The 277,454-nt window shown below is 52.1% G+C and overlaps 13 protein-coding genes and 3 non-coding genes across 21 annotated transcripts; 9 read left to right on the forward strand and 7 right to left on the reverse strand.

Annotated features, from left to right (window-relative positions):
• The first annotated feature begins 27,689 nt into the window (after positions 1-27,689).
• LOC126028531 (interferon lambda-1-like) lies at positions 27,690-33,384 on the forward strand. Its single transcript, XM_049787492.1, has 5 exons — positions 27,690-27,905; positions 28,302-28,379; positions 32,892-33,035; positions 33,136-33,219; positions 33,286-33,384. The coding sequence occupies exons 1-5, from the start codon at positions 27,690-27,692 to the stop codon at positions 33,382-33,384; spliced, it is 621 nt and encodes a 206-aa protein (XP_049643449.1).
• Positions 33,385-37,431: 4,047 nt separating this feature from the next.
• Positions 37,432-54,845, reverse strand: LRFN1 (leucine rich repeat and fibronectin type III domain containing 1). 2 transcript variants are annotated; one of them, XM_049787153.1, is made up of 5 exons: positions 54,795-54,845; positions 52,339-52,371; positions 49,051-49,105; positions 45,951-47,396; positions 37,432-39,408 (listed from the first exon to the last, which is right to left on the reverse strand). In XM_049787153.1, the coding sequence occupies exons 4-5, from the start codon at positions 47,354-47,356 to the stop codon at positions 38,505-38,507; spliced, it is 2,310 nt and encodes a 769-aa protein (XP_049643110.1). In that variant the 5' UTR covers positions 47,357-47,396; positions 49,051-49,105; positions 52,339-52,371; positions 54,795-54,845; the 3' UTR covers positions 37,432-38,504. The 2 variants fall into 2 exon arrangements, with proteins under 2 accessions (XP_049643110.1, XP_049643111.1); XM_049787154.1 differs by lacking the exon at positions 54,795-54,845 and adding an exon at positions 52,511-52,934.
• Positions 54,846-77,189: 22,344 nt separating this feature from the next.
• SAMD4B (sterile alpha motif domain containing 4B) lies at positions 77,190-122,296 on the forward strand. Its single transcript, XM_049787157.1, has 13 exons — positions 77,190-77,295; positions 93,608-94,016; positions 107,456-107,926; positions 114,412-114,651; positions 115,027-115,136; positions 115,253-115,339; positions 115,946-116,279; positions 116,736-116,821; positions 117,121-117,239; positions 117,789-117,984; positions 118,309-118,432; positions 120,071-120,154; positions 120,356-122,296. The coding sequence occupies exons 2-13, from the start codon at positions 93,821-93,823 to the stop codon at positions 120,382-120,384; spliced, it is 2,076 nt and encodes a 691-aa protein (XP_049643114.1). The 5' UTR covers positions 77,190-77,295; positions 93,608-93,820; the 3' UTR covers positions 120,385-122,296.
• Positions 122,297-122,419: 123 nt separating this feature from the next.
• Positions 122,420-127,510, reverse strand: PAF1 (PAF1 homolog, Paf1/RNA polymerase II complex component). Its single transcript, XM_049787169.1, has 14 exons — positions 127,437-127,510; positions 126,988-127,017; positions 126,802-126,894; positions 126,364-126,485; positions 126,208-126,274; positions 126,019-126,120; positions 125,831-125,936; positions 125,676-125,744; positions 125,486-125,589; positions 125,290-125,406; positions 125,058-125,186; positions 123,216-123,321; positions 123,028-123,124; positions 122,420-122,944 (listed from the first exon to the last, which is right to left on the reverse strand). Exons 1-14 carry the CDS (start codon positions 127,484-127,486, stop codon positions 122,541-122,543), a joined length of 1,596 nt encoding a protein of 531 aa, XP_049643126.1. The 5' UTR covers positions 127,487-127,510; the 3' UTR covers positions 122,420-122,540.
• A 402-nt stretch (positions 127,511-127,912) lies between these two features.
• MED29 (mediator complex subunit 29) lies at positions 127,913-133,603 on the forward strand. Its single transcript, XM_049787213.1, has 4 exons — positions 127,913-128,167; positions 129,478-129,536; positions 129,993-130,077; positions 133,323-133,603. The coding sequence occupies exons 1-4, from the start codon at positions 127,952-127,954 to the stop codon at positions 133,563-133,565; spliced, it is 603 nt and encodes a 200-aa protein (XP_049643170.1). The 5' UTR covers positions 127,913-127,951; the 3' UTR covers positions 133,566-133,603.
• A 9,726-nt stretch (positions 133,604-143,329) lies between these two features.
• On the forward strand, positions 143,330-145,404 carry ZFP36 (ZFP36 ring finger protein). Its single transcript, XM_049787200.1, has 2 exons — positions 143,330-143,400; positions 144,251-145,404. Exons 1-2 carry the CDS (start codon positions 143,377-143,379, stop codon positions 145,217-145,219), a joined length of 993 nt encoding a protein of 330 aa, XP_049643157.1. The 5' UTR covers positions 143,330-143,376; the 3' UTR covers positions 145,220-145,404.
• A 3,396-nt stretch (positions 145,405-148,800) lies between these two features.
• Positions 148,801-148,893, reverse strand: TRNAI-UAU (transfer RNA isoleucine (anticodon UAU)). The gene is given in 2 exon segments: positions 148,801-148,836; positions 148,856-148,893. It is a non-coding gene; the product is annotated as a tRNA-Ile (tRNA).
• Positions 148,894-149,946: 1,053 nt separating this feature from the next.
• On the forward strand, positions 149,947-161,143 carry PLEKHG2 (pleckstrin homology and RhoGEF domain containing G2). The gene is made up of 18 exons (XM_049787493.1): positions 149,947-150,029; positions 150,659-150,788; positions 151,294-151,562; positions 151,646-151,746; positions 152,269-152,335; positions 152,443-152,489; positions 152,602-152,752; positions 153,113-153,250; positions 153,429-153,629; positions 154,720-154,812; positions 154,901-154,987; positions 155,618-155,651; positions 155,736-155,837; positions 155,934-155,981; positions 157,077-157,093; positions 157,725-157,901; positions 158,594-159,482; positions 159,576-161,143. The coding sequence occupies exons 2-18, from the start codon at positions 150,680-150,682 to the stop codon at positions 161,141-161,143; spliced, it is 4,098 nt and encodes a 1,365-aa protein (XP_049643450.1). The 5' UTR covers positions 149,947-150,029; positions 150,659-150,679.
• Positions 161,144-165,698: 4,555 nt separating this feature from the next.
• Positions 165,699-168,296, reverse strand: RPS16 (ribosomal protein S16). Of its 3 annotated transcripts, none has more exons than XM_049787219.1 (5): positions 168,148-168,296; positions 167,908-168,009; positions 166,148-166,244; positions 165,992-166,039; positions 165,699-165,894 (listed from the first exon to the last, which is right to left on the reverse strand). In XM_049787219.1, the coding sequence occupies exons 1-5, from the start codon at positions 168,193-168,195 to the stop codon at positions 165,749-165,751; spliced, it is 441 nt and encodes a 146-aa protein (XP_049643176.1). In that variant the 5' UTR covers positions 168,196-168,296; the 3' UTR covers positions 165,699-165,748. The 3 variants fall into 3 exon arrangements, with proteins under 3 accessions (XP_049643176.1, XP_049643177.1, XP_049643178.1); XM_049787221.1 differs by having other exon boundaries at positions 165,826-165,894; positions 165,992-166,086; positions 166,121-166,244; XM_049787220.1 differs by lacking the exon at positions 165,992-166,039 and having other exon boundaries at positions 168,148-168,295.
• Positions 168,297-177,266: 8,970 nt separating this feature from the next.
• Positions 177,267-204,441, forward strand: SUPT5H (SPT5 homolog, DSIF elongation factor subunit). Of its 2 annotated transcripts, none has more exons than XM_049787139.1 (29): positions 177,267-177,331; positions 177,578-177,652; positions 187,063-187,228; positions 190,957-191,022; positions 191,868-191,937; positions 192,047-192,115; positions 192,198-192,263; positions 192,382-192,412; positions 192,550-192,618; positions 194,026-194,277; positions 195,508-195,597; positions 195,694-195,764; positions 197,057-197,162; positions 197,268-197,361; positions 197,446-197,582; positions 197,934-198,089; positions 198,180-198,326; positions 198,996-199,142; positions 199,229-199,354; positions 200,586-200,670; positions 200,804-200,914; positions 200,995-201,097; positions 201,190-201,317; positions 201,413-201,518; positions 201,769-201,927; positions 202,015-202,183; positions 202,270-202,473; positions 203,934-204,029; positions 204,112-204,441. In XM_049787139.1, the coding sequence occupies exons 2-29, from the start codon at positions 177,578-177,580 to the stop codon at positions 204,253-204,255; spliced, it is 3,243 nt and encodes a 1,080-aa protein (XP_049643096.1). In that variant the 5' UTR covers positions 177,267-177,331; the 3' UTR covers positions 204,256-204,441. The 2 variants fall into 2 exon arrangements, with proteins under 2 accessions (XP_049643096.1, XP_049643097.1); XM_049787140.1 differs by lacking the exon at positions 177,267-177,331 and adding an exon at positions 177,368-177,453.
• Positions 204,442-206,616: 2,175 nt separating this feature from the next.
• Positions 206,617-213,473, forward strand: TIMM50 (translocase of inner mitochondrial membrane 50). 2 transcript variants are annotated; one of them, XM_049787195.1, is made up of 11 exons: positions 206,617-206,755; positions 207,902-208,052; positions 208,492-208,523; positions 208,717-208,738; positions 209,871-209,929; positions 210,015-210,134; positions 210,428-210,532; positions 210,628-210,726; positions 211,221-211,377; positions 211,977-212,083; positions 213,267-213,473. In XM_049787195.1, exons 1-11 carry the CDS (start codon positions 206,648-206,650, stop codon positions 213,363-213,365), a joined length of 1,059 nt encoding a protein of 352 aa, XP_049643152.1. In that variant the 5' UTR covers positions 206,617-206,647; the 3' UTR covers positions 213,366-213,473. The 2 variants fall into 2 exon arrangements, with proteins under 2 accessions (XP_049643152.1, XP_049643151.1); XM_049787194.1 differs by lacking the exon at positions 208,717-208,738 and having other exon boundaries at positions 206,639-206,755; positions 208,492-208,545.
• A 4,463-nt stretch (positions 213,474-217,936) lies between these two features.
• DLL3 (delta like canonical Notch ligand 3) lies at positions 217,937-234,861 on the forward strand. Its single transcript, XM_049787494.1, has 9 exons — positions 217,937-218,008; positions 218,108-218,392; positions 219,580-219,637; positions 222,690-222,932; positions 224,045-224,256; positions 224,987-225,209; positions 226,367-226,958; positions 227,143-227,227; positions 234,829-234,861. The coding sequence occupies exons 1-9, from the start codon at positions 217,940-217,942 to the stop codon at positions 234,859-234,861; spliced, it is 1,800 nt and encodes a 599-aa protein (XP_049643451.1). The 5' UTR covers positions 217,937-217,939.
• Positions 228,647-228,753, forward strand: LOC126029139 (U6 spliceosomal RNA). The gene has a single exon (XR_007502791.1). It is a non-coding gene; the product is annotated as a U6 spliceosomal RNA (small nuclear RNA).
• A 6,706-nt stretch (positions 234,862-241,567) lies between the features above and the next one.
• LOC126029191 (U6 spliceosomal RNA) lies at positions 241,568-241,674 on the reverse strand. The gene has a single exon (XR_007502841.1). It is a non-coding gene; the product is annotated as a U6 spliceosomal RNA (small nuclear RNA).
• Positions 241,675-249,620: 7,946 nt separating this feature from the next.
• On the reverse strand, positions 249,621-250,303 carry LOC126028168 (EP300-interacting inhibitor of differentiation 2-like). Its single transcript, XM_049787216.1, has one exon. The coding sequence runs from the start codon at positions 250,291-250,293 to the stop codon at positions 249,724-249,726; it is 570 nt and encodes a 189-aa protein (XP_049643173.1). The 5' UTR covers positions 250,294-250,303; the 3' UTR covers positions 249,621-249,723.
• Positions 250,304-257,721: 7,418 nt separating this feature from the next.
• LOC126028535 (EP300-interacting inhibitor of differentiation 1-like) lies at positions 257,722-258,189 on the reverse strand. The gene has a single exon (XM_049787495.1). It carries the CDS (start codon positions 258,187-258,189, stop codon positions 257,722-257,724), a length of 468 nt encoding a protein of 155 aa, XP_049643452.1.
• Positions 258,190-277,454: the final 19,265 nt, after the last annotated feature.

Here is a 277,454-nt window from a genome sequence, read left to right on the forward strand (position 1 = left end):
GGTGTTTGCCTTGCATGCAGCCAACCCGGGATGGACCTGGGTTTGATCCCTGGCATCACATATGGTCCCCAAGACTGCCAGGAGTGATTTCTGAGTGCAGTCAGGAGTAACCCCTGAGCACCACTGGGTGTGAAAAGAAAGAGGAAGGAAGGAAGGAAGGAAGGAAGGAAGGAAGGAAGGAAGGAAGGAAGGAAGGAAGGAAGGAAGGAAGGAAGGAAGGAAGGAAGGAAGGAAGGAAGGAAGGGAGGGAGGGAGGGAGGGAGGGAGGGAGGGAGGGAGGGAGGGAGGGAGGGAGGAAGGAAGGAAGGAAGGAAGGAAGGAAGGAAGGAAGGAAGGAAGGAAGGAAGGAAGGAAGGAAGGAAGGAAGGAAGGAGGGAGGGAGGGAGGGAGGGAGGGAGGGAGGGAGGGAGGAAGGAAGGAAGGAAGGAAGGAAGGAAGGAAGGAAGGAAGGAAGGAAGGAAGGAAGGAAGGAAGGAGGGAGGGAGGGAGGGAGGGAGGGAGGGAGGAAGGAAGGAGGGAGGGAGGGAGGAAGGAAGGAAGGAAGGAAGGAAGGAAGGAAGGAAGGAAGGAAGGAAGGAAGGAAGGAAAGAAGGAAGGAAGGAAGGGAGGGAGGGAGGGAGGGAGGGAGGGAGGGAGGGAGGGAGGAAGGAAGGAGGAAGGGAGGGAGGGAGGGAGGAAGGAAGGAGGGAGGGAGGGAGGAAGGAAGGAAGGAAGGAAGGAAGGAAGGAAGGAAGGAAGGAAGGAAGGAAGGAAGGAAGGAAGGAAGGAAGGAAGGAAGGGAGGGAGGGAGGGAGGGAGGGAGGAGGGAGGGAGGGAGGGAGGAAGGAGGGAGGGAGGAAGGAGGGAGAAAGGAAGGAAGGAAGGAAGGAAGGAAGGAGGGAGGGAGGAAGGAAGGAAGGAAAGAAGGAAGGAAGGAAGGAAGGAAGGAAGGAAGGAAGGAAAGAAGGAAGGAAGGAAGGAAGGAAGGAAGGAGGGAGGGAGGGAGGGAGGAAGGAGGGAGGGAGGAAGGAAGGAAGGAAGGAAGGAAGGAAGGAAGGAAGGAAGGAAGGAAGGAAGGAAGGAAGGAAGGAAGGAGGGAGGGAGGAAGGAAGGAAGGAAGGAAGGAAGGAAGGAAGGAAGGGAGGGAGGAAGGAAGGAAGGAAGGAAGGAGGGAGGGAGGGAGGAGGGAAGGAGGGAGGGAGGAAGGAAGGAAGGAAGGAAGGAAGGAAGGAAGGAAGGAAGGAAGGAAGGAAGGAAGGAAGGGAGGGAGGGAGGGAGGGAGGGAGGGAGGAGGGAGGGAGGGAGGGAGGAAGGAAGGAAGGAAGGAAGGAAGGAAGGAAGGAAGGAAGGAAGGAAGGAAGGAAGGAAGGAAGGAAGGAAGGAAGGAAGGAAGGAAGGGAGGAAGGAGGGAGGGAGGGAGGAAGGAAGGAAGGAGGAAGGAAGGAAGGAAGGGAGGGAGGGAGGGAGGGAGGAGGGAGGGAGGGAGGAAGGAAGGAAGGAAGGAAGGAAGGAAGGAAGGAAGGAAGGAAGGAAGGAAGGAAGGAAGGAAGGGAGGAAGGAGGGAGGGAGGGAGGAAGGAAGGAAGGAGGAAGGAAGGAAGGAAGGAAGGGAGGGAGGGAGGGAGGGAGGGAGGGAGGAGGGAGGGAGGGAGGGAGGAGGGAGGGAGGGAGGGAGGAGGAAGGAAGGGAGGGAGGAAGGAAGGAAGGAAGGGAGGGAGGGAGGAGGGAGGGAGGGAGGAAGGAGGAAGGAAGGAAGGAAGGAAGGAAGGAAGGAAGGAAGGAAGGAAGGAAGGCAGGAAGGAAGGAAGGAAGGAAGGAAGGAAGGAAGGAAGGAAGGAAGGAAGGAAGGAAGGAAGGAAGGAAGGGAGGAAGGAGGAAGGAAGGAAGGAAGGAGGAAGGAAGGAAGGAAGGAAGGAAGGAAGGAAGGAAGGAAGGAAGGAAGGAAGGAAGGAAGGAAGGAAGGAAGGAAGGAAGGAAGGAAGGAAGGAAGGAAGGAAGGAAGGAAGGAATTGACTGATCAGCTTCACTGTAACCCATCACCAAAGCAGGAGATAGTACAGAGATCAAGCACTTGCCTTGCACCCAGCTGACCCCTGTTCCTTCCCTGGCACCAAATATGGTCCCCCAGCACCACCAGGGGTGAGCCTGGTTACTGTTGGGTGTGACCCCAACCCTTCCACCATCCTAATACTAAAATAAAAGAAGATAAAAAGGAGACAAACCAACATCATGTTTTTGGTTTTGGTTTTTTTCTGATATGAGGTGCTGAGAATTTCATATCAACTGTGACTAACTCATTCTTGACCAAATTGTGTGACCTGAATATAAATCAAATACATCCAAGCTGAAATATTCTACAGAATATCTATCTTGAATTCTTCATGAAATGTCAAAATCAGGGAAGAAACAAAGCCAAAAAGATGGGAGAGCAGGTTTGAGATCAAAAGACTGAAAGAAAGAGAGATGGGACAATGACATCTGAGCACAGCTCAGCCCTGGATTGGGCAGATTCTCGGTTTGTATTGAGGCAATGAGCAAAGTGATGGTGGGCATAGCTCCAAAGTTTGAAACGGTGCATGGAAAAATAATGTGTTCATGCTGTAACTTTCATTTTGTGGTTTTAAAACCTTATAGATTTAGCAGGAGGCTCTCTAGGTTACTAGGTAATTCAAAACAGCTATTCAAGGGCCAGAACAATAGCACAGTGGGTAGGGTGTTTGTCTTGCACGAGGCCGACCCAGGTTCTATCCCCAGCATCCTATATGGTCCCTATATGGTGAGAAAGGGTATTTGTGCAGAGCTTAAAAGTGAAAGGGTGTTCGCCTAGCAAGCTGTAACACAGGACTGATCCAGGTTCAATCCCTGGCATCCCATGTAATCCCCTGAGCCTGCCAGGAGTGATTATGATCAGGTGTAATTAAAAAATAATAATAATAAAAGGCTTGGTTGCTCTGAGCCTGAGTGATGGGACTTTGGCAGGGTATTTGCCTTGCATGGGACCTGCCCAAATTCGATCTTTGGCATTCTATATGCTACCCTGAGCTCTCTAGGAGTAAACCCTGAGCACATCTTGGTATGGCTCCCAAGCAAACATAGAATGAATAAGCAAACAAACAAACAAACAAATAAATGAATTGTTTCTGTTCCTCAGAAATTGTCCAGGTTTCTCTAGGGGGCCAGCCTGAAAGTTGCCAGAAGTGATTTCTGAGTTCAAAGCCAGGAGTAACCTCTGAGTGCCACTGGGTGTGGCCCAAAAACAAACAAACAAACAAACAAAAATCCCTCTTCAAGTGTGGAGTATTGTACCGCCTTTAAGCAGAAGAGAAAGACAAAGGCAGATGGAATATACACACTGGTGAATCTAGGTGAAAATCATATGGATTCACTATTCAACTATGATAACGTTTTTGTAAGAGTGAAAATTTTCAAAATAAAAACTTGGGGTAAAAAGCCAATAAGGGTGGGTCGGGCCAGAGATCGTACAGCAGGGTGGGCACTTGCCTTGCACATGGTTGACCCAGGGTTGCTCTCCAGCATCCCATAGAGTACTCTGAGCACTGACAGGAGTGATTCAAAAACACAGAGCCAGGGGTAACCCCTGAGCATCACCAGGTGTGGCCCCAAATCAAAGCACAACAAAAAAAGATCAACAAGGGTCTTTTGTTATTGATGGGTTTTTGTTTTATTTTATTTGCGTGGGGGTGGACACCACAGTGCTCCTTTACTCCTAGCTCTGCACTCATCGATCACTCCTGGCGGGATTGGAAGACTATATGGGCTGCTGGGAATTGAACCTGGGTCAGCCATGTGCAAGTCATATACATCTCCCAGGAAAACTGTAGTGGGTAAGACACTACTAGTCTTGCATGTAGCTAACCCAGGTTCGATCCCTGTGCCATATATAGTTCCCTGATCACTTCAAGAAGTGATTCCTGGGGCCGGAGAGATAGCAGGAGGTAGGGCATTTATTTGCCTTGCATGCAGAAGGTCGGTGGTTCGAATCCCGGCATCCCATATGGTCCCCTGAGCCTGCCGGGAGCGATTTCTGAGCGTAGAGCCAGGAGTAACCCCTGAGCGCTGCCGGGTGTGACCCAAACCCTTCCCCCCCAAAAAAAGATTCCTGAGCAGAGCCAGGAGTAAGCCCCAAGTCCTGCTGCAATGTGACCCCCAAAAAATCAACCACAAAAGTATTGTACTCATGACTCCTTAGGGTTGGAGAGATAGTACAGAGGGTAAGATGCTTGCTTTGCACTCAGCTGACTCGGGTTCAATCCCCAGCACCACATATACTCCCCTGAGCACCACCAAGAGTGATCTCTAAGTACAGAGTCAAGGTAAGTCAGTCCTGAGTGAGCACTGCCCCAACTGATATTGGCCCCCAAACAAACAAAAATCTGGGATGGTTAAAGGACCAGCCTATTCTGCCCTACAGGTTTCCAGATGCCCGACTGCCAGATCAAGAGAACTAGCCAAAGGTGGAGAGAGCTGGGCCCTGCAAGGGCAGACCAAAAGATCAGACAAGGGCCCGGAGAGATAGCACAGCAGCGTTTGCCTTGCAAGCAGCCGATCCAGGACCAAAGGTGGTTGGTTCGAATCCCGGTGTCCCATATGGTCCCCCGTGCCTGCCAGGAGCTATTTCTGAACAGACAGCCAGGAGTAACCCCTGAACAACGCCGGGTGTGGCACAAAAACCAAAAAAAAAAAAAAAAAAAAAGATCAGACAAAGCAGAGAAAGGAAAACTGGCAAGCAAGCCCCAGGGAACCAGGAAGCAAAGCCCCTATTCCTCTAGCGTCTCTCCAGCGCCCTCTCCTGGCCAGGTGGAACAACTTCCAGGCTGGCCCCCTAAAGAAACCCAGACTATTTCTGAAAAACAGAAACAATCCGTTTGTTTGTTTGTTTGTTTGTTATTTCGTTCTTTGTTTTTTTGGGAGCCACACCCATATGTACTCCTGGAGGGCTCAGGGAAGCATATGGGATGCCAAGGATTGAACTTGGACAGGTCTCATGCAAGGCAAATACTCTTCCCACAGTCCTATTGCTCAGATCTAAAAGCAACCAAGCCTTTTTTTTTTTTCTTTTTCTTTTTCTTCTTTTTCTTTTTTTTTTTTTTTGGGGGGGGGGGTCACACCCGGCAATGCTCTGGGTTACTCCTGGCTCTGCACTCAGAAAACACTCCTGGAAGGTTTGGGAGACCATATAAGATGCTGGGATTCGAACCACCGTCAGTCCTGGATTGGCTGCGTGCAAGGCAAATGCCCTAATGCTGTGCTATCTCTCTGACCCATATTATTTTTTTAATAAATTCTAGTCATTTTAATTACTCCTGGTCATAATCATTTCTTGTTATAATCACTCCTGGCAGGCTCAAGGGATCATATGGGATGCCAGGGATCAAACCTGGATTGATCCTGCATCAATAGCTTGCTAAGCAAATACCCTACCACTCAACTAACCCTTTTAATACCTACACAAATACCCTTTCTTGCTTTAATGAATCACCATATATGAGCCAAAGAACTCACTCATGGGGCCGGGCGGTGGCGCTGGAGGTAAGGTGCCTGCCTTACCTGCGCTAGCCTAGGAGACGGACCGCGGTTCGATCCCCCGGCGTCCCATATGGTCCCCCAAGCCAGGAGCGACTTCTGAGCGCATAGCCAGGAGTAACCCCTGAGCGTTACCGGGTGTGGCTCAAAAACCAAAAAAAAAAAAAAAAAAAAAAAAAAAAAAAGAACTCACTCATGGTTCCATACTGCTTTCCTCCTAGAAAGTTTTTTCTGTTGATATGAGACTTAGATTTGGAACTCAGATACAGTCACACACACTGATGGCCTGAAGGGACTTTCACAGTTCCCAAAAGAAAGGGGGAAAAAAGAGACATATGTTCATAGAACATACATTGTGGTCATGTTCAGGCTATAATAAATAACCGATGAGGAAAAAAAAAAAAAACAGGGGCCGGAGAGATAGAACAGCAGCGTTTGCCTTGCAAGCAGCTGACCCAGGACCTAAAGTGGTTGGTTCGAATCCCGGCATCCCATATGATCCCCCGTGCCTGCCAGGAGCTATTTCTGAGCAGATAGCCAGAAGTAACCCCTGAGCACTGCTGGGTGTGGCTCAAAAACCAAAAAAAAAAAAAGGAGAGAGAGAAAGAGAGAGAGAGAGAACAACTCTAAAATTCCCCCTCCAATGAATCATAAGTAGACATTGGAAACAATGGAATATTGCACGCAGAAGAAGAAAGGAAGAGAAGCTGTAAGGTTGGTCCTTTGAGCACTGAGACTGGAATAGCTTTGGAGGACCTCTGGGCATACCCCAACCCACACACATACAAATCTCATCTACTTGTCACCATTATTTATTATGGGGTGATGGCACCACCCCTGAGACAGCCTTCAGAGACCCATTATCTTTGTCCTCACACCCCCAAATCCTACTTCTGTCCCCTAAGATTCTAAGAAGGTCTCCACCAGGCCCCAATTTTTCAAGAAACAACCCCTTACTTACTCTCACCTTCTTTGGGAGGTAGAGGTGAGTGGGTCATATGTAATGATTGTCCACAGAAGTGGTCTCTTGGCACAAGAATCCTTTTTTTTTTTTTTTTTTTTTGATTTTTGGGTCACACCATGCTGGCTCAGGGATTACTCCTGATTCTGTGTACAGATATCACTCCTGGCAGGCTTAGGGAAGCATATGGGATGCCAGGAATAAAACCTGGGTCCATCCAGGTTTGACCGCATGCAAGGCAAACATCCTACCACTGTGCTATTGCTCCGGTTCCTAGCACAAGAATTCTAAACTCTCACTCTCCTCTTTGCTGTTTCTCTTCAAAATTCTGTTTTCTATAGATCTTCGCCTGCTTCTCACAGGCCCGGTCCCAACCCTGTGGGCAAATTTCCAATTTAGGGGGCCACTTTGCTTCACTCCCAAGAATAAGGCTTATCCCAGATGAAAGCCAAGTGGTTTTTGCCCTTTGCCTTCCAAACGTCCCAGTAAAGAGCAAGAGAGATAATGCCCAGGCCAGACACTTGCCTTCCTAGTGGCTGTGTCATCTGTGACCCTAGTTCAAATCCATGGCACCACTTCTGGTCCTTTGAGTGCTGCCAGAAATCCCTCATGAGCACTGAGCCAGAAATAGATGCCTGAATTCTGCTGGGGGAAACCCAAAATCAAATAAACAAATAAACAAAGCTCTTCAGTGCCAAACAGCTGCAGAATCCAAAAAATTAACCACATCTGGGCTACACTCCCGGAATCCAGATTGGTTTTAGCATTCCCGCTCCGTACATGCTTCTCAGATGTTTAAGTACAGCAGAATCAGCTTGTGAAAACACAGATTTGCAGGCCTGCTGAGAGCTCAATGAGCTGCATGCAAGCAAAACCTGCAAGATTCAAACTCTGCACTTCACAGGCCCCAGCCCCAGCAGAATTGTCCCCTAAGGAGAACTGGGCGGAGCCCCTAAGCACTAACAGGTGTGCCCCCCCACAGCCCAAGTTAATAAATCAACAGTTGGGCCCAGAGAGATAGCACAGCGGTGTTTGCCTTGCAAGCAGCCGATTCAGGACCTAAGGTGGTTGGTTCGAATCCCGGTGTCCCATATGGTCCCCCGTGCCTGCCAGGAGCTATTTCTGAGCAGACAGCCAGGAGTAACCCCTGGGCAACGCCGGTTGTGGCCCAAAAACAAAAGCAAAAAATAAATAAATAAATAAATCAACAGTTAAAGAAACAAAACCCAAACTGCTTAGGATCCACCCTGGAAGTTTGCATTGTGTCACTCAGAGAGTTTGCTGTTCTTTTTCTGTTTTGTTTTGTCTTGACCCACACCTAGGGGTACTCAGGGGTTACTCCTGGCTCTGCATTCATGAATTATTCCTGGTGATCCTCAAGAAAACATATGGGATGCCAGGGATTGAACCTACATGCAAGACAAATGCCCTATCTGCTGTCTACCATTCAACCCTCTCCCCTAAGAATGCTATTGATTTTTTGTTTTATTTTGTTTTTGTTTTGTTTTGTTTTGGGTCACACTGGATGATGCTCAGGAGTTACTCCTGGCTCTGCGCTCAGAAATCGTTCCTGGCTTGGGAGACCATATGGGACACCGGGGGATCAAACTGCAGTTCGTCCTAGGTCAGCCACATGAATGCCCTACCACTGCACCACTACTTCAGCCCCTAAGACTACTATTCTTGCAAGCTTCTAGGCAAAGGTGACAATGCTGGCCCAAGGCCCAGACTTTGGTGTCTCACAATGGTATACTGGGAGGTGAAACATAAAACAATTAAAACATCCTTCATGGGCTGGAGAAATAGCATGGAGGTAGGGCATTTACCTTGCATGCAGAAGGATGGTGGTTCAAATCCCGGCATCCCATATGGTCTCCTGAGTCTGCCAGGACCAAATTCTGAGCTTAGGGCCAGGACAAACCCCTGAGCGCTGCCGAGTGTGACCCAAAAACAAACAAAAAAATCCTCCAAAGTGTGATTCACAGCGCCACAGGCCAGCCTAGTCAGGCAGCATGGAGAAGGTCTTTAGGGTAAGTTGGAAGAGGGAACCAGAAAGATGGCACAGCTGTAGAGTGTTTGCCTTGAATGCAGGACCCAGTTCGATTCCTGGCATCCCATGTGTCCTCCAGCCAGCCAGGGGTGATTTCTGATTGCAGAGCCAAGAATAACCTCTGAGTGCCATCGGGTGTGACCAAAAAACCGATCAATCATCAATCAATAAAGTTCAAAAAAATCTTATCTCAGGGCCGAAGAGATAGCACAGCGATAGGGCATTTGCCTTGCAAGCGACTGACCCAGGACCGACAGTAGTTCGAATCCCAGCATCTCATATGGTCCCCCAAGCCTGCCAGGAGCGATTTCTGAGCACAAAGACAGGAGTAACCCCTGAGCACCACCAGGTGTGAAACCTCAAAAAAAAAAATTTATCTAGCAAAACTGCACAAGGATAATTGTTTAGGGCCAGAGTAATAGCACAATGGAAGGGCATTTGCTTTGCACCAGCTGATCCAGGTCAAACATGGATTCAATCCCCCGGCATCCCATATGGTCCCCTGAGCCAGGAGCGATTTCTGAGCACAGAGCCAGGAGTAAACCCTGAACACCACTGGGTATGATCCAAAAAGCAAAAAAAAAAAAAAAAATCAATAGCAGGTACTTATGATATGTTAAGCATTACATAAATGATAGCCACAGGGTTAAACATTGTGAGTCAACACTGGTACAAAAATGCCACCAAAAATTCTGAACATTTCTGAACATTTCAGCATTTCCTATAAACTCTCTATTTGGGGGAGGGAGGACACACTGGCGAAGCTCAGAAGTTACTCCTGGCTCTTTATTCAGAAATTGCCCCTGGCAGACTCGAGAGACCATATGGGATACTGGGAATTGGAAATCAAACCTGGGTTTATCCCAGGTCAGCCACATGCAAGGCAAATGCCCTACCACTGTGCTATCATTCCGGCCCCTAACCTCTTTATTTCATAGTCATTAGTTTCACTACCCTAAACAGAAATCATAAAAATCACTCTTTCCTGTTAATCATATCTTCACTAGCATCCCATTAAGATTTACTAATCAACAAAATCAACTATTGAAACTTAACTACAAAAGGACCTAGAAGATCAAATATTCTTTTTTTTTTTTTTTTTTTTTTTTTTGGTTTCTGGGCCACACCCGGCGGTGCTCAGGGGTTACTCCTGGCTGTCTGCTCAGAAATAGCTCCTGGCAGGCTCAGGGGACCATATGGGACACCGGGATTCGAACCAACCACCTTTGGTCCTGGATCGGCTGCTTGCAAGGCAAACACCACTGTGCTATCTCTCCGGGCCCAGATCAAAATATTCTTGTGATATGAACTCCACTGATTAGTGGCTGGTTATTATGTGAATATACTTTTTTTGGGGGGGATCACACCTGGCAATGCTCAGGGGTTCCTCCTGGCTCTATGCTCAGAAATCGCCCTTGGCAGGCACGGGGGACCATATCGGATGCAGGGATTCAAACCACCGTCCTTCTGCTTGAAAGGCAAACGCCTTACCTCCATGCTATCTCACCGGTCCCGTATCTCACCGGTCCCGTGAATATACTTTCAACATGGGACAGACAGGGTGTGATTCAGTGTTCTTTTAACTATAGGAGGCAAGGAGTAAATTTTCCATAAAAAACATCTTGAGGGGCCGGAGAAATAACACAGCCACAGCGGTAGGTCACTTGCCTTGCACATGGCCAATCCAGGACAGACCTGGGTTTGATTCCCAGATCCCATGTGGTCCCTCAAGCCTGCCAGGAGCAATTTCTGAGTGCAGAGCCAGGAGTAACCCTAGAGCATGGCCAGGTGTGGCAAAAGAATAAAAAAAAAAAAAACTTGAAAAACCAAATGTCCTTGTACCCTACATGTTAAAAAGTGACCGGCTAAATAATATTATTGTAAATTCTTCCAATCTTGGGAAAGGCAGCTTAGGGTATGTGAGGTGTGTTTTAGCAATAGTTGTCTAACTGGAAGGGCATAGGCACACAGTTTTTCATCTATTCTGCTTGGCATTGTTAAACCTCATTATACATTAATTTTATTTTTAGTAAGCTCAGTGTTGCTATCCTGCCAAGCGCTAACCTAGGGCACAACTGGCCTTTTCTCAGCAGCGTCTGCCGGGACCACACCCCCTTTTTCAGGAGGGGAGGCTAGGCTTGCAGCAGTCCTGCTGGTAATCAGCCATTATGTCGGGGGCTACATCACCACAGATCTTAGCATCACCCTGGAAAAAACTCTAAAAACATGAAATCTGGGGGGGCCGGGCGGTGGCGCTGGAGGTAAGGTGCCTGCCTTACCTGCGCTAGCCTAGGAGACGGACCGCGGTTCGATCCCCCGGCGTCCCATATGGTCCCCCAAGCCAGGAGCGACTTCTGAGCGCATAGCCAGGAGTAACCCCTGAGCGTTACCGGGTGTGGCCCAAAAACAAAAACAAAAAACAAAAAACAAAAAAAAAACATGAAATCTAGGTTCCCACCTAGACTTGGTGATTTAGAAGTTTGCACGTGAATAATACCCCATCTGAAATGAGGAGTCTCACCTCCGACAGCTGGATCAAATGGGGTCACATAAGGACAACAGTGTCTGGTACATGTTACACACACCCTAAAAGTGTTTGCTACTTTGATTATTATTTTCTTTATTTTTATTTATTTATTTATTTATTTATTTATTTATTTATTTATTTATTTATTTATTTATTTTTGGGCCACACCCGGCGATGCTCAGGAGTTACTCCTGGCTGTCTGCTCAGAAATAGCTCCTGGCAGGCTCAGGGGACCATATGGGACACCGGGATTCGAACCAACCACCTTTGGTCCTGGATCGGCTGCTTGCAAGGCAAACACCACTGTGCTATCTCTCCAGGCCCCGATTATTATTTTCTTTTTTTTTTTTTTTTTTGTTTTTTTTTTTTTTTTGTTTTTGGGCCACACCCAGTAACGCTCAGGGGTTATTCCTGGCTATGCGCTCAGAAGTCGCTCCTGGCTTGGGGGACCATATGGGACACCGGGGGATCGAACCGCAGTCCGTCCAAGGCTAGCGCAGGCAAGGCAGGCACCTTACCTCTTGCGCCACCTCCCGGCCCGATTATTATTTTCTTACCAGGTATTTATTCCTTTTTTTGGAGGGTCATTCCTAGCTGTTTTCTTTTTTTTTTTTTTTTTTTTGGATCACACCTGGCTCTACGCTCAGAAATTGCTCCTGGCAGGCTTGGGGGACCCATATGGGATGCTGAGATTCGAACCACTGTCCTTCTGCACGCAAGGCAAACTCACTACCTTCATGCTATCTCTCCGGCCCTCTCCCAGCTGTTTTCAGGGCTTATTCTTGATTCTGTGCTCAATATTACTCCTGGCGGGGCTTGGAGGATTATATGGGATGCTGGGAATTGAACCCCAGGTCAGGAACATGCTAGGCAAGTTTCCTAAACCTTGTATCATCTCTCTGCCCTCCCCAGATGTTTTTAGTGTGTAGTCAAGGCAAAGAAACACTGAATTAGGCTGAAGCGTATCCTGGGGGACCCAGGCATGGACATGTGGATAAAAGTAAGGGCACTAGCTGAAATGAGAAGGCAGACATCAAAATAGAGGCCAGAGCCAGAATAAAAGCTGAATTGAAGAGTCAGAAACTGAGATCTACAAATTAGAAAGTCAAACCCAGGGGCTGGAGCTATGGCGCAGTGGTATGGCGTTTGTCTTGCACGCAGCTGACCCAGAACGGACCTCAGTTCACTCTCCTGCGGCCCATATGTTCCCCCAAGCCAGGAGATTTTTTTTTGTGTGTGTGTGTGGTTTTTGGGTCACACCCAGCAGTGTTCAGGGGTTATTCCTGGCTCCAGGCTCAGAAATTGCTCCTGGCAGGCACGGGGAACCATATGGGGCGCCAGGATTCGAACCGATGACCTCCTGCATGAAAGGCAAACGCCTTACCTCTATGCTATCTCTCCGGCCCAAGCCAGGAGATTTTTATGAGCACAGAGCCAGGAGTAACCCTTGAGCGTCACTGGGTGTGCCCTGCAAAAAAAAAAAAAAAAACAAAACAGAAGAAGAAAGTCAAACCTAGAGTCACATAATGGGTCCACTAAGAAGTGCCAACCTTTCTACAGCCTGAGTTAGAGGCTTGGGTAAGAACTTCCTCCTTTACCTGACTGATATCACTTCATCTATCCAATTGTCCACCATCCACCCATCTATTTATTCATCCATCTCATCCACTCACTCAACCATCCATCTGTTCATCCACCCACCCATCTGCTCATCCATTTATTCACCTCATCCATCCATCCATACATACAATTTTCATACACGCATTCATCTATCTGCCCACCACTCATCCATCCATCTACTCATCATCCACCCATCTATTCATACATTCATCCATCCATCGACCCATTTATCTATCCATCCATTTATCACCCATCCACCCACCCATTCATCCATCCGTCCATACATTCATCCATCTATCTGTACAATCATACATATATTCACCCACCCTTTCATCCATCCATCTATCCCCCAATTCATCCATCCATCTATCGACCTGCCCATCCACCTACTCATTCATCCATCCATCTATCCATTCCCCCAACCACTCATCCACCCATTCAACCATCCACCTGTCCTCTGACTAGAGTCAGACAGCAGATAGTCAGACCGCAGTATGTGGCCCACCAGGATTCTATCAGTAACATTCTATGTATTCCCCCTAGCACCACTAGGAAAGCCTTGAACGGAGCTTGCCCACTCATGTCCTTTTCCCCTTCACTGTTAACCTTCCACCTCCATCTCCTCCCATGCTCCCTCTTCCAGATCTATTTAGCCTGCTTCCGGTTCAGAACCCCACTGTGACTTTCTGGATTTAGGAGTGGTTTAAGAAGGGATGTGGGGACAAGGGGATGTCTCATACTTGCAGGGGAGTTTCAGGCAAGATGAGGGCCAGCATGGAGAAGCCTCGGGGCCAGTGAGATTGGGCTCTTGAAGATGATACTCAGCTATTAACCCAAAACAAAGGCGCTCCCCAATTTTTCTTTCCTTTTCACCTAGCCCTTTAATATGTCAAAGCCCACCTGGATCACTCTGGATCTACCTGACCCCAACCTAGTGGATTTTGTTCTGGGAAGGTAAAGAAAGAGCAGTTTGGCTTGGAGCTCAGAGAGAGAAGCAAACTGACTCCATGATTCTTTCCTGACGGGCTTTGTTTATTCATTCTTCACTACTATCCTGCTTCTTTAGTCCCATCCACCTGGGGGTAGAAATATGGGGTGTGGAGTGACCTCACAACTCTAAGGATTTATTTTATAGGCTCTGGGCATAGGGTTTGAGCTGCTGCAGGTTGTACCCCCTGCTGTACCAAAAAGGCCCTTCCACACCTCAACTTCTGCCCCTGTGTTTGCCACTAGCTTCCCTCATCCCCATCCTGATGATGGGCTCTTGGAACAATTCAGGGATGCCTTACAGCAAGAGTAACTTTGGAAATTGCTGCATCCCCTTTTTTTTTTTTTTTTTTTTTTTTTGGTTTGGTTTTTGGGCCATACCCGGCGCTGCTCGGGGGTTACTCCTGGCTGTCTGCTCAGAAATAGCTCCTGGCAGGCACGGGGGACCATATGGGACAGCGGGATTCAAACCAACCACCTTTGGTACTGGATCGGCTGCTTGCAAGGCAAACGCCGCTATGCTATCTCTCCGGGCCCTGCATCCCCTTTTTTCCTGAGTGCCTCATGGACAGGCAACCAAGGTTTTTCAGGGCCCTAATGCCTTCACATGAGTACAGGTTACTCTTCAAACGTCCTCCCTTGCAAGTGCTCCTGCAAAAATACAAACAGCTTTGAAAAACCCTCCCTCTGGCAGCTAGGGCCTTTTCAAACTTGGTGCCCTCCTAGATCTCGGGGTCAGTTTACACAGGGGATGATGTAGCAAGAAAGGGAGTGCTGAGACCCCACTTGATGTCCTCCTCTGAGTCTGCAACTCTCACAGCTCACTGCTCCACCTCCCTGACCTCCCCCTGACTAGTTATCATGTTTTCCAGGAGCTTTGCAGAAAGAGGAGGGGAAAAAAGCTAATTGCAGGGAAATGCATTCAGGATGATTGACGCCACTTTTATAAAAATCAACAAGAATCTGTGCAACGTGGCTGTATTTGGTTTCTGTGCAGAGAGGAAGCTGAGCCTTAAGAAAAGGTATCGACAGGTGAGGGCTGGCGAAGAAGGGAGGGTGGAGATGGGAAAGATTGAGCGAGATGGGAAAAGGCTGAAATACTGTTGGGATCTTTTTTCTTTTAGTACATTTTCAACAACTTAATAGAAAGGCAGACACATCCGCTGTTTTAGGGGCCTCTAGGTCTACATTCTGCATGCCTAGGAGATACCATGTGAAGCTGAGGATGGGTCTGGGCCAGCAAGGGCACAATTATGTCAAACTGCTGGGGCCCTAAAATGCACAGCATAGGGGCCCAGAGATATAGCACAACAATAGGGCATTTATCTTGCACGCAGCCAATTCAGGACAGACGGTGGTTCAAATCCCGGCATCCCATATGGTCCCTCGTGCCTGCCAGGAGCTATTTCTGTGCAGATATCCAGGAGTAACCCCTGAGCACCGCTGGGTGTGGCCCCAAAAAACAAAAAAAATAGAGGGTTTTTGGTGGGTCTTTTTTTTTGGGGGGGGGTTAAAATAAAGTTAATTATGGGCCAGAGAAATAGCACAGCAGGTAGGGCATTTGCCTTGCACAAGCCTGGCTCAGGTTCGATCCCTGACATCCTATGTTGTCCTAAGCCTGTCAGGAGTAACCCCGGAGTGTCAGTGTGCCATCAGGTATGACCCAAAGACCCAAACAACAAACAAAAAGTTAATTTAAGGGGGGATAAAGAGTTGTGGGCCACACCTGCTGTACTCAGAGCTCTTTCCTGGCACTGTCTTCAGGGATTACTCCTGGTGATGCTTAGGGGACCCTATGCAGTGCCGGGGATCAGGATGGAACCTGGGTCAGCCACTTGCAAAGCAAGTGTCCTACCCACTGAACTATCTCTCCAGCATCTCAACTTCATTTCTTCTTCAAATTTAGTCTTACAGAAAATTACCAAAACTCTTCCAAGAAGCTTCCTGTGTCCCACATTGCAGAATCCCCTCAGTTTTCCACAGGCGAGTTATTGTGGTTAACTATAAGGTTGCCAGGCTCCTGCAGGTTACTGCAATAAGCTGCAAATCCTCCTGCTGTGTGCTGCAGAGGCCCCAGGCTGCCAGGGCCTAGTGCATGGCTCAAAGGACCTCAGGGGTCCAGCTGCAGTGTGGGGTCAAGAGCCCAACCAGGGACACCAACTTGTAGTGACCAGCCCAGAATTGAGAAAGAGAGAGAGAGAGAGAGAGAGAGAGAGGACTATCTTTTTTTTGGGGGGGGGGTCACATCCAAAAGCAATCAGGGGTTACTCCTGGCTCTGCACTGAGAAGTCACTTCTGGCAGGCTCAGGGGACCATATGGGATGCTGGGGATCGAACCCAGGTCAGCTGCATGAAAGGCAAAGCCCTACCACTATGCTATTGCTCTGGCCCCTCCAAGTACCATTAAGTACATCAACAGACCACATGATGCAACTGAAGCTCAACACTGAGAAACTGACATTGTCACAATCTTCAAAACTAGATGACAGAACTTCCTGGGACTTCGCCAGCTTCCTCCGCTCTCCTTCCCTTGTGCATGTCTTTGTGTATAATGCAGTGACTTTGGATCACACATATAAATGCCACAAATCAAACTAGAGGATTGTTTCCTTACCACAAAGAAACGCCCAAGTGCCAGCCCTGTATCACCACACCCTCCCTCTTCTTCCGTTACCCTTGACAACTACAGATCTGTTCTCCAACTCTATAATTTTGTCATTTTAAGAAAGTTATATAAAGGGAATTGGGAGCATGTAGCCTTTGAAACCAGCTCTCCCCCAGCCCTGTCAGCAAAATGTCTTTCAAATCTATTCAAGGTGTGTGTTTCCCTTGTTCCTTCTGTTTTATTGCTGAGTAATATTCCCCTGTATGGATATGCCAACAAGAACTATCCATTTTTTCAGTTGCTGAAAGAGCAACGGATTGCCTCTACCATCGATAATACTCTATACTCTACAAAGTATTAACATGGAAGATCAGAGAATACGGGAAGTAAGTCACTTGCCTTATATGTGGCTGTATTTACAGGAATCCTGGTTTGAATCCACAATACCATATTTACTCGCCTGAGCATTGCCATGGCTAGGGTTAGGGTTACTCTGAGCATAAAGCCAAGAGTGATTTCTGAGCACAGATTCAGGAGTAACCTCTGAGCACCACCAGGTGTGGCTAAAGAAAAAAGGAAACAAAAGAAGACAGAACATTGAAAAGCACAGGGTCAGAGTGCTCACTCTTTTTGGTTTGTTTGTTTTGGTTTGGTTTTTTTTTTGGGGGGGGTCACCCTCAACGAGGCTCAGGGGTTAATCCTGGCTCTGCACTCAGAAATCATTTCTGGCTGGCTTGGGGGACCATATGGGATGCTGGGATTTGAACCACCGTTCTTCTGCATGGAAGACAAAGGCCCTACCTCCATGCTATCTCTCTGGCCCTATAATGCTTTTTGTTTGTTTTTGGATCACATCCGGTGGTGTTCAGGGGTTACTCCTAGCTCTGCACTTACAAATCACTCCGGGGCTGGTGAGGTGGTGCTAGAGGTAAGGTGTCTGCCTTGCAAGCGCTAGCCAAGGAAGGACCGTGGTTCGATCCCTGGTGTCCCATATGGTCCCCCCAAGCCAGGGGCAATTTCTGAGCGCTTAGCCAGGAGTAATCCCTGAGCATCAAATGGGTGTGGCCGAAAAACAAAACAAAAAAAAAAAAAAACAATCACTCCTGGCAGGCTCAGGGGACCATGTGGGATGCTGGATGCAAACCACCATCCATCCTGGATTGGCTGTGTGCAAGGCAAATGCCCAACTGTTGTGCTATCTCTCCGGCCCCTTGAATACTCTTGAACTGTGAACCCTGACCTCCAAGTACAATTCTGAGAGTTTAGAACCAGTAGTACAGGATGGGCAATCATTAACAGACATTTGCTTATTTATGCTAATCTAACCTGGCTAGACTTTTACATTGCAAAGGGGACGGGCAGCTAAGGCAAATGTCTCTGGAAAGTCTTCTGGGCGAGGGGGCAGAGACAATATCGAACACAGGACCTCCATCAAGAAGGATTCCCTAGTGGTGCTGCACTCTGGCAATTGGTAATTAAGGGTCCATAAATTACCTTTTCCACCCCTCTCTTCCACCCCTCTTTCTAGCTAAGCCTATTTATTTCCTAGATGACTGCAAATCCAGCATCTCTGTATTTAGAGATACAATCCTGTTGGGGCTCAGGGGATCATATGTGGTGATGGCTAAGTGTAAGACAAGTGACTAAATTGCTGTACTATCTCTTTATTATTAATATTCTTTGGGGGTGGGTGGGTCACGCCCGGCATCGCTCAGGGGTTATTCCTGGCTTTATGCTCAGAAATTGCCCCTGGCAGGCTCAGGGACCATATGGGATGCCGGGATTCGAACCACGGATCTTCTGCATGCAAGGTAAACACCCTACCTCCATGCTATCTCTCCGGCCCCAGTCTTAATATTCTTATTCTTTTTTGTTTGGTTGGTTGGTTGTTTTTTGGGCCAACTCATTTGATGCTCAGGGGTTACTCCTGGCTAAGCGCTCAGAAATTGCCCCTGGCTTGGGGGGACCATATGGGACCCCGGGAGATCGAACCACGGTCCTTCCTTGGCTAGCACTTGCAAGGCAGACACCTTACCTCGAGCGCCACCTCTCCGGCCCCAATATTCTTGTTCTTGGGCTCGAGAGGTGGTACAAGCAGTAGGCTGTCTTGCATGTGCTAACGTAGGGTGGACCGCAGTTTGATCCCCTGGCATCCCATATGGTCCCCCAAGCCAGAAACGACTTCCGAGTGCATATCTGGGAGTAACCCCTGAGTGTCACCAGGTATGGCCAAAAACCAATATATATATATATATATATTCTTATTTTATTTTAGCTATACCTGGTAGTGATCAGGGGTTACTCCTGGCTCTGCAGGGCTATGGGGACCATATGAAATGATATAGATATAGAATCTAACCTACTCACTGTTCTATTGCCCCAGCCCCCTTATTATTACTATTCTTTTTTTATTACTATTCTTATTTTTCATTTGAATAGATATATAGCAGGTTTTCATCTGATTTCTAATTTTCATTTCCCTAATGCCTAACAATACTTTTTCTCATGTTTATTTGCTCTTTGGTTAAATATTGTCTTCTGTCTAGTTTCTGATTGGAATGTCTGGTTTTTATTTTTAATAGATTTTGAGAAGTTATAGATGTTATAGATGCTAGTCCTTGTGGGGTATGTGTTTTATACACATTTTCTTAGTTTACTTTTTTTTTTTTTTTTTTTTTTTGGTTTTTGGGCCACACCCGGTGACGCTCAGGGGTTACTCCTGGCTATGCACTCAGAAGTCACTCCTGGCTTGGGGGACCATATGGGACGCCGGGGGATCGAACCGCGGTCCGTCTCCTAGGCTAGCGCAGGTAAGGCAGGCACCTTACCTCGAGCGCCACCGCCCGGCCCCTCTTAGTTTACTTTTAATTAAAAATAATGTTAGTGGGACTGGAGCAATAGCACAGCAGTAGGGCATTTATCTTGCATGTGGCCTACCCAGGAGGGACCTGGGTTTGATTCCCAGCATCCCATATCTTCCCCAGAGCCTGCCAGGGGTAATTTCTGAGCTCAGAGCCAGGAGTAACCCCTGAGTGTGCCGAATGTTGCCTCCCCCCCCCAAAAAAAAAAAGCAAGAATAATGTTAGATTTTGTCAAATGCCTTTTCAGTAAGAATAGATAAAATTGGGGCCGACGAGGTGGCGCTAGAGGTAAGGTGTCTGCCTTGCAAGTGCTAGCCAAGGATCAGGACTGCAGTTCGATCCCCCGGGGTCCCATATGGTTCCCCCAAGCCAGGGACGATTTCTGAGCACTTAGCCATGAGTAACCCCTGAGCATCGAATGGGTGTGGCCCGAAAAAAAAAAAAAAAAGAATAGATAAAATTATTTTACTTCCTTTCAGCATCTTCAGGCACAGGTATTAATGTCTAGTCCATGGATAGACTTTCAAATACTGAGCAAACATTGCATTCATGAAATAATCTCCATGGGCTTATGGTATCTGATTTTGAAAAATATAACACATCTTTATGTGGAGCAGAGAGATAGTATAATGGGGAGGGTACTCGCCTTGCATGTGGCCAACCTAGGTTCAACTCCTCATGCCCAATATAGTCCCTGAGCCCGCCAAGAGTGATCCCTGAATGCAGAGCCAAGCGTAAGATCTGTGTGCCACTGTGTCCCCCCAAAAAATCTTTACTTTCGGGCCAGAGTGATAGCACAGTGGTAAGGTGTTTGCCTTGTATGCAGCCAACCCGAGAACGGGTTGGGTTCAATTCCCAGCATCCCATATGGTCCCCCGAGCCTGCCAGGAGCAATTTCTGAATGCAGAGCCAGGAGTAAACCCTGAGTGCCAAAAAATATATATATTTACATTCAATTCCTTTCTTCCAGTACAGTTTTCTTTTCTCACCTTAAAATGGCAATATAGAGGTATCATAAAGCTTGCCATTTTAACCATTTACTCTATGGCATTAAGTATATATATTGTTCAATCGTTATTACTCATTTCAAAATGTTTCAGCACCTACATGCCAAAACTTTGGACATCATGGACCATAGTGGTATGGTGGAGTCTGGGGTATGTATCTTGCATGTGGTTGAGCTTTGTTTGTTCCCTGGTACCATGTGGTCCCAGAGCACTGTCAGGAATGAGCGTGGTTGGGAAGTAGTCCTCTAGCACTGCTGATATGACCTAATCCACCTCAAACAAATTCTACGGAATTTTTCTTTTTTTTTCAGGCGGGTTGGGTCACATTTGGCAGCGCTCAGGGGTTCCTCCTAGCTCTACACTCAGAAATCGCTCCTGGCAGACTCAAGGGACCATATGGGATGCCGGGATTTGAATCACCATTCTTCTGCATGCAAGGCAAATGCCCTACCTCCATGCTATCTCTCCGGCCTCTACTAAATTTTTTTTATATGGTTCAATCTCTGGCATCACAATATGGTCCCTTAATCCTCCCCACAGGTAACTTCTGAACATAGCTAGAAGTAGGTCTTTTCTTCTATTTATTTAGCTTTATTTTGCTCTTATTTTTCTAGGCTCTTGATTTGATGACTTCTATTACTGAATTAAGATCACTTTTCTTGGGGCCAGAGAGATAGCAGTACGTATAGAATGCTTGGTTTGCATTTCCATCCCTGGCATCCCATATGGCCCCCCAAGGTGCCAGACTGATAGCACAGTGGGTAGGGTGTTTGCCTTGCACAAGGCAGACCTAGGTACAATCCCTGGCATCTCATGTGATCCCCCAAGCCTGCCCCCTGAGCACTGCTGGGTGTGGCCCCCCAAAATATGATTTCTCTAATTCCCATCAGGAGTGATTCCTGAATGCAGAGCCTGAACATTTGTCCAAAAGCAAACAAGCAAACAAAAAAAGACTGGTCTTCTTTTTCTTTTATTTTTTTCTATGAAAAAATAAAAAATTTTATTTAACAAAATGTACTCAGAGAAATCAGTAAGAGAAGTGAGTGAGAGAAAACACAGTCTTCTTCAATATGCAAAATCTTTATTCTTTTTTAACATAGCATTTATTGCTATAAATTTTCTCTGAGCATTACTTTAGCTTGTCACACAAATTCTTACATGTCTTATTTTCATTTTCACTCACTTCAACATCTTTTTTTATTTTATTTAAAGAAAATGCATCACATAGCTGACACAATTGACCATAATACATTTGTTTCCAGACAAGTGAGAGCAAAGTTATTTTAAAAAGAATAGAAATAAAAAAGAATAAAGGGGACCGGAGTGGTGGCTCAAGCAAATAGGGTGTTCGCCTTGCAACCTAGGACGAACTGTGATTTGTTCCCCTGGTATCCCATATGGTTCCCCTAGCCTGCCAGGAATGATTTCTGAGCGCAGAGCCAGGAGTAACCCCTGAGCACTGCCAGGTGTGACCCAAAATCAAAAAAAAGAAGGAAGGAAGGAAGGAAGGAAGGAAGGAAGGAAGGAAGGAAGGAAGGAAGGAAGGAAGGAAGGAAGGAAGGAAGGAAGGAAGGAAGGAAGGAAGGAAGGAAGGAAGGAAGGAAGGAAGGAAGGAAGGAAGGGAGAAGGAAGGGAAAGAGAGAAAGAAAGAAAGAAGAAAGAAAGAAAGAAAGAAAGAAAGAAAGAAAGAAAGAAAGAAAGAAAGAAAGAAAGAAAGAAAGAAAGGAAGGAAGGAAGGAAGGAAGGAAGGAAGGAAGGAAGGAAGGAAGGAAGGAAGGAAGGAAGGAAGGAAGGAAGGAAGGAAGGAAGGAAGGAAGGAAGGAAGGAAGGAAGGAAGGAAGGAAGGAAGGAAGGAAGGAAGGAAGAAAGAAAGAAAGAAAGAAAGAAAGAAAGAAAGAAAGAAAGAAAGAAAGAAAGAAAGAAAGAAAGAAAGAAAGAAAGAAAGAAAGAAAGAAAGAAAGAAAGAAAGAAAGAAAGAAAGAAAGAAAGAAAGAAAGAAAGAAAGAAAGAAAGAAAGAAAGAAAGAGAAGTACAACAGCAAGATCATTAGTGAAAATTATTGTATTTCCAATGAAGTATTAATACAATGACAAGAGGTTTAGTAAGCTCTGGTTGTTAGCTATCCATTCTGTTTAATTGGGGTGTTCCCCTGATGTTACTGATACTGTGGCTTTTTGTGGAGTATGTTCTCAGTTGCCAGACCTCCTCGAAGAAGAAGGATGCAGGAGAGGGCTCCCGCACTCACTCCCAAAATACCCTAGTGATATCAGTCCAAATACCAACATCCTTGAAGTTTGGTCTGATTAGGGTCCCCGAAGAGAATCATAGAGGGGTGTTGAAGCAGGGCCATCGGCAAAATGGTGACTCTGGGTGATAGGTACAGTAGGCATAGCCTTGGCAGGACGAGGGCTTGGCTCACCCTCTCCTTCCAAGATTCCCAACTGTTTGCTTCATGACCAGTGTACCCAGGATTTTTCATGGCTTGGTTTATTTTCAAGAAAACAGTTGGCCCAGTGCAAACATCAACTTGAACATCTTTTTGTCTTGAGATTTTTTTTCTTTAACACATAAATCTATGATCAAAGACTTCATTGTTTAATTTCCAAATGTTTAGAGTTTTCCTTGATTTTCTGTTACTGAGTTCAAATTGAGTCCCTACAGGTCCTATTTCTCAATTGATTCCAGAGAATGAATATAATCCAAGTCTTTATGTTTGGTTGTGGGCTGTTGTTTGTTTGTTTGTTTGATGTTTGAGGACTACACCCAGCAATGCTCAGAGCTTACTCTTAAATTTGTGCTCTCTGACCCAGATCATGTACATTTTTGTTTGTTTGTTTTTGTGGGATCACACTCAGGTGTTTAGGGTAATTACTGCCTCTTGCACTTCGGAATCTCTCCTCGAGGTAGTTAGGGGACCATAAGGGATGCCATTGATCAAATTCATCATCTCTACATTACTCTGATTCCATAAAGTTACATGTAACTTCATAGTTGATGTTTTAGAATTTAAGGCTGCCGATCTGATTTTCTGTGAATTCTCAAACTTTTGGGGTGTGTGCGCGTTTCAACTTGTTTTATTTGTAGTGATTTTTTAAAATAAATACTTATTTTAAATTTAAGTTTTTTTTAATTATTTTGATATGGCCCAAAGATAGGACACCAGGGAGGGTGTTTGCCTTGCCTGAGGCCAACCTGGGTTGATCCCCAGCATTCTTATCTGGTCTCTCCCCTGATCCTGCCAGGAGTAAACTTTGAGCATAGAGCCAGAAGTAACCGCTTTTGTTTGGTTTTGTTTTTTGAGCCACACCTGGCAGTACTCAGGGGTTACTCCTGGCTCTGCACTCAGAAATCACTCCTGGCAGGCTTGGGGGACTATATGGGATGGAGGAAATCGAACCTAGGTCCGTCCTGGGTGGGCTGCATGTAAGGCAAATGCCCTACTGCTGTGCAATCTCTCCAGCCCCTGAGGGCTACCAGGTATGCACCCCCCCCCAAAATAAAGGAAAAACAAACAAACAAAAACTTCCACTAGGGCCCGGAGAGATAGCACAGCGGCGTTTGCCTTGCAAGCAGCTGATCCAGGACCAAAGGTGGTTGGTTCGAATCCCGGTGTCCCATAAGGTCCCCTGTGCCTGCCAGGAGCTATTTCTGAGCAGACAGCCAGGAGTAACCCCTGAGCATCGCCGGGTGTGGCCCAAAAAACAAAAAACAAAAAACAAAAAAAAAAAAAAAAAAAAACTTCCACTAGGGGGCCAGAGTGATAGTACAGTGGTAGAGCATTTGCCTTGCATGTAGCCAACACAGGACATAGCCAGATTTGATTCCCAGCATCCCATATGATCCCCTGAGCCTGCCAGGAGTGATTTCTGAGCACTGAGCTAGGAGTGACCCCTGAGCATCACCAGGTGTAGCCCCCAAAAATAAAATAAAATAAAATAACACAAAAATACTTCCACTAATCTAGGATTGGGCTGTGACTGAAATGGTAACACGTTGGCAAGGAGGTCATGGATTCGTTCCATCAGTGTCCCGATCAGCAGCTTCCTTCTCCTAGCAGTGCTAGGTTAGCCACCGGTATCCTAAGCACGACTATGTTTAGTCCCAACAATCTGGAGTGTTTTGAGCAGTGCTCAGGGGTTGCTTCTGGCTCTTGTACTCAGGAATCACTCCTGACAGTACATGGTGGCGAGGAACATATGGGATGCCTAGGATTGAGCCTATATCATTCTGCATGCAAGGGGAGAGCACCCTTCCTGCTGTACTATCTCTCTGTCCCACAATTTGTTTATTTTGGGGTTACACCTGGTGGTGGCTAATTGTTCCAGGCTCTATTACTCCAGGGGTGCTCAGTCACATGTGAAATCAGACACACGTGAAACATGTGGTGGCTAGTATGAAATCCAAACCCTTAGTGCAAAAACAGCTCAATTCATTGAGCTGTATCTATATCTCCTGCCCTCATCCTTTCTTTTCTCCTTTAGATGTCATTAGGAATGGGGGAAAGCCTATGGGAGCCAGCCCTGCTATGCTCAGGGCTTACTCCTGTTTCTGTATTCAGGGATCCCTTCTGGAGGGATTCAGAGGATCATATGGGGTACCAGCGTTAAACCCAGGTCAGCCACATATGCAAGCTCAAGTTAAGTGCCTTATTTCCTGGGCAATCTTTCCAGTCCACTTTCTTTTTTTTTTTTCTTACCCACTCCAGAGGGCCCTCTGGCCACAAAGTATTTACATTCCATCCACATGAAAAATTCACTCCTGTCTTTCTACAGACTCAAATGTCTCATCCATTTTGCATCAGACTTTTAGTCAAGGTCCAGTGCCCGATCATCTAAACCAGACCCAAGAGTTGGATCCTTGTACTAAGGCGTTACAGGCACTAGCCAGCATTTCCAGAGGGAGAAAAACAAATGAAACCCTTTGTTGTTGTTGTTGTTGTTGTTGTTGCTTGTTTTTTGTTGTTTCGGGGCCACATCCAGCGATGCTCAGAGGTTCCTCTTTTCTCTGTACTCAGTGATTACTCCTAGTGGTACACTGGGGACCATATGGGATGCTGGAGATCAAACCAGGGTCAGCTGCGTGCAAGGCAAGCTCCCTCCCCACTGTGCTATCTCTCCAGCCCCGAAAGTGCAACTCTTTGTAGATCAATTGATGCATCTTTTTTTTTTTTTTTTTTTTTTTTTGTGGTTTTTGGGTCACACCCGGCAGTGCTCAGGGGTTATTCCTGGCTCCAGGCTCAGAAATTGCTCCTGGCAGGCACGGGAGGACCATATATGGGACGCCGGGATTCGAACCGATGACCTCCTGCATGAGAGGCAAACGCCTTACCTCCATGCTATCTCTCCGGCCCCAATTGATGCATCTTTAGAACAGCACGGTCCATTAGGAGAGCCCCCCAAACGCACATGGGTAATTAAGCCTAAATTAAAGGAAAATGAAAGGCACTGAAAATCCAGTGCCTTTATTGCACCAGCCCAAAAAATATATATGTTTATTTTGGCTTTTGAGCCACATTATAAGTATTTAGGGCTGACTTCCAGTTCTACTTAAATATCCCTCCTGGGGCCAAATGGGGTGCCAGCAATTGAACCCGAATATAAATAAAGAAAAAGGAGATCCAGGGGGGCTTTAGCATTTGTTAGCTGGAGGTCATATGGCCTCCTTCTGGATTCCCTCCCCCAGAATATTCCAAGGGGCTATAAATGGGGGACCATGGCATGAGGTGAGGAGACAAACCATTAGTATGGGGGGGGCACAGAAAGAAAGCAACGTGTCAGAAAGGGGGCCATGGTAGGGAAAAGGTTGAGAAGCACCAGTCCAGATAACTACAACCAGAGTCACCCTCAGAGTGATGAGGGCCAGAGACCACCCCCCTCCAACTCCATCCCTTGAAGAACAGGGAAGTCGGGCAGGTGTCACCATTAGCAGTGTGATACAGGGGTGCTTGGCAGGCCTCATGCCAAGGAAGATCTGAAACACAGAAGCAAGTTTCCAAAAATAATAATAAATAAAATATAATAAAATAAAATAAAATAAAAATAATAGGAGAGGAAAGCGCAGTTCCATTATGTAAATTGGAAATCACTTATGCACACAAAATCCCAAACTCCAAAGATGCAGCTTTGTGGCTAGACATCAGGCGCATTAAGGTCTGTGTTTGTGAGGTGGAGAGGTAGAGTGATGGGGGGGCTGTAAAAGCTTCAAGGGGTTTAGTGAGCCAATTGTGAGTGTATGAATGTTATAAGCTGAAGACTATGATTAATAACTCTCCGTGCCTAAGGGCCAGGAAAAAAAATAAATGAAAGGAATGAGAACTACAAAGTAGCTGCACATCCGGGCATTTTCCTTCCTGCTGCTCCATTATTATTGCTGCAGGCTGTGATGAGAGCTGACCCTCTCTGGGTGTCTGGACTGTGCCCCCCACCATTCTGCCTTCAGCCCCCGACAACCCCTGGGCTCCAATAGGCAAGTTCTGATGGCTTGTGAGGGAGACAGAGAAAAATGGGTATCTGTGGTTAACAGAGAGCACTCCACCCCGTTAGATTTAAGATGAAGAAAGAATGTGGGGTCAGTGCCCGGAACTATTCAAACTCTCCAACTCTGTCAGGTCTTGGACCTTCACAAGCCAATGTGTCTCAGTATTTTTGGGGTTTTTTTTTTTGGGGGGGGGTTTTCGGGCCACACCTGTTTGATGTTCAGGGGTTACTCCTGGCTAAGCACTCAGAAATTACCCCTGACTTGGGGGGACCATATGGGACGCCGGGGGATCGAACCGAGGTCCTTCCTTGGCTAGCGCTTGCAAGGCAGACACCTTACCTCTAGCGCCACCTTGCCGGCCCCATGCCTCAGTTTTTCTACAGCAAAGTGGGTTGATCATTAAAAACAAGTCCTCTCGGGGCCAGAGAGATAGCATGGAGGTAAGATGATTGCCTTGCATGCAGAAGGTTGGTGGTTCAAATCCTGGCATCCTATATGGTCCCCTGAACCTACCAGGAGCGATTTCTGAAGCATAGAGCCTGGAGTAACCCCTGAGCATTGCTGGGTGTGACCCAAAAACAAACAAACAAACAAAAATACACACACACACAAATCCTATAGGCTCTAGGGAATGTTTGGGGCCTACAGTGAGTTCATGCATAAAATTAAGCCCATTGAGAGGTTAGATTGTGTGGATTGGAGCAATTTATGTAGTACAGTGGGGAGAGTGATTGCCTTGCACACGACTGACCCAGGTTCGATCCCCATCACCCTCTATGGTCCCCAAAACACTGCAAGAGTGATGCCTGAGTGCAGAGCCAGAGTAACCCCTAAGCACTTCTGGGTGTAGCCCCAAAACAAACAAACATAAAATGGAAAGAAAGGGGCGAGGAAAGGACTGCATGGGATTCTTCCCTGAGATTTTCTTCCCATTACCCTTTTCTTTCAGGTGCTGTTCCTTATTGCTCATCCAACTGCACCCACACTGTGAGCTCACCTAGCTCAGCAGTGGCCCATCCCCGCTGTCTGTCGGGAAGAATGTGGTTTCCATCTGTCCCCTCCCATTCACACCATGAGCCAGGACTGCTCTGGCAGCCCGCTAACAAAGCCAGTCATGAAGGATGTCCCATGCTTCTTTCTGCTGGTGGTGGTGGAACTGGGTTTGGCCAAAGCAAGCCCTGTCCCCACTTCCAATCCACTCCCAGGTCAACAGGGTTGTGACATGGGCAGATTCAAGACTCTGCCCCCCAGCGAGCTGGCAGCCTTTAAGAAGGCCAAGGATGCACTGGTGAGTCCTAACTGAGGGCTAACTGCCTCCTCCTTTGTGTTTAAACACTAGAATGTTGCTTTGCATCTTGCACCCCAGTTGTAGGATAAACTCTCGTCCTTCTGTAGGATAAACTTTCACCCTTGCTGTGGAATCGACTCTCACCCTGCCATAGGATAGACTCTGACCCTGCCGTGGGGTTGACTCACACTCTGCTGTGGGATAGGCTTCTCACCCTACCAAGGGATAGACTCTCACCCAAGCTGTGGGCCAGCATGTAACTTTCAGCCAGGAGCCAGGGTGGCCTCTCTCCTTTCTGTTCTGCTTAAACTCAAGTCCTTCCACTACGTCTTCACTGTTACTAATATGTGTAGGCCTGCACCCCTTGGGTTGACGGTTAATGTGGTTGCTCTGTAGGAGGAGATGGTCCTGCAGAAGGGCTGGAACTGCACCACACGACTGTTCCCCAGGAACTGGAACCTAAGGAAGCTGCAGGTGAGCTGAGCCCCATCATTTGCCCTCTCCCTTCCTTCAATCCCACCTGTCCTTCCCCCTCTCCAGTGTCTCTGCAACTCTCTTAGTCCTGTCTATTAAAAAAAGTCTTTAACTTTAAACATCATGATCTACAGAGTTGCTCATACTATAGTAATTTTTGGCATCCAATGTTTCAATACCACTTCACCATCAAGGTAACATTCACTCCACCATTGTCTCCAGTTTCCCGCCCTCCTGAAACCTGCCCTTGGAAGGTACAAAATGTTTGCCTAGGGGCCGGCGAGGTGGCGCTAGAGGTAAGGTGTCTGCCTTGCAAGTGCTAGCCAAGGAAGGACCACAGTTCGATCCCCCAGGCGTCCCATATGGTCCCCCCAAGCCAGGGGCAATTTCTGAGTGCTTAGCCAGGAGTAACCCTTGAGTATCAAATGGGTGTGGCCCGAAAAACCAAAAAACCAAAAACCAAAAAACAAACAAAAAAAGTTTGCCTAATATTGCTTGTTATGAGTAAATGGTAATGGATTTATCAAAGAAAACTTCACTAAAAGAAAGTGTGGGGCCGGGCGGTGGCGCTAAAGGTAAGGTGCCTGCCTTGCCTGCGCTAGCCTTGGACGGACCGCGGTTCGATCCCCCGGTGTCCCATATGGTCCCCCAAGCCAGGAGCAACTTCTGAGCGCATAGCCAGGAGTAACCCCTGAGCGTCACCGGGTGTGGCCCAAAAACCAAAAAAAAAAAAAAAAGTGTGTGGGGGCCAGAAATGTGAGGAGGGTGTTTGCCTTGCACATGGCCAATCTGGGTTCACTGAAGCATTCAGGAGTAATTTCTGTGCACAGAGCCAGGAGTAACCCTTGAGCACCACAGGTGTGGCCCCCAAAAAAATTACCTTTTAAAAAAAAGCATTGTGGGGCCAGAGATATAGCACAGCGGTAGGGTGTTTGCCTTGCAAGCAGCCAAATCAGGATGGACGGTGATTCGAATCCCGGCATCCCATATGGTCTCCCGTGCCTGCCAGGAGCGATTTCTGAGTGCAGAGCCAGGAGTAACCCCTGAGCATCACTGGGTGTGGCCCAAAAACAATCAAAAAGCATTATAAATATAAACACAATCTAATTAGGAGCAAGCTTCTGATGTAAACCCTAATTATTGAGGGATATTCTACAAAACCAATATTCTGTACTCCTGGGAAGAGGCTTTCAAAGTCATAAAAAAAAAAAAGAGTAGGAATGAATTTCTAATTAAAAGAAGTAAAGGAGGGAGCTGGAGTGATAGCACGGCGGTAAGGTATTTGTCTTGCACGTTCTCAACACTGGACTGACAGTGGTTCATATCCCGGCATCCCATATAGTCCCTCGAGCCTACCAGGAATGATTTCTGAGAGCAGAGTCAGGAGTAAATCCTGAGCGCCATTGGGTGTGGCCACCCAAAAAAAATAATTTAAATAAAAGTGGTGAAAGTTGTCATATTTGCAATTGGTCAATATGCCATTGTCTGATGTTTTACTCAGCTGCCTGTTCGTAGTTGATCATGCTGTGGTTGGTTTTGTTTGTTGAGCTTAGGTGGCTTCTATGATCATTTCTCATCTAATTTGGTGCATTCCTACTGGGATGTCACTATTAAAACTATGAAGGTGATGGGGCCGGAGCGGTGGCACAAGTGTTAGGGCATTTGCCTTGCAAGTGCTAGCATCCCGTATGGTCCCCCAAGCCAGTAGCAATTTCTGAGTGCATAGCCAGGAGTAACCCCAGAGCATCACTGGGTGTAACCCAAAAAAAAACAAACAAAAAAATCTATGAAGGTGTTGCACTGCTGCATATATGTCCCCACAACCCGGGACTTCAAGGATCTGTGCAACTGGGAGGATGAACTCAAATGGTGGCAGCAATGGACCATGGGTGTGGCTGCCAGGACTTCTGGAAGTACAGAAGGTTGGGCAGGGCAGGGTAGGGATGGGAGAGGCAGCCTATCCTGACTCCAAAAAGTCCCCATTTGTCATCAACAAACCCAGCATACCAGGAAGGAGTTTTTGGTTTCTAGAAGTCTCTGCAGGACTAGTGGGAAAGCAGGGAGGCTTCAGCATGGCGGCAGTCATTGGGTGTATCTGTTGAAACTTCAGCAAGTGGGGGACTTGCCACAACCCTCTTCTGAGGGAATCCCAGGGCTATCAGTTGCAAGACCCAGATGTCCACAAGTTTCCACAGCGTGGTTTGCCTCTCTTTCCAGAGATGAGTCTATTATGGCATTGGCCAATGCCTGTCTTTTATTTTTTAAATTCTTTTTTCCTTTGTTTTGTTTGGGGAGGCACACATAGAGATGCTCAGAGCTGACTCCTGGTTCTGTGCTCTAGCATCACTTCTGGCAGGGCTCCAGGGATCCTATGAGGTCCCTTTCCCCACAATTCTCTTTCTCCAGCTTTCTCCTCTCTTCTCAGCTGCTCCTCTGTGTTTGTTTTTATTTTCGGGCCACACCTGGTGGTGCTTAGGGGTTACTCCTGGATCTATGCTCAGGAATTACTAGTGGTGTTCAGGGAGCATATGTAATTCTGAGGATTAAACCCAGATTGGCTACGTGCACAGCAAAGGCCCTCGCCACTGTGCCCTGCCTCTGGCCCTACTAGTTGCTCCTCTTCATTTCCTCTGACCTCTGAGGGCTCTGCCTCAAACCCATGTTCAGTCTCTCTGTCCAAGTCATTGTCCCTCTCCACACTGTCGTCACCCAGGACCACAACTACCAATACCGGAGCATCCCAGAAGAGAGAGAGTGTGGGGCCAGAGCACAGCGGTAGGGCCTTTGCCTTGCACGCGGCTGACCCAGGATGGACCTGGGTTCGATACCCAGAGTCCGAGTCCGATATAATCTCCCGAGCCAGGAGCTTTCAGTGAGTGCATAGCCAGGAGTAACCCCTGAGTGTCACTGGGTGTGGCCCAGAAACCATAATAATGGGGACTGGAGAGATAGCACAGCGGTGGAACATTTGCCTTGCATGCAACCAACCCAGAATGGACCTGGTTTGATTCCTAGCATCCCATATGGTTCCCCAAGCCTGCCAGAAGCGATTTCTGAGCACAGAGCCAGAAGTGACCCCTGAGCAGCACCAGGTGTGGCCCAAAAATCAATCAATCAATAAATAAACCTTTAAAAAAATAAAAGAAGAGAGAGTAGAGAAAGGAAAATTAAGTATCTTTTATTCTAGTCTGAAGTCTGCCACTGCCTGGGGGTTTGAGAGAGAGAGAGAGAGAGAGAGAGAGAGAGAGAGAGAGAGAGAGAGAGAGAGAGAGAGAGAGAGATGTACCGTATTTTTTTCATACCATAAGATGCACTTTTCGCCCCCAAAAGATGAGGGGAAATGTCTGTGTGTCTTATGAAGCGAACGCCTATTTGATCGCTGCTTTTTTTTATATTAACGAAAAAGTATTTTAAAAAATGTTTCTTTATTCCTTGATGTTAAAAAAAAAAAAAAGTTAGGTAAATGTGTTTAACCAGCTGTGGACCAGCATATTATAAATATACTTCGACTCACAGGCTGGTTGCTCCCAACCACTGTCTCCTGACGTCTCTTGTTCCCCTGTCTAAAAACTATGTGCATATTATGGTCAAGTGCATCTTATAGAGCGAAAAATACAGTGATTCACTGGCCAGAGAGGGCTGGGAGAGGCCTGTAGGGCTTTGAGAGATAGGGATAGAGACAGAGTGAGCAGCATTTCCTGATGCTTTATCTCTGTCCCCCCTCCCCTGTGGACTGGCAGGCTCTGCTCCAGACTCTACCCTGGGCCCCCTAATAACTGCCAGTCTCCTTTTTACACTTTGGGGGCAGTTATCAGTTGCAGGGGTGTGTGTCCCAAAGTCTTATTGGGGGGTGGTAATTATCACCCCTTAAAAGTACATTGACTCATTACTTTAAACACATCAATTTAATGCCAAAGTGGTAGAGCATTTGCTTTGCACACAGCAGACCTGGGACAGACCTAGGTTCAATCCCCGACATCCCATATGGTTCCCGAGCCTGCCAGGATTAATTTTTTGGGAGGGCCACACCCAGTGATGCTCAGGGGTTACTCCGGGCTTGGAGGACCATATGGAATGCCAGGGATCAAACCCAGTTCTGTCCTAGATAGCCAGTGCAAGGCAAACACCCTCTCGCTGTGCTATTGCTCCAACCCCTAGAAGTGATTTCTGAGCGCAGAGCCAGGAGTTACCCCTGAGCACACTGGTGTGGCCCCAAAACAAGCAAACAAAAAAATCATCAATACTCATAACTCTCTCCCCATCCTGTTCTCCCCAGGCTGCCTTTTCTGGTCCCCCTCAACATGGTGGCACCTCCCTCACCTCCTATTTCTCTATTTCTCTCCATCTCTCACTTCTGCACCTTCCCATTGGCCCAGCTTGGACTTGTCTCTCAGCCACTATATCTCCATGGCCCCAAGTCACCTTTCACATACATCTTTCTCTCTGTCTTCACTGGATGAAGCCTGGGTTCCTCCTCCTCCCTCACCCCTCATCTCTCCCATGTCCCCTCAGCTGTGGGAGCGACATGTGGCCCTGGAGGCTGAGCTGGCCCTAACTCTGCAGGTCCTGGGGGCCTTGGCTGAGTCGTCCCTGGGGCCTGTCCTGGCCCCAGCCCTGCACACACTGAGCCTCATCCACGCCCATCTCCAGATCTGTGTGAGTGGGGGGACATCCAGACCCTATTTGTGGGACAGGGGATAAGGGGTGTCCCTCCTCTGCCCCAGGCCCTGCTTCTTACACCCACCTCTGCCCACAGCTCCACACTCAACCAAAAGTTGAACCCCATCCTCAGGACCATCTTCACCGCTGGTTGGAGAGACTCCAGGAGTCAGGAAAGAAGGTGAGTAAGCCAGGGGAGGTTGGTGCCCCAGGACAACTCCCTCACTCTCGCCTCCTCTCTCTTCAGGAGTCCCCAAGCTGCCTCGAGGCCTCTGTCACCTTCCATCTCTTCCACCTGCTCATCAAGGGTCTGAAGTGCGTGACCCCGAGAGACCTGTGTGTCTGAGCATCTGGAGTCACCTCAGCACAACACCCGGACACACACACCCCCAGATCTTATTTATACCCTCACCTCATCTTAAGTTATTGGCCCTCAATCCAACTCAGAAGTTGTATTTATTTTTCTACTCTGACCTACTAGGCACAAATAAAGTCTAGAATTGGAATCTGCTGGGAGAGGTGATGTTTCAAGAGGTTAATAGAGATAGAACTGAGGGGAAAGGTGGGGACCAGAGTGATAGCACAGCAGACAGGGCGTTTGACTTGAATGTGGCCGACCGGGTTCGATCCACGGCATCCTATGTAGTCTCACGAGCCAGCCAGGAGTAATTTCTGAGAGCAGAGCCAGGAATGACCAGGGTTCAATCTCCAGTAAATCCAAAAGTAAGCCCTGAGCACCAGCATTTGTGGATCCAACTCTCTCTCTCTCTCTCTCTCTCTCTCTCTCTCTCTCTCTCTCTCTTTCTCTCTCTCTCACACACACAAACACACACACACACACACACACACACACACACACCAGACCCCAGACTGAAATGCAAAGGAAGTTTTCTTTTTTGTTTTTGATTTGGGGCCACACCTGGCAGCACTCAGGGGTTACTCCTGGCAGACTCAAGGGACAATATTCAGGATGCTGGGGATAGAACGTAGGTTAGCCGCGTATAAGGCAAAGGCCTTCCACCTTGTGCCTTCGCTTTGGCCCCTGCAAGGCAAGTTTTCTACAACTCAGCCAGTACCTACCTGCCTTTTGGACACCTGCATATGTCTCTCTAGCGCCTCCTGTCGGTCAGAGCTCCATATTTCTCTTTTCCATAGACACTCGGGGCTCAGTCCCAATGGAGAACCAATCTGAGAAGCCCTTCATGCATGTTTTAGGGATGTCTACTCCTAGGTAATATTCAGAGCTTACTCTTAGCTCTGTGCTCAGGAGTCATGCCTCGTGGTGTTCCTGGCACCATAGATCTTGCTGAGGATCAAGCTGAGGTTGGCTGTGTGCAAAAGAAGTACCTTACTTGCTGTACTATCTTTCTAGCCCCAAAGAAATCCCTCATCTGGGGCCGGAGTGGTAGCACAACAGAGAGGCCATTTGCCTTGCACGCAGTAGACCTGGGCTGGATCCCCAGCAATCCATATGGTCCCCTGAGCCTATCAGGAGCGATTTTTGAGCACAGATACAAGAGTAATCCCTGAACACTGCCAGGTGTGGCCCAAAAACAAAAACAAAAACATGGGGGCTGGCATAATAATATAATAAGTAGGGTATTTGCTTTGCATTTGACTGACCCTGGTTCGGTCTCCAGGACTCCATATGGTCCCATAACCACCGCCAGGAATGATCCTAAGCATTGAGCCAGGAGTAACCCAAGTATTACTGGGTGTGACCCCAAAACAAACATAATGACAACAGCTGCCATGCCTCACGCCTCATATGCCATGCATGATTTTGTTTGTTTCTATTAGATTTTTGGGCCACATCTGGAGATATTCAGGGGTTACTCCTGGCTCTGCTCTCAGGAATCACTCTTGGCAGTGCTCAGGGGAACCATATGGGATGCCGGGGATTGAACCCAGGCTTTTATTTTGGCCTGTGTCATGAGTTTCTGTCTCTTTTCTCCTCTCCAGAATGGAAGCTTCAGGACAGTTAGATTTTTCACTTATTTATTCTTTTATTTATTTTATTTGTTTTATTTTTTTTTCCCTTGGGTTTGGGGCCACACCCTGCTTTACGCATGGTTTACTTCTGTCTCTGTGCTCAGAGATCACTCCCAGGTCTTACCCGGGTAGTGTTCAGGGGACTCTAAGCAGTGCTGGAGATGGAAGCCAGGTCAGGCGTGTGCAAACCAAGCTCTTTACTGCCCGCGTGAAGCATCTCTCCAGAGTTTGTTTTGTTTTGTTTGACTATATCAGTCCCTGCTGGAGCCCTGTCCAGACTCAAATCCACCGTATCTGCTGCAGGAAGCTCTGGGATTTTGTTGTGATTTTATTTTTGTTACTGTTTTTGGCGGGGTGGATGCCTCAAAGGGCTTAGTGGAGGGAGGTTCCCACCCTGAGGTCTACATGGTCCCCCAGCACTGCCAAAGGCAACCCCAGTAGAATGGAGCTGGAGTTACCCTTGAACACTGCAGAGTATAACCAATTACCCTATCCACCCCACCCCGCTCAGAGCTTAGTACTGACTGGATCAGCTCTCAGGAATTACGCCTGGTGGTGCTCAAGGGGTGCCAGGGAGCGAACCCAGGTGGGCTTTGTGCAAGGCAAACATCACTCGGGCCCCCATGAAAACTTCCTTGGGGATAGGGGATAAAAAAAACAAGAGATTTTCCACACACAAAAAAAATATCTTAGGGCTGGAGAGATAGCGTGGAGGTAGGGCATTTGCCTTGCATGTAGAAGGACGACAGTTCGAATCCCGGCATCCCATATGGTCCTTGGAGCCTGCCAGGAGTAATTTCTGAGTGTAGAGCCAGGAGTAAGCCCCTGAGTGCTGCCAAATGTAAACCCCCCCCCAAAAAAAGAGAGAGATTCTGATCAAGGGGTGAGAGACATAAAACACATTGGCTCTGCTCTGTGCTATGTGACCCCAAGCCAGCTCCTGAACCTCTCTGATCTTGGATTTGCTCATCACCCCTACATATCTGTGGAAGGACATCTATGCAGCTCATTCTGTGTGGGACAGGTTGTTTGCTTCCTCTTCCTGCCAGATAAGTGAGCGCAGGGCTGAGGGGGTCCCCAGAAGTGGATGTTGATCACCGCGGTACCCAAGGATGTCCAGGGCTCAGAGAAAGCAGCCTCCTGGCCTGGGAGCCTGGAGCCCGTCCTTACTGCCTCCCACCGCAGACCCTGCCCTCCCTCCTGCTCCGGTTCTATTTTGGTCTTTCCCTCCTCCTCCCCAGGCCTCAGGGGGCCCGGGGCTGGCATGAAGCCTTCTGCCTTCTTCCCCAGATCCGGAAGATTTCACTGCAGCGCCCACACCTCCAGGTCTGGGGCAATCCCTCCTAACACCTTCCCTTCCCCACCCCCCTGCCAAGGCCCTCTGCTTCCTGAAGATGCTGTCCTTTTCCCCACACCCTGAGTGTCCCCAACAGACCTCCATCTCCCAGGACCCAGGACCCTTCAGATTACTAAGTGGCTGGACTAGGACCCCTTCAAATTTCTCACTAGGCTGGCTTGAGGCAAACATGTCAGCGACTGCCACTGGGTCATTCTCCCGCTTCCAGACAATTGGCCATGGTGTCCCAGTGAGGCAGAAATGCTGAGTCCAGCTGCCTGCCAGCTCCAACCCATTCCACTCTGGAAAATGGGAGCAAAGAAATCTCCATTCCCCCAAGTGGTCTGACCCGGTTGAGGTTGCATCTCCCCATTCTTCCCCTGTGGAGGGGAAATGCACTCACTAGCCAGCAGTCGGCGCTATGCTGAGCCCCAACTCTTTTTGAACCACTTTTGTGTGTGTGTGTGTGGGTTTTTTTGTTTGTTTGTTTGTTTTTTGTTTGTTTTTTGAGTCTGTTTAGGGCCACACTTGGCGATGCTCAGGGGTTTACTCCTAACTCTGGCATCAGAAATCACTCCTGGTGGGTGCCCAGGGGACCATATGGGATGCAGAAAATCAAACCTGGATCAACCCATGTGCAAGCAAGCAAATGTCCTACCCACTGTACTATCTCTCTGGCCCCTCCTGAATTTCCCTTTTTGCCCCCTTCTGTAAAGGTAGTCTGGGGGCAAAGTTAAATTTCCTGGGCATCAAAGTCATCTGTCAAACGAGTTTACACTAGTTCTGATGTCCCAGGGTGGCGGTGTGTACTCAGTGAATCGAAGTGCTTGGTGCATAGTAAGCACTCACTGCTAGTAACTAGTTTCCAGATTATTTTTTTTTTATTTTTCCCCACCTCTGAGAGTTGCTCAGAGGACAGGAACCTGTCTGCAGCCTCCCAGGCCCGGCTTAGCATCCTTCTTTCTCCCCCCACCTCCCTCCAGAGTCCTGGAGCTCATCACCCAGTCTGTCCCCACCCCAGGCCCCAAGATACTACAAACACACACAGAGGTCAGCAGAGCGGCCTCGGACACAGAAAAAAGTTTAATTCTGCTGCGGCGGAAGGTCCCTGCTCCGGCGAGGGAGGGGATTTGGTTTTTGAATTTTTGTTGTTGTTGTTCATAGGGAGGGGGATTAATTTGGAAGGGAGAAGAGATAGAAGACAGTCTGGTCCTTCTGGTGGGACCTGCCCGGGGAGATGCGTGGCTGGGGAGAGGTAATCTTGAAAGATGGGACAGAATTGGGGGGCTAAGGTGAGGGGGGTGCATGGAGAGAGAACGAACAAGACTACAGAGAAAAAAAGACACCAGGAGGGAGAGACAGAGAGACAAAAAAAAAAAAAAAAAAGACAGAGACCAATGGAGGACTGAATAAGACAGACAGACAGACAGACACACACACACAGACAGACAACACAGACAGACAGGGAGGAGCAGAGAATCAGGGTACCCCCAAGCCAGACCCGATGGGACCAGAGAGGTTGAGTGGGGGTGGGGGTTTATTTTTGGGGAGAAAGTGGGGGCTTTGGAGGCCGCCGCGGGACAGAATCAGGATCTAGTCCAGCCAGATACAAGGAATGAATGGATGGGCCCCTCGGCCCCTTGGCCCGGGGGGATCCGGGCGGGAAGAAGAGGAGGTGGAAGAGGGGGCTCGTGTCTCAGTGCTGCAGTGTTGGGGGGCCCTGCCCCTCCCCGCGCTTCGCTGTGTAAGGCACCGGCTCCACGGAGGTCCGCGAGCGCGCGGGGGGAGGGACAGGAGTGGGAGGAGGCGTGGGCGGGGTTAACTCTGACCCCGCCCCGATGCGGGTGTAACCACCGCTCATTCGGGGCGTGGCCACCGTTTGGTCCCGCCCCGTTGAGGGCGTGGCCTCCTCTGGTCGGGGAGGGGCCGTCTTTACCCCATCCGTTATGGGCGTGGCCTCCTCGGGCCTGGGAGGAGCCAATGTTGGTTCCGCCCCGTTGTGGGCGTGGCCTCTGACCTGTCAAATACGGAGCTGTCAGAGGCGGCGGCGGAGAACGAAGGGGAAGGGGCGCGCGCGCGCACGGCTCCGCTCCGAGTCCCCCGGGCTCGGCGGCGTCCCCCCAAACGCTGTCCCCGCTTCACACGGTACTTTCCAGCATCCACTCGGTGCTGGTGAAGGCCAGGCGCGCCCGGGCCGAGCGCAGCCCCAGGTCTCCGTCGTCGTCGTGGTGGTCGTCGCCGGCCGCGCCCGCTCCGGCCCCGTCCAAGTGCGGCGTGGAGCGGTGGCGCTTTGTCCGGCGGGCGCGGCGCGGGTAGCTGTGGCTCTGGAACAGCGCCCCGTAGTCCCCGTCGAAGGAGTAGCGCTGCTGCGGCCGAGGCCGGCCGCCACCCCCGGGCACCAGGGCGAGAGTCGGGGGCGCCGAGGCGGGCGGGCCCAGAGCCCCGGAGCGGCTCCTGCGAGGCCCCGCCGGCGCGCCCCGAGACTCCTCGGCTGAGGCTTCTTCCGACGGCAGCAGGCACAGCGAGGTGGCCGAGCCGCCCAGGGAGCGTCCCAGGGGCGCCGCCGCCGCAGCCGCGTCGGGCTCGGGCTCGGGCCCGGCGGCCGCCGCCTTGGCCTCCAGGGCCGCCGGTGTCATCACCTCCCGCAGCGCCTCGTAGCGATCGGGCGCCGGCTGGGCCCCCCCGTTGGTCTGCGAGCACACGTGGCTCACCCTCGGGGGCGATCTGGAGGCGCCCTTGCCCCGCCGGCCGTCGCCGTCGCCGTAGACCTTATAGCGGATCATGAGCAGGACGATGAAGACCAGCACGGAGGCCACGATGACGCCGCCGATGGCGATGATCATGGTACCGCCCAGAAAGTGGGCCCGCAGCGGGCGGCAGGGCGCGGGGTCCCCGGCCGTGGTGAACTGCACGCAGCCCACCACGCGGGTGGCCGGCAGCGTGGTGGCGCCGTCGTCGTACACGGCCAGCACGCACAGGTCGTAGGCGCGGCCCGCCGCCAGGTCGTTCACCAGGAAGGTCTGGCTGGTCGAGGGGATCATCCTGCGGAACAGGAACGGGATGGGGGGGGTTATATTAGCTCCTAAGTGCCCCCTACTAGCTCGACCACTTGCCACCCATCCTCTCCTGACCCCTGACCTCCTGCACATCCCCCCCCCCAACCCACCATCTATCTCATCTGCTAACCTCATCCCACCAGCCCCTCCTATAAAGAGGCGCGTTATTCCAGTTTTTCCTATCTCTGAATTCGGGAATTATTCCTGGCAGTGCCCAAGAGACCATGTGGGATGCCCAGGATTTGAACCCTAGTCCAAGGAATGCAAGATAAGGGCCTAACTTGCTGTAGAAATGACTCCAGGATGGGCCCGGAGAGATAGCACAGCGGTGCTTGCCTTGCAAGCAGCCGATCCAGAATCTAAGGTGGTTGGTTCGAATCCCGGTGTCCCATATGGTCCCCCGTGCCTGCCAGGAGCTGTTTCTGAGCAGACAGCCAGGAGTAACCCCTGAGCACCGCCAGGTGTAACCCAAAAACCAAAAAAAAAAAAAAAAAGGAAAAAAAAGAAAAGAAAAAGAAATGACTCCAGGCCCCAGCATTACCAGTTTTTGTTTGTTTGGGGCCACACCCGGTGATGCTCAGGAGTTACTCCTGGCTATGACTTGGGGAACCATATGGGACACAGAGGATCGAACCTAGGTTCCTCCTGGATTGGCCTCATGTAAGGCAAATGCCCTTCGGCTGTGCTATCTATCGCTCTGGCCCCAATTGCCATAATTTTTGATGTCCTCAAGGAACTGATCTCTAGCTGGGCCCACTCTTGAAGAGTGTGGGGGGGCGGGGGGATAGTCATTCAATTACTAAGTATTTCCATCTTCCAAGGCTGCAGCTCCAACCTCACTGGCTGGCTGGGTGCTTGTGAACTCACATACTCCGGTGCCACTTTTTGGTCAATAAGCAGCTTATTTAGTTTTTTCTTGCTTTCTGGTTTTTGTTTTTGTTTTGGTTTGATTTGGTTTTTGGGTCACACCCGGCTGCATTTAGGGGTTACTCCTGGCTCTACGCTCAAAAATCACCCCTGGCAGGCACGGGGGACGCCGGGATTCGAACCACCGTCCTTCTGCATGAAAGGCAAACGCCTTGCCTCCATGCTATCTCTCCAGTCCCGCTTTCTGTTTCTGAGTCCTATCTGGGGGTGCTGGGGCTACTCCTAATGCTCAGGGGTCCATGCTGTGTCAGGATCCAGCCCAGATCTCCCACAGGCACTAGAGTCCTTTGCCCTCGGAGTTATTTCCTTAACCCTACTTCTTTCTTTTGCGGGGGGGGGGGGGGGGGGAGGCAGGGTGGTTTGGACCACACCCAGAGGCGCTCAGGGGTTACTCCTGGCTGTCTGCTCAGAAACAGTTCCTGGCAGGCAAGGGGGACCATGTGGGATGCCAGAGATCGAACACGGGTCCGTCCCCGCTCGGCCAGCCATGTACGAGGCAAACACCTTACCGCTGTGCTATCTCTCAAGCCCCTCTCTTTTTGGGGGGTTTTTGAGTCACACCCAGCAGAGTTCAGGGGTTACATTCCTGGCAGGCTCAGGGGACTGACTATATGGGATGCTGGGATTCAAACCACTGTCCGTCCTGGATCGGCTGCTTACAAGGCAAACACCCTACCACTGTGCTATTTCTCTGGGCCCACCCCCCCACTTACTCTTCTGTTATTTGTGTTTTGGGGTAGGCCTAACCCAGGAGTAGTCAGGAACTGCTTCTGGTTCCTCAGAGTCATCACTCCCACAGTGCTCAGGGGACCATGTATCAAACCCAGGCCTCCTACATGCAAAATATACACACAGCCCACTGAACTAGATCTGATCCGCCCCCCTCCAATTCCTCTTCTATAAATTTTCTTGTCCTTCCCAGAAAACATACCCCAGACTACAGCTCTCTCCTTCCTGGGACAGTTTCTAAGCCCCTCAACTATCTATCTCCCACCCCAGAAAGGGACTATGGCTAGTTACCCTTCCCTTTTGTTTTGTTTTTGTTCAACATCCGCAGTTACTTGGGGCTCTGTATTCAGGGATCACTCCTGGTGGGTGTAGGGGAACTTTTAGGGTGCTGGGGATCAAAGCTGGGTTGGATACATACAAGGTTGGCCAAATACACCGTACCCACTGTACCATTTAGGGTTTTTGTTGTTGTTGTTGTTTTATTTTGCAGCCATACCCAGCAGTGCGTAGGGTTTATTCCTGGCTTTGCCTTCAGGGACCATGAGTGGTTCGAGGTGTGGGGAGCCCGTGTGGTACCATTACCAGGTGGCTTCTAAGCCACACCACTGGTAACGGACCCTTTCCTGCCTTGACCACTCCTGCATCCAACCTCAGTGTCATTCGATTCATGTGCCAGCACCAGAAGTCATAATCCTGAATGAGCCCTGTAAGTTTCAGCCACAACTGGGCCAGAGATAGCATAGTGGTAGGGCATTTGCCTTGCACGCAGCTGATCCAGGACAGACCGTGGTTTGAATCCCGGCATGCCATATGGTCCCCATGCCTGCCAGGAGCTATTTCTGAGCACAGAGCCAGGAATAACCCCTGAGCTTGGTATGACCCCCCCAAAAGAAAAAATTTCAATCACAACTATATCAAATATCTCTAAGCAAGCTGACCCCTCATAGGGGGACATAAGGCAGGGACCAGACTGCATTGGCCCCAGTTCCTCTTATCAACTTACTAGCTCTATAGCCTTAAGTTTCTTTTTAATTTTGCTTTTGGCCACTCCCAGTGATGCTCAAGAATCACTCCTGGCAGCTCAGGACCATATGAGATGCCAAGGATTGAACTTGGGTCATCTGCAAGCAAGACAGGCGCCTTACCCACTGTGCTATCGATCAAGCCCCTAAGCAAGTTTCTTTTATTTTTTTTTAAGCAAGCTTCTTAAACTCTCTGAGTCTATTAGGGATAGGGAAGCCAGAATTCCTCTCTCAGGGTCAGAAAGACAGTACAGTGGGGAAGGTACCCACCCAGGTTCAATCTCTAGCACCCCATATAGTCCTCTGTACACCACCAAGAGTGTTTTTTGTAGGGAAGAGAAGGCCATACCTGGAGATATTTAACTGCTTCTCCTGGCTTTGCACACAGAAATTTCTCCTGGCAATGCTTGGGAGATCATTTGGGGTGCCAGGAATCAAGCCCAAGTGGGCTGCATGCAAGGCAAGCATCCTACCCACTAAGCTATCTCTCTGACCCTGATAATTCTTTAAGCACAGAGCCAGGAATAAGCCCTGAGCAATACCAGGTATGGCCCCAAACGTCCTCTCTCTCCCCTGCCCACCCTCCTACCCGCCAAAAATAAAAAAGAGTTCCTCAATCAGAGATGGGTTTATGAAGCATGAGTGAGTCAACACCCCCAAAGCCTGGCATTTAAACACTTCATGCCTGTTAGCCTGTGGCCCACGCAGTGCAGGCCTGCCTGTGGTCTGGGCTGCACTGGCTCCCTCCTCCCCAGCACTCAGAGCATTCCCTTGAGGCCTGTCTCTCTTCTGGGTGATCCAACCCTTCCTGCTCTTGGCCTTGGCCAACCCAGCCTGCTCAGGACAGCCATGTCCACTGGATTTGCTTGCCTGACTCTCAAAAGCTCTTTTGGTGACAAGCACAGAGTGGGTCATTGTGCCAGGAGCTTCCTCAACTGCCCCCATCATGCGGTTGGAGCCCCATCCCCACAGGGAGGCCACGCCCTCTCCCCCATTCTTCCTGCAGAATGGCCCCCCTTTCAATTTCTATCACCCACCTCTGTTCCCCCATCATCAGAAGGGTCCCTCACCGCTGGGAATCACCCTCCAACTCCAAATGCTATCAAGTAGGTCTCACCGCCCCAATGAGGGACCACTCACTTTTTTCCATTGACCCCCCTCAAACCAAGTCTGCCAATTCTCACACCAGGTCCAACTCCCCCTTGGGCCTAAAGCTCCTGCCTAAACATCCTTCCTCTTCCTGTCATCTTCCCTCTCTGAGAGCCTTGAAGATCTCTTGCTTCCACCCCATCAAATAACCAGTTGCTAAGGGGCTCCCCGCTTTTCAAGGACAGAGGCTGGCTCCTTAAGAATGCTGGAACCCAAGTGCCTCTAATTGGCTGGCCGGCCCAAGCCAGGGGCTGAGCAGGCTTCTGATTGGCTGGCACCTCCGCCCATGGCAGCCGGGAAGAGATTAACCCCTGCAGCACCGCGGGCCAGGTGCCTGCAATGGGAGACAGAGGTCTGGAATGGTGGTCCTAAGGGGGAAAGGGAGAAAGGAAGGGCTCTTGCCTGGCTGGGGAGAGAGCTGCCACCCAATAGGGTGGCACCACAGGCAGGATGCCACGTGGAGACCAGGGGTGAGGAAGAAGGAACCAGGGCAGCGGTATTGACAGCAGAGCCAAGAGTTATTTCCAGACCTGTCTTAGCCATCTCCTCCCGCCCTGCACGGCCCACAGGACCTGTGTGTGTAGTCGATGAGAAAAGGGCAGGATTAGGAGGGAGATGCTGGCAAGCTCTCTCTCTCTCTCTTGCTCTCTAGATCTCTCTCTCTGACCTTGGGCATAGGACTCCCACCCCACTGGGCCTCAGTTTCTCCATCTAGCAGGGGCAGGGGAGAAATGAGTGAGGTGGCTTCCTGGGATGAGCTTAGAAAGGTTGTGTGGGGCCAGTGTCTGCTAAGTCTGGGAGCGGTGGAAACCCAGGGCCTTCAGGGACTCTGGAACACAGGCAGCGCCCACTCAGTATTTGGTGGCCAGCATCAAAGAGAAGAAAAGGGAGGCCTAAGCAATAGCACAGTGGGGAGGGTGTTTGCTTTGCATGAGGCCAACCCGGGTTCAATTCCCGGCATCCCATATGGTCTCCAGAGCTCTCAAAGAGTAACCCTTGAACACCACTGGTGCAGCCAAAAAGAAAAAGGAGCATGAGAAAGACAAGGAGGATGCAGAGAGCTAGTACAGTGGTTTGGGTGCTTGTCTCACATGTAGCTACATGACTTGAGTTCAATCCTGGCATCTCCTATGGTCTTCCCAAGCACCACCTGAAGTGATCCCTGAATGCAGAGCCAGGAGCAAGCAATACTGGATGTGCCCCCCCAAAAAAGGGGGAGAAGCCTACCTTCAGCCTACAAGTATGCCTACTCTATGCCAACCCTGTGGACAGGAGAACAGTAGAATTGGCAAGAGACTCTGAGCACCGCTAAAATTTAATGGCTCTACCCTTTTGACACCACCAAATGAAATGGGGGGCAAGGATAAGCATCCAGCAGGTGCTGTATAATATTCACAAAGCAGGGGCAGGCGGGCAGAGCCAGGAAGGCGCCACATACACATCAACAACTGCCATTTCCCACATGCCCACTGTGTGCCAGGCCATTGGCCATGCACCCTTCTCCAAAGACGACAGAGACTAAACAACAGTGCCAGGCCAAGACAAGAATTCATCTTGCACAAAACCCCCTTCTTTTGGCAGGACCAGCAGCTTTCAGTGGCAATCTCTATTCACCTAATATTCCAGGGTCCCCTGTGCCAGCTCAGGTTGGGCACAAAATAGAGGCCTTAATGAGGCAGGAAAGGAGGGTCTGGACACTCAGAGATGAGAGCACCAGAGTCATGGAAAAGCAGGGAGACAGGACAGCTTACATCTATCTACCCCTTCCGTGGCTGTCTACACCGGGGCCCTGGAGGCTAACCTGGGGAAGGGTGGAAGTCACTGATATTTATAGCATTTTCTCATACTTTTAGGGCTGTGTTTCTATAATATACCCCGCTGGGCTGATAGTGACTGGCAGATCAGTTATAAATAAAACAGCAACTATAAATATAGGCTTGCGTGCTCACAGGCACTCCTGGGCTTGTGTACATGAGTGGTAGGCTCTAAAAAAACGTTACACTCGGGGCCAGAGTGATAGCACAGTGGTAAGGCTTTTGCCATGCAATGCAAGCAGCCAATCCAGGGCAGACCCCAGTTCGAATCCAGACATCCCATATGGTCCCCCAAGCCTGCCAAGAGTGACTTCTGAGTGCAGAGCCAGGAGTAACCCGAGTGCCACCTATGTGACCCAAAATAAAAAACAAAAACGTTACACTCAGACCTAGTGTCCCATATGGTCCCCTGAGCCAGGAGCAATTTCTCAGTGCAGAGCCAGGAGTAACCCGATTGTTACTGGGTGTGGCCCAAAGGGGCCAGAGCAATAGCATAACGATAGGGCATTTGCCTTGCAAGCAGCTGCCCAGGATGGACTTTGGTTGGATCCCTGGTGTCCCATATGGTCCCCCGAGCCAGGAGCGATTTCTAAGTTCATAGGCAGGAGTAACCCCTGAGGGTCACCGGTGTCGCCCCAAAACCAAAAAAAAAAAAAAAACAACAGTTACACTGACAAGGTGTACCTGAACCCCCAGTTTCTTCCAACCCTGCTCGATGCATTCCCTGGAGAAACTCCACCTTGCTCTGATCTAGCTGGCTCATAGCAGCCACACTGGAATAAAAGGTGGAAACAAGGCGAATGAGGGGTCACCTAACCCCCCTAGCTGAGCAGACGGGAGGGAAGTCCCGAAGGGCTGGGAAGGGGTGCAGGGCCTGCGACACCCACCTGTAGACCAACGAGTCATCGGCGGAGCTGTTGTACTGGACCTGATACATGCGGATACCGGGCACCGGCCTCTGCACCGGCCAGCGGATAAGCACCGAGTTCGAGGTCAGCTCTGCCGCTACGAGGCGACGTTCAGTGGCCGACTCGTTGGCCCCGGGCCGGCCGGGTGTGGCGATGTCCGAGGAACCCGGCTCGGTGAGGGGCGGAGGGGCAGCGGGTGGCGGTGCCATTAGGGGCAGCGGGACCACGCACACCTCCACGGGTGCCGTGGCCTCACCGGCCGCGTTGGACGCAATGCAAGTGAACGTGCCACTGTCCCGCAAAGTGGTGATAGTGACATCCAGCGTTCCATCACCCCGGACCCGGGTCCGGCTGGAATTGCCCAGCAAGCGTCCATCGGGGGCCACCCAGTGCACCACGGGCTCAGGGTCCCCCACGGCACGGCATCGCAGGCTCACGGCCTGGCCTTCCACCACCAGGGCTCGGCCACCGGCTTGCCGGGTGATGAGGGGAGGCTCGCACAGGAACTCCTCCTCGGGAATGGACCAGAAGTAACGGTCGGTGAGATGCTCCGGGGTGGCACACGTCTCCAGGTCATCCTCACGGGTCAGCCGCCTCAGCCAGAGCAGCTCACAGTTGCAGTGCAGTGGGTTGCCCCCGAAGCTGACCGTGAGCGGGGTGGGGGGCTTGGGCCCAGCGCCTTGAGAGCGCAGGAAGAGCCCATCGGGGGGCAGCTTGTGCAAACGGTTGGAGGTCATGTCGAGGCGCACCAGCTTGTGCAGCTGCACGAAGGTGCCCTCGGCGATGTGGTCGATCAGGTTGTGGTCCAGCGTGAGGGTGTTGAGGTTGACCATCTGGCCCACCGCCTCCCACGGCAGGGCCTCCAGGTTGTTGTAGGACAGGTCCAGGTCCTCCACGGTGGCCAGGAAGGCGTCAAAAGCAGCCGGCTCCACGCGGCGGATCTGGTTGTTGCCCAGGATGAGGTGGCGCAGGTTGCCCAGGCCACGGAGCTGGTCACCCCGCACCTCGGCCAGCCGGTTGCTGTCCAGGTGCAAGGCGCGCAGGGCCCGCAGGTCAGAGAAGGCGCCCGCCGCCACCTGGCCGATGGTGTTGCGGGACAGGGTGAGGTGCACGAGGCTGGTCATGTTGGCAAAGTCCCTCCGGCGCACGGCAGCGATGAAGTTGTCGGTGAGCCGCAGTTCCACCACGCGCCGGTCGATGGCAGGTGGCACGAAGAGCAGGCCCGTCTTGGCGCACAGCATGGTCAGCGTGGGTGCCACGTTCTGGCAGATGCAGCGGCCCGGGCACGGCTGGCCCCGAGAGGCCCCGGCCCAGAGAAGCAGCAGGAAGGGCAGCGCGGCGGGCGGCGGCGGGAGGAGCGCCCAGGCCGAGGAGCCGGGAGCCATGGCGCAGCGCAGGGGTGGGAGCAGCAGAGGCAGGTGAGATCTGCGTAGGGGAGCAGAGAGACATGATTGGGGGTGGAACCCTCAGTTCTATCCCCAGCACCGCCAACAAACAAAACCAAAAAATAAAAATGTAGGGGTCACAGAGGTGGCGCAAGCGGTAGGGCATTTGCCTTGCACGCGGCTGACCTAGGACTGACCACAATTCAATCCGCTCCCCACCAAGTCCCATATGGTCCCCCAAGCCAGGAGCGATTTTTTTTCTTTTCTTTTCTTTTCTTTTTTTTTTTTTTGGGGGGGTCACACCCCAGCTGCGTTCAGGGGTCACTCCTGGCTCTATGCTCAGAAATCGCTCCTGGCAGGCTTGGGGGATCATATGGGATGCCCGGATTGAACCACCAATCTTCTGCATGCAAGGCAAACACCCAACCTCCATGCTATCTCTCCGGCCCCACCAGGAGCAATTTCTAAGCACAGAGCCAGGAGAAAATCCTGAGCGTCATTGGGTGTGGCCCCCAAAAAAAAACAATAATAATAATAATAATAATATAAAATGTAGTTCAACAGGTAAGGTGTTTGCCAGGATGCACTCAGGTAATCTGGGTTTGATCCCCAGCACCACAGACAGAACCACCAGATGTGGTCCCTGAACACAGAGGCAGGAGTAAACCCTGGCCACTATCAGGTATGGGGGGAATAAAAAGAACTTTGGTATTATTAAAATAAAAATTTAAAAAAGAGGGCCCGGAGAGATAGCACAGCGGCGTTTGCCTTACAAGCAGCCAATCTAGGACCAAAGGTGGTTGATTCGAATCCCGGTGTCCCATATGGTCCCCCGTGCCTGCCAGGAGCTATTTCTGAGCAGACAGCCAGGAGTAACCCCTGAGCAATGCCGGGTGTGGCCCCCAAAAAAAAAAATTAAAAAAAGAACTTTGGGAACCAGAGAATAGTGAATAAGAAGGAAGGAAGGAAGGAAGGAAGGAAGGAAGGAAGGAAGGAAGGAAGGAAGGAAGGAAGGAAGGAAGGAAGGAAGGAAGGAAGGAAGGAAGGAAGGGAGGAAGGGAGGGAGGGAGGGAGGGAGGGAGGGAGGGAGGGAGGGAGGGAGGGAGGAGACAGGATAGGCCCACAGCAGCCCTGGGGTACCCCATTTGAACATCCAGATTCCCCCATTCCTGACAACCGGCCAACAGTCCATTGACCAGATTGTTCACCACAGGCCAGAGATAGTACAACATGTAAGGCACTTCCTCTACATGCATCTGACCCAGGTCGATCACATATGCATCACATATGGTCCCCAAGCCCTGCCAGGAGTGATCCTTGAGTGCAGAGTCAAGAGGAAGCCTTGAGACAGCCAGGTGTGACCCAAAAACAAAACAAGCAAAAAAAGCAAAAAGCAAAAAACAAAAAACAAACAAACAATAAAAAGATCATTCATCAGCTGAAGTGCCTTGGTGAACAGAGAAAGTTTTTCATGCTGCTTAGTAAAGGGCCACTGTCCCCAACCAATGTCTTACCTCAAGGACAATCCCCCTCAAACACCTCCCCATTCCCCATGCTGGGGCACACCTGGCCTGGACCTAACAGTCCCCATCCATCATTTGCAACCTCACCAACCTCACTGCTACCTCAGTGTAAGGCCTGAATTTCAAAGTCCTGCTCTCTGGGTTGGAGAGAGCTCAAGCTCTGATACTTACTAGTTGTGTGGCCTCGGGCAAGTGTCTGAACCTCTCTGAATCTCGGTCTCTTCATCTGTAAAAAGGGGAGACATAAACAGGCCTTCCTGACCTCTCTGAGGAATTCATTGGTGGCTATAGTGAGTTCAGTGCAAATATGTGTCACAATGACCATCATCATCCTCCACTTTTTCTTTGGTGTCCCAGATGTGCCAGGCATAGGGACAAACACTATACTCTAAAGCAGAGGCTTGGAAATGGAGCAGATTTGGGTTCAAGGCCTGGCCTCCCCACATGACAGCTCTGTACATGTACAGTCCCCAGACTGGCCCCATTACTTCAGGATCCCTCAGGTGGGTGAGGACACATGCTTCTGGCTGTCACATAACTGCAGTGGACTTGTTCCTGAGGACCCCTGAACATACTGAGCACAAATGCTCAGCACCAAACCTTGTCCCCATTCCCCCAACTTGGGAAGTGACCAAGGGTGTCCAGAGTGGGGAGAAGCAGAGGAGAACATGCCCAGCTCAGCCCCGGGGATCCACCCAGCCTGGTTCATCCAGGACCCAACCAGGCTCCCAGGCAAGGACAGACTTGGGGTCATATCAATAGCACACACAAGGTCCTGAGATGTACACAAATATTCACACACACACATTCTCTCACACAGACACACTGATGCATTCACACAGAGATAGTAACACAGAGACACATCCAAACACACTGATGTTTACACATTCACAAAGACACACAGATAAAAATAAATAAATAGGGGCTGGAGAGATAGCATGGAGGTAAAGCATTTGCCTTGCATGCAGAAGGTCGGTGGTTCGAATCCCGGCATCCCAGATGGTCCCCTGAGCCTGCCAGGAGCGATTTCTGAGCATAGAACCAGGAGTAACTCCTGAGCACTGCCGGGTGTGACCCAAAAACCAAAAAATAAATAAATAAATAAATAAATAAATAAATAAATAAATAAATAAATAAATAAATAAAAACAAAGACACAAAGATACACACCAAACATTCACACAGAAACACACACACACATTCACACAGGTATACACACAGAGAGATGCATTCACACACAGACACACACATACATTTATACAAACACATTCACACAGACACAGACACACCATATATTCATACACACACACACACACACACACACACACACACACACACACACACATTCATACACCCAATGCCTCTGCTCCAGGCAGAACCTTCCGGCAGGATTCCCCCTGCGGCGGCAGCGGCCCACGGAGTGTCAGTTCCCATCACAACACAGGGTGGGTGGGGGGAGAGGAAAGGATGGGAAGGGGGCGTCCCCGAGACTGTGTGCACCCCCACCAAACCCCCCAAAACACACTCAAACCTGCTTCCCCACTTCCCAGAACCTGCCCTAGGGCTGTGTCCTGATGGGGGCCTGACCTTGTAGCCCCTGGAGGGGGACCCAGAGTCAGAGAGAGGGGTAAAGGGGCTGAGGAGATTGTGGGGAGGAAAAGGGGAGACACAGTGAAGAACACAGAGGAAAAGAGGACAAGAAAGGGGAGCTGGAGCCCTAGTAGAGCAGGGAAAGCACTTGCCTTGCACATGCCTGCCCAGGTTTGATCCCTAGCATCCCCTCTAGTCCCCAGAGCACCTCCAGGAGTGATCTCTGAGCTCAGAGCCAGGAGTTACCCCAGAGCGCTGCTGGGTGTGGGCCAAAAACAAAAAAAAAAAAAAAAAGAAAAAGGAACCAGACAGAAAGTAGCTGGAAGGAAAGTCAAAGAAAAGAGAGTGCAGTGACCCAGGACAGACCTGGGTTCAATTCCCAGCATCCCATATGGTCCCCCATGCCTGCTAGGAGCAATTTCCGAGTGCAGAGCCAGGAGTAACCCCTGAGTGTCACCAGTTGTGGCCCAAAAATAAAAAACAAAACAAAAAAAGAGAGGAGAGAGAGAGAGAGAGAGAGAGAGAGAGAGAGAGAGAGAGAGAGAGAGAGAGAGAGAGCCATGCTTTCACCTTTCATGGAGAGGGAGTGGCTGGACGGAGGAGAAGAGGGGGTGTGAGGTGGTCCACCTTTTCTGAAGCATGCCTCCCAACACACTAGCCCTCCTCCTCTTAATCTGGGCACTGTACCTAGTCTAGTGCGAAAAGCTCCCAAGTTAGGAGGCCCCATTATGGGCTCTTTGGGACTCAGAACCCTACATAGGAAAAGGGAAGCCAGACCTCTGCCTCCCTCTGCTAAGAGAGGCCTCAGATAGAGGGCAGGGGCCTGAGCTATATAGCACAATAGGGAAGGTGTTTGCCTTGCACACATCTGACCCAGGTTATGTCCCCGGCATCTCCATAGTCTGCCAGGAGTGATTTCTGAGTACAGAGCCAGGAGTAACCCCTGAGCACCATTGTTTGTGGCCCCAAAACAAACAAACAAGCAAAAAAGAACCACAGGACTGGGGTCGGCGAGGTGGCGCTAGAGGTAAGGTATCTGCCTTGTAAGCACTAGCCAAGGAAAGATGGAGACCTCGGTTTGATCCCCTGCGTCCCATATGGTTCCTCCCAAGCCAGAGGCAATTTCTGAGTGCTTAGCCAGGAGTAACACCTGAGCATCAAATGGGTGTGGCCCGGAAAAAAAAAAAAAAAGAGCCATAGGACTGAGGGACAGTATGGAGTGGCTGGCCAACAGGAGTCGAGTCTCACTGCTGAGGCCTCACCCCAACTCCCTCAGTGACATCTCTCTCAGTATCACTGTGCTCATCTGCGAAATGGGGACAGGTAGCACCCACCTCTGAGGGTAGTTGTGAAGATGAAAGGAATAAAGGCACCTTCACACCGTTAGAATATTCTAGAGTGAACACTATGGACATCCCAGCTGCTACTATTAGGAATCTCTCCCAGGCAGACTGGGCCTTCAGGAATCTTCCCACCTCCACCTGGACACACAGAAGTGGGGGAGCGATGGGGTGATAACACAGCAGGGTAGGCAGTTTGCTTTGCCCTACCCGGGTGCAATCTGCGCCACCCCATATGATTCCCTGAGGACTGCCAGGAGTGATCCAGGAGTCAGCCCTGAGCACTGCTGGGTGTGGCCCCAGAAAACAAACAGATAAAAAATCATGGAAGCCGTGTTCAGGCCTCTCTGCAAGTGGGGGCCCTTATGCTCCTGATGCTCTCTTGCCCCTTAATTGAGGCCCCAAGGCCTGACCACCTTACAGATTGACCCTGGTTTGCTACCAGCCTGTGTCCCAGTCCTGGCCTGCAGTGACAGCCCCCCCACCCCGTAGGCCCTAACACCCCCCTCCCAGCCTGGGGGAGAACTCACCTCTCTTCAGGAAGTCAGGGCCTGGGCCAGCACCTGCCAGGAAACAAAACAACCTGGTCAGTCAGCATAGCCCATCGGCTACTTTACTTCCTGAGACTCCTATGTGACCCGTGACCCCACTCCCCCACTACTGGGGCTCTGCGTGGTTTCTGGGAGACCCAGGACTGTTCACCTGCCAGAGTCCAGGACTAGAGCCCGGGGATCCTCCAGGACCTTAGGCTTAGGCCCCTCCTCCAAGACTCCAAGCAATAGTACAGCGGGGAGGGCACTTGCCATGTACCCTTGCACACAATCAGCCGAGTGCAATCCCTGGCATCCCATATGGTCCCCCTGAGCCCCACTAGGAATGAGAAAAAGAGCAGTCAAGACTAAGCCCTGCTGGGTGTGGTCCCCCCAAAGCAAAACAACAACAAAATGAGTCCACAACATGGTCCCTGGATTTCTCAACACCCCAATGTGGGGGGAAGGCCTGTGCCCCTGCAGATCTAGAATTCTAGTCTCCCTATATTCTCCTTTCAGGGGATGTAGCACCCCAGTTTCAAAGACCTGAATAGTATCAGGGGCTGAGAAAGGGAGTGAAATTCCCGGTTCCACCATCACACAACGGCTACCCACACCTCGGACCCACAACCCAGCCTCCACCCCAATGTCCCTGCACCCCACAACCATAACCCATGTGTCCCTGGTATTCTGTGGGCTCCCCTGGCCCAGGATATGGAATCTCTTGTGACTGTGTCCTGAGACTGAACCCCAGCATAACAAGGGCCTGCCCACTGACCCCCAACCTCACAGGACCCCGATGTGGGCTGAGCCTGGTGCCAGGAAGTCAGGCCCAGCCACTGCACGCTCAGGACAAGTTCCTGAGCACAGAAACACAGACCCACACCCTGACGCTACACACAGCCACATTTACACACACAAGAGACACACAACCAGGATGACACCCAGAGACCCCAGAGCCGCCTGCACACCCCAAGGCACTCACACCCACAGGCCCTCACACAATCCCCCAACACACTAGCAGAACTTCACAGACCCTTGAGGCCGGGCTCAGAGCTGGCCCACATATCCACGGGCGGGGACACACACAGCAAGCAACCAAGCCAAGCCACAAACACACACAGACATTCCCCAACCTCTGATCTACCTTTACAGCCCCCCAGCTCACACGACAGGCCCGGGAGGGATTTACACACCTACAAATGCACACACTGCAGCGCGGGCAGACCCACACTCTCAGTCGGGGACACGCACCCACCCTCGCCCCACCTACTTCCCAGACCAAAGAAATCCTAACAGCCCTGCCTGCCGGCACCCGGCTTGCCACCCTCCACCCCCAATAGCCACCAACCAAGGCAACAAACCAGGACCAGAGGTCAGAGTTCAGCAGATCCAATCCTAAAATCTGGTGGGGGCTGAGCCCTTGAACCCCTTCCCCCAGGAGATCACCCCCACCAGCTGCCCATAGGTCCCCCAGGCTCAGGCCATCTGGATGCCAAACCGCTCCGGCCCTGTCTGCTGCTGCGGGGAGCTCTACCGGCTTGGGGTGGGGATTTGGGGGGCAGCCTGGGTGGGAGAGGGCCATGGCCAGCGTGCCTCCCTTCGGGCCCATCTGTCCATCCATGCATCCATCCATCCATGCATGCATGCATCCATCCATCCATCCATCCCTCGGCCTCTCATCATCCTTCCATCTGTCCAGCCACCACCGGCAGCCCATCCCCCCCCACGCAGCCACCGGCTAGGGGAAGAAGACATGGCCGTCTCCCCCACCACCAAGGACCGCTGAGTACCCCCCCAGTGGCCAGGGACCCGGAGGACGGCCAGGTGCCCCCCCCAAAAAAAAGCCCACCCAATGGGGGGAGGCCTGGAGACCCATGCGAGCTTGCTGAACCCCAGCCTGTCTGCAGCACCTTCCTCCCCAGGCAGGCAGGCAGGCAGGCAGGCAGGCATGCAGGCCGGCCGGGAACCTGTCATGAACACACACACACACACACACACACACACACACACACACACATGCACGCACGCCAATGGACAGCAGGGCACACCCGGCTCCGAGGACCCTGGGGGGGGGAAAGAAGCATCCAGACACCCCCCCAAAAAAACCCTCCCAGGCACACGATCGCGATGGGGGGGACCCCCACACCTGGGCGCACATCCCACGCGCGCACACACCTGCACACAGCCCTTCTGCCGGGGCGCACGGCAGCCCAGATCGGGGTGCACACTCGGCCCGAAGGAAGGGAGGGAGGGAGGTCCCCCGGGGGGGACCCGGCGTGCGTGGCCAGGAGGCCCCCCCAAGGCACGACACACACACAGACACACACACACAGGGCCGCACGGTGCGGGCCCACGCCGGGCCCCGCTGCAGCACCACGGACACACACACACACACACATACACACACACACACCCGACATCCCAAAGCCCGGGCCGCTGCGGGCCGTGCTCACCCAGCCCTGGGGGGCCCCCGGCCCGGCCCCGCCACCGCCGCCGCCGCCGCCGCCAAGCTCCGCGCCATGGTGGGGGGAGGCCGGGGAGGGGGCGCGGTGCTGCGGGGCCGCCTCCCGCGCCCGCCCGCCCGCCCGAGCCAACGCCGAGCTCCGCCCTCCGCGCCGCCCGCCGCCCCGCCGCAACGGGGGAGGGGGCCCCGACCCTGCCAGGCCGGCCAGGGGCGCCCCGCACACGCCCCAGACCCCCGGCCCGCAGAGCCCCCCCCCCTGGCCACTGCAGACCGCCGCCCCGCCCCCGACCCCTCCCCAGCCCCACCTCCTCTCCCGAACCCCCCAATTCCATGCCCCACCTGGTCTGGTCTGGTCTCCCCACTGGACACACACCCCACCCCACCCCACTCCAGCCTCCTGGCATCTCATCCCCGGTTCCCCTGAGACCCCCCACCCCCAGATCATGACCTGAGCTCCTCTAGGGGATCCAGACCACGTTTGAGAGCCACTTAGGACCGATCACACAGACCCCCCCCCCCAAATCCAGGAGATCCTAGATTGATTGATTGATTGACCGTATCCCAGCTTCTGAGGGACCCAGAAAGCAAGCCCCTGCCCCAAGTTCAGGCCGACCTAGACCACGCCCTGACTGTATACCTTAGTGTGCCCTGACTGTATACCCCAATCCTTAGGGGACCCCCAGATCATGCCTGACTCACTTGGGGGACCCAGATCATGTTCCATAGTTACTCAGGATCAGAGGCATGACCCCCCTTCTCTTGGGGACCCCCAGGTAGGTCCTCTTAACCTCAAGGATCTCAGACCATTTCCAGACCCCCTCAAGAGAGATTCTAGATTAGATGGTGTCTCCTGTCTAGGATCTATATAATATAAATATCCCCCGTGGGAAATGAGAGACTAGATTTTCCCCCTCTATTCTCCAGATCACTCTCTCTCCAAGGCACCCCTTGTTTTGCCCTGTGACTCCCCACCTCCTGCTATATCCCTCCATCCCAGACTCTTCTCTCTCTCTCTCTCTCTCTCTCTCTCTCTCTCTCTCTCTCTCTCTCTCTCTCTCTCTCTCTCTCTCTCTCTCTCATTATTCTCTCATTGCAAGAATTCCTCTCCTTTCTGCTTTAGGCCTTTGCCCCACCTGAGCCAATAGCTGACCTCTGGCTGCTCCCCCAAATCCTACTGAGTGAGTGTCTCAGACCAGGCCACTCCAAATTGACAAGGCCTCCTCTCAAAATGGGGCTGAGGAGGTGGTGTCAGAGCAATAGTATAGCAGGTAAGGTAGAGCTTTTGCCTTGCACTCTGCTGACCCAGGTTTGATCTCCAACATCCCATGGCTCAGAGGCTCCCTAAGCACCATCAGGAATGATCCCTAAGCACAGAGCCAGGAATAAGTCCTGAGGTCATACCTAGCTGGGCTGAACAAAACCCCACCCTTATAAAAGAGCCTAGTGGGGCCCGGAGTGGTAGCACAGCAGTAGGGCGTTGCCTTGTACTTGGTTGACCTAGGACAGGCACAGGTTTGATCCCTGGCATTCTGTATGGTTCCCTAAGCAATTTCTGAGTGCAGAGAGCCAGGAGTAACTCCTGAGCGCTGTTGGGTGTATCCCCCCACCCAAAAAAAAAAAATGCCTTGTATGGAGTCAGAGTGATAGCACAACATATAGGGTGTTTTGCCTTGCACACAATCAACCTGGGTTCAATCTATTTCATATGATCCCTTGAACCTGCCAGGTATAAGTTCTGAGCAGAGTCAGAAGTAACACCTGAGTGCTACTGTGTGTGTGGCCCAAACAAACAAATAAAAATTGTGCCTTGTCCCAGGTACTTACCCCAAACCATCCCATTTTGGATCCTCTGGCCACAGGGTCCCCCCTTTCACTTCCTGCCCTGTCCCCCAGATCAAGAGCACCTCTGCAGAGCCTCCTTCCAGTGAAGCCTGAACCCTACTTCCACCCTCTGATGCCTCAGAGGTAGTTCACAGCATTCCCTCCACCCCCACTCCCCCACCCAGGTGCCTAGAACTTCCTCCTAGGGGAGGAGTCTGAGCAGCAAAGATGAGGTTGGTGGGGACAAACTATTCTGGGGGAGCATCTCTGGGGCTCATGCCTACTGGGCCTGAACTCTGCCCTGGGCTATCTCCTGCCTGTCCTCGATGCCAGAAAAGCATCTGCGGGTTGGCTGCCAGGCTCTGGGTGGCAGGCAGTGCCGGTCCTAATCCTATCCTGGAGGTAGAGATGAGGAGTTGGCCTGAGGCCACCCCAAGATGATGGGAAAGGTGAAGGCAAGCCTGGGAAGGTCAGGACTGGGAAAGAGGGAAGACACAGAATGGAAGGCAAGAAGTGATCATTGATAGTGCTTATGAACCTGGGGTTAAAATCAGGCTTAGCCACCTTCAAGGCAAGAGCCCTACCCATTGTACATCCTCTGGGTCCCACCATTCAAGTCTTAATTCTGGTGTAATCTTTTCCCCAGGCCACCCTATCACCCCCTCCATTGTTACCCCACCAATTGTCTTGCTCTCTAGATCACTTAGAAATACTGAGACGGGGCAAAAGAAATAGTACAGTGGGTAGAGCATTAGCAGGTAGTCGACCCAGGTTTTATCTCCGGCATCCCATATGGTCCCCCAAAGCACACCAGGAGTGATTCCTGAGTGCAGAGGCAGAAGTAACTTCTGAGCACTGCAGGGTGTGGCTCAAAAACCAAAAATAAAAAAGGGGTGAGCAGGAGTGAGCAGGAGTGATAGCACAGCGGTAGAGCATTTGCCTTGCACACGGGTGACCCAGGACAGACCTGGGTTCGATCCCCAGTGTCCCATATGGTCCCCCAAGCTAGGACTGATTTCAGACCCCAAAGCCAAGAGTAACCCTTAAGCATCACTGGGTGTGGCCCAAAAATCAAACCAAAAAAAAAAAAAGAAGAAGAAATATGGGGGATGGATGGATGGGTGGATGGATGGATGGATGGATGGATGGATGGATGGATGGATGGATGGATGGATGGATGGATGGATGAATGTGTTTATGGCCAAGTATGCACTGTACAATGTTAACAGTCGAATCTAGGGGCCGGAAAGATAGCATGGAGGTAGGGTGTTTGCCTTGCAAGCAGAAGGATGGTGGTTCGAATCTCGCATCCCATATGGTTCCTGGAGCCTACAGGAGCGATTTCTGAGCGTAGAGTAAGGAGTAACCCCTGAGCACTGCTGGGTATGACCCCAAAACAAACAAATAAATAAATAAATAGGCAACAACAAATCCACTATTTCTGTGGCCTCATTTTCTTGCAATCGGTACTTCCCAACTGAAAAATGACCATTTCTCTTGCTCCTTGGTCTACTGAAGGCCATTTACTTATTTATCCACTTGCTGCTTATTGTTGAGTCATAACCAAGGGGAGTGGCTGGCACCTACTGCCTATGCTCAGAACAGCAGCTGATACTCCGTAGACCACCAAGAAGTTGTGGTCCCTCCTGTCCTTGGGAGTAAGGGCTGGGGGTGCTGGGAGAAGGCCTGGGAGCTGAGGCCCTGTAGATTCTCAGCGGAGGTCATTTCATAGGAATGAACATCATTACCCAGAAAGTCTAGAGTTGCAGCATGAAGTCTGGGAAGGGGTGTTGCCAGAAATAAGAGAGTAGCAGGTGGGAACCTGAGTGACAACACAGCGGAGAGAGTGCTTACCATGCACACGGGACACCCAGGTTCAATTCCCAGCATCCTATATGGTCCCCTGAGCCTGCCAGGAGTGATCCCTGAGCATCACTGGGTGTGCCCAAAATTAAATGAAAAAAAAAAAAGTTGAAAGTAGACTTTGCCATTATTTCCTGGGGCCCTGATGCAAAGCTAAAAATCACAGATTTGGGCTGGAGATATAGCACAGTGGTAGGGCATTTGCCTTGCACACAGCCAACCCAGGACAGACAGTGTTCGAATCCCGACATCCCATACAGTGCCCCGGGTCAGCCAGGAGCAATTTCTGAGGGCAGAACCAGGAGTAACCCCTGAGCACTGCCGGATGTGACCCAAACCCCCCCAAAAATAAATAAAAAGTACAGATCTTACATTTGCACTAGCTTCTATCTTCACTACCCACTCTGTATTTAAGGCCACCCCAAACTGAGGGAGAGAGAAGAGGGGAGAATGAAAGGAGAAAGAGAGCAGAGAGGAGAAAAGACAGGTAAGGTTATTTTTCTTGCAAGCGGCTGACCTGAATTTCATCCCCAGTATCCCACATAGTCCCCTGAGCACCACCAGGAGTAATTCCTGAGTGCAGAGCCAGGAGTCAGGCCTGACCACAGAATATGAGCCCCAAACAAAACAAAGACAATATCTGAAATACCTCCCTCAAACTTAGGCCCCACCCTCATTCCCAAAAACCCCTCTTCTACTTTGGACACCAGAAGAGGGTTGTGTTTTGTTTTGATATTTTTGCTTTGAGGGTCATACCTGGTGATGGTCGGATGTTACTCTGAGTTGTTTATTTTTCTACTCTGATTTCATAGTCACATGTAAGCTATCTAGGCTTGGAATTTGCTGGAGAGGTGAAGCTTCAAGAGGATGAAGGACAGCACAGCAGGGAGGTGTTGGCCTGGCGAGCAGCTGATCTGACTTTGATCCACATATTGTCCCCCTGTGGAGCAGGAGTGACCCTGAGCACTGCTGAGTGTTCCCTCTTCCCCAAAAAATATAAGTAGGGAGCCCTGATGGGTTGTGACCGGGAAGTTATAGGTTGCAGGGCAGGGGGGAAGCCATCTGCAGTTGGAATTGCCTCCCAAATTTACTGTCCCAAATTTATAGCCACACCCCCTTGTGCACAAATGTCATTGGCTAGCATAATAAGCTCTGCAGCAATCTTATTGGACATTGGGCTGCTCCTCAAAGTCTTCTCTGATCTGCTCCTGTTTTTCAAAGTCTGCTAGAGGTCAGGCTCTTCTTCCCTTGTAAGATACTGTCACCTGCTGGATCCCAGGTGTTGGTTTACACAGCACCTTCAAGTGTGATCCCTACACAGTCAGCACAAAGTTGTGAGCATCTCCCTGTGTGTTCCCAGCACACACCCCTCACCCAATTAAACTCCCTTCTCTTGTCTGGATCAGCCTTGTACCTGGCTCTAGTTTTTTGTTTGGGGATCACACCCTGTGGTGTTCAGGAGTTACTCCTATCTCTGACTTCAAGAATTTATTACTTGGGGCCAGAGAGATAGCATGGAGGTAGGGCGTTTGCTTTGCATGCAGGAGGACGGTGGTTCAAATCCCGGCATCCCGTATGGTCCCCCAAGCCTGCCAGGAGCGATTTCTTTTTTTTTTTTTTTTTTTTTTTTGGTTTTTGGGCCACACCCTGTGACGCTCAGGGGTTACTCCTGGCTATGCGCTCAGAAGTCGCTCCTGGCTTGGGGGACCATATGGGACGCCGGGGGATCGAACCGCGGTCTGTCTCCTAGGCTAGCGCAGGTAAGGCAGGCACCTTACCTCCAGCGCCACCGCCCGGCCCTACCAGGAGCGATTTCTAAGCATAGAGCCAGGAGTAACGCCTGAGCGATGCCGGGTGTGACACAACCCCCCCCCCAAAAGAATTTACTCTTCGTCATGCTCAAAGGACCATATAGGATGCAGGGGGATTGGACCCGGGTCAGCCTTGTACAAGGCAAGCACCTTACCTACTCTATTATCATTCCCACCCCTGTAGTTCTTTGTCTGCAGTCATGAGCCTGGAAGCAAATGGAAGTGAGTGAAACAGGTAGGGAGTCTGTCCTGTACCTGGCCTACCTGGGTTTGGACCTTGCATCCCCCCACATCCCATATGTTCCCCTGAGCCTTCCAAGAGTAATTCCTGGGTGCAAAGCCAGAAGTCATCCCTGAGCACCTACGTCTGGTGTGTCCCCCAAATAAATAAAAAAAAATTTTAATTACGGAAAGGAGGATGGGATGGAGGGAAGAAGATGGGGAAAGAGGAGAAAGAGAACACAGTTCCTGAAATCCCTCCATTAGAGGCCAGAGAGCCTGGGGTCATCACGAGCCATGTGGCTTTGAGCAATTATTTTTGGCTTCTGTGCCTGTGTCTTCATCCAAACGGGGGTGATAAGGGTATCCTTTTCATGGGGTATTGTTACGATTCATTGAACTAATACTGGTGAAGTGCTCATAGAAGTACCTGGCATATAGGACATCTTCAATCAGAAGTTCTGCTATTATTACTCATTTGATCTTGCAAATGTATGAGCCTGGACCAGTCCTTTCGCCTCTCTGACCTCTGCCAGCCAGGAACTGCTTGACTTCCTCATGGAATGATGTGCCCTAGTGCCAGCCTTCCTCTTCCATCTTCAGCCATGGGGGCGGAGGCTGTGATCAGGAAGAAGAGAGAGGCACTGTGATGGGGAGAAGAAAGGAGGTTGGGGGGCGGGCAGGAATTGGAAAGATCAGGATGGGGTTGGAGAGAAGGGGTTCAACCCCATGCATTCCCCCTCTCAAAAAAAAAAGGTAAAATAAGTGGGTGGAAGAAAGATTACTCCATGGCCTCCTGGCTAGTTCCTGAACCACTCAGGTAGTCATGATTGAGGCCGAGTCCTGATAAAGACAAACTGGGCAGAGTGGGGTGATGAGGTATTGTGTTTTGGCTGGGGTTGGAGGGGAAAGGGTGGGAGCTGGGCTAGAACCCTCCTCTCCCTCCAAAAAAAAAAAAAAAAGGCAGAGCTGGAGGAGGGGAGCCCTGGCCCAAGGTCACTGTGTCATTGTTACCATGGCAACAGCCACCTCGCTGCAGGGAACCTGAAAAGTGGGGAGGGGAGGGGAGGGAGATCCCGGATCCCCGAGTGTCTGGGGACAGACAGAGAAAACCATCAGAGACCTGGAGGAGGAGGAAGAGAGAGAAAGGCCAGTTTCCTGCCCATGAGGACTTACTTGGTCAACCAAGACTTCACTGCATCTGCTCCTTACTGGGAGGTGGGGTGCCAGGGGTGACCCTCAGATCTGAGCTCAGAGCCCTGAGAGCCAAACACCCAGAGAAGACGTGGGGCACCCCCTGATTCCACAGACCTTCCACCCCAATGACTCACAGGACCTTCAAACGGGAGGAGGTGTCCCTCAGTAACTTTACTGTCATCGAATTCTTCCCACTCTGGGACTCACTGGGCAATGTCCCCTATGGGAAGCTGGTCCCCAGGAAGGGTGAGGTGGGGTGGGGTGTCCATGGAAGGGAAAAATGGGACTCTGCTCCCAGACTGCCAGGAACCTGGGTGTCCTGGGTTCCCCCTGGGAATGGCTTCTCCAAGAAATTAACACACACACACCCCAATTCTGCTGGAGGTAGGTCCTCTCCCCTGTTCCTAGGAAAACCCGGGGTCCCTCCCTCGCTTTGGGACCCTGAGCATCTGTCTCTTCCTAGGGGACAAACTGGGGTCCGCCTGCCCTCTGCTGGCCACACGCGGGTACTGCAGAGTCAGCAAGTGCTCCTGCACAGACAAGACCACGGACAAGACCAAACCAGGGCTGAATTCTTGCTTTTTAATTTATTTAGGGTCACCCCAAAGTATAGCTCTTAGGGTTCTGAGGCCCCGGTTCCGTTCAGGACTCAGACGTCAGGAATTCAACGGAAGAAAGATAACTTCTCTCGGAGCCAGGCTTCAGTGAGGTCTTCGGTGGTTCGGATTTCAAACACCTGAGCAAGAGTGGCAGCATCAGGACTGCAGCCCCCCAGGGTGCTTGCCTCATTTGGCCCACTCCCGTTCGATTCCTGGCACCCCATATGATTCCCTAAGACCACCGAGAGCTATTCCTGAGCACAGAACCAAGAGTAAGCAAGCCCTGAGTTATCCGGATGTGGCCCAGAGACCAAAAAACAGAAAAAAAAATAATAGAGGGCCAGCTGGACTGCTAGCACCGCAGGTAGGGCATTTGCCTTACAAGTGGCAGGCCCAGGTTTGATCCTGGTATCCCATATGATTCCCAAGCCTGCCAGGAGTGATTTCTGAGCACAGAACCAGGAAGTAACTCCTGAACACAGCTAGGTGTGACCCCAAAATCAAAAATAAATAAATATGGGGCCGGGAAGGTGGCGCTAGAGGTAAGGTGTCTGCCTTGCAAGCGCTAGCGTAGGATGGACCACGGTTCGATCCCCCGGCGTCCCATATGGTCCCCCCAAGCCAGGGGCGATTTCTGAGTGCATAGCCAGGAGTAACCCCTGAGCATCAAACGGGTGTGGCCCAAAAACCAAAAAATAAATAAATAAATAAATAAATAAATAAATAAATAAATAAATAAGGGGCCGGAGAGATAGCATGGAGGTAAAGCATTTGCCCGGCATGCAGAAGGACGGTGGTTCGAATCCCAGCATCCCATATGGTCCCCCGAGCCTGCCAGGAGAGATTTTTGAGCATAGAGTCAGGAGTAACCCCTGAGTGCTGCCGGCTGTGACCCAATAAATAAATAAAAACATAAATAAATAAATAAAGGAGCCAGACCCCCATAAGTCTCCAGAACCCCCCCACTGCCCACCTTTGTGAGTTCTGCCGTCTGCACCAGCCGGTTCTTACTTCCTGCATACATCATCTGCTGTTCAGGTTTGCAGCCTGCAAGGTAGTGAGGAGAGGGGAGTTTAAGGGGAACCCTGGAGTGTCCATGAAGGTCCCTGGAATTTTCTAAGTCCTGGGTGCTGCTTTCAGGAGAACCCAGAGCTTCCTTCAAATTTCCTAAAATTCCTTGCGGGATTCTAGTTGTTCTGAGTGGAAGGAAAAGCATGGGGTAGAGACCTCAGGATTAGGTGAGATCATATTCAGGCCCACAACCCCCCACATTTCACATGCAAACCCTCCCACTTTGCATGCACAGACCGACTGACCCCCACCTTCACTCTCTGTACCTCTCAAGAGGAAGGGGGAACAGGAACTCACCCACAGGGCTGGAGAAGATGAAACACAAGGGGTAGGACACTCGGCCGTCCTCATGCTCGTACTTATAGCTGTAAACCACGAACCTGCACCAGAAAAGGGGATCCAGTAGGGACTTCTGCCTGGGTCCCAACTTCAGTCCACAACCCTGAACCCTTGCTGAGCCTGACCTGAGTCTAAGTGACCTGTGATTAAAAGCAATAGGTGCTGGAGGGGCCGGAGCAATAGCACAGTGGAAGGGCATTTGCCTTGCATGCTACCAACCCAGGAGAGACCCGGATTTGATTTCCGGCATCCTATATAGTCCCCTAAGCCTGCCAGAAGTAACCCCTGAGTGCCGCCAGATGTGGCCAAAAAGAAAAATTATTTAATTAAAAGCAATAGGGGCTGGAGAAATAGGTAAGGAGGGCACTTGAGTGGCACGCAGCCAGCTTCATTTCAATCCCCAGCATCCCAGGTGGCCCTCAGCACCTCAACGAGTAAACCCTGAGCACAAGTTTTTTGGGTGCGTTTTGCCTCAAAATTCTTCTTTTGGGGCCGGAGAGGTAGGATAGCAGGCAGAGTGCCACAACCCATATGGCCCCTGGAGAATCCCCCAGGAGTGATCCCTGAGCACAGAGCCCTGAGTAAACCCTGGGCACTACTGGATGTGGCCCTCAAACAAACACGATAAACAATGATGTGGGCAGGAAAGATGAGTACAGTGCATAAGGCACTTGCCTTACACACAATGGATTCGAGTTCAATCATCGGCACCATATACAGCCCCCCAAGCCCCTCCAGGAGTGATCCCTGAACACAGAGCCAGGATTAAGCCCTGCACACCCTTAAGAAAAAAAAAAAAGAGTAAACCCTGAACATCATTGGGTATGGCCCAAATCAAAAACAAAACACCAACAATATCATAATAATAGAGGCCAGTACTATCGCACAGTGATAGGGTGTTTGCCTTGCATACAGCTGACCCAGGACAGACCTGTGTTAGATACTGGGCATCCCATATGGTCCCCTAAGCCAGGAGTGATTTCTTTTTTGTTTGTTTGTTTGTTTGTTTTTGGGTCACACCCAGCAGCGCTCAGGGTTTCCTGGCTCTACACTCAGATATCGCTCCTGGCAGGCTCGGGGGACCATATGGAACCCGGATTCGAACCACCAACCTCCTGCATGCAAGGCAAATGCCTTACCTCCATGCTATCTCTCCGGCCCTAGCCAGAAGTAATTTCTGAGCACTTAGCCAGAAATATCCCCTGAGCATCACCAGTATGGCCCAATAATAAAAAAAAAAAATTATAATGATAGTTTGGAGACATGGGGCCGGGGTTAGAGCATCCACATCCCAATTCCAAGGTCAGGAGTTCTAATCCTGCAAATAAATGCCTTCCTGGCAGCTCTGCAGTTTGTGATCCCTGGCCCTTCAGGCCATTACCTCCCTGCACTGCAGGAATGTGTGAGTCCCCCCAAATAGTAGGACTATCCTGGCTAGCATTACAGCAGGAAAGATACAGCTCTTGTTCACCCTGGACCCTTCGAGCACCACCCACAATCCTAACTTTTTTTTTTCTTTTTGGGCCACACCTAGTGACGCTCAGGAACCCTTACTCCTGGCTATGCACTCAGGAATCACTCCTGGCGGCCGGAAAGATGGCATGGAGGTGGGGCATTTGCCTTGTATGCAGAAGGACAGTGGTTTGAATCCCAGCATCCCATATGGTCCCCCGAGCCTGCCATTTTGCCGCTGGCTTGGGAGACCATATGGGACGCTGGGGAATTGAACCACAGTCTGTTCTAGGTTAGCAAGAGCAAGGCAAATGCACACCACTCCGGCCGGACACAATCCTAACTTCTGTCTGACTGATGCACCTCTGCAGAGAATGCAGTCCCCTTGGACCAGAGCAATTACAAAGTAGGTCGACCTGGGTTCAATCCCCAGCCTTCCATAGGATCTTTTGAACTCACCAAGAATAATTCCTGAGTGCAGAGCCAGGAACAACCCCTGAGCACCGCTGGGTGTGGCCCAATCAAAATAAAAACAAAAACAAAAGAGTGCAGGCCCCCAACTACCCCCAGCCCCAAGGCCAGATTTGGTGTAACTCCGAGTCATTGCAACAACAAATGGTAGGGGGCAGGAGAGAGTTAGAAGTTGGTCAGTGGGCGAAGGAGCGCCTCAGAGGGTGGAGCTTCAGGCCCCTTTAATGTAGGAGCCCTGGGTTCCATTACTAGAAGGGAGCAGGAGCTTCTCTAAACTTAAACAGTGCATGGAACCAGAGAGATAATACAGAGGATAAAGTGCTTACTTGCCTTGCATGTATCCCCAATGCACACTGCATGGTCCCCCAAGCCCCGCTAGGAGCCATCCCAGAGTGCAGAGCCAGGAGTAAGTCCTGAGCACCACTATGCACTCCTTCCCCTGCACATACACCCCTAAACCAACTCATAATAATAATACAAATAACAGGGGCCAGAGCTATAGCACAGTAGGTAGGGTGTCTGCCTTGCACACAGCTGATACTGGTTCGAACCTTGGTCTGCCATATGATCCCCCGAGCCTGCCAGGAATGATTTCTGAGTACAGGGTGAGGAGTAACCCCTGAGTACCATTGGGTATGGCCCAAACACATATACTTTGTGATTGAGTCCAAAAACAAACAAAACCAAAACTTCCCTAGAAACCCCAGAAGCTCGTGGTAGCCTTACAGCTCCTCCCTGGTCACTAGAGGACAAACGGGTCCTTAGCTCCCCAGCACTAAAAAAGGAGGAAGCTACACCCTCCCCCCATTTGGGGACTTCCCAAGCAGTATCAGGGGCCCTAAAGTCACTCCTAGGAACATCCAGGCCCAACCATGCAGGCTGATAATGCAGTATTAGGCCTAGCCATGCGCTATGTTCTGGCACACCAGAACTGGGGAGCACCAGCACCACATCCTGGATTGTTGGGGTGGGGGTCCACCAGATGCCAGAGAGCAAATGCAAGGCCTTGTGCATGCCAGGCATTCGCCCCAGCTCTTCAAGCTATCTCCTGGCCCCTCATTTTTCCTTTTGGGCAATTGGGTCACACCCAGTAGTGTTCAGGGGTAACTCCTGACAGCATTAGGGGAATAACACCCTGCTCCATGCAAAGCACATTCAGGGCTATTTGAATGATTTCCTGGACCAGGGGTGGTGAACAGGATTTTTACCCTCACTCAAAATGGCAAAATGCAATATGTGTTTAATTTACAGGGGTCTCAAACTCGGGGCCAGCGAGTTGTTGCGGTCTTCCTGCAACATTTTGTGGCCCACGGCCAGCCTTCAAATATCGCAGTATTCACGATTTTCTCTTACCAAATAAAAATCGCGTATTTGAAGGCCGGCCACGGGCCACAAAATGTTGTACGGAGCCGGCAAGGTGGCACTAGAGGTAAGGTGTCTGCCTTGCAAGCACTAGCCAAGGAAGGACCATGGTTCGATCCCCCGGTGTCCCATATGGTCCCCCCAAGCCAGGGGCAATTTCTGAGCGCTTAGCCAGGAGTAACCTCTGAGCATCAAATGGGTGTGGCCCCCCCCCCAAAAAAAAATGTTGTACGGAGGCCGCAACAACTCTCGGGCCTCGAGTTTGAGACCCCTGGTTTAATAGATTATTGTTAAAATGATATGCTTTTGTGTGTTTGTCTGTTTTGGCAGATCACTAGGTGGTGTGGCTCTCTGACTCTCACACTTTAAAATTTGGGCTCTTCGTGTCGAACTTGTTTGCCACCCCTATCCTCGACCCTCTGATTCTTCCTGAAACAGAGCAAGGACAACACTGAGCCTGAAACTGGACCAAGTGTGGGTGTCCGAAAGCCAAGTCTAGAATCTTATGTTTTTACCCAGGTAAAATTCCAGAGGGGCTGGAGAGATTGCACAGTGGCCTTATATATGGCAACCCAGGACAAACTCGAGTTCAATTCCCAGCATCCCATAGCACCCCCCAAGCCTGCCAGGAGCTATTTCTGAGTGCAGAGCCAGGAGTAACCTCGAAGCGCCATCTAATGTGGCCCCAAAACCAAAAAATAATAATAATTAATAATAACAGGGGCCGGAGAGATAGCACAGTGGTAGGGCATTTGCCTTGCATGAGGCCGAACCAGTATAGACCTGGGTTCAATTTCCCAGCATCTCACATGGTACCCCGAGCCTGCCAGGAGCAATTTATTTCTTTTTTCTGTTTGGTTGTTTTTGGGGCCACACCCATTTGATGCTCAGGGGTTACTCCTGGCTAAGAGCTCAGAAATTACCCCTGGCTTGGGGGGACCATATGGGACACCGGGGAATCGAACCTCGGTCCTTCCTTGGCTAGCACTTGCAAGGCAGACACCTTACCTCTAGCGCCACCTCACCAGCCCCAAGGAGCGATTTCTGAGCAGAGCCAGGAGTAACCCCTGAGCACTGTCAGTGTGGCCCAAAAAACAAAAAAAAAAGTTTTTTTTGTTTGTTTGTTTTTGGGTCACACTCTGCAGTGCTCAGGGGTTACTCATGGCTCTACACTCAGAAATCGCTCCTGGCAGGCTCGGAGGACCATATGGGATGCCAGGAATCGAACCACCATCCTTCTGCATGCAAGGCAAAAGCCCTACCTCCATGCTATCTCTCCGGCCCCAGAAGTTTTTATTTTTTGGTTTTTGGGTCACATCCGGCAGCGCTCAGGGGTTACTCCTGGCCTTATGGCACAAGTATGCTCAGAAATCACTCCTGGCAGGCTCGGGGGACCAAATGGGATGCCGAGATTCGAACCACTGTCCTTCTGCATGCAAGGCAAATGCCTTTACCTTCATGCTATCTTTCCGGCCCCAGAAGAGTTTTTTAATAATAATAATAATTTATATAGTATATTGTTAGCAGCCAAACAAATGTCTTTGAGTACCAGCTCTCTAGGCAGAGCAAAGAGAGCTCTCCATCCCTACCCGCCAGCATCCTTCTCCCACCCTCACCCCACAATACCTGGGCTGTCTTTCTGGCAACTCTGTTTTCAGTTCCTCTGGAGAAATGTTCTGGAGGGGAAGAGAGAGGGGGGAATCTTTCTATATGACAAAGCACTGATTGCAAACCTCCCCACATCAAGTCCTCACTCCCCCATAACCCTCAGGAGGTCCTAACATTCTCCCCCACTTTTTAGGTGGGGAAATTGAGGTCCAGGAGTAGCAGTACAACATGAGTGTGGAAGCTCATATCCAGATCTGGATATAAACTATAATCACTTCACTGCATTTCCTTGCCAGGGACTGGAGGTATCCCAAGGCCTCCCTTACCTCCACGACTCCCTCTCCATCCCCCCCACTTATTTTTTGTATTTGGGACACACACCCACAGTGGAACTCACTCCTGGCTCTGTGCTAAACCCACCCTTTCTTCCCCATCACCCTAAAGAGAAGGTCTGAGGATCATTCCCCACCAAGAAAGCCAGTGAGACAACAAGAGAGGAGCGAGTGATCTTTTAGTGACTTTTTTTGGAAAAAATTTCTCCTGCTTTTTTTTTTTTTTTCTGCTTTTTGTTAAACAGACATTCTTTCTTTTTTTGTTAAACACACATTTTTTGTTTGTTTGTTTGTTTTTGGATCACACCTGGCAGCGCTCAGGGGTTACTCCTGGCTCTATGCTCAGAAATCAATCCTTGCAGGCTCAGGGGACCATATGGGATGCGGGGATTCGAACCACCGTCCTTCTGCGTCTAAGGCAAATGCCTAACTGCTGTGCTATCTCTCCAGCCCCAGAACAGACATTCTCTCACTGAATTATCAATAATGCATCATTATTATCATCTTCACCATCCCCATTTGGCGAGGGAGATACAGGGCCTGGTGCCAGCACAGGTCCCCACTGCCCAATCTAATCTTCTGGCCACTCGCATCAGCTTTGTTTTTAGTTTTGTTTTTGAGCCATAACCAGCTGCACTCAGAAATTATTCCTGGCTCTGCGCTCAGAAATCACTCCTGGCAGGCTCGGGGAACCATATGGGATGCTAGAGATGGAACCTAGGTTGGCCTCATGCAAGGCAAACACCCTACACTCTGTGCTATCACTCTGACCCCTATTTTGGTTTCATTTTCTTTTTGAGGGATTTTGGTTTTGGTTTTGGGTTATGCCTGACTCTGCACTCCAGAATAACTTCATGGTGGTGTGTAGGGGGCCGTAAGGAATGCTGGACTGTCCATGTGCAAGGCAAGTGCCCTATCCACCATACTGGTCCTGCCAGCACCATCCTTTTATTGAGCATGTACTAGGCCTGCAGAGGACAGATCTGAGTCTAAGCCCATTCCAAGGACCGAGCAACATCCCACCGCCACAGAAGAGGAAGCAGAGACCCTGACAGGCAAGTCTCAGGACCACCTGAGCTGGAACTTGTCCCCCCCAAACCCCACCCAGGCCTTTCTGGCTCAGCTTCTTCACAACTTAGGTGTCCCCCTCCCTCTCTGTTCCCCTCCTCCTGCTCCAGCCCCTCACCTGGAATTCCTCCTCCAGCACCACCATCTGCCGGTCTCTGTCCACCTTCACTGCAGAGGGAGCAGGGGATGTACACAGGGGTCAGAAGAGCAGTTCCCCCAAAGTTGTGCAGTGGGGTAGGACCCCCCCCCCCCCCCGGAAAAGACACTCACTTATTATGGCTGCATTGTCCGTCTCTTTTCGGAAGCGAAATTTCCGCAGCTTTTCCTTCAGCTCTGGGTCCACCTCGCACACCACCAGGGAGTCAGACTGGCCAAGGAGCAGAGAAAGTGAGCCCTGCCCCTTCCCCTGCCTCAGTTTCCCCCAACAGCTGAGGAGGAGGAGGAATAGGGGGATGGGGTAGGGGGGGAGACCTAGACAAGATCTCTGGAAAGCTCTCCTTTTTGAAGGCCACCCAGCTTGGGGCACAGAGCAGGGGCTGGACATTTAGGGGGAACTCGAGGGCCCTCTCCTGGTCCCTGCTGCAATGAGGCCCTGTTCCCCCACACTCACCACCACCACGCCCTCCCCAGTCAGGGACCCTCACCCCCAGCTCCCGGCCCCCTGACCATGGCTCTCCTTTGTACAAGCAGCTTCTCAGTCCAGTTCCGCTGTCTGAGGGTTGGTTGGGGGCCCAGTAGGGGGGGGGTGGGGAGAGGGGAAAGGTTCCATCTACACCACATCCTGTTTGTGCCCATTCGGGGACAACTGTCACCCCAGGCTCCTCCCCCTCCTTCCTTCCCCCTCCTGGGCCAGCGCCTCCCAATCCTGCAGCCACTCGAAGACCCTGACTCCAGGGCTTGCCTGGCTGAGTGGCCTGCGCTGTCACTTCACCTTCCTGATTTAGGGGTGCTGGTTGGGGCAGAAGGGAACAAGATGGCTTCAGAAGTCTCCCCTATAGCCGTGGCAGTGTAGTAAAGAGTCAAGAATTTTTTCACCTCTTCTAGGCAGTCTTCCAGGATTCCCACCCTCTTTGCACTTAGGCCATTCGAATTCTAGAGCTGAAGAAGGGGTGCTTGTGAATCAAACTGTAACCCCCCCCCCGTTATGTTATGCTGATGGATAAAGGAACTCCCCGCCCCCCACACCCCTCAGTGTCTGAATGATGGTCACTCTGATTCTGCAAGCTAGACTCCCCACAGAACTCAACACGGTGGGGTCAGTCCTGTCAGGACATTCCCCCACCCACTCCCTACCCCTTTGGGTTTTCTTTCTTCCATTAAGAACATTTTGGGGGGGCCGGGCGGTGGCGCTGGAGGTAAGGTGCCTGCCTTGCCTGCGCTAGCCTAGGACGGACCACAGTTCGATCCCCCGGCGTCCCATATGGTCCCCCAAGAAGCCAGGAGCAACTTCTGAGCGCATAGCCAGAAGTAACCCCTGAGCGTCACAGGGTGTGGCCCAAAAACCAAAAAAAAAAAAAAAAAAAAAGAACATTTTGGGGAGCCAGAGCAGTAGCGCAGCAGTAGAGCATTTGCCTTGCATGCGGCTGACCCAGGATAGATCCTGGTTCGATCCCAGCGTCCCATATGGTCCCCCATATGGGATTTCTGAGTGCAGAACCAGGAGTAGGAGTAACCCCTGAGCGTCACCGGGTGTGGCCCAAAACACACACACACACACACACACACACACACACACACACAAAGGAACATTTTGGTTTGTTGGCTGGAGCCACAGTACAGCAGAGAGTGCGTTGGCTTTGCTCACAGCTGACCCGGGTTCAATCCCCAGCATCCCATATGGTCCCCTGAGCATAGCCAGGAGTGATTCCTGAGTATAGAGCCAGGAATCGGCCCTGAGCATTGCTGGGTGTGGCCCCAAACCCCAAAAAAGAAAGAACATTTTGATCTTTCCCATTCTGAAATTAAATTCCTAGATAATGAAACCTCCTTAAACACATAAATTTCCCCACCCCACCCAAAAATCAATATTTCAGCCTAACAGTCATACAAAGAAGAAATAAACACAAGGGGAGAAGTGTAGTGGAAAATGAGGCATTTCCATGTGGACATCCAAGCAAAAAAAAAATTTTTTTTTTTTGTTTTTGGGCCACACCCGGCGGTGTTCAGGGGTTACTCCTGGCTGTCTGCTCAGAAATAGCTCCTGGCAGGCACGAGGGACCATATGGGACACTGGGATTCAAACCAACCACCTTTGGTCCTGGATCGGCTGCTTGCAAGGCAAACGCTATTGTGCTATTTCTCCGGGCCCACATTCAAGCAAATTTGCACATACCTGGTACATTAGCTGGCTTTCTGTGCAATGTGTATCTGTGGTGTGTGTGTGTGTGTGTGTTTGTGTGTGTGTGTGTGATGTGGTGTGTGTGGTCTGTGGTGTGTGTGGTGTGGTGTGGGGTAAGTGGGAGGGAGTGTGGACACAATAAGGGAACTAACCTCTCCCAGCCTCACTGATTCCACCTCTTCTGACCTCACTCAGGGCATCCTTACAGTGGTCACACACTTCAGGGGGTCACCTTGTCCACACAGGCTGGTCCCCTTCTGCATGTCCTCCACCGCCCCATCATTCCAACTCTGAGCCATCAACCTGCAGGGCCTCCCAGTTCTCTCCCACACTCATCTTCACTTCCTTCCCATTGCAACAAAACTTCCTGAAAGCCTCCAGCACAGTGGCTTTTGCTTTTATAGTTTTTTTTGGGGGGGTGGGCACATCCGGTGGCGCTCAGGGATTACTCCAGGCTCTGAGCTCTGAAATCATTCCTGGCAGGCTCAGGGGACCATATGGGATGCCGGGATCAAAACCAGGTCAGCTGTGTGCAAGGCAAATGCTCTACCCACTATACTATCACTTTTGCTTTCCTCTGTGTTCTAAAACCTCCACCCACTGGCTCACTCTATTTGGGTCACTCTCTCTCACTCTGGACTGTCACCCCCAGGTTCCACTGCCTTTGCCCACTCTCTACTCCCACTCTGGCTGCTCCTTCTCAACTCCCTTGCTCAATCTGCTTTGGAGTGCTATTCCGGGCTCTGGGCTCCAAGGATCATTGCTGGTAGTGTTTGAGAGGACCCTATGTGAGGTGCGGGATTGAACTGGGTTCAGCTGCCCCCCCCCCCCATCCGTAAATCAAGTGACTTCCTCACTTACATTCTGGCTCTGAGTCTGCCTTTTACCATCGAGGCAGGGGCGGGGACAAGGCCTTTTATCATCGAGGCAGGGGTGGGGACAAGGCCTTAGGGTTTCAGTTCTCAGTGGCTTCTCCTTTTCACCTTCCTCCCTCCCTCTCTTCTTGATTTTGCCTCCAAGAGGAATTCCCTGTGCTTGGCTTTGAGCTCTAAGACCCTTCCTCTCTTTTCACTCTGAAATCCCCATTTATATGCCTTCCCTGCCATCCTGGACTTTTTTTTCTTTTTTTTTGGGGCCACACCCGGTGACGCTCAGGGGTTACTCCTGGCTATACGCTCAGAAGTCGCTCCTGGCTTGGGGAACCATATGGGACACCGGGGGATTGAACCGTGGTCCGTTCTAGGCTAGCGCAGGCAAGGCAGGCACCTTACCTCTAGCGCCACCGCCATATTGGACTTTTTCTCTTTTCCCAGATATCAGAATTAAACAGCTCTGGGGCCTGAAGTGAAAATATAGCAGAGGGGCCAGAGAGATGCCACGAAGGTAAAGCGTTTGCCTTAGACGCAGAAGGACGGTGGTTCGAATCCCAGCATCCCATACGGTCCCCCGAGTCTGCCAGAAGCAATTTCTGAGCGTAGAGCTAGGAGGAACCCCTGAGCTCTGCCGGGTGTGACCCAAAAACCAAAAAAAAAAAAGAAAAGAAAACATAGCAGAGAGGGCACTTGCCTTGCATGCGACCCACTCAGATTCAATTCCCAGCATCCTCTATCAACCCTCAGCAGTGCCAGAAGTAATTTCTGAGTGCAGATCTGAGGTAAGCCCTGAACATAGCTGGGTAGGGCACAAAACAACCCCCTCCCATTAGACAACTCTGAACTTTGATTTCTATTTTTTTTTTTTTTTGGTTTTGGGTCCACACCCGGTGATGCTCAGGGGTTACTCCTGGCTAGGCACTTAGAAATTACTCCTGGCTCCGGGGACCATATGGGATGCCGGGGATCGAACCCAGGCCTGTCGTGGATCAGCTGCACGCAGGCAAATACCCTATTGCTGTGCTATCGCTCTGGGCCCCTGAACTTTGATTTTTGGGCCATATCCAGCGTGCACAGAGTTTATTCTTGGTTCTGTCTGTGCTCAGGGATCACTCCTAGAAGAGTTTGGGGGACCATATGAGATACAGGGGGATCTCCAACCTGGGTTGGAAGTGTGTAAGGCAAGCGCCTTACTCACTTGTACTGGCCCACGCACTCTTGTGGTTTTTGTATTTTTTCTTTTCTGTTTTTGGGCCACACCTGGTGATGGTCAGGGATTACTCCTGGCTCTGTGCTCAGAAATCCCTCCTGGCTTGGGGGACCATATGGGATGTCGGGGAATTGAATCTCGGTCCATCCACGCCCTACAGCTGTGCCATTGCTCCGGCCCCTAGCCCACGAACTCTTCACAGTGGAACCAAGACTTTCCCACTTAGTCTTGCTCCCCAGGGCCTACCTTGCTCATGTTCCTATCTAGCAGCTTCAGAATCTCCTGCAGCCTTCTCACTCTCCTCCGTTCTCACCCCACTCCCAACTCATATAATTCTCCCCAATGTCTAAGAGGGATCCCCAGAAAACCAAGTTTGAAGGATACCTCCAGGGACTGGAATGAGGAGGGTGCTTCTCTTTGGGCCGCATCTGGCCACGCTCAGGGCTTATTCCTGGCTCTATGCTCAGGGATCACTCCTGGTGGGCTTTGAGGGGAGGACCATATGTGGTGACGGGGATCAAAGCTAGGTCAATCAGGGACCAGGCAAACGCCCTCCCTACTGTACTATCTCTCTGGCCCTGTTTGTTTCTTTATTTTCTGTAGCTAACTAGAATGTGAACTTGACGTCAACATCCTTTATATTTTTGTTTATTTTTGGACCACACCCAATGGCACTCAGGATTGGCTCTGGCTCAGAAATTGCTCCTGGCAGGCTTGGGGACCATATGGGAAGTTGTCAGGGATTGAACCCAGATCAGCCTCAGGCAAGGCAAACACCCACCCCACTGTGCTATGGCTCACCCTTGCCAACATCCTTTCTGCTGTTTTGCTTGGGGGCAGGGGGCACACCCAGTGGTGCTCAGAGACTACTCCCAAATTACTCCAGGAATCAGGGATTGAACTCAGGGCTTCTGCAAGCAAAGCAAGCACGCTGACTTCCTTCTAGATGCCTCCCTTCTGTTGTGGGCCCTCCATTTCTGCTGTATATCTCTTGTCTAATGCCAGATACACAGTAGGTGCTCAAGAAAGGTGACAGAACTCAATAAAATCAACATTCCTGGACATGGCATATGAAAGTTGCCCCCTAAATATTTAGGGTAGGAGCAGGGCTTCATGCATAGTTCTGGGGCAGAGCTGGTTTCCCTCACAATGGGTGTGATGCCATCTGCCTCCTCTCTCTGCCATCTCTCCTCTGCCCCTTCTTAGTCTTGGACTAGGGACCTGTTCCTCAACACAGACCTTCTGTGTCCTCTTTACTCAGCCTTCTATTAGCTTTCGTTCTCTCCTAGGGGCGAACACTCATTCTCACAACTTCAATAACTAGCTGTGATGGTGCCTCAAATCCTGGTTTCCTGTCCCATATGACTTGAACCCCAGCCCCAGGGCTTGCCCGACTTCCTGGATTCTGCAGCTTGCAGCCTGGTGGCTTATACTCAGGGACACCCTACTAACCCTTCTCCCCATGACACACTGGAGGGCCCCGTCTTTAATTTTTGTTTATTTTTGTTTTGGAGTCACACCTGGCTGTGCTCACCGTTTATTCCTGGCTCTGCACTTCGGGATCTCTCCAGGCAGACTGGGGGGAATCAGATGGGATGCTGGGGATGGAACCTGGGTTGGCTGTGTGCAAAGCAGATGTCTTACCTGTTGTACAATCTTTCCAGGACTAGAAGATCTTTCCACCTTTGCCCCTTCCCAAAATTCCATCCCAGTACAAATGCCACTCGCTCCCCACCTTCCCTGAGGCTCCCCTAGTTCTAATTTGCCCCCAAAATATTCATGTAGAAGCCAGAGACCACAATTTCCCGGAAGCCAGCCCTTCCTGGGTTCCCTGAAACTCTCAGATCTGGTCTAACCCAAGTGCTTACAAGAAATCCCTCTTCACCTCCCACCATTCCCTCCCTGCCTTGCACTATTATTTCCTCCACCTTTGCTGGATATTTTGGACATGGATCTGTCTGTACCGCCTGAGCAGCCTCTGGATGAGCTCTCCCTACTCTAACCCAGTGATTTCTAGAGCCAATGCTTGTGGGGACAATTCCCCTTTATTGAAAAGCCTCCTTGGGCCTAGTAGCCCTTGCTACTCTGGTCCTCTGGTCCTCCTACTCCTGCTAGCCAGAGGCAGGCAGGAGGCAGAGAGCAGTGAGGTGAGAAAGGGGAAACTCCAGAGGACCCTGAGAGAGTGTATATGTTTGTATGTGTAAATTGGGGGTGTCACTGCAGCGCCAGAGACTAAAGGTGGGACCATCCCTAAGGGCGGGGCAGGGCCACGCCAGAATTAGAAATTGTGATTTAGCTCCTCTCCGCGCCGGCGAGACTGCCCCCTGCGGGACGGGAGGTCCAATCGCAGGGCCGCGCCTGGCCCGTCGCCCTTGGCAACAGCCGCGCGCGCCCCGCCCACCTGGCCGGGGAGGGGAGGGGTGGTGCCTCCGGGAGGCTCCGGCCGCGCCGATTGTCCGTCAGCGCCGTGGCAGACCAATCACAATGCTCTAGGGGCGGGACAATAATGACATCGTCCAATCCGCGGCGCCGCCGTCTCCGCCGGGCCCTCCGCTTGGCTCCACACACCCACCCCTCCCGCCCACCCTCCGCTCTGCCCTTCGCCGCCCGTTGGCGGAAGCGCCGCTCGTCACCGCGGCCTCGGCGAATCAGAGCGCGCGGCCGCCTCGGGTGGGCGGGGCCAAGGGCGTGACGCACGACGCGGTGACGCAGCGCGACGGCGGCGGCGGCGGCGGCGGTCGGAGCGGGAGGAGGGAGGGGAGCAGCTCGCGGGCCTGCGAGGGGGCGACGGCGGCGGCGACGGTGGCGGCTTGAGGACGAGGCCCGAGCGGCGGCGGCCGAGGCGGCGGCGGAGGCGGTGAGTGGCGCGCCGGGCTCGGGGCCGGGCGGCCGTGAGGCGGCGGCGGCGGCGGGTCGGGGCGCGCGCGCGCGCGGGGCTCACCCCAGGGCGCCCCAGGCCGCGCGGGCGGCCCCGCCCCCTCCGGGACCCCGAGGCCTGGGGAGGCCCCGCCGAGCCCCCCCAAGGCTCACGCTGTCCCCCGAAATCCTCGCACCGGCCGGCATCGCCCAGGGGGGCCCCTTTCTCCTGCGCCACCCGCCGATCACCCCAACACCTCTTGGGGGGGCCATTTCTATCGGCTACACCCCAGCCCCGGTCTTAGGGCCCCCCTGCAGTTCGAGATCACCCCTTGCAGAGCCTCTAGAGACCGCCCAATGCCTGTGATCGTAAGCCCAGAGCACCCCCAATAAACCCCCATTCTCCCGGACCCTCCAGAGACCGCCCAGTGCTTGTGATCGCAAGCCCCGAGTACCCCAGTAAACCCCCCATTCTCCCAGCCCCTCCAGAAACGGCCCAATGCTTGTGATCGCAAGCCCAGTACACCCCCAATGAACCCCCATTTTTTCCCCAGCCCCTCTGGAGACCGCCCAATGCTTGTGATCGCAAGCCCAGAGCACCCCCCCAAAGAACCCCCATTTTCCCGGCCCCTTCGGTGATCGCCCAATGCTTGTGATCGCAAGCCCAGAGCACCCCCCAAAGAATCCCTCCATCCTGCCCCTCCCGCCCCGGGGCTTTCCCCCTCACCCCCAGGCCACTCGGCTGTGTCGCCCTGTGTGTCACCTCTCCCCAACCCAGGCCTTCCCCCCCCCCCGAATCCCCTCCAGACCCGCTTCGAGGTTGTCGCAGTCAGTCCCCCACCCCCTGTTCTCTTCCTTTCGCAGAACCCCAGAATCTCCCCTCTCCCCATTAGACCAGGCATCGCCCTGTCTAGGCCCCCCCCCACTCCACCCCACCCAGTCTCAGAACCCTTCCCATCCAGACCCTGGAGAATGGAGGTCAGGGGCCCCTAAACACCAGTCTTTACACATTCCCCACACCCAGAATTCTTCCTCAAGACCCCCAAATGGTCCACGTCACTCCTCCACTGATTTCTCTGATGTCATCCTTTAGGTCTTTTCCACTGAGCCCTCAAATCTCTTCCCCAAGCCCCCTCTGAATTATCATCACCCTAAAATGCACTAGAGATCACACTTACTTAAACCCCAAGTCTTCCCTGGACACCACCCACCTCTTGTTCCAAATGACTCAGTCCAGAAATTTTCTAGAAACGTCTGGACCCTCCCATAGTTGAAAAGCATTTTCTCAAGACCCTTTCTTTTTTAAAATAATAATAATAAAAAAAAGTATTTTTGCTAATCAACTCATGATAGGATCCAGATATTTCTTTAGGATGCCAAGAAATTCCCTCCCAGGGGCTCTTTGTGAGTTTCTAGAAGACCCCCCCCCCAATCTACGGTAACCCTCCAGGAAGGACCCCCCCTCTTTCTAATACTACTTGGAGGTGACATTGCTAAATCTCACCACCTCTGGGACCCTCAACCTCCTGCCCAAGGGAGGGTGATTTCCATTCCCTGATCATACCCCTAGCAGCTCAGCAGGGGGGTTGTCTAGAAGCTCAGCAGGGGGCCCCACAACAGGCTTTCCTGTGATGGTCTGGAAAGATCCCTTCCAGAGACCCATCAACTCCCAACCTCTTGAACCCCTTTTCTGCCTTGCTGGATGGTTTTTCATCTCAAGTGCCCCCTCACAGGTTTCTTCATATCTTTCTCTTACCCCTCAAGTCCCCCCTTCCTCTCAGGACTCAGCTGAGCAGCCTTCGCCTAGGCACGCCCATCTTCTCTCTGGTGCCCCCCCTTTCTCAGCACTTTCTCCTCAGCCCTCTGAGATGGGCCTAAAAAAAACCTCGGGTTACCCTTCTCTCAGTCACACCTCCCTCTGTACCCTTTGGGGAATTTCCTCTCAAACCACGCTTCACCCACAGCCCAGTTGAGACATTCCTCCCATTCTACCTGACCAGTGCCCCCCAAGAATTCTGCCCAGGACCCTATCAGTACCCCAAGTTTACATATCTCATCGCCACTGAAGTCAAGGTAGAGTGCCTTCTCGGGTCTAAACTGCCTTCTCCCAGAGGCCCCCAGCATTCTCAACAGTCCCTCCCCTTGAGAGCCTTTCAATGAAAATGTCTGGGAGTGGTGGTTCCTAGGCAGTGCTCAGGGGTCCCGGGGGCCACTCCGTCAGTATTTGACCAGCTAGACTGCACAGTTCAGTGGGAGGCCTGGTGATGCTGGAGAGAGTCAGGGAGAAAACTCAGGCCCCAAGTCCTTTCTTTGAGGGCTGGTGTCCCAAGTTGAGCTCCTAAAGCCTGGGAACCCCTCTGGCATTGGCTCACCAGGACAGTGGCTCCGTTCAAAGCCTAAGGAAGTGGTTATGCTGGGGTCCTGTGGTGCTAGGGATCAGACTGGGGTCATTGCATCTGAAGTTTTATAGTTTCTCCCACCTCGAGTTCTTTTTTTTTTTTTTTTTTTTGGTTTTTGGGCCACACCCGGCAGTGCTCAGGGGTTACTTCAGGCTGTCTGCTCAGAAATAGCTCCTGGCAGGCACGGGGGACCATATGGGACACCGGGATTCGAACCAACCACCTTTGGTCCTGGATCGGCTGCTTGCAAGGCAAACACCTCTGTGCTATCTCTCCGGACCCACCTCGAGTTCTTTATTTTGTTTTGGGGCTACCCTGCATAATAGGGCTTTGGGTATCACCCCCAGTAGTGTTGGGGGGACTGTACAGTACACCAGGAATGAAAACCTGCATTCCAGCACCATGAGCTCTCTCAAGGCCCCAATTGGGGTTTTTTTTGTTAGTTTATTTTGTTTTGGGGCCACACCCAGTGGTGCTCAGGGCTGATTCCTGGCTTTGAGCTCAGGAATCATTCCTGGTGGGATGCAGGTGGGGAGGGGTTGATTGAGCCCAGGTCAGCAAGGTTCATGAACCCGCATGCAAGGCAAATGTACTCTGGCTATAGGCCCTAAGTTCTAGCCTCAGCACTGCCTTGTATCCCCCAGGTGGGAGGTGGGGGTCCCTTCAGGCACCACCAAGTTTGCCCAGGGAGATCCCAGCACTGCTTGGGCCTGAGCAATGCCTCATCACCAGCCGAGTATGGAACTAGTCAGCCTGGTTGGCAGAGTGACTCTTAGGTCTCCTGAGTATTATTAGGGTGCCTGCGTCTCCCCAAAAGATACTTGAGAGACACTTTCATCCTTTGAAGTGCCAGCCCCTTCTTCTTCAGATAACAAAAGCCCCGAACACCCTCCCTAGAGACTTCTTTTAGGCTACCCTCCCCCCTTTTTTGGTTTTGGGATCACACCTGGCAGCGCTCAGGGGTTCCTCCTGGCTCTACGCTCAGAAATCGCTCCTGGCAGGCTCAGGGACCATCTGGGATGCCGGGATTCGAACCACTGTCCTTCTGCACGCAAGGCAATTGCCCTACCTCCATGCCATCTCTCCAGCCCCAAGGGGCTGCCCCTCTTTTCCTTTCAGAAGCCTTCTTCAGTTTCTCCTCTGGGCCTCCTTGCTTCCCCCATAGTGTAGCAGCGAGCGTGGTTCCCGGACCAGCCTGAGCATCACCGGGAACTGGGAGTGACCAGCACTTTATTCGGTGGGTCTGGGCACTCGGCCAGCAGTCTGATCCAAGGGTCTCTACTTCGGAACCATCTCACCCCCTTGGGGAGAAGTCTCTTTTCTCTCACAGAAAGCTCCCCGAAAGTTGCCTCAGGGTGTGCCTGTGGCTTCTTTTCATGAGCTTCTCCCTTGTGAGAAAGATTCTCAATCCTCTGTTTATCATTGTTATTTTTCTGGTTTGGGTGCTCAGGGCTTACTCCAGGCTTGCTCAGCGGTGACTCCTGCCAGAGCCTGGGGGAACCCTCTGTGATGCTGGGGATCTGATCAGAGTAGGTGGTGTGTTAGGCTAGTGCCTTGACCGCTAGATATTCTGTTTCTGGATCCTCCCCAGCCTGTCTTTTCCACCGGGGTAGTACCGCACCCTCTGGCAATGACCTCACTTTCTACCTTGGATATCGTCCACTTGTGGATCTTTCTCCGAGCTGCTTCCCACCGGCCTCCCCTCTGCCCAGTTCCCCAATGTTAGTGCTCTGCTTAAGATGCTTGCCCCTCCCACCCCCCAGAACACACAGCATCTTGTCGTCCACATCTCTCCACGTGGGTATGGTCCCCGTAAAGTGCTCCTGTCTTCATCATACTCTAGGTCAGGGGTCTCAAACTCGCAGCCCTTAGGCCGTTTGCGGCCCTCCGTACAACATTTTATGGCCCTGCCCTAGAGGAATCTTTTTTGTTTTGTTTTGTTTTAGATGTTTGGGTCACAAGCCCCAATGTTCAAGGCTTACTTTGCATTCAAGGATCACCCCAACTTTGCCTCCTGCGGCCCGCAGGTAAATTGAGTTTGTGACCCCTGCTCTAGGTCATTCAGTCCAGAGCCCTCCACTGTTTTTTTTCTTTCTTTTTATTGGGGGATGGAGGTAGAAATACACCTGGCTTTGCTCAGGGCTTACTCCTTGCTATCTGCTCAGGGAGTTCTGGCAGGGCTTGGGGTACCATATGGAGAGTTGGGAGCTGAACTCGGGTTTACCACAGCGGCCACACGCAAGGCAAGCACCTTACTCTCTACTGACTCTCCCCTCTCCCAGTGTTTTTAGAGCTCCCCTTTCTCCTCCCTGGGGTAGTGTTAGGGATGTGTCTGGTTCACCACTTAGTCTCCCTACCTCCCACCCCACCTGACCTCCCTTTCTCTCCTGAGCTCCCTGGGCCTTTCAGGAGAGGCTGCTTGCCCTGCCTGCCCTGCTCCTGTTTGCAGGGCCTTTCTTTGTGCTGTCCTGCTTCAGACCTCCAGCAGGGCCTGTTCTTGGCGACCTGCCTCCTCCCATCCTGATCAGCTTCTCTGTTCCCCCTACCCTACCCTCTCTTCCAGCTTTGTATAAATTTGGGGCCTCTCCAAGGCTCACCCCTTTGTTCAGGGTATTCTCTTTCTCTTCGGTTGAGAAGGAGGAACAGATCCCAGGCTGGGGCCTGCCCTCAGGGCGCTCCTAGCCCAGTAGAGGGGGTGGGCCTGTATGTAGGGCAGCATGAGCATACAGATCACATGCTGTGGGACTCAGCACTGGGAGAGGGAGCCTCTTATTTGGAGAGATTTCCAACGGAGGTGATAATTGGATGAGGCTATGTCCCCATCCCCAAGAGTTGGGGCAGTGGGACAGAGCTCCTAATCAAAGGAAGCAGCAGACAGGAGTAGGTCAGAAATAGGACCCCCCCCCCCACCTTTCATCCCCCCATCACTCCATTTCATGGTGGTAAGGACAGATCAGAGAACACAATTCATTGGCTGCTCTTTGGTGACCCACAGGGTGACACTATTTATAGCCACCACCTCTCATGGCTATTATCCACTAATCTCTGTTGAAGTGTTTCACAGGGGTTGTCTTGTCACAGTCACAGGAATCCCAGTAGGTTGGTAAACTACCATTATCTCCACTTTACAGATGATGAAACTGAGGACTGGTGACATAAACAGAAGGGCCCTGGGCTCTGTGTCTCTCAGGTGATGGATGATGCGGCCATGAGTCACAGTTCGGTGTTGTTTCCTGATGGGGTTGGGTGCCATGTGGCATGGGGAATTCAGTGACCATGAGGACTCTGGGGCTTCAGAGGCTCTGCAGTCCACCTTGCCATTTACCAGTTTTGTGACCTGTGACAAGTTAGTTTTCTTGCATGTGTGAGGCCCTGGGGTTGAACCTTAGCACCATAGAACCATACCCATCAGTGCTCAGGGCTTACTCCTGGCTCTGTGCTCAGAACTGACTCCTGACAGTGCTCAGGAGACAATATGTGGTGCTAGGGATCAAACTGGGATAAGCTGCATACAAAGCAAGTGCCTTAAACCCCTGTACTATCTGTCTGCCCCATAATCTGTTTTTCTTTTTAAAAGAAAGCTCAAGCCAGAGCTATAGGATAGCAGGTAGGGAATTCACCTTGTACACGACCGAATCAGGTTCAATCCCTGCACTTCATGGTGCCATGAGCACTGCTGGGTGTGGCCCCCAAACCAAATAAACACACACGTACACATACACACACAAAAGAAAATCCCCTGGTTTTTGTGAGGAAAATGGGCAAGGAAGGGAGGAAGGCAAGTTAGGAGGGATTAGGGATTACGTTTCTCCAGATGAGATAGGATGTGACCAAATATGGTGGTGCTAGCAAAAAACAGACACATTGAGGTTTAGTAATGGGATTCAAAGAGATGGAGAGCCGGAGTGATAGCACAGCCGGGAGGGCGTTTGCCTCACTCGTAGTTGACCCATGTTCAGTACCCAGCATCCCATATGATCCTTCTAGAATTGATTCCTGAGCACAGAGCCAGGAGTAACCTCTGAGCATTGCCAGGTGTGGCCTCCAAAAACAACAAAAATAAGAGGAGTTGGGCGGGCCCGGAGAGATAGCACAGCTGGCGTTTGCCTTGCAAGCAGCCGATCCAGGACCAAAGGTGGTTGGTTCGAATCCTGGTGTCCCACATGGTCCCCCGTGCCTGCCAGGAGCTATTTCTGAGCAGACAGCCAGGAGAAACCTCTGAGCACCGCCGGGTGTGGCCCAAAAAACCAAAAAAAAAGAGGAGTTGGGCTTACACTAAAGGCTAACAAGTTACTCTGAAAAGCCTCTGTGCCTCACAACTCTGAGTAGGTTTTGTTATTAAGCTCATTTAAAATATGAGAATAAAGGGGCCGGCGAGGTGGCACTAGAGGTAAGGTGTTTGCCTTGCAAGCGCTAGCCAAGGAATGACCGAGGTTCGATCCCTGGTGTCCCATATGGTTCCCCCAAGCCAGGGGCAATTTCTGAGCGCTTAGCCAGGAGTAAGCCCTGAGCATCAAATGGGTGTGGCCCAAAATAACCAAAAAAAAAAAAAAAGAGAGAGAGAGAGAGAAAAACCATGCAGGGCCAAAGTGATAGTCCAGTGGGCAAGGCACTTGTCTTGCATAAGGCTGTCTTGAGTTCAATTCCTGGCACCTTCAATAGTGCCAGGAATGATGCCTCAGCTGGGTGTGGGCCCCAAAACAACACTCCCTGCCTCCCTTTCAAAATAGACCTAATGAATATATTTTAGTGGGAGAGTAAGAGTCAAAGATGACTTTGGGTTTTCTTTTGTTTGTTTTGGGCCACACCTGGCGATGCTCTGGGGTCACTGCTGCTCTGCAATCAGAAATTACTCCTGACTGTACTTGAGGAACCACATGAGATGCCAGGGATTGAATCCAGGTCTGCCTGTGTAAGGCAAATACCCTACCCACCATACTATCACTCTGACCCCTTAAAGATGATTTTGAAGATTACATTTTCAGGTGCTGAAGCAGTAGCACAGTGGGGTAGGACATTTGCATATGGTTGACCCAGATGTGATCCCTTGGCATCCCATATGGTCCCCTAAGGCCACTGGGTGTAACTCAAAAACACTCCCCAAAACATTGAATTTTCAGGTCAGAGATACTCCAGAGACTATATAGATTTTGTATGTGGGAGGCTGAGCTTTAGCTCCGAGCACTGCATGGTCCCTTGAGCACCTCTGGAGCAAACCCAAGCACAGGACCTAGAGTAGATTCTGAGTACTAACAAGTGTGCCTTCCCGCAAAAAAAAGATCCAAAATATAACTTGTTTTGATTGTTTTGGGTGTTTCCAGAGATTTCATAGTTGAATTGACAGAAACTAATTCTATTCCCATGTGTGAGGCTAAGGATATAGAGGATAGTTGGGTATCTGGAGCAGTAACGGGGAGGGTTAGCATCTGGCTGAAGAAAGAATTCTAGACAGATGGACATATTGGAGGGTAAGGGAAGGAATCTGGGTTTTCCGGGCTCCCCGGGCTGTGCTTAGCACCAGGAGGTCTTTCTCAGCACCTTTCACCTTGTCCTCCTCTGCCCCCACCATTCATATACAGGTCTCTTCTTTTGCTGAGGCCACTGTATCCCTTGCCTATGTATGTCTGGGGGTAGTTTCTGAAAATAAAGGTTTCTACCTTGGAGAAATGGGACTTCTTCGGCTTCTGATGTTCTTCTGGTCAGGATAACGAATTAAATTTAGATTGCTATCCTATTAATTTGTTCTTGAAGTGTGAGTTCCTCAAAGTCGGAATACAGGGGACTGTAAATCAAAAGAGCCAGCAGGACCCCTTAAGTGTCTTGAGACCTTGGCAGGGTAGAGAGTGATGTAGCCTTAGGCACAATGGACTTACTTAGTCACGGGCAGTTACTCAGAGCTGTAACCTGATGGTTGGCCTTATAAATCTCAGCTGTGTGCAGTGCTAGACAGGTGACTTACCCACTGTACTTCAGTTTCCTTAACTATAAAATGAGAATAATATCTACATAGATAAATGTGAACTAGATTGTGGTGGCGGGGGTGGGTGGGTGGGTGCCGTATGAATTTTTTTGGGTTTTAGGATCAAGGTCTAATGAGCTTATTAGACATGGTTCACAACAACACAACCAGTTTTCAGCACTATGCCAGGCTCTACTGTGTACACCGTTTCTTTGTTTTGTTTGGGGGCCACACCTGGTGATGCTCTGGATGCTAGGAATCAAACTCAGACCAGCCGTGTGCCAGCAAGCACCTTATCCACTGTCATCCCTTCAGCCCACTCAAGGCAAGCGCCCTACTTGTACTATCTCTCAGGCCCTTCCATATTGTTTCATTCTTACAAACAAGTGTCACTGGGAAAGAAACTGGCCAGAAGTCACAACAGCAAGTATCAGCTCCAGTTCCTGGCAGGTCAGACATATTCCAAATGAGCTGGTGAGAACAGAGGATCGATCTTCTGGCTGGGCCCTTTCTGCTGGTTGCGGCCAAGGAAGGAGCACCTGCCCCCCCCCCCACCTCCCATACAGTTTTTTTGGCCTCATAGCCCACCTTGCTCTTAGAAAGGTTTCTTGGTCCCCCTTAAACATGACAGCAATAGCTTTGAAATATTCCTGTCCGCCCCCCACCCCCACCCTCCAGTAGAGCCAGGGCCTTCCACAGACAACAACTCTGAACTCCCTATCTTCTATACTGTCTCTCCCAGGGAGGAATTTAATAATGACTGTTCCCCCAAAGCCCTTCATGGTTCCTGGGGAATAGCTGAACTCTTCTTTATGCCAGATTTCTCCGCAATGATGTTCTCAGTGGATTGGAGTGACTTTGCAAGAAACTGGCCTGAGGCTGACAGGGTTTTTCCTCTGTGAGTTCATCTGGCCCAAGGACCATGGGCTTTGTTCTGTATAGTGGGTTAGTATCACTACTTGAATGTCATTTCATTTCCAAGACTTAAAATGGGGATAGAGAGATGGTATATCAGGTAGGGTGTTTGTCTTGCATGCAGCTGACCCCAGTTCCTTCCCTGGCACCTCAGCTGGTCCCCTGAGCCTTTAGGAGTGATCCCTGAGTGCAGAGCCAGAAGGAAGCCCTCAACATTACTGGGTGTGACCCACCCACAGCCCCCCAAAAGGAACAATCCCCATACAGTACCAGAGAGTGCATGGCCAGTCCCATGTGGCAGCTACTGATGAGACTAAATAACAATGGCTGCCTTTCTTGCTCTCCCCCGTCTCTCTTCTCCCTTAACCCCTCTGCCCCTTGCGCCTCTCTCTCTTTTCCTCTCTCCCTTTCTTCCCCTGCCTGTCCCCCTACTCAGTCCCAAGGATCGACGAGTCTCATCTTTTAGTCAGTGGTTATTTGGGGATGACATGGGGTGGGAGCGGCATCCAGTCTATTGCTAAGGAGACGTAAAAGCCTTTATGAGCAGGTGTCCACTCCACTTTGGTCAGTGCGTGGATTTGGTCACTCTTAGCCGTAAATGCTGTTGGCATCTCAAACATGGCCCCCCCCCCACCTTCCCTCGGAAATAGTAAGTGTCCTCTTGTGAGTGCCACCCGGTGGAGGAATCCCTCCCACTCCCGGGGTGTTCATCCGGCCTCCACTTGACCACTTCCAGCAGCCAAGGGAGCTTATTACCTCCTCCCCTGGCAGCCAGTTCCATTCTTGGACAGATAGATTATTTTAAAACCCTTCCTTATGGTGAGGCAGCTGCTGTCTCCTCGGGACTGAAAGCCGCAGAAAGCCGGGACTGGGAAGGGGAAGTGATTTGTTGGGCACGTGAGCTACCTCTCAGCCATCCTCATCCAGGGCAAACAGAGATCAGCCAACATGGAGAGAAAACACACACACACACACACACACACACTTTTTATTTTGTTTTGTTTTGTTTTGTTTTTTTGGCCACACCCAGTGATGCTCAAGGGTTACTCCTGGCTCTGTGCTCAGAAAATCGCTCCTGGCTTGGGGGACCATAGGGGATGCTGGAGATTAAACCAGGTCCATCCTGGGTCAGCCTTGTGCAAGGCAAATTCCCTATTGCTGTGCTATCGCTCTGGGCCTACACTTTTTTTTTTTTAATCACAAAAGTCGGGAGACAACTCGGGTGAGGGTTCTGTGTTACCGAAGCTCACTCTTCAGCACCTCCTGGCCTCAAAGTATCACCTATATAACCCTAGTGACCCCACAGTACCGATGGTCATGAGAAGCACCACATGCTGGGCTCTGTCACTGGACCATGAATCTGGTTGGCCACGTATCACCAGAGGGACCCTGGGTGCCTTCCCTTTTCCCCTCAGAAAGGATGGACACACTTGCTCTTCAAGCCCGTGTTCTCCCTTGAGCACATTATCTTACTATACTCAAGGGTTACTCCTGACTGGAATTACAGAGGACCATGTGGAATGTTAGGGATTGAACCCAGGTTGGCCACATGTAGGGTAAGCTCCCTACCTGTTGTACTATGGGTCTGGCGCTCTTTTCTCATCTTCCTAAAAGTACGTTTATATTTTGTTTGTTTGGTTTTGGGCCCATACCCAGCAGTGCTTGGGTTACTCCTGGCTCTGTGCTCAGAAATCACTCCTGGAAGACTCGGGGGACCATATGGGACACTGGGGGATCGAGCTTGGGTAGGCCGCCTGCAAGGTGCTATCGCTCCAGTCCTAAAAGTTGAAATAAAAAGTTTATTTTGCTTCAAGGGCCGGGGTGATATAGTATAGTGGGTAGGGTGCTTGGCTTGCATGTGACCAAGTTAGGCTTGGTCCCTGGCACCCTATATGATCCCACTAACTCCACTTGGGAGGGATTCCTGAATGCAGAGCCAGGAGTAAGTCCTGAATACAGCATGGTTTTTTTTTTTGTTTTTTTGTTTTTTTTTTTGGTTTTTGGGCCACACCCAGTGACGCTCAGGGGTTACTCCTGGCTATGCGCTCAGAAGTCGCTCCTGGCTTTGGGGGACCATATGGGACACCGGGGGATCGAACCGCGGTCCGTCCTAGGCCAGCGCTGGCAAGGCAGACACCTTGCCTTTAGCGCCACCGCCCGGCCCCCTGAATACAGCATGGTATGACCCCACTTTCCTCTAAGATATTTTGCTTCATTAGGGATAAAAATTGACAAAAGTAGCATTTTTTTTTTCAAGAGTAATATATTGGGACTAGCCAGGGGTCTGAGATTCAGTTCCCAGTATCACATGGTCCCTGAGTGGCATGGCCTGAAGAGTCACCAAAGCAGCATCAGGCCAAGTGTCTCTAGAAGTGACTCCCGAGCTCCTCAGCACTGGGTAGGAAACCCAGAAGGAAAAAAGAAAGTAATATTCACTTGGAACTAATTAAAGAGCACAGAGTTGTATAAAAGAGTCATCGTTCCTTCTCCTCTGGTCACCCTTGCGTATAGTACACCCCCAGTTTATTTGTCACTCGCTGTCAGTGTCTTCCCAGCGCTTCCCTTCGGCTGTGTTTATCTGTGAGCTCTCACCCCATTACCACGGTTGGTCTATCCATTCCAGATCCTTAGCCCACGTGTTAGAAAAGGGAAGTTGATAGAAAGACCCAAGTTTCTCAGTGCCTGGGACAGTCCTGGAAGGAAATTGTTTTTACTTGCTCTGTCTCCCATTCCCCACGGGTCTCCCCACTCGGTGCTGTCTTTTCTTTTTTTTTTTTTCTTTTTTTTTTTTTTGTGGTTTTTGGGTCACACCCGGCAGTGCTCAGGGGTTTTTCCTGGCTCCGCGCTCAGAAATTGCTCCTGGCATGCACGGGGGACCATATGGGACGCCGGGATTTGAACCGATGACCTTCTGCATGAAAGGTAAATGCCTTACCTCCATGCTATCTCTCCGGCCCAGTGCTGTCTTTTCTTACGCTCTTCGGGAGGCAGAAACAATCTAATAGTCATCTATGGGCTTGCCCCTTTCCATATTTCCAGTTACTTCTGCCTCACTTGAGTCTTCATGTGCCTGAGGGCAAGTTCCTTTCCAATGTTTCTCTTAGGATGTTTCCAGATCTCTTTCCCAGACTACACACCTACTCTTCAGTCTCCTCCTCTCCCCCTGGATTGTAGAATTCTCAAGTGTGACTTAAACTCCTTTAGCTACTCAATTCTCAAAACAAATAGGAGTTGTCCACTGTTTCTTGCTAATCGTTGGTCTGGATGCTGTTCGATGCTAGCTTTTCTGTTGGCGAGGGAGGGGAAAAAAACTATTTGAGGGTGCCAGAAGTATAAGAAAAAATATACATATACATACACTAAATATGATTAATGTAATAGAAACTCATTACATTGACTAATCAGAGAAGTCTCAATTCCTCATGGAGTTGAAACTTGAGTGACAAATAAGAGCCAGCCAGAAAGCTCTATATTGGGGGGGGGAGGGCAAACCCAGCTAGTGCTCAGGATTGACTTGTGGTGCTGTGCTCAGGGATTACCCCAGGCCAATTTAGGAAACCATATCGGGTACCAGGGATCAAACCTGATTTGGTTGTGTGCAATACATTTGCCCTATCCATTGTACTCATCAATGGAAAGATGTACCATCATGGAAAGATCTTGGGGAAGGTCTGGATAGCAATAAAGAACCTAGTCAGGAATCTTCTGGGGGGGGCCAGAGCGATAGTACAGTGATAGGGCGTTTGCCTTGCACCCAGCTGGCCCAGGATGGACCTGGGTTCGATTCCCGGCATCCCATATAGTTCCCTGAGCCAGGAGTGATTTCTGAGTGCATATCCAGGAGTAACCCCTGAGCATCACCAGGTGTGACCCTAAACCAAAAATAAATAAATAAATAAATAAATAAATAAATAAATAAATAAATAAATAAATAAAAGAAAGAAAGAAAGAAAATCTTGTAGGGATCTGGAGACCCAGGTAAGAATTAGGGAAGGATTGGAAGCCAGGAAGCATTGTTTATTCAAAAATATTTCTGGGGGCCAGAGAAAGCTCGACAGGTTGGAACACCTGCTTTTAATTCAGAGGACCGGGTTTGAACTGTAGATAAATCTCTGAGCACCACCTGGGTCATCCCCAGGCACCTAGCTGGAAGTATTCCCTGAGTACTGCAAGCCCTGACCCAAAAACAAAGCAAATCTTCTGGGAGGGCTTAACTTGGAGCAAGGTTTTATTTCACCCCTCTTCTCCTGGCTACTTCATATCTATATTCTTTTTTTTTTTTTGGTTTTTGGTTTTTGGGCCACACCCGGTGGTGCTCAGGGGTTACTCCTGGCTGTCTGCTCAGAAATAGCTCCTGGCAGGCACGGGGGACCATATGGGACACCGGGATTCGAACCAACCACCTTTGGTCCTGGATCGGCTGCTTGCAAGGCAAACACCACTGTGCTATCTCTCCGGGCCCTCATATCTATATTCTTAAGTTCATATTTTGGGTGGACTATTTGCTCTGTTCCATGTTCCACATCTTCTGGTAGGTACATTCCGGCCATTGTCAAGGTATCCATTTCCCTCCATAGCAGATGAATGGACTTCTAGGGAACAGGCTGTAGTGCCCTAACTCAGACCCAAGCCCAACTGGTTCAGCTGTCTTTGTACACAGTCCTTGGTCTTGAAAGCTAGAGGGGGATAGAAACAAAATCTCTGGTCACAAGTGAGATAGATGGTAAATGTGAAGGGAGACCGGGGGCTCAAGACACTAAGGAGGAGGCCAAAGTGATAGCACCGCGGTAAGGCGTTTGCCTTGCACGTGGCCAATATAGGACGAACCCCGGTTTGAATCTTGGCATTCTATGTGGTTCCCCCCGGCCTGCAAGGAGAGTGGCTTCTGAGCGAAGAGCCAGGAGTACTCCCTGAGAACCATTAGATGTGCCCCCCCCCCCAAAAAAAAATACACTAAGGAGGATTGGCCAGAAAGAAACATGCCAAAGAGTGGGCTTGTCATCGGACCAGAGAGATAACACAGTGAGTAGCTCTCTTGCCTTAATAAGTGGTTGACCTGTTTTTGATCCCCCACATCCTATGTGGTACCTTGAACACTGCCAGAAGGGATCCTTAGACTTGAAAGTAGGAATATGTCCGTGTGATTCCCCAAACCAAAACAAACAAGCAAACAAACAATAATAAAAGAATGGGACTGTTGTCTGCCAATCATGACTGCTGCTTAATTCCTACCTGAGAGGAGGTAGTGCTAGTTCTTGCTTGGGAACTTGTGGCTTTTGAGGCCTCCTTTTCTCAGGGCAGGCTGCCAGGAAATCCTCCTAACTCAGAGTTGAGTCAGGGAGAGAAGCCTGGCGGGACTGACAGTGTAGAGATGGGCAGGATCTTAGGGATCAAAGCTGTGCCCTTCTCTGTGTGAGAATTGGGCTGGATGAGACAAGCAGGCTTCCTGGCTTGTTGCAAGTCTTTGAGATTCTCTGTCCATACCTGTCTCCTTAAACACCCAGAAAGTTAGTGAGCAGGTCATTGTCCATGTACTTGCTGTCTTCTGGGTCATTGCAATTCCATCCACCCACATACACACACTTCTTAGTCTGTTCTTTCTGGAGGGGCAGTCACCCAAGTGGTGCTCAGGGCCCACTCCTGGTGAATCTTGGCCCACTGAGTTGGGAATTCAATGCTGCTGCCAAAGCATGCTGTGTTGTTTAGGTCTCGGTGCTGGGAACCACTGGAGAGAGCCCAGTGATGCTTGTGGTGCTAGGATTGAACCTGGATTATGCACTGGATCATGGTACACTGCCAGGCATGTACCCTAACCACTGTACTATCTTCCTACCCCCCACCATTTTGTTTTGGTCCAGAGATACTCAGGGATTGCTCCTGGCTCTGCGCTCAGGCATTACTTCTAGTGGGCTCCAGACCATATGGGATGCCAGGGATCAAACCCAGGTTGGCCTAATGCAAGGCAAACACCCTCCCTGCTGTGCTATTGTTCAGGCCCCTTGCCCCCACCTCTTTCTTTGGTTTATTTGGTTTTTGGTTTGGGGATCATATGGGATACCGGGGATCAAACCCACCAGTCATGTGCAAAACAAACAGCTTACCTACTGTACTATCGCTCCAGCCCCTCACCACCCATCTTTTTTGGGGGTTGGCCACACCCAGCTGTGCTCAGGGGCTACTCCTGGCTCTGCTCAGAAATCGCTCCTGGCATGCTTGGGGGACCATATGGGATTTTGGGGGTTGAACCTGGGTCGTCTGTGTGCAAGACAAACACACTACGCTTTATGCTATCGCTCTGGCCCCACATCCCCACTTTAAAAAAACAGTTTTGGCCATAACCTGGCAATGCTGAGGGTTGTTCCCAGCAGTGCTCTGGGGACCAAGCAGTCTCAGGTTCAACCAGGGCCTCACACATATGTGCAAGGCAAGTGCACCACCAAATCCCCCAGCCACCACATCCGCGTCTTTGGAATGATCCAGTTTCTTTGGTTCGGAGGCCTACCTACCTACACCCTGTTGTGCTGGATGCTGCTACTCCTGTTTCTGTGCTCAGCAGGCTGTAGCACTAGAGAGTCAACCTGAGACATCTGTGTGCCTTTTTTTCTTCTTCAGGAAATAGAGCACATGAGGGTTCTTTTGAGCAGGTGAGCCGTCAGGCACGCCAGGCAGTCAGGCACGAGGGCTGCTGATAGACAGCAAGGTCAGAGTGTGTGCCTGGGATCAAGCCTCTGCTTAGTCATGTCACCCGGGGGTAACTCAGATTGTTTCCGGGAGTGGACAGCCTCTTCTTCCTCCCTTTTCTGGAAAAGCCACACCCTTAGACCCCCTGGTGGCTGGGCCAGGTCTCAGTCCGCCTCTCCTGCATTTGGAAGTTGGAGGAGAGTGGAGTTGACCTCTGCCATTGACTTCCTCTTTCCTCCTGGAGCTCGGCAGAGAAGTTCAAGGCACCAGGATGGCATGAGGCCACCTGGCCCACTAGCCCTGCACTCACCAGGCCTTATCCAGCACCCTGACTCTCACGCCCTTGCTTTCTTTTCCAGGAGCCTGGAGAGGTGTGGCTGGACCAAGACCTCTCCCGATGTGAGCAGGTTTCCTCCTTCTTCTACCACCCGTCGTCCCCACCACCACGCCAGGGAGCGTCCTCAAGCCCTGGCCCTCCAAGGAGAGGTAACAGGAGCCTGCAGCCGAGACCATGTGACGGCGCTGGCCCTCGCCGCCGCCGTCCCCCCCACCCTGGCCCCAGGCCTGGCACCATGATGTTCCGAGACCAAGTGGGCATCCTCGCTGGCTGGTTCAAGGGCTGGAATGAATGTGAGCAGACTGTGGCCCTGCTGTCCCTTCTGAAGCGGGTCACCCGTACCCAGGCCCGCTTCCTGCAGCTCTGCCTGGAGCACTCGCTGGCGGACTGCAGTGACATCCACCTACTGGAGTCGGAGGCCAACAGTGCTGGTGAGTCTTCTTGCCCGGGAGATGGGTGCTCACCGGAGGGAGCTCTGCAGGAGAGCAGGTAGCAGATGGCTGGGCTGCCAGCCCAGTGGCAGTGCCAGAAATGTGGGTTGGAGGCTTGAGCGTGGCAGGGTGGGAGCATCTCCGACCTCTCAAGCTGTCCTTCTGGGGTTCTGTTGCCAGACACACAGTGGGACATCTAGCAGGGAAGGGAAGGGGGAGTGCCTGGTGGCTGCAAGGCATCCCTTAGGAGTGGGATGGAAGGTAAGCATCTGTTTATTCATTTCTTTTTTATTTTTTTTTTTGGTTTTTGGGCCACACCCGGCGGTGCTCAGGGGCTACTCCTGGCTGTCTGCTCAGAAATAGCTCCTTGCAGGCACGGGGGACCATATGGGACACCGGGATTCGAACCAACCATCTTTGGTCCTGAATCGGCTACTTGCAAGGCAAACACCACTGTGCTATCTCTCCGGGCCCTGTTTATTCATTTCTAAACTCCAGGGACATCCGGAATTGGAGGGAATTTTAGATTTTTATGAATTATCTTACACTGTCTTTTTGTTTGGCGGCAGGGTTGGGGCCGTATCCATCATGCTCTCAGCTTGGTTCTTGGGGGCAGGATGGTCACTCCTTATGGTCCTTAGGGTACCCAGCTCTGCTGGGGATTAAACCTGGCCCTATTTTTTTACTCCCAAAAGTAAACAACTTTGAGCATTCTAAGTTTGTGTATGTTGTAGCTCACGAGGCCCTGAGCATTCCGCACAGCACTCCACATTTCATACCCTCTACCTGGACTCAGACTGTGCAGGACTCAGGGCAGAAACTCAGTCCAGTGGGCCTTGCGAAAGCCTGTCAGGCCTTGGAGCTGGTGGAGAGTTGGGGCTAGAGGAGGAGAGTGGAACATACCGAAATGAACCTTAATAGTTCACAACGGGCCCTTGAACAAATTAAGTGCTAGCTTTACTTGTGAGGCGTGTGGAAACCACATGCTTCAGTCTCAAGTGAGATTGTGTAGGTCCAAATCCTACTTGCTTTAGGACCAAGTTATAACCACTTCATACTATGGTTTCTGCTTCTTTGAAATCCAAGTATCTGTATACTTATAAGGGTAGTGCTAAGTTCTCAGGATAGTGCGTGGCATATAGTTAACCAGTCAGGGATTCTTTGAGTTCTAGGGCCCGAGGATTCAGTGTTGCTTGGACCCTGCTCCCTGCTCTGCCTGGGTCACCTAGTCCACCTTGGTGGTGTTTGGGGACCTTTAGGACTGAACTGTTCCAAGACATCATGTACTTGAGATTAAACTCAGGTCTCCCTTGTATAAAGCATACACTCCTGGGCGGAGGTCTGGGTACTAACCTTGCACAAAGCCAACCTGGGTTTGATCCAAGACACATCCCATATGGTTATAATGCCCTGAGCCCCACAAGGTGTGATCCCCTCAGTAGGCCGGGTGGGGCCCCAGAAACACACACACAGAAAGGAAAAAAAAAACACTTTAGCCCTTTGAGTCCTCCTCTTCTTGGCTCCCCTCAATATGTTTTATCATCAATTCATTTAGTCCTCACAACCATCCCAAGAGATAGAACTATTTATCTTCATTTGATAGGTGAGGGATCAGGTTGTAGTGTACAGATCTGTCTGGCCTCTTTCCTCTCCTATGACCCACCATTTTATGATCCTGAGTGAGTCTGGACTTCTCCAAGCACCACTGTAGAGAAAGGTGGTGCTTCAGGCCAGAAGTCCCACTAACTCTAGTTCATTCTAGCCCAGTCTGGAAGACAGTGAATAGTTCCAACTCAGCTCGGCCCAGGAAGGGCAGGCTCCAGGGTCTATTCTGACTGCAGGGATGGGATTTTCGAGCTTGTGACAAGTCTCTGTCCCCAAAGTGAGGGCTCATGTAGCTGGAAGGGGAGGGTATTTGTCTTTCACACAGCTGACCCCAGTTCTATCCCTGGCATTCTAAGTGGTCCACCAAAACATTACCAGGAGTAATTTCTGAGCAAAGAGCCAGGAGTAACCCTCGAGCACTGCGAATGTGTCCCCAAACCAAAAACAAACAGATGTGGGAACTTGTTTGAGGACAGGATAGCATCATTCCCTCCACCTCATCCTAGCATGTGGTTGGGTAAGTGCCTGATGCTGTTTGGGGTATAATCAATGGTGCCTGGTGCTTTCTGGTTATTATGGAGTGTTTCCATTTTTTGCATTTGCTTTCAAAACTTATAAAAATCAAACCATATGAAAGATGGAAAGTGGGATCTCTCAGACAATATTTTCAGTTTGTATATGTTTCTTGGCTTAATCTGTGCATCCATATATTCTCTGCCATTCTTAGCATGGTGGGTTTTTTTTTGTTTTGTTTTGTTTTTTGTTTTGTTTTGTTTTGTTGTTGTTGTTTGGCTTTTTAGGCCACACTTGGTAGTGCTCAGGGGTTACTCCTGGCTCTGCACTCAGAAATTGCTCCTGGCAGGCTTGGGGGACCCCATGGGATGCCGGGGATCGAACCTGGGTTGGTTGCATGCAAGGCAAATACCCTTTCCCTGTGCTATCACTCCAGCCCAACAACATGGTGGTTTTTAGAACAGAGAGCAGAATGCCATGCCCATTAACCAATTTGCTTTTTTCACTGAACAACCTAGCTTGAAAACCGTTCCAGTTTATTGTCGTTAATCCCCATAATAGGAAGAATGGGAGTACTCCAAAGCCCTTCTATGTACTATGCAATGCTTTCCCTTCTGGGGGTGGGGGTGGGGAGATTGAGGCCAGAGATGAAACCCAGGGCCTCATACTTGTAAGATATGTGCTTTACTGCTGGGCTCCAATCCCTTTGAACTCGTTCAGCAAAGCAGACCCTGCTGCTCCCGCATGGCCCACATGAGGCGGCCGTGTACTTGTCCTGGGTCTTCTGACTCGTTGTAGAGTTGGAATTTGGCTCTAGGCTTCTGATTTCTGTCCAGCAGGCTCTTGTCGTATGGTGGGTCTGGTCTCAGTCTTCAGAGCAGCACTGTAATGAGTACCTTTGAGCATGTCTAGAATAGTTTCCTAGGATCTTCAGAGCTGCTAGTTTGAAGTTATGTGCCTTGAAATAATTCGTTGTTGGAGCTATGGCCATAGCTCAGTGCTAGTGCCCTTGTCTCGCTTATGTGAGTTCATCTGCACTGCATGGTCCCTGGAGCACCATCAGGAGCACTCCTCAGCAGTTTACCAGGAGCAGCCTTTGAGTACTACTGGGTGTGGCCCCCCCAAACCAGTAAGTGACTAAACAGGCACATCAAAACATTAATTAAATGTTTTGTGTTACATGACACTTTAAAGACATGGTATACTTTGCTTTTATTTTTTTAATCCAGGGAAATGGGTTGGGCCATACCCAGCTGTGTTCAAGAGTGACCCCTAGCCATGTTCAGGGGTCATCTGTGGAGATTGCCTTGGGGCTGGCCAAAGGGTTTGAATGCTGGGATAGATACTTTAGACATCATATGCTTGATACAAAAATCTCAGGCTGGGGCCAGAGTAGCCGCTGACCAGAGTTCAATCCCTGGCATCTCATATGGTCCCCTGTGCACTGCTAGAGTAATTCTTGAGTACAGAGACAGGAGTAACCCCTCCAAAACAACAAAAAACCCTACAGAAATCCTGAGGCCTGTCCCAGGTGGTTTTCACTGACATGTTGGCAGCTAGCCAGTCTGGGGAATTGCTGTGAAATGAATTGATTGGTGAGTGACTGTCTGAATCAAGGTCTTGGTTCCCAGTTCATGTGGCTAGTGAGAAGATAGCTGGCTGGTGGCAAGGAGGGAGAACTTTCACCAAAGGCAGAGGAGGTGTGCGTGAGTACTCGTGTGTGTGTGTGTGTGTGTGTGTGTGTGTGTGTGTGTGTGTGTGTGTGTGTGTGTGTGTGTGTGTGTGTGTGTGTGTTGTAGTGTGAAGCTTGCTGGACCTGGAGCAGGCCTGGCTGGGGAGCCTGAGTTTGTATCTCACAACCCTGGAAGCTCCTTGCTGGCGTACAGCAGCCTCTCCTTCTTTGTGAAAGACTGTGCTTCCGGGGCCTGGGGCCACTGTGTCCTCCCAGTTTCTCCTGACCCTCATTCCCTGGGATCCTAACATAGCAGCCTTTCCTGGTCTTCTGGAGATAGAGATGCTGCCTAAAACCAAACCAGATTCCACCCAGACCCACTGAACCAGAATGCTCAGAGGACTGGCCTGTAGACAAGCTGCTGGTTTCTCGTGCTGAGCAGGCAGTTTGAGAGGTGACGTTTTGTCCAGTGAGTCATTTGTCAGGGTCTGTGTAAGTAGGAAGTTGGACACTAGGGAGCTCTAGGGCCAGCCCTCTTGTGCCTGAAGATCAGGTTTTGTTTGGGACCACTCCCCGGAATCACCCGGGGTTATTCCTGGCTCTGCACTGAGGGATCACCCCTGACTGTGCTTGGGAGACCATCTGGGATGCCAGGGATCAAACTTGGGTCTGCTGTTTGCAGGACAAATACCCTCCTGGCTGTACTATGGTTCTGAGCCTGAGAATTTGGGATCTGGACAGTGGGGGATTAGATCTTAGCACTCTCCAAGTGCTCTTGGGCTCTGGAGGAATGTGCAGGCACATGGCCACAGCCAAGGTGCTTCTACAGCAGTGACTTTTTATTTTTTATGGAACAGACCCTTGGAGAATTTGCTCCAGTCCCCAGATTTGAACCACTTGTTACAGCATCTGAATAGTGAGGCACTTCCTATCTCCCTTGCAACCCACAACAGACCTGTTCTAGCTTCTGGTTCTCTTAGCAGGGGTCTCAAACTCAATTTACCTGGGGGCTGCAGGAGGCAAAGTCAAGGTGATCCTTGAGTGCAAAGTCAGTAGTAAGCCTTGAACATTGGGGGGTGTGACCCAAACAACTAAAACAAAACAAAACAAAAAAAGATTCCTCTAGGGCAGGGCCACAAAATGTTGAACAAAGGCCGCAAACAGTTTGAGACCCCTGTGACCTAGAGGGACTATGGTTTCAGGTTTGGTTGCCTACAGTTCTGCGCAGAAAGGTTGGTGGAGGGGGGGGAGAGGGCGAAGGTTGGGAGGGGCACTTGACCTGGATGAGTGAGTCTCATCCCAAACTGTCAGAGAAGCCACAGATTTTTTAAAATTTATTTTTATTGGGGGTTTGAGGCCACACCCAGCAGTGCTCAGGAATTGCTCCTTGAGCATCCCGGGGGTCCTGTAGGATGCCCAGGATCAAATCCAGATCAGCCACGTACTAGCTAGGCAGATGCTTTTCTTGCTCTACCATCGCTCTGGCTCCATAGTCAGGGATTTTCAAAAACAAATCAGCTTCATGGTTCTGTCCCCAGAGATGGTCATTTTTTTAAGTTGCTCTGTGTGTATCCAGAGGAGAGTTGGATGCTGACACTGGCCCAGGAGGGAATGAGGGTCCTGTCTTGTGACCTGCTGGGGAGTGGAGAGGTGCCGTAGAAGGGGTTTCTGGGCTGGGCTACCCTTCCCTCTCATGGATGGGACCAGGGAGAGGGTTAGGGGAGCCCTCCATCCCCCAGCAGACAGTATTGATTTTATGGAAGCAGAATCAGAGACAACCCAGGAACAGAAGACCTTTTCCCCCCACATACACAAATATATCCACCACAGACACACAGCCTGGTTTCTGGAATAGAAGAGGGGAGCCCAGAGAGATAGCACAGAGGTAGGGTATTTGCCTTGCATGCAGCCCATCCAGGAAGGACTGTGGTTTGAATCCCGGCATCCCATATCGTCCCCTGTGCCTGCCAGGAGCAATTTCTGAGCACAGAGCCATGAATAACCCCTGAGTGCTGCCAGGTGTGACCCAAAAACCAAAAAAAAAAAAAAGGGGGGAAGAGGACCCCCAGGTTTTCCCTGGTTGCCACCCTGTTCCTTCATCTCATGCAGCCTTCCTCCCTTTTGGGGGAAATGGCAGTAGCTCCCAGCCTCGATTGCCTGCTTGGACCAGAAGTGGGCCAGGGAAACCCAAGGCCCTCTCCCTGCTTCTTTGCTTCCTGGGCCCTGTTGCCTGCATTTCTCCTCCTGTCCTCTTAGTCCCTTAGAGGGTCCCGCAGGTTTCAGCCCCTCCTTCCCTGGCTCCCTAACCCTGGGTGGGGAAACTGAGGTCAGGAGGGGTCCGGGGCTGAATGAGTCACCAGAGCTCAGCACAGAGGCCTCCACCCTCCCTTTGCAAGCTCTGCTGACACAGTTCATCCAACAAAAATGCGAGCGCACCCCCCACCCCCATTTCTGTGTGAGCCAGGGTGAGGCAGAGGAAGGGTATGTTCGGAGCCAAACCCCAGATCCTCCGCTGGGTGCCTGAGGCTGCCACGATCATTGCGACAGCCCAGCACATAAAACTGGGTTTGCTCTGCCAGGCCCTGAGATATATTTGGCTCCTGTGGCTTGCCAGGCCCCAGGGTCATGACCTACTTAGCTCTGGTCACCTGGCATGGAAGGCCCTCCCTTGCCCAGTTTCCCTCGCCCTCTCAGCCTGTGGGTCAGGCTGTGTGGGTGAGCGGGCATCGCAGCCTGTTCCCACCCCCCTTTCCTTTCCAAGCTGCCCACCTCCAGAATTTCATCATTGCCTGGTGTACTTTTGGTTCAGAGGAACCAGGGAAGTGTCTGTTTTTGGTAAATAACTGCGAAATTCCCACCCCTGTCGGGAATCTTAAGAGGAAGGCCCATGTGTGTCCTGCTGCCTGAGTTGCCTTCCCTGGACCTGAAACTGGTTTGGCAGGCCTAGGTCTTCAACTAAGGAGCCACAGCTGCAGTTAAAATGCACAACAGGGTCACACAGCAGGGGCCAGCGCTTGCCTTGCCTGTGGTTGACCCAGGTTTGATCCCTGGCATCACATTCCATAAGGCCACTGAAGCACAACCAGCAGTAATTCCTCAGAACAGAGCCAGGAGTAACTAACCCCTGAGCATCGCCACGTGTGACTCCTCCCCCCAAAAATGTAAGGGGAAAGTTGCAAAGATAACACCGTGGCTAGGGCGCCCACCTTGCATGCTGCATAATCCCAGTTCAATCCCCTGGCATCCCAATATAGTCTCCAGAGCCAGCTAGGAGTGATTCCTGAGTGCAGAGGCAGGAATAAGTTTTGAGGAGCACCAGATTTACCCCCCCAAAAAAAACACCAAAAGTGGGGCCCTTTCCATATGCTAGGGCCTGTACACAGATGACACCACCATAGGGCAGGGCTTTTACTTACCCATGCTGTCCAGAGGAGATCTGAGGTTAGGGGTTAAGGGTCAGGGGTTAAGGGACTGAGCCAGGGAGGAGGCCTGTTCTGTCTCCCAGGAGGGGCCCTGGGTTCTTTCCCTGGCACCAAAACAAGAAAGAAGTGACCACCCCCACTCCACCCTCGTGTGCTGCTGCTCTGGTCGTGGAGGCGGAGCTGGGTTGGAACCAGGCAGGTTGGCCTGTGGACTGAGCTGTGAACTTGGAGTTCCGCCCGGACTTACGACAAGGCGCCCTAAGTCAGGGGATCCCAGCGAGGGTGCATCGCCTTCCAGGCCAGCATCTGGGTTCAATTGTGCAGGTATTCAGTGGGCCCCCGCTGTGCCGCAGCTCACTGCCAGACTCTTCGGATCTGGGCAGGAAACTCGAGTTCCATCCCCACCCGTCATCTGCAGCCCCAGCTGGGCTCACCCCAAGGGGCCGGAGGCTTCGAGAATTCCTTGGAGCAGTTCCAGGCTTGCTGATGCTTCCCAGTCATGGCGGGGCCCATCCTCCCCGACCCAGTGTCTCAGACCCGGGAACATACGCTTCCCCAGGGGCAGCTGCCCGGTTGGCCAAACCCAGTCTCCCCTTTCTCCGCTGTAAAACAAGGTCCTTCATTGAGCTCAGCCCTTGGGGCCGTGGTCGCATCCCCTGGCAGTACCAGAGGAGAAGCTGTGTCCCTTGGCCATGGGGTCCTGGCAGTGCTCTGGAGTGGGGGAGGAACCAGACAACGCTTCTCTCTGTCCCGGATGCCTCTGGCTACTCTGCGTGGCTCAAACAATAGCAAGTGAATATTGGGGTCAGGCTGAACGGCCAGGCTGACTGCCTGAGGAGGAGGAGGGGGAGGAAGAAAATCAGCCCTTACTAAGACCAAGCTACCAAGGACTCAGTACAGATGGCCTGTCAGGTGCTTCTGGTGTGTAGTCTCCCCACATTTTCCCAGCAGCCCGGTAATCCTAGCTCCACAGCAGCTGTGTCACTTAGTCGGGACAGACACAAGATTGACTTTCTGTCCCCCAGTTTCACCTGCCATCTCAGCAAGAACTGAAGAAAAGTCAGGGACACTGTCTGGAAAGTGGGATCCCAGGATTTCTTCCGTAGGAAGGCCTTGCCCAGTTGGGAAAGGTCTCAGATTAAAGGTGGCCAAAGCAGCAAGCAGTTCAATGGTCCTTACGAGCTGCTTCGGGAGGAGACCGCCAAAGTGAGGTGGCTTCGGGAGGAGACCGCCAAAGTGACGGGTCCCCAAGGGGGCCTCAAAAGCCTGGATTGGAAAGGGGAAGGGGCAGAAGACTGAGAGTTTGATTTCTCGAAGATCTGGAGCCAGGCAGGTCTGGTCTGGAGCATGGCCTTTTTCCCTCCGGGGGTGTAACTTCATCTTCCCAAATCTATTTCCTCCTCTTCCAGACTGGGATCCTAAACAGGCTTGAGGTGGGGATGAGAAATGATTTTGTTCTGTGCAAGGTGGCTGGCACATAGCAAAAAATACTAATTTGGTGGGTATTACCATCACTATTAATGTGCAGTAGGCATTTAGTTCAGTTTTGTCCAGTACTGTGGGTGTTCTTTAATTTCGGGTAACTGAGTGGATGAATTGCCAAGCACTTAATGTTTTGGTGTTGGAGTAACCAGTTTTTATTTTATTCAAGATAATTTTCTTTGTGCTTGTCCCTCCTGGGCAGGAAGTACCTCTGGATTGGTCCCCTACTTCTACCTTTTCTCCACCCATGGCAGTAGTCCTATTCTTTCCATTAAAGACCTCAAGTCGAAGAAGCTTCTCCCAGTTTTGATCCTACAGATAGCTTCTCTGCCTGCTGGTACCTTTTGCCTGCTTGTAGCTAGTTTATCGTGGAGTTTCTGAACCTGTTTTATCTCCCTCACCTTGTGTGGGTTATTCCCCATGTCACATTGCTTCCAGACCTGCGTTCTACAGTCCCTTGGGTTTGGGGCGTGAGGCTTTCACTCTGCTTTTTCTTTTTTTGTTTTATTATGTTTTTCTCATCTTGGTGTGTGTGTGTGTGTGTGTGCCGGGTTTGAAACCCTATCGCTGGCATACAGTTCACAGACCCCAAACTGTTTTCCTGGGAGGCTTGGAACAGAGAACCGCAGGCCAAGAATATGTGATTTCTGTGAGCAGGAGTTGGCAGTGGAGTGTGATCATGTCTTAAAACCTTAGCAGAATTAGATGAATTAGATGTTCAGTTTGTGAGCAAAAAATTCTGAACATGTGATTTAGAGAAAGTGCATATGGAAAGGATACTTAAGGGTTTCAGGTCAGCCAGGGGACTTTTAGACCCTAAAGAAGTTGGGTTGAGGGGCCAGAGCAGTAATACAATGGATAAGGCACTTGCCTTGTTGACAGCCAGCCCAGGTTTAGTCTCCAGCAACCCCTATGGTCCCCTGAATACCACCAGGAGTGATGCCTGAATGCAGGGTACCACCAGATGTGGCCAGAAAACACCAAAAAAAAAAAAAAAAGTTGGGGTGATGAGGCTGGAGCAATAGTACAATGGGTAGGGTGTTTGCCTTGCATGTGGCTGGCGCAGGTTCTATCCCCATCATCTCCCATATGGTTCCCTGAGCACTGCTAAGAATAATTCCTGAGTGCAGAGCCAGGAGTGACCCTTGATCAGTGCTGCGTGTGGCAAAAAAAAAAAAAAAAGAAAGGAAGGAGGGAGACAGACAGACAGACAGACAGACCTGATTGGGGCCTCACTTGAAAACCCACATGCTTAAAATTCTGAGACTTTCTTCCAAAATATGCCCCTTCTCAGGCTTTCAGTTTTCTGGGTGGGAAGTTGGCTTATGCCTTTAGAATTTCTGGTATTTTCAAGGAAGGATTCATAGTAAGACATAATAACTGTGATGCTAGAAATAGCAACTAATGTCCAATGAGGGCCCTCGTGTCTCCTAACTCGTCAGGGCCACACCAGATAGGAAGGATGCTGGAACCCACTTGAATGCAGGTGGAGCCAGGTATGTGATCGAAGTTGCTCAGCAAAAAGCCTAGGTATTATCTTTGGATTCACCATCTGGGGTGCTTGCTCTGCCCCGGACCAGTTCCTTTCTCCATGCCAGGACCACACCAGCCAAGGCCATGCAGGAACTCCTCTCTGAGAAGCCACTGTGGGTGTCTGTGGGTCACTTCTATGATTGCCCGTGTAAGCTCGGCTGCTGAGAGTAAAGGCAGAGTTGGCTCAGCCCTTGACGATGTGTCTCTCCTTGTCCCCGTCAGCCTCTCTCCCGTCCAACACTGGACCAGGGTTTTCTAGGAGGACTGCACTTGCCCAAGGCCACCTGGCACCATACCCATGGGACCCTCCCTTCAGGGTTGAGAGGGTTGGGAAGAGGTGTCTTGTCTTCAGTTCACTCATGCATAGCTGTCCCCAAAGGGAGGGTAGGTTTAGCCATTCCAAGACGAGGGATTTGGACAGGAGGCAAGAGGTCATTGTAGTTTATAGCCTTGGTTCTCAACCTGAATGTTGAAATTTAGAGGCCCAGGGAATCTGGGGTATCTTGAGCTGAATCTTTACCTGGCAGAATGGGAGGTGGGGATTCCACTGGAAATCATGGGGATGTTGGCCTAGGAGTTGCGGAACCGAGGCTAACTAGGTCGGTACTGGTTGCCATCATAAGCTCCTGATCAGGAGGTGCCGTTCCGTGCTCCAGGAAAAAAAATAACAAGAAGTTGGTGATTGGACAGATTGGAGGGGAGAATGGAGAGCCAGACCTGTTAAAGATCAACAGCAGTGGGCAGTGGGGAGGAGTGAAGGGTACAGTCAGTACATAGGGTAGAGGTAGTTGCCTTGAATGCAGCAAACCTGGGTTTAAACCTGGCACCCCTTATGGTTTCCTAAGACCATAAAATAAAATTCCACAAGCTGGTGAGATCACCCCAGGCACCTTGTTTCTAACTCCTTAAGCAGATGGCTCTGATGAAGCAGGTTAGCAGTGTAGAAATAATACCAAGCAGTCAGAAGAGATGTTCAATGGAGTCAGTGCTTTCTACCATGTGTTTTCTCTTCTCTGTTCTCTCTCTCTCTCTCTCTCTCTCTCTCTCTCTCTCTCTCTCTCTCTCTCTCTCTCTCTCTCTCTCTTTCTCTCTCTTACACACACACACACAGACACACACACACACACAGACACACACACACACACGTAACTATCCAGTGGGCTTTGCCATAACAAAATAGGAGGTTGGGGAAAAGGAAGTTGAGGGAACACTTTTGTTTAGGCTTTTACCTAGGTTCACCTTACAATCCCCCAGCACAGATCTAGGACTAAGCCCTTAGCTTACTCCTGCCAGCTGTGACACACCAAAACAATATCAGCAAAGAGCCAGGGATGTGGATCAGTGGTTGAGCAGGTGCAGGGTGACTGCCCATAGGGCCAGAGTAATGGTACAGTGGGTAGGGCATTTGCCTTACACACAACTGACCTGGGTTCAATTCCCAGCCTCCCATATGGTTCCCTGAGCACCACCAAGTGTAAACCTTGAGTACTATTGAGTGTGACCCAAATCCAAAAAGATGACTGCCACTGTCCAGCTAGAAAGTTGGAGAGTAGGGGCCGGAGAGATAGCACAGCAGCGTTTGCCTTGCAAACCTAAGGTGGTTGGTTCGAATCCCGGCGTCCATATGTTCCCCCGTGCCTGCCAGGAGCTATTTCTGAGCAGACAGCCAGACAGACCCCTGAGCAACGCCGGGTGTGGTCCAAAAACCCAAAAAAAAAAAAAAAAAAGAAAGTTGGAGAGTAGAGGCTCTAAAAGAGTATAGGGATTTGGGCCAGAGCAGTGGCTCAAGCAGTAGAGCGTTTGCTTTGCACGCAGCTGACCCAGGACGAACCGTGGTTTGATTCCCCAGCATCCCATCTGGCCCTCCAAGCCAGGAGTGATTTCTGAGCTCATAGCCCGGCGTAACCCCTGAGCCTCACCGGGTGTGGCCCAACAAGAAAAGAGTACAGGGATTAAGAAAAGATACTTGCCTGCCATGTGGCCAACCCCAGTTTAATCTCCAATACCATATGACTCATTTCCTAGCACTGGGCGCAGTAGTACACAAGCACTGCCATGTATGGCCCAAACACTCTGGAAATTTGTGTGTGGGGGGGGGTATTGAGACCATCTGGTTCTCAGACTCCAGCCTCCTTTCTCCCCCTGGCTGCTGTTGTAATCACAAGGGCCCTTGCACCCTCAGTGGCTGTGATCACACATGCTGGCTACATCCATGCTTGTTTCATTGTGCCCACTTGTGCGTCACTTGTAGTCCTTGCCAGAGATCTCTGGGGCTCACACACATGCTTGGGATTGAGGGGGTGGGGTGGGTCATGCTTTGGCTTGCAGTTCCCAGATCCTTATTTTAATTTTTTGTTGTTTCTGTTTTGAGGCCGCACTCAGAGGCAAGCTGCTTAGGGAATCATGTGTTGTGGGGGAACAAATGTGGTGTCCCACATGCACTGTAGCCCTTCGATCTACCTCCCCAGCTTAACCCTCATCTTGATTTGCCAAGCTTACCAGGGCTCTTTCACACACTGTACCTAGCTGTAAACCTGAGACCACACGCATCTTGTTGCCTCTGGGGATCCCAGACACCTGAGGGCAGCACCAGAGATCAAAGTCAGGGTCAGGCCAGAGAGTTAGCATCGAGGTAAGACGTTTGCCTTGCATGCAGAAGGTTGGTGGTTAGAATCCCGGCACCCCATATGGATCCCTGAGCCTGCCAGGAGCGATTTATGAACATAAAACCAGGAGTAACCCCTGAGTGCTCTGCTGAGTGTGACCCAAAAACTTTTAAAAGGGGGGGGGTTCACGCTTGCAAGGCAGGTGATTTAATTTTTTGCTTTCAAGCCACCCTGGGGCTCCAGAGCTTGTCTGTTAACTGCTATATTTTACTGTCTTTCTCTGAATCAGGAAGGAGGTTGGTTTCAGAGTATTAGTAGAAAAAAGTGCTAGCAAGGCCTCGAAGCCCGATAATGGGGACCCTTGGTAGGTGGGAGGTCAAGAAGAAGGGCTCAGATTGCAGAGTAGCAAATTGGGTTGAGTGGCAACCACAGACCTCCTTTTGAAAGGAGAAGTGGTAGAACCAGGGAGAAATAAGCTAAGGAAGGTCATGAGAGGAGAGAGGGAGACGAGCTCGGCGCCAAGGGAGCAGGCTTCAGGCAGCTCTTTTATGCTTACGAGGTAGCCCCAGCCAGTGCCCCTAACATTTTCTGCTCTCCTCTCCGCAGCCATCGTCAGCCAGTGGCAACAGGAGTCCAAAGAGAAGGTGGTGTCCCTCCTGTTGTCACACCTGCCCCTCCTTCAGCCAGGCAACACGGAAGCCAAGTCGGAGTACATGAGGCTGCTGCAGAAGGTGCTGGCGTACTCCATCGAGAGCAATGCCTTTATTGAGGAGAGCCGCCAGCTGCTCTCCTATGCCCTCATCCACCCAGCCACCACGCTCGAGGACCGCAATGCGCTGGCCCTCTGGCTGAGCCACCTGGAAGAGCGACTGGCCAGCGGGTTCCGCTCCCGGCCCGAGCCCACCTACCACTCACGCCAGGGCTCCGATGAGTGGGGGGGCCCTTCGGAGCTGGGCCCCGGGGAGGCCGGATCAGGCTGGCAGGACAAGCCGCCCCGGGAAAATGGACACGTGCCCTTCCACCCAGCTAGCTCGGTGCCGCCAGCCATCAACAGTATTGGGAGCAACGCCAATGCAGGTGAGGGGGTGCGGTGCGTCCAAGGCAGCCCTGCTTCCCAGGGAAGAGCGGGTGGGGTGGTTTGCCTAATCCTCTTTGGACCTCAGCTTCCAGTGCCATGCAGAGAGGATGATGTGGTGTGCCCAAAGTCAACAGACTTTTTTGTTGGTTTTAAAATAACATTGAGGGAAGGGGTCAAAAGATAGTACAGGGCCCGGAGAGATAGCACAGCGGTGTTTGCCTTGCAAGCAGCCAATCCAGGACCAAAGGTGGTTGGTTCGAATCTCGGTGTCCCATATGGTCCCCCGTGCCTGCCAGGAGCTATTTCTGAGCAGACAGCCAGGAGTAACCCCTGAGCACCACCGGGTGTGGCCCAAAAAGCAAAAAAAAAAAAAAAGATAGTACAGAGGGTAGTGTCACCTGCCTTGCAGTTGGCTGACCTGGGTTTAATCCTCAGCATCCCATATGTTCCCTTAATCACTGCCAGGAGTAATTCCTGAATGCAGAGCCATTTTGGCTAGTGACCCGGAATCAAAAACGAACTAAATAGTCGTAAAATAAAATTAAATTTGAGGCTGGAGAGATAGTGCAGTGGATCAGGCCTTTCACATGGTTCACATGGTTTGATTTCCAGTACCCCATATATTCCCCTGAGCCCTACCAAAAGTGATTCCCGAGTCCCAAGCCAGGAGTAAGTTGTAAGCATAGCTGGGTGTGACCCAAAAGCAAAAAGAAGAAAAACAAAATGAAATACGATGTGTGATAAATAAAATTGGGGATTCGCCCACTTTAAAAAAAAAAATTGAGATTTCTGAGCCAAGAAGCTGATTCAAAGTGCTAGAGCACATACTTTGTGTGCTGGAATCCCAGGTTCAGTCCCTGACACCACATGGTCCAGTAAGCACTACCAGGAATGACACCCACCCAAAGCCAAAGTGACCCTTCGGAGCACACTGGGAGTAGATCTTGATATCTGGCCCAGGAACCCTCCCACCCCTTAAAAAAAAAAAAAAGTCCAGATTTCTACATTTCTTGGAAAGTAAAAAGTCTGTCAGCTCAAAATATTTTCCTCATGGCAACAATAAGATGGAGCTGAAGGAAAATGTGTTTAGGATTTTTGCCTGAAACTGCCGTGGACTCAGTCTGTAATTCTCAGATCCCAAATAAGAGTACTTGGAGGCCAGAGCAATAATATATAGTGGATAGGGCATTTGCCTTGCCCCTGGCCAACCCGGGTTCAATCTCCGGCATCCTATATGGTCATCCAGGCCTGCCAGAAGTAAATTCTGAGCACAGAGCCAGGAGTAACCGCTGAGTGGCCCAAAATAAAAACAAACAAACAAAAAATCCCACGTGCTTTGGATGCAGGAGCCACCCTGGCTTCTACCCCTACCACTGCATAGACCACAATCCTGAGCAGAAGCCCAAGAGTGGCCCTACAACCAAAAAATAATCAGGTAGAATGAATTGATTTTCCATCCTCCTATTTAGATCCCAAACATGTGTCCCACGTTGACCTCTGGCCCACCACCACTCACCCCTACTTTGTCGTACCCAGCTGGTCTCTGAAGGCACTGAGTGACTCACTAATCTGAGGCCCTTCTAGCTCACACTTCTGGACTGAAGTTGGGGTGGAGGCAAGAGACCTCCCAAACAGTGCTAGGCCGGAGCCACTCACAGCCACTCTCGGTCTAGTTCTGTGGCCCAGGTGGTTCTGTGCTTATGACAGCACCACCAAGGCCACCCCAGTGGCGTGTGTGTGGGAACAAACGAGGCCTCATACAGGCCATGCATCGTGCTTCAGTCCTTTGACCTACCGCCACTGTTCCTTTGGAGATTTATATCTGACCTCACTAGAAATCCGCCTGTGCCTAGAAGGCCTGGCTCCTGCTGCAGGCTGGTAGCATCGTAGGCAATGCTGTTGGTGTGTGGTCACAGTTTCACTTAATTCTCCTCATAACAGTTGTCACGTTTCTTGGGCTTAAACCACAGATGAAGTCTAACAAAGCGAAGTCATGGATTTAGGTCACATGGAACAAGGGACAGAACTGAGTGGGGTGAGGACATGCACAGTCTGAAAGAGCCTGGCTTTGACCACTATTCCATCCTGCCAAATCACTGGTCTCAGAAGGACTTAATTAGGTTAGTATGAGTGGAAGAGTTGGCAGTCTCTGCCTGTCGCTGTTTTCTTTTTTGTTTTGTTTTGTTTTTTTGGACCACACCCAATGATGCTCAGGGGTTACTCCTGGTTATGCGCACAGAAATAGCTCCTGGCTCTGGGAACCATATGGGATGCCATGAATCAAACCCAGGTCTGTCCTGGGTCAGCCGCATGCAAAGCAAATGCCCTACTGCTGTGCTATCACTTTAGCCCCGTCACTGTTTTTTGTTTTGGTTTGGTTTGGTTTTTGGGTGACACCTGGCAGCGCTCAGGGGTTACTCCTTCTGGTTCTAGGCTCAGAAATCGCTCCTGACAGGCTCCGGGGACCATATGGGATGCTATGTCCTTCTGCATGCAAGGCAAATGCCTTACCTCCATGCTATCTCTCCGGCCCTGTCACTACTTTCTGTGTGAGATGAGCCTAGACATGCAAGACAAGAAAGTGGTGGGGTTTTTTTGTTTTGTTTTTTTACTGCCGAGCATCCTTCCCAGCCCTTCTGGTGGCTTCTTCAATGTTAATGGAAGTGAATTGAATACGAGAAAGTAGCTTTTCCCCCAGCACACTAAAGTGGTGTGCCCTGACCCAAGGCAAGAGGTTTCTAGGACAAGGGGCCAGAAAGATAGTACAGCAGGCAGGCACTTGCTTTGCATGTGGCCAACCTGAGTTCCATCCCCAGCACCCCAGATTGAATTATGAGGAATGATTCCCGAGTAGAGTCAGAAGTAAACTTTGAGCACTGCTAGGTGTGGCTCCAAAACAAAACAAAAAAGAAAGTTTCCAACACAACATGACTTCCATGCAGGTGGGCGAGGGCACCCCAGTTACTATAACGTTCATGGTTACCTCTCTTCCTTTCTTTGCTGGAACAGTTAGGGACAAGAGAGGAATCAACTGAGAGGGCATTTCTAGGAACTGTGGTAACCCACGGCTCTTGAGATCTTTTGTTTGGGGATTTGGACTTGTGGGGGCCTCCCCAGCATTGCTGGGGAAGACCCTGGACTTGTGGCTCTGAAACAGACCCCGGCAACTGGATTTGCACCTCCACCCTTTGCACAAACTCCCTAACGCTGCAGATCGAGGTCTTATTCTCTAGTCTTTAAAGTACCACAGGGTTCCAATTGGGACGGCCCATTAATGGTACTTCTAGTTCAAATATATTGAGGCCCCATTCTCTGCAGAGAACTGTTAAGAAAACTTTGTACTTAAATCATTTGTTGATGAAGTCAGAGAATTGTTGCTTGCTTAATTAAGTGGAGTCGCCAAAATAGAACCCTATCAGTCTGGGCCCCCAGCTCCTACTCTAACCACTACAGCACTGTCTCACCTACAAATGCTCCTGTCTCTGAGAGGAGAGGGTCAGCATGTAGCTCACCGGGATGATTTTATTCCTCCCCACACCTCTAGGGCTCCCAATATAGGGTGATGAACAGCTCTAAGTAGGGCTAAAGGAGCTAGAGCGCTTGCTTTGTATGTGAGACCCCTGGGTTCAGACCCTTCCCCATCCAAACATGTTAAGATGGGGGTTTGAGCCAGAAGAGAGAAAGGAGTTGACTTCTGGTAGAAGGTAGAATATGCAAATAAAGACAGGGAAGCTGCAGGAGGGCATCTGGCTGGGTTAGAAGGGTACAAGGCTTGGGGCCAGAGCGAGGGCACAGTGGGTAAGGCACTAGCCTTGCATGTGGCTGACCTGGGGTCACTCCCCGGCATCCATATGGTCCCTTGAGCCCTCCAGGACTGATTTCTAAGTGCGGGCCAGACATTAATACCCCTGTGTGGCCCAAAAATTGAAAAGGAAAAGAGAAGCAAAGAACCAAGTTAGAGCTAGAGCGATAGTATAGTAGATAGGGCGCTTTTCTTGCCCGCAGCCAACACAGGTTTAATCTCTGGCATCCTGTATATGGTTTCCCCTTTCTTTCCCTCCAGTAATTCCTGAGCACAGAGGCAAGAGTATGCCCTCAGGGATAAGCCCTCGGGATGTGACCCCAAATGGGGGATATAAGAGTTTAAGTGAGAAGTAATAATTATGGAAATGGAGCCAGGGGGTCTTGTGGCAAATGCCCAGGATTATGCAGCAAATGGGTGGCAGAGCCAGGGTTTGACTCGTCTGTCTTGATTCTCAAATCTCAGTGGATGAGGATCGAATTCGTCGGCAAAGAGGCTTTGAAGCATAGAATGACGCCTTTCAGTTTCAGGCAGTTGCAGGAAGCAGGAAACCATTAAAATTTTTTTGAGTGGGGCGCACAGATTGGCTTGTAAGGGCAAGCGGGGTGGGTTTGGGGTGCTGCCAAGGACAGACCAGCGTTTCTTGGAGAGTGTGAGGTCCTGGGTCGCCGCCAGCTATCCTGTTTTTAAGTTCTCGAGCTGTTGCCAGCCTCCGCCCTGGTGCAGGGCCAAGCTGGGATCCTCAGGAACTGCCCCATCGCTTCAATCCATATCATTTCCTGCCTTGTCAGTCACTCGTGCCCCTTGGCTGAGAAGGGAGAAAGGAAACCAGAGGCAAGACAGATGGTGCCGAGGATCCCCCAATCCCTAAATCCTCAATTGTGGTTTTCTAAAGGAGGATCCCCGTAGCACAGGCAAGATGGAGGCTGGTCCCCTCCGGCAGGTGACTTCCGGCTAGGAGCAGAGGAGGCAGCACCCAGCATCTGCGCCAGGCTGGGGTTGGTGGTGAACTGGCAGGAATCCGGCTGTCACAGGAGAAACGGGGCTGGAGCGCCGCTCTCTGCCTCCCAGCTCCCCGTGGGAAGTGGGGCAAAGGTCTCTGTCCTGGGGCCTTGGTAGTCTCACCTATCCAGGCCCAGACTTCAGATTTTATTTCCGTCTCTTCTCCTCTGACTTGGAATGCTGTGGGTTGGTTCCTTTGGTCAATCTCAGAGACATCCCTACCCCTGCTTGGCACCCTCAGAACTGTGGGTGTCTTCCTTTTGGATTTTATGAAACTAAAGGTTCCTGGGTCTCTGGGCAGGCAGCTGTGATTGGACAGACTGGCAGAGTCTAGTGCCGGAGGGAAGGGTGGGGAGGAGTGAACAACACCAAGCTGAGGCAGCAGCACAGAAGCCTGGGAACAGGCAGGAGTCTCCAGGGAACAGTTGTGCCTGGTGACGTGGGGGGCAGCGAGCAGACGGGTGGAAGGGCACGTGGAAGGTCTGGGAAGCTATGGGGGGCTGGCACACCAAGGATGAGTCCAATTCAAGCGTGATCACTCTTGAGTGAGTGGAGGTGCCAACCATGCTGGAGGAAAGGACCAGGATTCACCCTGATTTGGGCACACGAGTGGAGAAATCTGCAGCTCCTTGCCAGGGAAGTGAGGGAGCTGCTTCTGTGGCTGGCTCATGACTTGACAAGAAGTGGAGACAGGCCCATGGCTATTAGGGTAAAGGTGCCCTCAGCTGGACCCTGGGGCAGGTTATCAGGCAAACAGGCACTGAGACTGCAGCAATTTCGAGCAGCAATAGGTGCTGGGAGCAAGGTAAGACAGTGACTGGGGGGGCTGGAGAGACAGCACAGTGGGAAGGGCGCTGCCAGGCTCAGTTGGCCCAGTCTTGATCCCTGGCACCCTGTCTGGTCCCCCAGGCACTGCCAAGAGGGTTGTCTGAATGCAGAGCCTGGAGTAAGCCTTGAGTGTGATCCAAAAAGCCCTAAAACAAACCAGTAATCAGCTAGAGTGGCCGTGATCGGAATAGGGACAGCTGTATCCAGTGGCGGATTCAGGGAAGGCCTCGAAAGAGGTGACACTTGCTTATGAGACAGAAAAGACATTTGTGAAGAGCAGGAAGACAAGGAGAATGAGAACAGGACAGGCTGGCCAAAGTGAGCCAAAATGGTGCTTGGCAAAGTCTCTGAAGACCTGAAGCAGAGTTGTCAGAGAATAGGTGAGGTGAGAACAGGGCCAGGTCCGGCCAGGCCTTTGAAGGTGTGTGTGGAAGTTAGGCTTGTAGTGTGGGTATTTCACGGGGACCACGCCCAGTTCTGAGTGCAGAGCACAGACTGCTGCTGAGCCACATCCCCAACCAAGAGTTAGAATTTCGTTGTCAGGGTGAAGAGAAGCCACAGGGGATTTGAAGCAGATGCTAACTGGGTCCTGTCTCCATTTTTAGAGGGATCTGTGTGGCTTCTGTGGGGTGGGCAAAGTGCAGGAAGAAGGAAGGCTAGAAATGGGGCAGGATTTGAGGCAATAATAAGGCCAGAAGCCTGGGCCAAGCACCGTGGATTAAGTAGAGGTCAGAGTCACAGCCAGCGGCTTGCGTAGCGATGCAGGTGGTGGGCATCCAGTGGGGCGAGGGCATAATCTCTTGTCATCGTTGCCCTACAACTGACCTCTCGCTTCCCTCCCTCTCTACCCAGGTCTCCCCTGCCAAATCCACCCCAGCCCGCTGAAGCGCTCCATGTCACTTATCCCTACGAGCCCCCAAGGCCCTGGCGAGTGGCCGAGTCCAGAGGAGCTCGGGGCCCGGGCTGCTTTCACCACGGCCGACCACGCACCCCTTTCGCCCCAGAGCAGCGTGGCCTCCTCTGGCAGTGAGCAGACGGAGGAGCAGGGCTCCAGCCGGAACACTTTCCAGGAGGATGGCAGTGGCATGAAAGGTATCGGTGGGGTGGGGCAACAGTACCCGAGTCCTCTGAGGGCCCCCCACTGGGAATGGTCCAGGGGGAGGAGGAGTAAGTAGCCCTGGTGCAGCTTCTTCTTATTTGTCCGCTTCCAGAACACAGTCCCCCCGGGGGACACAGTAAGCTCTTTCTGAAAAGCGGGTGCTAGTCAACCTGCTTTGAGACCTGGGCTCCAGAGGGAGCTTTCTGCAGAGCGTCAGCTGACTGCCACCCCGGGGGACAGGCGCCAGGGTGGGCAGACTGCTGGGGAGCAGCTGGTGTGTGTCCTGTTTCGACGGGGCCGAGGGGCTGGATACCTGGGCCAACCCCTTCCCTTTGCTTCCCTGACTAGACGCTCTTTCTCCCCCACAGATGTCCCCACTTGGCTCAAGAGCCTCCGCTTACACAAGTACGCGGCACTCTTCTCCCAGATGAGCTACGAGGAGATGATGACGCTGACGGAGCAGCACCTGGAGTCCCAGGTGACAGCCCAGAGCGCCTTGGGGAGGCGGCGCAGGTTGCCCCAGCTACCTCGTTGACTTCCCCCCAAGTGCCTCAGTCTCCCATTTTCAGTATCTTGTCCCTTCTTCACCTTCAGAATGTCACCAAAGGTGCCCGCCACAAGATAGCCCTGAGCATCCAGAAGCTGCGAGAGAGACAGAGTGTCCTCAAGTCCCTGGAGAAGGTGAGGGCCTGGTCTTGCCCCTGACACCCGCTGACTCCTGGTACTCAGTGGCTGCCTTACCTGGGGGACCTGCCCAGCCCCAGGGACCCAAACAAGTCCCATCGCAGGGACAGAAGCTCCCTCTCCTACCTCTCCCTCCCTGCCCCCCCTCTTTGTCTCTCAGACTTCTTTCTCCCCTTTCTGCTCTCTGGGACAGCAGCATGTTCTCTGCGGGATCTCCCCATGGCCTCTCTACCTGCCACCTTTGTGCTGCTTCGCCCCTCCCTGTCAGGGCCTGAGGCTCTGGCTCTGGTCCCTGTGGATGGGCCATTTTCTTGGTTGCTTTTGGGCCACCACTGGCAGTGCTCAGGAGTTATTCCTGGGATTGATGGGGGAAACCATGTGGGGTGATGGGGATTGAAGTGTCATGCCTGCTGCATTATCTCCCCAGTTTTGTGCCTCTTCCCTCCCTCCTGCCCTCTCTGTGTCTGTCTCCTCTCTATCTCCCTCGTCTCTCTGGGCTGGAACCAGAGGTCTGCCCCACCTCTGCCCCTCTCCTCCCGACCGTGTGCTCCTCATCCTGTGCTGTAGAGGTTGGCCTGTGACTCGAGTCCTGTCCTCCCCTAGGACGTGCTCGAAGGCGGGAATCTGCGCAACGCACTGCAGGAGCTGCAGCAGATCATCATCACTCCCATCAAGGCCTACAGTGTGCTCCAGGCCACTGTGGCCGCCACCGCCCCGACTGCCAAGGACGGGGGCCGGGGGGAGCCACCGCTGCCTGGCGCTGAGCCTTCCCTGGCTCATGCCAGCTCCGACAAGGGCACTGAGGCCAAGGACCCTCCGACTGCAGAGAGCTACCCTCCCCCACCAGCGCCGGCTCCCACGGATGGCAGTGAGCCGGCCCCAGCTCCCATCGCTGACGGAGACATCCCCAGCCAGTTTACACGGGTGATGGGCAAAGGTGAGACTCCTCCAGGAGCCAGGGGGACCCCAGCCTCAGGTCTGATCTGAGTTGTAGAGTCCGATAGTGGGGACTGAAGTGTCCTTCCTGCCCACTGCACTGTCGCCTCAGCTTTGGGCCTCCTCCCTCCTGCCATAAGGGCTGGGGAGTGTCTTTCTTCTCAAGGCTGCCAGGGCTCCTATTCAGGGCACACCCCAACTGTGGATAGTGCCCTTCTCCCAAAGAGTGTCGGAGTCTGAGCAGAAAGAAGTTCGTGTGGCAGCAGATACCACAGGGAGGATCCACAGTGGGCATTTTCCCGATCCCCTTGGGGATCCTCAAGGCCCGACCTTGTGTCCATACAGGGTCTGGCTTAGAGGGGAGGACTCAGCCAGCCTGGCAGTCCCTTTGGGCCAGGACACCTGAAAAATGCAGGGGACTTGTGGGGTTTCACTTCCAGTCTTCTATGTCCCTCAGTGTGCACCCAGCTGCTGGTGTCCCGGCCAGATGAGGAGAACATCACCAGTTACCTCCAGCTCATCGAAAAGTGCCTGACTCATGAGGTGAGCTTAGCCCCAGGATTCCCCAGAAATGGGGCTGTGTAGCCGTGTGGGGAATGCCCCACTGTGGCCCCCAGAGCCCCTGCCTCACCCCTACACTTCTCACTGTGTTCCTGCTCCTTGAAGTTTCAGACATGCCCCTCCCTGGGAGTATGTATGTCTCCCCTCAACCAGCTCCCCTCTTCTTGTGCCAGGAGCTCCACTTCTGCCTCTTGGTGCTCGTGGGTTGGGGTTTCACACTCTAGGCCTCTGAATATCTAACAGCTGTGGGGGCTCCCCACCTCCATCTCTCCCCTATCTAGGCTTTCACGGAGACCCAGAAGAAACGGCTGCTGTCTTGGAAACAGCAGGTGCTGAAGCTGCTCCGGACCTTCCCGCGCAAGGCAGCGCTGGAGATGCAGAGCTACCGGCAGCAGAAAGGGTAGGACTGAGCGCGGGGTGCACATCACTGAGGAATTGGAACAGGGCACCTGGGGAAGTGCCCAGAAAAGGGGATATTCTTATTTTTAGAGGGCTGAGTAGGTCAGAAACAGACCCTGTAGTCCTTGTCATCCCAATCATATGCAGTGGGCTGTGGGCTCCCTTCTCATAAATGCAGGAATACCTCCACCCCACATCCCTTAAAACTTCTTTGACAGCCTGGAGGAAACCTCTGTGCTCCCCACTCAATTCCACCCTTGGGGTTAGGCCAGGCCAGATGGGTTCAAGAAGTCCCTGTGAGGTAGGACAGCGGCCTTGCGCACGGCCAACCTGGATTTGATCCCTGGTATCCCATATACGTATTCCCTGAGCCCACCAGGAATAATCTGTGAGCACTGCTGGGTATGACCCAAAAACAAACAAAAAACCAGATTGGGTTAAGCGGACCTCCAGGACAGGAACTGTTGTTCAAATTGGTCTGTCTGTCCTGCCTGTTGGGGTGGGATGCAGGGGAGTTTCCACCCAAACCAACACCCCTTTCTCTTCGCAGCTGGGCGTTTGGCTCCAACTCACTTCCCATAGCTGGCTCTGTGGGGATGGGGGTAGCCCGACGGACCCAGCGGCAGTTCCCATTGCCTCCCCGGGCCCTCCCGCCCAGCAGGATTGGCCTTCTGAGCCCCTCAGGCATTGGGGGCATCTCTCGACACGCCCTCACCAGCCCCAGCCTTGGGGGCCAGGGCCGACAGGTGAGCCGACCTGAGCACAGGGACTGCTGCCTCTGGGGCTGGGATGGACAGTGGGTTTGCTCCTGGCTACGGCTTCTCCGCACCTCCCCACTGCTTGTTCCGTTGCTTCAGTTTGGGGCCTGGGATAGAACTCACTGGAGGGATACTTGCCTTTGATTTCCTGTGGTTTTCTTTCGGGGGCCAGTAGTGTGCAGTAGTGAGTGCCCGTGACTTGCTCTAATGAGTGCTGGGGCACTATGCGGCGCAAGGGTGCTCTGGCGCCTGAGCACTCGCTCTCTCGGGGCTTCTTACCCACCCGCTATTTCTCCTTTCCTGCCCCTGCAGAACCTGTGGTTTGCCAATCCTGGAGGCAGCAACAGCATGCCCAGCCAGAGCCGCAGCTCCGTCCAGCGCACACACTCGCTCCCAGTCCACTCGTCACCCCAGGCTGTTCTTATGTTCCCTCCAGGTCAGTGGCCCCGACAAAACCCTTCTGCTCTCTTGCCCACCCCCCACTTCTCCACCCTTTCTACACATGCTCGAAGGGAGAATGGGGCCCCGCGCCCATCACTGCTCCCAGCCCTCTCCACAGTATGCGTCCTTCCTCCCCGACCCGCTAGCTTTGCATGTGTGCGCTCTGGTGCTCACGCTCCTGTCTTTGCTGATATCTGTCACCTCTCTGAATACTCACCAGGTGCTCTGTTCAGAGGGGTTAAATGAGGAAATGCTGCTCTGTCTCCTAAGCCCCACTCCTTCCTAAGCCCCACTCCTTCCTTAGCCCCACTCCTTCCTAGATGCTGGCAGGTTTCAGCCCTTTAGCACAGGTGTCTGTACTGCAGGATGTCTGAGGGGAAAGGGTTACCCTTCTCACAGTGGAGGCCACTGGCCCTGCCCCTGCCCTTCAGCAAGCAGGGATGGGGGCTCTTGGACTCTGTGCCAGGCCTGTTGCTGCTCATGAGACCACGGGAACAAATTGGGTTATGGGGTTTAAGGGTCTGGAAAGAGTTTCGGTTTGTAGGTTACCTTGAGCTTTCTGAGTCATAAACTGCCAGGTTGTTTGTGATTCTTTTTTGTTTTGATTCGGGGTTATTCCTAGCAGAACTTTGCCCCTCCTGGTGATGCCAGAGCACCACACCATATCAGATTGAACCCCAAGCTGGCAGACCAACCCTCTGAGCCATCTCTCTGGCCAGGGGTTCTTTCTCAAGCATGTGGTTTTTGTGGTGCTGGAGACAAGTCTCAGGGCCTCGTACATGCAAGGGAGCCAAAGCATCCGCCCAAGAGTCTTAGTGTATGAGGTGAGGGGCAGCCATCTGTCAAGCAGGGAATCCTGTGCTAGCATGCATCCTCACATAGGCTTTGGCACAGAGTGGGCATCTGTGGTGTCATGTGACCGAGGATGGAGTACAGGAGCAAAAAATAATCCATTTTTTGAGCCCGTCTGCCATGCGCTGGGCTGTCAGCCAGCTTTCCTGATGCACGCTCCAACCAGCTTTTCCCATGTGGGCATGAGGAAATGGTTCTCACCTCCTGTCAGGAGCCAGGGGCTTGCTCACTCGGTGAACGGGCTGAGCTCAGGGTCCAGAGGGGAAGTGGGAGCAGCAAAAGGTGCTGGAAAGAGGGATCAGGTCTGCCAGAAAGGGAGAGGCCAGCGCAAGAAGCCTGGGAGAGGTGGTCTGAGGACAAGCCCCAAAGGCTGGCCCCTGAATTTCCGCTCCCAAGGCCTGCCCTGAGTAGCAGGTCCAGGCTTTCCTGCTCAGGAAGAATTCTAATTAGCTTCTGTGCCAGCTTCAGAGCGGACCACCAGCCAGGAAGCACAGGGCTGGCTGCCAAGTGCCCAAGGCAGATGCCCAGACTGGGCCCAAGGCAGCGTGCAGTTTGTCCCAAATAGTCACAGCCTGTGTGGCCTCCAAGATGCTCCCTCCGCCTCGTGTCCTCACTTCCTCTGTGCTGCTCAGCTTCTGCTGGCCCAGTCTGCCAGCCAGTGGCTGTTCCTCCCGCATGCCCTTCCTGCTGCCTTCCCCCCCTGCACCACCCTCCGCCCCCTCATGCCACCCTTCCAGTTCCATGTGTGCCAGCCCGTTCTCACTGCCTTCTCTCCCACCAGACTGCCCGCTCCCCGGGCCTGACCTGGAGATCAACCCCACTTTGGAATCTCTGTGTCTGAGCATGACAGAACACGCCTTGGGGGGTGAGCATTTCCTCTTTCCCTGACCCAGCAGCACCTGCCTTCACCTGGAACCGAGCACCTCCCAAGTCCTCCTGAGGGGTACCCAGGGGAGGCCGCCTCCAGGGAGGGCCTGGCTGGGATGGCAGGCGGGCGACCTGCCGCCTTCTCAGGCACCATCAATCAGCTCCTGATCTTGCTCCCTTCCTCCCTTTCTTACCGCAGATGGGACAGACAAAACCTCCACCATCTGACAGGACCCACAGCCCAGCGCACCCATAGGCTCCCTGGGCGGCGGGTGGGGCGACCCCCCACGGGGCTTCTGGCGACCGTGAGGGTGGGCGGCTCGGCTATACACTCGGCTATTTTTCTACTCTCGCCCTACTTCCTTCTGTCGAACATTGGCACACTCCTTGCTCACTCCCTGGCCCTGGAGGGGGCTGCTGAGGCCCAGGGCAGGAAGCGGCCAGCCCGCCCGCCCTCTCCTCTCGCCCCTGCCCTGCCCTGCCCTGCCCCAGCCCCTCGGCCCGCCCCACACCTGCCCCTTCTGCTGGCAGCTGAGACTCCTAGACTGTCTCGTGGGGCCCCTCTCGACCCGCTGGCATTGGGGGAGCACCATCTGCTCCCCTCCTCTGTCATTCCCCAGGACAGGAGCCCCTCCTCTCGCTTCCCCTTGCCCTGTTATCAGAGGTTCTCTGCAATTAATTTCTTAGGCCTATTTAAGATGCATATTTATATAGTTCTTAACGGTTTTTCTCTTGATCATTCCCTCTCATTTTTAGAATCCCCAGGCCTCTCTCTCTGAGCCAACCAAGCGGCTAGGGAGCCTGACACTTACAGGGGGAGAGGGCAGAGCCCCTCCTCTAGGCCCCAAGTCTTTCCCTTCTCCCCAGCCCTGGTTCCCCCGAAGCAGAGGTGAGAGGTGGGGAATCAGGGCAGCCTGTGAGGTGAAGAAGTCTGTTGCCTTAACGTCCCCTCCCCACCAACACACCCTTCTCCACCCCAGGTCTGCTTGCCGAGTCCTGGGGGTAAGGAATAAGGGAAAGGGGATTGTTTGGTTTCGGGGTTTTCTCCCCTTTTCTTTCCGCCTCCCCTCCTGCCCCATGCTGTCACAGCCTCACCAAGTAAACACTAGCGCATAGACTAGAAAGTCAGCCCAGCCTGGCGTCACGCCCCAGAGGGGTAGTGCTGGGTCCAGGTGGGGAGGGGGCCCCGGGGATTCAGGCGTGGTGGGGAAGCCAGGTTCCTTATTCCAGCCCCTCCCTCCACACACTCCTCACTGGGACATTCTCAAGCTTTTCACACCGAAAAGGAAAAAAACGTTATTTTTAGATACATTTTATGAATAACTTTTGTTATGACTATGGCTGGTAACCATTGTGTATGTTATTAAAGATACAAAATGTTGGGAAAAAACAAAAAACCAAAAAAAAAAAGGAAACCCTTCACCCTCCCCGCACTCCGCCCTTTCCCAGACCATCTTGCCTCTGCTCTCCTGGTCTGGACCTCCCTCAGCTCAGCCCAGGGAGGGGGGGCAGCCGGGGTGGGGGCCGGGGCTGCTCTAGGTCCCGCCCCTAGTGCCGGGCTGGGCGGGGCGTCAGGTTTATTTATGTACCTCTTGCACACTCATCAACCTATGCAAGTCCCCCGCCCCGGCCCCCATGTTTCTGTGCCTTTGCTCATTCCCCTCAGTCCCCCTCCCACGAACCCCAGGAAGTGGGATGGACAGGGGCCACCTCCTTTGGAATCAGCAGGGTGTCCCGGTCTCGGGAGCCCTCACCTCCTCCCAGCCAGCCCCATCTTCACTCCCCATCAGCGTGAGTTGGCCTTGACCTGGCACTGGGAGGTGGTGAGGGGGCCGCCACACAGCGGGAGGCCAGAGCCACCTCCACCCCCTGACAGCAGAGTGTGCAGGACGCAGGCGGCCCCACTCTGATGGGCAGGAACCCACCTCCCACCCGGCCCCTGGCCCCTTGCCATGGTCTCGCCTGTCCCTCTAGCCCCAGCCCCACTGGCAGAATCAGCTTTGAGTAACTGTACAGTTTTTCTCGCTGTTGGAGAAGACTTGTTTGTTGGAGTTTCACTGTTTAATGGTCTGGGCTTATTTTGGAAAAAAAAAAAAAAGAAACAAATTCTGACCTTTGTTATGCTGCATTTCATGGAAAACTTGCTGGCCTTGCTTCCGTTGTCTTTGCTTTTCCGTCTTAAACTGAAGCCACCTGGGGTGGCATGGGGTGGGGGACTGGAGAGAGAATGGGCTCCCCAGAAAGAAGGCCCAGGGGTCGGGAGGCGAAGTGAAGTTGGCTTTATTAACAAAGGCTCAGGGAAGGGAAAGAAGCGCCGCGGAGGGCTGGCTTGCAGGGCACTGGCAGTGTGCCTCCAGCACTGCTGCCGGCCCTTGGCCTGCGGCTCAGTCACTGTCACTGTCCGCCTCACTGGACTCGGAGGCTGCCGCCTCGCTGCCATCCTCCTGCGCTGAGTGTTCACTGCCACTGGGGAAGGGACTGGCGCTGCGGCTGCGCTGGCCAGCCCCCTCGCTGCCACTGTCGGACTCATTGTCGCTGCCCCGGGTCTGCCCTCGGTCCTCCTCCTCCGAGTCAGCGTCGTCCTCGGAGTCGGCGTCACTACCAAAGATCTCCTCCTTGTCCCTCGCAGCGCGGGCCTCATCCTCGCTGCTCTCCTCCTCGCCACTGCCACTCTTGTCGCTTGCCTCGTCCCTGTCGCCCTCCTCGTGCTCACTCTCACTGCCCGAGCGCTCCAGGCGCTCATCCTCGCTGGCCTCTTTCTCGCTGCTGCTCTTCTCTCGTTCCTCATCTGGGTGCGAACAGGGCCATGAGCCTCGTCAGTCCCCCACCCGTCTGCCCCTACTCCGAGGCACAGCACCTGCCCAGTGTTACCTGAGCCCCCGGCTTCTTTGTCCTCCGTCTCCATCTCCTCCTCCTCCTCTTCCTCCTCCTCGGGCTCATGGTTCTCCAGCTGAGCCTTGCGTGCCTCCTGAAAACCACAGGGTGGGGAGAGGTATTTGGGGCACTTCGTCCCACTCACAGGCATCCCCATCTCCACACCAGCCAAGGCAGGTTGTTACCTGAGCTTCCAATTCCTTCTCGTTCATGTCCCGATGTTTAACCACAAGCAGAGCGTTGGTGCCTGACTGAACTCCGGCCTTGGCCCGGCGTTTACTCAGGCGAACCCTGTGGTGGCGAAATTGGGGGTGGGAGGTTAAAGGTGATGGAAAGATGGAGTTTAAAGACCATGTATGTGACAAGGGTGTCAGACATCTGACTGGATGTGGTTCATCTTCCCCACACTCATCAACGCCCAGAACCCACCAGGATGCGAAGTAAATAAAATAAGAGTGACTAAATTCAGGTTGTGGGAGAGGTGTTAGCACAACAGTTAAGACACCTGGGGGCGGGGGGCGCCAGTACATAGCTAATATGGCACTCACTTTGTTTGCACACACCCAGCCCAACATCAGTTATGGTCACTGAAGCCCTACCAGAGTGATTCTTGAGCACAGCCCCCATGCAGCCGGGTGTGGCCCCCAAACAAAAAGATAACTTGTTTGGCTGCCTTACACTTCATAGCTTATCTCTGTTGTGTATACACAACACATATATGTCATGTATGTTTTAATAAGGGCTAGTCGCCATTATTGTGACTATCAGACAGGGCAGGGCTAGTGCTAGTGGTTTGTAGGTGGGAAGCCCAAGTGAAAATCACATACATGGGGGTCCAGAGCACAAAACTAGGGGATACAATGATAGGGTGGTGGCACAAAACGGAAACAAAATCAGAAAGAGGCAACAGTTGGAAAAAGACTGAAAAACACACTGGCTTAAGGGGCTGGAGAGGTGGCACTAGAGGTAAGGTGTCTGCCTTGCACGAGCTAGCCAAGGAAGGACCACGGTTCGATCCCCCGGCGTCCCCCAAGCCAGGGGCAATATCTGAGCTCTTAGCCAGGAGTAACCCCTGAGCATCAAATGGTGTGGCCCGAAAAACCAAAAAAAAACCTCAAAATCACACACTGTCCTGTCCAACCCTTATAGCAGAAAGGTCTAAAGAGCAATAACAAAAACAACCACCACAATAAGCTTTTAGTTTTAAGAGATTAAAGGGGTGACTTTTTTTCCCTCTTGGAGGAGAGGTGGTTCTACCTGGTGGCTCTTCTTAGGGAACATATCTAGTGTGGGACACTGGAATTGAGGTTGGCGGCATGCAAGACAAGGACCATCATTTCTACTCTCTAGGCCCAGGGGCTCACATTTTTAACTTGAGTATCCATAGTTTTGCTGAAAAAGGTGCTTTTTTTACATTTTACTATTTGCTCCATACCTCAACATGAATTCTCTTAATACAGGGGAAACCGGGGTCAGAGCAATTATGTGGCCAGCCAGGTTCGATTCCCAACATCCCAAATGGGACCCCAGAGTACCACCAGGAATAATTCCTGCTCACTGCCATTTGGGGGGGGGGGGGCGTTCTTTAGAGTCAGAAAGCGAGTACCTACCCCATGATCCATAGCCCCCAGCACTGCTGGGTAAGACATTAACACACACACCCTCCAAAAGAAAACTCTTGTAAAAGAAAACTCTTTGTAAGGTTTGTGGATTTCTGAGTTAACACTACGCCCAGGCCATGTGCGGTAGCAAGCTTACACTATTCTTGCAAGTACATTGTGACAGTGACCAACTTAGGCAGAAAGAACCTCCAAGGTGGCTCTCTTGAAGCCCAGGCCCAATCTAATGTCAGATAGGGGCCAGAGCAAGAGCACAGCAGGTAGGGCGTCTGCCTTGCATGTGGCTGACCCAGGCCGGGTTCCAAGCCTGGCATCCCGTATGGTCCCAGTGCCTACCAGGAGTAACCCGAGTGTTGGCAGGTGTGACCCAAAACCAAAACAAATGTCAAATAGGGCCATTCTGAGCACCTGGTCTCCAGCTCGTTGTAGTAAACCCCATCGCCCTCTCGGAAGATGAAGAAGTAGTTTTCCTCGTAGCCTTTGCTGGCCTTGTTCTTCACATTCCAGTTGTACTCCCGGGCAATCTTGTAGTCGTACCTGAGGATGAGGTGACTCGTCAGCATCAGGGTTAGCCTCACTTATCTCCATGAGGAAGAAAAAGGTACCTCCCAGAGCCCCAAACAAAAACACCCCCACGTACACATCATCTGGTGCATAGTCCATCTCCTCCTCTTGGTCCCGCTTCCGCTTCTTCATCGTCTCATCCACTGGCAGGAAGTAGGCAACAAACTGATTGCCCTCCTCATCCATCATGCCCCTGGACGGTGAAAAGGAGGCACAGTGAAGACAGAGGCCCAGGAGCAAGTGGGCAGGGTAGGCCATATTCAGCCACTGACCTGATCATAGCCTGAGACATCATCTCCAGTGCAGCAGCCCCGCCTGTATCCTTAGGGGCCGGGTCTGAGTCAAAGATGACCTGAGCGCATGGGTTGATCCACATCTGGGGGGACAGAGTGCACAAGTTGGACTGGAACTGGCAGGGGGACTCAAGATAATGCCCCTGTACCTCCTGTCCTGGGTCCTGACCTTGAAGTCTGGAAAGACAGGCATGACCTCCACAGGTGTTACTCGGGGCTTGCTATAATGCTGGGAGATCTGGAGGGAAACAAAAGTTATGGTGAGGGCACAGGCAGAAAGCTGTGAGCCACACCTCTGCCTGCCCCCCAGCCAGGCCCTCATACTGATTTCTGGGCATCCTCAAAAGTCTTCTCAATGGCTGTGATCTGGCTGTCCCGGTCTTTGTAGATTTCTTCCTCCGTGAACTGCTGCTTCACAGATACCCCAATCCTGGGGGGAGAATTGAGAAAGGCCTTTTGGAACCAGTGGACGCACCTGCGTTCCCCTTCCTTCCCTCTCTGCCACAACTCACTTGACCTCCGGCTTCTCGTTGGAGATGCCGTAGCGGTTGAACTCGGTGGAGATGTATTCCGTCTTCCGCATCCATGGGACCACCTTCGCGTGTTGCTGGGATCTAGCCAGGAAGATCAGGCACCTCAGAACCTCACCGTCCTGCTTTGAGCATTATCTGAGCCACTTCCCCAGGTGACACCTCCCTCACCTTTTAGAGCTGGTAGGAGCCTGAATTTCCTCTTCCAGAAGTTTCTCATCAGCTGGATCTAGGAGTACTAGAGGAGAGCAACAGGGGCAGAAAGTCCATGAAGGAGTCCCAGGCCTGGCCTGGTCTCTGGCAGGCCCTCCTTGCCTCCTCACGCACCATTGGGGTCGATGCGATAGGTGTCAGGATTGATGAGGTCGATGGTGACCCCCAGATCTGGCTCAGTCAGGAGGTCGTGTTTGTGCTGCTTCTCCAGAGACGTTGCTTTGTACTGAACAAACCTGATGGGTGGAGAGGTGGCCGCTAGGGTGTCCTGATGACAGTGTCATCCCTCCCTTGGGTTCCTGATTCCCCACCACTGAGCTCTTCCAAGAACTCCCCAGAACACTATCCCTAGATTAGAGTCAAGCTCTTGGAGGAAGGGGAGGGAGTGATGGGTGCACCAGCCATGTGTCATTAATGTAGAAAACTTATGAGCACAGTAACAACCCCTTCGTGTGCTAGGGACTGTTCTAGGCCCTCAAGAGAGCCATCACCCTTGGCCTTCAAGCATGCATATTCTCACAGGCTGTTTCCCATCTTGGATCTCAAGCTCACCTGTTCTGGTCGAAGGGGTAGGTGATGAACTTGGGGTCAAAGGGGATGTCCGGGAGGCTGTTACAATATTTGACTCGGCAGACCACTCCGGACCTGGAAACAACGGTGGTTCAAAATCCGTCGCCCCTTCTCCCCTCCTGTCCCCCAACTCCTCCATGGGGGGTGCTACACGAGGGGCTCACTCACCTCTCAGGCAAAGTGCGGTGAGAATTGGGCCTGTGGGGGAGGGGATGGAAGAGAAACACTGATGAAAAGATGCAGAGCATGAACAGGCCCGAGGAGCATGTGGCTGCTTCTCCGAGCTTTAAAAAGGGGGCGTGGCATGCTAATCCCTCTGGCTAGGGGCGCCCCAATCCGAGGAAGGAATTGCATGAGTTACTCCCCAAATGCATGAGTGGGTGATGCATTGAATGAGTGAAGCCAATCCTGCGATGGCTTTTCGATGGCAACCGCTCCAAGGGCTTGCATCCAACCCAAGTCACTGGGGTCTTGGGGGTAAATCAGGGTCCCCCCCAGATAGCAAAGGCTGGAGGAAGCAGCGTGCAACCGGAGCCCGTCCCCTTGGTCAAATGTCGGGGCCCAGGCCTGACGTCACGAGCCGACTCGGGGGGCACGGGTGACGTCACGGTGCCTACCTGTGGCCGTCCTCCCGCTGCTGAGCCTGGGTCTGGATGGTGGGCGCCATGGCGACGGGTCCCGGCCGGGCCGCGGAGGGGCGTGCCAACCGCGGCGGGCGCTAGCTTTGGGGGTCCTCTTGGCTCGGTGGGGGTCAGGTAGGGGCGAAGCGGGCGAAGCAGACTCGGAGAGAAGCGCAGCGCAGAGAAACCAACCAGCGGGGCGGACTCGCACCAACTGCTGCGGAGAGTCCAAGAGAGACCCGTCAGGCTGCCTCCAGGCCGCGAGGGCTTTGGGGAAAACAGACCCGCCCTTTGATTGGTGGGCTGCCGGGCAAGGGGCGGGGTTAAGGAGGAAGATCTGGCTCGTGGTTGGCGAACGGCTCTCAGCGTGGGGGCCTCCTTGCTTCCCATTGGTGAGAGGCGCCGAGAGGCGGGGCTAGAAGGCAAACTGGGCCTAAAAGCACCGAGACACGGAAAGGAATCCTGGAGCGTCGCGGGTGTGTGACGTACTTCCGGCGCGCCGAGGGGACAAGATGGCTGCGCCCCAGCCGCAGGCCGCAGCCGCTACCTCCGCCGCCGGCATGTCGGGCCCGGGTTCGGCCGGGGGTCCGGGGGCCCAGCCGCCGCAATCAGCGCCGGCGCAACTGGTAGGGCCGGCCCAGAGCGGACTCTTGCAACAGCAGCAGCAGGATTTCGACCCGGTGCAGCGCTACAAGATGCTCATCCCGCAGCTGAAGGAGAGCCTGCAGGTGAGTCGGCCCCAGGCTCCGGGCGGGTGCGTCCGGGAGAGAGCGAGGGAGGCCAAGGCCAGGCGGACGGAGACGACCAAGGGGTTCCATCTTTTTCCCCAGGCTGAAGCGAAGCTCTAGGGCTGGCGGTGCGAGGATTCATGGGGAGAATAAAAACAGGCCCTGGTCAGTGAAGCCTGCAAAGGGGATTTGATGGGGCAGGGAGGGAGGGAGGGAGGGATCAGGGAGGTATCTCCTTCGGGAGAGCCTGCGTCTGGGGAAATGTGGGCGGTGGTTGCTATAGTAGAGGTGAAGTGATAGGAGTTGGAAGTAACGACAGGGTTTCCTCCTGAATGGAATTTTTTTTTTTTTTTTTTTTTGGTTTTTGGGCCATACCCGGTAACGCTCAGGGGTTACTCCTGGCTATGTGCTCAGAAGTTGCTCCTGGCTTGGGGGACGACCATATGGGATGCCGGGGGATCGAACCGCGGTCCGTCCATGGCTAGCGCAGGCAAGGCAGGCACCTTACCTCTAGCGCCACCGCCCGGCCCCTTTTTTTTTTTTTTTTGGTGTTTGGGCCACACTCGGTGGTGCTCAGGGGTTACTCCTGGCTGTCTGCTCAGAAATAGTTCCTGGCAGGCACGGGGAACCATATGGGACACCGGGATTCGAACCAACCACCTTTGGTCCTGGATCGGCTGCTTGCAAGGCAAACGCCGCTGTGCTATCTCTCCGGGCCCCTGAATGGAATATTTATTTATGCATTTATTTGTGGCCACACCCAGCAGTGTTCAAGGATTACTCCTGGCTCTGCACTCAGGATTTATTCCTGACAGGCCTCGGGCGGGACCGTATGGGATGCCGTTGGTCGGGGCCTGCAAGACAAGTATTATAGAATTGGGTGGATTATTTTATGGGGGAGGCATACGGCACCGATCAGGGGTTACACTCCTGGCTCTGCGCTCAGAAACCATCTCTCCTGGCAGACTCAAGAAATCATATGGGATGCCGGGAATTGAAGCCAGGTTCGTCCTCGGTAGGCCGTGTGCAAAGAAACGCCGTACCTTTCTGGCCCCAAATTGGGTGGATTTTAAAGAAGTGTATAGGTTTATCAGAAGTATTGTTTTCTCCAGCTGGAGGGATAGCATAGGATAGTAGGACGTTTGCCTCTCATGGAGCCGACCTGTGTTGGATCCCTGGCATACCATATGGTCTCCCAGAACTGCCAGGAGCAATTTCTGAGCACCGCTGGGTGTGGCCTCAAAACAAAACAAAAAACTAAAGTATCCTTTACTCTTTCTCCATCTCTCTCCTTTTTTTTTTTTAACTAGACATTAATGAAAGTTGCTGCCCAGAACTTGATTCAGAACACTAACATTGACAACGGACAGTGAGTGTAGCACTTTATCCACCCGCCTCTCCAACCTACTCAAACCTATCCCCTCTGCCCTTTCCTTTCCTTCCCTCCCTGTTTCCCTTGGGGATTTTTTTTTTTTTTTTTTTTTTTTTTGTTTTTGGATCACATCCAGCAGTGCTCTGAAGTTGCTCCTGGCAGGCACCGGGGACCATATAAGATGCTGGGATTCAAACCACCGTCTGTTTGAATCAGCCTCCTGCAAGGCAAATGCCCTACCTCTGTGCTATCTATCTCTCTGGCCTTATCCCTTGATTTTCTAACCTGGCTCCTCATACCCAGTCTTGTCCCATCTTGCTTCTTCCCTCCCTTCCCACCCCCAGAGCCTGCTAAGCCCATGCCTGGTTCCTGACAGATCTTTGGTTAGGTAAACACTGATGTCCCAGAGATGGGGAATCCATCCCCCAGTCACCTTCTTCTCCCGGCATTTAGAAAGAGCAGTGATGGACCCATCCAGCGCTTTGACAAGTGTCTGGAGGAGTTCTACGCACTCTGCGACCAGCTGGAGCTCTGCCTGGTAAGGACCTTCCTCGATGCATCCTTGCCATAGTCCCTGATGTCCTCTGGAACCTCATTTGGTTCTGGTCTGGCACTCCTTCAGACAACACCCACGTTTCCCTGGGCTGGAGGACATGGTTCAAGGGGTAAGTGAGCATGGTCTGGGGCGACACCACAGCAGGTAGGGTATTTGCTTTGTATGCACAGACCCGGTTCGATCCCCGGCATCCCATCTGGTCTCCTGAGCCTGCCAGGATTAATTCCTGAGTGTAGAGCCAGGAGTAACCCTTGAGCGCTGCCAGCTGTGGCCCCAAAACCAAGAAAATTAAAGGGGGGGGGGCAAGTGAGCAAGCTTTGCGTGCAGGAGGCTTGGGTTCCTCCACATAATCCTCTGAGCATTGAATGAGGAGTACCTGCCAGCATCATTGCATGTGACCCCAAAACAGAATAGGCTTGTGTTCCCACTGATGGTTGAGGACAAAGTGATGGTACTCTAATCCTCCTGGTCCTCAGACTTCCCAGTTTGCTAGAGTGAGAACAAACTGTCTGCTTACAGTGACAGGTGAGAGGAGTCAAGGATGTGCTAGGGAGTAAGGATTGACATCCAGGAAGTCCTAAGAAAGCACTCAGTCTTGACAGAACTGTAGGAGTGGGAAGAGAGGGTTCTGGAGGGCAGCTAGTGGTGAGCACATTTGAGCTGGGGCTGCAAGGGAAACGGAAGCGTGGCAGGCACCAAGGGGGAGAGTAGATACTAAGAAAGGTACAGCTTCATATCTTTTTTTTCTTTTTTTTTTTTTTGGTTTTTGGGCCACACCCAGCGGTGCTCAGGGGTTACTCCTGGCTGTCTGTTCAGAAATAGCTCCTGGCAGGCACGGGGGACAATATGGGACACCGGGATTTGAACCAACCACCTTTGGTCCTGGATTGGCTGCTTGCAAGGCAAATGCCGCTGTGCTATCTCTCCGGGCCCACAGCTTCATATCTTAAGTATAAACTAGTGGTTTTCAAATGTGGGTGCCCAGCAGTACCAACTCTGCAGTGTGAATAGTAGAGGTAAGCAAAAAGCACTGACACACAGCCCAAGAGAGAGGAGAGGGGCTAATTCACTTGCTGTGGCCTGTAACCACACATGGTTACCTGAGCACCACTGGCTGTAGCTCCAAAACAAACACCACTGATGTAAGCAACAGGTGCTTCCTGTAACATTGTTGTCATGAGCCAGAGAGATAATACAGGAAGTGAGCAAGAGTGTCAGTAGTAGCTTAAAAAAATAAATCTGTTCCAGGGCCTGAGAGACAGTACAGTGGATAGAATGCTTGCCTAGAGATTGGCCAACCTAGATTCTGTCCCTGGCAAATTCAAGTTTTAGGACCAGAGTGATATTACAGTGGAGAGGGCACTTGCCTTGCATCACTGAGTATGCTCCCCTCAAAAAAAAAAAATTGAATAAAGTTTTAAAGATTCTGAGGCTAGAGAGATATTACAGTGGGTAGGGCCATTGCATGCAACTGGCTCAGATTCACTCCCTGGCACCACATATTGGTCCCCTGAACCCTGCCAGGAGTGACCCCTGATTGCAGAGCCTGGAGTAAGCCCTGAATACAACTGGGTGTGGCCTGAAAACAGACAAAATGTTAAGTATTCCACCCTTGAAGGAGCAGCTGCTTTAAGTCCCTTATTATGGGGATTCACTGCTCAAGAGTGGGCTGGGTGATCCTTGGGGAACCCCGAATGCAGTCTGCGAGACCAGTGCCTTTACCACCTTCCCTCCTGTACAGTCTCTCTGGCCCTTAGAGCTATTTTGGTTGGTTGGTTTTGGTTGTTGGACACACCTGGAGGTGCTCAGGGGATGAACCTGGACCATGTTAGCAAAGCAAGCATGCTGCACTATTTTTTTTGTTTTTGTTCTTGTGTCACACCCAGCAGTGCTCAGGGGTTACTCCTGGCTCCACGCTCAGAAATCGCTCCTGGCAGGCACGAGGGACCATATGGGATGCCGGGATTTGAACCAGTGACCTTCTGCATGAGAGGCAAACGCCTTACCTCCATGCTATCTCTCTGGCCCCAAGCATGCACTATTGGCTCAGTCCCCCACCCCTTTTTTTGTTTTGTTTTTGGGCCACACCTGGCAGCACTCAGAGGTTGCTGGCTCTGAACTCAGAGCTCCTGGCTGGCTCTGGGTTCATATGCGATTTTGGGAATTAAACTCAGATCCGTCCTAGGTCAGCCACATGCAAGGCTTAGGTGCTCATAGCTAGAGGATGGTGAGTGGGGGCAGAACCCTAGGAGGGATCATGATGGGCCCGGCTCCCCAGGACAGATGGGGCACTGCTGACCTGCAATATGGGACAGGCCTGAGGTTTATGATAGCTCTAGGAATTCAGGGGCATCTGGGGACACAGGTATGGTCTCCGCAGGCAGGGAAAATGAGCAGTTTGTGGGGGGCCACAGCCTCAAGCTGCACAGTGTGGCCCAAAGGGAGATGAGTCTGACTCAGGAATAGGCACATTCAAGATCTGGACAGGTGCCGGAGCTGGCGGCTCTGGGTTCAGTCTCCACCCACCTCCCAGAGAAAAGGGCCTAGAAATCTCTGTCAGAGAAGAGGCAAGAGAGGAGCTGGCACCTCAGAAGTGACTGGTGAATCAAATCCTATACTGAGGCAATCATAGTGATTCAGGTTAAGAGCACACAACCTGCGTCCATTCTTGACCCCAAAAAGTAACAGGAAGAGGGACAGGAGATGGTCTTGTGGTCGGGGCCCCTGCCAGGAATCGAACTCCTGTTCCATACCTGACACCCCGTGATCTCCTGGACATTGCTAGGTGCAGGGACCACCAGGCATGGTCTGGGTGTCCCCAACAACTCCGGCCGAACCTCCTTCCCCCAAGTAATAGTGAATTTTTCTCAGCTGAGGTGACAAGTGCCCTCAAAACCCGTTTTCCAAAGGAGACAGGTCTGGAGAGAAGCAGTTTGAGAGTGCTTGAGGTGCTGATATTAGGGGCAGGCTCCAGCCTGGCTGCAACCTCGAAACAGAGTCTAGAGGCCACGCCCAAGACGTGGGACTGGAGCTACAGTATAGTGAGAAGGGTGCTCACCTTGCACGTGACAGAGCCAGGTGTGGCCCCCAAACCAACAAACAAAAGGAACATACATGTACACATGTCCCAAGGCCAATTGGCTACTGGGCTGGCCTAGGGTGAATTGGGAGCAAGTCCTCAAGGTAGGCTGAAGCCACACACACAACCCTTGCCCTTTTGCCCACAGCGCCTGGCACATGAGTGCCTGTCCCAGAGCTGCGACAGTGCCAAGCACTCTCCGACGCTGGTGCCCACTGCCACCAAGCCCGACGCTGTGCAGCCCGACAGCCTGCCCTACCCACAGTACCTGGCCGTTATCAAGACCCAGATCGCCTGTGCCAAAGACATTCACACGGCCCTGCTGGAGTGCGCTAACAAGGTCACGGGCAAGACACCCGTGCCACCTACAGGCCCTGGGGGCACCTTGTGAGCAGCAGCAGGGCCTGCTGTGGGTGGGGGGGACCATGGAGGGAATAAAGAGTTCAGTGGACTCCTCTGCTTCCTACTTCCGTCCTGATGTCGCGCCGAGCCGCCAGGGGGCAGCAGAGGCCAGCAGGAGCTCCAGGGCGCGGCCCTGACCTGTGCCCTCTCCACTGGGCTGCTCTGGTGGACCTTGGACCCGGCCTGTTGTTGATCTGTTGCCCTGGGTTTTCCCCTATCTGATCTGGGTGTGGAGCCCTCCCCCGCCCCTCCAGTCCTCCCTAGATTAGGTCTAGGGCTTGTTTGGGGAGGGGACAGGGGTCACTGCTGTTGTCTCATTCCATTCCTTTCCAGCTGCACCCCCTCTGATCATCTCTCCAGTGGTCTTCCTCTGCTAGGACCCTCAAACTGCTTGGGAGGAGCTGAGGGCACTCCTCAGGGTGCTGCTTTGTGGACCTGATGGTTCACTTCACCAGGTGCCGGGGTGAATGAACTCCAGCGAGATGGAGGGGAAGCGGTGGCCTTCTGTGTACCAGCCTTATGTTCCCACCTTGGCTACCTTCTGCAAGGCTTGTGCATGAAGGAGCAGGTAAAGGGAACCAGAGCCCTGAAATTACCTGCAACTAGGAGAAACAGCTGTTTTCAGGGGCCTCAACTAAGAAGCCCCCAGGATTTCCTGCAACCTGCTGTGTCTGCCTCTACCCAAAAAAGGGGAAGTGTTGAGGATCTAGGCCCTGACCTCAGCACTCCAGCAGGGAGCAAACCAAGCCCTACCCATGGCCCATGTCTGCGTCAGCAGATCTTTAGACTGGGCCGTTGTGTAATCTGTGGGTGAAGCCAGGCCCAGCCGGGTGCCTGGGTCCCATATTTTTAGCCCCAAAAGAGAAGTGAAAAGGCCACAGTCGAGGTGAATCATCAGACTTGGGGAAGAACCTGGCGGGCAAGCGGCCTGGGCTCCGGGAAGCAGACCTTGAGGAGGGGGAGTGCTCCGGCACCTCACTGCCCATCCTGAGCAGGCTTCCCTTAAGGATGCTCAGCCCAGGCCTTCAAGCCTGGACAAGTGCAGGGCGAAGCCACGGCCCAGCTATGGGCTGTGACTCAGTGACTTGGCCTGGTGGGTGTCACCACCCAGTATTTCTGAGCCTGGGTCCCCTGTCAGCACGCAGCAGCTTCAGGTCCCAGTCTCAAGCAGCTAAGTATGACGCGCTGGGACTGACCTGAGCCTGTGGTCCCACCTGCCTAGTGTTGGGGTGCTGCCCAGGCTCCCAGAACTCCTGAAGTGCCACCACAGGGCTTCCACTTAGGGACCTATCCCTGTCTTGCTACTTGGGTTTGTTCCCTGAGATGCTCCAAGTACTATGCAGTGTTCCAACACTTTGAGCATCTCTCTAGCCTGCAACCCATTTCTTTCAGCTTAGGACTTTCTCTCTCCTTAGGACTCCCCAGTTTCACGGACAATCTAGCCCCACTTAAGGGCCATTGACCTGGAATTTAGTCACACCTCCAGGAGATATCTACATTAGTGCCGGACTCCCTGGGGCCCAAAGTCTTGTGGGGTTCACATAGGCAGTCAACTCAACACCCCTTCATACCTTCATGTATAATCTCCAGGTAACTCTGAAGCAGCACTGCCCCCCCCCCCCCAACATGATGCTGAGCCAACTCCAGCTCAGGGACACCTGCAGAAGTTAGGGCTGTCTCAGTTGTGTACAGTGGTGGGAGGGGGTATGACACTCCAGCATCCAACAGCACGGGGATGGGGTGGGGGTCTACATCCAGCAAGATGCTGAGACACGTGCTGGGGTGACAGCTGCAGAGCTAAAAGGGCACACAGGAAGTACGCACCCCAAATCTGTTCCACTTTTATCGAGCTCATGTGGTCAAGCTCCATGCAGAACTGGCGTGCCCCTGAAAGACGGTGGAGAGATAGATGGGAAGGGAGACTTGAGCCAGAGAGGAAGATCAGTGGCTGGTCCTCCCGCAGGCAGTCAAGATCGAAAGTTGGGGGAGGGAGAGAGAGGGAAGTGGGAAGGTGCTTACCACTTCCCCTTCACTGCTTCATGCTGGTAGTGGACCAGGGTTGGTTTGGTTTGATCCTCTGCATCCTACTTGGTCGTCTGGACCCCATCAGAAGTGATCCCCGAGTCCTGAGCCAGAAGTAAACCCTGAGCATCATCAATGTGGCTTGAGAAGGAAAAAAAAAAAAGGGTAGTAGAGCCAGTAAGGGTAGGGTGTTTGCCTTGCACAAGGTAGACCTGGGTTCTATCCCCGACACCCCATAAGGTCCCCTGACTCCAGGAGAAGTGCAGCAGAACTTGGAATAACTAGAAGTGCAGAACCGAGAGTAACCCCTAGCATCGCTTGGTGTGGTCCCAAAACAATGAGAAGTTTTGGCCAAATTCAGCAGAAAGGAAAGAAAAGGGAAGCTGGGGATGGGGATTCCTGAGTAAGCTGAATACCCTCCTCACAGAGTGTCTTAAATAGGGGCTAGATCAGCACTTTGCATTGAAATTAAGACTTGCAAAGTGATGAGACAAGGGTAGAATGTAGGTGAGGATTAGCAGGGGTCTCAAACTTGTGGCTGGCCCGTTTACAATCTCCTTACAACATTTTGTGGCCCTTCCCTAGAGGAATCTTTTTGTTTTGTTTTGTTTTGTTTTAGTTGTTTGGGTCACACACCCCAATGTTCCAGGCTTACTACTGACTTTGCAGTCAAGGATTACCCCGACTTTGCCTCCTGAGGCCCTCAGGTAAATTGAGTTTGAGACCCCTGATTCTACTGCATTATCCCGGGCCCATTCTCCCATTCCTGCCAGCCCATAGGGGGACTTTCTCTGGTTTATTATCTTTCTAACCGCACCCTGACTCTTCCTTTAGTATTTCCTGCATCCAGTACCAGGTTTAAAGTGCAAGGTCTTGAATGCAGCCAACACCAAGTCAACAATCCTCTTACTGAAAGGTCTAAACCTGGCTGGAGCAATAGCACAGCTGGTAGGGCGTTTGCCTTGCATCTAACAGACCCACGTTTGATCCCTGGCATCCCATATAGTCCCGAGTCTCCCCAGAAGTGATTTCTGAGCATAGTTAGAAGTAACTCCTCGGGCCCGGAGAGATAGCACAGCGGCGTTTGCCTTGCAAGCAGCCCATCCAGGATCAAAGGTGGTTGGTTCAAATCCCGGTGTCCCATATGGTCCCCCGTGCCTGCCAGGAGCTATTTCTGAGCAAACAGCAAGGAGTAACCCCTGAACACCGCCGGGTGTGGCCCAAAAAACAAAAAAAAAAAAAAAAAAAAAGAAAAGAAAAAGAGAAGTAACTCCTCAACACAGTTGGCTGTGGCTCAAAGAACAAAAAAGGAAAGTTCTGAGCTACAGTATGTCTGCAGGCGGTGGCTGGCTAAAAAATTCCTGGTTGGGAGGGACCAGCAGGCCTCCTGAGCACTGTGCTAGGAGTAGCTGCTTGCAATGTGGGTGGGTGTGGCCCCAGAACAAAAATGGAGAAATAGGCGATTAAGAATCATTACAAAAGCAAGCAAGGTTTTCTTCTGAAGCTTAGGTTAGGGAATTAAGGGTATGTTTTTGTTTGGGGGATATACCTGGCACTCCTGGCATTTGGGATGACAGGGATCAACCTCAATAGGACAAAGGCCCTGCCTGCTGTACTATTACTCTGCCCCCAGGTATGTAATATTATGGTCTAAATGGGTGGACTAAAGAGACAAGATGATTTTAAAATTGCTTACTGGACCAGAGCGATGGTACAGTGATAGGGCGTTTGCCTTGCATGTGGCCAACCCAGGGCGGACAGTGGTTTGACTCCCGGCATCCAGTATGGTTCCCCGAGCCTGCCAGGAGCGATTTCTGAGCTTAGAGCCAGGAGTAACCTCTGAGCGCTAACGGGTATGACCCAAAAACCAAAAATAAATAAATAAATTTTAAAAGAAAAGTGCAGCAGCATATTACTCCTCTAATGGCCCTCTGGCACTTCCAATCACACTTTAACTAACCCACACATACTCTGTCCACTAATCAGTCTTAAAATTCAAGGCCAGGGCCAGAGCAGTAGTACAGCAGTGGGGTGTTTGCCTTGCAGGCAGCCAACCCAGGATAGACGGTGGTTCAATTTCCAGCATCCCATATAGTCCTCCAAGGTTGCCAGTGGCGATTTTTGAGTGCAGAGCCAGGAATAACCCCTAAGCGCTGCCAGCTGTGACCCAACCCCCCCCCCAAAGTCTGGGGTTGGAGGAATAGCATAGCACAGCAAGTAGGGTACACCTTGCATACGGCCATCCTGGGTTTGATACTGGAATTCCATAAGGTACCCTGAGCCTGCCAAGAGTGATTTCTGAGCGCAGAGCCAGGAATAACCTGAGCGCTGCGAGGTGTGGTCCCAAACTAAAAACAAAACAAAAGAAAAAAATCCTAGACTGAGGTGACAGACCCTGAGAAGGGGGTCTTGGATCCTGCTTGAAGGAGAGGGGTTAGGTCTTGGACATCCTGGGCACGAGTAAGTTCCAGAGGTATTTAGGGGACAATATGGAGGCCCAAAGATTAGTCAAGAAGTGGGGGGAAAATAAAGTGGGGCAAGTCAAAGGAGTCTTTTTATTTCCCTTTTTTTTTTTTTTTTTTTTTGGTTTTTGGTTTTTGGGTCACAACTGGCGGCACTCGGGTTACTCCTGGCTCTGCACTCAAAAATCGCTCCTTGGGGGACCATATAGGATGCTGATGGGATGGAACCACTGTCCTCCTGAGTTGGATGCATGTAAAGCAAACGCCCTACCACTGTGTTATCTCTCTGACCCCTTTTTATTTACTTTTTGTCGTTTTGTTTTAGGGCCACACCGGAGGTACTCAGAGTTTACTCCTGTCTCTACATTCAGGGGTCACTTCTGATGGGTTCTGGGAACATATGGGTCACCAAGGACCCAACCAGTGTCAGCTGCGTGCAGGAAAGCACCCTCTCCACTGTACTATCCCTCTGGCCTCTTTCCTATTTTTTTTTGTTTTGTTTTGTTTTGTTTTGTTTTTTGAGCCACACCCAGTGGCGCTCAGGGGTTACTTCAGGCTAGGTAAGGAGACCTTATGGGATGCCAGGGATGGAAACCGGTCTGCAGTGTTATGCTATCTCTCTGGCTTCATCTTTCCTCCTCCTTGTTTGGTTTTGGAGCCACACCTGGGGTGTGCAGGGCTGACTCCTGGCTTTGTACTCAGGGACCCCTATAGGGTGCTGGTGATCAAACAAGTGGGGTGCAAGGCAAGTACTATCTCTCTGGCCCTCAGGGAGCACTTTTCTTTTCTTTCTTTTTTTTTTTTCCTTGCAGACACAAAGGGAAGTTGGCCAGCCTTGAGCACAAGAAGATAGGCCCAGCCCCACAGGCCTCAAAGGGCACACCTGTCCCCTGCAGAGAACAGCATACACCCCCTCCTACAGTCAGGGTGGCCCACAAATAGCTCAGGCATAACCCCACCATGCAAATCTACCAACAACCCTCCAACCACCACTAAGGCTGCTATCTGAAGCACCATCGTGGCCTCAGCCCAGCCCGGGCTGACTCAGCCCTGTGCACCCAGTTATCATCGAGATAAGCTGCTCAGGTGCGAGAGCTAGGGAGCTGCGTGTCTGGGGAGCTGCGTGTCTTGTCTCTGCCACCCCCTCCGGCTCCCTTAACTAACGTCAGGAGCCAAAGTTCACCGACAAAGCAACCCGCCCCCGGAGGCGACACAGCCTCTCAGGGACACCCCACACCAGGCCCCAGCGACCGATGAGGGAGCAGGGACCTCGTGACAGGCTGTCTGCCGGTCTGCAAGTCTGCAAGCGCCGAGCTTACGCACATACACTTTCACTCTCGCACCTAGTGACAAAGTCATGACAACAAAAGGGCCCAGAGGCCGGACCGGAGTGATAGCGCAGCGGTAGGGCGTTTGCCTTGGACGGAGGCTGACCCAGGGCAGACCTGGGTTCCATCCCCGGTGTCCCATATGGTCCCCCAAGCCAGGAGCGATTTCTGAGTGCATAGCCAGGTGAAACCCCTGAGCGTCACCGGGTGAGACCCAAAAACCAAAATAAAAAAGCGGGGGCCAATAGGGCTCCCACATACATTTGCATGCACACTTTTCGTTCACACACCTAGTGATAACTCAGCAGCCTTGCAGCCCACAACCGGTGTGTGAAACACACACACACACACACACACACCCCTAGTGACAGCCAGCCGTGCACTAGCTCACAAACACACCTTCTTGCATTCCCCCCCAAGGGTAACTGACTCCACCCTGTCCCTGCAGGCCGGCCACACTGGCCCTGAGTCACTACTGCAGGTGCCACCGCGGTGTGTGCAGCGACGCCGCCCGCAGGCAGATCGGGGTGCAAATCCCACGTCCGGCCGGCCGAGGGCCACCCCGAAGCCCCGTTCCAGGGAGGCCCACACGCCAAGTCAACGTGTGCAACCTGACACCGGCGAGCGACGCCGCCTAGGCACAGGCACCCAGGAAGCCGGGCACCAGCGGGTGGGTCCCCACACGTGCCGGGGCCCCCCGCTGGCGGCTCCCACACCCCCGCCTTTCCCGTCCCGTCCCGTCCGGGCCCCCGCTTGTTTTTCTGGAAACTGCGCGCGGGTCCCTTCCCCCCCAGGCCCGGCCGGAAGTGCTCGCAGTATTTTTAGCTTCTCGGGTTTCCGCCCCTTTCCCCCCTCCCTCCGCCCGGCCGGCCCCAAGTGCTGTTGCTGCTGGGGGACCCCGGCCGGCCCGGCCAGCATCCTAGAGGGGATTCCCGGGCCACGGATTTTCCCGCCGGCTACGTGGGGAGCAGGGAGGAGTCGCCCTGGACTTCCTCCCAGGCTGGGCTAGGCTGGGCAGCTGGGACTTGGGGGGCTGTGGGGGCCTGCACACCCCTAAATCCTAGCCCGGAGAGAGCCCGGGGTGGAGTAGGGTGGGGCCTCGGAGAAGCTGGCCTTGGGGACAGCAAGCACCGCACCCCAACGCCTGCCCGTGTCTGCCCAGTGCGGATCCAAAGTGGCTTGTGACCCCGGGATTCTTAAGCTCTGGAACGGGGGCCCAGCCAAGCCTGGTGACGGGGTGCAGCGGCTGCCCCGAGGGTGGAGGGTCCTGGCGTGCACTCCCCCATCCCTCCTCCTCCGCCCCCCACTAGTGCCATCCCCACCCACCACACGGGGCACGATGACTCAGCGTGCAGATGGGAGCAGGGGGACGGGGTGGGCCTGACTCAGGGATGGGGAACGTTCCCAGGCCGCAGGGAATCGAAACTCGAACCCCCCCCAAATCCCATTACCACCCTCTTCCTTGGTGGGGGTGTTTTGCAGCCCCCAGCCGACCCGGGGGTGACTCCCACCTCCCACTTTTCCCGCCGTCTCAGCCCTCTCTGCGTGGCAGAAGAACTTGGAGTGCAGCCCGGGCCGGCCGGCCGAAAGGAGGCTGCCTGCCAGGCCCCGCCCCGCTTCCCCCCAAGTCCTCGAGCCTCTGTTTACAGACGACCGGAGGGAGCCCTGGTTACTGGAGAGGAACCCCGGGCGTCCCGGCTTCGCCTCCTCGTCGTCACGGCTTCCAGGAACCGAACCCTCCCCACCTCTGTCCTCCCCGTGCAAGTGAGTCACGGGCGGCTGCGACCGTGCCAGGCCCGCCTGCGGCCGCCGGCTCACGGGACCGCCGGGAAGGCCCCTCGGCCCGGCCCCAGCAAGCTCCGCACCAGGGATTCCCCCTCGCTGTCACTCGGCGGCCTGGCAGGTCTGCCTGGGACATTCTCCCCACGTCGTCGTCGGTGCGAGCCGGCAAGAGCGAACTTTCCACTTTTGCAAACTGCACGCTGCTGTGGTCAGGATTTCTTACCCGTACCCCGGTTCCCCCCAACCCCTCGACTTTGTACTCCTCCGAGCAGCCAGCTCAAGATCCGGAAAATGGACGTTTTCTTTCCAGATCTTGCCCGAGTTTTGTACGGGCCAACAACACCCCCAGGACAAGAAAAGAAAAAAAAAAAAAAAAAAGACTTAGCCCATGTGAGTTAAATGGGCGCAGATTGGATCCCCAGCATCCTATATGGTTCCTCAGAGCCTACCAGGAGTAATTTCTGAGTGAGATCCCCAAGCAAGGCCGGGTGTGGCCCCCTCAAAAGGAAACCCATCCTTTGAGGAACCCCCATTTCTCTCACCTTATTATTGCTTTCTAAGCAATAATGATAAAATAGCACCCAATTTTATGTGTGGGGGCCTCGATTTTTCTTGAGAACGCAAACAGCAGTTTGTCCAGGCCTGAATATATATCAGGCAGCTGTCTTTCTTCTCTAGAAGTCAAGAATCGCTTGCTGACTTCTATTCAAGCCCGCTTTACTTAAATGAAACTCCACAAGCAGCGACCTGAATGGATACTCAGGTCAGTCATTTTTGAAAAAGACTAGGGACTCTGGGGAGCTAGAGTAACCCCAAAATTGAAGTGGAGGCTCTGGCGGCCCAGGAATTGGGAAATGAGCCCCTCTTCCCAGTCTCTCCACCTATGTTGGGACTTCAGTCTCAAGACTGGAGGTAGAAATGAGGAGCCCGCCTTGAAAGAGAGGTTGGGGTTAGAGAAATAGCACGGTGGTACGGCTTTTGCCTTTCACGCAGTCAACCCAGGACTGATGGTGGTTCGAATCCCGGCATCCCATAGGGTCCCCCGTGCCTGCCAGGAGTTATTTCTGAGTGCAGAGGCAGGAGTAACCCCTGAGCACTGCCGGGTGTGACCCAAAAACAAAAAAAAAAAAAAAAAAAAAAAAAAAAAAAAAAAAAAAAAGGGAGAGAGCTCTGAGCCAGTGCATGCTTTGCAAACAGATGCTCTTCCCCCTTCCCCCCTGCATACTCTTCTGAGACCAGCTCCTCCCTCACCCCCCAACTGGGTGTAGTCAGCACAACAGGGTGTGTCTGAAAACAAAAAACCCCAAATACACACCTCCCCCCAAAATACACACCTCCCCCCAAAACCAAAAAAACATAAAACAGGAAGAGCCTGGTTTTGAGATCTGGACTCTTCAGGCCTACTTTAAACCCATCAGACTTGAGTTTGGGCTGTAGTGGGATCCCCCTATCTGCCTCATACACCCCTCAGACCTGTTTGATCTTTCTGTTCTTTCTGTTGCTTTGAGTGTTGGTTTGTTTCTCCTCCTTTATCAAATCTTTTCCTTTCATCCCTTCCTTTCCCACCTCTGAATTCTGCAGTCTGGGGGCAAATCTCCTCTCCTAACTTTACCCAAGCACCCCTCCTGAAGCTAGTCTCCCTGGGTCTCCCCCTGTGTGTGTCTGCCTACCTGCCTGTAAGTCTTTCCCATAAGGTCTCCCCCATTTGTCCCCAGTTCTCCCGGCTCCTCCCTCTCCGTGGGTCACAGCAGTGTGTACGTCCTCTCGGCCTCTGCCCCGGTCAATTCTCCCAAGGGCCCTGCACCCACCTCCGTCCCAGTTCCCTTCTTTTCCTACCCCCTTGAAAGTGGACCGACACCCCCTCTCCCAGAAAGCCCAGACGTGCCCTGCCGGGTCGCGATCACCCGTGAGCCCGAAGGAGCCGAGTTGGGGGGTGTGCAGAGAAGCGGGGAGAAGAGAGGAGGGGAAGGGAAAAGAGGGCCTGGCTTGGCCTGGCCGGGGCCACCCCCGCCAGCTTGGGGCGGGCCGGCAGGCCTGGGGGCGTGTGTCCGGGAAGCGCCCCTCTCCGCCCCACCCCTACCCGCCCCACAAACCGCTCCGCCCACTCCGGCGGTATAAAGTCGGGCCTGGGACGCCGGGGCCGTAGCCTGCCTCCTGCGTTCCCACTTTCGGCGAACCCCAGTGCCGACCGGCCCTCCGAGCCGCCATGGATCTCGCCGCCATCTACGAGGTGAGTCCCCGCCGGCCGGCACCCCGAGGCGAGACCCGCACACCTTTGATTTCCTTCCCAAACTTGGGGTGACGGCTCCGGGCCCCCCCTCCCTGACTTCTGATATCAAGTCGAAGTTCCCCACGAAGTTGGCCCGGGCTGGTGGGAGTGAATAGATTTTTTTTTCACTGCTGCCCGGTTGTCTTGTCCCCCCTTCCCTGGCTGTACAAGCTCCGGAGGTGGACGTTGAGAGCCCCCCGACCTTGGAGTTACAGGCTTCGGGAACTGTTGGCCCGGCCCAGGCGGAAATGGCCCCCGCTTTTTACCTGGCTCTTGACCCCCCTAGTTTGCTGAGGGCGCGGTTTTGCGCGGAGGCGTTGCTGGGGTTCGCGTCTGAGTCTGCGGGTGAGGGGAAACTGGCTCCCAGCTCCCCAACAGAGGAAGTCGGTCCCTGGGACCGACCTCGAGCCAGACGTGCTCGCTCAACTTTGCACGCTCCTACAGTTGTGAAACTGGAAACCCTGATGGGATCAGATCCCATCCGACAGAGAGAGAGGCCGGAGGCGCAAAAACTGTTGGCCCAGTGTGTGTCCTGCCTTTTGGGGGGGCTAGGGGGTGTCCCCCATCGGACTCAGGCTCGGGAGACGTGTCAGTTGGGAATAAATCCAGAAAAAAAAACCATTCCAATCTTGCTCCCGGTGGTTCTGCACCCAAGGATTTTTTTTATTTCCCTCCCCTGCGCTCGGGTGGGGCTCTGTCCGGGAACCCACAAACCGGCCTGGCAGGCTCCGAGGCGAGGTGCCCTGCAGCTGGGGTGGAGCGTCACCCCTGCATTTTCGGTGTCTTAATCCCCATCGCTCTTTCCCCGCAGAGCCTCCTGTCCCTGAGCCCCGCTTTGCCATCCGACCACGGGGACGCGGAGCCCACGACGGCGGCGGCGGCCTTGGCGGCGCCCTGGGCCACCTCGGGGGGTCCCTGGAGCTCGGGCGACTCCTGCTCGTCGTCGTCCTCGTCGTCGTTGGGCGGCGGCCCCCGCCTGCCCGGCCGCTCCACCAGCCTGGTCGAGGGCCGGAGCTGCGCCTGGGTGCCCCCGCCGCCGGGGTTCGCCCCCTTAGCGCCCCGCCCGGGCCCTGAGCTGTCGCCCTCGCCCACCTCGACGACGCCCACCGTCGCCGGCAGCACCGCGTCGTCCCGCTACAAGACCGAGCTGTGCCGGACTTTCTCGGAGAGCGGCCGCTGCCGCTACGGGGCCAAGTGCCAGTTCGCCCACGGCCTGGGGGAGCTGCGCCAGGCCAACCGGCACCCCAAGTACAAGACGGAGCTCTGCCACAAGTTCTACCTCCAGGGCCGCTGCCCCTACGGCTCGCGCTGCCACTTCATCCACAACCTCAGCGAGGACCAGGCGGCCCGCGGCCACCCCCATGTGCTGCGGCAGAGCATCAGCTTCTCCGGCCTGCCCGGCCCGGCCCTGTCCTTCTCGCCGTCCAGCTCGCCGCCTCCACCCCCGGGCGACCTGCCTCTGTCGCCCTCCGCCTTCTCCGCAGCCCCCGGCACCCCCGTGGCCCGCAGGGACCCCGCCGCCGTGTCGGGCTGCTGCCCCTCGTGCCGCAGGGCCACGGCGGCCAGCACCAGCAGCTGCAGCGTGTGGGGCCCCTTGGGGGACCTGCCCCGGAGCCCCTCCGCACACTCCCTGGGCTCCGATCCCGAAGACTATGGCAGCAGCGGCAGCAGCCTGGGGGGCTCCGACTCTCCTGTCTTCGAGACTGGGGTGTTCGGGCCCTCCCAGCCGTCCCCAGCTCGGAGGCTCCCCATCTTCAACCGAATCTCTGTCTCTGAGTGAGAGAGGGAGCAAAGGGGTCCGGCCCCGCTGCTGCAAACCAGTTGAATCTCAAGGGGTGGGGGGCCACCTCTTTTTTGCACTCTGCGGGCTTCCCATCTTGGGGCTCCTAAGCAGTCAGTCTCTTCCCCCTTCTCCGGTTATCAGTGCATTAATCCCCCCTCCACCGCGCTGGGGCAGGCCCCCAGCGCCCCACAGAGCAGTGTTCGCAGAAAGAGGTTTCCTGGGGTCCTTGGAGGGAAAAAAAAATGGAACAGATTCCAGAGCAAGCAGCCGAGAACTTTTCCCCCACAACTCTTGCCCGATGCTGTGAATAATAATAAGCCCCTCACTCCCACCCACCCCCCAAAACCCCTATTCTTCCTCACCCCCCCCTTTGAGGATCCTCCCCAAGGCAGAATCCTGGTGCTCAAAAAATTTGTTTTTCCAAAATCAACTTAGCCAAACCTATTGCCAAGTCCTGTCCTGTCCCCTACCCTTACCCCACGCCACCCAGCCTTATTGGGGGGGGGGGGCGCCTTTATTTATGACGACTTTATTTATTCTAAAAGATTTTATAGTATTTATATATATTGGGTCGTCTGCCTTTCGTCGTGTGTGTATATTATTTCCCCCTCCCCTCCCGTTTTTGTCGTTTGTTTTTGTGATATTGCCAACGATGAGATAATTATTATTAAAAAAGTATGCTATCCTAATATATTAAGTAATATATATATATATTAAGAAATTTATTTTTGTGTGCTTGGAGATTTCTTAAATAAAAAAAGAAACCCTTTGGAAAGAAAACTGGGCCCCAGGTTTTTCTTTGGCAAGGAGGTTGTGTGTGTGTGTGTGTGTGTGTGTGTGTGTGTCTCTGCTTGTGCAAAGTCTGGGCTTAGGCTGGGCCCGCCCTTGGCCTCCGCTGCTCACCTTGGCGCAGTGGCAGCGCTTACCTGGCAGGAAGTGGCGTCACCCCAGCACCTGAGGGGGCGTGGCCAGGTGAGGTCACCAAGCAAGGAACCGGGAGAGCCAGTTCTGGGGTGTAGGGGGGCCCCCCCAGCTTGCCCGTCTCCCCGGGGTTCCGTGACCCAGCGCGCGCGGGCGGACGGACGGGGCCGGGCCTGGCCGGGCCGAGCGGGCGCGGCGGGGAGGACGGAATGTGCCCGGGCGCAGGCCCAGGCCCAGGGCGGCGGGGGCGGGAAAAGGGGGCGCCCCGGAAGTGGGCTCGGAGACTTCCATCCGGGGTCTTTGCTGAGGAGATCGCGTCAGGGTGGGGAGGGGGCGGGCCCCCCTTTACCCGGGAGCCTCACACGCACGGCCTCGGCCCATACAAGGCCAGAGGCGGCGGAACTAACCCGGGGACGGGAGTGGGGCTGCCCGGAAGTCGCCCCGCGCCCCTTCCGCCCAGGCCTCCTCCCTGTCCTCCTCCTCCTCCACCCCCTGGGCTCCCCCAAATCGCTCCCCCTCGCATACCCCGCCTCGGCCTCGGGGCCGCCTCTTCTGGCCTTGCTGCGCCTCCCTCCCTTCCCACCCCTGCTGCCTGGCTTGCTCTTCCCTGTCACCCCTTTTTTGGCCCTTTCCGGGCTGCCCCCCATTTCTTCTCCCCTTCCTCTTTTTTTTTTTCCTCTCCAGCTCCCCTCTCTTTCTCTCTGCTTTTTCTCACTCTTTTCCCAGCTCCCCACTTCTCCCTCCTGGCCACAGCGCTCTCCCCTGGTTTCCCTTTCCTTGTCCCTCCTTCTTGTCCCTACCTCTGGTCCACTTGCCCTTTGCCCACGGACTGGCAGGCCCTCCCCACCCTTCTGCTTTCTCTTTCTACCAGCCCATCGATAGGAAAGGACTCACTCAGATGCCCTCGAGAAGGTTGAGGAAAAAAAAAACCTGAGCCTGCAAGACATTTTGGTGGGAGATAGGAGATATTTGACACGAGATAGACACCTTTAGAGACGCTGCAAGAAATAAGGAACTGGTTCTTGGCTGAAAAGTCTCACTTTGGGGGTGGGGGGCTGAGAGATGGGGTGTTTGCTTTGCATGCAGAAGGACGGTGGTTCGAATCCAGCCATCCCATACGGTCCCTCAAGCCTGCCAGGGGCTATTTCTGAGTGTAGAGCCAGGAGGAACCCCGGAGCGCTGCCGGTTGTGACCCAAAAACAAACAAACAAAAGTCTCACTTCGGGTTGATAGTCTCAGGGTGCATTGCAGACTGGAGACCCCAGGCATGTCGTTCCCCCCATCCCAGCACCATCAGGCACTAGCTCTTGATTTGCAAACAAGAACCACAGGTTGTCGCCCCCAAACAAACAAACAAACAAAAAAGAACTCTAATACTCCTCCCACTTCTGGCCCACACCTACCTAGGTTGCTTTTAGCTCAGGTTTCCACCTGATTCATCTCAGTGGCTCCTCCCCATCACCGGGCCCTGCCCTACTCTCTGGCTCCAACACCTGCCAACCCCGAGGGAACCTGGTATCACGCAGCCTGACTCAGTTTCCATAAAATCCTACTTAGCCGGGTTCCCATCTTTAGTCACTGCTGTAGTCACAAGAAGCTTCTTAGGTCTTTCCCCAATACAGCTGACGTGCTGTGTTTCAGTCACTGGGTCTTTGCTCTGTCTGGGACACACCCCCAGGTGTACCCATGACTCATTGCCCCAAATTGCTCCCCACTCCGGGGTCTGTTCAAATGTCTCTTCAGTGAGATGGTCTCTTGACACTTGTTCATGTAACCCACACCCCACTTCCCACTCCCCCATCTTTTCTACTTTTGCTTCTAGTTTTTCCATGACCTTTATGACCAGCGAACATGTCAGCTGTACTCTTCTTGTTTCTCACAATCTACCTCCCTTTGATTAGAATGTCAAATGCTCAGAAGGCTGCATCTCTACTTTGTTTTCTTTTTATCTTCCTTCCAAGTATCATTTTATTTTTCCATTCGAAGTAGTTTTGAAAAACGGTTCTGTCTGCTTGGTTTGCTTACTGTCTACTTCACCCCTCAACTTTAAACAAAAGCTTGTTCACGTCCTTTTAAAAAATATCGGGGGGGGGGAGGAATTATGTCAGAGGAAAACTATTTAGAAACAATGAGGGAAAGAGTTACTGGGAAAGAGATTCAGAAAAGGTAAGGGAAAGAGAAAGTTAAAAACTTGAAGATAGGAAAGAAAAAAAGTGAGGTCATTGCTGTTAACTTAGTATAGTCATCATGCCTCAGTAGACACAAACATCATTATTTGTGCACCTTGGACTGATGTTGTACACCAATTACATCTCAATAAAACGGGAGGAGGAAGAAGACCAAGGCTGAGAAAAGTGTACAAAGAGAAAGCGTCATCCACATAGTTTTGCCGAGGCCCAAGACCTGACACATGGACAAGTCTTAAACCGAGATTTTTTCGGGCCCAATTATAGCTCGGGCTTCTAAGGGGTGATACTACCCTCTAGTGGTCTGAATAAAAACAGCATCTCCCCCAAATAACTCCCAAATCTCCTTTTCTCCAGACCCACAGGGACTCCGAAGATTGTAATAGCCATTCCACTAAAAGAATGCGGAGATACACAGGCTGACCTAGAAGCTGTTTCCCTTCGGAAAAGCAAAACTCAAACTGCCAAAAGTGCTCCAGGTGAGGATCGAACTCACAACCTCGGCATCGCTCCGCCTGCACTGCCATATAAGTACCGCGCGCTAACCGATTGCGCCACTGGAGCTCCGGCCGCACCCTTGCTCGGCGGGGTTCTTCAGGCGGTGCGAGCCACGTGACTTCCCAGGTCAGCTTCGGAGGCTCCGCCCTCTACTGCATTATGCAAATCCCATCTTCCCGCCGACCAATAGGAGACGGTCTGCGGTCGGCTCCGGGTTTCTCACGCCTCCGAGCCTCTGGCTGTAAAAGGCAAAAAAAAAAAAAAAAGTCTGCGAGGCTTACTGGAATGTGGGGCGTGGGGGAATGGGTGTGCATTTTGCATTTCATGAATATTCATGAAGGAGGCGGGGCTTTTAACCCTTTGTGGCCCGGGCGGCCGGAAGGCGGCCCCTCCCCCCCGCGGGCGGGCACAGGATATGAGCCCGGGAGGCCGGGGAAGGGAAGGGGAGAGGGTGGGGGCGCCCCAGACGACTGCCCCCCTCTGCCCCACAGCTGGGATCGGACCCAGATGTGGTGGCGCCTCCACCACCGGAGTCCCGGGTCCCCCGGAGCCGGAGGGGGTCCACCAGGGTCTTAAGACTCCGGCGCCCCAGGACTCCGAAGTCGGGGTTCGAGGACCCCAAGGAGCCAGCCGGGTGACAGCGCCCTCTCCCGGACGATCGGGTTCGGAAGTCCCGGGCCACATCCCGTCGCGGAGCTCTCCCAAGTGCTCGCAAGAACAACTCCGGCTCCCGGGCTGGAGGAGAAGAGAGAGAAGTTGCACCCAGGCTCCTCGAGATTCGAACCCAGGACTCCCAGGACTGGCGATTCGAACCCAGGACCCCCAGGACTGCCCTTCCTGAGCTCTGCATTCCCGGGGACCCCGCGGGCACCGCTCCCAGGGGATGCCAACTCTACTCGGGACACCCAGGTCATGCCCAGCTCCAAGACTTGCAGCGGCCGGAGCCCCCCAGGCCTGTAGCTAGGAGACTTTGGGAACTCGGGTTCCTCCCCTCACCCCGAACCCGCACCCCAAGACTTCAGGCCCGACGCCCAGCATCCCCCCACTTGGAGGACCGAGCCTGCACCCTCCTTCCAGGGACGGAGCCCGACGATCACGCCCCCCCTCTGGCTGGCCCCGGCCGGGGATCCCCACCCCGCGCCTCCTGGGGGGTCCGACCCGAGTTGGGGGGCCCCGGCTCGGGGCTGGCGACTCCCTGGGAGGTGAGAAGGGAAGCGAGGGGCCCCCGAGGGCTGGGGGAGGGGGCGGCGCCGCGGATCGCGAACAATGAGGGGGCGTGCCGGCAGGGGGGCTCGCCCAGGCGCCGGCGGGACTCGGGGGGCCGGAGCACTGGATCTCGATCGCCTCTGAGCCGGAGTTCCGAGGGGGTCCGGCACCCCGAGGTGCACGCATGCAGCCTTGGGCTGGGGGGTGCGGGCAGGGCGCCATCGTCCCGGGCATCCGGTCCCCGGCCTCCTCCGCCCTCCCCTGGGACCCCGCGGCCTCCCGCCCACGACTTTTCCCAGCCGGGCCGAGGCCTGGCCTGCACTGCTGGACGTTCCCAGGCTTCTGCACCCCCATCCCAGCCGACTCCCACTTTTGTACACTCCTCGCTCTTTGTCTACACCTTCCCAGCCTCGCCTCTCTCGGGCTCCCTATGTCCTGCACCCCTCTTTCTCTCCCTTCTTTTCCATCACCCCTAGGAGCTAGTTCCAGGGACCCTGCCCTAGTAGCCCTGGGGGTTAGGTGAGACCCTACTTGGAATTCTCAGCGCCTCCCAGCTGTAAGTTTGGGTGGCAGAAGGCCTTGGGGTGTGGGGGTCCCCGGATTCTAGCTCTGCCTCTCTCTGCAGACCGCTGCTCGCCACCCAGCCATGCCCGAAGGAGCCCGTGGCCTGAGCCTCTACAAATTCAGCCCCAGTCTAGGGCGTGGCCGCAGAGGGCCCATGTGTGACTGCCCCGCCGTGGGTGCCACTCGGACAGGTGAGTCCATTTGGGAGGGGATGCCAACAGGCCCAGGACTAATTCGGGGTGGAGGGGGTTGGAAGCCCTATCTGGCAGACCCAGGGCAGCTTCCTGGAGAAGGCGTCGTCCTCTAACCCTAGAAGGGACAGGGTGGCCAAGAATGGTCTATGCAGTGGGAGCAGGATATGCCAAGGCCCAGAAGTAAGAAGAGGAAACGACTGTTTTATTTAAGGAAATGGCAGAAGGCCTGGAGGAGGGTGACATGTACAGTGTACAGTGGGAGAGGTGACCGGAAAGGCCTCAATGGTCACCTTAGCGACCCGAGGAGCCTGGACTATATCCTAGGACATGAAGGAAGGGTCGGTGACACTCCCTTCAGGCAGTGACAGGCAGACGGGCACATTAATGAAGGTCTTCCAGGCTGACTGCAGGAGGTGGCGTAAATGTCTGAAGCGCAGAGAGCCCTTGGGAAGACTGGCCACAGGAACCTGTGGGGCTGACCCCCCCTTCCTGCCCACAGCAGAACCTCCCATTGCAGCCATGACCTCCCCACGAGGTTCTGGGAGTTCCACCTCCTTGAGCACTGTGGGCTCAGAGGGGGACCCGGCCCCTGCACCCAGCCCCGCTTGCTCAGCATCCAGACCAGAGCCCCTACCCGGACCCCCCATCCGTCTGCATCTCTCCCCCATGGGGACCCAGAGCCCCGCGAAACTCTCAAGGCTGGAACGCGTGGCCCGAGAGATTGTGGAGACAGAGCGGGCCTATGTCCGGGACCTGCGCAGCATTGTGGAGGTAAAGCAGGATGCCCGACCCCCAGGTATAGGGGACCCAGTCAAGGTCTCCATCTCCCTGACCCCCATCACCTACCTCTTCAGGACTACCTGGGGCCTCTGCTGGACGGTGGGGTCCTGGGGCTGAGTGCGGAGCAGGTGGGCACGCTCTTTGCCAACATCGAAGACATCTACCAGTTCAGCAGGTCAGGGACACTGCTGGTGGGGTGGACGGGAGGTAACTAACCCTGTCCTGACCCAAGCTTTGGGTCCCCCAAATGTTCTGTGCTTGGGACAATGCGCATCATGAAGGTTGCACACCCCATTGTAGAATGAGGTGACAGAGAACCGAGATGAGGTCCCAGTAACTGGACAGGTTCCGGGGACAGGGCTGGGATGGTGAGTCCAGGAGGCTCCTGAGGATAGGCTTTGTGGGGTTCTCCAGGAGAAGGACCAGGCAGGACATCCCCAGTCTGGGATGGAGGTAATGGGGGAGGCCTGACCGTGTGGGGAGGACTGGAGTGCCAGTGGGATCCTGATGTAATCCCTACTTTGAGGGACAGGACACTGCCCTTCCTTGGGGACCCAATCCTAGGCTCAGAAGGTTGGGAAGTGGCCTGTGCACTCTCCAGGATAGCTTCTTGGGCAGCATCTAGCTCCTAGCACTGTTGGGGGAGTGAGGATGCTGCGGGGGTGGGCACCCCCTCACCTCCCACTCTCCCCCACAGCGAGCTGCTGGAGGACCTGGAGGGCAGCAGCGGTGCAGGGGGCATTGCTGAGTGCTTCGTGCAGCGGGTGAGTGAGCCGACCTGGGGGTGGGGGAAGTTCCCCAGGTGGAATTGGGGGAGCCCTGCACGGCAGGCTCCATGCACACTGTCCCCTAACTCCTGTTTTCTTTGCAGAGTGAAGAGTTTGACATCTACACGTTATACTGCATGAACTACCCGAGGTGAGGGTTGAGGCGCCGAACCAGACCTGGCTATGACACTCACTGACTTCTCTGACCACCCTTGGCCTTTCTGGGTCCACCACCACCCCCCTGACCTGTGCTGTGCCCACAGCTCCCTGGCCCTGCTCCGAGAACTCTCGCTGTCACCAGCTGCAGCCCTGTGGCTGCAGGATCGCCAGGCCCAGCTGCAGCATTCACTGCCCTTGCAGAGCTTCCTGCTGAAGCCAGTGCAGCGCATCCTGAAGTACCACTTGCTGTTGCAGGTCTGCTGCTACAGGGTGGCGAGGACCTGGGAGGACCTGGGAGGGGCGGGGCCTGCCCAGGACATGTGGTCACGTGGTGTTAGTGGAGGACCCTGTCAAAGTGGTGGTGTTAGTGGGCGTGGTCCTAGGGTCGGGGCCTGGACTGCACCCTGCTTCCAGGTCCTAGTCTTGCACCTGCAAATGGGCTCCACTGGGCTGGGCATGGGAATCCCTAGACCCAGGACCAAGGCCCCAATTGACTCCACCCTGCCTGCATCTCTGGGACTTACATGCTTTTCCCCTTTATGTTTCTCTCTACCTCCTGGCCACCTTCTCCTGGCTTCTTCCTCTTCTGGGAACACCCTGGATACCTTCTGGCAGGAGTTAGGCAAACACTGGGCCGAGGGTCCCAGCACCGGTGGCCGCGAGGTGGTGGAGGAAGCCATCGTGTCCATGACAGCCGTGGCCTGGTACATCAATGACATGAAACGCAAACAGGAGCATGCAGCACGCCTCCAGGTGACCTGGAGTGGGCCTGGGTTGCAGGATGGGGCTGAGGCTGGAAGGACCAACAAGAGGGAAAGGGGGAATCACTGCTTGGGAGGCAGCCTGGAAGGGGGGGCTCGGCGGCCCGCTCCATTGTTGACAGCACCCTCACCCCACCCCACCCTGCCTTCCCTGGCCCATTGCCCTGCAGGATGTGCAGCGGCGGCTCTGCGGCTGGACTGGCCCGGAGCTGAGTGCTTTCGGGGAGCTGGTGCTGGAGGGAGCCTTCCGAGGGGGTGGAGGAGCCGGCCCACGGCTGCGAGGTGGCGAGCGGCTGCTCTTTCTCTTCTCTCGGATGCTGCTAGTGGCCAAGCGCCGCGGGCCCGAGTACACCTACAAGGGCCACATCTTTGTGAGTTGGGGGATGGTGGTGGGGGTCTTGCAAGGAAGTTAGAAGGACCCCACTTAGAAGGGCCCCAATGGACCCTGGTTGCTTGCCTTTGTGCTGCCATCCCCTTGATGGATCTTCCAAGCTCAGCTAGGAATGACTCCTGAGTGTAGAACATGGAGTAAGCCCCAAGTACAGCCAAGTTTGACCCCCAAAAATTAATTAATAAAACATAAGGGGCCAAAGAAATAGCACAGTGGTAGGGTGTTTGCCTTGCACGTGGCCAATCTGGGACAGACCCAGGTTTGATCCCTGACATTCCAAACGATCTCTGAAGTCTGCTTGGAGCAATTTCTGAGCTCACAGCCAGGAGTAACCCCTAAGCACCACTCACTGTGACCCAAAAATAAACATAAAAGAATACTTTTTGTGGGAGGGGGTTAGTCTCTTGGTACCCAGATTTTCCAGGGATCAAACCTGGAACTCCCACATGCAAAACATCCAGCCCTATTTTTAGTTCATTTGTTTATTTGTTTTTGTTTTTGGGCGGCACTCAAGTTACTCCTGGTTCTGCATTCAGAAATCCTGGCTAGCTGACGATGCCTTGGATTGAACCCTGGTGGGCCATGTGCAAGGCAACCGCCCTGTCCTACCCGCTATCATTCTGGCCCTGCATCCAGCCCTTGGAGTCATCTTTCAGCCCCAGGCCATGTTTTCTTTTTGTTTGTTTGTTTTGGGGCCACACCCGCTGGCACTCTTCTGATCTTTGCTCAGAAATTGCTCCTGGTAGTTTCTGGGGAATATATGGAATGCTGAATCTCAAACCTGCAAGGCAAATGCCCTCCCTATCCACTGTGCTATCACTCCAGCTCCAAGGCTCCTCTCTTGAGAGTGCCCCTAGGGACTCAGGGAAGCTGAGGTCATCGGGGTAAGGGGTGTAGGCCCATTTAGTAAACCAGCACTCCCTTTGATGTCAGTGAGCACAAGGAGGGGCAGTGGTCCTGAACGGAGCTCTGCCCAGGGAGAGGTGGGTGGGGAGGCCCCAGATACACACCAGAGCCACTTCCCAGAGTTTGAGCCTTCTCTCCCCACTACCCCTATGCTCCTCATCCAGTGTTGCAACCTGAGTGTGAGCGAGAGTTCACGTGACCCTCTGAGCTTCCGAGTGTCAGATATAACCATTCCCAAGCACAGGCACCTTCTGCAGGTGAGCAGGTGGAGAGTGGGGGGACTGGGTCTCCCCAGCACCCAGCTCTCACATCTCACCGGTACTCCGGACTCTGTCCTACTCCCAGGCCAAGAACCAAGAGGAGAAGAAGCTTTGGATTCACTGTCTACAGCGCCTCTTCTCTGAGAATCACCCCGCTTCCATTCCTGCCAAGGTACAGTTCCTGCCACAGGAAGGGAATGGGGGTGCAGAAGTCCCCACTCCCTCCCCATAGTCTTGGAAGATCTGGAGAGTAGAACTTTCAGAAGAAGATAAATTGTATTGTGAAGGGGCTAGAGCGATAGCACAGTGGGGAGGGCATTTGCCTTGCACACAACTGACCTGGATTTGATCCCCGGCACCTCATATGGTACCCCACCCCCCATGCACAGCCAGGAATGAGTCCTAAGCATGGAGGCAGGAAGAAGCCCTGAGTGGCTGGGTGTGGCCCCAAAACTAAATAAAGAAATTGCAGGGACCGAAACAATAGTACAGGGAATAGGGCGTTTGCCTTGCACATGGCCAACCCAGATGGACCCAGGTTTGATCCCTGGCATCCCATATGGTTCCCTGAGTGTGCCAAGAGCAATTTCTGAGCACAGAGCCAGTAGTAACCCCTGAGTGCCGCCAGGTGTGGCCCCAAGCCCAATAAATAAATAAATAAATTGTAACAAAATGCAACCTTAGGCTCCCTGGATTTGAGCCTCACTTTTCTCATCACACTTACGGCCCCTCTCCTTGGGACTTTGGAGCCAACTGGACTTGAGGTGCTCAGACACCTTCCTCTCATCCTTGTATCTTTCAGGCGAAACAAGTTCTCCTTGAAAATAGCTTGCACTGTGAGTGGGGTCATGGGTCGGGGGGGTTGGGGGCCTAGTATCTGCAGGAGATATCTCCAGGTGATCTCAAATCTCTCCATATAGGTGCCCCTAAAAGCAAATCTCTCCCAGAGCCTCTGACACCCCCACTTGGGTCTCCCCGACCTCGAGATGCTCGAAGTTTCACCCCTGGACGAAGGAACACAGGTATATGATCTGGGTCCCCAAATCCCAGCATCCCCTCTTACCCCAAAAGTCTGAAACCAGCCTTTGTAATGGGGTTCTTATCTGCCTGTCTCCTAGCCCCATCACCAGGACCCTCCTCCATCCGCCGTAGCCGTAGACAGTCTGGTGAGCACCATCCCATAAGGGTGGACTTGGGGAGGCTTTGGGGGAAGTGTTTTAGTGAGCTGGGGTACACATGGGGAACCCCAAGCCTAATCCCCAGCACTGCTTGGTCTCCCAAGCATGGTGCTGGGTATTATCCCTGAAAAAACTGCAGGGTCTGAGAGATCATCCAAGTGTTTAGGCATTTGCCTTGCACAGAGCTGACTAGGGATCAATCCCCAGCACCCCATATGGTACCTCTGACATCACCTTTAGTTCCCCTAAGTGCTGCTGAATCTCCCTACCAAAAGTAACCAGTAAACAGAAAATTAGAAAAAAGAATCAATGGGGCCGGAGAGATAGCATGGAGGTAAGGTGTTTGCCTTTCATGCAGGAGGTCATTGGTTCGAATCCCAGCGTCCCATATGGTCCCCTGTGCCTGCCAGGAGCAATTTCTGAGCCTGGAGCCAGGAATAACCCCTGAGCACTGCCAGGTGTGACCCAAAAACCACAAAAAAAAAAAAAAGAAAGAAAAGAAAAAAGAATCAAGCGAAGAGGCCAGAGAGATAGCACAGCGATAGAGCATTTGTCTTGCAAGCAGCTGATCCAGGACAGCTGGTGGTTCGAATCCTGGCATCCCATATGGTCCCCTGAGCCTGCCAGGAATGATTTCTGAGTGCAGAGCCAAGAGTAACCCCTGAGTGCCACCGGGCCAAAACCCAAAAAAGAATCAGGCTGGAAGCTAAGGGAACCCCTAATATCATTGTGTCCTCCCCTCCCCCTGCCAGCCAGTAAAAGACCTTTATATCATTTCTGCCAGATAGTTAGTGACCACTTATCCCACCCTGATCTATGTTCATCTATCTTTCTTGGGGTGTCCAGTGGGCAAGGGGAGCAGCAGCAACTACTCAGCAACAGAGATAACACTTTGGGGTTCCAGGACTAGGCCTGAGCTCATGCTCTGTGTGCTGGGGGGAAGGCTCAAGCTTGATCCTCATCAACACCACACGGGCCCAAGCACCTAGACATGTGAAGCTCAAAACCTTCTTCCCTCAAAATCAATAGTAACACTTGTTCCTACCTCTTGTCTTTCTCTCTCCTTTGCCTGTCCATTCCCAGGGAAGCAGAAACTTAAGGTAAGAAAGAATAAGATGTGGCCAGGGGCTGGAGCCATGGTATAGTGGGGAGGCACTTGCCTTGCACACAGCCAACATGGGTTGATCCCCAGCCTGCCAAAAGCCAGGAGTATTACCTGGTGGGCATGCCTCCAATGAAAACCATAGAACGTGGCCATAGGGTAGCACAGTTCTGCCTTGCACACTGCCTACTGGGTTCAATGCCCAGCATATCGGGCATCCCATAAAATGTCCCCACCCCCGGGGCTGGAGAGATAGCATGGAGGTAAAGCGTTTGCCTTTCATGCAGAAGGTCATTGGTTCAAATCCCGGCATCCCATATGGCCCCCGAGCCTGCCAGGAGCAATTTCTGAGTGTGGAGCCAGGAGTAACCCCTGAGTGCTGCCAGGTGGGACCCAAAACACAAAAACAAAAACAAACAAAAAAAAAATGTTCTTCCCAAACACTGCCAGGAGTAATTTCTGAGCACAAAGTTAGGAATAAGCCCTGAGCTGGGTTTATGTGAGGGAGGGAGGAAGGGGCTGGGGCCCAAGGAAGGGGAAGGCAGGGGCTTCGGACCAGATTCCCTGGTCTAGGAGGAAAGGAGGAATTCAGGACTCGATTTACGCCACTACACTCTTCTCTTTGCAAGCATTCGGGCAGTCATGGGGAGCTCTACCCACCACTAGAGCCTCAGCCACCACCTTCAGCTTCTGGTCCCTCCGAAGAACTGGAGGACACGGGGCCCCCCTCACTTGACCCCTCTGGGACCTCCATCACTGAGGAAATCCTGGAACTGCTGAACCAGCGAGGCCTCCGGGATCCTGGGGTGAGCTGCATGTGGTTCCCTTACCCTTTGTCTTTTCTTCCTTTTTTTATTTTGGGGGGGGGGGGGCACACCCAGTGACGCTCAGGGGTTACTCCTAGCTATGCGCTCAGAAATTGCTCCTGGCTTGGGGGACTATATGTGATGCCGGGGATAGAACCCGGGTCCATCCTGGGTCAGCTGCATGCAAAGTAAACGCCCTACCGCTGTGCTATCGCTCCAGCCCCAGCTTTTTCTTTTTTATTGGGAAGGGGGTTGACAGGACTCAGGGCTTTCTTCTGGCTCTGTGCTCAGGGTCACTCCTGGCAATACTTGGAGAACCTTACGTGGTGTCAGGATTGAAACAGGACTAGTGGGCCCGGAGAGATAGCACAGTGGTGTTTGCCTTGCAAGCAGCCGATCCAGAACCTAAGGTGGTTGGTTCGAATCCCGGTGTCCCATATGGTCCCCCGGGCCTGGCAGGAGCTATTTCTGAGCAGACAGCCAAGAGTAACCCCTGAGCACCACCGGGTGTGACCCAAAAACCAAAAAAAAAAAAAAAAGAAAAGAAAAGAAAAGAAAAAGAAACAGGACTAGTCGGTGCCTTCCCCACTGACTGTCTCTGGCCTGCCCTATTCTCAGGGCTCTCAGTTAGGGCAGCACAGGCCAAACAGGAGGGGTGCCCACTCTCCTGACACCTTTATGCTTCTTCCCAGAGTCCCCAGCCATCATCTCCCTGCAGCCTTCCCAAGTTCCTTGGAGACTCCCCAGCACCCAGCACGGACAGCGAGCTCCCATTCCAAGGCCTGCCAGGCCGGGACTCTTCAGAAGAAGACGAGGATGAGGATGAGCTGGATGATCGGGAATCTTCCCCACTCCATGTCCTTGAGGGCTTGGACAGTCCAGGTGCTACGGAAGTGCCAGATGTGCCCAGCCTCCCCGACATTCCTGATCTGCCTGAGATTCCCCAAATGCCCTGCCTGCCCAGTCTCCCAAGCATCTCCAGCGTTTTGGAAATGCCCCGCCTGGCAGCAGCCAATATTCCCGAACTTTCCAACGTGCCTTCAGTGCCCCGAGATTCCTGGTTTCAGGGCCCACTGAGGGAGCCCGAGGAGGTGCTGGCCTGCAGGGCAGACCCTTTCCCTGGAAGTGGCTCTGGGAAACTGGGAGAGCCCTGCCCAGGAGATGGATTGAGGCCAGGAGAGGAAGGTGGAGAAGGGGTGTCCTTCCCCGCATTCCAGCTCCAGGATGGTACCCGCGACCAGAGATTCCCGCAGGAGCTGGAGTTCCGCTCCTGCTCGGAAATCCGGAGCGCCTGGCAGGCATTGGAGCAGGGGCAGCTGGCCAGACCCGGCTTCCCAGAGCCACTGCTGATCCTGGAAGATTCAGATCTGGGGGGGACCGGTGAGAGTGGAAAGACTGGAGCTCCTAATGCCGAGCGGACGGCGTCCCGTGTCCGGGAACTGGCCCGGCTCTACAGTGAGCGGATCCAGCAGATGCAGCGGGCTGAGACCCGGGCTTCAGCCAACGCGCCCCGCCGCCGGCCTCGTGCCCTAGCACAGCCCCAATTGGTGCCCTGTCCCCAGCCAGAGCAGATTGAGCCAGGTAAGGTCCAGGTGTGTGGTCAGGAGGAGAGGGGCCCCCACCCCATGGGGACATCAGTCCTGAGCCGCCCCTCACCGCTCTCTCTGCATACAGGCCCCTTGCCCGCCTTTGGACATGTACTGGTGTGCGAACTGGCCTTCCCGCTGGCCTGTGCGCAGGCATCTGTGCGCCTGGGCCCTGCTGCCTGCCTTCAAGCTGCTGTACCTTTATCGAAGCTGGGAGGCTCCCAGGAAGACAGATGGCCAAAAGTTCCCCTTCGGCCTGAGCAAGACCATGGAGGCCCCCAGACTCCAGCTGCTATCACAGTGCCTGAGCAGAGACCCCTCAGCGATGCTGAGATTCCTGCCACCCCACCCTGGCCTGCGAGGGAGGGACCCCCAGGCGTCCAGGGACCAACTGTTCCAACTTGCCCTGAGCAAGGCCACACGGACCTCCAAGTGCCCGCAGCTGCTTCCTCGCCTCAGCACAGAGACCAAGGGAAGGCACAGGTGCCAGGCGCCACCCTCACTCCCCTACCAGACTGCCCCATGGACTTCCAGGCCTCGTCAGGCCCCGTTGTGTCCATGCCAGAAGGTGCATCCGATGACCTGGCTTTATCCACCTCACCTGGAACCCATCATGAAGGGCACCTGGACAGCCAGAGCCCAGCCCACACCTCACTCATCACACAGCCTGAAGGATGCAGGGACTGCGAGCTCCCGGCCATTATGTATGGCCCCCTGGACAATCCTTTACTTGGGCCCGGAAGTAGCTGCGACGAGCATATCTCAGCCTGTAGCCCGATGGTGGAGTGCAACTTCCAGGATACCCTGGTTTCAGCTGTTTCTCCATCCAGCGAAGGAGCTGCCCTAGACTGTCCACTACCAGGCAGTGCCTCAGCCCCATTGCCCCAGGACCCCCCGGACCTTCTGTTTCCTGCTAGCACACCTTTGCCTTCACCAGCAGGCCTCATGGATTTCAGGGTTCCAACACCCCCATCTCTGCCTGAGGAGAGACGATTCCCAGAGAGCCAGGATCCAGCTGCAAATCCGCTGGCTCTGGAGCAAAGCCCCACAGACATCCAGGGCCCCAAACTGGCCCCTTTGTTGGAGCAGGGGGACTTGGTGACTAATCATGGGCCTGTGGCCACTCTGCCTCAGCCAGAGCGTGGAGTTACCCGGGACACTCAGGCCCTGGTCCCTATCCCAGTGGCTCCAACCGCTGTGTTGTCCAGACCTGGCAACCATTTTTTTTCTCCTGTTACGGGGTCAGAATCTTCAGATTTGACCCCCCCTCAAAGCCCCCCACTCCCCACCCGCCAGCTCCTGGGTCCCAATGCAGCTGCGCTCTCCAGATACCTGGCAGCTTCCTACATCAGCCAGAGCCTGGCCCGTCGGCAAGGACCTGGCAGAGATGCCCTGCCACCTGCCCGGGGTCCCTGGTCCTCCTCTGCTCCCACCTCCCGAGCCCCCTCGCCACCCCCGCAACCTCAGCCCCCGCCACCCCCTGCCCGCCGCCTCAGCTATGCCACCACCGTCAGCATCCATGTGGGGGGCGGGGGCCGGTTGCGGCCCTCCAAGGCTCAGGTCCGGTTGAACCACCCCACCCTCCTGGCCCCTACCCAGGAATCTGTGGGCCTGCGCCGAACCCATGCACCTCCCGACACCCCCTTTCACACTTGAGCCAGGATGCCAGCCTTTTGGAAAGCAAAGACTTTGTTCAAGCTAGATGCCAAGGCCCTCAGCGCGTCACCCCAAAACTGAGCCTTTTGACCTGAAAGCAGCAGCAGCTGTGTAGCGCCTGGGCTCAGATGGGGTGAGGGGCGCCTCTCGCCTACCTTGATAGCTAGCAGGATGGGAAAGGAGGTGTCATTAATACTTTATTGATGAATCTCAAGGACTTTGGTCTCTTGTCCCATGCTGGAACTAGCTGGGTGGGGATGGGTTTGGGGGAGTCACAGCCATCGATGCCCTGGGACTTAGTCTTGGTTTTGTACGCGGGGGTCCTTCTTGGTAGTGTTCAGGGCGGGCCTTGTGTGGTGCTAGGGTTATTCAAACTGGGGTTGACAGTGTGTAAGGCAAGTTTAACTGACCTGTTTTTCCCTTTCATCCCACCCAAGTTTATCTGACTCTTCATCCATGTCTACCCCCTTCATCATCCCAAGTCCCCCCTTTAGGATCATTCACCATCAGTCTGTTCTGTCCCATTCACCACTTCATATTTCCCCACTTAACTCATCAGCCTCACCCATTATATAATTTTTACTCTACTTCCCTTCTTCCTTCCTGGGGTTTTTCTAAGGTCTTGGAACTATGAAACTTTCAAGAAAGTTTCAGGCTAATGCTGGGACAGATTAGGTTGGGACTTCTGGGAAATGTTTGCACCACAACGGGCTGACTTCTGTTGGCGACCGCGCCCCACTTAAGTTCATGAATATTCCAGTTTGTATGACCACCCACTGCTGATCCCTTTGTCCTGTTTCTCTAGAGTTTGGGACCTCTATAGTCCTTCACTGCACTCCCCCCTCCCCAACGCTGGCCACCCCCAGAATTCAAGCTGTAAAGACAAAAGGCTTTTGTCCAGGGACCTCTGTCTCCTCCCAGCCGAGGAATGCGGCTAAGGGCGAAGGAGTCTAAGTTAAGCGGTTCCTTTGGTAATCTTAGCTTCCTTCCATTCAACACTTAACCTCTGTGTTTCCCATCTTTAGTGGTGTGCTATGACGCAACACGGTATCTTAGCTGAGCCCAAGTCCCAAGTAATTTGGGAGTTTCTTGCTGTGGATCTTCCCGAGCCGAAGCTGTCATCCAAAAAGTGAGCGCCCTACATATAACGTTTGCAGAATTTCCCCAGAATCCTTTGTCTCCAGAGGCATTGGCGTCTGACTTACTGGGGGCTGTTGTTGTTTGATCACATTCCCTAAAATCTAATCTGGAGCCTGTGGACTCAGAATTTCCAGGGCAGGGGGCCCAGAGACCTGCCTTTTGAACAAGCAACACAAGACAGCAAAGAAATTGTGAGGCTTTATTGGGTTGGGGCTGCATTCCACGGGCATGAGTCATTTATGCCCATAGACTCGCTCCCTTTCAGTCCTCACAACCACCCTAAAAGGCAAGTGATGGCTTTTTTTTTTTCTGTCCCTGCTGGGCTGAAGGGGGAATGAAGAAACTGAGGCCTGGAGAGGCTAAGAAGTCATTCATATGGGTGTGCTGCTAGGAAGGGCAGAACTGCTGGCATGCATACAGCTGAGTCTTGAGTTCTTGGGCTGCCAGGCACCGGTGGGGTGGGGTCGCCCTAGGAAGCCCTTCCCTGTTGCTTCCTGGGCTCTGGGAGCAGCAGGCCCAAGTCAACTCCTCCCAGCACAGTGACCTCCCCTCCCCCACTCCATCTGCACATTCCCAGCCACCCCCAGCCCTGCATTCCCAGCTGAAGGAAAGTTCCCAGCCCGGCCGGGCTCCCAGCGGCGCCGGAATGCCCGGCATTTGAGGAGGCGGGCGGCTGGGAGGGAGAAGGGGGCTGAGGGTCGGGGGTGGGGTGGAGGGAGGACCCCTCTGCTTTCCCAGATGTGTCCCAGCTGGGCCGCTGGGAAGTAGCCAGAAGCCATCGCAACATCTTTGGAAGCTGGAGATGTCCTGGGCAGACTCCTGCCCCCCATCCTGCATTCCTTCTTTCTGCTCCCCAGTACCCCAGTCCAAGTCTGCTTTCCTCGACTGGTGCTGGCCTGGCTGGTTCGCTACAGCCTCTTTCTTGACAGAAAAGGAATCCGCTGTCACCGCCTCCCTTGGGAAGCTGCTGCCCTCCTGGGGATGTTCGAGTGATGCCAGCTAAAGCCGTGTGCCCTGTGACCGGCCACGCCTGACCCAGATCGGGAAGGGGGTGTAAAGAACAGGGCTGAGGTGGAACCTCCTCTCAGAATGGGGGAGACTGGAACCCCACTGGGGCAGACTCATTAAGGTGTTCAAGTTAACTGCCATGGGAACTAAGGAAGCAGATATCCCTCCCATCAAGGATATCATTCATTCCCATTCAAGGGTTGGGTTCTAGCCCCAGAACATCATTTGTGACTACTGAAAAAGGAGCCAGAGTGATAGCACTATGGGTAGGATACTTGGCTTGTGGCTGACCCTGTTCATTCCCCCAACATCCTAACTGGTTTCCCAAGGCCTGCCAGGAGGGCACTGCCAGGTGTGACCAAGAAAAACCTCAAAACAAAAGATTCTGATATGCGGCCCACCTGGGATGGACCCGGATTCCATTCCTGACATCCCATATGGTTTCCCCCAGCCTATCATAAGTGATTTCTGAGTGCAGAGCCAGGAGTAACTCGAGTGCTGCCAGATGTGGCCCCAAAACCAAACCCAAACGAAAGACTGGCACCACATATGCTCCTGAGGAAAATAGGCCCTGAGCAGTATTTGTTATGGCAAAATATAAAAACTAAGACAACTTAATCTGCATTTAATGCTTCCTTCTACAGTGCCTCCTGCAGGGCTGTGACAGTGCTGTCCTCTACCCTAGAAAAATTGTGAGCATTTTGGGTCTCCCAGGACAGCTACTACACTCCACCTAACTGGGATCTATTTTCTTGGACATCAGAGGTTACTCCTGGTTCTGCATTCAGGAATTAACCCTGGTGGACTGGGCACTATCTGGGGTGTCAGGTTGCACATGCAAGACAAGCACCCCAGCTGCTGTATCATTGCTCCAGCCCCTATGTATGTAAATATAAAATACGGGCCTCCTGCACACAAAGCAATGAAAATGCATTCAGCTTTCTTCCCAGCCCTATCAAGGTAGCTTTTCAGTTTGGGGCTACATTGAGTGGTTCTGTGCCCAGAAATGACCCTGGACCTCATGCTGGTAAAACACACTCCTAACCGTAGGAATACATTCTTTCCAGCTTTAAGATCAGTATTTGAGGAGAGAGAAACCATGTGGGTGGTACCAAGGGCCATGCAGGAACTAGGAGTTTCTCTGATTACTTTCCTACTTGTATGTGTGGGCTCCCAAGATGTGTTCAGGACAGTCCCTAACATACTATCAGGCTGGGGCAACCTGAGCAGCAACCAGCAGTGTGCCCTGAGTGACCTGTTGTCTTAAGTGCTGGGCGAAGAGGGACTGTTAAATCCCACAAGGGAAGCATCCGGGTACTCTATCTGGATCAGCTTGAGCTGTGCTGTCAACACTGCCACCTAGGGAGCTGGAGAGATATTACCCTGATACTGCACATTCCTGGCCACCATCGTTGAATGACTTCAAAACACAAAAACTTCATCTCCCTGGAAACAGGTTCCAGTTTGATAGTATGTGCGTGTACACATACAAACACACGACATGCAATATTTTAGCGCATGGTCCCTTGGAAGTGAGAGAACTCCCAGTCAGGAGCCCCCAAGTGTGGTCCCCAACACTGGGGCCTGGCTCTGGAGGCTCAGATCACAGCCAGGATCTGGCTCTGAACAATAATCCAGCTGAGCTTGGGAGACAGCATAGGAGAAGGCATTTGCCTAGTACATGACCAACCCCATCTCCAGCACTACACTTGGCTCCTGAGCACCCAACCCAGTGCTTCCTCAGCATTGCCCAGTGTGTGGTCCAAAAGGCAAAACCAGGAGAAAAAAAAAAAACCAAACCAGGGGCCAGGCGGTGGCGCTAAAGGTAAGGTGCCTGCCTTGCCTGCGCTAGCCTTGGACGGACCGCGGTTCGATCCCCCAAGCCAGGAGCAACTTCTGAGCACATAGCCAGGAGTAACCCCTGAACGTTACTGGGTGTGGCCCAAAAACCAAAAAAAAAAAAAAAAAAACACAAACCCAAACCAACCAATTTATGTTTTTTGGGTCACACCTGGCAGGCTTGGAGGACCATATGGGATGCCGGGTTTCGAACCACCGTCCTTCTGCATGCAAGGCAAACGCCTCACCTCCATGCCATCTCTCCAGCACCCAAACCAACCAATTTAATGGTGGAGCAATAGCAAAGATGGTAGGCCACTTGCCTTGCATGCAGTTGACCTGCATTTGACTCAGAACATCCAATATGGTTCCCTGTGCAATGCAAAACGAGGCTGCAAATCAAACAAAAAAGCCCCACCAAAGTAACTTGGGGAGGATAAAATCTCTCATCTATGTCCCCCACACCTAGTTTAGGTGGGAACTACTGGAAAAGCTTCAACTGCAAACTGGCAGTGGCCAGGACATTTCCTACTTCCTTCCAGAAGACCACAAACAATCCTTGGAAACAGCAAGTCCCAAAACCCTTTATTAGAAAGATGAACCAACAGGGAGACCAGCTTATCGGTAGGATTTCTGGTAGCGAGCACGGGCTCCAGGTCCTCCAAACTTTTTGGACTCGCAGCGCCTGGGATCAGCTACCAGCAGGGTCCGGTCGTATTGAATGAGGATGTCTTTGATCTCCTTCTTGGAGGCCTCATCCACATCTGGGGGGGCAAGAGATGTTAAGGAAGAGGGTTTAGAGAACCCCACAAGATTGAGTGGGGCCACAGCCCCCCCCACTCCACTCTCGCAGGCACTCACATTTCTGGTAATAGGCCACCAAGGCTTTGGAGATGGACTGGCGGATGGCTGCAAGGAAGAGACACAAGTGTGGTCCATGAAGCTTCGAGAGAGCCAACAAAAAAGGGCCCTGCTCTCAGCCAATACCCACCCCTGGTTCCAGTTCTTGGGACTTACCATAGATCTGAGCCACATGACCACCCCCTTTCACCCGGACGCGGATGTCCACACCGGCAAATCGCTCCTTGCCCAGCAGTAGAACAGGCTCCAGGAGCTAAGGGACCGGGAACACAAAAACACACATGGATGATGAGTGAGGTCACATCCTGGAGTCTTCCTTCCCCTTCTAAGGAGCTTTGGTTACCACTGGCTTCAAAGCTCCAGAAAAATAGGTCCAGGCTGTCCTCCAGAAAAGGCAGGGAGCACCTGTTGGAGGCACCTTGGGCTATGGGGAGCCTCATCTCCCCAGACTGACTGCTCCTCACTCCTGGCATTTGCCTTATACATTCTGATCTGGGGTCAGATACCTCCTATGGTGCTCCTGCCAGGAGTGGTCCCTAGGCAGTAAGTACCAAGAATTGCTAGATGTGCGTCCCCAAACCTCCTCCTCAAAAGAAATAAAAAAAAAAAATGGATCTAATACAGTAACCCCCTGAAAACAGTGCATATTCTGGTCATAGATAATGCTATGCTGCTGTTTTGTTTATGGTTTGTACCATAGCAGTGTTTATGCTCAATACCATATAGGATGCCTGAGATCAAATTCAGGTATGCTGTGTGCAAGGAAAACACCCTACACACTGTTGCTCCATCCCCTATGCTAATGTTTGGAATGGAGGTTTATTTAGGATTAACATAAGTAAATCTAATGAGGGGTGCCCTTCCCAGAGAAGTCAGCTGTACCCCACAATAAAAATGGACGTGCAAAGCTCTTAAACAATCTGACAAGAATGATTGAGCCACGATGTTCCTTAAGTAAACCACTATCCAGAAAGCCCCAGACACTGTTAAAACTCCAGACGACTAACAGTGGAGTATATTAGTACCAAGGTCAGTTACCTGATTTCAGAAACAAATGCATCCCCCATTCCACCTACACTGAGATCACAGGGAGAGGGCATGTCATGGCAGAGAACGGCCCCATTTTACAAACCACAAAGGCCTGGCCAAGCAGTATCCTGCCTAGTAAGAAAGCTGGGAAAGGTGGCTCCTTTCCCAGATGTCCTTCATTTCCAAATCAGAAAGTGAGGACCCTGATCCCCGGCGTCCCATTTGGTTCCCCTAGCCAGAAGTAACCCCTGAGAGTACCGGGTGTGGCCCCAAAATAAACAGAGTGAGGACCCCAACCAATTATGCAAAGGCCCTTTGACAACCAAGCCCAACAGGCCCCAATCCCCTTCCTTGTTCTGTAAACTGATCCAGCCCCTACAATGCCCACACCCTCTAGCGATACAACAGTATTTTCAGAACAAAAGAGACCCATCTTCTCTCTGGAAGGTGTTCCAGGAGGTAAAGACAAGCTGTCAAACAAGGATGCAAGAAATGGAGCCTCCTAGACCCAGAGCACCTTTGGCCATCATTTAAAATTTTGGGTTTCCAAAGAGATCTGCTTTCCACGTTTCTTTAAACTTTTCCTTTTGTTGTTTTTGGGTCACATCCAGCAACGCTCAGGAGGACCTATATGGGATGCCAGGATTCGAACCACCGTCCTTCTGCATTCAAGGCAAACGCCCTACCTCCGTGCTATCTCTCCGGCCCCTTCTTTAAACTTCTATCCAATTTTCCCCCACCCCAATCCAGCGTCTGACCCAGGTCCCGAATTCTCCAGGCCCCCTTTCGACACTCCACCATCACGCGCAAGTCCAGGAGCCCACTCATTTTTTGCTCGCCTCCTGCCTCCCCTCGCCACCCATGCCCGTGCCAAGTGCCAGCCTCACCTTGTACTGCAGCGTGCGCGGCTCGATCATTTCCAGGGGCCGCCCGTTCACCTTGATGAGGCCATTGCCCCGCTTGCAGTGCGCCACGGCCGTGGCCGTTTTCTGCAGGGACAACAGGAAATAAATGTCTAAGACAGCCAGGCCACGTGAGCGCCGGGGTCCAGGATCCGGCTGCCAGGACGACCCCCGCCCGCGATCCAGCGACCCCGGCCCCTCCCCTCGGACTCCCGATCCACCCACCTTGCGTCCGAAGACCTGCACGGACTGCAGCGGCCCTTTAGACGGCATGGCAGCAACAAGAGACAAGACGTCCACACCGCGCGGCGCCGCCACCGGAAAAGGAAGGCGCGGGGCCACCCCGGCCGATTTTCAGGGTCTGCGCAGACGCACTGAGCGGCGCGGCGCGACAGGAAAGTTGCTTTACGGCTCCCTAAGAACTAGGGGCGGGACTTCCGCCTGATTGAACTGTGGCCAGGTGGCTCGCCTGGAGCGGAAAAGGCGGGGCCTAGAAGGCGGAAGAGGTGGGTCTAACGAGGTAGTCGGAAATAAGCGTGGGAGGGCGGGCTTGTCTTCAATCCACTGTCATCGTGGATCAGTTTGTTTCTCTGCCCTTTAAATGGCTCTTCCGCCCAGTCTTTTTTTTTTTTTTTAATGAATAAAGTCTTTATTTAAGCACCACGATTACCAGTGTGATTGTAGTTAGGTTTCAGTCATAAACAGAACACCCTCCTTTCACCATTCCCACCACTATTGCCCCACTCCCTTCTTTCCCACCCCTGTTCTGTATTATATTTTACAGTGAGCATGCATAAGTATATTACATATTTTTTGTATATTACATATTTTTATGCATACGTATATACATGAATTCATACAAGTTGTGAGAATAACAGAGCATGAACATGAGTTCATTTGGGATCAAATCTAGCATTGACATATATAGGTCATCTACTCTACAAATTAAACCACATCCCTAGCATCCTCCTCCTCTTCTGTTCTGTAGGTCTAGCTTGCGACCTGGTCAGTCTTTGCCCGCTCTAGATTCCTTCCTCCCCAGGACTGTCCTCTTTAAGCTTCCCTATGGGGGCCTGGAGAGATAGGACAGCAGGGCAGCACTGGCCTAGCACTGCAACTTATCTGCCTACCCCCGCTGCATGATTCCCTATATAAGGCTTCCTGAGCAAGCTGGGTATGTCCCCAAAATCAAAATTAAAAAAGTAGAACATAACTCTTCCCCCCACCACACAACACAAATTTCCTCTTCTCAGCAACTACCTTCCCTGGAATTAACTTTCCATAGAGTTCCCCCAAACTCCACCAGTCACTTCTTCCCCAATACCTTTCTTTCAAGTCCTGCTTCATATATCCTCTTCCCTCCCCAAACCCCTTCTCTCTAGCTTTGCACATTCCATTCCCTCTCAGGAACCTCAGAAATGGGTTTTCATGGATTCCCCTTCCCTGAGGAGTGCACACCTCCCATCTAGAGGCTCCTCTCTGGGCTCCAGGTAGGCCACCGTTAACTCAATTTCTCTCACAGTCATGGGTCTGGGCTCAAAGGTTCCTGGAGGAGGTGTGCCTGGAGGGCGGGTCTGGGGCCCAAGGGAGGAATGACTCTGTGGCCCAGAGTCCAGTCAAAAGGTGAGAGAGCAAGAGGGGTGGTGGGGAGGGAGGCCAGGGAAGCAGAGACTAACCCAGAGGGACCTGGACAGAGGAAGAGACAGGCCCCATGGAGGAGAAAGACAAAGGGACCAGGACAGAAGGGGAAGAGAAAGACCAGTGCCAGATGGCTTCAGCCAACCAAAGCAGTGAGACAGAGGTAGGCAAGTGCATAGATAAATTAGAAGTAGAAGACTCCCAGGTAGGCACCTAGAGATATAGATAAGGCCTGGCAGATATTGGCCAAAGACAGAGCCCAGAGTGTAATGCACATGCCCAGTTTGGGGCTAGATTTGTCTTTAGCCCCTTGGTAAGTCTCAAATCTCCCTTGGGGGTGGTGGGGGTAAGGAGGGGATGGGGATAAAGAGTCCCTTCTCATTTGCTCTACAGTTCCCTAAAGACATTATCTGAAGAGTTATGGATTGAAGGGAGCTAGATAGCGGATGTTCCCCTCACCCACTTTTCTTCCAGCTTGTTCCCTCTTCCTGTCCCTCTCTTCTAGGACCCCTGGCTGGGACCAGATAAGACCTGGGGGTGGGTAGGGTACTCATGTGGGCTCTCTGGACCATCCTTCTGTTGGTGTGTCCCTTGAAGGTCCTCGGGCCATCCCTCTGCCCAAAGGAGCCTTTCTACTTCCTCATCGCCATCATGAAGATGCTGGTGAGGAAAGGAGAAACCATTGACAGGGGTGGGTGGTGGGTGTGGGTGGGGCAAGCCAGCTTGTGGGGGAAATGCCAAAACCCTCCCTCCAAGATCCAAGAGTGTGGGATTGGGCCACACCCAGCAATGTTCAGCTATATGATCAGGTTCTATTCCCCTTCTCACTGAGGCTGGGAAGAAATGATTGTCCCTACAACCCTTCCCTGCTAGATCTGATTTTTTTCCCCCTTGTTTCAAATTGTAGGGAAACAAGAATGATGGCACGCTCTATACCCCAGATGATTTCTCCGTGAGTGAAGAGGCTGGAAGTTTAGGGAGAAATTTCTAGGCTCAGAGCACATGTATTCTGGGGTGGGGGTGAAGGGAGGCACAGAGCCATGGGTGAGGTTCTGACCTGGTCTTGCCTCAGCCTCCCTCCTTGACAACTCTATCTGGGCCATTCACTACTCCAACCACTGGAATAATGACTGGCACATGATGACAGCCAATGAGGATGAGGATGATCTCTGCTCCTCCAGAGCTTCCTTGTGCCAGGTATGGGGTCTGAACGCCTTTAGGACAGCAGCAGTATTTGCTCCACTTCACACACCGGGGCCTTCAGCAGACAGTTTGGGAGTGAAGGTTGCACATATTTGATCTCTTATCATCACTCTGGCCCCCCATCTGTCCTTTCCAGCAGATGGCACTCAAGTATCTCATACTAGCCAAACCAGCTTTTAGAAATAGTGGCTTAAAAGGGTCCCTTGACCCCTGTACAATCTCTCCACACCCTCTTTTTTTTTTTTTTTTTTGTGGTTTTTGGGTCACACCCGGCAGTGCTCAGAGTTTACTCCTGGCTCTATGCTCAGAAATTGCTCCTGGCAGGCATGGGGGGGCGGGGGGAGACACACCATATGGGACGCCGGGATTCGAACCGATGACCTTCTGCATGAAAGGCAAACGCCTTACCTCCATGCTATCTCTCCAGCCCTCCACACCCTCTTTTTCTCTCTTTCATTCTTCCCCTTTGTTTTTGTTTTTGTTTGATTTTGGGTCACACCCGGCATTGCTCAGGGGTGACTCCTGGCTGTCTGCTCAGAAGTAGCTCCTGGCAGGCGTGGGGGACCATATGGGATACCGGGATTTGAACCAACCACCTTTGGTCCTGGATCGGCTGCTTGCAAAGCAAACGCTGCTGTGCTATCTCTCCGGGCCCCCCCCCCTTTGTTTTTGGACCACACCTGGTGATGCTCAAGATTTCACCCTGGCTCTGCACCCAGGGATCACTCCTGGCAGTGGACCATAAGACCATAAGAGATGCTGGGAACTGAACCCCAGTCTCCAACATGAAAGGCAAACATTATACCTGATGTACTATTGCTCTGGCCCCAGTTATTTATTTTTATTTTTATTTTTTTAAGGAAGTGGTGTTTTGGGGCCAGAGAGATAGCATGGAGGTAAGGCGTTAGCCTTTCATGCAGAAGGTCATTGGTTCAAATCCTGGCATCCCATATGGTCCCCCAAGCTTGCCAGGAGTGATTTCTGAGCATGGAGCCAGGAGTAACCCCTGAGCGCTGCCAGGTGTAACCCGAAAACCAAAAAAAAAAAAAAGAAAGTGGTGTCTTTCTTTGTGTGTGGGGGGGGGGTTCTTGGTTTAGTTTGGTTTTGCTTTTGATTTTTGTTTTTTGGGCCACACCCATTTGACGCTCAGGGGTTACTCCTGGCTATGCTCAGAAATCGCTCCTGGCTTGGGGGGGCCATATGGGATGCCGGGGGATCGAACCTCGGTCTGTCCTACGCTAGCGCTTGCAAGGCAGACACCTTACCTCTAGCGCCACCTTCCTGGCCCCTGTTTTTGATTTTTGAATCGCACCTGGCAATGCTCAGAACTTCATCCTGACTCTGTAGTCAGGAGGCTCAAGGGACCCTATGCACTGCCAAAGATTGAAGCTGGGTCAACCACCCTGTGCTCTCTGGTCCTAGAAGGGTAGTGAGGAAGAAGTGACTTTTTCTTTGTGGTTGGGCCATCCCTGGCAGTGCTCAAGGCTTACTCCTAGCTCTGTGCTTAGGGATTGCTCCTGACAGACACAGGAGACCACATGTGGTGCCGGGGATTGAACCTGGAATGGCTTTCTGCAAGGCAGAAGCCCTACCTCTATACTATTATTCTGGCCCCAGGAACAACTTTTCCTGACTTGGCGCATATATAGATGGGTTTCTGTTAATTCTAAGACTCAGGATCACCCAGGAGTCAATTTGATGAAGCTTAGTGAAGAGGCTTAACCTAAGTCCTAAAACAGAGATCTTGTGGGTCAAATTTGGGATTGGCCCTAACCCGAGACACCAGATCCCTGTGTCCCCACAGGTATGTCCTGCTGAGACACTAGGGTGCTTCCGACTGGAACTCTCTGTGATTGGATTTGAAGAAGGCCCCTCCGTGGCCCTTGCAGTATTCCGGCTCCAGCGCTTGCTGAAATTCCTGGGGTCCCAGCTGTGGGTGACTAACCAGGGCCCTTGTTTGCCCTGTGAATTACACCCCTTGAGACCTGTTCCACATTTTCTGGCCAAACTCTTAGAGTTATTACAGAGGACTTGTGCACCCAGCATGCTTCTAGCATGAACTCTAGAGCACAGTGGCCTCCCTCAGCCCAGGAGAAGCTGGATGGAGAGTGGGAGGGAGTCCTTGCTCTCCAGTTCCAGACTTAGCACCAAAGCCCTTCGTGCAGGGCTTCTCCTTCCAGGCCAGAAGACACCCCCAAACCTGGAGCTTGGAAGAAGGGACAAAAGGTGAGGTCTGACATCTTGGGGCTGGAGGGTGGTATCTGCTGTCCTTACCTATCCCTGTTCCCCCTGTCTTTCAGATTAGTCCAGCCTCTCCTGATGATATTTCACATACCGACTCCCATGTGAATTCCAATGGGGCTCTACCAGAGAGCCGCTGGCCTGTGCTGGACTGGAGCCTGGCTTCTTCAACCCAGGTCATGACATGAAGTTGCATAACTGAATGTGGGTCTTCAAATAAATTTCTTGTATTGTCAGTGTTTTTTTTTTTGTTTGTTTTTGTTTGGAGCCACACCCAGAAGTACTCAGGGGTTACTCCTGGCTCCGCACTCAGGAATCATGCTGAGCTGAGCAGATGGGATGCTGGGGATTAAATTCACCCGGGTCAACTGAGAGCAAGGCAAACAAACCTCCCTGCTGTGCTATGGCTCTGGCCACTATTGTCAGTGTTTTCTTGGTGTATCTATTATATGCCTATTACCTCGGCTCACATACAAATTTATTTGAGGCGAGTTGAGACTACAACCAGTGATGCTTAGAGGTTTCTCCTGGCTCTGTTCAGGAATCACTCCTGGGGGAGCACAGGAGACTATATAGGTTGCCAGGAATCAAACATGAGTTGCATACAAGGCAAACACTTTACTCACTCTGCTATCGCTCTGGCCCTGCATACAGGTCTCTTTGTGGAGTAAAGGGGTGGTGAGTGGTGAGTGGAAAATGCTAAAGCCCTGGGCTTGCATGATTATATTCTTTTTTGTTTGTCTGTTTGTTTTGGGCAACACCCGCCAGTGCTCAGGCTCTGCGTTCAGAAATCGCTCCTGGCAGGCTCAGGGGGCCCTATGGGATGTTGGGGATCAAACCCAGGTCTGTCCTGGGTCATCTGCATGCAAGGCAAATTCCCTACCTCCCTACCGCTGCGCTATTATTCCTCTGGCCTCTGGGGGGGGCGGTCACACCCGATAGCGCTCAAGGGTTACTCCTGGCTCTATGCTCAGTAATCATTCCTGGCAGGCTCGGGGGACCATAAGGGATACCGGGATTTGAACCACCATCCTTCTGTATGCAAGGCTAACGCCCTACCTCCATGCTATCTCTCCGGCCCCATGACTAGATTCTTTTTTTGTTTGTCTGTTTTTGGTTTTGGGGTCACACCCGGCAGCGCTCAGGTGTTACTCCTGGCTCCATGCTCAGAAATCGCTCCTGGCAGGCTCGGAGGACCATGTGGGATGCCGGGATTTGAACCAATGACCTTCTGCATGAAAGGCAAATGCCTTACCTCCAAGCTATCTCTCTGGCCCTAGATTCTTAATGGTCACCCAACAACAAAGCATAGCTGTGAACTCCAGAACTTGGAAGCTCCTGAACTGTCATATTGTCTGTCTGGTCTCTTGTGCTTTGTATACTCAGGAAGTGCCAACAATCAAAACCAGGGCCTCAAGCCTGCAAGGCAAGCTATCACTGAGCTAGAACCAGGCATGAAGTGAACTTCAAGTTGCCAAAGGCCACTTTTGCTGGTGACACTTCTTATTTTGGGACCACACCCAGCTGTGCTCAGGGTTACTGGGGTCGCAGAGATAATACTGCAGGTAGGGTGTTTGCCTTGCATGAGGCTGAGCCAGGTTCCATCCCTGGCTTTTCATACGGTCCTCCAAGCTTGCCAGGAGTGACTTCTGAGCCAGGAGTAACCCAAGTGTGCTACAGAATATGGCCACAATACAGACAAAACAGACTTAAAATAACAAACAGAGTGGCAGGAGAGATAGCACAGCGGTAAGACCTTTGCCTTGCATCCCGACATCCCATTTGGTCCCTCGAGCCTGCCGGGGGCGATTTCTGAGCACAGAGCCAGGAATAACCCCTGAGCATTGCCCGGTGTGACCCCCCCCCAAAAAAAATTAACAAACAGAAAGCACTTCTGGTAGTGCTTGGGGACCATATGGGATGCCAGGAACCTGGATCAGTCAGCTGCAAAGCAAATACCTTATCCATTCTACTACCTCTGTAACCCAAGGTAACACTTCTGAGGACCAGAAGCTAGACTGGGCATTGAACTAGGGTAAATTGTCTGCAAGGCAGGCACCTCAACCCCTTGTACTATCTCTTTGTGTGACCTTCCTTCAGCAGGAACCAATTTTTTTCTGTTGGTTTTGGGGGCCATACCACTATCATTTGGGCTCAGGGAGCTATATGGGTTGCTGGGCATCAAATCAATGTCAGTCATGTACAAATCAAATGTCATGTAAAAGGCAAATGACTCACTAGTTGTTCTATTGCTTTGGCTCCAAACAACAATTTTATGTTTGTTTGGTTTTTTTTTTTTTTTTTTTTTTTTGCCACACCAAGTGACACTCAGGGGTTACTCCTGGCTATGTGGTCAGAAATCGCTCCTGACTTGGGGGACCATATGGAATGACGGGTGATCGAACCTCGGTCCGTCCTAGGCTAGCGCCGAAAGGTAGACGCCTTACGGCCTGCACCACTGCTTTGGTCCTCAAACAACAATTTTAAATATAGGACCACCCAAATTGGGACATGCCAAGGTATCCCTGATTTCCTGTTAATTTAGCCTGCAAAGTTTCAGATTCCACTTCTGCAAAATGGGAGCAGTTAACTTCCCAGGTAAACCTTCAGACAATGGAATAAAATTATTCATTTCGGGGCTGGAGAGATAGTATGGAGGTAACTCGTTTGCCTTGGTGCAGAAGGACAATGATTCGAATCCTGGCATCCCATATGGTCCCCGGAGCCTGCCAGGAACAATTTCTGAGGATGGAGCCAGGAGTAATATATATATTTCATTTCCTTGCTAACTTTTTTGGGGAGAGAGGGTCCACAAAAAGTTGCCAAAGGTCACTCTTACTGGTGACACTCTTTATTTTTAATTTTTTTAGGTTTACACTTCTTTTTTTTTTTTTTTGGGTCACACCCAGCGGTGCTCAGGGGGTTACTCCTGGCTGTCTACTCAGAAATAGCTCCTGGCAGGCACGGGGGACCATATGGGACACCGGGATTCGAACCAACCACCTTTGGTCATGGATTGGCTGCTTGCAAGGCAAACGCCACTGTGCTATCTCTCCGGGCCCAGGTTTACACTTCTTGTTTGGGGACTACACCTAACTGTACACAGGATTTCCTCCTGGCTCTGCACTCAGAAATAACACCTGACAGGCTTGGGGGGACCCTAAGGGATGTCTGGATGGCAGATGCCCTACCCACTGTGCTATCATCTGATCCCAATTATTGCTTTCTTTTTCTTTCTTCTTCTTCTTCTTCTTCTTCTTCTTCTTCTTCTTCTCTTCTTCTTCTTCTTCTTCTTTTCTTCTTCTTCTTCTTCTTCTTCTTCTTTCTTCTTCTTCTTCTTTTCTTCTTCTTCTCTTCTTCTTCTTCTTCTTCTTCTTCTTCTTCTTCTTCTTCTTCTTCTTCTTCTTCTTCTTCTTCTCTTCTTCTTCTTCTTCTTCTTCTTCTTCTCTTCTTCTTCTTCTTCTTCTTCTTTTTCTTCTTCTTCTCTTCTTCTTCTTCTTCTTCTTCTCTTCTTCTTCTTCTTCTTCTTCTTCTTCTTCTTCTTCTTCTTCTTCTTCTTCTTCTTCTTCTTCTTCTCTTCTTCTTCTTTCTTCTTCCTCCTCCTCCTTCTTTTCTTCTTTCTTCTCCCTCCTCCTCCTTCTTCCTCCTCCTTCTCTTCTTTCTTCTCCCATCTCCCTTCTCTCTTCTTCTTCCTCCTCCTCCTCCTTCTTTTCTTCTTTCTTCTCCATTCTCTCTTCTTCTTCTTCTTCTTCTTCTTCTTCTTCTTCTTCTTCTTCTTCTTCTTCTTCTTCTTCTTCTTCTTTCTTTCTCCTTCTCCTCCTCCTTCCCGCAATATTGCTAACTTCTTTTCTTCTTTTCTTCTTCTTCTTCTTCCTCCTCCTCCTTCTTTCTTCCTTCTTTTTCTTCTTCTCCCAATTATTGCTAACTTCTTTTCTTTCTTCTTCCTCTTCTTTTACTTCTACTTCTTTTCTTCTTCATTATTATTATTATTAATTGTGAATATTTACCCCCTCACAGATTCTTCCTTCGTGGTCTGGACTGTTTTATAAAGCAAGAATTTCCAGCAAGGAAAAAAAAAAAAACTGAACTAGAAATGCACTCCGCCACGCTCGACACTCCCAACATGTCCCCTCTGAGCTTCCACCTACTCCAGGCCACTCCTAAGATGGCGTCCCGGAAGTGCGCCCTGGGTTGGGCTCCGATGCCGCCGATCTCGCGCGAACTTGGCCGACGGGTAAGTTCTCGCGAGAACGCGCGTCAATTTCAGGCAGACGTCGTGTGAACAGCAGCTGCTGCCGAAGGCGGCGTTGGAATCGGGGTGTTGGAGGTGCTGATCGGGAACGGGAGAAACCGACCCGGGTGGCGGGCCAGGGTGGGCCGTTAGTGGAGAGTCGGGGTTCAGACTTTGGGGGGTGTAGCCGGTGGTATCGGGGCTCCAGGCTGATCACCGTAAGAGGCTGAGCTAAGGAGTATTTTTTCCCTTCCCTGGAAACCTGGTGGGGAGTTGGGGGGTCAGGCTCGGGGTTGGGGGCTCCGGGGTGAGGTTTCCACCTGCCTTGTCTTGCACCCCTAGATGTCGGACAGCGAGGACAGCAATTTCTCCGAGGAGGAGGACAGCGATCGCAGCAGCGAGGCCGAGGAGGCCGAGGTGTGTTGGCAGGGCCTGTGGGTGGTGGTAGGGTTGCACCTGGGGCCTGGGTCCCTTGGGGGGCTTATCGTGGGAGCTGGGGGGATCCCTTGGGGGTGGGCTGGCTGTCTGGTGGGAGAAGAAGAGGGGACAAGTCCTCATCTGGAAGAGGGACAGTCAGGGGCCAGAGAGATAGCATGGAGGTAAGGCATTTGTCTTGCACGCAGAAGGATGGTGATTTGATCCCCGGCATCCCATAGGTTCCCCCGAGCCTACCTGGAGCGATTTCTGAGCAGAGAGCCAGGAGTAATCCCTGAGTGCTGCTGGGTGTGACCCAAAAACCAAAAACCAAAAAAAAAAAAAAAAAAAAAAAAAAGGCACAGTCAGCTCGATGACATAACGGCATGCGAGTTGTGGGCCTGGCCTAGGGCAGGGCAGACACTATTCTTGGGGTGGAATAGGTTGTTCTGTCTTTCTAGAAACGTCTCTGAGGTGCAGGGCGTGTTCCAGGGCTTCTAGTGTCAAGTCTGAATCAAAGGGTCGGTAGAAAAAGTGGGAGTTCTAGTTGTCCTTTATTTGTTTCCACCAAGTCAGGGGCCACTTCTACCTGTAGTTAGGTCCCTCTTGGGCTGAGACTCCAGGACTTGAACACAAAGCGCTGGGGATGGCACCCAGACCTTGCACACAAGCTTGATTGGAGCCACTTACACCCAAGTGGTTCCTTTTAGTAAGTAGGTTAATGGGGGTCAGGGGGAGTCCGGCAGGGTGACATTTAGAGGAATGACTGTGGCTTGTGATGAGGGCCATTGAGTCTTGTCAGGTCCCAGTAAAGTGTTTCAATGCATGGATTTGGATTTAGGGCTGGGCCTCACTCTCTGCCTAAGGGGCCCATGCCAGAGGAAGCAGTCATTTGGCTTTTGCCACTGGGCCGGGACACACAGAAAAAGAAATGTTCTGGTGAGGGGAAAGGCCAGTGCAAAGCTGGGGAGCATGTCTGACGATATTCAAGAGTAACAGGGAATCCAATTTGATGGGTTTAGGGAAAGAAGTGTTAGGAGTTAAGTCATAGGCTTTTGAAGACTTGTGGCAAGAAATTTTTTTTTTTTTTTGGGCCACACCCGGCGGTGCTCAGGGGTTACTCCTGGCTGTCTGCTCAGAAATAGCTCCTGGCAGGCACGGGGGACCATATGGGACACCGGGATTCGAACCAACCACCCTTGGTCCTGGATTGGCTGCTTGCAAGGCAAACACTGCTGTGCTATCTCTCCAGGCCCGTGGCAAGAAATTTGACCTTCACTGAAGCAGCTTTGTGAAGAGGGTTCAAGAGGGATATAATCTACTTTCTTTTTTTTTTTTTTTTTTTTTTTTTGGGCCACACCCGGTAACGCTCAGGAGTTGCTCCTGGCTATGTGCTCAGAAGTTGCTCCTGGCTTTGGGGGACCATATGGGACACCGGGGGATCGAACCTCGGTCTGTCCAAGGCTAGCGTAGGCAAGGCAGGCACCTTACCTTTAGCGCCACCGCCCGGCCCTATAATCTACTTTCTTTATGTAACCATATTTTTTGGGGGGCCACACTTGACAGCACTTAGGAATTACTCCTGGCTCTGCGCTCAGAAATTGCTTCTGGCAGGTTCAAGGAAGCAAATGAGATTCCAGGGATTAAATCTGGATCTGTTTCTGGATCTGTGCAAGGCAAATACCCTACCAAGGTGCTAACTCTGGCCCTTATTTAACTTTTTAATATAGTTATCAAGAAGTTAGAAAGTTATTCATAATTGAGTTTCAGGCTTAAAAATGCTCAACATTGGGGCCGGGAAGGTGGTGCTAGAGGTAAGGTGTCTGCCTCGCAAGCGCTAGCGTAGGACAGACCGTGGTTCGATCCCCCAGCATCCCATATGGTCCTCCCAAGCCAGGAGCAATTTCTGAGCGCATAGTCAGGAGTAACCCCTGATCGTCAAACAGGTGTGGCCCAGAAACAAACAAACAAAAAAATATATATATATATATAGTTCAACATTTTAAAGTTTTTAAGTAAGATATTTGTAAGTAAGAGATGTTTTTTTTTTTTTTTTTTTGGTTTTTGGGCCACACCCGTTTGACGCTCAGGGGTTACTCCTGGCTATGTGCTCAGAAATCGCCCCTGGCTTGGGGGGACCATATGGGACGCCGGGGGATCGAACCGCGGTCCTTCCTTGGCTAGCGCTTGCAAGGCAGACACCTTACCTCCAGCGCCACCTACCCGGCCCGTAAGAGATGTTTTTAATCTATCTTTTGAAAGACTCACTCTGGCTTTGAGTTGGATTTCAGATGGCATATGATCAAGTGTAATTCATTTCTGGCTGAATTTTGTCTTGTTCGGTGGCCATATCTAGAGGTGTTTGGAAGGGGTCTGTTTGGTACCTCAATTGAAACCCAAACTCTTAGTTATTTGGACACCTGAAAAGCCCATCTCCTGGTGTACACAACCTCACCCAGCCCACCTGGGGACAGCAGAAGGGTCAGCAAATGAGTCAAGAATCTGGTGTGTGTGGCTGGAGAGAGCACAGTGGGAAGGGCACCTGTACAATTCCTGGTACCACATATGGTCCTCCAAATACCATCAAGTGTAATTCTATTACTATTTCCCTGACCCTGTTTCTGGCTTACTGATTTGTTGGACAAACAAGTGCTTGATCATATGGTGGCAGACTTGGTGCTGGAGAGAATGAAACAAGGCAAGGCTTGTTTCTGCGCTACACCCGACGTGCCCAGGGCTTCTTCTGGGCTCTGCATTCAGGGCTTACTTTTGGTGGTGCTTGGTGATCATGAGGGGGTGCTGGCAATCAAATCTAGGTTGGTCTAATGAAAGAAAAGCCCCTTACCTGTAATGTGCTCTCTCGAATTATTTGCCCTGCAGCACTTCAGGGATTACTCTTGTCTCTGTGCTCAGGAATCACTCCTGGTGGACTTGGGGGACCATATATGATGCCAGGGATCAAACCAGGATCTGCTGAGTGCAAGGCTAATGCCCTCCCCACTGTGCTATCGCTCGAGCCCCCTTTCTATTATTTTCCTAAATTTTCTTTTGTTTGAGGGTCACACTCATGGTGTTTCTGGCTCAAGGTTCTGGGTTGCCTCATGCAGTGTTTGGATGCTGAGATCAACCCTAGCAGCTACCAGTGAAGCATGTGCTTCAACCCTGTGAGCTATTGCTCTGGCCCTTAAACTTAGGGTTTTTTTTTTTTTTTTGGGGGGGGGGATGTGTCAGACACACCGCCAGGCAGTGCTTAAGAGCTTAAGACTCTCATGGCTCATGAGGGTTGAACTGGGGTTGGCTTCGTGCAGGACATGTACTGGTCCTATTGGAATATTTCTCCTTCCCCTGCCTTAAACTAATTTAAAACCTACCAGTAGTTGTCGACATGCACAAGGCTGATTTCACATAAAAATCCAGATTCTGGGGCCGGGGAGATAGCATGGAGGTAAGGCGTTTGCCTTTCATGTAGAAGGTCATCGGTTCGAATCCCAGCGTCCCATATGGTCCCCCGTGCCTGCCAGGAGCAATTTCTGAGCATGGAGCCAGGAGTAACCCCTGAGCACTGCCGGGTGTGACCCAAAAACCACCAAAAAAAAAAAAAATCCAGATCCCCCCCCCCTTTTTTTTTTTTAATAAAATGGAAGGATTCAGTAACACAAGACTTAGAGACTTCCCTATTCTGTAGCTCTCTGCTAGGAGGTAGCTTCTCCCTCAGAACTGACACGTCCCCATTGCCCAGGATGTTTCTGTTGTCATGGGCCATCCTGTGTGCCGAGTGGCAGGTGTAGGAAAACATCAGGTGTGTGGAGAGGACTCTTGAGTGGCCCTGCTTATTTCTCTGTTCCCTGCTGGGCCTTTGTATGTATGTGTTTGCTTTTCAGGCTCTGTTGTACCCTGTGGGGAATCTTCAGCTCCAATGATTGTTGGAGGGCTCTCTGTGCCATGGGTGCAGGAGCTATGGAGTGTGGGGTGGCAGGAAGGCCTTTGCTCTAAGCACAGTTGTGTTTAAAGGCTCTGGCATACAGTAAACACTTTGGTCTTGACTCATGGCTTCTTCTTGGCTTCAGCACATTTGCTTGTGATGAAAGCCTGGTGGTAATGAGGGGCTGGAGCAATAGTACAGCAGGGAGGGCTCTTGACTCGCAAATGACCAACTTGGGTTCAATCATTGGCATCCCATATGGTGCCCTGAGCCCACCAGAAGTGATTGCAGCATGCAGTGCCAGAAATAAGCCCTGAGCATTGCTGTATATGGGGCTTCCTCTGCTCCCTAGAATCTAGTGGCAATGAAATCAGGAAACCAGGATTGTTGGTGTTCTCTCTGTCTCTCTCTGTCTCTCTGTCTCTGTCTGTCTGTCTGTCTGTCTGTCTGTCTGTCTGTCTGTCTCTCTCTCTCCACATCTCTCTCAGTTTGGTCTTTGAGCTACACCTGGTGGCGCTCAGGTTACTCCTGGCAGACTTGGAGGACCTTATGCGGTGCCAGGATTGAGCTCAAGTCAGCTACATGCAAGGCCAACACCCTAGCTTCTGTGCTATCACTCTGGCCGCTCAGGAATTACTCCGAAAGGTATTTGGGGCACCATATGTGGTACCAGGGATTGTACAGGTGCCCTGCCCACTGTGTTCTCTCCAGACACACACACCAGACGCTTTTTTTTTTGTTTTGTTTTGTTTTTGGGCCACACCTGGTGTTGCTCAGGGGTTACTCCTGGCTGTCTGCTCAGAAATAGCTCCTGACAGGCACGGGGGACCAGGTGGGACACCGGGATTCGAACCAACCACCTTTGGTCCTAGATCGGCTGCTTGCAAGGCAAACACCACTGTGCTATCTCTCCGGGCCCACACACCAGACTCTTGACTCACTTGCTGACCCTTCTGCTGTCCCCAGGTGGGCTAGGTGAGGTTGCACTTATGCAGGAAGTGGGCTTTTCGGATGACGAAATGTTGGCTTGGCCCTTCAAGGACGAGTTTCCGTAGACAGGTCAGGAAGGCCAATTCTGAGTCATTTTGGGGGAATCTGCTGTCTCACCATTCTCAGCCCTTGGAATCAGTGTGTTCGTCCAACAAATGTCTACTGAGTTTCTAGCATGCTGGGATTTGAGCCTGCTTTTACTGAGGTGTGCTCTGTCTTGGGTAGTTTCTTTGGTTTTATTTTTGTTTTTGGAGCTAATGATCGAATTTATGTTTTTGTTTGTTTGTTTGTTTGTTTTTGGTTTTTGGGTCACACCTGGCAGTGCTCAGGGGTTATTCCTGACTCTCTGCTCAGAAATTGCCCCTGGCAGGCACAGGAGACCATGTGGGATGCCGAGATTCGAACCACCAACCTTCTGCATGAAAGGCAAACGCCTTACCTCCATGCTTTCTCTCCGGTCCCCGAATTTATGGTTTTGTGCATGTATCGCAAGTGCTCTACTGCTGACTACATCTCTGTCCTGGCTTGTAGTTTGTTTTGTTTTGGTGATTATATTCCCTGTAGTGGCCAGTGGTCAATGTGAGGACCTTTCACCACTGGGGCTGGGTCAGCAGGTAATCTAGGGCTGCTGCTAGCAATGCTGAGGGGAATCTTGTGGTACCAGGAGTTAAGCAGGGCTGCATGCACAGCAAGTGTCTTGACCTTTATACTAGATCACTACCCTCTGTCTCTAATTTGGGGCTGCTCCTGGTGACAAGGCCTCTTCTAAGGCCCCTGTATGCTCTGTTTCAACCTGTTGAGCATCTCCCTGGTTACGGGACCCATGTGGGAACTAGAGATGGCTGGGACTGAAGTGGGAGGATATTGAGGGGTCTGAAAAGTCAGGCTGTGTCTAGTTAATGTTTGATTTTATTTGTATTTGGACCACCCTCAGCAATGCCCAGAGTTACTCCTGGCTCTGAACTCACGGGTCACTCCTAGTGGATCACTTTGTGGGGAGGGGGAACCATATGGAATCAGGGTTTGAATCAGGTTTGGTTGCATGAAAGCACCTAACTTGCAGTCGTATCGCTCCAGCCACCTTTTTCAAGTTCTAGACCAGTAGAATATTCTTAGGGTTGTTTAACAAATATGTATAGTGATTTTGAGGCCACACCTGGAGCTATTCCGAGTTCATTCCCTACCGTGTTTACTCAGGTGGACCATATATGGTACCAGAGATCAAACTGGAATATTTCTCCATCCCTCTAAATCCTCTTCTGTTCCCGGGGCCAGAAATGTAGTCAGGGACCATAGAGATAGCACAGCGGTAGGGCGTTTGCCTTAGACGAAGAAGGATGGTGGTTCGAACCCCGGCATCCCATATGGTCCCCCAAGCCTGCCAGGAGCGATTTCTGAACGTAGAGCCAGGAGTAGCCCCTGAGCACTGCCGGGTGTGACCCAAAAGACAAAACAAAACAAAAAAGTAGTCATTGGGTAGGACCTTGCACATAGCGTGGGTTGGATCCTGTTATCCCATATGATCCTCTGAGCCCACCAGAAGTGATCCCTGAGTGCAGAGCCCAGAGTAAGCCCAGAGCACTATTGAGTATGGCCCCAAAATGAGAACGATGTTTTCACTTTGGGGGGGAGGCGGGGTCCCACACTCTGCCAGTGCCCAGGGATTCCTACTAGCTTCAGGATGGAACATTGGCTGTGTACAAGGCAAATGCCTTTTTCCTGTACTATCTCTGACCCTACAAATTTGGGGGGGGGTTTGTCAACACTTGGGGGTGCTCAGGGATTACTCCTGGTTCTGTGCTCAGAAACCACCCCTGGCAGGCCTAGAGATTGAACCTGGGTCTGTCCTGAGTTGGCTGCTATGCTATCACTTGGGCCCCCTGACCCTAACATTTTTTTGTTTTTGTTTTTGGGCCACGCCTGGTGGTGCTCAGGGGTTACTTCTGGCTGTCTGCTCAGAAATAGCTCCTGGCAGGCACGGGGGACCATATGGGACACCGGGATTCGAACCAACCACCTTTGGTCCTGGATCGGCTGCTTGCAAGGCAAACACCGCTGTGCTATCTCTCCGGGCCCTGACCCTAACTTTTTTTTTTTTTTTTTTTGGTTTTTGGGCCACACCCGTTTGACGCTCAGGGGTTACTCCTGGCTATGTGCTCAGAAATCGCCCCTGGCTTGGGGGGACCATATGGGACGCGGGGGGATCGAACCGCGGTGGGATTGAACCTCGGTCCGTTCCTTGGTAGCGCTTACAAGGCAGACACCTTATCTCTAGCGCCACCTTCCCGGCCCCTGACCCTAACATTTTTTTTTGTTTGTTTTTTTTGTTTTGTTTTTTTTTTGTTTTGTTTTGTTTTGTTTTTGGGCCACACCCGGTAACGCTCAGGGGTTACTCCTGGCTATGTGCTCAGAAGTTGCTCCTGGCTTGGGGGACCATATGGGACACCGGGGGATCGAACCGCAGTCCGTCCAAGGCTAGCGCAGGCAAGTCAGGCACTTTACCTTTAGCACCACCGCCCCGCCCGACCCTAACATTTTTAACTTAAAAAATAAAACAGATGGAACCAGCGAGGTGGCGCTAGAGGTAAGGTGTCTGCCTTGCAAGCGCTAGCCAAGGAAGGGCCTCGGTTTGATCCCCGGCGTCCCATATTGTTTCCCCAAGCCAGGGGCGATTTCTGAGCGCTTAGCCAGGAGTAACCTCTGAGCATTAAATGGGTGTGGCCCAAAAACCAAAAATTAAAAAAAAACAAACAGATGACTTTTTAGAATTCATTTTTAAATTTTGGGCCACACCCAGTGGTGTGGTGCTCAGGGACCACTCCTGGCTCAGGAACCACAGCTGAGTCTGTGCTTAGGGACCAGGCCTTGCAGTGCTCTGGGGACCATATATGGTTGCAGTGCCACAGCTGCATGCTAGGCAAGCACCTTAATCCTTGTATTATCTCTAGTCCAAAAGTTTCCTGAAATGAAAATGGGCCTGAGAAATGCTCAAAGGGCATGATTTGGTTACAGAATCCTGAGTTTGGTTGCCAGTATCACATAGTTCCCTGAGCACTACTGGGTGTTGCCCTCCCAAATAAAAAATCCCAAACCATGAATTGCATGAAAATACTCATAAATAAAAATAACCAGAAAAGTTCTTGTGTGAACATAACAAGATGCAATCTATTTAATATAGAAAAGTAAAGTTGAGGGAGTAGTTTTTTTCTGGTTCAGTTCAATTATTCAAAGGATTAGAAAGGCTGGAGTGATAGCATAGTAGAAAGGGCACTAGCCTTGTATGTGGCCTATCCAGGTTTGATCCTGGCATCCATATGGTCCTCAAGCCCACCAGGAGTGATTCCTGAGTGCAAAGTCAGCAGTAGCCTCTGAACACTGATGGTTATGACCCAAAAAAACAAAAACAAATTTAGAGAGGTCCAGAGCCAGCCAGGCTCAGGATTTAGTTCTGTCTCTCCTGGTGTTTCTCCTGTTTACTTCTGCTGGGCCCAGGGACCATGTATGTGATGGGGGTGTCTAGGATTGAACTCAGGTTGTTTGTGCAAGGCAAGTGTTTGCCCTGCTATATTACATTTCCAGCCCCAGGAGGGGGAAGAGGGAGATTTGGGACATTAGTGCTGGGAATGTTGCACCGGTGAAGGGGGGTGTTCTTTACATGACAAACCCAACAACGATCATATTTGTAATCAAGGTGTTTAAATAAAGATATGAATAAAAATAAATAAATTTGTTTATTTTAATAATATTAATAATAATTTTTTTGGGTCACACCCAGCAGCGTTCAGGGGTCACTCCTGGCTCCACACTCAGAAATTGCTCCTGGCAGGCACAGGGGACCATAGGGGGATTCTGCATGAATCCTTCTGCATGAAAGGCAAACGCCTTACCTCCATGCTATCTCTCCGGCCCATAAATAAATTATTTTATTAAATTTTATTTTATTTTGGTTTTTGGAAGCCTTAGTGGTTATAGCTGCCCCAGGGCTGGGCGTCTGCTGTGTGAGTAGGAGTCCTGCCCTGGGCCCCAGCCTCACCTGGTGATCCTTCACGCCCTAAGTGACTGGTTGAGGGGTAGTCCTACCCCAGAGTGGAAAGAAAGACACGGCCTGGAGCAGTTCTAGTGCTTGGCATGAGTGAGGTTCTGAGCTAGATTCTTCTGGCCCCACATGGTGCTTTGAGTACTGCTAGGAATTATCTTGAGTCCCTCCAGCAGAGGGTACATGGCCCCAATAAAATTTGCTTCAATGGGGCTGGGAGCAATATCACAGTGGGTAGGACATTTGCCTTGCACATGGCCGACCGGATTCAATTTCTGGCATTCCATATGGTCCCCCGAGCACTGCTGGGTGTGGGCCAAATCCCCCCGACCCCCAAAAAAGTGTTTCACGTAGAGAGAGGTGAAGATTAGTTTTCAAGACCGAGGTCAGATTTGGGGGTGGGAAGCTGGTGTCCAAATACTAAGGTCCGACACCTCAGTACCTCATCCTGGCTTGACCCCACAGGTAGAAGAAGAGCAAAGGAGTGCAGCAGGCAGCGAGAAGGAGGAAGAGCCAGAGGAGGAAGAGGAGGAGGAAGAGGAGGAGGAGTATGATGAGGAAGAAGAAGAGGAAGATGATGACCGGCCCCCCAAGAAACCCCGTCATGGCGGCTTCATTCTGGACGAAGCCGGTATGTCTGAAAGCTGGCCCGTGCCTGGCAACCTGACCTTCTCCTCAGTTCCTTTTCTGCAGCTTGTGGTTTTAGATTCTAGTTTTTGGGCTGCACTTGGTGGTGCTTAGGGCACCCTCTGGTGCTGGAGCTTGGATCCGGGGCTCTTGCAACAGCACTTGCATCTTTATCCTTTTAAATTATTCTCTGAGCCCAGCCCACTGTTCTTTTTGGACCACACTCAGGGTTCTGGATCCTCCTAGCTGGGCTTGGGCCTTGTATGTGCAAAAGAAGTATTCCAGTCCCTCCCTATAGTTATAAAAGTTTTTGGGTTTTTTTTTTTTGGTTTTTGGGTCACATCCGGCAGTGCTCAGGGGTTACTCCTGGCTCTATGCTCAGAAATCGCTCCTGGCAGGCTCAGGGGACCATATTGGGATGCCGGGATTCGAACCACCCACCTTCTGCATGAAAGGCAAGCGCCTTACCTCCATGCTATCTCTCCGGCCCCATTATAAAAGTTTTAATAAAAGTTTATACAAGATTTTTTTGGGGTCACACCCAGCTTCGTTCAGGGGTTACTCCTAGCAGACACGGGACCATATGGGATGCCAGGATTTGAACTACCGTCCGTCCTGGATCAACTGCTTGCAAGGCAAACGCCCTACCGCTGTTCTATCTATCCTGCCCCATAAAAGAGTTTTTCTTTTGCTAAATTTCAAACATAAGCAGCAGTAGGATATTATGCACAACCTCCATAATGTCAACATAAACATTTAAGATCTTAGTGCCACATTTTTTTTCTTTTCTTTTTTTTTTTTTTTTTTTGTGTGGTTTTTGGGTCACACCCGGCAGTGCTCAGGGATTATTCCTGGCTCCAGACTCAGAAATTGTTCCTGGCAGGCACGGGGGACCATATGGGACGCCGGGATTCGAACCGATGACCTCCTGCATGAAAGGCAAACGCCTTACCTCCATGTTATCTCTCCGGCCCCATTGCCACATTTTTTGTTGTTGTTGTTTGTTTCTTTTTTTTTTTTTTTTTTTTTTTTTTTTTTTGGGTCACACCCGATGGTGCTCAGGGGTTACTCCTGGCTGTCTGCTCAGCAATAGCTCCTGGCAGGCACGGGGGACCATATGGGACACCGGGATTCGAACCAACCACCTTTGGTCCTGGATCGGCTGCTTGCAAGGCAAACACTGCTGTGCTATCTCTCCGGGCCCTTTTGTTTGTTTCCTTTTGGTGCTCAGGACATACTCTTGGATCTGTGCTCAGGGGCCACTTTTCTGGCAGTACTTGGGACCATATGGGATAAATGGATTCTAGGAGCTGGAACCTGGGTCAGCTGCATGCAAGACAAATGCCCTATGGTGTTATATACTATTTTTCTGACTCCAGCACCAAACTTCATTTGTTGTTGTTGCTGTTGTATTTGGGCAGTGCTCAGAGCTTACTCCTGGTCTGGTGCTCAACAGTCACTTTTAGTGCTCAGGTGTTCCACTTTTAGTGGGATGCTAGGGATTGAACCTTGTCTAGTGATATCAAGGCAAGCGCCCTCCCTGGTGTATTATCTCTCTGCCCTTCTCCAATTTACTTTTTCATAATTTTTCCTTACCCAGTGGAGCAGAGGTTGAGGATGTTCTGTCTGTTTTTGGTTCTTGCAGCTGCTTCAGCCATTTTACAGAGGGCTGCATTGGTAGAATTAGTGAAGAGGAAATGAGAGTGGACAGGACTTGATGGGGAAGACAACAGCCCGGGTAGGGCTGCTGGGGGTTGGGCAGGTAGCTGGCAGCACTCTTGTATTTGGTCCACAGGGCCCGCAAACCTCTGTCCTCTGTAGGGGTTTCTGACAGTTCAGTTCACTTGCTATGGAAACACCTGTGCACTCGTGTTGCTTTCTGCGCTTGTCCATGGTGATGCTGTAAACACCCCTGGGTGATAATGGGCCTAGCAAATTGGGTTTGAGGCAGAGGATCAGAGCATCTGGGGTCAGGGATGTGGCGGCAGTGCTAGCCCCTGTCTATAGGTTGCATCCCTGGCGTGTTTGTGCCCCTGCCCCTCTCTCTGTCCCACCCACACTGGTGTGGCTTCCCACTAAACCCATGTGCTGCCTGGAAAGAGCCCACACTGGCATTACAGCCTTGGAGAGGAGGTGGCACAGAGCAGGTGGCCCAATAATCCAGTAACTGGAAGCCTTCGGGGGGGCTTAGCCCAGGTTCCATTCCTAACACCTCATCAAAAGGAAACAAAGCAAGAAGGGCCATAGTGGAGCCAGAGTGTTAGCACAGCAGGAAGGGCATTTGCCTTGCACAGATTAGGCCAACCCTGATTTGATCTCCAGTATCCCATAGGGTCCCCCAAGACTGCCAGGAGTAATTTCTGAGAGCAGAGTCAGGAGTAACCCCTGAGCACTGCCGGGGGTGGCCCAAAACCAAAAACTAAAAGTCCAGAGAGATGGTACAGGAGTAGAGCCCTTGCTGACCTGGGATCAGTCCCTGACACCCCATATGGTACCTTAAACCCCACCAGGAATATAGAACTACAGTGGGGCCAGAGAGATAGCATGGTGGTAAGGCATTTGCCTTTCATGCAGAAGGTTACTGGTTTGAATCCCGGTGTCCCATATGGTCCCCCGAGCCTGCCAGGAGCAATTTCTGAGCGTGGAGCCAGGAGTAACCCCTGAGCACTGCCGGGTGTGACCCAAAAACAAAACAAAACAAAACAAACAAACAAAAAATATATATAGAAATAGAGTAAGTCCAGGTTTGGCCAAATCCCACCTCCATAACGCCCCCAGAAGAAAATAAAAAAAGAAAAAGGCTAGGGCCTTTGAGTCTAGAAGTTGACTTAATGGCATCCAGGTGAGGCAAAACCTGTAATCCAGCCCTGAGGCCTCTCACACACACCCTGGGTGACCTGAACAAAAGCTGTGTGGGGTCCCCAGGAAAAGGGCTGTGGAGTGGTGGTTCGAAGCATGCAGAAGCCACAGTAGTCCCCTGCGCACCCTCCCTGCCCCTAGCACTGGACTTTAGGGTGTGACGCTTGAAGGCCCCCCTTGAAGAGGGCTTATGGCTTAAAGTGGTCAGGGCAGCTTGAGGGCATGAGGGTCAGTCCTGGTGCTGAGGGCATCTTGGCAGCCCCAGTCTGGTGAGGAAAAAAGAAATCTGGTGGTGGTGTGGGGTGTAATAATGGGGGGGGGGGGTTTCATAGGTGTTTTTTTTGTTTTTTGTATTTTTTGGGCCATACCCGGCGGTGCTCAGGGATTACTCCTGGCTGTCTGCTCAGAAATAGCTCTTGGCAGGCACGGGGGACCATATGGGACACCAGGATTCGAACCAACCACCTTTGGTCCTGGATTGTGCAAGGCAAACGCCGCTGCGCTATCTCTCCGGGCTCTCATAGGCTTTTCTTGACCTACACAGCTTTTCTGGGCTCCATTAGGCTCAAGGGCTCCCCCTGGCTCCCTGCTCAGGAGTGACCCTTGGCGGTAATGAATGAGCCACACTGGGGTCCGCCATATGCAGCCCAGGGACACCTCACTGACCCTTTCTGTCTCTCCTTTCTTTTTTTCGTGTATGGCTCTGGGATTGGAGGGAGGTGAACTGTTTGAGTCCTGTGGAACTTTCCAGAACCTGGTGCTCAGTGTGGAGCAGCTTTGTGGCCTCAGAACCCCTCTTGTCTGCTGGGTCTGTAGCATAGGCATTTCTGGGAGCCCCTGTGTTGAGGCCACCTGCGCCTGTCTCTCTTTCAGACGTGGATGACGAATACGAGGATGAAGACCAGTGGGAAGATGGAGCAGAAGACATCCTAGAGAAAGGTGGGGGCCTCGACCCTGTAGGACCCCTACGGGTATGGCCCATCCCCTCACCCCATGCCTTGCACCACCCAACGCCCCTCGTCACCTCGCTTCTTTCTGTCGTTGCCAGAGAGACCGACTCCGTGCCCTTTTCCTTTTAGGCCCATGAGTTGGGGGGTGAGGGCCTTGTAGGGAGAGGACTCTGGAATCCTGGGCCCCCCCCCACTGAGTCCTTTTGGGGGGTAGTAGGGTGGGTGGGCCTTATCCCAAGGTACCCCCCACTTCTTGGGCCAGTGCCCCACCCTGTTACTTTTTGTTCTGTGCGCCTCATACATTTCGGCTTCTCCCCAACCACGTGGTGCCTGGCCTTTACTTTTGATTTTCAACCTTCCCGTGCCCCTCCCTTCTCCCCCCAACCCATTGGTTAATTTTGCTGCTATAATTTGGCTCATACTTTGTCTGCCCTCGCCCTCACCACCATCACCACCACCACCACCACCACTACCACCACCACCACCACCACCTCCTTCTCCAAGTAGAAGAGATCGAAGGTAAGAGTCTGGGGTATTCGAGTCCCGCCATCCCTGCCCCCCATGCCCTCCCTGTCCCCCTTGGCCAGCCCTGGGGTTGGGTAGCTGTTAGCCCAGGAAAGTGCGTGTGTGTGTTTTTTCATGTTTGTGAGTGAGAAAAAGTGACTGAATGGGAATAGCGGGCTGACCCTCCATTGCTGGGCCCTGACTCCCCAACCCTTCTCACATGAAGCAGGGTGAGGGGAGTTCCTTAGGTGTCTCTGGTCCACTTAGCACCCCGCTATCTCTAGACCCCTGCTTTTCTCTTCTTCACCCCATCTACACCTTGTTTTCCAGCATCCAACATTGATAATGTCGTCCTGGATGAAGATCGTTCTGGGGCTCGCCGCCTGCAGAACCTGTGGAGGTAAGGGGGTCAGGAGGCAAGGAGGAACTGGCTGTCCTGGGGAGATGGGGTGTTCCTCCATATCCCGCTTTACGTATCATTCATTCATGCTTTCTCCCTTGTGCTCTAGGGATCAACGGGAGGAAGAACTGGGCGAGTATTACATGAAGAAATACGCCAAGTCATCTGTGGGAGAGACGTAAGGATGCAGTATGTTTGTGTGTGTATGGGGGTGTCAGTGGCATCCCCGTTTCCGCCTTCCTGACTGTTCTTCCCTCCAGGGTGTATGGAGGCTCCGATGAACTCTCGGATGACATCACCCAGCAGCAGCTGCTGCCAGGAGTCAAGTAAGGGGCGGGTCCCCAGGGACCCCCACAGGGGTCTGTACAGGAGGGAAACTGCTGGGCAGAGGGTGGGGTGTGAGTCGAATCTGTCATGAGGACAGTGTCATTTTCTCCTGTCTAGGGACCCCAATCTGTGGACAGTCAAGTGTAAGGTGCGTGCGTATGCTGGGTTCCTGCTGGAGTTGGGGTGCTGGGGGCTGGCTCCTTTCATATTTGCATCTCCATCCCCTGCCCTTGCTGGAATTTGTGCCTTCTGTGTCCATTTCTCCTGAGTGCTCTTTCCTTCCAGATTGGGGAGGAGCGGGCCACAGCCATCTCCTTGATGCGCAAGTTCATCGCCTACCAGTGCACAGACACAGTAAGTTGGGCCACGGGCATCCAGGGTGGGGGGGGGGGGGCGGTCTAAGTCAGGACCAAGCTCAGAGGCGATGGTGTCGGCGCCCCCAGTGCTGAGCTGTGTGTCCAGGTCAGTAACTTGACTTAACTGGAGAACAGCCATTCTCTTTCCCTCTGCCTACCAGAATTGTCTGGCTTATGCATTTCTGGTCATCTGGCTTTCCATCACCTGGCTTTTCCAGCTCCCAGTTCTTTTTTTTTTTTTTTTTTTTTTAGTTTTTTTGGGTCACACCCGGCAGTGCTCAGGGGTTACTCCTGGCTGTCTGCTCAGAAATAGCTCCTGGCAGGCACGGGGGACCATATGGGACACCGGGATTTGAACCAACCACCTTTGGTCCTGGATCGGCTGCTTGCAAGGCAAACGCCACTGTACTATCTCTCCGGGCCCTTTCCGTCTTTCAAGACTGTGTTGTAGTTGCACACATGTTGTGGCTTGTGGTGTGGCTGGGAGAGAATATTTCCTGTTTCCCTTGGGGCCAATTGTCCTGTTGTGTCTGAGACCTAACTGGGGTATGGGTATGGGGCTGTTTGGTCCCCTGTCTGCTTTTCTCTCTCTCTTTTTTTTTTTTTTTTTTTTTTTTGGGGGGGGGTCACACCCGGCAGCGTTCAGGGTTTACTCCTGACTTTATGCTCAGAAATCGCCCCTGGCAAGCTCAGGGACCATATGGGACACCGAAATTCGAACCACCATCCTTCTGCATGCAAGGCAAATAAATGCCTTACTGCTGCGCTATCTCTCCAGTCCCTACTTTTCTCTTATTTATCAAAAGTAACGTGTTGTCATCTCCCAACATTATTAGCTAACTGTTGGTTTCTCCCTCCCTTTCTGTTATTTTGAAGCTCTGTTTTTCACTTTGTTTTAAAGTCTTAAGTCTTCATGATAGAAAAATTTCTTTGTCGGGCTGTGGGGAGATTTAACTCAAGTTGTGGCCCACATTCCTTGTGTGTGTGTGTGTGTGTGTGTGTCGGTGTGTGTGTGTGTGTGTGTGTCGGTGTGTGTGTGTGTGTGTGTCGGTGTGTGTGTGTGTCGGTGTGTGTCGGTGTGTGTCAGTGTGTGTGTGTGTCGGACTGTGGGGAGACTTAACTCAAATTGTGGCCCACATTTTGTGTGTGTGTGTGTGTGTGTGTGTGTGTGTGTGTGTGTGAAGGCCCTGACTTGATCCCTAGTACCATGTGTTCCCCTGAGCACTATTAGGTATGGACCCCCTAGCAGAGCTGGAAGTAGCACTTGAGCACTGCAGGACCAGGCTGCCAGATCGAAACTGTTCTGCCCTGAGTCCCGCGTCACTCTGCCTGTTCTGGGGCCGGGTGCCATCATGCTGTGCTCACAGCTGGTTCACGGTGCCCTTGCACCAACTTGTTCCACCAGCCCCTGCAGATCAAGTCAGTGGTGGCACCTGAGCATGTGAAGGGCTACATCTATGTGGAGGCCTACAAGCAGACCCACGTGAAGCAGGCCATCGAGGGGGTAGGCAACCTGCGACTGGGCTACTGGAACCAGCAGATGGTGCCCATCAAGGAGATGACAGACGTGCTCAAGGTGGTCAAGGAGGTGGCCAACCTGAAGCCCAAATCCTGGGTCCGCCTCAAGCGGGGCATCTACAAGGATGACATTGCCCAGGTATGAGGCTTGGGGAGCCCAGGGGCAGGGCTCAGGTTCACACTTCCAGGCCCTGTTCCGGCCCATCTTGTCCTTTTGTCCTTCCTCCTCCTCATGGCATGCAGAGAGCAGAGCCCTCCTAGATAGATGAGGATGAGCTGGAGCTTTATCATGAGCACAAGGCAGTAGGGGTGTCTTCAGAACACTGAGCAGAGAGCTTGTAGGGTGAGGGGATGAAGTCCTGAGACCTGCTAAGGGAAGAGATTTGTGGCAGAGGACTTGGCACTGAGACAGGCGGTCTTGTGCAGGAAGTGGGCAGGGGGGATAGGAAGCTGAGGGGCCGGTGGCCCAGTTTCAAGCTTGTTTTTTTTCCTGAGTCTCATGGAAGGTTCTAAGGGACATAGTGAGTATGGTTTTGGTCTGAATAGGTTTTTCTGGTGTTTGGCTTGAGAAGTGCCTGCTGGCTCTCAGGGAGCAGCTGTGGGACACTCGGGCATTTAGTTATATGTAGGAAGATAGATATATTTGGTTCAGCAAGGAAGAGAAAGAGATGGCTCTGACTAGGGTTGATGCTAAAAAGTTTGTTGTTTTTTTGGGGGCCACACCTGGTGGTGCTGAGGGGGTACTCTTGGCTTTGTACTCAAGTACCAGATGGGGTGCCAGAGATCAAACTTGGGTTGGCTGCATGCAAGGCAAACACTCTTACCTGCTATACTTTTGCTCCTGCTCCTAATGCTAAAAGTTTACAGGCTACAGAACTCCTCCCCCCCCCCCCCCACTTCTCACATACCCAAGCACAGAATATCTGGTATGGGAGTCCTTGGATAAACTTAGCCATGGGAGCATGGAGACCAGTGAGGGACTGTGTCCGAGTCTGGGTGGGGTCCTAGTGGCCAGGACAAGTCACCGCTGTGGAGCACAGTATCTGTCAAAGGCATAGCTGACATAGGGGAGACGGCTGTGAGAAGGTGGGGTCTGGGTTGGTACTCGCATTTGTGTGTGGGCAGCGGAGCAATGAAAGGGTGAGGTTTGGAGAGGGGTTGGGGTTCCAGGAGATGAGGTTTGAGGGGCCTTGTTGGCCTCTCGGTGGCGGAGTAAGCGATGGACACATCGCTTCAGAGCTGTGGGAGGCAGACTCAGCCCAGCATAATGGGAGCTGTTGGCTGTCACCTGGCAACTCCTTCCTGTGTCAGGGGTCAGGAGGGGAGAGCTGGGCTCTGGCTGGGCCCCCTGAGCACCCTCCTATCCTAGGTGGATTATGTGGAGCCGAGTCAGAACACCATCTCCCTGAAGATGATCCCGCGAATAGACTACGATCGCATCAAGGCCCGCATGAGCTTGGTACTGTGGGGACAGGGGCCCTGGTGTGTGTGGGGGTGGCCTGATCCCTGTGATGGGCACTTCACCCTTCCTGCCTCTGCCCCTCTTCCTCTGCAGAAAGACTGGTTTGCCAAGAAGAAGAAGTTTAAGCGGCCTCCACAGCGGCTATTTGATGCCGAGAAGATCAGGTATGTGTCATTGGGGACTGGTGGAGCCAACAGTGCTTGAGAAAAAAAGTGATAGGGATGGGCCCTCACAGGGCAGTCTCAGGAAGTAATGTGCCTCTATGTCTCAGTTTGCTCTGCTGTGGAGGGCCATATAGTCGCTGTTCCCTTAATTTCTTTTCTTTTTTTGTGGTGGTGGGAGTTTGGGCCACACCCTGCATGACACTAAAGGGTTACTCCTGGTTGCACTCAAAAGTTATTCCTGTCAGGCTGGGGGTACCATATAGGATGCTGGGGGTCAAATCCAGGTCGGCTGTGTGCAAAGCAAACACCCTCCCTACTGTGCTATTGCTTCGGCCCCTGTGCCCTTAGTTTCTGAGAGACTCGGAGAGAGCTGTGATCACCCAGAACTAAATGGTACCTCATTGCAGTGTGATTTGCCATGTCCTCCTGGTCCTGGCCCGAAGATGGGGTATAGGGTCCTTCTTCTCAGTAGGATGGGCACCTCCGTCCCAGGGAGTTGAGGCAGCTGCCAGTGCCCTGTCCTGACCCAGCCTGATTATGAAGATGTCCTCCACCTTTACCCTAGAGCGTGCTAAACCCCTCCAGCATTTTGTCCAGACCTCCCTTTTGTGTGTGGCTCAAAGCAAGCTGGGATTCCCCCAGCTCCCATTGGGCTAAGCAGAACAGCTCCCCAACATGCTTGGCAGAGCGTGCTGGTATCCAAACTACAGATAAGACAGGCATGCTCTCTATTCTTGTGTGGGCAGTGGGAAGTGGGGACACTTACTACTGGGGATGCTCCAGGCAGTCTGGCAGGAACTAAGCCATTCCCTCCCTCCCCCACATACACATATATCTTGGGAGGTCCTGCCTTTTTTTTTTTTTTTTTTTTTTTTTGGTTTTTGGGTCATACCCAGCAGCACTCAGGGGTTTCTCCTGGGTCTACACTCAGAAATAGCTCCTGGCAAGCTGGGGGGGTGGTGCATATGGGATGCTGGGATTCGAACCACCTCAAAAGCCTTACCTCCATGCTATCTCTCCAGCCTCAGGTCCTACCTTTTGACTCTGACTCTTACCTCTCTGGCCCTGTAGTACTTGATGTGTCCCTAGGCCATGTCTGCTGCCTTTGTCCCTCTAGTGTTCCTGGCACACCTGCCATGTTCCAGGCCCTGCTCTTCTGGAGCTGCAGGAAGGACTGGGTTGCAGAACATAGACGATGTCCCCCCCACCCTGTGCAGCCATCACCACTCCCAGGGGCAGTGTCAACAGCCTGGGGCCAGTCCCCTAAGCACCTCTGTTGTCTCACCCTCCAGGTCCTTGGGTGGTGACGTGGCCTCTGATGGAGACTTCCTCATCTTCGAGGGCAACCGCTACAGCCGGAAAGGCTTTCTGTTCAAGAGCTTCGCCATGTCCGCTGTGGTGAGGGCCGGGGCACCGTGTGCGTCCCCACAAAATCTCAGTCCCAGAGCGGGCACTGTGTCCCAGGCAGCCTCCGTGTCTGACAGCCCGTCTCCCCTGGCTTAGATCACGGAAGGCGTGAAGCCCACCCTGTCGGAGCTGGAGAAGTTCGAGGATCAGCCTGAGGGCATCGACCTGGAGGTGGTGACCGAGAGCACAGGTACTGGGTCCCCACAGGCTGCGGGCCAGGCCCACGGCAGACCCTGGGCTGTCAGCCCTTCAGTCAGCCCTATCTGTTTTGCAGGGAAGGAGCGAGAACACAACTTCCAGCCTGGGGACAACGTGGAGGTGTGTGAAGGGGAGCTCATCAACCTCCAGGGCAAGATCCTCAGCGTGGACGGCAACAAGATCACCATCATGCCGAAGCATGAGGACCTCAAGGTGCGCGTGGGTGGGGTGCAGAGGGGACCTCATATAGCCAATGACGCGTGTGCACCTGTACATGGTATGTGGGCCTGTCTAGCCATGCTGTTAATGGTGCTGAGGGTGTGTGGAACCACGGTGTGCATGTAGTGGCTCGGGGTGTGTATGGGGGGGCGTGGAGTATCTGTGTGTATGTGCATGTTTGTGTATGTTGGGGACTTGACGATGTCTTTCACATGAAGTGTGTTTATGCGTGCACAGGGCTGTGTTAGCACTGTCTCAGGCCTCGCGAGGTTCACCTTGAGGTTCACCCTTTGTCTTTTTGGGCGACCAGGCCGCTCACCTGCTCCCGTGTGTCCCCAATCCTAGGACATGCTGGAGTTCCCGGCTCAGGAGCTGCGAAAGTATTTCAAGATGGGGGACCACGTGAAGGTGATAGCTGGCCGCTTCGAGGGTGACACCGGCCTCATTGTGCGGGTGGAGGAGAACTTTGTCATCCTCTTCTCCGATCTCACCATGCATGAGGTAGGGCGAGGGGAGCAGGAGCGACTGAGCAGGGGCCACCCCCAGGGACCCATCTTTTGGAGGCTCTCAGTCTTTTCTGTCGTCCCCCAGCTGAAGGTGCTGCCTCGGGACCTGCAGCTCTGCTCGGAGACAGCCTCCGGAGTGGACGTTGGGGGGCAGCACGAGTGGGGCGAGCTGGTGCTGCTAGATCCCCAGACGGTGGGCGTCATCGTGCGGCTGGAGCGGGAGACCTTCCAGGTGTGTGGCACCGTTTCCCTAGGCAGACCTTGGTGCCAGCTGGGGTAGTTACAGCATGCTGAGAACTCGCTTGATTCAGGGCATGTGGACCCCAGCCTCTGGCTCTGGGCAAGCAGCAAGTGGCTGCCTCTGCTGAGCCTCAGTTTCCCCGCCTGTAAAATGGAGGCAGTGGCAGCGTCTCACCCATGTGAGATTTTGGTGCGCTCTGGGATGCTGCAGGTATCCTTCCACGCTGCCCCTGGATTTGGGAATCCAGGCATAGTGCACAGGGCCATGGACTCTGAATTCACATCTCTGTGGCTGCTTCTGTGTTGCTGCCCTGTTGCCCCCACCCCCAGCCTGAAACGCCCCTTTGTGAGGGGGGAAACACGGCAGCTGCGTCTCCACAGACGTGTGAGGCTTTAGTGAGCCTGGCAGAGTGATGGGTCAACGTTAAGCTTCCTTATCTCTACCCTTGTCCTGTCTCCTGCCAAATGGTGTTCAGGAAGAGTTGGAAGGGTGGGGGGGGCCAGTGCTTTCAGGGTGGGACTTGGTCAGGGTGGACCATGCTCGGTCCCAGGGCCGGGAGGCCCCTGTGTCCCGCTGAGCTCGGACGTCTTCCCTCGGGAAGGACTCTTCCCCCCACGTCAGCCCTTCCCTGTCACCCCTTCAGCGTCCTGCCCCCTCCAGGTGCTGAACATGAACGGGAAAGTGGTGACCGTCAGGCACCAGGCTGTCACCCGGAAGAAGGACAACCGCTTTGCAGTGGCCCTGGACTCTGAACAGAACAACATCCATGTGAAAGACATTGTCAAGGTCATTGACGGTCCCCACTCGGTGAGTAGGGTTATACATGGCCACAGGAGAGCCTCAGGTAGAAGGCGGGCGAGGCGGGCCCTGAGTGATGTTCCTGCCTTGTCCAGGATCGGGAGGGTGAGATCCGCCATCTCTACCGTAACATCGCCTTCCTGCACTGCAAGAAGCTGGTGGAAAATGGGGGCATGTTCGTCTGCAAGACTCGTCATCTAGTGCTTGCCGGGGGCTCAAAGGTGAGCAGCGTTGGGATGCCTATCTGGGAGGGGTCCCTGGCTTCAGGAGTGGTAAGAATGTTTATGGGCGTGAAGGCAGTGGCAGGATAAGTCTATAGGAGCAGGTTGGTTGGTGGTTCTCAGCTCTTTATTCAGTGTTTCCTGCATTTGGGCTTTTATTTCTACTTTTTTTCGTGGGGGACAACTATGGGGTGCCAGAGAATAGACCCAGCTTCTCATCAGCCATTGCGTGGGATTGTTCTGTTTGGATCTTTTTTTATTTTGTTTTGTTATTTGTTTTTGTCATATCCGGCAGCGCTCAGGGGTTACTCCTGGCTTTAGGCTCAGAAATGGCTCCTGGCAGGTACGGGGGACCATATGGGATGCCGGGATTTGAACCACTGTCCTTCTGCATGCAAGGCAAACACAACACCTCCATGCTATCTCTCTGGTCCCTCTGGTTGGATCTTGGGGGATTGAACTGTGCTGGAGCTCGAACCCAGCCTCACGCATACAGAACGCAGCCTGGTCTTTGTTTATTCAACTGTCCTGATCACCTGGATGGTGCCAGGCACAGCAGACCTGCTCGCTCATACTGTTACCTCGTGCCAGATCAGTGCACCTCAGTGGGCGGTGACTATAGGCAGAGTGGGCCGATGGTCAGTGGACACAGGGCAGCTGTTTTTTGCTGGGAGGATGTGGGCTTAAGAGGAGGAAGGGCCGGGAGCAAGTGCTGTGAGTCAGGCACCGTGAGGACATTTGACTTGATAGGGGTTGTGTCACCAGGTTAGAGGACATCTACAGTGTCAGGGCTTGAACCCGGCCTCTTGTGTGCAGAGCCTGCACTCCTCACGTTGAGCCAGTCACCTTGCCCAGGGCTCCTTTGTCTGAGGGCACATTTCCACCTCAGTCCTTGGTCCAGAGGTGGGACTTCTCTTTATGTGGGGTCATCCACACCAGCGGTGCTCAGGAGTCACTCCTGGCTCTGCACTCAGAAATCATTCCTGGCAGGTATGGGGGGCCACATGGGGTGCCGGGATCAAACCTGGATCAGCTACGTGCAAGACAAAACGCCCTACCCACTCTGCTCTGGCCCCAAGGCAGGATTCTTGATGGCAAACCTGGTGGCTAGTCTGTCCACAAGGGGAGGCCCTGGCCCTGAGAGGCAGGACTATCCTCAGCTGAGGTAGGGATTCGGGAAATGTGGCTCCGGTCCCAGTCACCTGCCACTTCATTTCTTGCCCTTCTCTAGCCCCGAGATGTGACCAACTTCACCGTGGGTGGCTTCGCCCCAATGAGTCCCAGGATCAGCAGCCCCATGCACCCCAGTGCTGGAGGTAAGGGGGCTGGGCAGGGATGTGAGGGGCACTGGGCACTATTCCCTTTTGTACCGTGCTGGGCTGAGGGAGCCGAGAAGAGGGCAAGTGGGCGAGTGGTGGACACAGCCTGGGCATGCTGCTCTCCTCCCAGGTCAGCATGGCGGCTTTGGCAGCCCCGGCGGTGGCATGAGCAGGGGCCGGGGCCGGAGAGACAACGAACTCATCGGCCAGACCGTGCGCATCTCGCAGGGCCCCTACAAAGGTGACTGCAGGTGGTGCCGTGATGGGGGCGGGGCATGGCAATTGGGTCCCCTGGCCTGACCTTCTGTCCCCTCCTCCTAGGCTACATTGGTGTGGTCAAGGATGCCACTGAGTCCACAGCCCGAGTGGAGTTGCATTCCACCTGCCAGACCATCTCTGTAGACCGTCAGCGCCTCACCACGGTGTACGGCTGGGCTGCTCCAGGGCTGGGGGGAGACCCCATTTACCCCATTTACAGTGGCGGACCCCATTTACCCCGCTGTTCCTGGTGCACAGGGGCTCCCGGCGCCTAGGGGGCATGACCTCCACGTATGGGCGGACGCCCATGTACGGATCCCAGACGCCCATGTATGGCTCTGGCTCCCGCACGCCCATGTATGGCTCCCAGACACCCCTCCAGGATGGTAAGCTAAGCACCCTCCTCCAGGAACAAACGGGGGTTTAGGGCTGGACTGGTGTTGGAGGGGAGGGAAACTGAGGGTAAACTCTCCGCTTGCAGGCAGCCGCACCCCACACTATGGGTCACAGACACCACTGCATGATGGCAGCCGCACTCCTGCTCAGAGTGGGGCTTGGGACCCCAATAACCCTAACACGCCATCAAGGTGAGCAGCAGGTGCTGAGGCGGGATCCCCCACATTCAGCTTCAAGCCCAGGTGGTTAGCCAGGTAGGCCTGGCAGGATAAAGACATGTGGTCTCCGGTCTCCATGCCAGGAATTGCGGCTCAGTCTGGCCAGGACACTGGTTCTGCCGCCCCATCACTCTCTTGTCTTCCCCACTGGCGCTCAGCATTTCCAGAAGTATCTCCCACCCAGTGGTGACAAGATTCCCAACAGACTTTTCTCTCCTGACAGGGCTGAGGAAGAGTACGAGTATGCCTTCGATGACGAGCCCACACCATCTCCACAAGCCTATGGGGGTACCCCCAACCCCCAAACACCTGGCTATCCAGACCCCTCCTCCCCCCAGGTCAACCCACAGTACAACCCACAGACCCCAGGAACACCAGCCATGTAAGTCCTCGGTGGGTGGGGGTGGCCTGCCTAGCTTCTGGTGGCCCCAGTCCAACCCCACCAACGCTCCGCTCTCTGTCTCTGCAGGTACAACACAGACCAGTTCTCCCCCTACGCCGCCCCCTCCCCACAAGGCTCCTACCAGCCCAGTCCCAGCCCTCAGAGCTACCATCAGGTGGCTCCTAGCCCTGCAGGCTACCAGAACACCCACTCGCCGGCCAGCTACCACCCCACGCCCTCGCCCATGGCCTATCAGGTACCACCCCACTGGCTCGGCCCCCAGGTGAGTTATCAGTGCTCCACCTGTCGGGACAGTCAACAGTAGCCCCTCCTTTCCCACAGGCCAGCCCCAGTCCCAGCCCTGTGGGGTACAGTCCTATGACACCCGGCGCCCCTTCTCCTGGAGGCTACAACCCACATACCCCAGGCTCAGGGATCGAGCAGAATTCCAGCGACTGGGTAACCACTGACATCCAGGTCAAGGTGCGGGACACCTACCTGGACACGCAAGTGGTGGGACAAGCTGGCGTCATCCGCAGCGTCACGGTGAGTGGGGCCCTGGCTGGGGGGTGAGCCTGAATTTTGTCCCTCTCATTTGCCAACCTCCTCCCTCATTCACTAACCATTCTTCTAGTTACTGCTCAGCGCTGGGCAGTGTTTAAAGGCTAAGGGGCAAGCTACCAGGCTGGGGTTCCTACTTGCAAGTGAGATCAGTGATGGACACCCATGGGGGCCGGGTAGGGAGGTGCATATGCTTCCTGACACTGTTCAGAGGGTCAGAGATCGAGCAATGCAGCTTCAGGACTTTGCATCAATCACCCTGACCCAGCCCTCCCCACGCATCTGGCCTCTGTGTTCCTAAGCCGCCCATTTCCCTCAGGTCTCATTCCTCTAAACTTGGCCCTTTTCATCAGCTTTTGTTCAGGGAGGCACATGTAGGGTATTCTCTTTCCTATGCTCTCTGCTGCCTAAAAACTCCGCTTACCCAGTGTGGTGTAGCTTTTATTACCAAGCCTGTCATTCCTCAGAGCTAGTTCCTCCATGAAAGCTGTTCCTGGTATTCTTCATAAGGACCAGCTCCCACCAGCTCCCATGCATCCTCAGATTGCAGTTCAACAGGGCCCAGGCATTGGCTGCCTTGCACCCAGAGCTGGGGTGTGGGGAGCCTGGAACAAGGACTCTGTAGACTCAGGGCCACTTTTTCCTGCTTTAAGGGGACCGGACAGGTTTCCTGGAAAACACAGGGACAGGAAGACAGGAACATGGGAAGTGTAAACCAAGAATCACTAGGGAGGGGGCTTCCTTTCCTAGTGCCAGGCACCTATGGGGCAGAAGTATCAAGAGGCAAAGAGGAAAGGGTGCCGGACTAAGGTACCAACCTTACCTTACACGTGGCCAACCTAGGTTCGACACTCACCCCCCATATGGTTCCTGGAGTCCCTGGAGTCTACCAGGAGTGTTCAGGAGAACACAAAGCTAGGAATAAGTTCTAAGTATCATGTAGTGGGCCAGAAGAAAGGGGGGGGGGTCACGGGGTGGGAGAAGGTCAGATCCAGGTCCATGCCAGCTTGGAGTACTTGGCCTATGTCCTGAGGGCACCCAGGGAATTGTGGGGTGTTGAAGTAGAGAACGGAGAGAGGAATTGATCCGGTTGGAATCCCTTCATTGGATGGATTGTGGGGAAATGACCTGGGAGCCAAAGGAAGAGCAGGAAGAGAGGCAAGAGGAGGATGGGGTGGTGAGCCCTTTCCAGGGGCTGAGTGGACAGTTCATAGAGCTCAAGGGGCTGATATCGTTGAGCTCCTTGGGGACCCTTGGGGGCGGTTCCTAGGAGCAGCTTTGGGGCACAAGGCTGGGTACTTATGAAGCAGCTTCCCTTTTGGCCTGGATTCCTGATCGCCTCATTCAGCTGCTGCCTTTGCATGCTGCTAACCCGCAGACCAGGCCCTGGGGCCAGGAGGGCCCTGCAGGGAGCCAGTCCGTCTGAGCAGTTGTCCCCTCCACAGGGTGGCATGTGCTCAGTGTACCTGAAGGACAGTGAGAAGGTGGTCAGCATTTCCAGCGAGCACCTGGAGCCCATCACGCCCACCAAGAACAACAAAGTAAGGAACGGTGATGGGGTACGGGGTGCAAGGGGGTGCTGGGTCGCTGGCCTAGACTCTGACTTGTCTATTGCGCCCCCAGGTAAAGGTGATCCTGGGGGAGGACCGAGAAGCCACCGGTGTCCTGCTGAGCATCGATGGTGAGGATGGCATCGTCCGCATGGACCTGGATGAGCAGCTCAAAATCCTCAATCTCCGCTTCCTGGGGAAGCTGCTGGAGGCCTGAGGCGGGCGCATAGGGAGTGGGAGCTGTAGCAGGCTAGGCTGGGTTGGGGTGCCTTTGTTTTTGTTCCTAGGTTCCTCTCTTTCCTGATGCCCATGCAAAAATCAGAGCAGTCTTGGGGAGGGTCTCTACCATCCTGTACCCCCTCTTCCCCAGCTTGCTTTGTGTTAGGGTCTTTCAATAAAAAAACTGGTCAAAGAATGTGTACTTGGTTGGGAGAGATAGCGTGGAGGTGGGGCGTTTACCTTTCATGAGAAGGTCATCGGTTGGAATCCCGGTGTCCCATTTGGTCCCCCGTGCCTGCCAGGAGCAATTTCTGAGCACAAAGCCAGGAAAAACCCCTGAGCACTGCCGGGTGTGACCCAAAAACCACAAAAAAAAAAAAAAAAAAGAAAAAAAGAAAAGAAAAGAAAAAGAAGAAGAAATTGCTCCTGGCTTGGGGGATCGTATGGGATGCCGGAAATTGAACCCAGATCCGTTCTGGGTTGGCTGCGTACAAGGCAAATGCCCTACCGGTGTGCTCTCGGAATAAGGAGCAGGGAGATACTACCAGACCGTTTTCCATTCCCAGCACCACATGTTCCCTAAGTACTATCTGAGCCCCCATTACCACCTGGGTAGCCCCAGCACTGCAAAGCCCAAGCAGCTTTGTATCCTCTGGCACTGAACTTGAGGACCTACCTGGTTGGCTGGTGAGGCCCACGAACCTCCTGAACACTTCTTGGGAGCTCCTCCTCCTCCACACTCTCCCCCCCAAAATGTATATGTATATGTGAGTATATGTTCTGTTTCAGTAAAAGTTAGCCAGCGTGTTCGGTTCTCCACACTTTCAATAAAGTGCTGATGGGGCAGGGGCAGAGATAGCATGGAGGTAAAGCGTTTGCCTTGTGGTCAGAAGGTCAGTGGTTCGAATCCCGGCATTCCATATGGTCCCCCAAGCCTGCCAGGAATGATTTATGAGTGTGAAGCTAGGAGTGACCCCTGAGCGCTGCCGGGTGTGACCCAAAAACAAACAAACAAAAAAAAGCTGATGGGGCCTGGAGTGGTAGGGCTTGTGGCATGTGGCAGATCCAGGTTTGATCTCCAGCATCCAATATGGTCCCCGAGCCTGCCAGGAATGATTTCTGAGTGCAGAGCCACATGTGACCCCCCCAAACAAACAGCTGTTTGGACAGGCTTAAGTTACCCTACTTTAAAATCAGCCAACATCCCCAGGAACCCAGTTCCTTTGCTGTAGGACATAGTTCAAGGAGACTTTCTCAAATGTCGGACACAAGGGACACCAGCTTTTTTTCTTTTTTGTCTGTTTTTGTTTTGGGGTCATGCCTGACTTTTTTTCAGGGCTTACCCCAGCCCTGCTACCTGTATTCAGAAGTGAGTCTTGGGGGACCATAGGGAGTGCCAGAGGTTGAACTTTGAGTCAGTGTCATGCAAGGCCAGGCCCTACCCCTTGTACAACAGATTTCTGTAGCTTTTCTGATACTGGAGGGTGAGAATGGGGAGCAGTGCCCTGCCCCACCACTTCCTCATTTGATATTAACAGTTCTTTGTGATACCATAGGAAGATTTCTATGACAGATATTCAGAAAATTAAGCCAAGTCCCCACCCTCCAGTTTTGGAAAGCACCAGGTTCCCTAATACGATTTTGTACTTAATCTGTTTCAGCATTTATTCCCAAACGTGACTGTGATGGTTTTACATGTCTGGATTCACACAAACCGTATAAAGACATTTCCAGTTCGAAATTAATGGGAATCTGATAGAGACTACAAGTACTCATCGATTTACTACCTAAAGCTACCCCTCTCCCCGGGCCTCGCGTCAGTCACCCCCATGGTCCAAGAGGGCAGATGCTCCACGTGGGCATGGGCTTCACGTGGGTCCAGGATCGCTGCTCCAGACTTGCAGGGATAAACCAGACTACCGTTGAGAGCCTCTTCCCTGCAGCTTTTATTTGTTTTTGTGTTTGTTTGTTTTGTTTTTTAGGGGGAGTCACACCCGGCAGGGCTCAGGGGTTTGTCCTGGCTCTAGGCTCAGAAATCGCTCCTGGCAGGCTCGGGGAGACCTTATGGGATGCCGGGATTCGAACCACCGTCCTGTGCATGCAAGGCAAAAGCCCTACCTCCATGCCATCTCTCGGGTCCCTCTTCCCTGGAGCTTAGCAGGTGCCGCCAACTGCACTGTCCCTCCAGCAGCCTGGGAGGTGGCGCGCGAAGGGGGCGTGGTCGGGGGTGTAATTAACACGCGACCCAGTTGGCGGAGCGAACCTAGAGTCATTTGTCCCTCTCCGGCTCCCGTCCCAGCACCCCTTCCCTGCATTCCTATTGGCCGCGGCCGGGGAAGGGGCGGGAAAAAGAGACGAGGTGGGCGTGGACGCGTGACGTCAGCGCGAAGATGGCGGCCTCGGCGGCGCTGCTCCTGCGCTTGCGGAGCGGGCTGCGGCTCGGGGCGCGGGGACTGTGCGCGAGGCTGGCGCCGCCGCCCCCGGGGGCCCCGGAGCAGGTGAGCCTGGCGGGGTGGCTCCCGGGTGGGGTGCTAGCGTTCCGGGTGGGCCGCCCGTGTTTGGGGGCGCATGGGGTACACACCGGCTCAAGGTGCTCAGTGGAACGCGCCCCAGTCTTGGACTCTTGCTTGTGCCCCCCGATGGGCGACCCCGGCTCCCTCCTGGCCTGGCCTGCAGACGGGGGGTCCGAGCACGTCATCTGGACCCCCCACCACCTCCTCCGGGTCCACGTGGGTGCTGGGGGTCGGGGGGGTCACGTCTTTCTCCTGTCTGGGACCCTCCAGGTAAATACTTTTTGGGGTACAGACCCCCCCGGGACACGGTGGCAGGGCCAGCCTGGCCTCCCTGGGGGCGCCGAGGTCAGCCTTCCATCTGCCTCCCTAGGGGACGGTGGTGACCTCTGGATCCCCGCAGGTCCGTGCTCTCCTTCCTCAAGTCCCAGTCCAGCCCAGGCCCCGCTGTTGGGACCCCCCGGGGCCCCGGGTTCCCCTCATTCCCTTGCCTTGGACTTCTCAGTGTCCTGTCAGGTACCTGTCTCATCTCCCTGCCTTACTTTTCGGGGAGTCAGACACATACACACACATGCGCACCCTCTCAAAGTCACACACAGACACATACATATATATGCATACATCGGGGAGTCAGATACACACCGATATACACACCCTCTTAAAGTCACACATACACATACCAATTTACATACCCTCTTAAACACACACACACACCACACACACACACCCCTCTGTTATCCTCTTAAACACACACACATGCACACACACACCCCTCTCTCACCCTCTTAAACACACACACACAAACACACACACTCATCCTTTCTCAAGTTCTGTTGCCTCCAGGATCTGGCCTACCCAGACTTCAACTTGAACTTCGGGGAGTCACACACATACACACACACACCCCTTTCTCAAGTCCTCTTGCCTTCAGGATCCGGGCTACCCGGACTTGGACTTAAACTCTTGGAGCTGACCAGTCTAGCGGTTTAAGAGTCTGGCAGCTCTTCCAGAAACACCCGAGGCTAGGTGGGTGTCCTTGCATTTACTGACCTTGATTCTTATCTGACCCAGACCTCTTTACCTGCATGACAGTGTCTCTTTCTCTCCCCCCCCCCCCCCCCCCCGCAACTACAGGCTGCAGAGATTGGGAGCCAAGGGAGCACTCAGGCCCAGGGGTCTCCACAGCAGCGAGGCACAGAGGGGCCGGGTTATGCCAAAAAGGTGGCCCTGTGGCTGGCTGGGCTGCTGGGCGCTGGTGGGACCGTAAGCATCGTCTATATCTTCGGTGAGAGGCCTCCCTGGCGATCCCCCCTCACCTGGGACTCTGTTTACTACAGAACCTCCTCTCTTTCCCCTGAGGGCTTTCCCACTTCCTTCCTCAGGTGGGCAGAAACTGGGGAGAGCCTGGTCCCCTTACCTTTCCAGATGTTTCCTGCCTTAGGCTGCAAAGGGAATCCCTAAGAGCAGAGGGGACATGGGGAAGGACAGACCTGGGTCAGCTCCCAAGTTACTCTGGCTTGAACCACCCCAAGCTCTTCCTCCCTCCTCCTGCCCTCAGTCTCAGACGTGGGCTTCTGGCTAATTGCTTCTCCCCTCTGCTCACTCGGGGAAACTCTGCCTCTAGTGCTCTTTGCTCTAGCCCAGGAATCCACCCCTGCTCCTTTCTCCCTCACTGCACGCCAGCAGCCCCCAGTTCATCTCATTCACTCCTGTGTCCCTCGCAGGAAACAACTCTGTGGATGAAAGTGGTGCCAAGGTAAGGGCTGGAGAGACTCAGGGTCCCACCCTTCTTCTTCCCCACTTCACCTCCTCCTCCCCCCTTCTTCTCCCCCCCTTATTTCCTTCTTCCATCCTGCCCCCCCCCTCGATCCCCCATCCCTTCCTTTTCTGGGTGTGTGGAGTTGTGCCTTTGCCACCCCAAACCCAGCATTTTTCTCTTTGCCTTCCAGATTCCTGATGAATTTGACAATGGTGAGCTTCGGAGGAGATGAGATGTTGGGGTCCCAGATCCTCTGGCCTCTTCCCTTTGTAGTGTAGGATGGTGCCCTCCCCATCCGGCTTCCGGCCCCTCCTCTTTCCGTTAGGGGTGGGGGACTCAGCAGCTGGAGGACTTGTCTATGGGGGGATACTTTACAAAGCCCAGTCCCCTTCCCTGGCCCCTCAATCCAGGAGCAGATGGTCAGGGACAGATGGGGGGCGGGGGTGTAGGGGGAGCCGCCTCTGTCTATCACCAGACACGGCTTCCTGCACCTTAGATCTGAGCATCTGCAGTCCCCTTCCTTCTCCTCCCCCCCCCCCCCCATTCTTTATGGCAGCTTCTTTTTTCCCCTTCCTCATTTCCAAGACAATGGCTGTTCCTCCCCACCTCCTGCTAGCCAGTTTGAGGTGGCCAGCAAAGAACAGTTCTCTGTTCTCTGGCCCAGGAGAGAATTTCAGTGGGTAAAGCCAGAATCTACCTGTTTGTGCTTGGGGGGGGTTGGCACACCTGTGGGCACACTTTGTTTAAGACTGGTGGCCACAAGATTCCCCTCTTTGGGGCTAGTGGGGATCATATCATACAAGCAAACTAGTAGTTAAGTAAAGTCAGGGCAGGGACCAGAGAGATGGCACCAGGGGTTTGGATGCTTGCATGTGGCTAACGCCAGCTTGATTTTTGGCATCCTGCGTGGTCCCCCAAAGCCCACTGTAAGTGACCCTTGAGCCCCACTGGGTATGGCCCAAAACACTACTCTCCCCACCCAAAAAATCCAAACCAAAATAATAAAATTGGACAGGTAAATGAAGAGATTTGTTTATGCCGAAAGGGCAAACATTTGCCTGTGGGACTTGGAAATGAGCCGGGTGAAAGCAAGTGGGTGTGGGCCCCAAGGATGTCCATAACACCCGAATCTTTTGTTTTTGTTTGTTGTTTGGGGCCACGCTCAGTAGTGCTCAGGGATTATTCCAGGCTCTGCACTCAGGGATCACTGCTAGTGATGCTCAGGGGATCATATAGGGTGGTGGGATTGAACCTGGGTCAACCATGGGCAAGATCAATGCCCTCCCTGCTGTGCTCTGGTTCTGGCTCCTCTCTGAAGCCCTTTTGTGCCTGGTGTTCCTCTAGATCCAATTCTGGTACAGCAGTTGCGCCGGACGTACAAATATTTCAAAGATTATAGACAGGTGAGCAGAGTCCCAGACCCATAGCAGCGCCCACGCCACTTCTGTCACTTCTGGGCCTGAGGGCAGTGCTTCTGTCGTCTTACAGATGATCATCGAGCCCACCAGCGCCTGTCTCCTTCCAGACCCCCTGCGGGAACCTTACTACCAGCCTCCCTACACCTTGGTGCTCGAGCTCACTGGAGTCCTCCTGCACCCTGAGTGGTCGGTGTGTCCTGGGGACACTGGGTGGCAGGGGAGAGTGGGGTATGGCTGGGGAGGAGCAGAGACTGTGGGAGCCCCTGCTCTACCACCCTGTGCTTTGGGGGGAACTGAGGCCGCTCTCAGAAGGGTCAGAGCAGCCAAATCTCAGGCTCAGCCATGCCCTGAGCCCGCCTCCGGGAAGCCCATGAGAAGAGGCCTGTGGGGCTGCCCTGGTTAGGCTGGGTTTCTGCCTCTTGGAGCCTCTGAGGCCTCAGGTTTGGTATTTCACTGTGTCTCTCTTCTGTCCCTCCCACCCAGCTGGCCACTGGCTGGAGGTTCAAGAAGCGACCGGGCATTGAGACCCTGTTCCAGCAGCTCGCCCCCCTGTACGAGATCGTCATCTTCACGTCCGAGACGGGCATGGTGAGGCTGGGCAGGCCGGGGCTACATGTCCCAGGGCAGGGTGACCAGGTAACCGACTGCCTGGGCCCCCCCATCACGCATTCCCTACCTTGCAGACGGCGTTTCCGCTCATTGATAGCGTCGACCCCCACGGCTTCATCTCCTACCGTCTCTTCCGTGATGCCACCAGATACATGGACGGGCACCACGTAAAGGTGCAGAGATGGAGGGCCCAGCTTGGAACCCAGAACCTGGGAGTGCAAGGGGGACGGGGAGGGTCCTCCCCAAAGAGGCTGATTGAGGCGAAATTTGTTATCTGCATGGGACCACAGATTAAGGGGAGCTTGTGTGAGTGGGTGTCTGGTTTGGTTCTGTCATTGTAATCAACAGGTGAGCAGCCTGAATCTGGAGTCCATGATTGTACTCTTGAGGGTGGCCAGGCCCAAGTAGCCAGGCTTGTGACTCAACAGGGATGGAGGGTTTGTGAGCAATGAGCCCGAGTGTGTGACTGAGAGCTTCTGCGCAACTGGGGTATAACTGTATGGCCTTTCACTACCTGGGACAACCAATCCTGGGGCAGGACACTGGGCTACCCCCACAGCCGGCTCCCTGGGGGATTGGTGGCATCGTTATCCCAGCCCAGTCCTCAGGGATGCAGTCAGGGTGATCTGAGTTAATGTGTATGAATGCTCCTGTCACCTCTCCCCAGGACATTTCCTGCCTGAACCGGGACCCGGCACGAGTGGTCGTGGTGGACTGCAAAAAGGAGGCCTTCCGGCTGCAGCCCTTCAACGGCGTGGCCCTGCGGCCCTGGGATGGCAATTCAGACGATCGCGCCTTGCTGGACTTGTCTGCCTTCCTCAAAAGTAAGTTGCTGGGGCTGAAGAGATAGCACAGTGGTGGGACATTTGCCTTGCATGTGGCCAACCGGGAGGAACCAGGTTTGATTCCCTGGCATCCCATATGGTTCCCCAGCCTCTCAGGGGCGATTTCTGAGTGCAGAGCCAGGAGAAACACCTGAGCGCTGCTGGGTGTGGCCCCAAAACCAATCAGTCAATAATAATTATAATTAATAATTAATCAATAAATAAAGTTTAAAAAAAGAGTGAAAGGTGTAGGGCCGACAAACATCCCATGGCACTTGTCCGCTCCTTGAACGTTGGGGTGCCCTGTGGAACCTCGGAATGTTCCCAAGTGTTAACAGGCAATCCAGGGGCCAGAGCAATAAATAGTACAGCAGAGAGGATGTTTGCCTTGCATGTGGACAAGTTAGTTCGGATCCCTGGCACCTCATCTGATCCCCCGAGCCCACTAGGAGTGATCTTTGAACATCATTGGATATATAATGACTTCAACACATAGAAACAAGCAGTACATCTAACACCAGCTCTCCGCTCTGACCTTTACCCCGGGGCCCTGTTGGCCAAGGGGTCTGCTGAGCCCCTCCATGTGTGCCCCCCTGCAGCCATCGCTCTGAATGGTGTGGAGGATGTCCGGACTGTGTTAGAGCATTATGCCATGGAGGAGGACCCTCTGGAAGCCTTTAAACAGCGGCAGAGCCGGCTGGAGCAGGTGAGTGCAGGATGCACAGTCCAAGAGGGGCCATGGCTTGGCTTCTAGGGTGCCCAGAGGCAGCACATTGGCAGCTCATCCCCATGCTGGTGGCATGACCATGTGTCAGTGTCCTCTCCCTGGCTGGCAGGAGGCACAGCATGGATGCAGATTGTGGGGGCGAGGGGTAGGCATCTTTGGGGCTTGGGGCGTGATGTCTGGTAGAGAAGCAGGGTTTAAATCAGGTTGGAACTAGGCACCCAAGGACGCTTGGTTCAGTGGTCTAGGGGAGGAGCTGGGATGGTCATGGAATTTGGGGAGGTTGGGAGGGGTGAAGAAGGTGGGCCGACCAGTGCCTGAATTAGTCCCCCTGCACTGCCAAGTGTAACCCCAGGGGCTGGAGAGAGAGCACAGCAGTAGGGCGTTTGACTGGACCCATGTTCGATCCTCAGTGTCCCATATGGTTCCCCCAGCCTGCCAGAAGCAATTTCTGAGTGCAGAATCAGGAGTAACTCCTAAGTGCCACTGAGTGTGGCCCAAAACCCACAAACAAACAAACAAACAAATAAAAAAACAAGCAAAAGAACCACCCAAGTATAAACCCAAAAATCGTAAGGCTGTAGCATGTAGACTAAGTCTGGGAAAGAAGCTGCTACAGTCAGAAAGTGGGATGAGCCAGAGTCTTGGGTCAGGTACCTGGGAATAGGTCCAAGGGGCCGGAGAGATAGCATCGAGGTAAAGCGTTTGCCTTGCATGCAGGATGGTAGTTCGAATCCTGGCATCCCATATGGTCCCCGAGCCTGCCAGATGTGATTTCTGAGCATAGAGCGAAGAGTAACCCCTGAGCGCTGCCAGGTGTGACCCAAAAACCAAAAACCAAAAGAAAAAAAAAAACAACCCTGGGAATAGGTCCTGAGTGCCTGGGGCCATACCTGGAGAGGGGACCCAGGAATTCCCCCGTGGCTAGGTGGAACAGGTCCTTAGCTCAAACTAAGCTTACGGAGCCACTGGACATATTTGTGTAGAGGCTCAGTTCATGTGGGTCACAGGGTAAACAGGCTATGGACTGGGGTCCTGAGAACCTGGGGTGGAAGTCTGCGTGTTCGTGACATCAGTGAAATGGGGAAAGGCAGCACCCTGGATGTCTAGCAGGAGGCTGACACCTCCCAACTTGGCCCTTTCTCCCTCCCACCCCCACCTCTAGGAGGAGCAGCAGCGTCTGGCTGAACTCTCCAGGTCCAGCAAGCACAACCTCTTTGGTGCACTCACGAGCCGCTTGTGGCCTCGCTCCAAACAGCCCTGATTTCGGGGCCCCCCTCAGACTTGGTGCCCGGCTCCTGGCTCCCCCCACCTCACACCCCATGCCAGGCTCGGGCAGCCACCAGTTCAATAAAGTCTGTCCCAGATGCCACGTTCCTGTGTCCGGAGTTGCCAGCTGGGGCCTCGGTGAGGCTTGGCTTTCGGGAATGGGGTACTGGGGGCCCTGGGGTGCTGCTTTTACCCCATCTTCCAGGAGCTCCTTGGCCACTCCTGCTGGGGCTCAAATTCTCATCTGCACTGCAGGGAGGAAAGGAGGCCTCCAGGATCGACTGTGTACTGCTGGCTGATGTTTCAGGGGGGGGTGGTGCAGACACCCCTTCTCAGGAGGGCAGCAGCTGTGCACCTGTGGGAAGGTGGGCCTGGAGTTGCTGATCCTCTGCCCTTGAGATCGAAGTCAGGCTGGACCTTCCACATTACGACCCCCACGGATTTGGGATTTGACTTGCTTCCAGCTAAACAGTGTCGCCTCCTGTGGGCTTCTGGGACTTTCTTCTCACTCTGGGTCACTGGAAGTGGTCCATGTGACAGAAATTGAATTTTGTTTCCTTTTGACTCATTTTCCATGTGGGGTTGCTCAGAGGACCGTGTGTGTTACCAGGTGGAACTTGGGGCTCCCACAGGCAAGGTTGTGCATCAGGGCACCCCTTGGTCCCTGTTTCCACATGTGTAAATCAATACTGGACCTAAGTCAAGGCAAGGCTCAGCTGAGGTGAAGCAAAGATGTGCCCCTTTACCTCAGTTTCCTAGTCTCTGGACTGGGGCTGGGAACAGTGCCTCAGGCTTGGTGTATCTTCACGAGGCTTGGTTCAGGTTTGTTGTTCCATGTGCCACCAATATACCGCCATGCCCATTCTCTATCCCACTGCAGCCAGCATTTACTGCTGGTACCAGTGACATTTTGTTCTTTTGGGGAGGATGTGCCCGGTGGTCAGGATCACTTGGTGGGACTCTGGGGATTATATGTGGTGCTGGGGGATCCAACTGGGTTTGCTCTGTGCAAGACAGGTGCCTTCCTGCTGTATTATCACTCTGGCCTGGAGATTTTTTTTTAAAGACCTTACCTTGTGTTACTTAAAAGTGTATTAGAGGAGGCTGGAGAGAGCATTGAGATAGGGCATTTGCCATTCATGCAGAAGGTCATTGGTTCGAATCCTGGCATCTCATATGGTCCCCTGAGCCTGCCAGGAGCGATTTCTGAGCCCAGAGCCAGGAGTAGCCCCTGAGTGCTGCCGGGTGTGACCCAAAAACCAAAATAAAGTGTATTAGAGAATGGGCCTGGAGAGAGAGCACAGCAGTAGACTTGTTTGCCTTGCACGCAGCTGACCCTGAATGGACCGTGGTTCGAATCCCAGCATCCCATATGGTCCCTCGAGCCTGCCAGGAGCGATTTCTGAGCACAGAGCCAAGAATAACCCCCGGCTATGACCCAAAAACAAACAGTGTATTAGAAGAACTGGAGAGAAAATCTAGTTGGATACCTATTAGATCTGCCTAGCAGGAAGGGAGCTTGCCTTGCATGCACTGGACCTAGGATTGAGCTCCAGCACCCTCATGGTAATTCCTGAGTGTGGGGCCAGGAGTAACCCTGAACATAGAGGATGTTGTCTATGAACTAGAAAAAAATTGGGGTATATTTTGAGGGCACTAGGGAGCCAGGGAAGAGTTTTTGTAGCTAGAGACGGGTTTGGAATGGGAGAGTGACATGGATGGCCTAGTCCCCTTGGAGAGCAGTAGGGCCATTTCTTAAAAGTGAAAGCTGAGTGGTAAAATGGAACTGAAGAGACAAGTTGAGGGAAAACCCACCTGATGGGGCCAGGAATGTCTTACATGGTTTACTGTCTGGCTCAGAAGCCTCCTGTGAGTCCTCAGAATGAAAGAGGAACTCCTGCTCAAAATCTTTTATTTATTAATTTTCTGTCTTTTGGTGGGGCATACTGGGCTGTGCTCAGGCCTCACTCCTGGTGCTCCATTCAGGAATCACACCTGGAAGGTTCAGGACAACCATATGGAATACAGGGAATTGAACCTAGATCAGCTATGTGCCAGGCAAGTGCCTTCACCATTGTGCTGTATTTTCAGCCCTTGGCTCAAATTTTTCTTCCTTTTAAAAAGTTTTATTTATTTTGGACTATAGTTATGATGTTGGATCACTCCAGTCTCTGCACTCAGGAATTAACTCATGGCATGGCTTGGGGCACCTTATGGGATGCTGGGGATTGAACCTGGATATGCAATATTCTTTGTGCAAAGCAAGTGCCCTATCCCAGTTTTGTACTAGTTCAGACCCACCCAAATCTCTAGTTTTGACCTTTCATTAAAAGTCCTTTGGGGCTAGAGCAATAGCACAGCAGGTAGGGCATTTGCCTTGTGCCTGGCTGACTCAGGTTCGATTCCCCGGCATCCCATATGGTTTCCGGAGCCTGCAGGGAGTAATTTCGGAGCACCACCGGATGTAGCTCAAAAGCCAAACAAAAAAGAAAGATCACTGAAGGGGATGTGGTTCAGGGGTGTAGCACTTGCCTTGTATGTGTGAGGAGGCCCGTGTTTGACCCTGACATGTCGAGGGAGAGCTCTTACAGTATGCCTCTTAGTTGGGCTCCAGAGAGAAGCGTGTGCCGTAATTAGAGGAACACATGCCAAAGCCTTGGTTTTTCCCTCCCACCACCTGGGGTAGGGGGGGGGGGGCTCAGGATGCAGAGGCAGAGTAGTGAACCCTGGGCACCGCGTTATGCGTTATGTTAAAAACGTGCCATAGGGGGGCAGAGAGCTAGCCTGGAGGTAAGGCGTTTGCCTTGCATGCAGAAGGAGGTGGTTCGAATCTCAGCATCCCATATGGTCCCCTGTGCCTGCCAGGGGCGATTTCTAACCGTGGAGCCAAAAAAAAAAAAAAAAAAGCGCCACATAAACGGAACCTGGGGCCCTTGTGATAGGACGTTTTTGCCTTGCACGAGGCCAACCCGGGTTCGATCCCGGCCATCCCATAGGGTTCCCAGAGTCCATCAGGAGGAACCCTTGAGCACGACCAGGTGTGACCCAGAAACCAAAAACAAATGAATAGTCCATCCACAGGGCAGGTCCAACTGTTCCCAGAGTGAGGACAGCGGGTAGGGCGCTTGCCTTCCACGCAAATCTGGGGCCTGATTTCCGGGAGTGATCCCTGAGCACCGCCTCCTATGACCCGAAGCACAAAAAGTACCCAAGGGGTCTGTGCAGCGCCTGAGGTGTCCCCGCCTGATCAGGACCACCGGCGGGGACACCTGCTCCTCTGCAAGGGGGTTTGGGAGGCCAGGGCCGCGAGGTTCCTCCCCCCACTCAGCCCGGGGCGAGGCAGCGGCCCCCTGAGACGCTATTTCCTGCCCATTTGCTCCTCACACCTTGCGGGACACCAAAAGGGGCAGCCAGCCGGGCTGGGCTGCGGGGCAGGCGGAGGTTGGAGGTTGGGGGCCCGGCAGATGGCCGCATTTGCATACAGCTGGCCGCCCCTCGGCTTTGTCTCTCCGGAGGGACTAAGTTAGTCCTCGACACGGGGCCTCAAAGAGCCTTGGATCGTCATCCGAGCCACGCACGCGACCCCCGTGGACCTCCCGGTCTGCACGGGCACCCTAAGGTGGCACTGAGACAGACAGACAGACACAGAAGACAGACTGAAAGACCCAAAGTCTAACACTGATGCACAGAGAGACAGACAAACAGACCCGAAGTCTGGCACGGATACAGACAGACAGACCCAAAGTCTGGCACTGACAGACACACAGATCCAAAATCTGGCCCTGATACACAGACAGACCTGAAGTCTGGCACTGATGCACAGACAGACAAACAGACCAGAAGTCTTGTAGTGACAGACCTGAAATCTGTCACTGAGAAACACAGAAAGACACACCCGAAGTCTGGCACTGATAGAAGACAGACAGACAGACCCGAAGTCTGGCACTGATGTACAGAAAGACAAACAGACCTGAAGTCTGACACTGACAGACAGACAGACCCAAAGTCTGGTACAACTGATACAAAAAGACAGATAGACCCAAAGTCTTCCAGTGATACACAGAGAGACAGGCAGGCAGGCTGGCAGGCAGGCAGACAGACAGACACACACACACACACACACACACCACACACACACACACACACACACACACACACACACACACACACACACACACACACACACACACCAGCTTCCCACGATCTCACACCAACACGTGCGTCTCCACAACCACATTCAGCTCAAAGCCACACAATGAAACCCTGGGCAGCTCTCCTGGGCATCAGGACATCAGGTCCACGCCACGCGCATCACTCGCACCACGCCCCGGAGGACACCCCCCAACCCGTGCAGCAGCAGCCAGGGCTCGGCCACACACTCCATCATCCGGGGGAGGGGGTGCAGGACCACACCCCCTCGCTCCGGGCCCGGCCGCTCCGCCACGCACCCCTTCCCTTCCCGGCCACCACTCGCCCTTCTGCAGCCCGCAGCTGCGCCGTGGGGCGGGGCCTCCCCGTCTTAAAAGGCTGCCAAGCTCGCAGCTGCGACCCCCACACACCCCAAAGGCCATGATCGTCCCGCGGATACCCCAGCTCTGGTTCCAGACGGCGGCCCTGGCACTCCTGTGCCTTCCCCAGGTAGAGCCCAAGTGCAAAGGGGGCGGCGGGGCGCGGGGTCCCCCTGGGAGGGGGCTGGCGGGGACCCCTCACTCCTGGGCTCTTTCCCATCCATCCCAGGCGTTGCCCGCCGGCGTCTTCGAGCTGCAGATTCACTCTTTCGGACCCGGGACAGGTCCCGGGACGGCCCCGTCCGCCTGCAGCGCCCGGGGTCCGTGTCGCCTCTTCTTTCGCGTCTGCCTGAAGCCGGGGCTCTCCGAGGCGGCCTCCGAGTCTCCGTGCGCCCTGGGCGCGGCGCTGAGTGTGCGGGGCCCCGTCTACGCCGCCGAGCAGCCCAGAGCACCCCGAATTGACCTGCCACTGTCTGATGGCCTCTTGAAGGTGCCCTTCCGGGACACCTGGCCGGTGAGACCCCGCTGGGTGCCCTTTCTCAAACCTCAACCTTCTTCTGCTGTCTGGTCTCCAAGACCCCCAACTTGCCTCTCAGGACCACTAACTTTTCAGGAGAGTAGCTACCAACTGGCAGACCACGCTCTAAGATCCCCAAGATCCTTAAATGCAACTTTAATAACCACTAGTTGTAAGATCCTAAATCTGGGATCCCACATTGGGGGTCTGGCCTCAGCCCTGCAATATAGGGACCAAATTATCAGAACCTCAAACTCACCCTTGGAAAAATCCCAATTCACAGAACCTACCTCTCTATAAGGACCCCTAAACAGTGGGACCCTCATATTTCCCCCCCAAATCTGCTGGAACCTAGGGATGTACCCACATCCTTCTCTTGGATCAGCCCTGCCTTATCCCCTTCTCTTTGTACTTTATCTGACTCTGCTATTTCACTTGGGACAAACAGTCATGTCCCTTGCCCCCCCCCCCGCCCCTTCCATCTCCTACCCCAACATTCCAATGCTCAGAAGTGTAGAAATCTATATTAGAGGAACTGGAGCCATAGTACAGCAAGTAGGGCACAAGTCTTGCATGCTGTCAACCTGAGTTTGATCTCCAGCATCCCATATGGTCCCCCAAGGTCTGTCAAGAGTAATTCCTGAGTTCAGAGCCAGGAGTAACCCCTGAGCACTGTTGACTTAGATTAGCCCACATGTAGCCCACAACATGCACAAAGAAATCTGCAGAAGAATACCAGATTTTTTTTTTCTGCCACACCTGGTGGTGCTCAAGGGTTACTCCTGGCTCTTCACTAAGAAATCACTCCTGACAGGCTTGGGGAACCATATGGAATGCTGGGGATTGAACCTGGGTTCGTACAGGATCAGCCGCATGCAAGGAGAATGCCCTACCGCTGTGCTAATATTTCGGCCCAGAATTCCAGGTCTTTATCCTTTAGTTTAGACTTTCCCCACTTGTAGTCTTGGCTAACTCATCTGTAAAATGGGATCAGCATTAGACAGCTCTTCTAGGGACTCAAAGTGTTCCTCAACAGTAATGCCATCCAAATGTCACTCCTTCCCAAAACCCTGTCCCATCTTTCCTGGTCCCCAACTGGTCGTCACTACCCTCTTCTGGCCTCCATTGAGCATGTGCCTGACACAGTTGTTCTTTCCTTCCTTCCCTGTCCCCATCCCTTTTAGGGCACCTTCTCTCTCGTTATTGAAACTTGGAGAGAAGAACTGGGGGAGCAGACAGGAGGTAAGTGCCTTCAGTCTTGAAACTGTGGGTTTGGGGCTGGTGTGAAATATGGAACATAGACTTGGGACTGTCTGGGGCCGTACCCCTGGGCGGTGGCACTGGATGCTGACATCTCCCCATGGAATAATCATGGAGGCTGGAGATTGTTCAAAGGATTGGAGCTTGGAGTGCACAGAGCCCTTGGCACCCCATGGCTTCCTGAGCACTGTCTGGTGTCCCCCATTACCACAGGGGAGAGCAGAAAAATAAAAACCAAACAAAAAAATTTTTGGTTGGGGTGGCCGGAGAGATAGCACAGTGGTAGGAAGTTTACCTTGCACACAAGCTGATCCTGATATCCCATATGATCCCCTGAATCTGCCAGGGGTGAATTCTGAATGTAGAATGAGGAGAAACCTCCAGGTGTGACCCCAAAACAAAAAAAAGTTTTAGTTGGGGCTAGAGGGGCATGTGGCAGGTTTAACAGTTCAATTTCCAACATTGTATAATGACTCCTGAATATCGCCAAGGGTGATCTCTGAGCACAGAGCCAGGAGTAAGCCCTGAGCACCATCAGTAGGAGTCCACAGCCTGGTACTAGGCAGAAAGAGTGCTAACTACCTCTTGGGTATGAAGCCCCTTAAATAGATGCTGCCCCTCACCCCTGATTTTGAGGACCTGAGAGGTGTACCCTGAGCTACTCTGGCTCTTCTCTATGAATCTGTCGCAAACCCACAGAGACCACGGGGAGTCAGTCCTATGGGAGGTGGTAATGTCCCCAGACCCTGAGATGCTAAGGATGGGTAAGGACGATCTGATTTATTTAAAATTCATTCATTTCACTCTGAAGCTATGAAGGAATGGGGGTTCTGGCACCACTGTGATAGAAAAATGTCCAGTAGTACGATGTTGGGGTGCCATGCCTTGCTGGAAGGAGACCCAAAGTTCCTGCAGTTAGAGCCATTGACAATCCAGCATTTGAGAACTGTCAATTTCTTATTTGGGTGTGTGTGTGTGTGTGTGTGTGTGTGTGTGTGTGTTTGGGCTACACTCAGCAGTGCTCTGGGATTTTTTTTCCTAGCTCTGTACTCATGAATCGTCAGGGGACCATATGGGATTCTGAGGACTGAACCTGGGTTGGCTACATAAAAAGCAAATGTCCTATCTGCCATGCCAGCCCCCAACTGTGTCAGTTTCTTTGTTGGGGAGAGGTGCTTAAGGGATACTTTTTTCCCCCTTTTCTTCTTGGGCCACAACTGGCATCATTCAGGCTTTATTCCTGGCTCTGCACTCAAATATCATTCTTTTTATTTATTTATTTATTTATTTTTTTTTTTGGTTTTTGGGCCACACCCTGTGACGCTCAGGGGTTACTCCTGGCTATGTGCTCAGAAGTTGCTCCTGGCTTCTTGGGGGACCATATGGGACGCCGGGGGATCGAACCGCGGTCCGTCCTAGGCTAGCGCAGGCAAGGCAGGCACCTTACCTCCAGCGCCACCGCCCGGCCCCTCTTTTTATTTTTTTATTTTTTGTGGTTTTTTGGGTCACACCCGGCAGTGCTCAGGAGTTATTCCTGGCTCCAGGCTCAGAAATTGCTCCTGGCAGGCACGGGGGACCACATGGGATGCCGGGATTCGAACTGATGACCTTCTGCATGAGAGGCAAACGCCTTACCTCCATGCCATCTCTCCGGCCCCTCAGAAATCATTCTTGGCAGACTCGGGGAACCATATAGGATGCCGGGGATGGAACCCTGGTCCATCCCGGTTGTCTGCGTGCAAGGCAAATGTCCTACCGCTGTGCTATCTCTCTGGCCCTGGAACACTTTCTTTAGTGATTCTTTCTTTCTTTCTTTTTTTTGGTTTTTGGGCCACACCCAGCGGTGCTCAGGGGTTACTCCTGGCTGTCTGCTCAGAAATAGCTCGTGGCAGGCACTTTCTTGGAAGTTTGGTACTCAGGTCCTGCAGAGCATAGATGGCCAGTCCCCCTGGGCAAACCAGAGACCTCCAGGACTGCACACAGCAATGCTCCAGAGGTCATAAAGTGCTGGGGATCTAGTGCTCGGGATCAGACCCAGATCTAGTTCTCGGTGGTTAAAGGGATAGCACAGCAGTTAGGGCGTTTGCCTTGCACGTGGTGACCTGGGAAGGACCCAGGTTTGATCTCCAGCATCCCATATGGTCTCCCGAATCTGCCAGGAGCAATTTCTTAGCGCAGAGCCAGAAGTAATCCCTAAGCACCGCCAGGTGTAGCAAAAACCAGCCAACCAAACACCCACACAAACCTAGTTCCTGGAGCATCCCATCCCACAGTCATTTTGATATTGGGAAATACACATCAAGATGCAACAGGCTAGAGCATTAGTACAATAGGGAGAGTGTTTGGCTGACCTGGGTTCAATACTTGGCACTCTATATGACCCCTGGAGCACTGCCATGAGTGATCCCTGAGAGCGGAGCATGACTGAGCCCTGAACATCAATGGGTATGACCCTTACCCTGTAAAAAGAGGGAAAAAAAACCCTGGTGCTGTCCTTGGCCATATAGAAATCTTGTATGCCACAGGACAACAAGAGGCTTCCCTTTTCTTTAACATAAAAAGTTTCTGGAGACAAAATGTGGGATTTGGGAGAACTTAGATGCAATGTCAAGACTTGAACTGGGTTCACCCAATACATACCTAAGGTAAGCACACACACACACACACACACACACACACACACACACACACACACACACAGCCTTGTGCAAGGCAAGAGTCCCACCGACTTTTTGGGTTTCCCTTTTTGAGTTTCTTTTTATTTTTTATTTTTACTTTATTGATTGATTGGTTTTTGGGCCACATCCAATGCTCAGGGTTCACTCCAGGTTTCTGCACTCAGAAATCGCCCCTGGCTGGCTGGGGGACCATATGGGATGCCGGGAATCGAACCAGGTCCCTCCGGGGTCGACCGCCTGCAAAGCAAACGCTCTACCGCTCTATCGCTGTGCTATCTTTTCGGCCCCACCTTCGCGGGTCTCTTATGAAAGAAAGACCTAAGGACGCTGGACTTCCTCTCGCCTTCTCCCCGCAGGGCCGGCCTGGAGCCTGCTGGCGCGCGTGGCCGGCTGGCGCCACCTGGCGGCTGGGGGTCCCTGGGCCCGGGACGTGCAGCGCGCAGGCGCCTGGGAGCTGCGCTTCTCCTACCGCGCGCGCTGCGAGCCGCCCGCCGTCGGGGCCGCGTGCACGCGCCTCTGCCGCCCGCGCAGCGCCCCCTCGCGGTGCGGCCCGGGACTGCGCCCCTGCGCCCCGTCGGAGGAGGAGTGCGAGGCGCCTCGTGAGTACTGCGGGCCCAGCATTGGGCCCCTGTCAGCTCAGTCCGGGTTCCTCTGCCCCCCAGCACCCCAGTTACCTAAGATGGCTGAACTGCTACTTTGCACACCCCGTGTTTAGGAGCTAAGGAGGCTGCTGGCACTTGCAACCCAGATCCCCCTCCCCAGATCCACTCTGGGTTCTCTGCTTCCTGCTGTGATCTCTCCGGAGTTTTGGGGATCCCGGCCCCTCTATTCCTCTTAGCAACTTCCCATGGCTCGGCCACGTTCTGGAAATGATGAACAGAAGCCCCTAAACTCTCACTCGCTTGCCCTGGGCATAGCAGCTCCCTCTCTCCTGGAAACTACGCTTATTTCCCAGTCCTACACCCCCCTTTCCAGATGCCCCAAAGCTCTTCTAAGTTTGGGAGCCCCTCAATACCCACAGAGGAGGCTTGGGGAATTCCTCTGAAAGCCCCTTATTCTCCTGCTTTTCCATCCCTGTGATTATATAGATCCCTTTGCTGTGTGTGTGTGTGTGTGTGTGTGTGTGTGTGTGTGTGTGTGTGTTACTGGATGGGTGGGAGGGAAGCCACACCAGTAGCAATAGGGCTTTCTCCTGGCTCTGTGATCAGGTACCATTATTTGTGGTGTTAGAGACCAAACCCCGGGTTAGCAAGAGCCTTATACGATGTAACTATCTCTTTGGCCCCCTTTGCCATCGAAAGCCCTCCAACTTCCATGCCTCAACTTCTCCAAATTTCTAAGCCCCTGAAGGCCCTGGGACTCCCAAATCATCCCAGATCTCCTCTAATCTCTAAGTCCCCTCCCACATCTTTACTGACAGATGGGCGCCTGCCCCCCCTTCCTCACTACTGAATCCCTTTCCTTATCGTCTCTCTAATCTCAGACCACTGAACTGCACTCCAAGCCAGTCTCCTCCCAGAAGTCCAGCTTTGGAGGCCCAAGGCTGGTTTTCAGCCCTTTCACTGCTGCTCCCATTTCCTCTCTCCTGGCCTCACTTTCCCTATCCATAAACTGGGGGTGGTATGTAGACAGTTGCAGGTCCCAGGGGAAGATGCTGCTGAGTCGTCCACATGTCCTTACTGGCCATTTTCTCTACTCTCCCCACCCGCAGCCGTCTGCCGTCCTGGCTGCAGCCCCCAGCATGGATTCTGCGAGCAGCCGGACGAGTGTCGGTGCCTGGATGGCTGGACGGGGCCCCTCTGTGTCGTCCCCGTCTCCGCCAGCAGCTGCCCCAGGGGCCCATCCCTTGGCAGCCCCGGATGTCTCAGTCCTGGCCCTGGGCCATGTGACGGGAACCCCTGTGCCAATGGGGGCAGCTGTAGTGTCAGTATCACCCTCCTACCCCTCTGAACTGGGGGTTCCTGCCAGCATGTCAGGGCTTCCCAGAGATAGTTGGGCAGGGCCAAGGGGGCCATCCAGCTTACGTGGTATGGGGATGGGATCTGGGAGTGGGACCGAGGAGGCATGAACAGGGGTGATGCTGCCCTCTCTGGGATGTGCTCCACTCTGGGACAGAAAACAACTCAGATGGGCCTTGGGGATTAGGGGGTTTGATTTGGGTGGGGAGCCAGAGGGGGTTCTTCAACTCAGACCTAAAGCTTATATAGTGAGACTTGTCTGCGGGAGGTGAGAGGACATGGGGGGGGGGTAGGTGCATGACCAGGGGAAAGCAAAGGTGTTTTGGTGGCCACAAGCCTGGAGTGTCCAGAGATCAAGTAGATCAAGTCTAGTCACCAGGGGACAGTGACACACACTTAGGGTTCAAATCAGGACAAAGCCCAAAAGGGTCATCAGAGAAAGCTGCATGGAAGGGGAGGGCTCAGAGCCAGGAACTGGAAGCAGGGACGTGGCACCAGGATCCAGATTTAGGAACCTGGGGCAGGCTGGTCGCTTCCAGCAGGCAAAGGTGGAGAGGTGGGGACGGGGTGTCCTGGGAACACCTCCTGAGAGACACCCTGACCAGTGGGGAAGACACAGAAGGGGCTTGTGGCTTTGCTCCCAAGAGACTTCCCCAATCCAAAGTCCTCTCGTCTCTGCCTCTGCCTCTGCCTAGGAGACCGCGACGTCCTTTGAATGCACCTGTCCCCGAGGCTTCTACGGGGTACGCTGTGAGGTGAGCGGGGTGACCTGCGCTGACGGGCCCTGCTTCAATGGTGGCTTGTGCGTGGGGGGCGCAGATCCCGATTCTGCCTACATCTGCCACTGCCCACCTGGCTTCCAAGGCTCCAACTGCGAGAAGAGAGTGGACCGCTGTAGCCTGCAGCCCTGCCAGAATGGTAAGACTCATGGGGCAGGGCCAGGGCCAAGGGAGAGGGGGGCAGATGAGTGGATGGGCGGGGCTGATGGGGGGACATGATGGGGAGTTATATGATGCATTAATTAAATTATAGAGTCCTTGATGGAGGTGGATGATGGTGAGATGGAGTGGAGAGGCCTTTCACTATCATTCAGGGGTGCACTACCTGCTCTGCTTTTCGGGGCCTGTAGCCCCGTTTGGAGTAGACTGTTTATCCTGCGGGGATATTCCTCTCCCCGTGCCTTACGGTAGAGGGGGTTGATCAAACTAAGCTAGGAATGCATCAAACCCCATCCTCGGAGAGCTGATGGGTATTCAGACCAAGATCATTATCAGGGATCAGAGACACTATACAAGGGTTAGATGCTTGCTTTGCAAGCAGCAGATCCAAATTCGATCCCTTTTACTGCATATGTGGTTATCAGGGGTTGACTCCTGAACACAGGAGCCCCCTATAAAGGACAGAAGTCGATCCTGAATGTAAAGGAATCCTTGCATTCTTCCTGTAGTCATTGCAATTCTTTCCCAAAGACTGTGTTCTCTGCAGCCCAGCAGTAATTGGGGGGGGGGGGCAGCCCTAAATAGTTATTATTATTATTTTTTTTTTTTTGGTTTTTGGGCCACACCCGGCATTGCTCAGGGGTTACTCCTGACTGTCTGCTCAGAAATAGCTCCTGGCAGGCACGGGGGACCATATGGGACACCGGGATTCAAACCAACCACCTTTGGTCCTGGATCGGCTGCTTGCAAGGCAAACGCCGCTGTGCTATCTCTCCGGGCCCCTAAATAGTTCTTGAAGCCCAGAAAGGTCAGGGGGTTGTTAGTGGGCAGAAGAGTCAAGGAAATCCTGGAGGAGGGTGTAGACTGAGAAAAGATGCAAAGGGAGAGAAAAGGGAAGGGGTGGCCTAGGGGGAGTCAAGGCCTGGGGAGTCCCAACAGGGTCAAGCTCAGAGAGGCCACGAGGTGAGGCTAAGTTCTCCCCAAATCTCCCCAGGGGCAAAGGCCACGAGGGTTGAATCCAGATCAATCCTAAGAATCTGGGTCCCTAAATGACAAGAGGAGAGGGGCCAGGGCTGGTCAGTAAGGAGCAGGTGCCCTTGGAGGTGCGATGGCGCCCCTGACTCCCGTTCCCCTTAGGGGGGCTCTGCCTGGACCTGGGCCACTCCTTGCGCTGCCGCTGCCGCGCGGGCTTCGCGGGGCCTCGCTGCGAGCACGACCTGGACGACTGCGCCGGCCGCGCATGCGCCAACGGCGGCACGTGCCTGGAGGGCGGCGGCGCGCGGCGCTGCTCATGCGCGTTGGGCTTCGGCGGCCGCGACTGTCGGGAACGCGCCGACCCCTGCGCCGCGCGGCCCTGCGCCCATGGCGGCCGCTGTTATGCGCACTTCTCCGGCCTGGTCTGCGCATGCGCGCCCGGCTACATGGGCGTGCGCTGCGAGTTTCCTGTCCACCCCGACGGCGCGGACGACGTCGAAGGCGCAGGCGCACTACCGGCAGCTCCTCTGGGCGACGACGCTCAGCGCTTCCTGGTGGTGCCGGCTGTGGGCTTGCTGGTGGCCGCGGGCTTGGCCGGCGCCGGGTTCTTCTTGCTGGTGCATCTGCGACGCCGCGGCCCTGGCGGGGACCCCGGATCTCGCTTGTTGCCGGGGACCCCTGAACCGTCGGGGCACACGCTCCCCGATGCGCTCAACAACAGGAGGACGCAGGACGGTTCCGGGGAAGGCCCAAGGTGAGAGGAGGGGCGGGGCCACGTCTGAGTCTCTGTAATGCCATTGGCTGGTTCCGCCACGGCTCTTTCTGATTGGCCCGTCTTCCTTGCTAGCCTTTTCTGATTGGTCGTTCCTCGGGGGTGGGCGGGGCATAACACGACCCAGAGTTTAGAGCCTGGATTTTTGTCCTTGCAGCAGCTGCAGGCCATCAGCAGATTGGAGTCGCCCTGTGGATGGAGATCCTCGCACCGTTTATGTTGTACCTGCCCCTTCGGCCTACGCTCGGGAGGTAACTGATCCATTCTACATCTCCCAATACACCCCATCTGCATGTGCATGCACTCTGGGCAGAGACAAACCCCTGCTTTCCCTGTAGTCCTTTTCTCAATTCCTAAGAGGGAAGGGTACAGATGATAGAAGGTCCTTCAGCCCACTTTCTTTCTGGTTGGCTTGGATAATTTCCATTTGCCCTTGATCTCACTTGCTGTCATTCCCTCTGGGGTTTCAAGAGGTTAGATTGGCGGGGGGGGGGGGGGGGGTCAGCCAGATCACTTCTGGTTGTCAGCCACAGAGGAAAGGGTGGGGCAGAGAAGCTCATTTCCCTTCCTTCCTTCCTTCCTTCCTTCCTTCCTTCCTTCCTTCCTTCCTTCCTTCCTTCCTTCCTTCCTTCCTTCCTTCCTTCCTCTCTCTTGTAATTTTTTGGGGCCACACCCAGCGATGCTCAGGTGTTATTTCTGGCTGTGAGTTCAGGAATTATTCCTGGTGGGCCTTGGGGTCCATATAGGATGCATTGCATGCTTGGTTGCGTGCAAGGCAAGCACCTTACCTGCTGTACTATTGCTCCATTCTCTCTCTCGTTTTTTGGGCCATGCCTGATGGCACTCAGGGGTTACTCCTGAATCTGCACTCAGAAATCGCTCCTGACTTGGGGGACCATATGGAATGCCGGGGATTGAACCGTGGTCTGTCTTAGGTCAGCCGCGTGCAAGGCAAACGCCGTACTTGCTGAGCTATCGCTCCAACCCCTCCAGCGTCTTTGCAGAAACTTTTTTCTTTCCTTCCTTCCTTCCTTTGTCCCTTCCTCTCAGGGGTCACTCCTGATGCTGCTTAGGGGACCATATGTGATGATGGGGATTGAATCTGAGTCTCACACATGCAATTCAAGTGCCCCACCCTCTGCACATTCTCTTTTTGGCTCCAGAAGCTTTTCTTTCTAATGCTGTCCCTGCTTTTTGTTTTAGGCCTGAACTGCTTCTTCTGCACTGACACCTGGACACAGAGTCTGGATATTGTTCTATTTACTGGGTGCCGCCCAGTCTCTACCTCGGACATGTTGGAGGGCAAAGCAGGAAGGGGTGGTGGGGAGACTTTTACTGCTAGAAGTTGTACATATTGGTTATTTATAATCCTAGTTTATTTCCTCTCCCCCTCTATTCAGTCATCTATAAAACCTTCTTTGTATTTGGTGTTAGGTCGAAGGGAGAGTTTTTGTCTATGTAATGATGATAGTGCTGGGGACAGAGTGATAGCACAGTGGGTATGGTATTTGCCTTGCACCCGGTCAACCAGGGTTTGATCCTCACATCCTATATGGTTCCCTGAGCCTGCCAAGAGTGGTTTCTGAGCACAGAGCCAGGAGTAACCCTTGAGTGCTGTCTGGGGTGACTCAAATACTCCCCCTCAAAAATAAATAAATAAAAAAGAATGAGTGCTCGCTTCGGCAGCACATATACTAAAATTAGAATGATACAGAGAAGATTAGCATGGCCCCTGAGCAAGGATGACACGCAAATTTGTGAAGCGTTCCAATAAAAAAAAGAAAAAAAGAAGAATGACAGGGCTGGTACTGGAGCGATAGTGGGGAGGGTGTTCGCCTTGCACACAGCTTTACTGGACTGGGTTTGACTGCTGGCATCCTGTATGGCCCCCTGAATACCACAGAAGTAGTTCCAGAGTGCAGAGCCAGGAGTAAACCCTGAGCACTGCTAGGTGTAATCCTGAAACACAAACAAAAGAATGATTAGGGTTATTGCAGGGGCCAGAAACTATCCAAAATAGTTCAAATTAAAAAAAAAAGTTAGGGGCCAGAGAGATAGCATGGAGGTAAGGCATTTGCCTTGCATACAGGAGGACAGTGGTTTGAATCCCGGCATCCCATATGGTTCCCCAAGCCTGCCAGGAGCGACTTCTGAGTGTAGAGCCAGGAGTAATCCCTGAGCGCTGCTGGGTGTGACCAAAAAAAAAAAAAAGGTTATTTTGGTCATAAAATGATTCCTTTGTGGCTGTCCTTTAGGGTTGATGTTGCCTGTGTTCCTGCCGTTCCCTCTGGAGTCTGGCAATGTGCTCTGAACCTCCTGGCTTGTCATGTAGCTCAGCACATTTTATTCTCATTGGTCAAACTTGGTCACTTTTTTCTTTTTAATTTTCGCTGTGATTTTTGGAACTACACCTGGCTGTGCTCAGGGGATCATTTCTGGTAGGGTTTGGGGACTGTATGTGGTTCCGGGTCAAGCCCCACTTGGCTGGTGGAAGGTAAGTGCCTTCCCTGCTATACTGTCTCCCTAGACCCAGGCTGGGTCATTTGTCTAGTGAGTGGCAGAAAGTTAGGCCTGATAGTCCAATGACATGGAACACCTGAGCGCAGGAGTGTTCCTTCTGCATTTTATGGTGACCAACAGAACCAGTCAGGGTGGAAGGGATCCACTTTATAGAAGGGGAAGTTGACACTCAGGGATGAAGTTCTTATTTACTCAAGTATAAGCTGACCAGAGTATAAGCCGATCCCCCTAATTTTACCCTAAAAACTTGGAAGAATTAGTGACCCGAGTATAAGCCGAGTATAAGCAGCAGCAACTGGTAAATTTCAAAAACAAAAGTATATACCCAAAACAATTACAATAATTGAGGAACCAGTAGGTTAAATGTTTTCAATATTGATTGCTAAAGAAAAACTGCAAACTAACAACAATTTTAAACTAAAGTGCAGAAAAGCGTAGTTTAACAGGTAATCAAGCTAAATCTGGGCATTTTCTTTCTTTTCTTTTTTCGGGCCACACCCGTTTGATGCTCAGGGGTTACTCCTGGTTAAGCACTCAGAAATTGCCCCTGGCTTGGGGCAACCATACGGGATGCCGGGGGATCGAACCACGGTCCTTCCTTGGCTAGCGCTTGCAAGGCAGACACCTTACCTCTAGCGCCACCTCGCCGGCCTAATCAAGCTAAATCACAAAGGTTAAAATCCTTCAAAACTGGGCTCCTCCTCCTCATCTATCTGTCCAAACAGAGCTTCAACTGTATCTGATTTGAGGGTATCAGCATAGACGTTGTCATCATCACTGCTAGCATCATACAAAGTGCAGAATATTGTGGGTTAAATAGTTCAGCCGCCTACCTCTTCAGCTCAGCTGCAACTTGTGGTCTGAGTTGAAGCACTGGGACCCCCCTCCAGCAATGGCAGAAGACTACTGGAGACTGCATTCGATTTGGTGCATGTGCACCAAATCAAATAACCTGTATGACCTGAGTATAAGCCGAGTTCAGGTTTTTTGGCATCAATTTTGAGCTGAAGAACTCAGCTTATACTCGAGTATATACGGTAACTTGGTAAGACAGAGCAAATAAGTGGGCTGATGTTAGTGGACATGATTTTTGGGTTTTGGGCCACACCTAGCTAAGCTCAGTGTCTCTTCTTGCCTCTGCACTCAGGAATTACTCCCGGTGGTGCACAGGGGATGCTGGAGATTGAACTTGGGTTGGCTATGTGCACGGCAAGCAACCTCCTCTGTATTCTATCTCCAGCCCCATGTAGAGAGTAATTTAATACTGTGCCAGAGAGATATCTTAATGGGCTGAATGTGCTTCACATGTGGAAGTCCTAGATTGAGGACTAGATTGAGTCCCTATTGAAGTACAGCATCTTCCTAGCATGCTAGGAGTTGTAGCCTTGCTCATAACAGGAGCTGCCTGAAGCATTAAACACTAAATACCTACTTCTGGCCTAACTCCTTGAGGATCTTTGTGGACTTCCTTGCAGAAAGACTGATGAAAATGATAAAGCAACCACAATTTGAGTCTCTTATTATTATTATTATTATTATTTTTTGGCTTTTGGGCTACACCCGGTGGTGCTCAGGGGTTACACCTGGCTGTCTACTCAGAAATAGCTCCTGGCAGGCACGGGGGACCATATGGGACGCCGGGATTCGAACCAACCACCTTTGGTCCTGGATCGGCTGCTTGCAAGGCAAACGCTGTTGTGCTATCTCTCTGGGCCCCTCTTATTTTTGTTTTGTTTTGGGGCCACACCCAGCGGCACTCAGGTTACTTCTGGCTCTGCACTCAGAAATTTCTCTTGGCAGGCTCAGTGTACCATATGGGATGCCAGAGATTGAACCCGGGTCTGTCCTGGGTCAGCAAACGCCTTACTGCTGTGCTATTGCTCTGGCATCCTATTTTTGGGTTTTGAGGTCACACCCTATGATTCTCAGGGTCACTCTGACTCTGCATTCAGGAATTACTCCTGGTGGTACTTGGGGGACCATATGTGATGCCAGGGATCAAACCTGGGTTACCTACATGCAAAGCAGGTGCCAGGCAAGTGCCCTCTTACCTGATGTACTACTATCCCTCTGGCCACACAGTTTGAATATCTTGAAATGGTCCAAAGTTCATTTGTTCATACACTTCTCTCACACACAGGCTGACTTGGGTTCAATCCCTGACACCCCATATGATCCCTGAGCCCTCTAGGAATGATCCTTAAGAGCAGGCCTCCATCCCCCCCCCCCCAAACTCGACTGAACACCAGATGGTATAAAATGCATGCTTGCATTTGTGAGGCCCTAAGCACTACCAGGGAAAGCACCTCTGGCTCCACAGCCACCAGAATTCTAGGTGATTCTAGGAAGAGATAACACAGTATAAGATGCCTGTCTGGAACCACACATGGACCCCAGAACATGGCCAGGACTAATCACTGAGCACAGAACCACGTATAAGCTATGAGCACCGTCGGGTGTGACTCAACCCCTTATTCCCCAATTCCTCAAGAATAATAATGGAAAAAAAAAACTACAAAAAAATGGGGCCGGAAAGAGCACAGCGGGAGGGCATTTGCCTTGCATGCAGCTGATCCAGGATGGACGGTGGTTCAAATCCTGGCATCCCATATGGTCCCCTGAGCTGGCCAGGAAAGATTTCTGAGCGCAGAGCCAGGAGTAACGTGAGCACTGCTGGGTGTGACCCAAAACCCCCCCAAAATAAAGGAGGCCTGAGAGATAATACAGCAGCAGGGCATTTGTCTTGCATGCGGCTGGCCTATCTGGAACAGACCCGGGTTCAATCCCCAGCATCTCACATGGTCCCCCGAGCCTGCCAGGAGCGATTTCTGAGTGTAGAGCACTGCCCCAAAACAAACCATTAAAAACCCTACAGAAAAAGCCAAGATAGTATATAGGAGATAAGATGCTTCCCTTACATGCCCCAAAGCTTCAGGTTCAATACTAGGCACACAACTTAAGGTCCCTGGAGCACTGCCAAAGGAAACGCCTGAGCACAGAGCCAGGGATAATTATAGTTCCTGAGCACTGCAAGAGTAGTCCCAGACCAAAAATAAAAACAATGAAAAAAAAATCCTTCAACTACTAGGTTTTGACCTTGATTTTTCTTTTTTTTTTTTTTTCTTTTTTGTTTTTTGGGCCACACCCGGCGATGCTCAGGGGTTTCTCCTGGCTGTCTGCTCAGAAATAGCTCCTGGCAGGCACGGGGGACCATATGGGACACCAGGATTCGAACCAACCACCTTTGGTCCTGGATCGGCTGCTTGCAAGGCAAACACCACTGTGCTATCTCTCCGGGCCCTGACTTTGATTTTTCTTTGGGAGGGGGAGACTTTTGGTTCACATCCAGCATTGTGGGTGTGCCCCAACCTGGATCAGCTGTGTGCAAGGCCAGGTCGCTTTACCTTCCTTAGACAAGTCACTTTCCCTGTTACTTTCCCCCTGCCTTCCTCTCTGTGTCTTGATGTTCTTTGTAAGATGAGAATATGATTCAGGTCAGCTCTGAATGCTACTAAATGAGCGGGGCTGGAGCAATAGCACAGCAGGTAGGGCATTTGCCTTGCATGCAGCTGATTTCCGGCATCCCATGTGGTCCTCAGAGCCTGCAGTAACCTCTGAGCACTCCCAGGTATGCCCCCAAAACCAACCCCCTTATCAAAATAAACACAAAGCATCTTCTAACAGAATCTAGCTCATAAGAGGCCCAGTAAATGCTCGCTCACGCTATTCTGAGAGCAAAACCCATTTCATATTACACTGGAGGCCAGAACACTTGCCCAGCATCACCCAGAAGGCAGCTACGCTCACCACTACCTCACCAAGGCTGTGTCCCATGGAAAAAGCCGCCTCTGTCCTGAACTTCCTGCTACTTGATCCAGCCCCAGGTTTATTTAGCACAGGGAGTACGCTTAAGCTGGGAACTGCAGAGGTTGTGCTGTCTCCCCCCAAACCCTGAACTCATTGATTGTTCCAAACCATATCAACCTGGTCCACTGTCATTGCACTAAGATTCCTAAGATATATATATATATATATATACATATATTGGAAATCTGAGTGGAAGTTACAAATGGGAAATTCTCTATTCTCTGAACTTTTTCCAACTGGTTAAACTCTTTTTTTTTTTTTTTTTGGGTCACACCCGGCAGTGCTCAGGGGTTATTCCTGGCTCCGTGCTCAGAAATTGCTCCTGGCAGGCACGGGGGACCATATGGGACGCCGGGATTCGAACCGATGACCTTCTGCATGAAAGGCAAACGCCTTACCTCCATGCTATCTCTCCGGCCCCTAACTGGTTAAACTCTTAAAAAATACAGGGACCATGGGCCTGGAGAGATAGCACAGCGGCGTTTGCCTTGCAAGCAGCCGATCCAAGACCAAAGGTGGTTGGTTCGAATCCTGGTGTCCCATATGGTCCCCCGTGCCTGCCAGGAGCTATTTCTGAGCAGACAGCCAGGAGTAACCCCTGAGCACCGCCGAGTGTGGCCCAAAAACCAAAAAAAAAAAAAAAAAAAAATACAGGGACCGGAGAGATAGTATGGAGGTAAGGCATTTGCCTTGCATGCAGAACATTGGTGGTTCGAATCCCGGCATCACATATTGTCCCCCGAGCCTGCCAGGTGCAATCTCTGAGCATAGAGCCAGGAGTAACCCCTGAGCGCTGCAGGCTGTGACCCAAAAACCAAAAATAAACCAATAGACCAAAAAAAAAAAAAAAAAAAAAACCAAACACAACAGGGGCTGGAGTGATAGGATAGTATAATGGGTAGGCACTTCTTTCACATTGGGGATTGGGTTCAATCCCCAATATTTCATATGGTTCCCTGACCCCTGAGTACAGGGAAAGGAGTAAGCCCTGAGCACTACCAAGTGTAGCCGCCCAATAGAAAACAAAAAGACACAAGGAGCCACACCCAGACAGGACAAAATACGGCCCTAATGAGCCCTCAAAAGTAAAAATAAGTCTAGTATTTTTGGAGCACCTCCTGTGTCATAAGGAGCACCTACTCCTTAGTCAAGGAGCTGGCGGTTTGGCCTGGAATAGAAGAGCCCTTGAGGGGCTAGAACCATAGGGTACATTGGGAAGGGTGCCTGCCTTGCATGCAGACGACCTGGGCTTCATCCTGACCACCACCAGGAGTAATTCCTAGGTGCAAAGCCAGGAATTCCTACCCCCCAAAAAAAACCCCAAAAGCATTCAAGGGCTAGTTAAGCGGGGACACTGGAACCCTGAATGTGTTCCTTACACCGGTGGGTGATGGAAAATAGGAGGGGATTAATAGTCGATTTCTAGGCGTCCCCCCTCCACTCTATCCCCGACTTCCTCAAGCAGTGGAACCCGAGCCCCGAGTGGAACCCCATGTAACAGTGCCCCCCTGCTGGCCACCACCCACTTGGAACCCCGGAGCCGGTGAAGTTCTCACCACCTAGGAAGGAGGGCTGGGCGGGGGAACCCCAACCTGGTTCCCCAGCCCTGGGCCGCCCCCAAACCCCACCTCCCTGGCAACCATGAACAACCCGGTGCGGGCCTCGGCTGCCCCCGCCTCCGGCCCGAACGCCACCACCGGCCAGGCCAGGCCCTCGACCGGGCGATGGAGCGCCAGGGCCTCGAGCCAAATCCACCCGGGTCGGGTTCTGGCCCTGGTCCGCACCCCTAGCAAGGTCCAGAACCGGACTGCCACGCGCGCTCGGGCCGCGGCCCAGCCCCCGGCTCCCACCCGGGCCCACGTCGGCCGTGGTCCGGCTCCGGCTCCGGCTTCAGCGCTCCAGGCCCCTCCGGTGCAGTTCCCGCCACCGGCACAACCTCCGCTTCCGGCCCAGTTCCCGCCACCGACACGACTTCCGCTTCCGGCCCAGGCCACACCTCCTGCGCACACCACGCCTTTGGCCCAGGCCACGCCTCCTGCGCACACCTCGCCTTTGGCCCGGGCCACGCCTCCGTCTCAGACCACGCCTCCGGTCCAGACCTTGCCTCCGGTCCAGGCCACGCCCCCGGCTCAGGCCACGCCCCCGATGCAGTTCTTACCTCCGCTCCTGTTCCCGCCTCCCATCCAGTTCCCGTCGCCCGTCCCGCCTCCAGGCCAGACCCAGAGTCCGGCTATGGTCCAGTTCTTGAACCCGGTCCACACTCCCTCCATGTCCCTGACTGCAGCCGGAACCTCCACGTTGAACCAGCAGGCCCTGTCTCACATGCGGACCTCCATTCCTCCTCTCCAGACCCAGGCGCCTCTGTCTCTGGCCCAGGCCCCCACTGTGACCCAGAAACAAACTCCAGCCCAGCCCCCGGTTCTGACCCCCCAGATTGGACTCCACTCCCAAACTGGGACCCAGACCCCAGTTCCAGTTCCCCAGTTTGGACTCCACTCCCGTACCATGACCCAGGCCCCAGTTCCAGCCCAGACCTCGGTTCTGGCCCCCCAGTCTGGACTTCACTCCCGAACTGTGACCCAGACCCCAGTTCCAGCCCAGACTTCGGTTCTGGCCCCCCAGTCTGGACTTCACTCCCGAACTGTGACCCAGGCCCTAGTTCCAGCCCAGACCCCGGTTCTGGACCTCCAGTCTGGAGTCCATTCTCGTACTGTGACCCAGACCCCAGTTCCAGCCCAGACCTCGGTTCTGGCCCCCCAGTCTGGGCTCCATTCTCGTACTGTGACCCAGGCCCCAATTCCAGCCCAAACCCCGGTTCTGGGCCCCCAGTCTGGACTCCAACCCCCAGCTGTAACCCAGAACCTACTTTCAGCCAGAACCCCAACTTCAGTCCCGGCCACCAAGCCTGGACTGCTCCCCACTCATACTCCAACTCCAGGCTTAACTCTGGGCTCCGCCTTCGTCCCGAGCTCCCCATTATCTTCGTACGGGGTCCCCAAACTGATCCTGAACTCCACCCCAATTTCAGACGGGGCCCCCAAATCTGGTCCAGTGCCTGATAAGGATCCCACACTAGTGTCGGAGTCGAAACCTCAATTGTCACCCCACACCAGCTTTCTCGGGCCTGCCCAAGAGCCCCTTCCTGAGCCCTCACCCTCTTTCCCTCCACTGGGTGCAGATTTGAAGTCCACCCCGTCCTTGGGAATTCCGAATCTGCAAACCAGCCCCAAAACAGCCTCTCCCATCAGCATCCCAGTGTTGCCAACCACTCAAGGTCCTAACATGAACCTGCTGCGGACCCAGTCCATCGTCAATTTACCACCCACCTTTGACCTCTCCATGCCCACTTTTGAAGATGGAAAGAAGGTCACGATTCGAATTGTTTACTGGTGAGGGGGCTCTGCCCTTTTCCTTCCCCAGGGGAAAGGGCTGGCCTGGGAAGTTCTGGGGCTTTCTGTGGGAAGATGGGGATGCAAAGGGAGGGAGGGAGGCTGCCCGAAGGGCCATAGTTCCAGTTCACCTCTTTCTGTTGAGCCACAGTTTTAGTTGGGATGCTCAGGAAGGTCTCCCTAAAGACATGGAAAGACAGCAGGGCTTTGCAGGGGTACCTAGGAGGTAAGTATGCTCAGGGATTACTCCTGGCTCTGCACCGAGGAGATATATTGTCGTTGCTTGGGGATCTGGGTAGACTGGTTGCAAGGTCAGCACCCTACCCACTGTACTCACTCTGTGGCCCGGGGATCAGTCCCCATGAAGGCCTGGAGCAAGGCAGTCCTGCAGCTTTTCAAGAAGTGGGGGTCCCTATAGCTAGAGAAGAGTGTCTACAAATTGTGGGGTGCTTGTGGTTTCTGCCACAATGGTGTTGTGGGAGGAGGGAAGAGGGGATTGAATTGGGGTCCTAGTCACTAATGAGGTGTCCCCTGCTTGCCCTGACCCCATGTGTTGTCTTCAGCGGGCTCTGAAGCTATAATCTTCGGGTAAGTATTTGGGGCTTGTATTTGGGAGGTGGGAGGTGTGGGGCATGAGATTTGAGAGGGTCCCCCAATCCCTTGACCACAGGGTCCTTCTTCACCCCATAGTATGTTCTACTGAGGAGTACTCTGGAAGAGACATTTCCTGATCGTCTCAACTTCGTGAGTGCGCTGGTGGCCCATGGGGGGGGGGCTTGGTGAGACCCCCCCCCAAGGGATGTGGAGTGGGAGCTCAGAGCTTCCCCTTGACTCCCAACATTCCCTCTCCAGGAGTCAGACGTATCTACCCAGGCTACAGGAGAATTTGAAGTGTTTGTGGAAGGAAAACTGGTTCATTCAAAGAAGGTGATTTTGGGCGAGAGTCCTGGACAGGGCGCACGGGGTTGTTGGGGTTCATGGGGCTTTGGAGGGCCACGCTTGTACTCCTACTGCTCTGTATCCAGAGAGGCGAAGGGTTTGTGGAAGAGAACAAGATGCTACGAATTATCAGCGCCATTCAGGAGGAGATAAAGAAGAGGTAGCAGACAGCTAGTCAAAGAGTAAGCTGAGGATGGGGTACACGGTAGGACTTGGGGCAGGGCATTGTCTTGGCATCACAATCAAAGACACCCTAGTCACCAATCTAAATCAACTAGTTCTCATGGGGCCAGAATGGTGGCACAAGTGGTAAGGTGTCTGTCTGCCTTGCACACGCTAGCCTAGGACAAACCGAGGTTCAATCCTTCAGGGTCCCATATGGTCCTTCAAGCCAGGAGCAATTTCTGAGCACATAGCCAGGAGTAAACCCTGAGCATCACCAGGTGTGGCCCAAAAAAACCAACAAAACAAAAAACCCCTCAAAACCAAAAAACCTAAACAAAACCAAAAAACGAACAAACAAAAACCTAAATTAACTGGTTCTCATGCTAGCATCATCTATGCCTTTTCTGGAGCCTCAGTTTCTTCATCTGTAAAATAGGGTAGTTGGGATACTTCGCCAGGCACTTCCTAAGGTCAAACAAACAAAAAACAGTTGGAGAGTTGAGCAATAGTATAGTGAGTAGGGGGCTCTTGCCTTGCATGTGGCTGGCCCAGGTGCAATTCCTGGAATCTGGGGCTGGAGAGATAGCATGGAGGTAAGGTGTTTGCCCTTCATGCTGAAGGATGGTGGTTCAAATCCCAGCATCCCGTATTCCTGTGCCTGCCAGGGGCGATTTCTGATCATAGAGCCCGGAGTAACCCCTGAGCGCTGCCAGGTGTGACCCAAAACCAAAAACAAGCAAAAAAACAATTCCTGGCATCCCAGATGGTCTCCTGAACATCGCTAGAATTAATTCCTGGGTGCAGTTTGGGAGTAACCCCTGAGCATTGCCAAGTATGCTCTAGAAACAAACAAAAAAATAAAATAAAATAAAAAATAGGGCAGAGTTGAGTTGAACCCTGACATACAACTATTTTCCCCCTTCAAAAGCTCTTTATATATTTTCTTGATCTCTTTTTTCATATTTTTTTGGGGGGGGTCACACCTGGCAGCACTCAGGGGTTACTCCTGGCTCTACACTCAGAAATCGCTCCTGGCAGGCTCAGGAGACCATATGAGATGCCAGGATTTGAACCGTCGTCCTTCTGCATGCAAGGTAAACACCCTACCTCCATGCTATTTCTCTGGCCCATTTTCTTGATCTCTTAATGGGCATGTTGGACTAGCCCCTTGACAGCTTGTGACTTTCACATTTAAAATAAAATGTGTGAAAGTTAAATACACTGAAAATATTACTTGTAATTTGGTTTGTTTTGGGGACACACTTGACCATGCTCAGGGATTAATTCTAGCTCTTGCACATTCAAGGCAAGTGCCCTCCCTACCCATTGTACTATCCCTCTGGCCCACTCCGAGCTCTGTTATGCCCATGGGCTGACTTTTTTCTCAGGCAGCTTCCTACCTAGTGGCCCAAGTTCTACAGAAGATTTCTATTTGCCCGGCTTAGATCACATATTTAGCTCTAAACCAGTCACTGAAGAAGCCTAAGAGAATGTGGCTGTCTCATTGGCCAATCTTTTCTCTCCCTCCTTTCTCACTATTTCTCAATGTTTCAGTGGCATACCCAGCCTCAGTGTTCCCCATGGGTCACTCCTCCCCCTCTTCTTTTTTGGGCCACACCTGGCGGTGCTCAGGGGTTACTTCTGGCTTGGTGCTCAGAAGTTACTCCTGGCAGTGATTGGGGTAATTGAATCCGGGTCGGCCATGTGCAAGGCAAATAATGTCTTTCCCACTATGCTATTGATTGGATCCTTCCTTTCTTTTTTTTTTTTTTGGGGGGGGGGGTTTTGGGCCACACCCGGCATTGCTCAGGGATTACTCCTGGCTGTCTGCTCAGAAATAGCTCCTGGCAGGCACGGGGGACCATATGGGACACCGGGATTCAAACCAACCACCTTTGGTCCTGGATCGACTGCTTGCAAGGCAAACGCCGCTGTGCTATCTCTCTGGGCCCTCCTTCCTTTCTTTTTAATGAAAAATATTAAATCATAATGAGGTACAGGTTAAAAATTGTGGGTAGTTGAGTTTTGGTCATATAATGTTCTAATACCCATCTCTTCACCAGTGTTCATTTTCCAACACCAATTTCCACAGTTTCCCTTTTGTCCAGTTCTCTCCACTCCATCCTGCCTCTATGGTAGACTTCTCTCTCTCTCTCTCTCTCTCTCTCTCTCTCTCTCTCTCTCTCTCTCTCCCTCTCTCTCTCTCTCTGTCTCTCTCTGTCTCTCTCCCACAGATGAGAGCAATTAATTTATGTCGGCTCCTTTCCCACTGATTTATTTCACTTAGCATAATACACTCTATATCCATTCATGTATAAGCACATTTCATGACTTCATTTTTCCTAATAGCTGCATAGTATTCCACTATATAGATATACCACAGTTTCTTTATCCACTCATCTGTTCTCAGGCACTTGGGTTGTTTCCAGATTCTGGCTTTTGTGAATAGTACTGAGATGAATTCAGGAGTGAGATGCCTTTAGGTGTTGAACTCTCTTTTTGCTTTTCTGCTCCCCACTGGGGGAATCATACATGCTTGCCTGATGCTTTTGGCCATAGTGATCCTAAAATTTTTTGGGGGTATGGGCACACCTGGTAGTGCTCAGGGTTTACTCCTGGCTCTGCATTCAGGGATCATACCTGTCAGGTTTAGGAGACCATGTAGAATGCTGGATGGGGATTGAACTAGACTCGGACACATGCAAGGCAAGCTCCGTACCTGCTATGCTGTGATTCTGGTCCTGGACTGGAGACCTTATTCCTGCAAAGAAGCATTTAGCCCCCCAAGATATTCTTTTTTTTTTTTTGGTTTGGTTTTTGAGTCACACCCGGCAGTGCTTAGGGGTCACTCCTGGCTCCACACTTAGAAATCGCTCCTGGCAGGCACAGGGGACCATATGGGATGCCGGGCTTCGAACCACTGTCCTTCCGCATGCAAGGCAAATGCCTCACCTCCATGCTGTCTCTCTGACCCCTCAAGTTATTCTTCTAGCCCCTCACTGGTCAGTCTTGGATCATGTGCTCATTCCTGGAACCAGGGGGTGGAATGTTGTTGGGTGAGTAAGCTCCCTGCTTGCTGTACTCTCTCTCTCTCAGACCCCCTTTTTTTTCCTTCTCTGGAGAGCAGAGACTACATTTGCTTCACTGGGTTTATTTTATTTCACCAATTTTTTTGGGGGGTGGGGTTTAGACCACACTCAGGGATTACTCCTGGCTCTGTGCTCAGAAATGGTTCCTGAGAGGCTCAGAGGACCATATAGAATGCTGGGATTGAACCTGGGTCCATCTGGGTCATCAGCGTGCTAGGTAAATGCCCTACTGCTGTGCTATATCACTCTGGCCCTATTTTTTTCTGTTTAAAAATATGACAGGCTGGGGCCGGAGAGATAGCATGGAGGTAGGGCATTTGCCTTGCATGCAGGATGGTGGTTCAAATCCCAGCATCCCATATGGTCCCCTGAGCCTGCCAGGAGCAATTTTTGAGTGTAGAGCCAGGAGTGCTGCCAGGTGTGACCTCAAACAAAACCAAACCAAAACAAAAAAAGAAAGGATGGGGTCGGAGCAGTGGTGCAGAGTGGTAGGGCCTGCACTAGCCTAGGACAGACCGCGGTTCGATCCCCCGGTATCCCACATGGTCCCCCAAGCCTGGAGCAATTTCTGAACGCATAGCCAGGAGTAAACCCTGAGTGTCACCAGGTGTGGCCCAAAAACCAAAAAAAAGAATGCTTCATGAATTCGTGTGTCATCCTTGCGTGGGGACTATGCTAATATTCTCTGTATCATTCCAATTTTAGTCTATGTGCTGACAAAGCGAGCACTCTGGCCCTATTTCTTCAACACTTGCCAAGTAGCTCCTATGCCAGAGAGTGCTTTAGTTCTTGGGAACCAGAGAGGAGTGAACAAAGTAGATAAAAACATCCTTAGCTGCTCTTCAAGCATGAATATAGATGTCACTGCCTTGTTTCTTTTTCTTTCTTTCTTTCTTTCTTTCTTTCTTTCTTTCTTTCTTTCTTTCTTTCTTTCTTTCTTTCTTTCTTTCTTTCTTTCTTTCTTTCTTTCTTTCTTTCTTTCTTTCTTTCTTTCTTTTTACTGCCTTGTTTCTTATGTTTTTTGTTTTGTTTTGTTTGCTTAAATACATTCTGGAGAAGCCTGTGTTCTCTCTTGAATATGTACTTTTTTGTTTGTTTTTGGGCCACACCAGGTGGCACTCAGGGGTTACTCCTGGCTCTGTGCTTAGAAATCAATCCTTGGTGCTGAAGAGATAGCATAAAGGTAAGGTGTTTGCCTTGCATGCAGAAGGTCAGTGGTTCAAATCCTGGCATCCCATATGGTTCCCCCTGAGCCTGTGAGGAGCGATTTCTGAGCATAGAGCCAGGAATAACCCCTGAGCACTGCCAGGTGTGACCCCCCCCCCAAAAAAAAGAAATTGGTCCTGGCAGGCTCAGAGGACAGTATGGGATGCTGGGAATCGAACCCAGGTCTGTCCTGGGTCAGCCGCGTGCAAGGCAAATGCCCTACTGTTGTGCTATCTTTTTGGTCCAGAACATGTACTTCTTTTTTTCTCTCTTCCCTCATCTTTCTGAATAAGTTTCAATAACAATGATCTTGTTTTGGGGTTGGAGAGATAACATGGAGGTAGGACATTTGCCTTGCATATAGAAGGACAATGGTTTGAATCCCGGCATCCCATATGGTCCCCTGAGCCTGCCAGGACCGATTTCTGAGCATAGAGCCAGTAGTAACCCCTAAAAGCTGCCGGGTGTGAGCTCCCCCAAAAAGAAAAAGATCTTGTTTTGGAATCAGAGTGATAATGATAGCACAGAAGACAAGGCATTTGCCTTACACGCATCCAACCAGGGCTCAATTCTCCCCTGCCTCCGGAATCCCACATCACTCCTGAAGCCCAGCCATGAGTGATCCCTGAGCACAGAGCCAGGAGTAAGCGCTGAGCATATCTGATTGTAATCCCAAAGGTATCGGATGACACAGAAGTTAGACAGAAGGCATTTTAGGGGATCCATGCCGAGGGGTATGAAGAATGTAGGGAGTATTTTTTTTTTTTTTTGGTTTTTGGGCCACACCCAGTAACGCTCAGGGGTTACTCCTGGCTATGTGCTCAGAAGTTGCTCCTGGCTTGGGGGACCATATGGGACACCGGGGGATCGAACCACGGTCCGTCCAAGGTTAGCGCAGGCAAGGCAGGCACCTTACCTTTAGCGCCACCTCCCGGCCCCTAGGGAGTATTTTTGTCACTCTAAATCCAGTGATTTGGAGCTGGAGCGATAGCACAGTGACAGGGTGTTTGTCGTGCCACATGGCTGACCTGGGTTGGACCCATATGATCCCTTGAACCTACCAGGAGTGATTTCTGAGCGCCAACGGCTGTGGGCCTACCCCACCCCAAATTTAGCGATTTGCTAAGACCTAGTGGGAAGGTGAGATTCACCCACATGAAGCACATAAGGAAGAGGTTAGAGACAGCACAAAGCATCTCTGGAACCATGTAGTTCCCCAAGCATCATTGGGGTGACCCTAGAAAGAAGAGTAGCACCTGAGTACTGTTGGACATACCATCACCACCAAAAGAAGAGGAAATAAACCAGTATCAAACTGGGGAACAGTTTTCTAGTTTGCAAGAGCAGCACATGCAAAAACCCTGGTGTGTTTGTAAATTACAAGGAGACCTGAGTGAGTCAGAGAGCTAATGGCAAATTGTTAAAATAATATTGCATCCTGATATGATCTAAACTCTTGGATTGGGAAAGTGGCTCAGTAATAGTCACATTGTGCCTATGTGAAGTCCAGGGTTTGACCCACCCCCAAAAATAAGAAAGTTATTATTTTCTTTTTTTTTTTTTTGGTTTTTGGGCCACACCCTGTGAGGCTCAGGGGTTACTCCTGGCTATGCGCTCAGAAGTTGCTCCTGGCTTCTTGGGGAACCATATGGGACGCCGGGGGATCGAACCACAGTCCGTCCTAGGCTAGCGCAGGCAAGGCAGGCACCTTACCTCCAGCGCCACCGCCCGGCCCGAAAGTTATTATTTTCATGAAGTTTTAAAATTTAATTGGGGCGGAGAGATAGCACAGCAGTAAGACATTTGCTTTGCATGCAGGACATTGGTTCGAATCCTGGCATCCCATATGGTCCCCCAAGCCTGCCGGGGGCGATTTCTGAGCATAGAACCAGGAGTAACCCCTGAGCACTGCTGGATGTGACCCAAAAACAATACAAAACAAACAAATGAAAAAAGAGTAAAATTTAATTTAATTTTTTTATTTTAGGCCATACCTGGTCATGTGCTCAGGGATCAATCCTGGCAGGTTTCAGGGTGCCATAGAGGTTGCCAGGGATTGAACTCAGGTCAGCTATATTCAAAGCAAGTGCCCCTGCCTACAAGGCTATAGCTCTGGCCTTTCATGGAGTTATGACTACTATTACATTTTTTCTCTCTTGTCTCCCCATCTCAGGAGCTTCAGAAGATGATGAGAAGGGCTGAAATGTTGCCAAGTCAGGTCCTTTTCTGATGGCCACTGGGGCTGTGATGGGTCACGATGGTGAGGAGAGAATAGAACTGGCCTCTCTATCTCTGGTGGCTTCCTTGTCGTCCTGCCTGGGGGATGGGATGCATCCGGAAAGCCTCCCATCCTATTGGCAACTCACTGCAATTGAGACAGAAACGGGGATCATGGCAAGTCTCCAATAATTAAGCAGCCCCAATTCTGTTTCTGGGGGAGACCACTCTCTAAACCCAGAGACCTCAGCAAGCTGATGCTGTGTGGGGCACTAAGACCTGGAGGCCATGAGTGTTCAGCATGCGCTGTGGCATCAGTGCAGGATCTTTATCAGAATATTCTTCTTTGTGGCCTTTTTTTGGGTTTGTTCTTTTTGTCTATACCCAGTGGTTTTCAGGGCTTACTCCTGACTCTGTGCTCAGGATTCATTCCTGGAGGGGCTTGGGATTATATGCAGTGCTGGGGCTCAAACCTGGATTGGCCACATGCAAAGAAAGTGCCCTTCCTGTTGGACCATCTAGCCCAATGTCCTCCTTTGAACAGCCCCATTTCCTGTTCAAACACTCCGCTTATTCCTGGAGCCTTTTTAGCTCCTGGGAAAGGTGGGGGTGGTGGCAGGGAGTCTGGGGGTGCCCAGTGCTCCTGGTTACACTGGACATCAATTTATTTTAGTCTTTGGGTCACACCTGGCAGTGCCCAGGGGTTACTCCTGGCTCTATGCTCAGAAATCGCTCCTGGCAGGCTCGGGGGACCATATGGGATGCTGGGATTCAAACCACCATCCTTCTGCATGCAAGGCAAACTCCCTACCTCCATGCTATCTCTCAGGCCCCTTGTGTTTGTTTTTGAACCTCACTGAGAGGTGCTCAAGGGTTATACCTGGCTCTATCCCCAGGAATAAGTACTGGATGGGATTGGAGCAATAGTATAGCATGGAGGGCATGATTCCCAGCATCCCAAATGCTCCCTTGAGTCTGCCAGGAGTAATTTCTGAGCACAGAGTCAGGAGTTAACCCCTGATCACTGACAGGTGTGCCCCCTCCCTAAAAAAAAAAAAACCAAACCAAAACAAAGGAATTACTGTTGGTGACCACATGGGATGCCAGGGATCAAACCCAGGTCGGTTCAGCTGGGCACTCTTTGGCTCCAGGAGGAGGCTAGAGGCTGAACACTATACACTATACAGGGTCATGGGTTCCTGAAGGGAGGCATGCCCCAACTTCTTAGAGGGAGGTCTGCTCATCTGAACCAGAGGGGCATCAAGGAAAGGCCCTTAACTGCAGGAAGTTTAGAGTATAGAGAGGGGTGTTCACCAGGGAGATGGCATACAGATTTGGAGAGCAAGCATTACATGTGGAAACATCGCCTGGTCCCCTAAATACTGGTCCCCTAAGCACTCCCACTCCCCAAATAAAAAGTCCAGGCTCATCTAGATTTGAGTCTCAGCTTTCTACTTCCTAGCTCACCAATCACTTGCTCTGCAAAATGGGGACTGTCATGGTCCAGAACTTGATGGGGTGCTGGAATAGATGAGTCTAACATATACAGTTTTCGAATGGATGCTCTGAATAGCAGGACTCTGAACAGAGCCTCTTGAGTGCAGACCAGCTAGCAGGAAACAGAAACTGTGCTTGGCTCACAAGAATGGAGAGTCAGGACCTGTGGATGGGGCAGATATTGGGGTGGCAGTGTGGAGGTTTATATATGAGGGGTTATCTATCTATCACTCTATCCCGATGCCGCCTCCTTCCCAGGCATATCTCTTCTGGATCTAAATACAGCTTAAAACAATGTGTTCTAGGGGCTGGAGTGATAGCACAGTGGGTAGACATTTGCCTTGCATAAAGTCGAGCTGAGCTGGATCCCTGGCATCCCATATGGTCTCCCCAAGATTGCTAGGAGTAATTCCTGAGTGCCACCAGGTATGACCCAAAAACCCATGTAAAAAACAGAACAAGACAAAACAAAAACAATGTGGCTGGAGGAGAGAGACAAGGGACAAAGAGATAGAGACAGAGAGACCCAGTGATTTTTAGGGCTTATTCCTGACTTTGCATGCAGGAATAACTCCAAGCAGTGCTTGGGGGACCATGTGGAGTGCTGGGGACTGAACCTGGGTTAACTGCATGCAAGGCAAGTACCTTACTTACAGTCCTGCTATGTCACTCTGGCCTCTCACCCAAGAAATTTTTTTGGGCCATACCCAGTGGCACTTGGGTTACTTCTGGCTTTGCACTGTGAAATCGCTTCGGGAGGGCCAGAGAGATAGCACAGCAGTAAGGCGTTTTGCCTTGCACATGGCCGACCAGGGACAGACCTGGGTTTCCTGGCATCCCATATGGTCCCCTGAGCCTGTCAGGAGCAATTTCTGAGCGCAGAGCCAGGAGTTAGTTACTACCCTTGGCACAACTGGGTGTGGCCCCAAATCCAAAAAAAAAAAAAAGAAATTGCTTGCTTTGGGGAACCTTATGGGATGCCAGGAATCAAATCCATGTCTGTCCTGGGTTGGCCATGTGCAAGGCCCTGCTGTGTTATATCTCCAGCCTCACCCAAGAAATTTGTACATGAGCCTGATTTATTTAAACAAGCTGTAAAAGTGGTCTAGAAACTAGATCTGCAGATCCAACATTTGTTCCTAATGAAGCATAAAGGAATGTATTGGAAAATTTTTGTTTGCTTGTTTTTTGAACCACACCTGGTGGAGCTCAGGGGTTACTCCTGGCTCTGTGCTCAGAAGTTGCTCCTGGCAGGCATGGGGAACCATATGGGATGCCAGTGATCAAACCTGGGTCCATGCCGGTTCGGCTTCGTGCAAGGGAAATGCCCTACTGCTATGCTACTGCTCTGGCCCTATGTATTGGAAAATATTTTATGAGTCACATGAACACCCTCCCCCCCAACTCCCAAATCACAGCTGAAGCCGCTAAGTTCTAGAAAATGGGCAGTTTCTCTCATGAAGTTAAAATCATTATGGTGGGCCCAGAGAGATAGCACAGCGGTGTTTGCCTTGCAAGCAGCCGATCCAGGACCAAAGGTGGTTGGTTCGAATCCCGGTGTCCCATATGGTCCCCCGTGCCTGCCAGGAGCTATTTCTGAGCAGACAGCCAGGAGTAACCCCTGAGCACCGCCGGGTGTGGCCCAAAAACTAAAAAAAAAAAAAAAAAAACCCCTAAAACCGTTATGGAGACCAGGGAGATAGTAGAGGGGGAAGGCGCTTGGCCTTGTACCTGATTGCCCCAGTTTGATCCCCAACAATAGGAGTACCCCTGGTTCCAGCAGAAGCCAGTGTATGAATGATGCCAAAAGTGTCCCTGATGATTAGAATGTGACCAGCTTGTGACCACAGTGACTCTGCAGGGTCCACACACCTACCCAATGGGACTAATCTGCAGTGAAAAGTGAGGCCCAGATCCACACTGCTACCAGAGGAAGTAAGACCTGAGAGTCCCCCCAGATCATGTCTATGAAATAGGGGACAAGGCCAAGCAATAGAAACAAGTAGATTCTTGGTGGACAGTGGTGAGGGGCGGGGGTGGAGGCAGACAATAGGAGATATTCATTCACGGTAACAGTGTTTCTCAGAGGTGGTGCAGAATGTTCTAGAATTAGATAATTTGTGACCAGACTGATAACCTTGAACTAGAAGACAAAATAAAAGTTAGGTTATGGGAGGGTGGTGGGGGATATTGGAGAGATAATATAAGGACTAAGGTTCTTTTCTTGCTTTTTCTTGAACACAGCTGGGTGTGGGCCCCCCAAATAAAAAAAATAAAAGAATTGACTTTATGGTATGAGAACTGTATGTTAAGAAAAAAAAAGTTGGGGGCGCCGGAGAGATAGCACAGCGGTAGGGCGTTTGCCTTGTGCGCAGCCGACCCAGGACTGACAGTGGTTCGAATCCCAGCATTCCATATGCCCTTCCCCCTCCCCCCAAGCCTGCCAGGAGTAACCCCTGAGCACCGCTGGGTGTGACTCCCCAAAAAAGAAAAGTTGGTCCTCTAAATTCAAGGGGGGTGATCCCTGAGAGTAAAAGCAGGAATAAGCCCTGAGTACCACCAAGTTGGCCCAAACACCCCCACCCAGAAAAAAAAACACCCCAAAACAACACAAAGCCATGGGAATGCAGTGCAGTGGGTAGAATGGTTGCCTTGCTCACAGCCAATCGGGGTTCAATCTCCAACATCCCATTTGCTCCTTTTTTTTTTTTTTTTGGTTTTTGGGCCACACCCAGCGGTGCTCAGGGGTTACTCCTGGCTGTCTGCTCAGAAATAGCTCCTGGCAGGCACGGGGGACCATATGGGACACCGGGATTCGAACCAACCACCTTTGGTCCTGGATCGGCTGCGCTGCTGTGCTATCTCTCCGGGTCCCCCATTTGCTCCTTCTGAGCCCCCAGGGACCGAATGAAGAGCCAGGAATAACAGCTGAGCATCCCTGGGTGTGGTCCAATCACTCCCACCCACCTCCCCCAAGTTAAAAAGACAACATAGAGGCTTGTAAAGACTTCAAGATATGGTCTTAGGAGGAAATAAAAAACTACACCAGTAAATATAACCTGCGGCTTTTTTAATTCAATGAAAAACCCCACACCAACTTGTATTTGATTGTTGTATAAGGACTGGAAGATCAGAAAGAAAACTGGAGATAGGTGGATAAGTGGGGCACAAGGAAGGAAGACTGAACATTTGATATTGGGGTGGGGGACACTTGTAGAATAGAATCACCCAGATAGTACAAAAAAAATTAGAGGAAAAAAATCCAGAAATTTCAGGTATCCTTGAATACATGGCTTATCACGTCCATTTTTACAATATTTACTCTACCTGCCTCCTCTGGGAAGGCCTGAGAAAACAGTCTTTCACCGGGGATGGTTCGGGCCTGTTCTGGCTCTCGGAGCCACCTGCTGTCGTCGTTTCTCTGGTTTTCTTCATCATCGAGGGCTCCACTGGCGATTAGTTTTTAATTCTGCAAGTCTCTGCTGAAAACAAGCACCGACCGCTTTGGAGTGAAGTAATAGTTAAGACATTTCCATAACACAGGGGAAAGAACTGGAGTGAGCCACAAAACTCAGCCACTGGGAGAGAGGACAGAGAGACAGCTCTGTGGCTTTTTGGGGGGAAACCTTTCAGCTCTTTCCCTTGGCAGTGCAACTGACTTCTTCTTGCAGACTTGGACTTTTAAGGGGAAAAAAAAAATCAAGTGAAGATCAGTTAACTGAATAAAACCATAATAACAGCAATAATAATAGCAGTAGTAAGAATAATCATAGTAACAGTAAAAAACAGAGATTGTAACAATACTGCCTGGATGTGGAGGTGGCCAGGAGGGCCGCTCGGGGCCCGGCCCCCCAATATCTACTCCCTGCTGATGTACTTGTCGCAGCCCAGTTCCTCGATCAGGGGGTTGATGACCTCGGAGGCGGTGAGGGCGATGGTGAACATCAAGATGTCAAAGTCCATCCTCTGCGGGTTGCGCTGGTAGTGGGCGTCCAGGGCGGCCTCGCGTGCCCGGCAGGCCTCGACGAACAGGCGGCGGCGCTCCTCCAGGGCCTGGATGCGGCCGGGGGTGATCGGGTAGTTCACCAGGTAGTGACGCAGGAACTGCTGGTAGTTGATGCCCAGGAGGCTCAGGGGGTGGCGGAGGCGCAGGTAGGGCAGCGCTGCCCGGCTCGGACCGAGGCCGGCGCGGACCCGACGGCGGTGCTCCGGGGCTTCTTCCTCGGCGGGCTCCGCTGGGCCCCGGGCAGGATCCCTGGCCGCCGCCATCGGACCTGCTCCCGCTGCTCCTGCCAATGCATCTGGCTCCGCAGCCCCCAGCGGCCCGGCTCCCTCCGCCAACGGATCTGGCAGTGCCAGGGCCGGCTCCCGCCTCCCGCCGCCTACCTCCTCCGGCGGGCCGTTGCAGCCAGCGGGCAGCTCAGACATCTCGGCGTGCGGGGGGGGGTCCGATCCCACCGCAGGGACTCGGGGTGTCGCGGGACGGGCGGCGAGCACTGTGCAGGGCGCAGCGGATCAAATTAGGGAGCCGGGCGATGCGCGGGTGTCAGTATCAGGGCGGCTCGGCGCACTGCGCATGCGCCGCCCGTCCCGATGAGCTTTGGGCGCCACCTAACGGCCAGCCTAGTGTCGCCCCTGGGAATAGTGAAGCCAAAGAAGGGAAACCTTGGTTTGCTCACACACACACACACACCCCAGCCCCACTTCTAAGTTTTTCTCCTTGGCAAAGAGAGTGTCAAGATGCTGTTATGCCAAGGATGAGCTAGATGCATGTTGTTTTTTAGTTTTTACATTATAATTTGTTTTAAATTTTTTTTTTTTTTTTGGTTTTTGGTTTTTGGGTCACACCTGGCAGTGCTCAGGGGTTATTCCTGGCTCCAAGCTCAGAAATTGCTCCTGGCAGGCACGGGGGATTATATGGGGCACTGGGATTCGAACCGATGACCTCCTGCATGAAAGGCAAACGCCTTACCTCCATGCTATCTCTCCAGCCCCTTTTTTAAATGTTTTAATTAAAACTTTTTTTTCATTTTTTTTTTTGGTTTGGGGGGACCCTTTTCTGCAGTGCTCAGGGCTTATGACTCTGGCTCTATGCTCAAAATTCACTGCTGGTATGGCTTAAGCTCGAGGGACCCTATGGGATGCCAGGAATCAGATTCAGGTTGGCTGTGTGTAAGGCAAATGCCTTCCTTACTCACTGTACTATCACTCTCTTCTCAGTTGTCCAAATTATCTTTTTCTTTTTTTGGGGGGGGGGAGGTCACACCGGGCAGCACTCAGGGGTTCCTCCTGGCTCTATGCTAAGAAATCGCTCCTAGCAGGCTCAGGGGACCATATGGGATGCCGGGATTTGAACCACTGTCCTTCTGCATGCAAGGCAAATGCCTTACCTTTATGCTATCTCTCCGGCTCCTGTCCAAATTCTTGATAGAAATGTCAAAGTTCAAGGTGGAGAGATAGTGGAGTGGAATTGTGGAGTGCCAGCTGGGCTATTTACTATAAGTGGATATTTAAAAAATTTTGCCTCCTGTGGGACACAGGTGATAAGGTTTTAGCTCCAGACTGCAGGCTAGGAAAATGTACATTTGAGAGAGAACAGCTGGCAGACTAGGCCATTGTGTCAGCAGATAGCAAGGGATAGGATTTAAGACTCTACACTGGATGAGGCACTGAAGGACAGGAGTGATGTCATTCATGGGTAAAAGGAGAGGTCTGAATATTGGGGAGGGACCCAGACCCATATGCTTGATTTGTACAACCCCCCAAATAAAAGAAGGGCCTTCACTGGCAATAAGCAATTTGGCTGCCTGGACTTTTGTCTTGGAGAAAACTGTTCCAATGGGCACCTCATTTGAGGTCAAGTTCTGGGTCCTTCCCACCCTCCTTCCTGTCCCTCCTGCTTTAAAGACTCATGGACCCTCAGGCAGGAGCTCAAAGAAAAAAGAAGGGAGAAAAGAAGGGATGTCATGGAAGACACTTGGCAGCGTGTGGCAGTTTGTCTCTTTGTCAGACATGAAAATCTTTCCTCCTGTCCCCATTCCTCCTGTTCTGGTCCAGCCCATCCTTTCCCTGGCATGGGTAGGGAGAACTGGATCATGGAACTGCCAACATGTACTTTTTAGTTCTGCATTTGTTCCATCTTGTATATCAAATGGAAATTAATCCCATTATGAGTTAATAGCTGCAATATTCCTGGAGTATATCTGTCTCTAGGTAAAGGTTTGAGATTTGGGGTTACTTGGACTGACTTTCCAGGGTGCCAGTGCCCCACCTTCACCTCCATGAGAGTTCCCCAAGGGCACAGCCCCATGCCAGGCAATAGCCCCTATCTTAGTCATGCCCCTTGTCGCAGAGTTTGGGGTTCTGAGAGGCCTCTTTTAAGACCACTTGGTGGGGCTTCTTTCAGCCACTCTCCCTGACACTGTCTTAGTCTTAGAGACACTGTGACCAAATATTTTCTCAGGAACTTGTTTCTAGGCCCTACCACTTTTTCACTTTAGAGACGATTAATTATTAGCTCCAAAGGATTTGAAGCCACAGTTGAGTGGGTGAAACAGGAGGGCTGAAAAGACCTTGATTATATATTTGTTGGTTTTGAGGCTATGCACAGCCAACTCCTTGCTCTGGGCACAGGGATCATTACTCATGGCCCCCTAAGTGATACCAGAGATTTGAATGAGGTCAGTGAGATATGATGCAAGCGCCTTAACCCCTGGCCTATCTGCCCCCCTCAGAAGGAAGCACTTAAAAACCCAAAACTCTTCTTTCAAAAGAACCACTGCAAAATGCCCCCCAAAGTTATTGGATCCACCTTTTCTTTGGGTTTGGCCGGGTCAAGAAACATCAGACATCTCAGCATTTTGACAACACAATTTTATTTTGCACTCACATTACATATCTGCTCCTAAAGGGTGGGGGTCTGGTCCCCCTCTCAGGATGTACCCGATGAAGCCTTGACCAGCTAGCACAGCATTAGGTGTAGCAAGATGGCAGCCAGCAATGAAACCGGAAGTGGACGGTGCTCTTGGAACTGGAGTTCAGAAGTGAGGTCCCACCCCCTGCTCACATTTCCCACCCAAGGCAGTTGGTGGTCAAGGCCCATGTGGGCCACGAAGCCTTCTCCTCTTGGGGACTGGTAACAGAACTGACTTCCCCAAGGCATTTAGACTCTTTTGGAGCTCACGCAAACACGCACATAACCCAATTAGTAAAATTTTTGAAGTCATTGTATAACATGAATAGAGCAGCAATGTATAAATCTTAGCGAATCACTCACTTCTGAACAGAGTAGTCATGAACAGCATTAGTCCTACATACTGGTTCACTTCTTCAACGGACAAGATCCAAATCACGAAAATATGCCCCTGGTGAGAGGTCTCTGTAGTACTTCAAACACCAATTCTAATGAACACTTAAAATATATGGGCAGATGGAATATTCCTATACACAATTACAAAGAAATTTCACTGTCCCAGGGCCCCTAAGCATGGGGAAAGATGAATGAGAACAATCTCGAAGCTAGGAAAGAAGTAGCCATGTTCATAAGGGTCATCCCTTTGACACTGAACAAAGATGCTAGCATTCAAAGAAACTGCAAATATATAATATATATTTGGGCCACAATTGCCTGTGAGAAAGAGGTTTGGGCCATAGTTGGTTGCCTGGGCTCAAGGCTTACTCGTAGCTCTGTGCTCAGGGATCACTTCTGGTGGATCTATGGGACCCTATGTGATTCCAGGGATGGAACCAGGGTTTGGCATGTGCAAGGCAAGAGCCCTGCCTGCTGTACTATCTCTCTGACCCTTCCAGGAATAATCTTAGCAGAAAATGTACAAGCCCAAGTTGAACAAATTGGGTTCTACTAAAGAATCAGAATTGTACATGGGGATCAGAATGATGACTGAGCAGGCTGGAGTCTGTTTGGAAGGGAGTAACCCCAAGCCCCTGAGCATACTGGGTATGGCCCCCAAACAAAACAAAAAGAAAAACTCAAAGGTCTGAAGCACATGCCTGCTGGCACAGGGATTCGGGTTTCATCACCACACGGTCTCCTTAACACCTTCCCGAGAAGCCTTGGTGACCCCCAAAGCAAAAGAAAATGCTAGGTGGGATGAGGATTGCAGAGATTAAAACCATACGATGATGTGTATCAGTGATTCAAATAGCATGTTGCTGGCATGCCAAAGGTTGGACCACGAGGAGAATCTAGAAACTACCAGCACAATCTAACCCGCAGTACACAGCCTGCAAGCCCACAAGGATGAGATAATAACTGCTACTTCCTCACTGGTTGTCACAACTGGGCAGTTAGCCAAAAAGTCAGGCTGACTCGACCTCATTTTTGTACACCAAGATAAATTCCATCAGTTCAAAGATTTCAAAAGGGAAGAAAGAAAACCAAGGTAAAAAGATGGGGCTAGGGAGAGCTCAAAGGGCTAGACACAGGCTCTGCATGAGGGAGGCCTGGGCTCCTTCCCTACAGTACACCGTCCCCCAGTATAAGGCTGAGAATAATCCTTAAAAAGACTGCTGGATGCAACCCCTCAACCAACAATAAAAAGCAATGAGAGAGAGAGTGTGAGAGAGAGTGTGAGAGAGAGAGAGAGACAGAGAGACAGAAACAGAGAGAGAAGGAGAAGAGGAGGAGGAGGAGGAGGAGGAGGAGAGAGGAGTTTTATAATGGTGAGGGAGAGATAGCTTGATAACCTAGGAATGGGAATATCTTTCTAAATGCCTCAACATCCAGAAGCCATAAGAAAAAAAAAAAAAACACTGAGTATCTAAACACTAAAACCTCTTGTCTTACTAAAACCTTTCAGAAAGAAAAGTGGTGTGTGTGTGTAACCTGAAATTTGGGTGAGACAAAAGGTGAATCAAATACACAAGCTCCTAGAACTTAAAACTAACAATTCAAGAGTAGAGTTGGTTCAAGGGGACAGACATGGTTATCAACAAAGTGGAACCTGACATTTGTTCAGAGGGGTCTGGCCCTGACCTTGGCTCTCTCTAATAGGGGCTAGTGAACATGCCCTTGCTTCCCAGGGCAAGATCTAGCCTTGTGATTCAGCAAGCCAACTAACAATGTGATGCCTATCTGTATAGATTTCTTTTTTGAGGGGAGGGTATACCCCCAAGTGTTCTGAGCTGCCTTTTTTTATGTGGGGGGAGGCTACATCTAGAGATGCTCAGGGATTACTCCTGGCTCTGCACTCAGGAAACTCTCCTGGTGACTCTAGGGGGACCATATGGGATGATGGGGGTCAAATCCACATTGGCTGCATGCTAGGCAAAAGTCCTCCTTGCTGTGCTCTCTCAGGTTCCTGGCTTACTTCTGGCTCTGTGCTCAGGCAATCACTTCAAGTGCCAGATATGTGGATGCCAGGGATAAAGTCACAGCTGGTCACATGCAAGAGACTTGTGATCTCTCTGGGGACCAAGTGTGTCTAACCTGAAGCTATATGCTCAGTCCCAACGTTCCAGAAATGTGAGGCTGTTAGCCACAATGCAGCTTGTATAAGTAAACTCTAGATGGAAATGCAAAGGTGAAACACGAAGGAGGAGCATAGATCAATAGTTAATACAATTAAATACGCATAACAGTTGATCCACTGGATCATCTTATTCTTGTTTTTGCACCCCTGACCCCCCCGCGGTGTTCAGAGTTTACTCCTAGCTCTGGACTCAGACTGGGCTCAGGTCAGCCATATGCAAGGCAAATGCCCTACCAGCTGTACTATGTCCCAGACACAGACTTCAAATTTCTTATAATGTAGTTTTCCATATTCTCACGAAGCTTAAAAAGAGAAATGAAAACAAACAAACAAAAACAACAAAAAATACCCCACACATTATATATATATATACTCAAAAGTCTTCTCTGCTGCTTACTTCCCACTTCAACTCCACAGATAATCACAGTTCTTTATTCTCCTTCCAAAGTGTCTTCGTAGGTCCAGTAGGAACAGGAAACTTCCCCTTCTTTCTTACACACAAATCATATATGCTAATCCATGCTTTCGCTATTCACCTACCATCACAGCTCAGGGCCCTTCCTAAATTCACAGCAAGCACTCTTTTGAATTGCCACCCTCAGAAGTGTATGATTCCACTCTGTGACTTGTGACGTAATATATTTAACCAGTTAGTGGCTGGACTGGAGCCTGTGCTAGCATGAGACTCCTGGTTCCACCCAAACAACCCCCCCAACCCAATACACAACATATATAGATATAGAACACCCAGTAATGATTTTAATAAGCATTTGACTTTACTTATTTCTTTCCTATAATAAAAATTATAGCCAATGGCTTTGGGGGATGAGGGAGGTGAGTTTGGGTTCTCAGGCAGTGCCAGGGACCAAGGGGTCACTTTTTGCCTGATGCTTAAAAAGCTAAGCTCTGCTAATTCAGCCACCAAGGCTGGCTCCCCTTTGAGCTCTTACCCCAGCGCCTTGATTTTACCTTCTACTTTTTTGGTTTGTTTTTAGGTCGCCACACCTGCAGTGGTCAGGGCTTATTTTTGGCTCTGAGCACAAGATTTACTCCTGGCAGTGCTATGGGGTGTCAGGGATGGAGCTGGGGTCAGTCAGCTACAAGGCAAGCACAATACCCACTGTGCATCATTGCTCCAGCTCAAAATTTTACCAATTTTAAATACCTTGCAAAACCCAAAAATCTTCCCCATACATAATTTGTCTACTTTAACAATAGATTACAGATAAGTAAATTCCCAGAGTTCCTCTTGGATCTTTGAGGTTCTCAATTTCCCACTTATAAATTTAGAATATGAAGTCTTCATCATGGTTTAATCATCAGCCCGTTTTTCTTTTCTTGATTTTTGGACCACACCCGGCAGCGCTCAGGGGTCAGGCTCTGCGATCAGAAATCACTCTTGGCAGGCTGGGGGGACCCTATGGGATGCTGGGAATCGAACCCGGATGCCCTACCGCTGTGCTCTCACTCCGGCACCCATCAGCTTGTTTTTTCTTTCTTTTTTATTCAAATTAAAAACTGATAGGATTTCTGCTCATTTCGTCTTCCGGCTGCGTGGTTGAGATGCCACCGGGGGTGGTGCCTGAGCACCTGGCAGAATTGCAAACACTCAGTTTTTAAGCGATGAGGTGGAGGTGGGGAGTGCAGTATTGGGGTGTTGCAACGGGCTGGGTGCTCTCGGAGGATTTGCAGCCTCTTTCTTGCGTCGCAGGGGGGTTGGTTTACCATCTTGGTGAGTGGGGTGAATTCAGCTCTGGGCTGCTGCGTTGCAATCAAACAAACGCATTTGCAGAAACCCAAGCAGAGAAGAAAGGGCCATTCCACCAGGTGGCAAAGCACATAACAAAGGATTTTTCTTTTTATCCCAAAAGCTGCCCAGCGACTCCTAGAGTCCTTTCCTCTGCATCCTGATGTTGCTTCTTCCCCTGGCCAACAATGCTGTAGCTTTGCATCCTGTAGATCAATCAGCTCCTTCTTCCACCACCGCAGGGGAGGGGGGGATTTTCCAGGGGGGCTGGATTGGACAAATAATGAGTCTTTTCTTTTTCTTTTTTTGGTGTTTTGGATCACACCCGGCGGCGCTCAGGGTTTCCTCCTGGCTCTAAGCTCAGAAATCGCTCCTGGCATGCTCAGGTGACCATATGGGATGCCAAGATTTGAACCAACATCCTTCTGCATGCAAGAAGGCAACCCCCCCCATACCTCCATGCTCTCTCTCCGGCCCTGATGTGAGTCTTTTTATTTGCAGGGAGCAAATCAAAAATCAAAAGCAAAGAAGAAGGGCAGGGTTCTCCGAAGCGTGGTTTTGTTTCTCCTGCCTGCCAAGGGCACCCACCCTCCCCCAGAGCAGGCCCCGGGGCTGGATCTATTCCCGGTCTTTGAGGCGATCGCAGCCCAGCTCGGCGGCCAGGCGGCTGAGGGCCACGGAGGCGAAGAGGTCCTCGATGAAGGTGAAGTAATCCAGGTAGACGTTGGGGTACCGGGCCTGCCAGCTGGCGTCCTGGGCCACCTCGCGGGCGCGGCACACGTCCATGAACACCCAGTTGGGCTCGTTGAAGCCCCGCAGGCGGCCCCCGTGCGCGTTGGGCACCTCCTCGCCGATGGGGGGCTGCGCGGCCGCGGCCGGCTCCGGCCCCAAGGCCTCGGCCTCGGCCTGGGGGGCCCCTTGCCCGGGGGGCCCCGCCACCAGGCCTGCAGGCCCGGCCGCCTCCGCCTCGGCCCAGCGGCCCGCCCACAGCTCGGCCGAGCGCGCCCGGGCCGGCTGTCGTCGCCGCCCGCCGCCGCCGCCGACCTCCTCCCGCGCGCCCCTGGCGTCCGCCGGCGGCTGCGACATCTCCGCGCCCGGCCGCGACACTCCGGGATGCACAAGGGATGCAGGAGTGGTCCAGCGACGGCGCGCGCGCGGACCACGTGGTCGCCGGCCCTGCGCGTCTCCCAGTGCGCGTGCGCGCAGGTGTGCGTGGGAGCGCGCGCCTGCGCGGTTCGCCCCGCCCGCCCGGGCGTGGGAAATCCGGGCCCGGCAAGGGCAGCTCCTCCTCCCTCCTCCTCCTCCTTGGCTGTCTGGCTGCCTTGGCCTTCCCAATTTGGCTGACTGGCGGGGCAGGTGTCTATCATCTATCTATCTAATCTACCTATCTACCTACCTACCTACCTACCTACCTACCTACCTACCTACCTACCTACCTACCTACCTACCTATCTATCATCTATCTATCTATCTATCTATCTATCTATCTATCTATCTATCTATCTATCTATCTGTCTGTCTGTCTGTCTATCCATCCACCTACCTATCTACATAAGCAGGTATCTATCATCTATCTATCTATCTATCTATCTATCTATCTATCTATCTATCTATCTATCTATCTATCATCTATCTATCCATCCATTCACCTACCTATCTACATATGTATCTATTTAATCTATCCATCTATATATATCCATCCATCCATCCATGCACCTATCTACCTATGTATGTATCTATCTAATCTATCATCTATTCACCTATCTACTTATGTATGTATCTTATCTATCTATCCACCTACCTATCTACCTATATATGTATTTAATCTATCATCTATCCATCCACCCACCCATCCATCCACCCATCATTCATCCATCCATCTATCCATCTATCTTCTATCTATCTATCTATCTATCTATCTATCTATCTATCTATCTATCTATCTATCTATCTATCTATCTATCTATCTATCCATCCGTCCACCCACCTATCCACTTACCTATGTATCTATCTATCCACCTATCTAACGATCTATCTGTCTGTCACCTATCCATTCATCCATCTATTCATCCACCCACCCACCCATCTGTTCATCTATACACCCACCCACCTATCCACCTACCTACCTACCTACCTACCTACCTACCTACCAACCAGTCTACCAACCCACCTATACACCTACTTTTTTATCTATCTATCCACCTACCTATCTATAATCTATCTATCTATCTATCTATCTATCTATCTATCTATCTATCTATCTATCTATCTATCCATCTATACACCCATCCACCTATTCACCTACCTATGTATTTATCCACCTACCTATGTATCTATCCACTTACCTATCTATCCATCCATCCACCATCCATCAATCCATCCATCTATCCATTTATACACCCACCCACCTATCCACCTACCTATGTACCTATCTACCTATGTATGTATCCATCCATCCACCTATCTATCTACCTATGTATGTATCCATCCATCCATCCATTGACTGGTTTATTTACTTATTTATTTACTTATTTATTTATTTATTTATTTATTTATTTATTTATTTATTGTTGAGCCACACCTGGCAATGCTCAGGGATTACTATGTTCGGGTAAATCACTCCAGGTGGTGCTCAAGTACCAGATGGGATGCCTGTGATTGAACCCAGGTCTTGATCAGTGACAAGGACTGGGTCGTAGTGGAGCAGTTCTTTGATAATATCTTGTTTTATTTATATGCTTTTTTGCCACACCTGGGATTATTAGTATAAACAAATTAATAGCAATGACTATTATTAATTATTGATATTATCAAGGAATAAAGTAAAAGATGATATTCCCAAATATTTCCTTTTTGCAAACAACGTGATCTTTTATTCTTTTGTTCATCAGTTTACATAGAAGAATATGTCAATTTTGAGAGATAGTATAGGCAGGTAGTGCTCTTGCCTTGCATACAGCCAACCCAGGTTTGAAACCCAGCATCCCATATGGTTCCCCATCTACTACCAGAATACTGAGTGTAGAGTAAGGAATAATCCCTGAGCATCACCAGGTGTTGCTCCCTCCAAAAAATGATTTGTTAAATTTTGAGGTTTATAGTATAGTGGTAGTGGTAGGGTGCTTGTCTTACATACTGCTGATCTTGACTTGATCCCTGGCACCCATATGGTCTCCTGAGCCCCTTTAGAAAAGAATGCTGAGTGCAGATCCAGAAGTAAGCCCTGAGCACAGCCTGGTGTGCCCCCACCAAAATAAAACAAAACAAAACAAAACAAAAGTATTTTGTCAATTTTGAGACCAGAGAAATAGTACAGTGAGTAAAGCATTTGTCTTGACATGACTAGCCTGGGTTCAACAACCCCTGATACTCATGTGGCCCCGAGCACCACTAGGAGTGACCCCCAGGCACAGAGCACCACCCAGATGGAATCCCCAAATAAACAGAAACCTTGATTTTTTTTTTGTTTGTTTGTTTTTGGGTCACACCCGGCAGTGCTCAGGGGTTATTCCTGGCTCCAGGCTCAGAAATTGCTACTGGCAGGCACGGGGGACCATATGGGGCTCCGGGATTTGAACCGATGACCTCCTGCATGAAAGGCAAACGCCTTACCTCCATGCTATCTCTCCGGCCCCCAGAAACCTTGATTTTATAATGTTTTAGCAAACCATTTAACAAACTTAAGTACTTTTATATTTTCTCATTTTTATTCATCAGGAGTAACTGTTTTAACTTTGTTCCCCCCCCCCTTTTTTTGTAGTTATCAAATTATTTTGTTTTGGGGTCATACCCTGTAGTGCTCAGAGGCTGCTCCCAGCTCAGTGTTATGGGGGACATCACTCCTGGCTGACATTGTTTCAGGGACCATGCAGTGCTTCCTCCTCAGGACCTCAAAAGCCTCAGGAGCTCCTGCATACAATGCATGCTCTCCAGCCCTTTTTTTTTTTTTAATTTATTTTTTTAATTTTAGGTTCACAACCGATAGCGCTCACGGGCTACTCTGGCTCTACACTCAGAAATCACTCCTGGGGGGGGCATGGGATGCCAGGATTCGAACCACCGTCCTTCTGCATGGAAGGGAAACGCCCTACCACTGTGCTATCTCTCTGGCCCCAGCTCTCCAGCCTTTTGAGCTAACTATGTGCCCATATTTCGTTTTTTAGAGCTGAGAATTCTGATATATGTATATGTATATATGTTGTGTTTGTTGTTGTTTTGTTTTGGGCCACACTCAGTGGCGCTCTGGGGTTATTCCTGGCTCTGTTCTCAGAAATTACTTCTGACAGGCTTGGGGGACCATATAGGATGCTAGGGATTAAACCCAGGTTGGCTGCTTGCAAAGCAAACACCCTACCTGCTGTGCTATTACTCTGGCCCTGAAAATGCTCATATGTTTCTCCAAGTGAAAAGTTATTTATTTAAAATTACTATTATTATTTTTTGTTTTGTTTTTGGGTCACACCCGGCAGCGCTCAGGGGTTACTCCTTGCTCTACACTCAAAAATCGCTACTGGCAGGCTCGGAGGACCATTTTGGGGATGATGGGATTTGAACCATCATCCTTCTGCATGCAAGGCAAATGCCTGGGGCCAGAGAGATAGCATGGAGATTAGGCGTTTGCCTTGTTTGCAGAAGGACTATGGTTCAAATCCCAGCATCCCAAATGGTCCCCCGAGCCTGCCAGGAGCAATTTCTCTTTTTTTTTGGGGGGGAGGGTCCATACCTGGCAGTGCTCAGGGGTTATTCCTGGCTATAAGCTCAGAAATCGCTCCTGGCAGGCTCAGGGGACCGTTTGGGATGCCAGAATGCAAACCACCGTCCTTCTGCATGCAAGGCAAATGACTTACCTCCATGCTATCTCTCCGCGCACCCCCCCCCCCTGTTTTTTTCCAGGAGCTATTTCCGAGTGTAGAGCCAGGAGGAACCCCTGAGCACAGCAGGGTGTGACCCAAAAACAAAACAAACAAAAAAGAAACCACTCCTGTAAAGCTTGGGTTATCATATAGGATGTTGGGGATCAAACTGGGGTCAACCGTGTGCAAAGCAAGCACCTGATCCACTGGATTATCTTTTGGGCTCCCTAAATATGTTTCATTCACTGTCTTTTGGAAAAATTTGAAATCCAATTAAGATTATATTGAAACCTGACTAGTGATACCAATCCAAAGTGGTCAGATCAAGCAAGACAAAGATGGATTAAGAGGCTGGAGACATAGAACAGCGGTTAAGTCACTTGCCTTGCTTTGGGCCAACCTGGGTTTGATATAAGGGCAAAGCATATGTTTCCTCGGGCATCATTAAGATTGATTCCTGGGGTCGGAGAGATAGCATGGAGATAGTGCGTTTGCCTTGCATGCAGAAGGATGGTGGTTCGAATCCCAGCATCCCATATGGTCCCCCGAGCCTGCCAGGAGCGATTTTTGAGCTTGGAACCAGGAATAACCCCTGAGTGCCACTGGGTGTGGTCCCCCCCAAAAATTGATTCCTCAGCACAAAGCCAGGAGTAAGCCTGACTGGATGTGATTCCCCAAACAAATAAACAAACAAAAAACAAACACTAAGGACGGACGAAGGAACTATGATTCCATGCGACCACTTTATACTGGGAAACCAAAGCTGTTTGCACAAACCAAAGATATTCTCTGGCTCATATGCTAGAGAAGCTTCCAGAATCTGAATTTTGGAATTTTGGAAATAAATTGTGTCACCTGTCGCTAATGTTTGATGATGGAATTGGGTTTATCTGGCAAACACTCCCTCTCCCATTTCTCCTCCCCTCCTGGTTGTGCCATCCCCAATTCCTTACAAGAGACTTAATGGGAGCTGGTAGCCATAGTTTGTGCCTTGCACACAGCCGACCCGGGTTCGACTCCCCAGCTACAATATAGCCTCCCTCTTCCCTGCCCCTCCAGGTGTGATCTCTGAGCGCTGAGCCAGTCCTGAGCATCACCAGGTGTGACCCCCCCAAAGCAAAAGGCTCAAACAGACCCAACAGGAGTTGAGTCTTCAATGAGGAAGGATGGAGTGGCTTGCAATTGGGTGAGGGCTGGGGGACCCCGCCCCTTTTTGATTTGGGGATGGGGCCAGTGTCTTTAAACCAATGGTTACTTGGGTCGGGGTGCTTGGTCTTGGAATAATCCTCTCCTTGCAGGTTCCCCCACCCAACCCCCTAACTGATCCTCCTCCCAATTCCCTGCTTGTGGCTTTTTTTTTTTATTATGAGAATCTTGAATTGCGTGTGTGCAGGCGCAAGTGTGTACTCTGGTACCTCGGGGATGCACAGTTGGGGTCGGGGTTCAGTCTGGGTCTTTTCACCTTTTTGCTGAGCTGATTTGGGGTTGGCAACGTTCCTGCATTGTGTTTCCATTTCCTGGGCGCTGCTCAGCTGCAGGCACTGAATGGCTTTTGCGTTTGTGAGTGAGTCTGGGTAGTGATTGGACTTAGCTAGGTTTTTGTTGATTAGTTAGTTTTTGTTGATTTGCTCTCTGTGTATTCTGCCCAGCTCTGCAGCTCAGTTTCTTTCTTGTTCTTTCCAGAAGCTACATGGCAGGTAAGAAAAAACCAGGGCAGGAGGTACTGGACTTGGCTGGCCACTTTGTGGAAAAGTGTTTGTAGGAACCCTGGGTGTTGTCTGCATCAATGGTATTTCATATTTATACGTCCCTGCCTCAAAATCCAATGGGAGTCCCCACTTCTGCCTGGCTAGGAGAGGAGGCCTCTCTCCACCCTGCTCCCTTCTCCCTCCTGGCCCTCCTTTACAAATTCCCTTCTCAGGGGACAGGGAAGGTGGTGCTAGAGGTAAGGTGTCTGCCTTGCAAGCGCTAGCGTAGGACGGGACAGCGGTTTGATCCCCCGGCGTCCCATATGGTCCCCCCAAGCCAGGGGCGATTTCTGAGCGCTTAGCCAGGAGTAACCCCTGAGCATCAAACGGGTGTGGCCCAAAAACCAGAAACCAAAACAAAAAACAAATTCCCTTCTCTTTCTAGGAAGGTTTATTTTGCTTGTATTATTCTAGAGATGTAGCATCACATTTTTGTTGTTTGCTATGGCCCCAGAACTTGATAACTTCCCTTAGTTTTGTTGCAAACAGAAATTCTCCCTGTGGGGGGCCGAAGAGATAGCATGGAGGTAAGGCGTTTGCCTTGCATGCAGAAGGACGGTGGTTTGAATCCCAGCATCGCATATGGTCCCCAAGCCTGCCAGGAGCGATTTCTGAGCATAGTGCCAGGAGGAACCCCTGAGCACTGCCGGGTGTGACCCTAAAACCAAAAAAAAAAAAAAAGAAAAGAAATTCTCCCTATGGGCTCGTGTTTTCCTACAAACATCTGAATTTTATCCTCCAGTATTGATATAGTTCTTTTTTTTTAAGTTTTTGGGCCACACCCGGTGACGCTCAGGGGTGACTCCTGGCTATGCGCCCAGAAATCGCCCCTGGCTTGGGGGGACCATATGGGACACCGGGGGATCGAACCGTGGTCCGTCCTACGCTAGCGCTTGCAAGGCAGACACCTTACCTCTAGCGCCACCTTCCCGGCCCCAACATTTTCTTCTTCTTTTTTTTTTTTTTTTTTGGTTTTTGGGCCACACCTGGCGGTGCTCAGGGGTTACTCCTGGCTGTCTGCTCAGAAATAGCTCCTGGCAGGCACGGGGGACCATATGGGACACCGGGATTCGAACCAACCACCTTTGGTCCTGGATCGGCTGCTTGCAAGGCAAACACCGCTGTGCTATTTCTCAGGGCCCTGATATAGTTCTTGCCATTTCTCCTAAAGGGGAAGTTCAGGATCCTCCCGGGTGGACAACAAAGGTTGCTTTGGTATTTCTCTTTTCACTAGGCATTGATTTTCACCAATTTATTAATTTTTTTGGTGGTGCTCAGGGATTACTCCTGGCTCTGTGCTCAGAAATTGCTCCTGGCAGGCTCTGGGGACCAGATGGGATGCCAGGAATTGAACCGGAGTCTGTCCTGAGTTGCCCACATACAAGGCAAATGCCCTACCACTGTATTATTATTCCAGCCCTGATTTTCACCAACTTTAGTTTAACGAGAGCCTCCTGAATTTTCCACTGCAGGAATGCAAGGAGACGCCTGTGAGGAGCTCTGCTCTTGTTGCAGCCAAGCCCAGCTGCAGGCACTGAATGGCTTATGGGAAAAAACCCACTACCCAAGTGAGGAGGAGTTCGAGGAACTGGCCTCCAAGTTACAGCTGACAAAGGGGTTGATTCAGGTACGGCCTGCATGTCTCTGTTTAGCATCCCTAATCCGGTCCCCTCCAGTCTCAGTGATTTTAGGATACATACTTATTATTTTGTCTTTGTCTTCTTTCTCCTGGCCTTCGGCTTGATGGAAAGTCACCCTTTGAGAAAGGGAACCAGAGTTCCAGTAAAACCTTTGATTTGAGACCCATGATGTTCTCTGGTGATGTTCTCTGTTCTCTGGTGAGAGAATCAGAGGTACCACATGGAGGGAGCTGCACCCCCTCAATTAAGAGGCCTCATAACAGGGATATAAAGAATCACCAAAGACTGTCCCAACTCTACACTTCAGACTCCCCCACCTTCCTACTCTGAGACCTGGGCCTAGTACCGCCTGCCTTTCTTTCCCTTCCAGCATGCCTTGCTCTGTGGCAGAGCCCATGGCTAATGCCTGGGTCATGTCCTGCCTCGACTTGGATTCCAAGGATGAAGGGCCTGGGAAAACTTTCTATGGCAATTTTGGGCTCACATGCTAGTAGAACTCAGGGGTTGCTCCAGGTTTTTTGTTTTAGTCACTTCTGGCAGTACTTATACTGGGGTCAGGGATCTGACTGGATATTTAACCCCATTTGTTTCTCTTCAGTCTGAGAAAAACCTTATTTAGAAATGGGTGTGAGGGGCTGGAGTGATAGCACAGCAGTAGGCCAATCTCCTTGTACTCAGCCAACCTGGGACAGACCTGGGTTTGATTCCTGGTATCCCATGTAGTTCCCTGAGCTTGCCAGGAGTGATTTCTGAGTGCAGAGCCAGGAGTAACCCCTGAGCACTGCTGGGTGTGGCCCACAAACAAACAAGGGTGTGAGGGGCTGGAGTGATAGCACAGAGACATGCCTAGCATGTTGTTAATCTGGGTTTGATCCCCAGCATCCCATATGTTCCCCTTAGCTTGCCAGGAGTGGTTTCTGAGTGCAAAGCCAGAATTAACTTCTGAGTGCCACTGGCTGTGACCCACAAAACCAAAACCAAACCAAAACGAAAAAAGAAATGGGTGTGAGATGCTACCCCCACAAATACACTCCTGATCCTGATCAGGGGGGACCTTCCCTTTTTAAGGAAATCTCACAATCTTCTTTCCCCAGGTTTGGTTCCAGAACCAGCAGAGTTCAAGAAAACACATGGAGTGTGACTGGAGCTATAGCACAGCGGGTAAGGTGTTTGCCTTGCATGCAACCAATCTGGGTTTGATCCTCAGCATCCCATAAGGTCCTCTGAGCCTGCCAGGAGTAGTTTCTGAGCAGAGCCAGGAGTAACCCCCAAGCACTGACAAGTGTCCCCCCCGCCCCCAGAAAATCCACAGAGAGTTTGGAGAGCTTGAGCATGCAAAGGACCCTGCACCAGACATGGAGTAAGGGGGGCTGTTATTGTCCTCAGACTCCCAGGTTATCTACCCTGAACTTCTGGCAGTTCCAGCCCTATGGGCACAGAACCCCCTTTGACTTCTTATGGTGGGCACTCTAGAGGGGTAGGAATGGAGCCCCTCAGCTCCAGCCCCTGATTCAGAGCCACTGGGTTTAGTGGAAGAGACCACTTATGCCCTGTACTCCCCCATAATCTATGATGCATGTTCTTGGGGAAGATGATTCTGAGAGCTGAGGTCAGGGTTTGCTCCCCAAGGTTTGACTAAAGTGGTTGCTGGTAAAATCCCATGCCTAGAACCCCCTGCAGTGATATAGGAGCTACATTCTAATCCCCAGGAGATAGACCCCATCCCCACAGAGGGACACTGGTGCAAAGAGACAAGGTTGGTTACTCCTTTCTCTGTAAGAGGTACATATTGCTCCATTTTGCTGAATCATCCTGTTTCCAGGGATTCTTTCCCCACAGGACATATCAGGTGAGCCCCGGGAACCTCAAGCCATAGAGCAGCAGCCAGCACAAATGGGTGCTCAGTGGTTACTCCTGGCTTTGCACTCAGAAATTGCCCCGGGGCAGACTGGGGGACCATATGGGTACCGGGAATCGAACCGGGTTCCTCCCAGGTCGGCCACATGCAAGGCAAATGCCCTACTGCTGTGCTATCTCTCTGGCCCTAGTCTTGGAAACTTTAAGGGTTCCCCCCCCACACACACCCACTTGCATTTTGAAAGGAGTTGGGCCTCCCCATCTACTGGCTCTAGCTAGTCCTGTTTCTTTTCTTTCTCCTCACTTAGGAAACTTTCCCTAGGAGATTTAAAACAATTTTTTGTTTGTTAGTTTTTGGTCCACACCCAGTAGTGCTCAGGGGTTACCCCTTGCTTTGTGCTCAGAAATCACTCTTGGCAGACTTTGGAAACCATTTGGGATTCTGGGGATGGAACACTGGTCAGACTCATGCAAAACAAATGTCCTACCCACTATGCTATCACTCTGGTCCCTCAACACAATTAAATTTTTTTTGGGGGGGGCCACACCTGGTGACACTCAGGGGTTACTCCTGGCTATGTGCTCAGAAATTGCTCCATATGGAGACCATATGGGACGCCTGAGATTGAACCAAGGTCAGTCCTCGGTCAGCCATGTGCAAGGCAAATGCCCTATCACTATGCTATCTCTCCAGCCCCCGAAAAGTTTTTTTTTTAATAAAAATAAAATATTGGGCCACACATGAAAAATGCTTGATTATTCTGGCTCTGTGCTTTGGGATCCCTCTTAGGGTTGGAACACTATATTGAATATCTGGGATGGAACCCATGTTGCCAGCATACAAGACATGTCAATACCTGCTTTGGCATCCATCAGTGTGTCTTTTTCTATTTTAGTTTTTGCTATACTGTGATTCCCTTTTCTTCTTTGCTCCCTCCCTTCCTCCCTCCTCCCTCCCTCCCTCCCTCCTCTCTCCCTCCCTCCCTCCCTCCCTCCCTCCCTCCCTTCCTTCCTTCCTTCCTTCCTTCCTTCCTTCCTTCCTTCCTTCCTTCCTTCCTTCCTTCCTTCCTTCCTTCCTCCCTTCCTCCCTCCTTCCCTCCCTCCCTCCCTCCCTCCCTTCCTTCCTTCCTTCCTTCCTTCCTTCCTTCCTTCCTTCCTTCCTTCCTTCCTTCCTTCCTTCCTTCCTTCCTTCCTTCCTTCCTCCCTCCCTCCCTTCCTCCCTCCCTCCTTCCTTCCTTCCTTCCTTCTTTCCTCCCTCCCTTTTTTTCCTTCCCTCCCTTTTTCTCCCTCCTTCCCTCCCTTTTTCTCCCTTCCTCCCTCTTTTCCTCCCTCCCTCCCTTCCTCCCTCTTTTCCTCCCTCCCTCCCTCCCTCCCTCCCTCCCTTCCTTCCTTCCTCCCTTCCTCCCTCCCTCCCTCCCTCCCTCTCTCCCTCCCTCCCTTCCTTCCTTCCTTCCTTCCTCCCCCCTCCCTCTTCTCCCTCCCTTTTTCTCCCTCCCTTTTCCTCCCTCCCTCCCTCCCTCCCTCCCTCCCTCCCTCCCTCCCTCCCTCCCTCCCTTCCTTCCTTCCTTCCTTCCTTCCTTCCTTCCTTCCTTCCTTCCTTCCTTCCTTCCTTCCTTCCTTCCTTCCTTCCTTCCCTCCCTTCTTTTCATTCTCAATCTCTCTTTTCTCTCTATACTTTCTTTTCCACAACTGAGAGTTCTCAGGGCTGACACTAGGTCTTGCAGTTAGAGATCACTAGTAGAGGGGATTCCCGAGATCAATCCAGAGATAATACTTTCCTTTTTTGATATTCTTGCAGACACTGACCCTGCATGAGGCTGGGTTTTCGGATACTGTTTTAAGTTCTGACGTGAGTGCATTGTGGGTGCTGCCGGGAGATCCCCCCCAAATACAGACAAAGGTTTAGGGCATCTCAGTGTGGAGATGTTTTAGTGTCATAGAATATCATAATTTATTTTCCTCTTAATTGTTCTATCATTTTTGCTTTCCTAAGAGCCTCATTATTTTCCCCTGCAGAAAAGAAGAGAAGGGCTCATAAGCCGCGCACCAAATTCACCCCAGAACAGCTTAGAGTGCTCAGGGACTTCTCCAAGAGGAATCTGAATCCAGATTGGGCCAATATCCAAGATCTGGCTTTTGAGACTCAACTGAATGAGCATGTGATTCAGGTAAACACCTATAAACATTTACCTACAACACCCCAAGTCCAGAGACCCCTCCTCACACATATTCTAGTCATAATAGAACACCAGGACGCAGAGGTTTCTGCTTGTCTAGTCGGGGAGCAATGTTTTTTTCTTTATTAAAAATATGTTTTCTTGCATTTCCATTTCATGGTCTCATGAGCATTGATTTGGTTTAGTGCCACCTGTTGTGTTGAAACCTCTATTTAGGTTATTATCAATGAGGTTTCTGAATCTGCAATCTTTCGCCCAGTGGTTCAACACAATCCCCAGGAGGCAAATAGCTTGCTACCATTGTGGAAAACAGGGCATATCAAAAGAAATTGCCGTTTCCTTATAAATTCAGCTCCTCAAGGGCACACATACAAGATGCAGGGAAATGCCCACAGGGCCTCCCCGCAGGCCCTTCCAAATCAGGGGCAAAGCTCACAGACAATAATCCTTTCAAGCCCAGCCCAAGAAAATTCATCACAATAAGGGAATTAATTCACTCCACATCAGGGAGTGCCGCATTAGACATATTATGCCCAGAGGACACTACAATTTACCCAAGAGCATGCCCTTACATGTTAGAAACTGGTGGGGCCGGGCGGTGGCGCTAAAGGTAAGGTGCCTGCCTTACCTGCGCTAGCCTAGGACGGACCGGGGTTCGATCCCCCGGCATCCCATATGGTCCCCCAAGCCAGGAGCGACTTCTGAGCGCATAGCCAGGAGTAACCCTTGAGCATCACCGGGTGTGGCCCAAAAACCAAAAAAAAACAAAAACAAAAACATGTTAGAAACTGGCATTGTGGGCCTGCCACCCCCAAATACTATGGATTTGATTCTTGGCAGAAGTTCCCTCAACATAAAAGGTATATCAGTATCCACTGGTATCACTGACTCAGATTCTATGGGAGAAATCATTGTAGTTATTACTGTACCAGTTACATGGACTTTTAAAAAAGAAGCGATTGGGGCCCCGGAGAGATAGCACAGCGGCGTTTGCCTTGCAAGCAGCCGATCCAGGACCAAAGGTGGTTGGTTCGAATCCCGGTGTTCCATATGGTCCCCCGTGCCTGCCAGGAGCGATTTCTGAGCAGACAGCCAGGAGTAACCCCTGAGCACCACTGGGTGTGGCCCAAAAACCAAAAACCAAAAAAAAAAAAAAAAAAAAAAAAAAAAGATAGATGAGTACATTCTCATTACCTTCTACGGGGCCGGTGAGGTGGCGCTAGAGGTAAGGTGGCTGCCTTGCAAGCGCTAGCCAAGGAAGGGCCGCGGTTCAATCCCCAGCGTCCCACATGGCCCCCCAAGCCAGGGGCAATTTCTGAGCGCTTAGCCAGGAGTAACCCCTGAGCATCAAACGGGTGTGGCCCGAAAAAACAAAAACCAAAAAAAAAAAAAAAAAAAAAAAAGAAGCGATTGCTGAGATAGTAATAGTGCCTTATGAGGGGCCTGGAGAGATGGCACAGCGGTGTTTGCCTTGCAAGCAGCTGATCCAGGACCAAAGGTGGTTGGTTCGAATCCCGGTGTCCCATATGGTCCCCTGTGCCTGGCAGGAGCTATTTCTGAGCAGACAGCCAGAAGTAACCCCTGAGCACCGCTGGGTGTGACCCAAAAACCAAAAAAAAAAAAAAAAAATAGTGTCTTATGTCAAATTTGGGACTTCAGATAAGACTAGAATTGGAGGTTTTAGAAGCACAGATCCGGGTACTGTTCAAAACCCAATCGTGGCTCTGGTTACTAAATTTAAAGATGAACACCCAATGATCAAACTTCACTTGTAAGGGCAACTCTTTGACGAAATGATAGATATGGGTGCTCAGGTTACCGTAATTTCTGATAAAGAATGGCCAGAAAGAAAATTGGCCTCTTCAGGAAATCCTGTATTCGCTAGAAGGAGTAGGAGGCCTGAGCTCCTGTCTGTTGAGTACGAGGACTATGATATTTTACGGCCCAGAAAATCAAAAAGCGATAATCAGACCTCACGTGGGCCCATTTTCACCATCCCTGTGGGGCCGTGACCTACACAAACAGTGGAAAGCAGAATTCCACATCCCTTTAGCTCCAGAAGAGCCCGAACCTTCTTTTGATTTAAAAACCCAAAATTTTTAGTAGGGGCCACTACCATAAAAACACCAGCACCAATAAAAATAAAATGGAAATCTGGTGAACCAATTTGGACAGGTCAGTGGCCCCTTAAAACTGATAAATTAAAGGTGCTGACAGAATTAGTGGAGAAACAGCTAAGTTTAGGACATATTGAACCATCTTTTTCTCAGTGTAATTCACCTATATTCACTATAAAAAAGAAATCTGGTAAATGGAGACTTTTTTTTTTTTTTTTTTTTTTTTTGGTTTTTGGGTTACACCTGGCGGTGATCAGGGTTACTCCTGACTGTCTGCTCAGAAATAGCTCCAGGCAGGCACGGGGGACCATATGGGATACCGGGATTCGAACCAACCACCTTTGGTCCTGGATCAGCTGCTTGCAAGGCAAATGCCGCTGTGCTATCTCTCCGGCCCCCCCTCTTTTTTTGGGGGGGGCCACACCCGGCAGTGCTCAGGGGTTACTCCTGGCTATCTGCTCAGAAATAGCTCCTGGCAGGCAGGCACGGGGGGACCATATGGGACACTGGGATTCGAACCAACCACCTTTGGTCCTGGATCGGCTGCTTGCAAGGCAAACGCCGCTGTGCTATCTCTCCGCACCCCCCCCCTTTTTTTAAATGGAGACTTTTGATGGATCTTAGAGCTGTAAATTTATCCATGATATCACTGGGCGAAAGATTGCAGATCCAGAAACCTCATTGATAATAACCTAAGTAGAGGTTTCAACACAACATCACCAACATAGTGCACTATTCTTCTGAGAAAGAGAAACGAACTCAAGTCCCTTCATTTCTCTCCTGCTTTTGACTTTCCTCTGTGTTGGGGCCCAACCTGCAGTGCTCAGGGATCGCCCTTGGTGGGGATGTGAACAGTATGTGGTATGTGATTACCGTGTGCTGGATCCTTGTCATTTGTGCCCTGGGCTAGGAATTTGCCAAAGGGTTTCCCAGGAACATGAGTGAATGGGTTTGTGCAGGGTGAGGCCTTTGCCCGGGGACAGTAGAATTGACTCCCAAGAAGGGGAAAGAAACAGGGTTCTATGAGCCCCTCATTTTTTTTTTTTTTTTTTGGTTTTTGGGTTACACCCAGCTGTGCTCAGGGGTTACTCCTGGCTATCTGCTCAGAAATAGCTCCTGGCAGGCACGGGGGACCATATGGGACACCGGGATTCGAACCAACCACCTTTGGTCCTGGATCGGCTGCTTGCAAGGCAAACGCCGCTGAGCTATCTCTCCAGGCCCTATTTTGTTTTATTTTACATTTTTTATATGTTTTTTGTTTGTTTGTTTGTTTTTTTGGTTTTTGGGCCACACCAGGCATTGCTCAGGGGTTATTCCTGGCTGTCTGCTCAGAAATAGCTCTTGGCAGGCACAGGGGACCATATGGGACACCGGGATTCGAACCAACCACCTTTGGTCCTGGATCAGCTGCTTGCAAGGCAAACGCCACTGTGCTATCTCTCTGGGCCCAATTTTACATTATTTTATTGATGCTTAGCATGGGCTGCAGAGCTCATGATCACTCCAGGCTGGGATTGAACCTACCTGGGCCCAAACATCTGACCTCTAGTACAATCTCTTTTGTTGCCGAGAAATTAGTTGAGACGAGTCTGAGACAGGAGCTGCAGAAAGGGTCTTTCTGCTTGGAACCCCTTATTGACCTCTCACTATCACTCCCTAGGTTTGGTTCCAGAACCAGCGAGCCAGGAGGAAGAAGGATGCAAAGGGAAGGAGTTTTCCAGTGCCCAAGTGCAGTGCTGAGAGCAAGGGAGAGCCCAACTCTCCTGAAGACTCCCTGGAGTCTAGCATATGCAGTCCCTTGGACCTGAGAGTTCGCCGAGAAGTGGCTGAGGAGACCCCCAGAGAGGTAGCAGCCTCTGAGTAGAGTCCAGCCTTGGATGCTGAGCCAAGGGACCCCCTTAGACTACAGAGACCTTGAGAATTTGCATGCAGCCCCCTATGGACACCGGTGTGCTCCTTCCTTCAACAACAGGAAGTGATTTCCTGCAACACCAGAATTTTTCAATATTTTATTAACGTGGAGAGGATTTTTTAATGATAGTTCTTCAACAAGCAATTGGGAATTCTTCCTTTGGATTTCAGTGACCATGGACCTTCTGCCTGACTTCCTCTTCCTTCCAGATAACCTACTCATACGTCAAAGTCTTTTCATTTACCAGGGGCTGGAGTGATAACACAGCACAGGGCATTTGCCTTGCACATGCCTGACCCTGGACGGATCTGGGTTCAATCCCCGGCATTCCATAAGGTCCCCCAAGCCTGCCAGGAGAGATTTCTGAGCGCAGAACTAGGAGTAACCGCTGAGCACTGCCAGCTGTGACCCCAAACCAAACCAATCCAAAATGAAAACTAAAACAAAAACAAATAGAATCTTCTCATTTTCCAGAGCTTTCCACATATTTATTTCCAACTTCAGATTCAAGCCCCTCTTTGCACCCCTGAAGTGAACATAAAAGAAGGTGTTTGGAGGGATATCTGTGCTGAGATCTGAGTTTTTTTCTGTGCTCAGAGTCCCTGCTCAGGGATCACTCCTAAGAACCTCGAAGAGTTTATTCAGTCCTATCACATCCCAAGTGACAATGTCCTGATCAATTTGGACCAGTATCTGCTCCCCTCAGTTCACATTCCCCACCAGGGGTGATCACTAGGCATAGGACCAGAAGTAATTTCTCAGCAATGCAGAGTCCAAAACAAGAGAGAATGAAGGGACCTGAGACTCTGTTACTCTTTCTCAGAAGAATATTCCACAGAAGACAGTGACTGTTGTTCTGGTCAGGGATGGTAGATACCCCAGGAACCCTGAGAGTGAAGGGCTGCATCCTGCACCCCCTAAGCCAAGACTATGACCCACCTGCCAGTGATGCTGTGTGAAGAGACTAGAATCTTCTTCTGTGGGGTGTAGAGATGGGTGGGACAACAGGCAGGAAACCTGGTCAAAGTTTATAAATCTATTGAATCTAATAAATTGATTTTTAAAGGATAAATGCCTTTGTCATTGTGGTGCATCTCTCAGACGACTTTGCTATTATTCTGCTGAGTTTTGCCTTCCTGTCCATCCTGACTGGTTCAGCCATTGGGAGGGGAGGAGAAAGATTGCTGAGCCGAGCACCTGCCTTATAGCAGGAGGGCTAGGTTCCATCCTGGCCCTGTCCTGTCCACAGCGACTGGATCCATTTGGATATGGAGCTGGGATGGTGTTGAACACCTTCTAGAAGGTTCCACAATGACAGGAAAGTCCTTCGTCTTGAGTGGTGCCAGCCAGAGCTGTAGGAGATGTCATTTGCCTGTGCCCCAACTCTCAGCCTTGGGAGCCCAGCTGTGCTATGTCTCCAAAACCTCAGTTCAGGGGGTACCAAAGGGCCTAGAGGTCAAGTTAGGGTGCTCAGAGTTCCACACTTGAGCGGAGGCTGGGGACATAATACAAACTAGAGGGCTATGGGCTTGAACACAGAGACCTGACTTTGAACCCCATATCACATAGAGTCCCCCATGCACCATCAGGAGTGACCCTGAACAGTCCTCAGCACAGCCAAGGGTAACCCAAAAGAAAAGAGCAAAAGAGAAAAGCCGACAGGTATTAATTCACATGGGGAGACTGTACCCCTCTCCAAATTAAGGAGGAAGGACTTCACCCTAATCCAAGAACCACTGCTCAGACCCCCAGCACTGAAAGAGAAAGAGCCCCTCTCAGTGCCAGGTTCCTCCGTGAAATATTGGTGAGAACCAAGTGCACAATTCATGACTTTGGTATAAACTTTGTCCTGAAAACCATGCTAAAATTTTATTTTGGGTGGTGGGTTTTGGGCCTCACCAGGCAGCACTCGGGTTTCTCCTGGCTCTGCACTCAGAAATAACTCCTGACATGCTATAGGAACACTAAGGGATGACGAGGATCTAACCAGGGATGGCCTTGTCCAAGGCTGTACTGTCCCTCCAGCCCCATGCTAGAATTTCTTACTGCACCTGGCAGTGCTTAGGGTTTACTCCTGACTCTGCCCTCAACTTTCCTGGCTGTGTTCAGGCAACCATAGATGGTATCCAGCATCGAACCCTGAGTCTCTGCTGTGCAAGGCAGCACCTAACTTCTCTACTATCAAGTGAACCAATGTAGTATATGAAAAAGTTTCCATAAGATTATTCTTGGAATTGTTGTATATAAAAGTATTTCCTAGGATTGTTCTGTGACTATTGCCCCACCTAGCCCTTCCAGGTGGGGGCGCTGTGGAGTTGGCAATAAATAGCTTGATGGACAGGGGAGAGAGGTCTTTTTGCGAAAGCTGCAGGCTGCAAGAGGATTCTCTCACTCTCTTTGCCCAATCTTTTACACCCTATCCTTCTTGTCTGTGTGGATTATTATTTGCTGTGGATAAATATTACCGAGGTCTCCCCCCGAAAGGGGACAAGGGGATGGGAAGTAATTTCTCATTCTGGGGACTGTTTTTGGATTCACAAATACCCAACAAAGGATTTAACAGCCCAGATGATTTACAAACCAAGTATTGTTTTTTTTTTTTTTTTTTTTTTTGGTTTTTGGGTCACACTCAGCAGTGCTCAGGGGTTACTCCTGGCTCTGTGCTCAGAAATCACTCCTGGCAGGCTCGGGGGACCATATGGGATGCACGGATTTGAACTACCATCCATCCTGAAATTGCTATCTCTTCAGTCCCAAGTAATGTATTTTTATTATATTATAGGGAACATGATCCCATGGTGATCCCATTAATTATTTTCATGTACACAAACAGCACCGTCCCTACAATTCTGAGTCTGTGACCCTCCATCGCAGTCTTGTGTCTCTAAGCAGAGCCGAGGTCAGTCCCTTGGTTTCTTTTTTTTTAATTTTTTGGTTTTTGGGCCACACCCGGCATTGCTCAGGGGTTACTCCTGGCTATTTGCTCAGAAATAGCTCCTGGCAGGCACGGAGGACCATATGGGACACCAGGATTCGAACCAACCACCTTTGGTCCTGGATCGGCTGCTTGCAAGGCAAACACCGCTGTGCTATCTCTCCGGGTCCAGTCCCTTGGTTTCTTTCCTCTTCCCCAAACTTCTGGTATCTCTGCTCTGCATGTTAAGTCAAGGGCCTGTAATTAAGCCCTGGATATGTTCCCTTGCTCTGTTTCTCTGTATCCAGGTAGAAGAAAGATCTTCTCTTATTTTTTTTGGACCACACCTGGTGATGTTCAGGGTTTACTCTTGCTTCTTCATACAACAATTATCCTTGTGGGTTTGAGAATTCAACCTGGGCTTTGCAAGGCAAGCGCCTTACAAACTGTACTCGCTCACAGGATTTACTCTTGGCTCTGAGTTTAGCAATTACTCCTGGAAGGATTATGGGATGCCTGGATACAACTCTAGTTGGTTGTGTGCAAGGCAAATGCCCTTCCCACTGTGCTACAGCTCTGGTCCTTAGGCGATCACTCTTTCTCAGGCTCAGGGGACCAGATGAGGCGAAGGGAAAAACCTCGATAATGGTGTGAAAGGCGAACAACTTTTCCATCCCTGTTAAATATTGCTGTGACTCCAGATCCCTTGTTCAATCACTTTCTTCTTCCTGAAAGTTCCAGCACTGTTGAGGGCAGTGTGAATTGAACCACTAAGAGGATGGTCTCACCAAACTAGTTAAATCTAAACAGTAACAAACGAGGCTTAAATTGCCCCAACACAGCCCAGTAAATCCATAGTGGGATAGAAGAGAGATTTCAAATGAACCCTTCCTAATGTACGTTTTGATTATTCTCTTTCTCTTTTTTTTTATGGTAACAAATAGTATTTAGTAAATTTGTTTGTTATTCAAGGGGGCAGGCTCAGATGGAGGGTGGGAAACTGGATAGATGATAGAGCGAAGGTCAAACTGTTCGTAGGATGGGTGTCATAATATTTAATGCAGGGAACATCAGGATTTTGAATAACATGGGAAATCACAGTTTTATCATAAAAATTTTAAATGAAAAGG

The sequence above is a fragment of the Suncus etruscus genome, chromosome 14 (assembly GCF_024139225.1).
Source record: "Suncus etruscus isolate mSunEtr1 chromosome 14, mSunEtr1.pri.cur, whole genome shotgun sequence".
Classification (NCBI taxonomy): Eukaryota; Metazoa; Chordata; class Mammalia; order Eulipotyphla; family Soricidae; genus Suncus; species Suncus etruscus.

Excerpts from the sequence above, each read along its gene's own strand:
- LOC126028168 (XM_049787216.1), bottom strand. The coding sequence starts at position 250,293 with ATGTCTGAGCTGCCCGCTGGCTGCAACGGCCCGCCGGAGGAGGTAGGC.
- ZFP36 (XM_049787200.1), top strand. The coding sequence starts at position 143,377 with ATGGATCTCGCCGCCATCTACGAG. Across the intron at positions 143,401-144,250 it reads ATCTCGCCGCCATCTACGAG|AGCCTCCTGTCCCTGAGCCC; the intron begins GTGAGTCCCCGC and ends CTTTCCCCGCAG.
- SAMD4B (XM_049787157.1), top strand. The coding sequence starts at position 93,821 with ATGATGTTCCGAGACCAAGTGGGCATCCTCGCTGGCTGGTTCAAGGGC. Across the intron at positions 94,017-107,455 it reads GTCGGAGGCCAACAGTGCTG|CCATCGTCAGCCAGTGGCAA; the intron begins GTGAGTCTTCTT and ends TCCTCTCCGCAG. Across the intron at positions 116,280-116,735 it reads TACACGGGTGATGGGCAAAG|TGTGCACCCAGCTGCTGGTG; the intron begins GTGAGACTCCTC and ends TATGTCCCTCAG.
- LOC126028531 (XM_049787492.1), top strand. The coding sequence starts at position 27,690 with ATGAGCCAGGACTGCTCTGGCAGCCCGCTAACAAAGCCAGTCATGAAG. Across the intron at positions 33,036-33,135 it reads ACGCCCATCTCCAGATCTGT|CTCCACACTCAACCAAAAGT; the intron begins GTGAGTGGGGGG and ends CTCTGCCCACAG. Across the intron at positions 33,220-33,285 it reads TCCAGGAGTCAGGAAAGAAG|GAGTCCCCAAGCTGCCTCGA; the intron begins GTGAGTAAGCCA and ends CTCTCTCTTCAG.
- LOC126028535 (XM_049787495.1), bottom strand. The coding sequence starts at position 258,189 with ATGTCGCAGCCGCCGGCGGACGCCAGGGGCGCGCGGGAGGAGGTCGGC.
- LRFN1 (XM_049787153.1), bottom strand. The coding sequence starts at position 47,356 with ATGGCTCCCGGCTCCTCGGCCTGGGCGCTCCTCCCGCCGCCGCCCGCC. Across the intron at positions 39,409-45,950 it reads GATGACTCGTTGGTCTACAG|GATGATCCCCTCGACCAGCC; the intron begins GTGGGTGTCGCA and ends CCTGTTCCGCAG.
- PAF1 (XM_049787169.1), bottom strand. The coding sequence starts at position 127,486 with ATGGCGCCCACCATCCAGACCCAGGCTCAGCAGCGGGAGGACGGCCAC. Across the intron at positions 126,895-126,987 it reads CACCGCACTTTGCCTGAGAG|GTCCGGAGTGGTCTGCCGAG; the intron begins GTGAGTGAGCCC and ends CGTTGTTTCCAG. Across the intron at positions 123,125-123,215 it reads AGAAGGAATTGGAAGCTCAG|GAGGCACGCAAGGCTCAGCT; the intron begins GTAACAACCTGC and ends TGTGGTTTTCAG.
- MED29 (XM_049787213.1), top strand. The coding sequence starts at position 127,952 with ATGGCTGCGCCCCAGCCGCAGGCCGCAGCCGCTACCTCCGCCGCCGGC. Across the intron at positions 129,537-129,992 it reads ACTAACATTGACAACGGACA|AAAGAGCAGTGATGGACCCA; the intron begins GTGAGTGTAGCA and ends CCCGGCATTTAG. Across the intron at positions 130,078-133,322 it reads ACCAGCTGGAGCTCTGCCTG|CGCCTGGCACATGAGTGCCT; the intron begins GTAAGGACCTTC and ends TTTTGCCCACAG.
- RPS16 (XM_049787219.1), bottom strand. The coding sequence starts at position 168,195 with ATGCCGTCTAAAGGGCCGCTGCAGTCCGTGCAGGTCTTCGGACGCAAG. Across the intron at positions 166,040-166,147 it reads TCATGTGGCTCAGATCTATG|CCATCCGCCAGTCCATCTCC; the intron begins GTAAGTCCCAAG and ends TCTTCCTTGCAG. Across the intron at positions 165,895-165,991 it reads GGTGGCCTATTACCAGAAAT|ATGTGGATGAGGCCTCCAAG; the intron begins GTGAGTGCCTGC and ends TTGCCCCCCCAG.
- PLEKHG2 (XM_049787493.1), top strand. The coding sequence starts at position 150,680 with ATGCCCGAAGGAGCCCGTGGCCTGAGCCTCTACAAATTCAGCCCCAGT. Across the intron at positions 155,652-155,735 it reads CCTTGAAAATAGCTTGCACT|GTGCCCCTAAAAGCAAATCT; the intron begins GTGAGTGGGGTC and ends CTCTCCATATAG. Across the intron at positions 155,838-155,933 it reads CCCTGGACGAAGGAACACAG|CCCCATCACCAGGACCCTCC; the intron begins GTATATGATCTG and ends CCTGTCTCCTAG.
- TIMM50 (XM_049787195.1), top strand. The coding sequence starts at position 206,648 with ATGGCGGCCTCGGCGGCGCTGCTCCTGCGCTTGCGGAGCGGGCTGCGG. Across the intron at positions 209,930-210,014 it reads ATTTCAAAGATTATAGACAG|ATGATCATCGAGCCCACCAG; the intron begins GTGAGCAGAGTC and ends GTCGTCTTACAG. Across the intron at positions 211,378-211,976 it reads CTTGTCTGCCTTCCTCAAAA|CCATCGCTCTGAATGGTGTG; the intron begins GTAAGTTGCTGG and ends GCCCCCCTGCAG.
- DLL3 (XM_049787494.1), top strand. The coding sequence starts at position 217,940 with ATGATCGTCCCGCGGATACCCCAGCTCTGGTTCCAGACGGCGGCCCTG. Across the intron at positions 218,393-219,579 it reads CCTTCCGGGACACCTGGCCG|GGCACCTTCTCTCTCGTTAT; the intron begins GTGAGACCCCGC and ends CATCCCTTTTAG. Across the intron at positions 226,959-227,142 it reads GGTTCCGGGGAAGGCCCAAG|GCCATCAGCAGATTGGAGTC; the intron begins GTGAGAGGAGGG and ends CAGCAGCTGCAG.
- SUPT5H (XM_049787139.1), top strand. The coding sequence starts at position 177,578 with ATGTCGGACAGCGAGGACAGCAATTTCTCCGAGGAGGAGGACAGCGAT. Across the intron at positions 177,653-187,062 it reads GCGAGGCCGAGGAGGCCGAG|GTAGAAGAAGAGCAAAGGAG; the intron begins GTGTGTTGGCAG and ends TTGACCCCACAG. Across the intron at positions 192,413-192,549 it reads TGTGGACAGTCAAGTGTAAG|ATTGGGGAGGAGCGGGCCAC; the intron begins GTGCGTGCGTAT and ends CTTTCCTTCCAG.